Here is a 288,358-nt window from a genome sequence, read left to right on the forward strand (position 1 = left end):
CTCATCCAAAAAAAAAAAAAAAAAAAAAAAACCAAAACAAACAGATTATACTCAGCCTGGAGGGTGAGAGAATCCAATATTTTCTCTTCTAGTAGATGGTTCAGTATATAGAGTGTCAGACTTGGAGTCAGAAAGACGTGTTCAAATGTAGCCTTGGACTACTGGGTAACTTGTGTGACTCTGGGCTCAGTTCCTCATTTGTAAATTGAGTTAGAGAAGAAAATGGCAAACCACTCCAGTATCTTTGTCAAGAAAACCTTTAATGGGATTGCCAAAGAGTTGGACATAACTGAAGAAGAACACATTATTAGTAATCTTTATAGCTACCAGAAGCCCCTCAAAACATAATCACTATCCTTCTGAAGGATTCAACTCTTTACAACTAGATCCAATCTACTTTTTAGTCTCAGTATATATCATACAGCTTCTTAAAATCTATAGTCTAACTAAATAAGTCTTCCTTATACCAGCACTTCATTTTCATACCTTTGCACTGACTGGCCATGTCCCATGCTTGGAATGTTATTTTTCTTCACTTCTAACTCTTAGAATCCCTTCTTTCCTCCCATAAAGTATAATTTCCCCCCAAGTTAACATATTTTTACTGAATAACCATTAGGTGTATAAGATTGTGTTAAGCCTCCTGGGAGATACAAAAATTTTTCAAAACTCAAAAGCCCAAGATAAGAGTTACTGAATATCGAAGGATTTAAAAGTAGAAGTACTACTTTTTTCATGAAGCCTTTCGCAATCTCTCACTCTGCCCCTGACTGCATGTCCTCCCTCCCTTACCTAGTATTTATATTTTATTCATACACATATATCTATATTCATGTACATATATGTGTGCATAATGTATGTATATATATGTACATATATATGACATCTTCTCAACATAGGCACCCTGAGAATAAGGATTGTTTCATTTTTGCCTTTATATTCTCAGCACCTAGCACAATGCCCAGCACATAGGAGACATTTAATAAAATATTGTTTCATGACATATTGATTCTTGATCCTCTTTATTACAAGATTTCCTATATATAATAATTTTCTGTATGGATAAAAAGTTAATGATAAAAGTTCAATACTATAAGTTCCTTTAGGACAGAACATTCATCATCAACCTTTTTGCACTGGTGCCTTAAGCAAAATAGATACTCATTAGTTGTTTGGTCTTGATAAATTTAAATTTCTGGGCTCAAGAGTTCACAATTCAGTTTGCTATTGTTTAGTTTTTTTCACTCATGTCCTACTCTTCATGACTCATTTGGGGTTTCTTGGCAAAGATTAGCTTACCACTTTTTTTCCAGGATATTTTACATATGAGGAAGCTGAGGCAAACAGAGTTAAGTGTCAGAGTTAAGGTCATTTACCTAGTGTCTGAGACCAGATTTGAACTCAGGAAGATGATGCTTCCCAGCTTAAGGTTTGGCACTCTATCCACTTTACTACCTAGTCATGGTGCTTCAAAACCAAATTTTTTTAAAGTTTCAAATTTTTTTGAAGAGGAATCTGTCAGATCAACACTCCTTTATTGTGCAAAGGAAACTTCCTTTTTAGAACCACAAGCATTGTAAAGGATGCTTGAGTGGTAGCTTAAGTTCATAGTTTTTAAGTGTTCTTTTGGGTCATTATTTTCCAACAAAATAGTGAAATAGGTGAAGGAGGGAGATGGAATCATGATGGTTATGTTAAGTGAAGAGAGGAAGGTGGGTGTTGAAAGTGTGCCTATAAAAATAAAAGGGGGATGTAGTTATGCATTGGGAATGGACCTATAGATAATGAGAGGAGTAGCAGGTTGATCTAGATGAGATATGGATAGGGTTTTCATTTTTCAGGACGTCTCAGAAAGTGGGAAGTTCTCTCCCATTTTGATGCGGATTGGGAAATATTATGTTTAACTAATCATACTCTAAAAAAAGAGTGGAGACAGGGAATAGGGAAATGCTTTTATCCTCTGTCATCTCTTCCTTTCTTCTGTACTTCCATCTTCATCCTATCCCTAAATCCCCAGCTACTAAGTTAGGAGTGTACAGGGTGGTTCCAGATGGAATGGAGTTAGATTCTCCTCTTAGCAGCCTGCTTAGGGCTCTAGGTGCCTCACACAAAATGGTCACAAGCTTTTCCAGCAGCTGTTCATGTTAGCTGGGGTGTAAGGAGACTGGAAATATTTCCATGGACAATAAATCTCTCCAGCCAATGTGGTATATTAATAGCTCGCCAGCCTGTGACATATTTACAATGTCTGACAATGACATCTCACTTTTTTTTTTTTTTGAGAGAGAGAGAAAGAGGAAATGGCTCTAATAGCTCCTTTGCCCCTCATGTGGCCGGTCCCCACCCCCATTTCCCATGCTCCTGTGAAGTTTTCTTTTGTTGATTGGGAAAGGGATTCCTGAGGGCATTGCTTTCAGTCAAATTGCTCATTCTATGCTTTCTCATTTTGTCTGTATTTATTCTTGGATTCTCAAGGAATAGGACTAGTTTGCTAGTCCTACACCTTTATTTTTTGGCTTTGAAACTTAATTGAAAAATTTTTATGCTATGAATGAAGTATAACTCATAAGTGACCACTGTATTCTTTAGAGTTCTGTTGTATTAATATTTAGAATTGCATTTCAAGAGTCTTTTTATTCCCTTTTCTCTTCCTTTGGTCCCTCCCTGACAGCAATTTCTATTCTAAATGAATCAAAATATTGATTTCTCTTTCCTTCTCTCACATTCCTACCTTAGTCTGGCTTGAAAAGGAAAAGGAATATCTCTTGTGTGGTAGGAGAGAAAAGAGAAGGTGTAAGAAGAGGCTTAAGGCTTAACTTGTAATTTCCTGGTACTTGAGTCCTATATCAATATATCCTGGAAGCTCTGGTTCCCTAGAGTTCAAGGATTAAGGATTCTTTCATCCGAAAGAATCTCTCTCTCTTTTTTTAGGTGGTACTTGCTCCAAATGGGCAGCTCAGTGACACAGTCCATGGAGTGCTGGGTCTGGAGTCAGGAAAACCTGAATTCAAATGTGATCTCAGACACTATCTGCATAACCCTGCTTTCCTGAGTTTCTTCCTCTGTCAAGTAAACTGGGGAAAGGAAATGGTAAACCATTCCAGTATCTTTGTCAAGAAAAACCCTAAATGGGTTCATGAGGAGTTGGAAACAACTGAGCAACAACAATAATAAGCTCCTGAAGAGCTGCAAAACAATCCTACTGGATTTAGGTTGGTCCAGGGGTGAGGATATATCTTTATGCCAGCAGGCTCCACAAAAACAATTTAATGCCTGGAGGTGTACAAAAGCTTAGGTTTTCTGTTTATAAACACAGACTGTCTTCTCCTTTCATGCCATTGACTCATCCATGATTCCCATATGCTAGCAGCCACCTTGGAATAGTGCCCTAGCTTGGAGATCCCATGGCCACAGGAATTCTCTTCTCCACTTTCTCCTTGGCTTGTGCTGCTTCCCTCCTCCCCTTTTCTGCTTCTTGTCTCTTCCCAGGCAGCTGAGGCAGGATCTGAGTGGGGAAAGCAGGACTCCTCCAGGAGCTTTTCTTTTCTTTTCTTCTTCTCTTTTATCATCACCTTTGGGGTCCGTTTCATTGTATTTTTTTGACCCCTTTAGCCTCAAATTTCCTTCACTACCTAAGATAAAATGTTCAGTAAAGACTGATCTATTCTGCTTTTCCTTTGAAATGAAGATGAATTTTCTATCCTTTGTACACACTAAAGTCTACTAGTACCTATATGAGTCTTTCCTTATAGTGAAAAAGGAAAGGGGGAAGTAAGCATAGAAGTGAGACTCTCAATCTTGTTTCTTATTATTGGTGGCAGAAAATCCCCCAAAGACTGTGTGCTTACTTTAGAGACAAGAGATTAGGAAAGAAAAAGCTATAAATCTGACTTTTGTCACACAGTGGAGCTGGGAGGTAACAGGTGGTAAGCCATGAAAATGGAGGCCAGTAATCCAGTCCCTAGGGACCATGGAAGAAAGAAAAAGTGGGTCATTCTGAGAAGTGTATCTGGAGATTATAAGACAGAATCTGATCTCTTTACAGTAATTGAGGTAGAAGGGAGGATTGGGAAGGATACAGTCCCTTGTGTAGGAGACCTAGGGAAGATGATTTGGGTGACCATCAAAGAAGAAAAAAAATTGGTGATTGGGAAATAATGTGGTACAGTAGAAAGAGAGATAGATTTAGAAGCAGGTGCCTGGAGTTCAGATCTTCATACCATTTACTACTTGGGTTGTTTGGGCAAATCAGCCCTTTTGGGATGTTATCTTCTGTAAAATGACAAGGTTAGCCTAGATGATCTCTAAGTAACATTTTGGTAGAAGTTCTGCATCTTACCTAGCAGGATGGAGGAATTGAGTGAAGATGTCACTTTCCTTATCTCCTAGAGCTTTTTATCCTAGCCTTCACCTGCCTCCAATTAATCTTTCTGCTCTTTACCAGCCTCACCCTGGCCTCTGCTTTAGCCTATATAGGCTGTCACAAATGGCCTGCAGCCAGGGGAGTCCCTCCTACCACTTCCTGATAGGTGGAGAGAGTGAAGTAATGAGGAGTCCCCTCTACTACTATTAGAATCGAGGGAAATGTGTTCTTGGTGGCCTGTGTTAGAAATCCTGCGTATATTTTCTTTCTTTCTTTCTTTCTTTCTTTCTTTCTTTCTTTCTTTCTTTCTTTCTTTCTTTCTTTCTTTCTTTCTTTCTTTCTTTCTTACCTCAAAAGTGTCTTCTATTTATTTATTTTTATTATAGGTTTTTATTTAGAAGTTATATGCATGGGTAATTTTACAGCACTGACAATTGCCAAACCTTTTGTTTCAATTTTTCCTCTCCTTCCCCCCACCTTCTCTCCCAGATGGCAGATTGAGCAATACATGTTAAAGTATAAATTAAATACAATATTAGTATACATATCCAAACAGTTATTTTGCTGTTCAAAAAGAATCAGACTTTGAAATAGTGTACCATTAGCCTGTGAAGGAAATCAAAAATGCAGGCGGACAAAGGTAGATGGATTGGGAATTCTATGTAATGGTTTATAGTCATCTCCCAGAGTTCTTTAGCTGAGTGTAGCTGGTTCATTTCATTATTGCTTTATTGGAGTTGATTTAGTTCATCTGAGTATATTTTCTTATAAAATTTTTCTATACATATTAGTTATGTTTCGATAGTAATCTTTTATGGCTCAGTTGCATTAAATTAAAAAGACTTTTATGGGGATGGCCTGGAAACCTATCTACTATTTATATCACTAGTTCTATAGGAAAACACATTCTAGATTTTAGATAAAGCCCAAGTTTGGCACTACATGGATTTTTAAAAAACACTCTTGTGTTTACTCTAACTTGCCTGTTCATTTTTTTTAGTAGAATGACTAAAATAGATTTATTTTTCCTATATTCTTCAAGAAACTTTGATTTAATCAATTCTGTTATCTATACTCTTGTTGTTACTTCTTTCAGTACCTTAAGGATTTGTAATTGTATGTATATGGGAACTTCCTCTACTGGTGCAGACTGAAAACTTTTTCTAGCTTCATAGGTGATCTTCAAGAATATTTGTGGCTCAGAATTTTCATTACCCCTTGCTACCAACATGGTGATGAATCTGTCCAAATAGTCCATTCCTAGGCCTGTACTCAAAACTTTTCCCCCCTTGGGAAGATATATCAAAATTGTCTTATGTGATTTAGGTTGTAAAAATTTAGGCTTCAGTGGAGGACTCTAGACTATCTCCTTTTGTTATAGATGCATTTTTTTTTTTTATCAAAAGGACAATAGATGAATATTATGGAATATTATTGTTCGGTAAGAAATGACCAGCAGGAGGATTTCAGAAAGGCCTGGAGGGACTGACATGAACTGATGCTGAGTGAAATGAGCAGGACCAGGAGATCATTATATACTTCAACAACAATACTATATGATGATCAATTCTGATGTATGTGGCCCTCTTCAACAATGAGATGAACCAAATCAGTTCCAATAGAGCAGTAATGAACGGAACCAGCTACACCCAGCAAAAGAACTCTGGGAGATAACTGTGAACCACTACATAGAATTCCCAATCCCTCTATTTTTGTCCACCTGCATTTTTGATTTTTCACAGGCTAATAGTACACTATTTCAACCTCCGATTCTTTTTGTACAGCAAAATAACTGTTAGAACACATATGCTTATATTATATTTAATTTATACTTGAACATACTTAACATGTATTGGTCAACCTGCCACCGGAGGGAGGAGATGGGGGAAAGAAGGGGAAAAATTGGAACAAAAGGTTTGGTAATTGTCAATGCTGTAAAAGTACCCATGCATATAACTTGTAAATAAAAAGCTACAATTTTTTTTTTTTAAAAAGGACAAGTGGGAGGGAATTCCAGATTGGCAGGTGTGGGTTCAGTATCAGGAAAAACTGCCTAACAATTAGAATAATCAAATAAAAGAATAGGCTGCTGTGTGGTACAGGGTTTCCTCTCACTGGTTGAAGCTGGATGAACTAGGAAATGATGTACAAGTGATGTTTGTTTAGGTTATGTGTCAGATAAAATTAGCTTTGAAATTATTTCTGTAGGATCATAGATCCTAGAAGTTCGAAGAGGTTAAAATACTTAGCCAAGTTTACACAGGTAATAAATAACAGAACTACAAATTAAACTCAAATTCTTTTGCTCTAAAGCTAATACTCTTTCTATTGAGCCACATTGGACCCTCCCCCCCCAATCTCCCTGCCCATTCTGCTATGAGACTATTGTATTCTTCTGTACTTCTAGAGTTCATTTAGAGATAGGTTAATTTTCTGCTATACGTTTGTGATGGTTAGGAGAATCACAAGGCAAAGGAACAAGGTATTTAGAATGAGACATGTTGTGTAAGGTTGGAAAAACAAAAAGAGCTAAAGGAGAATTTGAGTTTCAAGTAGCTTGGAAAGGACAAGATGAAAATCAAGGTATTGATTATTTTGGTGAAGTATAGGATCACATTTTAAAATCTAGATGTATAGGTCTACAAAAAATGGATGACTGTGCCAATCTCAGGGATTCTACAAAACATTTGAAAAGAGAATATCTATTTGAGAAAGTTATGGAAAGGATGATGAAACCACCTCAGAAGATACTCTGCAGTTGGTGTTGACCACCTTTGCTTTCATCACCCAAGAAAAGGGGGAAGGGTCCTTCATTGGGCTAAAGGCATAACATCATGGTTCACCACATGTACAGTCAGGAGTTGAGAGAACAAGGCTACTTTTTAAATTGTATGATGGCATATTGGGTATGAACAAGTGTTATTGTTGTTTTTTTATTGTTTCAGTCATATGTGACTCTTTGTGACCCCATCTGGGATTTTCTTGGCAAAGATACTGGAGTGATTTACCATTTCCCTCTCTAGCTCATTTTACAAATGAGGAAACTAAGGCAACAGGGGTAAGGGACTTGCCTGGGTGTCACAAAACTAGTAAATGTCTGAGGCTGGATTTGAACTCATGAACATGAATGCGTCTTCTTGACTAGAAGTCCAGCACTCTATCCACTACTCTACCTAGCTGCTCCACATGTCACTGAGTTATCTTAATAGACAGCTAATAATTTATAGGTACATAATCTACTACAATTTTGATTAGTGTAAATTTGACTCAATATTACTTAGGTTCTTAACAATTTCAGCAAGAAAAGAATGAAATCCTAAAGATTAAGAGATGCCTCTGTCCTAAAATAGTGTGGTATAGCAGATAGAACTTTGGATTTGGTATCAGAGGTCCTGAGTTTTAATCTGAGAACTGCTCTTTTCTAACTATGTGACCTTGAAATATCATCTCCTCTCTTTAGGCCTCAGTTTCCTCATCTGTAAAATGTAAAAAGCCATCAAGTAAAAAGGGGAGACAAAAAAGTGCCTTTCAGCTCTAGATCCTACACTACAATAAGAAATAAGCTGTGAATCCAAATGAGTAGTAGCTTGTATTATATTTCCTGGATTTGGGTTTTTAACTTTATACTTATGTATTTCTTTACTTAAATTAATTAATTATTTTATTTACTAGTTTCAAGTGTCTGTGAATTATCTCTCCAGATTAATTATATATTTATCCATTCATAAAAGTTTTTTCACTTAAGCTAGAAAATAAAAAAAATATTAATACAAATCTAATTGTGAAAGATGTCAAACTGCCCATAACGATTTTTTTGCATGTTTTATTATTATTATTACAGTTTTTTATTTTCACAATATATACATAGATGATTTTCAACATTCACCCTTGCAAAAACCTTGTGTTCTAAATTGTTTTCCCTCTCTTTCCCTTACCTCCTCTCCTAGATGGCAAGTAATCACTTATGGTATATGTTATTATGTTATTATTTATATAATATATGTTAAACATGTGCAATTCTTTTATACGTATTTCTACAATTATCATGCTGCACAAGAAAAATTAGATCAAAAAGGAAAAAATGAAAAAGAAAACAAAATGAAAAAAAAAAAACAACAAAAAGAATGAAAATACTATGTTGTGATCAATTCTCAGTCTCCCCAGTCCACTCTCTGGGTGTAGATGGCTCTCTTCATCACAAGATCACTGGAATTGGCCTGAATCATCTCATTGTTGAAGAGTCACATCCATCAGAACTGATCATAGTATAATCTTGCTGCTGCCATGTAATATGATCTCCTGGTTCTACTCACTTCACTTAGTATCAGTTGATGTAAGTCTCTCTAGGTCTCTCTGAAATCATCCTATTGATCATTTTTATAGAACAATAATATTCCATAACATTCATATATCATGACTTATTCAGCCATTCTCCAACTGATGGTTATCTACTCAGTTGCCAGTTTCTTGCCACTATAAAAAAGGCTGCTTCAAATATTTTTGTACATGTGGGTCCATTTCCATCCTTTATGATCTCTTTGGGATTCAGGCCCAGTTGAGATACTGCTGATCAAATGATATACACAGTTTGATAGCCCTTTGGAAATAGTTACAAATTGTTCCACAGAATGGTTGAATCAGTTTACAACTCCACCAATAATGTATTAGTGTCCCAGTTTTCTCACATTCCTTCCAACATTCATCATTATCTTTTCCTTTCATCTTAGTCAATCTGAGAGGTGTGTAGTGGTACCATAGAGTTGTCTTAATTTGCATTTCTCTGATCAATAGTGATTTAGAGTACTTTTTATATGACTAGAAATGGTTTCGACTTCTTCATCTAAAAATTGTCTGTTGATCTTGTGATGAAGAAATCCATTTACACCCAGAGAGAGGACTCTGGGAACTGAGTGTGGTTTACAACATAGCATTTTCACTCTTTTTTTTTTTTTTTTTTTGGTTGTTTGTTTGAATTTTATTTTTTCTCATTTTTTCCAGTTTGATTTGATTTTTCTTATTCAGCAAGATAATTGAACAAATATATATACAAATATTGGATTTAATATATATTTCTACCATGTTTAACATATATTGGACTACTTGCCATCTAGGGAAGAGGGTGGGGGAAATGAGGGGAAAATCGGAACACAAGGATTTTCAAGGGTTAATGTCAAAGAATTATCCATGCATATGTTTTGAAAAATAAAAAAACTTTAATAAAAAAATAAAAATAAAAAGTAGTAAGCAAAAAAAAGGAAAAAAAATTAAAATTGTCTGTTCATATCCTTTGACCATTTATCAATTGGAGAATGGCTTCAATTCTTATAAATTTGAGTAAGTTCTCTACATATTTTAGAAATGAGGCCTTTATCAGAACCTTTGAATGTAAAAAATTTCCCCCTAGTTTGTTGTCTCCCTTCTAATCTTGTCTGTACTGATTTTGTTTGTACAAAACCTTTTTAACTTAATATAATCAAAATTATCAATTTTGCATTTCAAATGTACTCCAGTTCTTCTTTGACCTGAATTACTTGTTGTAATCTCTTTGTTAATATTTCATTAAAGATATTTGCATCAATATTCATTGACATTCCAATAGGAAAATTGGTCTATAATTTTCTTTCTCTGTTTTGACCCTACCTGGTTTAGGTATCAGCCCCATATCTGTGTCATAAAAGGAGTTTGGTAAAATTACTTCTTTTCTATTTTCCCAAATAGTTTGCATAGTATTGAAATTAATTGTTCTTTAAATGTTTGGTAGAATTCATATGTAAATCCATCTGGCACTGGAGATTTTTTCTTAGGGAGCTGATTAATAGCTTGTCCAATTTCTTTTCTAAAATGGGACTATTTAAATAATTTATTTCCTCCTCTGTTAATCTGGGCAATATATATTTTTGTAAGTATTCATCCATTTTACTTAGATTATCAGATTTATTGGCCTACAGTTGGGCCAATTATTGCTCTAATTTGATCTTCATTGGTGAAAAGTTCATCCTTTTCATTTTTGATACTACAATTTGATTTTCTTCTTTTCTTTTTCTAATCAAATTAAAGATTTATCTATTTTCATCTTAATAAAGGTTTATCTAATTTTATCTATATAAAACCAACTCAGTTTTATTTATTAGTTCAAGACTTTTTTTACTTTCAATTTCATTAATCTTCCCTATTATTTTCAGAATTTCAAATTTGGTATTTAATTGAGGACTTTTAATTTGTTCTTTTTCCAACTTTTTTTAGTTCCATGCCCAATTCACTGATCTTCTCTTTCTCCATTTTATGCATGTAAGCATCTAGAAATATAAAACTTCCCCTAAGAACGGCTTTGGCTGCATCCCATAAGTTTTAGTCTGTTGTCTCATTATTGCCATTCTCTTGGATGAAATTATCAATGGTGTCTATGATATGTTGTTTTACTTACTCATTCTTTAGTATCAAATTATTTAATTTTCAATTAATTTTTGGTCTATTTTCCCCTGGCCCTTCATTACATGTAATTTTTATTGTAACATTATCTAAAATAAAGATACATTTACTATTTCTGCCTTTCTGCATTTGATTTTGAGGTTTTTAATGCCCTAATATATGGTCAATTTTTGTGTAGGTCCCATGTACTGAGAAAAAGGTATACTCCTTTCTGTCTCCATTTTTCCAAGGGTCTATTATACCTAACTTTTCTAAAATTCTATTTACCCTCTTAACTTCTTTCTTATTTATTTTGTGGTTTGATTTATCTAGTTTTGAGAAAGAAAGGTTGAGATCATCCACAAGTATTGTGTTGCTATCTATTTCTTCTTACAGCTCTCTTTAACTTTTCCTTTAGGAATTTAGATGCAATACCACTTGGTGCATGTATATTTAGTATTGGTATCACTTCATTATCTATGGTACCCTTTAGCAAAATGTAGTTTCTTTTCTTGTCTCTTTTAATTAGATCTATTTTTGCTTTTGCTTGATCTGAGATCAGGATCATTATTTCTGCTTTTTTTTTTTTTTTTTTTTTTTTGAAACTTCAGCTGAAGCAAAATAGATTCTGCTTCAGCCTTTTACCTTTTCTCTTTATGTATCATTCTGCTTTAAATGTATTTCTTGTAACCAACATATTGTAGGATTCTGGCTTTTAATCCAGTCTGCTATCCACTTCCCATTTTATGACATAGTTCATCTCATTCACATTCACAGTTAAAATGACTAGTTCTGTATCTCCTGACATCTTATTTTCCCCAATTTTTTCCTTTCTCTTTCCTTTCCCCCTTTCCCTCCTCCTTAGTATTTTGCTTCTGACCACCACCTCCTTCAAACTGTCCTCCACTTTTACAGCTCCTCCTCCTTTCTTATATCTTTCTCCTTCTACTGTTGTTCTCCTTTCTTTTAGCCTCCCCCTTTCCTTTCCCTTTTCTCCTCCTACTTCCCTATAGGGTGAGATAAGTTTCTCTGTGAAGCTAAATATGTCTGATATTCTCTCTTTGAGCCAAATCTGATGAGAGTAAGATTCATACAATGCTTACCTCCCTCTCTTCTTTCCCTCAATTGTAATAGGTCTTTTTTTTTGCCTCTTTATGAGATGTAATTTACTCCATTTTACTCCCATTTTCCTCTTCTTCTAGGACAACCCCCTTTCCACCTTTCTTTTTTATATTATCATAATAAAATCAAATTATACCTACACCCTCTAAGTATACCCATAACAGAGATATAGTTCTCAAGAGTTAAACATATAATCTTTCCATATTGGAATGCAAGCTTTTTAACTTTTAAAAGAAAGGATTTTTTTCCTTTTTATGCTTCTCTTGAGTTCTGTATTTGAAGATCAAATTTCTTGTTCAGCTCTAGTCATTTCATCAGAAATAAATGAAATTCACCTTTTTCATTGAATGTTCATCTTTGTCCCTAAAAGATAATCCTTAATATTGCTGGATAGTTGATTTTTGGCTGTAATCCAAGTTCTTTTGACTTTTGGAATATCAGATTCCAATCCCTTTGATCCTTTAAAGTGGAAGCTGCTAAGTCTGGGTAATTCTGATTGTAGCTCCTCGATATTTTAATTGTTTCTTTCTGGCTGCTTGCAATATTTTCTCTTTGATCTGATAATTATGAAATTTAGCTATGAGACCCCTTGGAGTTTTCATTTTGGAGTTTTTTCAGGAGGTAATTGATGAATTCTTTTAATGGCTATTTTACCTTCTGCTTCTAGGATATCAGGGCAGTTTTCCTTGATGATTTCCTGAAAGATTATGTCTAGGCTCTTTTTTTTTCCCCTCATGGTTTTCAGAATGTCCAATTATTCTTAGATTGCCTCTTCTAGATCTATTTTCCAGATCAGTTGTTTTTTTTCCCAATGAAGTATTTTATATTTTCTTCTATATTTTCTTTTTTTTCGGGGGGGGGGTTGTTTGACTGATTCTTGATGGGTCATTGAGTCATTCATTTCCATTTGTTCAAGTCTAATTTTTAATGAATTATTTTCTTCAATTAGCTTTTAAAAAATCTCCTTTTGTATTTGGCCAATTGAATTTTTAAACGAGTCATTTTGTTCCTTGGATTTTTTTTCCATTTCACAAATTCTGTTTTTCAACAAATTGGTTTTTTTTTTCAAATCTATTTTGTAAGAATTTTTCTTCATATAATTTCTGTTTCCTTTTCCAAATTCTCTTGTGATGTTCTCATTTCTTTTCCCCATTTTTCTTCTAACTCTCTTTTAAGATCTTTTTTGAATTCTTCCAAGAGAGCCTTGTGAAAAGGGGACCAACTCATATCACACTTTGGAGACAATTTGCCTTTAGTGTCCTCAGAGTTTGAGGTCTGTTCTTTTCTTTCTCTATAAAAGCTATAGACTTCTTTTAGCTTTTTTGCTCATTTTTTAAAGGTTGAGGTCTGCTCTTAGGGCAAAGGAGAGATTGTCCCAAGCTTCCTTTATAGGCAACAGCAGCTTTTCTTTGCTCTGGGCTGGTCCTGCTGACTTTCTTCCTGTGCTATGTGGGCATAGCTAAGTCCTGAGTTATTCTAGGGTTTAGAGGCTCATTATTTGTCTTTTGTATTTGTGTTGGATGTCTCATAGCTAATCTGATGTTCCACTGGCTTTTGAACTAGGAGAGTAGCCAATGGTGTTGTATTTTGGTTAAGAGCCTCCCAATAGATTCCCCAGTACAGACCCACGCTGCCCTGGATCCCTGAACTCAATTGTCCTTCCCTCTTCCCTTCTTTCCCTCAATATTGATACAGACCTTTTCTGAAGTTCTTCCAAGATTCTTCTGCTGGAAATTTGTTACACTCCAAATATTTGTGGGTTCTGTCACTCCAAAACCAATTCGGAAGTTTGATCTGATGTTGATCTAAGGGATGTCAGGAAGAGCTCAGATAAAGACCTGTCCATTCTCCACTATCTTGCCTCCACTCCCTCCTATACCCATTCTTAAACCATATGTTCTTAGTTACAGATGATTTTGGAAAACCATTCATTTTGTAATCCATGTCAAAATAAGTGACATAGATAAATGAAGTAGGTAGTATGATACTTCTAGCTTTCACACAAACACTGACTTTTGAGTTTATAAACTTTAAGCACCTGTATTAAGGGGCAACATGTACCTAACTCAAAATTGACTTTATTCTGTGTTAAATTCTTGCAATGCTGTATTCATGGATTGTTGGGGGGAAATAGCATTAGTCTCTCTTTTTTTGATTTGATTTTATTTCTATCTTCATTGAAAAAGGCAGATGTATTTATGCACTAATTATACTTGAAAATATTCAATAATTTTGGTCATTTTTAATGTTTTTTTTGGAGGTTTCCTTTCTCCCTCCCCCAACCCAATTTCAGGAACCATTTTGTTAAGAAGAAAAAAAAAAGGGATTAACTTTGTTCTTCTGATTCCAAAGAGCAGAAGTAAGATCAATTGGTGTAAATTGCAAAGAGGTAATCAGTGAATATGCATTTTCTTAAGTATTTCTTATGTATCATTGTTATATTAAAACTTGGGTATATAAAGAAAGACAAAAACATGATTCCTGCCCCAAGGAGTTTGTAGCAGACAATATGTAAAACACTGGATATACAAGATATGTAAACTCTTGCTCAGTCAAGGGTAATTCTTTATGACCCCATTAAGGTTATCTTGGCAAAAATACTAGAATAGTTTGCCATTTCCTTCTCCAATGGATTAAGAAAACTGAAGTTAAGTGTCTGAGGCCACATTTGAATTCAGCTCTTCCTGACTCCAAGCCCAGTGCTCTCACCACTGAACTGCCATCCAAGTGTAAATGGATGTTAATTTTAGAGGAAAGGCACTAATAATACCTGAGTAGGAGGTATATAGGCAGAAAATAAGGGAGATGGAAAAGGCCTCCTGCAGAAGTGAGGAGCTCAGTTTATAAGGGAGCCATGAGGCAGAGAAGGGGAGATGGAGAATGCTAAGTCTGGAGGAGAGCTGATAAAAATGTTCAGTAAGGAGTTGGAATATTTTGTATGAAGAACAGTAAGGAGGCTGGTGTTGCTGGATTGTGAAGTACATGAAAGAGTGCAAACTAAGTGATTAGACAGATTGAAGAGGGCCAGTTTGTGAAAAGTCTTTAAAAGTCAACTAAAAGAGTCTATATTTGATCCAGGGTGATAATGGGGAGTCACAGGAATTTATTGAGTAGGAAGGTGACATGGTCAAGCTTGTGCTTTAGAAAGATCACTTTGGCCAGTCAGGAGAGATTTATTTAGGTCAAAGAGTTCAATCAGAAGCCTATGGCAACAACTGAGTTACTAGATGATAAGTTTCTATATCAGAGTGGTGACTATGTGAGTTAACTGAGGAAAATATCTACAAGAGAAATATCTCTTATGAATATTGACTTGTGAATCTCTCTTGTCAATATCTACTTGTAAATATCTTGTGAATATTTACTTGGTAAAGTGGAGAGAAAATGATGCTAAAATTTCAAGTCTGTGTGACTGGAAGGATGTAGTATCTTTGGTGCTGTTCTAGTTTGGATTTGCTGAATTTGAGATGTCTACAAGACAGGAGCTGTGGCTGGTATGTAATGAGACACTGGTAATATCTAGTGCTATTTCAGCAGCAGGAAATAACCTTCCCCCCTGCCCTCTTCATACTTTCTCATTTGCTTTGGGAAATCAGGACAAAATAATGGGACAGAGAATATTCAGAATCACTTTGAGTCGCCTCCATTTGGCTTTGTGAAATCTCATCAGTTACTGGAGCATGTCATGGATTACTATGACTAAAATGGAGTGTGAATGAAGTCAAACAGACTAGCTTGGCCCAAATATGCAAGAAGCCAGGCTATTGTGCACACAGAACTCCCATTTTGGTAGAGATCTGAGATCAGAGTAAGATTGGAAATTTTTGAGACACATCCAATGGACCACACTCAACAATTCTAAGTAATATTGTGCTTCAGAGTGTGGGCAAGATGAGCACATCTAAGTTGGATGCTCTTTTTTAAGAGAAGTATTTGGAATTGGTTGTTAGAAGCTAAATTTTGTTGGATCCGCATCAAGAAGCTGGTATGTTATTGTAAGGAGACAAACTCTGGTCCCTGGAACCAGACTCTTACTCTAGCAAACTCTTCATTGATGGACTCATAGGAGTCTGCACCACAATGACAATAAGTATTGAAAATATAGTGTGCTCTGCTCTACTGGGTAGTTGATCTCATATGACAATTAGATTCCAGTTATTTTATGACTTGGACTAGGTGGCTCAGTTGATAGGGCATGCACCTGGAGTCAAGAAGACCTGAGTTCAAACCTCAGACTTCAGATACTAGGGCTAGTCAATTAACCCTGTGTGCCTCAGTTTCCTCATCTGCAAAACCAACTGATAAAAGATGAGAAACTACTCCAGTATCTTTGCCAAGAAAACTCCAAATTGTATCATGAAAAGTTGGATACAACTGACCAACATTTTATGACAATAAACAACAAGAGTCTATAGAATGAGCACTACCTATATTTAGATTATGTCATAGAAATCGGCATTCCTAAGAGAAGCAGTATTTGCCAGCAAGGTATATGCCATGGTCTTGATATGTCCACACCTAGCAAACTTTGGGGGATTTTAGCACTGATTGGTACTAGTTCCAGATCATTCAAAGTATCAACAAAGTCGAAGTGTTAGGCTCAGTTTGTAAATATTCTGAAAATTTATTCCTTTAGTATGAAGATATAAAGACTGACAGAGAGCATCAAGGAAGCACTAAGCTTTTCAGCTCTGCAGTGTCCAGAGAAATTTTACTTTGTAGATTCTTTATTGTCTCAGTAACAGAATAATTACTTGAGAAAAAGGTTCAGTATAAAGACTTTTGTATTCTCAATTGCAAAAGTGGGAAAGGAAATGTGCCTAAGGAGATATGAATGCCATTTACTTCACTGACTCTTGACATTTTACAAAGAAGTCTCAGAAAAAAATCTCTCTCTCTCTCTCTCTCTCTCTCTCTCTCTCTCTCTCTCTCTCTCTCTTCTTTTATCTATCTTATTATCTATCTAAAGATATCTCTATCTTTATTCAGATATAAGACCTTAGGAACCATAGGAAGAAGTTAATGGTATCTGGTCTAGGAATTCTTAGATTATATTCATAACACAGACATGGAGAAAGTTGGAAAGATTAGGATGTATATGTGCTCTTAGGCTTTAAATAAGAGAATAAAATATCGGTGGCCAGCAAAAGTTTGCTGAATTTACTAGTAGGGAATTCACTGTTAGCAAGACTGGTTATCTCATCCATCTCTAGAGAGAGCTGTCACTAACAAACTCTAAGACTGTATCTAGAATTCGATTCTAAATATGGACAGACAACAATCCTCTGACACATTCTCACAAATGTCTCTAGCCAGAGATGGAGAGCAGTGCTAGGCAACCATGAGCTCAGTGTGTATTCCTGGCCTGAAGATTAACATGGATGCAAATGTTCTATCCCTAGATAGGGCTAGGAATGTTCAAAGTCTTGGGGATAATCATGAAGGGGTGAAGATGACCTATGAAGTGAAATGATACAGAAAGCTAATAAAAGGCATCATTCCTCATAGAGTATATATCATCAGTTGAAGTAAATGTTATATCGTTGAATCTCACTCCCTGTTCTGATTGTTTATGGACAATTGGCAGTAAGCATCTTTAGGGTCTACCTGTGCCTTCATATCTCAAAGATCCCTTCATTTTTTGGTCTCTAACAAACTTTGGGATTATAAATAAAATTTTAGGGGCTTTATCACAAAATATCTTTTTGCAACAATGCCTATAAGCAAATATAAGGTTCTTAATAATAACAGCAACAACAATAATAAAAGTTAGCTTTTATATAGCACCTGCTATTTATATAGCTACTATAGCACTTGTGCTAAGCATTTTACAGATAGTATCTTATTTTATTCTTACAATAACCTTGGGAGATAGGTACTACTATTATTCCTATTTGAGGAAACTGAGGCAAATAGTGGTCAAGTAATTTGCCCAGAATCATCCAACTAGTAAATATTTGAGGCCAGACTTAAATTCATGTCTTCTTGGCACTAGGCCCAGTTTTCTATCTACTATACCACTGAGGACCCTCCCAGTATATTCTAGCATTAAGAAACTGCTTGGACCCACAAAGACTTGGAGACTTGGATCACTCTTTGATCTTTATCCAGCTGCTACATTTTGTGGACCAGGTTCAGTTTTAAGGAAACATAGACTCTCTAATTAGAATAATTAGATTCCCTTTTTGTCTTTCAGCTTGTTCAGTTACTTGTGGCTTGAGTTATGAATCCAAATAAGGGTGTAGTATAAAGATACTTATAACAATACAATATGAATCAAAGGTAAAACAGGTAATTTATTCCTACACAAAAAGAAATGCTAACCATAAAATGAACCACATTGTGTACCACCAGAATGATTTAAACAGGATTTAATAATTTATCACTATTATGAACAATCTGCTGGGAGGCTATTTTAATTAAATCTTATAAGAACATAAAATAGTTTGAAAGGCTTCTACTTATTCATTTTACATCAATCAATCAATCAATCAACCAATAAACATTTATTAAGTGACTACTATGTGCCAGGCTCTGTGCTAAGTGCCAAGAATAGAAAAAGAGGCCTCTGTCCACAGTCTCTGCCCATAAAGAACTTAAAATCTTACAATTCACTGTGACTTGGTATTATTCTGATCAAATGAGATAATATTTGTAAAGATTTAATACAGTGTCTAGCACATATTAAATCTTTAGCACAGATTAAGTCTTTAATTGCTTCCTTCTTCCCTCCCTTCCTTCCTCCCTTCCTTCCTTCCTTCCTTCCTTCCTTCCTTCCTTCCTTCCTTCCTTCCTTCCTTCCTTCCTTCCTTCCTTCCTTCCTTCCTTCCTTCCTTCTTTCTTCCCTCCCTCCCTCTCTTCCTTCCTTCCTCCCTTCTTCTTCTCTCCCTCCCTCCACCTCTCTCTCTCACCCCTTTCCTTCTTTCTAAGTTTTAGTCACTCTTTCTGGTGGCCACTCTCTCTGATGGAGAAGCTGGAGTAAATAGTGGTCGTTCTTCCAGTCCACCAGTTTATTCCTGCCACTGCTGCTACTGAAACCACCGCTCTAATGGAAACTGCTTTAGATGTCATACCACTTGTATGCCTTCAGATGTTTCAGATTCACATGATCACCTACTCAAGGAAAGGAAACAGACAACGTAGGGCTGCTATCATTGGCAGGGAGACTATCCATGGGTTGATTTTGTCATATTAAATGCCAAATCCTTTCAGCACTGGGTCATTATATGGCCGTAAGTAATCCCAAAACTGTTGAACAGGCCAGGCAGAGAATATCTATCTGTAAATGCTCAGTATAGCCCACATTACTAAATATTTGTTGAATAAGTAAATAAATGCCTCTTGTTTGCAGGGAGAATATTAGTCATGATGAGCTTTGTGGATCTCATGTGAATGACTGCACTGTGGTACTCTACATGATTAACGACCATGCTGGTATTTTAACTTCCCCCATTCTACAAAGACACTGGTGTAAATGTGTCCTAAGTAGCCTGCAAATAACCCTATAAAAGAGGGGACCTTTTTCTTTACTCTAACAGGTCTACTTTCTCACTATTCTCTACTTGTTAATTAGCTCTTGGTTACTTTAAAAAATCTCTAGATTTTACCTTTTCCTTCTTAGCAATTTTTATCTATAATAAAATTAAGTGTATGCGCTAACAATTTGTTTAGAAAGGATATAAATTGTTGGCTTTCTTAAGATTTTATTTTCATTATCTTTGGGATAATTTGGTCTGACACAGGAACCAGGTTTGTATCTTGTTACAGAATAAAACTTCTTTGTATGGCATACATACCTGAGGAATTTGCCCAACAACTTATGAATAGGTTTGAAAACTTATCAGGTACACTTGATTATACAACAGTTCTCCCTATGGAAATTTGTTGTAATATAATTAAAAAAGTAGAGAAGAGATTCAGTTACATATCCCATAAGAGTCTCATTAAAGGAAATCTCTTGGGGAATTTATAAAATTTTTGCCAAGATGTTTACATCTTTTCAAAGCAATTGAGATAGGAGTAACTGATGTAGCTACTTTTCATATTCTGCTGATGACAGCAGTTTGCTAGATTAGCTATCTGAGTTTTTGGTGTTAACAGTCAAGTCAACAAACACTGATGAAGCACCTACTATGTGCCAGACTTTGTACTAAGCTCTAAGGACACAAAGAAAGGCATAAATAGTCCCTGCATTCAAGGAACCCACAATTTAACTGGGAAGACAACATGTAAACAATTGTGTACAAACAGGATATATACAGGATGAATTGGGGGTAATCTCAGAAGGTTGCATGAATGTTGGGAAATAAGTTTCTTGCAGAAGGTGGGACTTCAGATAAGACTTGACAGAAGCCAGAGAAACTAGGAAGAGATGAAGAGGAAGAGAATTCCAGATACTGAGAGACAGCCAGTGAAAATGCATATAGTTAAGAGATGGAGTGTCTTGTTTGAGGAGCAATTACTGGATCACAAAGTACATGGAAGGGTGTAAGCTAGAAGAAGCCTGGAAGAGTAGGTCAGGTGAGGAAGAACTTTAAAAGGCAAAAAGGGGATTTGGTATTTGATCCTGGAGGTAACAGTGAGCCACTGAAGTTTAGGGAAATGACAAGATCTGACCATTACAGAGATATATATCTCTGGCCAAGTTCAGTTCACTTCTCTGGGTCTCAGTTACATCATTTGTATATATATATGGATAGACTTAAATTGCTCCAAAAATGCCATCTGTGTATTTCACTGTGGAGAAGAATGAGGTCCAAGGAAGTTCTTTTGTGACTTTTTACACATTATATGATTAGTACTTGGGATAATTAGAATTTGAATCAAAGAAAACTTCCCCCTCCTCATCCCTCCGCCCACCCCACCCTGCTGGCCCAAAGGACCAGTGGATAGAGTTCTGGCGTTGGAGTCAAGAAGATCTGAATTCAAATGTGGCCTCCACTTACTTGCAAGTCACTTAACACTGTTTAACTCAGTTTCTCCATCTGTAAGATGAGCTGGAAAAGGAAATGGCAAACCATTTCAAAATCTCTGCCAAGAAAACCCAAATGAGGACATGAAGAGTTGGACATGACTGAATTGACTGAATAACAACCCCACCTCTCCCAAAATGAGAACAACAAAAGATCAAAATTACTTTAAAAAAGAATCTGTGATTGTTTTCAGCACTCAGATTCTGTGATTCTATTGCTTCTACCTTTGCTGCTGTTAGAAGAAGAGATGGTGTGTATGTATGTGTTGAGGAGAGGTAGGGAGTTGCTTTAGCAGCTGGGCTGGTCCCTGCTCATATGTGCACTGCATTAGGTGTTCACAGGACAATCAGAATCTGGCAGCTGGAATATGCTTTAGAGCTAACTGCTTGGGAACCCACAGGCAGTAGTATTTCATTCCCTAAAGGAAGGTGTACCTGTATACCCAACCTTAAAGACCTCACCTTTTTGAGGAATTCCCATCTATTGTTCTTGATAATATAAGAAATGATCTATTGGTGATATCAGGATGTGTGTGTGTGTGTGTGTGTGTGTGTGTGTGTGTGTATTCCAGGAAATGGAATTTCACAGCCTCCCTTATAAATCCATTTACCAAGATTTCATCTGGCTCCTTTCTCATCCTAATGTTCAGTGCTGAGGCATTTTGGATGCTTCCATATAGAGTTGAGATGTCTGGTCCCTGACTGGGGAAAGCCCATTTGTTCTTACAGAAAATTTTTTTTTTTTTTTTTTTAGTTTGGTTCTGCTTTGTCCAAGGTGGAAACAGTTTCTCCCTCTCCCTCCCAAATCCTCCATGGGAGCTTTATGCGACAGAAGTTTAAATTTGGATTCAGTTTTGGATGTGTTTGGAAGAGCACAAATGCTGGGCTTTATGTTTAGTTGGAAAGGGGCAGTTTCAGGCTCCAGAGCCTATTTTGTTAATCCCTCTCTTTCTTGCTTTTCATTTGCTTATTCACTTTCAGGACACAAGCAGATAGTTAAAAAACAACTTCATTTATTTGTTGTTAATTACAAAACAATCAGATCTTTACGTCATGGGACATCTTCCTTATTTAATTTTCCTTGGGGCTGCTTGGACAATATGCATGTCAAGGGAATGTGGAGAAGAAGCCAAACTAAGCAGAGGGTTTCTCCACCAGAAAATGGCACTTAGTTTCTGCATTTATTGTCCCACACAATATTTAAATAAACAGTGAAACAAAAACAATTCATCTTTTACAAGCCTTTTTCCTATACCCAAAATAGAGGGAATTTGTTATACCCGTTACACAGATGGGGAAACTGAAGCAGGTGGTTAAGTGCTCTGGGATTGAGCATTCAGACTGGTATCAATTATAGCAGCAGACACTTAATGACTGCATGATCCTGGGCAAGTCACTTAATACCATTTGCCTCAGTTTCCTCATCTGTAAAAAAAAAAAAAAGCATCTTCTTTCCAGAGCTGTTGTGAGTCTCAAATGAGAGAACATTTGTAAAGCTCTAAGCATGGTGGCTGGCACATAGTAGTTGTTTAATAAATGCTCTCCCTGAGGCCACAGATGGATATTCTCAATTATGTTGGGAATTGGATTCTGTACTTTCTACTTTCAATGACTGAACCCAGCCTCTTACTGGAAAGAATGAATGCCAAGGGAGAAGGAGGTGCTGATGTGTTCATTTGCTCACCTTCCTGGTGTGCAGGAACTGTGCTTCTCTTGTGATGAGGAAGGCCATATCTTGTGGGCAGAGACAGGAATATGTTGCAGCATATGTTCCAAGAGCAAGGGAGGGGAGAGGTATGACTCCCAGGAAGGTGCAACATCAAGGATCAGAGCTGTGTCATCTATAGCAACCTCTCCATGACTGAACTTGCCAGGGAAGCCCCCGAGCACTGAGTCCATCCACATCCAAAAGGTGGATCCCATTTCTGCCCAGATTCCAACAACTCTAAGGTTCTTTTCTTTTAAAAATGCTTTTAACACTTGCCCCCCCTCCCTTTTTTTTTTTTTTTTTTTTTTTTTTTTTTTTTTTTTTTTGGGTAGAGAGCTAGGTAAGAGCCAAAAATAACCCCAGACTCTGGTTTTTGCTTTTTGGGCGTGTGAAACCAATGCTGTGTGAAAATATTTGATTTGCATGAAATTTTGCCTGCACACAGAAATCTGGAGAATTAGGGTTAGAGAACATGTTTCAACCTTGTGCCTTTCTTTTTCCCTGGGAAACTGTTTCATTTTAAGTAGTAGAAGGAAAGCCTGGGATGATTCTTAAGGCTTTTAACCCCATTATAGCCAACTTTCTGCAATCCTTTCCATATTTACTGAGCTCTAGTATATCTTCTCCCCTTCCGAATTCCCAAGCATCCCAGGGCTGATGGAGAAAGATGGGAAACTGCTCTGATGTTTTACTCCAAACTGATATTATTGAAACTGCATAGTAATCCTTTTGTTAATTTCTTTTTACTATGTTGACAGTATTAATCCAGAATCAATCTAGAACAATACCAATTCACAACAACTTTCCATTTTTTTTTTCTCTTCTCAGTTTTCCAACATTGTGCCCAACATCTGCTCTCAGATGACCTAGTGTCCTACTTTACTGATATCAGGCCATTGGAAGTCAGCATCTTTATTTCCCCTAGGCTACTTTCTCAGCACCTTTCATTTTCTTCACAAATCTTTTTTTTTTCTTTCCTTCCTGTCTCAGGAGAAGAGGTGGCCCTGTTCTTTGTCAAGACCAATATGGCTATCAGTGTTCTTGGTTCAAACTTCTTCCATCACTTTTGGGATTTTCCTCCATTGATTATCTCTTCTCTTGTTTTTAATCTTTCCTTGTCCATAGATTTTTTTTTTCTGTCTAGAAATATGACTAAATCATTTCTACTAAAATGGAACAAGATAAGTTGTTTCTATACTGCTACCCTCTCAAATTATCAAATTTTAAAATTCCTTCTCTGCCAAATTCCTAACAAGGTATTCTATAATCTATCTTTATTTTTTTAGGACAAAGTCACTGGCTTCCATCTGTACCATTCTATTGAAATTATTCTATTAAAAGTTGGCAATGACCTCATAGGTGCTAAATACTGAAGTCTGTCCTCAGTCTACCTCTTCTTTAATTTTTCTATAGCATCTGACACTAGTGTCCTCCTCTTTTCTTATACCATCTTCTCTTGGTTCCCTAAGTGGGCATAGTTCCCTGGTTTTCCTCCTACCCCTCTGATAGCACCTTCTCTAGCTCCTCTTACTCTTTCCATTTTCTAAATATGAGAATTCCCATGACCATGACACCTTCTTCTTTCTCTTCCTCCTTCATTCTCTACTATGGTGATCTCAGATATTCACAATGTTTCAATTACCATTTTGTGTAAATGACTTTCAGATCCCTTTCTTAAGACCTGATTCCCTAGATCTCCAGGACTATATTTCCAAATGAATACAGTATTCCCTTTGATAACTAAGAATCTCCTTGATACTTAAAACTCACAATTTCTCTGAGAATGTTGGATATAGTGATGGCAACATTGTTTTAAGAACAACTTTGGAGGCAAATAGGGTGGATAGATTACTGGCCTTGGAGTCAGGAGAACCTGAATTCACATCTGGCCCCAAACATTTAACCAGGTTGTGTGATCTTGAGTGAGTCACTTAACTCCAATTGCCTTGCCAAGAAAAACCACAAGAAACCATCTTTGAGTGACCAAGTCATTTAAATTGTTATTAAAAACTCAAATTAACTGCAAGGTCCTATGAAGGAAGATGTTGTTTATATTTAGAGAAAGAACTGATTCTTTTTCTCTCTCAATTACATATATATATATATATATATATTTGTATATATGTGTATATATCATACATACATATATATTTGTGTCTTTTGTAATTATATATGTATTTATTTATACATATATATTGCTAACCATCTCAGGGTGGGAAAGAGAAAAAAGAAAGTTACATGATAAATTTGTTGTATTATTTAAAAGGTATAACTTGTACATAATAGATCTGTAGTTTAGGTGCCATACTTTTTGTTTTTTCTTATTTTTCTATGCTTATTTTGTTTCTTAAGTTCAGAATAACTTAAAAAATTAAAAAAATTCCATTCATTATTTCTAAAACTGAACTCATCATTCTCCCAACTTCTTCCATGCAAACCTCTTATTTTTTTCTTCTTAGTTTCTTCCAGTATTTCAGATTTGAAACCTTATCATTGATTCTTTTCTCCTTTTCACACCCTTTTCCCCTGCATTGTGCTACAGAAAACGTGGTCATTGCCATCTGTGTTCCTTACCTCATTTCCTTCTTCTTCTTTGGGATATTTCTCCATTGATTGATCTCCTCTCATACTTTTGATCTTTCCCTGTCCAGTGGTTTCTTCCTTTCTGCTTAGAATATATATTTAGGTCTCCCCTATTAAAATAGAATAAAGTAGCATTTTGGATTTTCACTCTCTAATACCAGCATCTATATTCTTCTTTCCCCTCCTTCCCTCCCCCCCTTACCCCCTGCCATAAGCTTATTTCAGGACTTCTTTACAACTCATCTGAGTTATTAGTATTGTTGCTCAGTTGTTTCAGTCATGTCCAACTCTTTGGGACTCCATTAAGGGTTTTCTTAACAAAGATACTGGAGTAGTTATTATTTCCTCTCCAGCATGTTTTACAGAAGAGGAAACTGAGGTAAACAGGATAAAGTGACTTGTCCAGGTTCACACACCTGGTCTCTGAGGCTGGATTTGAATTTAGGAAGATGAGTCTTTATGATTCTAAAGCTATATTCGAACTACTACTACACCTATCTTTCCTGAATATAGCTTTCTAATTGGTCTCTCTGACTTTAGATTATCACTCCAATTCATCATCTTTGATTATACCACTTCCCTGCCCAAAAGTTTGCAATGGTTCCCTATCACCTAAAGAATAAAGTCCAACCTTTTTATCTTAGCATTCAATCAGACTCCAACCTACTTTATTAGTCTTGTCACTCATTATTTTCCTTTTTGTGCTCGGTTCTTGCCAATTGGATACTCCCCATTTTTCAGACTTGTCTTGCACTTTCTCATGTCATTGCCCCATGTCTAGAATGACTGTCTTCCTCACATCCTTCTATTACATATACTGCTTGTAGCTTCATCCTTCATGAAAGCTTTTCTGTTCTTCCATCTTCCCCTTGCAGGAAGGCATGAATAAGTTGGCTCTTTTAAAGTCTCTCACAATCCTTTCTTTATATTTCCTCTGTGCTATTATCACATGTCATTTGAATCTCTGTCTCTCATTAGAATATAAACTCATCAGGGGCATTATTAATATTAAGATAATGATAAATCTCTTATTTATCTTTGTATCTTTTGCAGTACATACTCAATAAATATCTGTTGCACCAAATTGAACTCCTGTGTGTTATTGTAAAAGTAAGAAAGACCTGGTTTTGAATATGAGCTCTGCTGTTTATTGTCTATGTGACCCAGGGAAAAGTTATTTAACTTTTCTGAGGCTCTATTTGTTCATCTGCAAAATGAGGACAATACTTTTTGTACTATTTTATGATGGTATCATGTGCAATGCATTGTGTCTATCATAAAGTGCTCTGCAAATATGAAATGTTATTCTTCTTGCTTCCTTGCTACAGACTTATAGAGTTGTTTTTGTTGTTAGTCCATTTTTGAGGAAGATCAGTGACATCATGGTATGATATCCTGACTTAAGTATGAATTGGATTTAACAAAGGCAGAGTTGTGCAAAGTTGTCAGACTCACTTTCTCTTCCAAAGTCATCCAAATCCAATGGCAAGACAAAAATCAAGGTGGCTGATGACAGCCCAATGCAGTGGATGATATTGGCATTTTTGTTGTGTAACCAAGCTTTAATCACTTCATAGCACCTGCTTCAGTTGCCTTCATAGCTATTGAAATAAATTGTTTTCATCTTCCCATTTTACTGGGAAAATTTTCACATGCTTGGATAGATACTCTCCTAATTCATCTACAGGTTTAAAGCAGACTGCTAAGAGAGTTTTACTGGGGTGTAGCGACTAAACATGCTATAGATTTTTGAAGCCATAGATGAGAGTTAGATGACAGGTGGACACCAAACATGGTTGAGCAGCTCTAAAAAAAGGCTGGGGAAGTTCTTGTATCAGTTACCCTTGAATATCCCATACATCCCCAAGCTTATATCTTGAAGAACTATATAGTTGATGACTCTCTGATGGGCTGATTGTTTTATTACTCCCAAATCACGAGCTAGCCTTATTTTCATAGAGCCATTTTTATCCCTTTTATTTGAATGTCATATGGACCATATTTATCTCTATCATCCAAAGTCATCATCATTTAACTCAAATATTTAGACAGTATCTAATGAGGAAAAAATCCCCACTTTGTAGAAAAATCATCATGAGCTCAAATTACATTTGACTTGATTTTTCTCTATTAATGTTTTAATCCTTCTAAGTCTGTTCCTAATATATTCATGAGAAAATGTGTGAACCATCTTGCTATGAAAATACTATTTCTGAATTCCTATGGATGCCTGCCAACATTTTTGTAGCCTAGTTAAGAGAAGCTCAGCTTTCGAGAAGAGAGAGTTTTGATCTTGTCAAGGTTGTGTTCTATTTGGTTAATTTTGGCCTTTTCCGTGTGCATAAAAAAATCATCAAATGATAGTCAAGAGACAAAAATGTGTTATGTACTATGAAATGTACAAGCTGGAAATTCCATTCATCCATTCACTCATTCACCATTTATAGAGCACCTTGTATATGAAAGTCACTATCTTAGACACTTAGTCATTATCTTAGAGGATATTCAAGGATAAAGTCATGGTCTTGGTACTCAGAGAATTTATACTGTAGTAGGGATAATAGGACAAATACAAAAACAAAAATAATACAAATTGGAATATAATTTATGAATAAAAAGGCAAAGTTTCAGGAGATCAGGTGTAGTAGAAATTATTTAGAACTGGGAAGTTAGACAAAGCTATGTGTATGCATATTCTGTCAAGCTCATTTCAGCTTCTGGACAGAGGTGTCTACAGAGACTAAATCCCTGAAGAAACAAGTTAGAGACACTACCTTTACCCTATCCCCATGGTTCTCCTGAAACAGTGTGAACTAGTTCTAGCATCTCCTGGTTACCTTCCTTCCTTCAAGTTGCTCAGTAATGACAGTAGCTAGGGGGTCTAGAAGTGGTAGCAAGGAGCAAAGAATAAGACTGCACCTCTTTCAGGTCCTATGTGTAGTAGTCATAAGAGTCTTAGAACAGAGAATTTCAGAGAAACTGGTGAAGAATGAAGTGTCATCATGAGGGGTCTGGGTTTTCTTGAATGCATGTAAGAGAAAGAAGTCTAGGAAGAAATGAATTTTGTTATCAATCGCACAGGATTCTAGAAGCAACCATAGAAATCAAGGGCATTTATTGACTTGGAAGGAATATGGTTTTAATGAATGAGGATGAGAGATCAGGGTTTTGTGGATGGGAAAGAGGCTTTTTAGGGGAGGAGAAGGTGATATCTTTATTGATAGTTATAGGATGGACTACTGGCTAAATGAATAGGGCATTTATCTTGTGGAATCCTATGGTGGTAAAGGATGGCATCAAACTACACTCTCAAATGTAAAGGAAGAAGGGATTGAACCACATGACATAAAACTGGGTACCGGTATCAATAAATATTTAGAAGTTGGGTCCCTTTGGGGGACCAACTCAATTCACACCTGGCTACAATTCTTTTACTTATCCCCAAATGATGCATATTCACATAGAGGATATCTTACATGAGGGGCCAAAATAGTGACAATAATAATTAGCATTTACATAGTACTTTTAAAAGTTTGCATAGTTCTTTATATATTTACCATATTTGATCTTCACAATAGCCCATGAGGTAGGTACTATTATAGTCCCAATTTCACAGATGAGGAAAATAAGATCCAGAGACGTTAAATGATTTATCCAGAGTTACATGGTTAGTAAATATCTGAAGCAGGATTTAATCTCAGGTTTTCCTAACTTCAAGTTTAGAATTTTGTACCAAGTAGCTGCTCCTAGTTTCTGAGGCTCTACTCCTGGATGCTCTCTTGACTGTGAGAGCTCATAGTTTGGAAATTTGATGGTTTGGGGGCTTGATAGGTTGATCCTCATTTCAGATAGTGTGTTGAAGCAGGGAAAAGGGAAGGGAGAAGAGAACAAACATTTATTAGTCACTTACTATGTGCCAGGTATGTGCTAAATGTTTTACAAATACCTCTTTTGAGAGTAGGTGGTATTTGCAAATGGGGCAGTTTTCTGGGTGAGGAGGCTTCCAAATCCAGTACCTGAGATGGTCTAGGGTTAGACTCTCACTCACTCTCTTATTCAGGCAGGATTCCTCATCGGTTTAGTTTTTCCCAAGTATATAAATGGTTGAACTCCCCCTTTTGAATAATTATAGATCTCTTACAGGAAGTCCTTCAATAATACAAGGCTTGACACAGCTGTCAGATAATTTGGGGGATCATTCATAGGGAACTCTGCTTCAGCTTCTACTTTATGCTAGATTGCCAGTAAAACATTGAACTCCTTTGTTTTATGTTTCATCTACTGTTTAAGGTCATTGAGCATCAGAATAGAACTTTGTGAAGGCTCAGCAATATTGGAAATCTAGTATATATATTTGTTTTCCATTGCTTAGTATATATATATAACCACCAGATGGCATTGCTAACCACTAACTTGCTCCTAGTCACTAAAAAGGTCTGGGCCCTGAATAGTCCTACATTTACCATAGATGTAAGAACTCTGCTTGTTTTTGGAGGGCATTCTGAACTATTTTTAATTCTCATAGAGCAGGTAAGCTTATGTTCTGCAACTCCCTGTCTCTGGGTGGCTGTACTTATTAGTCTAAGGGATGTGATTAGTGTGGGATTTATCCAATTATAATTAGCTCTTGAGCTTCCACCTACTAGAAACCCCATCTCTTCCTTTAATCTGTGATATTTTACTGAAATATTAATTACATGACTTTGGTGGTATTATGGAGTCAGCCACTGATGGGGGAAAAAACATGCTTACTGTATATAGGTTTTTTTTTTTTTTTAAATTGGGAGTGAGTGTTGTTACAGAATCAACGAGAGGAATAAGACAATATACAATAAAACATCTATCATATAATTGCATACCTGTAGCTCTCTGAAATTTAGTCAGCCCCAACCTTGTATAGGGACTGCTTGAAACCTAAGAATTTTAAGATAAGTTCAAGGTATTCAAGTTTGGCATTGGAAATTCCCAGTGGAAATTTGAGAATTATTAAAATCTCCCTAATGCAGAAATTATCATGCGTCTTCAGTACCACCATCAACCCTCTAGTACAACCTATATGGACACAATCTAGATCTGGAGGGTTGTGTAGCTAGTTTTTTCCTTTGATGTTCTGTAGGTGGCAGGGATCCTTACTATTTCTTACTATGGTTGCTTGCTCATGGAGCAAGAGGAATGAACTCAAAGGCAGGTCTGGCACAGAGGACTACTCCTTCAGCTGTCATTCATCTTTCTCCAATCCCTGACTTTGAAACTCCCCCATAACACATTCCCTTTGGCTGCTATAGCTTGTCACTTCCCTTTCTGTCTCTTCTAATCAGCATTCAGTCTTGTCTCATCTTCACCCAGGGAAGTGAGGATGCTACATATGTGTACGTATGTGTATATATGTGTGTGTGTGTATCTATATCTATATATCTTAGAAATATATATTCATATGACTTAGAAATGTCCCAACATATTAACTGAACCCTAATTATAGACCCATTTTTTCATTATAGCTGTTGGAACCTTTTCCCCTACTCACCCATGTACAGAAATCTGACATCTAGATCTTTCCTGTTAGGGCTGAGTATACTTGAGATCATTCTCTACTTCCTATTGCTACTGAAGATTTTTGAAATCCTCCTTGTGCCTATCCCCTTGCTGATGCTCCTTTAGTTTTGGGGATCCTATTTCTAATACTTTGACCTGGTACAGAAACGGAGTAAGGGAAAGATTTTTCTTCTATCTTTAGGATTTAATAGGGAGAAAGATGGAGAAGATGTTGTAATGAAGACAAAAATTTCTATTATAAAAGAAATTTAGGTTTTTATAGTACTATAATAATATTGTTCAGCTAAAGTATATATTAAATAGATTTTTGTGCCTAACCACTTTTCTGGGAACTTACCTATAATGTTATTTATATAGAAAAACAATAATTTCACAAATGAACTTCTGGAACCCAATTTGTAAGTTTGTAATTATCTTGGTAGGCTTTAGTAAGTGAATCATGCTGGTATACAACAGGAACTTAATAAATGTTTGTTGAATTGAGAAGCAGTGTGGTGTAGTGAATGGAGAGCATGCCTTGAAGTCAGGAAAACCTGGGTATGTCTCATCGTGATATACACTGGCTTCATTTAGGCTAGGCAGGCCATTTAATCTCAGAAAGTGACAGTTCTCTAAGACTGCTAATTTATGGAGAAGGTTATGATCTGTACCTCTAGAAGGAGGTTTCTCTTCTAGGACAGCAATGAAGGACATAGGTCTAGTCCCTAGTCACATGAAATGAAATAAGTTCCATTAAATTAGTTTGACTGGGTTGGCCGCTAAATCTCTTATTTTTGTAGGGTCCCTTTTATAGCTTTGGAAGTTCCCACATGGAAGGTTGAATCATTCTATTCCTCACTTGACTTATTTGGATGTGAAGTCATTTGGAATAGGTTCAGGCAAAAGCTGATGCTACTGGCTTGATACTTGCACAAAATGGTCTAAGTTCTCATGAGAGTACCTGGAGAACAAGGTCAAAATAGCACATTTCCATGACTCAAAACAATGGACAAATGGCACACCTAGTTAGTTCATTTATAAAGAACACCTGGTCTTGCTTGCAAACTGATTCACAGAGAGTAATAGGTGTGAAATTGATATTTACTGGCTCTCCTTTTTGGCTCCATAGCTTCTGTTCATCCCAATCTGCTTCCCATTTAATGAAGGTGTCTTACTTTGGGATAACACTAAGATGTATTTATGTCTTAGATACCTTATGCTTATGTTAAAGGTTACTAGTATCCATGTAAAGAAACATTTTACAGGATGAGTTTTAATGCTGAGGATAGTCATTTAATGGATATTTTCATTTGGCTGCTGACTTCGGCTAAGTCAAGGAAGGGAATCAGAGGGTGCTGGGTCTGGAACAAATCACACCCTGTGCCAGCCCAAACAATTTTATACAGGTGAAATCAAGTTGGAGCCAGGTTGGGGTAAGGAAGTCACACAATAGAAGAGCCTGAAGGGAGTGTATGTGGAAAAGGGAGGGTGCAAAGCTTTGGAGAAGGAGGGCGGGGTGAGGGTGGGGAGGTCTTAGGGTTGATTGCATGTAATAAGCCTCAGGGTTTTTTTTACTTTTTTTTTTTTAAGCTCTATTTGGCTAGAGCTACCTACATCCTTCTTCCCGGATCTACTATCTTCCTGCCCAATTACATAGCAAGGATGTGGCCTTCCCTGACCACTCTCCAGTAGTACCAGGCTTGGTGCAATACTCTCCTTTATAAAATAACAGAATCTCAGAATCAGAAAGGACATAAAAGGCCATGTAATCAATCTGTACCTGAACAAGAACCTCATTTATACCAAGCCCAAAAGGTGGTCATCTGGCTTTTGCTTAAAAACCTCAGGTGAGGGAGAACCCATTACCTAAGTGTGTTGCACTTGGAGCCAGACATCATGAGTTCAAATTCTTGTCATCTGACTAAGTAGCTGTGTGAGCTTGGGCAAATCAATTAATCCTTCTAGGTCTCCATTTTCTCATTTGTAAGGTGAAGAGGTTTCTAGAATGCTTTGAAGATCCTTCCCAGCTATAAATTTATGATGCTGTGATTTCAACTCTAGACTTTAGGCAGTCAGGTGGCCCTAGTACCTGACCTGGAGTGAGGAAGACTCCAGCGTTCAAATTTATCTTCAGACAGCTGTGGGATCCTGGACAAGTCATGTAATCTGTTTTCCTCAATTTCTTCATCTGTAAAATGAGTTGGAGAAGGAAATGGCAAACCCCTTCAGTATCTCTGCCAAGAAAATTCTCAAAAATGTTAGAGGACTAAACAATAAAGAGTTCAGGAAATTCATTCTAAAATGTATTTCTACATCTTTGACACTTTCACAATTTGGTTCTTCCCTCTGAGTCTAGACAAAACAAACTGAATCCCTCTCTTATAGCAGTCTTTCATGTCTTTTGCTTCCAGTTTCCTCATCCAGCCTTCTCCAAGTTAAACCTCCCCAGGATTTTCAATTTTCAGATTGCTTGATCAACATATTCATCACGTTTACCACAATCCTATCATCATCATCCATAAAATACTTGAAATTTGGCAAAGCAGTTTCTATGCATTATTTGCTTTCAGTCTATGAGATAGGAGCTACTAGTGTGATCATTTTATAGATGAGGAAAGAGACTTAGAGAAATTAAATTATTTTCTCCAGTTCTCCTAGCTAGTCCAGTCTCATCAGCATTCTAATTATCCTCTTCCAAATGCTCTTCAGCTTATCCATGTCCCTCTCAAAGGTGACACCCTCTCAGACAGCAGGAATCTACCTACCCCACAGAACTCACCCAGAAACAAAAAGATCTTAACTAAACCCAGAAATATCCACCCTGAGTTTGATGGCAGAGGGAAAAGAAACACAGTCCTTGCAAAAAGGGTTGTGGTTTCCTTTACTCTCTTTTTACAATATCATCAGGTCAAAAATAAAGTTAAAATAGATGCAGTTGAATGCTAAGAACCTTTGGCAGAGAGCTGGTTCAATCTGGCTGGGTCCAGTTAGTGACAGTTGCCTCTGAGAGCTCTGATACTCGGATGGGAGTGACAGCTTGGAAAAGGGTTTGGATTCTGTGACTCAGGAGTCGCCCTGCAGCGAGGGAGGTGCTGGGGGGGGGGGGGGAGGAGGGGAGTGATGGTAAACCCTAAATTCTTCTTCCGGGTCATTTAAAAGCATCAATAGCATAACCCACAGGGAGGTGGGATTCATTTGTCCACTACTAAGGACAAAGTCTATCCCTTCTGAGCTGGTGATGAGGAGTGATGGGTCCCTGCCCAGGAAACCATTTTACATTCTCAGCTGGGGAAACCCTGAAGTCTTAACTCCCCGGTGAAACATAACATGGAGGGTGGCCCAAGGACGGACTCAGGAACTTGAAAGTCCTAGCTTTTCTTTAGCTGCAGGATGGAGCTAGTTTCTATTTGTTTGAGTCTGGTGTTTTTGAAAGACGAAAACTGCTTTCACAATCATCAGATTAGAGAATCAGGAAACATCACACACACACAATGAAAAACTGATGGTTTCACAATGGCAAGATTTTGTCTTCAGGTTACTCCTGCCACCTACAGGACCCTTTCTGAATTGTAGAATAGATGGCTAAATTCTTTTCATTTCAGTTTAATCAACTTCTGCTGGGCATCCATTATGAGTCCCATGTTAGGTAGTGGGAGGAGATACAAATTTTAGTCTCTTTTCCCATATTTTTAGGAAGTGAGAATGGAATGTTGAAAAAAGAATTCAGGTTTAAATTGAGGATTGTAGATTTGAAGATTGATGGTAAGCCATATAGTTCAATCCCCTCATATGAGGAAACCAAATAACTTGTCCAACATTTTGCAAATTTGTGTGTGTGTATAAAAATGTTGGACAAATTTTACATATATATATATGTTTGTATACACACACACATACACACATATATATGGCATTGTGCTAAGTGCTAAAGATAAAAAAAAAAAAAAACAGCCTGAGGGAGATGCTTGGGATATAATTTGTAATCTATATACAAATAAGTAAATATAAAATAGTTTTAATGGAAAAAAGACAGTGAAGGAAAGGGGGAAGTAGGTACTGGATTCATAGAGAAAGTGGCTTCTGAACTGAGCCTTGAAAGAGGATAACGATTCTTGGAGACAGAGATGAGAGAGTGAATCTTGGGCACCTGGATAGCTTGTACAAATGCATGCTAATGTCACTTTCCATGAACAGTCAGTCAGTCAACATTGGTAGTTCAGAATATTTGAAAGAGTAATATGAATGAATAAGGCTAAATAAGTAGATTAGCGATAGTATGTGAAAACTCTTAAATGACAATTTGGGATAAATGAAAATTATTACACCCATATTTAAAAGAATGTGAATCTAGAAGTATAAAATATAGTAGGTATAGTTAGCAGTTTATCTGAAAAAGATATGAGAGATTGAAAGTTCAGTGTGATTCAAAAGTATGATACACTCAAGGCGTTAAAAAGATTCAATGAGATAATAGAAATAAAACACTTCGAACTTTAAAGAGCTATTTAAGTGCCAATTATTATGACTATTATTATCATTAGCCTATAATCACTTCTACAGACATCTAGTCAAGTTTTATTTGAAAATTTTATTCTCTGAACCTTCTATTGCACTCCTACTGAGCTCAAGCAATGTTTATAGAGCACTACAGAGATGGTGGTAAATGCTGGTAACTGAGCTATTAATAAAAGTATACATATTTTAAATTTAATTTGCATTATTAACACATTCTAAAAGCCTAGACAATCAACAAAACAATAAATCAAGTGCTGATTTGTAGTGATTACCAATTTCTGAGGTATAAATGCCTCTACTGAAAATTTAACAGTGATTTCTCTGAGATGTATTAGTGGTCCCCATCCCTAGACACAATGATCAGAAAAACTGATGATCATAAAGAAAGCATAGTGTCCAGAACAGAGAGGTGATAGATAGTCCTTTCATGATCAGACAATATCTAGAGTATTTTGTTCTTTTGGGGCCATTAGATTTTAGGAAGGGCATTCTGCAAGCAGTCAGAGCAGGGTAACAAGCATGGTGAAATGATCGTGTCATATGAAATTGATTATACATAATGAATTTGCCAACTCATTTAAGAAAAGAATTGGGGGAGAGGGAATAGAAAAGCATCAAGTTGGCTTTGACTACTTGAAAGACTGCCTCACAGAAGAAAGATGTGTCTTGGTCAGCTTGGCCTGAGGGGGGATAATCAGGAGCAATGCATAAAGGTTACAGAGAAATAATGAAGTAATAATTGCATCAATTAAAGCTATTTTGAAAGTAGGAGATGCCTTAGGAGATAGCGAATTTCTCCTCATTAGAAATCCTTATAGGAAGAGTGGATGACCATTTGTCTATAATGGTGGGAGTCAATTGAATCATTCAATTAATCATCCCCTTTCACTTAAAAACCAAGATGCTCTGGTTCTGATACCTTTATCATTTGGAAATACCTCTATTGAATCAATCACTCAATCAAAGACATCAAATTGTTGTTGTTATTTAGTTCTGTCCAATTCTTCATAATTCCATGGACCATAACACATCAGGCCCTTCTGTCCCTTCTGATCTCTGGAAATCTATCCAAGTTCATGTTTGTTATTTTCATGTCCCTATCTATCCATCTCATCATCTACTATCCTTTTTCCTTTCCACTTCAATCTTTCCCAATAGCAATGTCTTTTCTAGTGAGTCTATTCTTTTCATTATGTGGTCAAAGTATTTAAACTTCAGCTTTAGTATTTGACTTTCCAATAAATAACTTGAATTATTTTCTCTAAATACTAATGACTAATTTGATTTTCTGGTTGTCCCAGGGACTTTCAAAAGTCTTCTCCAGCACCACAATTCAAAAATATTGATTCTGTGGTACTCAGCTTTCCTTATAATACAAATTTCACAGCCATACATTGCTACTGGGGAAAAAAAAAAAAAAAAAAAAACTAAACCAAAAAACAACACACCTTTAACTATATAGACCTTTGTTGGTAAGATGATGTCTCTGCTTTTTAGTATGTTGTCCACACTTGCCATAGCTTTCCTTCCAAGGAGCATCTTTTAATTTCATGGCTGTAGTCGCTGACTGCTGTGATCTTTGAGCTCCATAATGTAAAATTTAACACTGCTTCCATTTCTTCTCCCTCTACTTGCCAGGAAATAATGGGATCAGTTGTCAAAATCTTAGCTTTTTTTTTTTTTTTTAAATTAATGCTAAGCTTCAAGTCAGGTTTTTGCACTCTCTTCTTTCACCTTCACCAAAAGGTTTCTTAATTCCTCTTCATTTTCTGCCATCAGAGTGGTAGTGTCTGCAGATATAAAATTGTTGATATTTTTTCCAGCAATGTTAATTCCAGCTTTTGATTCATTCAGCCTAGTATTTCACATGCCATACTTTGTATATAATTAAATAAATAAAGTGGCCACATAACAGTCTTGTCATACTGTTTTCTCAATCTTAAACCAATCAGTTGTTCCATATTCAGGTCTAACTGTTGCTTCTTGGCCCCCATAAAGGTTCCTCAGGAGACAAGTAAGATGATCTGGTATTCTTATCTCTTAAAGAACTTAGAGAACCACAATTTGTTGTGATTCTTATAGTTAAAGTCTTTAGTGAAGTCAATGTAACAGAAATAGACATTTTTCTGGAACTTCCTTTTTTCCTAACTCAGCAAGTATTGGCAGTTTGGTCTCTGGTATATTTATCTCTTAAAACAAAACAAAACAAAAACCAATAACCAGCCCTGAAATCAGGAGGACCTGAGTTCAAATCTGTAATACTTCCTAGCTGTGTGACCTTGGGCAAGTCACTTAACCCCAATTGCCTCCAAACCCCCCTCCCCTTCTCTCCCCTCAAAAAACAGCCTTCTCTTCTGGTTATTCTCAGCTGACATATTGCTGAAGCCTAGTTTTCAGAATCTTAAGCATAACCTGGGTGACATGTGGAACGAGCAACAATGTTCTGTAATTTGAATATTCTTTGCAGGAAGTTCATCAAAATAAGTCCTCAATCAATTTGGAAGAAGAAAAAATATTCAATGGGACAAAGTGATTCTATACAGAAAGCATATTGGGAATAATTGAGGTTTATAGGAAAACAAAAGCTAGTTTGGAATTAGGATTTTCTAGCAGCCGATTATCAGTGGAAAGCTTTTCCAAGTTATGTTTTTGAGAGGTAGTGCCTGGGGGGGAAGGAGGAGAGAGAATTTTTGTTTCTTCCCCTAAACCCTCATCCAGAGGATGGCTTTCTGAACTTCAAAGAGCAGAAGACTGAGGACTTCCCAGAGGGTGTTCTAGTAGAATCCTGGATACAGCTGTGGCTGATGGCAACATCTGCATTAGGAAGTGAGGATAAACTAGATCAGCAAGTGGCAAACCTGCTGTAAAGACCAATTTTAGCTTGTGGTCTACACAGAAACAGATGGCAGGCCATAATTGACTCACAGGTCAAAATTACTTTGCTGACACTGAACTAAACATACTGAAGAAAGGAAGGTTCAAAATCCAACAGAACACTATACCATGAGAACCCTAAAAGGAGAGAAAGAACTTCTAGCCACTAGAAGCTATGAGTTAAACCTTTTGATACATTTGCTTTCTAGGCTTGGGCCCACTTTCCCTTGGACTTTGTATATATTTGTGGGAGATTGTGCCTCCAATTTGGGAGTACTATCTCTTCTTTGTATATGACTTTAGTAAATGCCCATTTCTAAATGTAAATTGTTGATATCAATTGATAATTAATAGGGGAACATACTGATAAGGGTTCAACAACTCCAATTGCTTAGAGTTAACTCTACAATTCTGAGGGGAACAGGTCTACCAGTTTGAGCTAGGATTCAGAGAGTGAAGTCAGAACCTGTGCTATATGTCAATTATATCACAGAAAGGATTCTTGGTCAGATATGGAGGGGCCTAAATGGTTGCAAAGATTCTATTCTATTCTAGGATATTATGATTCTTTGATTTGAATTTGTGTTTTGTTCTAGGAGGAAAAGAGAGCTACTACAGATTTTTTTTTTAAACAGGTGGGTGATAGGCAAATAAGCTAGGTAGAGAATTGTCTTACCTTAATACCAATAAAACAAATTAGATTATGAATTCTGAATAAAGTGGTCCTTAGGGACTGTTCTCATTGCAGATAACTAGTGACTTTTAAATGGTCATTTTTATAGTTATCATTTTAGCATTTGCTTGAACACTAACCAAATCCCAAAAGAAGCATGCTCCTAGATGACATTAAGAACAATGGAAAGATGAAGAATGGGTAGAAGTAAGTCAATAATGGTAATATGGTAAGGCAATAATGGTAATATGGTTAAACTGGTAATATGTTACCAGTAATGAATTTGGGGGTAGTTTAAAATACATTTTCTTTTCATTTTGGAGGGAAAGGCAATTGGGGTTAAGTGATTTACCTAGGGTCACACAGCTACTAAGTGTCTGAGGCTGGATTTTTCTCAGATCCTCCTGACTCCAAGACTGGCAAAAAATACATTTTCAAGGATTTGCATTTCCAGAAAAGGATTGTTGTGCCACAGTTCCCTTTTATTGTCCTGACTCAGTTTCCCTGAATTGTTCTGCCTCAGTTCTGTTCAATCCTGCAACACCCCCCTCCCCATCATGATGATCCAGAGAAGGAGAAAGACCTTCTATCTTATACATCATCACCATGTTGCCTCTCCCCATTCTGTAATCCCAATTTATCAGAATGTCCCCTGCCTCCCCCCACCCTGTTAGAATTGGATTGATAGTCCTGTTTCGGCTCTGACTCCTTCCCTACCTTGGTCTACTCCTGTAGCAGAGCCACTTGCATATATATGTCATTGAAAACTCACATTGGCTGCTGGATGCTTTAGACATCAGCCCTGGGGGCAGCATGCCCCCAGCACAATCTCTCTCTTTCAAATAAAATATTGAAAACTCTCTACTCTCTAACTTGCTTCAGTATCTCTGGCATTACAGGATGTGGTTCAGTCATAGTGCAAGAGTTGATATATTCATAAGATATGGACAGAGAGAGTGCTGCATTATTACCCCTTAAATATAAAAATAATCAGAAGAAGATTCTGGTATGTTGAATGGACCTGTAATGGAAATGATGACAAGACTCAGATAAGAATCTAACAATATCATGGCATCTTTTGGGTCAAGTTGGAAGGGAGCTTAGAGAGACAACGCAATTATAGAAAGGGAAAATAAAACCCAGAGAAATTACTGACCTATTCAGGAGTAGAATTTAAATCCAAGCCCTATGACTTCAAATCAAATACTTTGCAGTATAGGATGGTGATGAGAAGGTGGGGAAAAGTTTTCATTTGCCAGTACTGGTCAGATCAGGTCCTTCTGCCTCTAGGGCCAGTATATCTACTATACAACCTAGTTACTTCCTATCTATCATAGAGACACTTACTGATTCAGGTTAGCAGGGGAGGACAAATTGTATCACTTTTTACCCTATATCTATCCTTTAGCCTTTGAGGTTTTTGTGGCTTGAGCTCTGGAGAACTGGATTGAGCTCTGGTCTCTAATTAGGGAGATTAAGCTCCCATTCTCATCTTCTTTGACAAATAACTCCTCCTCCTCCTCCTCCTTCCTAGTATTGCAAAGTTAATTATAGTTTGAATTATGGCTTATATTTGAGTCTCCCCTAAGATGAAAAGAAAGGGGATACCCAATGCAAAATAAGAATCAGGTATGGGACGGTAATTTTTTCCTAGAGAGAGCAAGCAGTAAAATTAGAAAAAATAACAACAGGCATCAAATAGAACAATTTTAAAAGGATCCAGTAGCTTAACATATTTATAGGAGTCTGATAGACTCATTAAAGCATAAAATAATTTGAAAAGTTGCTAATTAACTATTTTATACTCCACCTCAACATCATGTACTCTCCAGTCCAATAGTTAAGCTTGTTATTCTTTCAGGTAGCTATGGCTTTTCTCTACACACACCAGAGTTCATGTTTCTTGAAAAGGCTTTCTTCCTCAGTTGACTGACTTTCTAAATCCATCTATCCTTGCCAGGTCTCTCTTCTATATAAATGTTCTCCTTGTTATCATCTGCTGAACTCCTTCTGGTATCACTACATCAAAAATCTCCAGACTTTTGAAATGTACAAGGTTGTTGCCTATTTTGGACATATCCCCCATGGGATCTGAATTCAACTAAAATTGTTGCTGTTGAGTCATTTTCACTTGTGTCCAACTCTTTGTGATGCCTTTTGGTCGTTTTCTTGACAAAAATATTGGAGTACTTTGCATTTTCCTCTCCAGCTCATATGAAGAAACTGAGTCACATAGAGTTAAATTGCTTGTCCAGGGTAACACAACTAGTAAGTGTCTGAGGCCATATTTGAACTCACAAAGGTGAGTTTTATTGACTTTCGGCCAGGTATTCCATCCATTGAGTCACCTAGCTGCCCTACTAAGATTAAGAAAGAACAAGCAATCAGAAGAAAGAGACAGCCTAACTGCCCTCTTATTGCAGGAAGGCAAGAGAGAGTGATAGAGTTATCAAGTTTAGAGTCAGAAGCCAGTTAGGGCACTCTTTTTCTTTTTCCCATGTTAAGTTCTTAAGTCATGAGCAAGTATATGTAAAATCTGTCACATAGTAAGAGTTTAATAAATGCTTGTTGATTGATTGATAGGTATATTACTATATTGCATACTTCCTGAATGGGGGATGGAATTTTGGGAATAGAGTCATTTTATATTTCAGATGACAGAAATATTCCCTAAACAGCCTCTGATATATTTATTATTTAATATCATATATTATATATTAAATAATCTTGGCTCTAGTCTCTAATGTTAATTAAATATTAAATATGTGTTCACCATTCATATAAACCCTATAGTAAGTAATGAAATGTTATTAATTGGAGGCAACTAGGTGGCTCAGTGGATAGAATATTGGTCCTGGAATCAGGAGGAACTGAGTTTAAATTTGACCTCAGATTCTTACTAACTGTATCACCCTAGGCAACTCACTTAACACCCAATTACCCTCAAGGAAAAAAATGTTATTAATCATCTACTTTCTATTACTACCAGTAAATCAGTTATCAAGCATCTATTATATTTCAAGCACTTTGCTAAGCCTTGGGGATACAAAGAATGGCAAAATACTTAGCTCTTGCTCTCAAAGACAAGACAAATGGAAGAATAATCATGCAAATAACTAAAAATAATCTTGTTAATTAAGAGATAACTGTTAAATTGGAGATAATCAACAGAGGGGAAGCACAAGCATTAAGTGGAAGTGGGAAAGGATTTTTGCAGAATGTGGGACTTAAGTGGAATCTTGAGGGAATCCAGGGAACCTAGGAGGCAGAGATGAGGGAGAAGAGAATTTTAGGCATGATGGCAGTGAAAATATCCAGAATTCAGAGATGGAGTGTCCTGGGCAAGGAACTTGGAGAAAGCCAGTGGTAGTCAATTTTGGATGAGTTGACTTTAGAATATTTATGATACATCTAGGTCTGACCTGGATGAAGATCTAGAAAAGTAGACTGAGGAGAGGTCAAACAGAAAGGAGGAGAACCAGAATTACAAAAAACCTAGGGAGAAGAGAGCACTAAGACTGCAAAGAGGTTAAGGAAGATGAGGACTGAGAAAAGGTTTTTAGATGGGACAATTAGATCAGTGGTTATTTTGGAGAGAACACTGTCAGTTAATTGAATGATGAAGTCAGAAATCAGATTTCAAAGAATTAAAGAGAGTGAGAAGAAAAAAAAAATGAAGTGGGCTTTCTCAAGTTTAGCCACCAAAGGAAGAAAAGATATAGATCTCCAGGAATAAATAGATTAAATAAGGACCATTCTTTTTTTTTTTTTTTTTTTTTAAAGGATGGATGAGATATCACCATGTTTGCAGATAATAGAGAAATGATCAATATATATGTACTTGCATAATAAAGATACCACCAAACATCTATTATTAATCTCAAAGATTAATCTTTAAATGTAAAATTAAAAGAAGGTATCTCTCACTTAACAGCATTTTGAACTTAATGAAACTGATTTAAATCCCACATATATTATAGAAACCAGGTCCATTGACTTCCTCTTAGTGTGTTTGTCATTATCTCCTCTGTTGTTGCTAGCAGGACCAATTTGATTTGATTCCCTCCCATTAAATGTACTTTAACAAAAGCAGTTGGCAAAGATATGACAAATATCAGCAAGTAATTACGAGGTTCCACATTCCTGGTTCCAAAGCCCCTAAGAGGATAATATCTCTCAGTCAAAGAAACCATTGAGTTGGGAAAGAAATTTGTCTGACATAAGAACAAGTTACTAATTTGTAAATCACTGTTGGGTATTATCTGGTAGCTAGGCCACCAGCAAACAATTGGAGTGAAGTTCCATTGCCAATCAGCAATTAGACATCTCAATTTTTGGCTTTATATTGTTCCCACTCTTCCTGTTCAAAGTTACTGTAAAATATTTTGTAAATTGGCCATTATGTTTAAATGATGGCAAAACCACAAAACTAAAAACAACCATCAGCAACAAAATGTAAATGAATTAACGTGGATGTCAAGTTCTTAGTGTCAGAATCAAAGCTAGCTGGGGGACAAGGATAGCAAAAGTCACAAAATTTATGTCACTGCAAGACCCCCATGGTATGTGGGCTTTCCAAACACTGAGCTAACTCTGGGAAAGAATGCCTCAACTCATCATTTATGTGTATTTTCCTCAAAAGCATACTGCCAAGGTTTGTGAACTTATCCACAGCATACATAATTTTCCGCTTGTAATCAATGGTTCCACATATGGATTGTGTGGTGGTGGCTGGTAGAGCACCTAAATTTTCTGGTGCTAATTGTTGGACCAAAATTAGCACAGGTGGCAGAGAATTGATCCATAATCTGCTGCATCTCAACCCCAGAGGCTATGAGTGCACAATCATCCGGGAACAAGAAGTCATGCACCAACTCTCCCTCCACTTTAGTTTTGGCTTATAGGCTTTTAAAGTTAAATAATTTAAAGTCAGCATGGTAATAAAAATGATGCCATTTATAATCTCATTGAAAGTGTCTGACATCACTGAAAACATTATGCTAAAAAGCATGGGAGCAAGCACATAGCCCTCCTTTACTCTAATGGAGACTGGGAAGGTGCAAGAACATCATCCAGGATCAACTAGTAATCATTTAAGCATTTTGTTGGTGGTTTTGTTTTTTTGTTTTTAGTAGGCAATCAAAGTTGATTTGCCTAAGGTCACACAATTAAATAAGTGTCTGAGGCCACATTTGAACTCAGGTTCTCCTTACTCCACAATCTGTGCTCTATATACCCAGCCCCTCATTTAAATTCTTACTCAACATAATTCAAGAAACTAAAAAGTCTTATCTTCCTCCTCTCCTTCCCTCCCTCCTTCCCCCTCCCTTCTTCTCTGTCTCTCTCTTTCCGGCTCTGCCTCTGTCTGTCTCTAATTCTCTGTCTCTTTCTGTCTCTTTCTGTTTGTTTATCTATATAATCGGGGGTTTTTTGGAGGTAGTTTGCAGAATGGATAGAGCATTGGACATGGAATAAGGAATCAGATAGATTTGGATTCAAATCCTACCTCAGACATTAACTAGTTGTGTGACCCTGGGCAATTTCTTTAATGTCTTTGTGACTCAGTTTCCTTATCTATAGGATGAGGAAGTTGAAAACCAAGATCCTATGACTTCTATTGTTGCTGCAAGGTAATATATGTATCTCTATATACATATATGTTTCTCTATATATGTATGTGTATATATACATATACATACACACATATAGATATACATATACACATTTTCACACACACACACACACACACACACACATATCCCCCAAAAAGATAAGATAGAAAAAGGATAAGATAGATAAGATTAAAAAAAACAACTATTGTTCCTGAGGGTCTTTAAAAGCTTCATCAGAACACAAAACTGAAAGATCCCACAGGATATAACAAAAGGGAAATGAATTCCAAAAGCAAGCTGGGTTTGTTAAACTAGGATGTCAAGAAATGAAGTAGTTTTATTTTCCATTGTTTGCAAAGAACTTTTTCTAAGCATCTTCATTAATTCTACCAAGCACATAAAAAATGTCCCTAAAGGTCAAACCAGTTATCCTTCTCTGGACTAAAACACCAAGAAAAGCCTTGTGAAAAACATTTTCTTTCATGTTTTCTCCAAATCAAGATATGATTAAGTCCTTAAAAGGTCTAAGACACTTTTGCTGCTTAATTTCTTTGGTGGAGATATTTTTATAAGTATATCTGACTCCCTAGGTGGCACAGTGGATAGAGCATCAGACCTGGAGTTAAGAGGTCAGATTTAAAGTCAGATCCTCCTGACTCCATAGCCAGTGCTCTATCCATTGTATGACTATACCACTGCTCTAACTTTCTTATTTATTAAGGAGAAGAGAATAGATCCATGACTATTTAATATTTGGCTTGCTTTTCTCTGTATTCTTATGATTGATATTAACACACAAAATAGCATACAAATCTTTCCAGCCTTATTTCATTGGGTGGGAGGCAGTCTTACCCAGGGTAAAGAGGACTGGATTTGGAATCAGAAGACCTGGGTTTGAATCTTGCAAATATATATATATATATATTTGACTTTATAGGATAGAATGGGAACTGAACTTGTGATTTTCTTAATATAGAGAACTTCTTGATATCAATGGAAGTCTAAGGAAGTGGTGTCAAACTCAACCAGAAATAGAGGGCCACTAATCCATACATAAGAATATATAAAGGCCATAACTGATTTGGTTTTAAAATGTAATTTATCCATGTTTTATTGTGTTTTTATTTTGTTAGCTTTTCTTCCCCCCAATTATATTTTAATTTGGTTTGGCTGCATTGGGAGTATTAAGAGCCAACTAGTTGAATGTTTGATATAATTTGGGTATCATCTGATATAGCTAGATGTGTGTGTATGTGTGTGTGTGTGTGTGTATCTCTACATGTTATACATGTACACATACATATACAGTTATATAAAAATAATATTTGCATATGTAGACAATATTTATTTCTCTCTATTAATGTCCTTATCTTTCTACATATTTGTTGTTATATGTGTATAATTATACACATACATGAATATTTATATGATATAAACTCATTATACACATGTATATACATACATACACACATTTATTTGTCAATATTATTGTACCTCTATTTATCTATCTATATATAGTGTTTTATATATACATACATATAAATATACATGTAGTGATATGCATATGCATACATATAACATACATAATAGATATTCATATACACACAAGATATAGTTTTGGAAATCTCAAAATGTCATATAAATGTCAGGGTTTTTTAGCGATTCTAGTTTATAAGCCCTTTTATTTACCTGCCATTTTTTTAGTTTAGACAAACAGTAAGTTAAATAAATCCTTGTAGATAATCTCACTGTTTCCTCTTTACCCTTTGTTTCTTACTTTAGTCCCATGGGAGTAGAGCTCTGATTTAACTAACAGAATGAATGGACCCCTTGAACAAAACTCATGTCAATAAAATGCTCATACTATTGTGAGGAGAAGAGGTATATCTAATAGGGCAGTCTGCTTTTAAATATACTTAGCCATATCACAGGATCATCTTGAGGCACATAGTTTGAAAAGGTAACATATGGTTCCTTAGTAAATGGATGGATAGGAAGACAATGTAGCCAGAATTTTCTGAGAAAAGTCTTCTCTGTCATCTTTGATAGAAAAGACCAAATCTCTGACTTTAACTGATTTATGATAATAACTCTTGTAACTAATGTTTTCTAGAAACAGTTGATTACTTTGCTGGATCTAGTCCTAGAAGAACAAGAAAGGAAGTCAGGAAATGGTGAAAAATATGATGAAGAACAGGGATTATCTCAGGGAGTGAGGAAGTTAGAGTTAGAGCCTTATTAAGTTTACAAGGTAGCCTATTTCTCAGTGGATACGGATAATGACAAACTAGGAGGTGGGTGGCTCCAGGCCAGTAGAACTGCTGCATATGCTTTCCCTTAGAGTCAGCCCTCAGACAGATTCTCAGCTGTGGCACTGTCATATTAGGCAATTTGCCAGGAAAAAGGCTCACTTGGGCAGGGGAATGTCCTAAAGATGGTGAGTGTCCTTTGCATAGCTCTCTTCACCCTTGGCAGATGGAATGTGGCAGGATAGGAATCCCAAGCACTGGCACATTGGGTCCTGGTTTCATCACAGCCCAGAGTTCACATTCTTTGAGACAAAGCCAACTGGACACCAGAGGACAACTGCACAAGGACTACATATTATCACGTTGCAGCCTAGAATGGTGACAAAGTCTCTTGATGTCACAGCCAGCTTATTTGCATTTTCCCATATGATTGGCTTAAGTATGCTAATCCTAGTGTGCTGGTCTGATTCTTTGCTTCATGACTTTGGGCTCATCTGTCTAAAGCTGCAAATATTCCTGAGGGTGTAACACTGGATGGAGGGCCAGAAATAAATGTGTTTCCATAGAGTGAGGTTTGAAGATGAAAGAAGAGAAACAGTTGAGAGTGAAATTCCACAAAAGGGACTCCTAGTTAATATTTAATAATCTATGAAGTCTTAAGGGACAAATTTAGTCTGAAAAGTTAAGAAACTTTTGTTGGGGCTGGTAATCCATGGCTTTGGATTAATTCTATTAAGTAAATCTTCAGGAGAAAAGGGACAAGGTCATGAAGTGACTCTAAATGTCTAGGGCAAATTTACCATAGTGTAGTGTACAGGTTGTTTTGAAGATTCAAGTATTTGCCAATAATGGGTGAGAATATTAATAGAAAAAATATTAATTATTGTAATGTTCAGGCTAGCTTTCTGGAGGATCTTGGGACAAACCTTGATCTTAGTGGAGGAGTGCAGGAGACAGGAGAGCCACCAGGAGGATAGTCAAAAATGGAATGTCTATCTTCCAGTCCTTCTTAGCACTTATATAGCTTATTGTAATTACATCATTACAGCACACTGTGTATATGTGAACTAGAGAACCATTATATCATCCTACATATACATAAGTATATATGTGAACTAGAGAACCATCATCTCATCAATTCCATGGAGTTAACACCTTATTGTAAGTATCCTTGTTTCAAGTATACTTCTCCAGAATTCTGGCCCTCTACAAATTATCTCACATTTACAGGAAGAGAAGTTTTTTTTTTTTTTTTTTTGCTTAAGCAATTGGGGTTTAATGACTTGCCCAGGGTCACACAGCTAGGAAGTGTTAAGTTAAGTGTCTGAGACTGGATTTGAATTCAGGTCCTCCTGACTTCAGGGCTGGTGCTCTATCCACTGTGCCATCTAGCTGTCCCGGGAAGAGAAGTATTGTAAAGTATTAGAATTCTTACAAGGTGCTAAGTCATTAGAATTGATAGAGACAATGCTTATTTACTTAATACTTATTAGAATTCACACTTTTAAGAGAGCATATATAAGTTAAGAGCCTCAACCAGGATGCACTTTGGGAGATTCACAAGTCAGGATTCAGTGGAGAAGATTCACAAGTCACAGAAGCCCACAAGCCCACTCTCTCAGAGAGGAGTCAGATTCATTCCAACTTCTACCTTTGTGCTGGCTGAAGAGATTCGGAAGAGAAGCTGAAGGCTGGATGAGACTAAAGACTAGCAGCAAGAGCTATCAGAACCAAGGAGAGAGATAGGCCTCTAAGAAAGCTATCTGGGCTATTTTGAAAGAGACAATAAAGGCTGTGAACTTTTAACTCCTGGCTGCATTTGAAGTGATTATTATGCAGAACTGAAACTAAGGCTGCCTCCAAAAGCCCCCCAAGAAATCTGCTGTCAGAGAACTTTATATTTTAGAGAAGAACATTACAGTAAATGATATCATCAGAGACATGTATGACTGGAGAAGTAGGTAAGTTAGTCATACATCAAGAAAAAGGGATAATGGATAGATAATTCATGTGCACCATTGGTACCCATATAATATTAAAAAAAATAGAATTCTAGAGTTGAAATGTATTCCAAATTCATATAGTTCAACATACTACATACTTCATAAGTGGTCAGTCAATCTTTGATTAGATTTGGATCGCTCAAAGAAGTTCATTCCATTTTTAGATAGCTTTAATCTATAGGAAGTTTTCCCTTATATTGAGTATAAAATTTGCATCTTTGGAACTTCCACTCAATGCTACCTATTCTGTCCTCTGAGTATAAGCAGAAAAAGTCTAATCTGACAGTCTTTTGGATAGTTGAAGACATGTTCCACTGTCATATTCCACCTCCCTCCTCTACCCCAATATTCTTTTTTTATGTATATTTCTTTTTATTATTATTATTATAGATTTTTATTGACAGAACATTGCATGGGTAATTTTTTCAACATTGTCCCTTGCAATTACTTCTGTTCCAACATTTCCCTTCCTTCCCTCCACCCCCTCGCTAGATGGCAGGCAGTTTCATACATGTTAAACATGTTAAAGTATGTCTTAAATACAATATATGTGTACATATTTATACAGTTCTCTTGTTGCACAAGAAAATTGGATTTAGAAAGGTAAAAATAAACTGGGAAGAAAAACAAAAATGCAAGCAGTCCACATTCATTTCCCAGTATTCTTTCTCTGGTGTATCTGATTCTGTTCATCATTGATCAATTGGAACTGAATTGGATCTTCTCATTGCCGAAAATATCCACATCCATCAGAATTGATCCTCACATAGTATTGTTGTTGAAGGGAGAATTAGCCACTTTTCATTTTTAAGACTAACAATTTGATTTTCCTCTTTCCTTTTTCTAATCAAATTTACCAAGGGTTTATCTATTTTTTTTTTCATAGAACCAACTCTTAGTTTTATTTATTAATTCAATAGTTTTTTTTTACTTTCAATTTTATTAATTTCTCCTTTTATTTTTAGAATTTCAAGTTTAGTGTTTAACTGGGGTTTTTAATTTGCTCTTTTTTTAGCTTTTTTAGTTGCAAACCCAATTCATTGATTTTTCCCCCTCTATTTTATTCAAGTAAACCTCTAGAGATATAAAATTTCCCCTTATTACCGCTTTGGCTGCATTCCACACATTTTAGTATGACGTCTCATTATTGTCATTCTCTTGGGTGAAATTATTAATTGTGTCTATGATTTGCTGTTTCACCCAATCATTCTTTAGGATGAAATTATTTAGTTTCCAATTATTTTTTATTCTATTTTCCCCTGCTTTTTATTGAATGTAATTTTTATTGCATCATGATCTAAAAAGGTTGCATTTATTATTTCTGCCTTTCTGCATTTGAATTTTAGGTATTTATGTCCTAATATATAATCAATTTTTGCATAGGTTCCATGAATTGCTGAGAAGAAAGTATACTCCTTTCTGTCTCCATTTAGTTTTCTCCAAAGATCTATCATACCTAACTTTTCTAGTATTCTATTTACCTCTTTGACTTCTTTCTTATTTATTTTATGGTTTGATTTATCTAGTTCTGAGAGTACAAGGTTGAAATCTCCCACTATTATAGTTTTGCTGTCTATTTCTTCTAGCAGTTCTTTTAACTTTTCCTTTAAGAATTTACATGCTACACGACTTGGTGCATATATATTTAATATCGATATTGCTTCATTATCTATGTTACCCTTTAGCAAGATATAGTGCCCTTCCTTATCTCTATTTAATTAGATCAATTTTTGCTTTTGCTGGATCTGAGATCAGGATGAATAACCCTGCTTTTACTCTTTATGTATTGTCCTTCTTCAAATGTGTTTCCTCTGAACAACAAATTGTAAGATTCTGACTTTTAATCTAGTTTGCTGTCCACCTCCACTTTATGGGGGAGTTTATCTCATTCACATTTATGGTTAAAATGACTAATTCTGTATTTCCTTCCATCTTGTTAACCCCAGATTATGCTTTTCTCTTTTCTTTCCTCCTTATTCCCTTCCCCAGTATTAAACTTATGATCACCACTTGCCTTTACACAGTCACAGTCTTTACTCACTGCGTTTATAGTTTCTCTGCTGATCTACTGGCTTGCTGCCAGAGCAAGGTAGCTGATACTGTGGTAAAGTTCTCCCCACAAATTTTCCACCAGTTGAGACCACACCCTGCCTCCCTTGGGTCTGCTCAGTGTGAGCTGTCTTCCGTGCTTTCACTGCCAACTTTCCTGATGCTGAGCCTGGCCTAACCATCCCTCCCTGCAAGCAAAAACAGACTTTTTCTGATAAATTTCGAGGATTTCTGCTGGTAATGTGTTGTACTCCCAATATTTGTGGGTTTTGACAGTCAGGCACCAATTCCCAGGCTTTTCATAAAAGAAATAGTCTGAGGGCAAGGAAGAGCTTAGATAGATGTGTGTGTCCTCTCCGCTATCTTGGATCCCCCCCCCCCCATATTCTTTTTTCCAGGATTAATATCCTCAATTCTTTCATTGATCCTCATACAACATGGATTCAAGACCCTTCACCATTCCAATGATTCCAGTATTGAAATACTCTAGAGACAACTTGATGGTGCAAGAGCCCTTGAAGCCCTATTAATAAAGACCAAATTTAGCCTCACACACTCACTAGCTGTGGGATCCTGAATGAGTCTCTTTTTACCTCTGCTTGTCTCAGTTTTCTCAACTTTAAAATGGGTATCATACTAGCATATGTCTCTCAAGGGAGGTTTAATGAGATAATGTGTATAAAGCAACTAGTATACTGCCTGACACATACTAGACACTTGATTAATGCTTTTTCCTTTGTAAACTAAGATACACAGAATAAAATGTCACACTCATGTTGTATCTGCCATTAGAATGTCCTTAAGGATAGGGACTAATTGAGTTTTTCTTTGTATCCCTAGAACCTAGCAGAATCTCTCGAATATAATAATAAATTAATAAATGTTTGTTAACTGATTGATTTTCCTGATTTAAAGTTTAGTATTTTGTCAAAAAAGGGGAAAAAGGCTATTCTGGTAAGACTTGTTCCTTTTTTCAACTTAGTTCTTTTTTTTTTTTTTTTTTCTTAAGGCTCTGTCTTGTTTTTTCATTGATAACATAAAACTCCATGTGAATTTGGATCTTTTTTGCAACTTAAAGTCCTTAAGACTTGCCTAGATTAATGAGAAGTTATATGATTTGTCCTTGTTCATATAGTCTTCTTTTCCTTAACATTGCTTATTTTAAAAAACCCAAATCCTTCTTGTTGTCTTAAGCTTTTCTTGCCAACCTAAGTTCATACTGAATTTTAATGCTCCTTATTTAAATATATTTTTATATTCATCAATTACATGTTATTGTCTGCTTATATCTATCATGGAGTTCTCCAATGATCCCCATGCAGTACTTATTTAAAAGTCTTTGAACACTGTTTTATTCCTTGTCTTTTCATCATATAACAATATTGTTAAAAATGTTAATAATAAGAAGGAAGGCCTTTGTTTCTTCAGGAAGCTTTAGATCATTAAAATAAATAAGCATATATTAAGCAAGTTGTCTATAAGCATTTATTAAGCATTTGCTATGTCCCAGGTACCGTGCTAAATGAAGAGAATACAAATATATACAGGAAGAAAAACAGTCCCTGACCTTCAGAGGTTTCCATTTTATTGAAGGAATACAACACATAAAAAGGAAGTTGCAAAGAGAAAGGTTCTTGTGTAGGACCATTATAGAGTATCTAGAGTCAGAAGTGGACTCTGGAGAGGAATGAAGACATGGCCAACCTGGATGTTTTCCTTACAATGGAATTTCTATAAGGGACTGGGTAACAAAAGGAAGGGGCCATAGGGCTGGGAAAAAGTCGGGTAGAGTGAATTACTAGGATGAGAAGGTTGCTGTGGTATGATAGAGAAAAATCCAGAGTGCTGCTGTGGGGATGAAGCTACCAGGTACTGGGCTGTTCTGGGAATATACGAGAAAGAGGTAGGGGGGAGGGGTTGGAGAGATAGAGATAGACAGACAGAGATAGACAGGGATAGAGGGATCTTCCAGAATGAGAAAGCAATTTGAAGCACAGTAAAAAGTTCTGATGGGTTCAGGCTATGCTCTGGACTTTCTCTAGTATGCCAGAAAGCTTTTCAACTTGGAAGCTCACTCTAGACCTAGAATTCACACATTGAAAATCCAGTCAATTCTTAACTTTCTTAGATAATGTGCCTAAAAATGATGCAAAAATCCCAACCATAAATGCTGATATATTGAATATATAAGAAATAAGGGATTAGCATTCTGGAGAGCAATTTGGAACTATATCCAAACTGTGCCAGCAATGTCTCTACTGGGTCTGTATCCCAAAGAGATCATAAAAGAGGGAAAGGGACCCACATGTGCAAAAATGTTTGTGGCAACCCTTTTTGTAGTATTAAGAAACTGGAGAATGAGTGGATCCCCATCAGCTGGAGAATGGTTGAATAAGTTATGGTATATTAATGTTATGGAATATTATTTTTCTATAAGAAACAATCAGCAAGATGATCTGAGAGAGACCTGGAAAGACTTACATGAACTGATGCTAAGTGAAGCTAGTAGAACCAGAGAATACTGTACAGAACAGTAACAAGATTATGTGATTATCAACTGTGATGGATTTGAATCTTCAACAATGAGGTGATTCAAGGTACTTTCAATGACTTGAAATTAAAAATGCTATCTGCATCCAGACAGAGAACTATGGAGACTGTGGATCAAAGCATGGTATTTCCATCTTTTGTTGTTGTTGTTTTTTGTTTGCTTACTTTTTTCTTTCTTGTGTTTTTTTCCCCCCTTTCATCTGATTGCATGACAAATAGGGAAATATGTTTAGAAAAATTGTACATCATTAACCTATATCAGATTGCTTATTGTCTAGGGGAGAGGGAAAGAGGAAAGAGGGAGAAAAATTTGGAACACAAGGTTTTGTAAAGATGAATGTTGAAAACTATCTTTCCATATATGGAAAAATAAAATAGTATTACAATAAAAAAAAAGAAATAAGGGGTTAGGTTCCCTTGACACCCTGTAATCTTTCACTAGAGATTGTTGAAAATATACTTTTCTGTATAAAATTCTTAAAGCAAAACACTAATTTTGATAATATGTACTTTTCCTACGATAATAACTCTGAAATAAAATTCAGTACACAAAATAAAATTGGGAGTATGAAAAACATTTTTTTCTTACATTACACTTCTTTACAATTCTGTGACCTGTGCTAATATAATAACCGCCCCTCCCAAATTATCTCAGACAATAGTCACTTTTCATGACATATGAAATTTAGAGTACCATAAATACTGCATCACAAATAGAAAACATTTTAAAACCTGAATTTTACCTTCCTCTGTGTCAGATGGCAGTGTGAGGGCACTGTACTACTGTATATTATACTGTTGCAAAATTGTTTTGGCCATTTTGTGAAAAGTAAGGCAGAGGTTGTTGGGATTTTAGTTACTGTGGTCGGAAGATTGACAAGGTCTTGATATCACTCCCAACACTCTGCCTTAAGGGTTGGTGGATTGCACTGGTGATCCTGAAAGACACACCAATTTGAAATAATCCCTCAGTGACTTCTGCTTCCTGTGCTTTGAGATCCTTAAGGGTCTCCCTGCAGATAGAGGCTGTAGACATTCTGGCATGAAATTTATTGAACATCTTTATTTTCTCACTAAGCTGCATTACTAACTTTACAAAGTTGGGATTAAAGCCCGAACAACTCGTAGTATTCTTTGGGGGGCATAATGGCAACATAAAACCTGAATTTTAAAGGCAAACAACGAAAATATGCAATGAATGCACAGGGTACATTGTAGGGTGAACAAGATCCATGAATCATGTAGTAGGATTCTAGCTATTACACAAGCTTGTCTCCATGTGGCTTCTTTTATTTTCCTCTATTGCAGATAGCAGTGAGTGTGTAGTGTTGCCAATGTGAAAATGAAAATGAAGTTGTTAATGAATCATGTGAACAATGGGAAAATCACACCCATAAGAAGATTGGAAGATTCCAAAAACATGGAAAGGAATGTGGTCCTTATTTAAATATCAAGATTATACAGTTATAAGTGCTGCAGCTGAGATTTGAATTTAGTTCTTAATTTCAAGCCAGGTTCTCTTGCCAATAAAAAATAACTAACATTTATTTATATAAAGTACTTTGTTTTCAAAGTACTTCTTGTATATTACCTCATTCAATCTTCACAAAAGTCCATCCTATTATATGTAAACAATAGGACAGGACCAGAGTATGCATGAGGTGGATATACAGTAAAAAGAAAATTTAGATTGTGTGATGAAAGCACATTCATTTAAAAGTAAAACACAATAAATCCTTGATTTTTTTTTTTTTTTTTTTTTTTTGCTAACAATTTACTTAGATAGCAGAAGCAGCATTAAGAGGAAGCTCTTACTTTGGGTTTAATTCTGACCAGCAATGAAGAACTAGTTGACAGAGTAGAAGCAACAGAAACTGACCTATTGGATTCTCAAAAGTGGTTATTTTAGATTCTCAAAAGTGGTTATTTTAAATCTCCCCATCCTTCCTTTGACTTCCAGAACTTGGATAACCTCTCTCTAGAAGAGCTTATGTTCTCCTTTCCTGAGGAAAACAATTTGAGTCCCCTTCAACTTCCTTCTTTGTCATTCCAAAGCTTCTGCTTTTTCTTTTTCACTTTCCTGTCTTGGAGGAAAGGGAGGTTCTCATTCTTGACAAAGTTCATCCTTCTACTTGTTCCCTCTATTTCATTTTCTCCTATTTATTCTGGGACTTTAATGCATTGATTATGCCCTCTTTCTTGCTTCTTCATTCTCTTCCTCTCTGTTAAGCTTCTTCCCTTCCAACCTACAATTAGATTCAGATCTTTCCTATACTACAACAAACATGCAAACAAAGAAAAAAAATGTAAAAAGGAAAAAACAAAACCAAAAAAAGCTTTCGATGCTCTAGTTACTAACATCAATAACAATACTTAAAGGAGGTTTCACAAATGAAATCTCAGCAATACATAAAACAATTGGTTTTTATAATGATCCTTTTTAACCCACCCAAGGAAGACAACAGGATTTAAAACAAAACAGAAGCATTGGAGTACATAGGGCAACAAATTAGGGTCCGAACTAATTTCTTTTAAGCCAGAATATGTGTACTGATTTTTGTGACTTATTGAAATAACTCAGAGAGATCACATAGCTAATAAGTGTTTGAGGCCAGATGAGTCTTCCTGACTTCAGGTCTATCCACTATACCACCAAGTTACCTCTCATATATGCATATATACATATACATACATATACGTTTATATGTAGCTGTCCTATACACACATATCTATATTTATCTACACTCAGCTGCCCCAATATACACATATATGTATATACATGTGTGTTTATATTTATGCAATATATGCACATAGCAGTATGCACAATTTTCTCTCTCTTTCTCCAAACACATGCATGTATATACACAAACAAACCAATGCTCTCCTTTCTTATATGAAGTAGTGAGTCTTTTGTTCAGAAGAGACTCCCCCAGGAGCACTGTAGCTATGCCCATTCTGGGGAAGGTGAATGAGAACAGGTGTGACAAGTTCCTAGTATAGGATAAGACATTAGTATTTGGGTGCTCCCATTGTCAGGAGTCTGATATATGTTTCAGACAGAATGGGAAGAAGCAAAGTCTAAACATGTAAAATATTAATGAAATGCAATTTTAAAAATCCACACTTTTTTTTTTTGAGAATGAAAAACAAACAAACTGTACAGGTACAGAGAACTTGGACCTTGGGAAGGAAAACCAGAATGACCAAATAGTATGATTCCATGGGAAGATACAATGAATAAATATGGGGTGGAAATGGAAATTTATAGCCTAGTAAATCAGCCCTAGGTAATAAGGACCAGACTCTTGATTGGCTCTTGTATTATTTGCTTTCCATATCAATGGAATTTTGGATTTCCAATGAAAACACTATTACAATCAATATCTTTTAAGGTAAGAGTCCTTCATGCTTTTATTCTTTTTTCCTTCCCAGAAGACTGTGTTGTGTTGCTTTCATCCACCAAGACAGAAGTTATAGGGAAAGATAGGGAGTGAGTAAATTCTTGTATGTCTAGAGGATCATTATTGTTGATTGTTGATTGTTTATTGTTAATGACTTCTTAATGTGCCTATACCACTTTTAAAACACAGTGGAAGTGGAAGTGGAAGTTCAGCTGTCAAATCTGAACAACAGATCAAACAGAAAGAGATGAGACTGCTTGGGGAAGAAAAGAACATAAAAGGAATGGCATTATTCCTGCAGCATTAGAACCATGAAATGGACAGTTCACAGAATCTTCCAGTTAGAAAGGACCTCTTTGGCCTTCATTTAACAGATGAAGAAAGTACTTGGAAGAAAGGAAGCAATAGCGGTAGGATTTGAACTCAAATTGACTCCAGAATCCATGCTCTCTCTCTGTGAGTGACACTGCCTTTAATCCAGACCTCCAAAAGAATATGCATTCAATTGTTATTCAGCTTCTCTGCTTGAAGAACTTCAAATAGGAGGAAACTTCTTCTTGCCGAGGCAACCTGCTCTATTTTGAGATAGCTCTAAGGCAAGTTTTTTCTTGCCTTAAACCTAAATTTGTCTTTTTGTAACTTTCACTAATTGTCCTTAGTTCTAGGAAAGCAGTTTTCAGTTTCTATTCTTCTTTGGTTTCAGTAAAACTTCCTATATTCGCTATCCAATATATAAGCAAGTAAATTCTGGAGTTAACCATATAAGTGCATATAAGCAACAAAATAGATGAATTTATTTTTCAAAATGAAAATTTTATTAAATTTATAAAAACATTCTTGGGATCACAAAATCCATAAATGTTCATAAGAGTAGAGAACTAAATGAATGACTCCTGATTCTATTTTTTGTCAGCCAATAGTTTTGTTCTCAGTAAAATCTTTGAAAGAGATAGCCATTTATCACATTCAATCTTGTCAGTATGTTTCTTGTTTTCAGTTTGATTGAGAACAGGACTGAGAATCCTGATTCATAGAGTTGTTTGTCCTAAACAGAATTATAGTCCTACAAGTACATTTTTGTAAAGATAACTTCTCCAATTGTACACCAACCCAACAATTTTGCAACTTCATTGGTAGGAAATCTTGGGAAGACTGATTAAATCATTTTTTAAAACTAAATAGTTATTCCTGATTTCTTCTAGTTCAATGTATAAAGAGGTTCTCATATAATCCTCCTTACTTAATACTTTTAGTCAGTTTTATTCTTTCACTTGTCATTTTCAAATTTTCCAGATTCATTATAAAGTCCCTTTCCTTTTCTTTCTCTCCTTTCAAAATTTTCACTTTTTTCTCTGTTTCCTCATTTTCTCATTACTATTTTTGGAATATTTTAATAGGATAATAAAGTTACTAAATATTCCCTCACTCACAAATCTCCGCCCCCCCTTCAAAAATTTTGTGTATCTTCTTGGGTTATTCATATGCCAGGTTTGAGAACCCTTGATTCTAGAGGCAAAGTAGTGTAATAGATAGATATTTAAATCTGGAGTCAGAGATTTAGATTGAGGTTGGACTCTGCCACTTACTGACTAGGCTTTCCTCAGATTATAAAATGAGGAGATAGGTTAGGTGATTTGGAAGGTCTCTTCCTTCTCTAATTCTTTGAATCTTTTTGTCTAATCCCTTTCCTCCTCTCATCACAGATTTGAAAGTCTTAATTACCTGCCTTGTCACAAAGCAAATACAAGCTGATCCAGACTGGCAATAGTAGCATTGGGGCATACAATGATAATAATAATACTGTGTATTATGTATAGTGCTTTACTATTTACTAAGAATTATTACAGATATAAATTCAGACCATTTTCTGCAGTGATTGGAAATAGGGCTCAAAGAGTACAAAGACTTTTAAAATTATGAGGAGACAATCAATTTTTTTACTCAATTACTTTATTTGGCAGCAAATGCCTCTCCAATTGAGGGATTATGTGGTAACTCATTCTAGAGTGTTATATATACATACAATATATATTATATTAGATAGGAGAATATATACATATATATGTAATGTATGTATATATTCTCCTATACTAGAGGAAAAAAAGGAAACCCACACATAGCACTTATGTGTACAAAGGAGATTTATTAAAAAACATTTTTTTAACAGATGAAGATGGAAGAGGTTTCTAATCTCTTAAGGTTTCCAAATCTCTGTTGAGGTGGGTGCTATGGTGCACCAGTTTTCTGTACTGGCATACTTTTATAGCTCCAAAGACTACTTCCTAGATTTCTCATTTTGAATAGGAAAAGTCACTTTTCTCATTACTATTAGAGATGCTTATTCCTTTTGGGGGTTTCCAGGATTGCAATTTTGGGGAGTAGGAGGTTATTCTCTACCTCTGCTATCTATGTTTTAGGATTTTGAATACAATAACTGTTTGAGGGGAATGGAACTGATTTAGCTAATAGTTTAGCTAATTAGCAGGGTGTGAAGAATTCCCTCTATGATTCCAAATTCTTTTTTTTTAATTAAAGTTTTTTATTTTCAAAACATATGTATGGATAATTTTTCAACACTGATCCTTGCATTGCTTTGTGTTCCAAAATTTCCCCTCCTTCCCCTTCCCCCTCTCCCAGATGGCAAGTAATCCAATATATGTTGTACATGTTGAAATATATGTTAAATCCAATATATGTAAACATATTTGTACAATTATCTTGCTGCAGAAGAAAGATCAGATCAAAAAGGAAAGAAAATGAATAAGAAAAGAAAATGAAAATGAACAACAAAAAGAGTGAGAATGCTATGTTGTGATCCACATTCAGTTCCCACAGTCTTCTCTCTGGGTGTAGATGGCTCTCTTCATCATGAGATCATTGAAACTGGCCTCAATTATCTAATTGTTGAAAAGAGCCATGTCCATCGGAATTGATCATCATATGATATTGTTGTTGCCATACTCAACGATCTCCTGGTTTTCCTCATTTCACTCAGCATCAGGTCATGTAAGTCTCTCCAGGACTCTCTAAAACTCATCCTCCTGATCATTTCTTAAAGAACAATAATATTCTATAACATTCATATAATGTAACTTATTCAGCCATTCTCCAACTGATGGGCATCCACTCAGTTTCCAGTTTCTTGCCACTATGAAAAGGACTACCACAAACGTTTTTGCACATGTGGGTCTCTTTCCCTCCTTTAAGATATGATTCCAGATCCTCTGATAATATGATATGAAAATATGATTCCAGTGAAAAATAATCTGAGACTAAGTCAATATTTTTAGCTATGTAATAATTAGGTTAACTGGGTCGCACAGTGGATAGAGTCCTAAGCCTAGAGTGAGGAAGACCTGAGTTCAAATGTGGTCTCAGATACTTAGTAATTGTGTAAAACTGGACAAGTAACTTAACCTTAGTCTGCCTCAGTTTCTTCATCTGTAAAATGGGGATAACATTGGCACGTACCTCACAAAATTGAAGAGAGGACTAAATGAGATAATGTTTGTTATAACTGTCTATTTCTTCCAGGAGAATGGCATTGAGTTATTCTCTCAAGAAAGGAATCAAAGGGTTATGAAAGTATTTATGTGATTTTTAGTAATTTTTTTTTCTGCTTGATATTCTGAACTCAAAACATTATTTCAGATTCCACAAGGTGAGAGAGGATAAACTTCCAATATACATTAAGTCCTGAAAAGGCTTTGCTATTACTATTGCTATGTAGAAATGTATATAGGCATGTTTATTTTCATTATAGTAAGAAATAGATTTATTTTCATTCATTTAAATGAGGAAGGACAGGACAACATTTGCAGTTACAAAATTCTAAGAAGTAAAAATCATAGATATGTATATATATTACATATATATGCAAACACATACATATACATATATTCACACACATAATTATATCTATATCCATCTATGTATGTATGTATGCATCTATCTATTTGTTTCTATTATCTATCTATCCATCCATCTAATCTGTCCACAGATGATTGTAGAAAACATTGTAGCAGTTAAAGTTTTGTAGGTCTCTCATAAGATATTACTTGCATTCACTGATACACCTGTGCTTATCAATATAGTGATTCCCTCCAACAGTAGATCTATAGCTTATTATCCCATGTGACTCTTATCCTCAATAAGTTCTGAATAGGGACCAACCCAATGCTCTGGAGACCTAGATCTTTTGACACCATGGGTATATCAATGGAGTATGAAGACTATCCTAGAATTAACTTTTGTTCTTGATGCATGACAAATTTACCTTCTGTAACTCCTTACATGTAGGACTCCTCGTTCTGCAGTAGAAATAAAGCCAAAAGGCTCTGAACTTTGATTATGGTCTTGAGGTTACAGTCAAAAGAAATTCAGAGTGAAAGAGGAAAACTCTTTCTAAGTTTAGTACCTTTGAAAGATAGCTAAAAGTTCTTAACTTTTAAAGTAGTTTGCAAACTAAATATTATGATTTAAGTAATTTTCTTTCTAGTTTGTATAAATCCCTTAATTTTCAGATAATAGAGATTGAGAAGTTCAGAAGGCTTTTTTTTTTTTTAACCAAGAGAGGAACAAATGAACAACTAAATTCAAACCAGAAGCTGGTTTGATGATGGTGGTGATATACTTTCTGTCATGGTTATCATCAAAATGTGTTTTCAATTCCCATGTTGGTCATTAAAATTATATTTAAAAATGTAAATGAAGTTTACAATATCAGTTGTCATGCTTTAACTCTTTCACTTTATGTGTGTACATCTTCTACTCTTAGGAAATGGAGGTTTAATTTGAAATCAAAACAAAAACAAAATAGCAAGTCTACAGCAAATAAATCCATTTTCCTTAGGTTGGATGGGACTGAAAACTTTTGTTACCTTGAGTGTTAATATTAAATTATTTTTACATTTTATGGATCAATTAAAAAGCATAGTATAGTAATTCCCAGGGCATGGAACCTGCAAATCCATGATTTATGTATATATGAATGAATGTATGAAGCATACAAACAGATCTATAGGTGGACATACACATGCATGTGTCATATATGTATATGTGACACATAGGAATGCATATATCTTCCTATATGACATATGTATGCTATTTATTTATTTAAGTTATAATCCAAAAGTAAGCAAATATATGATATAGACATGTGATTTTAATTGTATCTCTAGGTGAGGAAACTCCTATCAATGTAGATTGTAACTATTCTGCAACTTAATAGTTTTTCTTACAAGTCATATATGATCTTATATATAAAGTTGCCTTTGGCACTGAAAGGTTATATAACCTGTTCATAATTACATGCCCTGTATTATCAGAAGCAGGATTTATTCTATCTCCTATATAACACTTCTCACAATTCTATAAACTAAATAAATAATACCTACGTATTTGTAAGTATTACTATTTTTTAAATGCATGTAGATATTATTACTACTAATGAAAAAAAAAAGATAGGGACCTTTAATTAGATAGCAAAAAAGCAGAGCAAAGATGGTCTGTTCCAACTTTCTGCCATTTAGTGTTATTAAATGTCTCCCCATAGTCAATAGAAACATAAATAATTTGTATCTCAATCAATCAATCAATCAATATACATTTATTAAGTTCCTGCTATGTGACAGGCACTATATTAAACTATGTCCTGGGCACTAGATGATTGGAGCATGATGGGAGTTGAAGGAGCAAAAAGATAAATAATGCATGAATTTATCCCCAGCTCTGATAGACTTAGCAGGAGTATGTACTTGTGGTCAGGAATAGGTGAAAGAAACTTATTCATTCCAACCAGAATGGATTGGGACCTTCCTTGGGGAAGGGGTGGGTGGGGGAGCAGTGTGTAAGCAGTAAAAGGCCTTAATAGTTCTCTAGGGACCTATGTGGAGCCCTGACTTTAGTGAATCCTTTCTAACAAAGGAGCTGAGTCATTTGTCTCAGAGCAGTCTCACATACACACACAAAAGTCTGCTGCCTTGCCCAATTGTCTTCAGTATATGGAGAGATGTCAATGTGGGAAAAGTCATTCTCAGATGACAGAACTAAGAGCCACAGAGGAAAACATCAGACTTAAGCTAGAAGTTAAACTTAAATTACAAGTTCCAGGGTCATGCAAATTTTTTTTCAAAAAATTAAGGAAATGACATTAAAATTTCAGATGTCACAGTTGAATTCTAAAATGCAAAATATTTATAATTTTATTTTGAAACAAATATTTTCATCTGCCTCTTTTTTTTTTTTTTTTTTTTGCTTTAAGTATAAAAAGAAATGTATCAATAGACACATTTTGAAAAAACTTTGTTGAATAGAGTGAATGTACACCTCCAAGGTGATGCAGGATTAGTGAATCCTTCTTCATTTGAATATTTTTTTCTCTTGAAGTCTTTATGCAAAAGTTAGGTGACCATTTGTTAGATGTAAGTTGTAAAGGAATTCTTTTTTTCAAGGCTGGGTTAGGGTAGATAGCTCCTGAGTCTCTTCTAAATCTAAAATTTTGTCATCATACATTTTCTGAATCAGTGGACACTACTGGTACAACCAAGAATTTGCTGGTAAATATTTAACAACTGGCTCCTACTCTCTCCCTTCCCCCTAAAAAAAAGTATCCATGATATTTTTTAACCTTTTTACACTTTAAAACCTAATCTGGAAAAATCTGTTGATTTTTTCTATAATTTTCTTAAGTCTAGAGAGCAATGAAGCATCAACTCAAGATCTAATTTGTAGCATTTACTGATTTCTGGGGTAAAAATAAAAATTTAATAGTTAATTCTCATGAACCACTTTGAGCTGGCTCTAGCATACACCTGGGTACAACTATTAGATGTTAAGAGTCTGAGAAATTTCCGGATATTCAAACAAGAGCTTTATACTTTAAAAGACTGGGAACCATTGTGTCATGATAAAAGGACCAGAGTATACACGTTTAGGGTATAGATCATATGGAGAAGCTTTATTGTTATTACAAGACACAGCAGGGAGAGATTAGCTCATTCACAGCTTTCCTCTGTCAACTAAGTGAATTTTCAATACAAACAATCTCCTACCAATAAATGTAACATAGGAAATAGAAAGAATGGGGGGAAATCAGTCTGGTTTTGGAGGCTAGCCAGAGGTTTGCTGATCTGTCATTGGCCCCAGGGGAATCAAGGCAAGGCAGTTTTGTTGTGCTAAGGTTGCAATAAGGTTGCAACAGCTGAGTTTGGAGTTTGGAAGAGCTGAGTTTTAAATCATTACTCAGATATTTACTATCTGTGTTACTGAAACCAACTCATTTAACTTCTCTGAGCCTTAGATTCCCTTCTCTGAGAAAAAGGAGTTGAATTTGATGGTCTATAACTTCCCATCAAACGCTTAATCTATGAACCAATGACTAGAATCGCATGGGAACCAGAAAAAAAAAAAGCAAGATATAAACAAAGATAGGGGAGTGTCTGTTTTTCTTATACTGAAAAGAAATCTAGTTTAAAGATAGAATCACTTGGTATACAGAGAGGGGGAAGAGAACAGGGTCCCCTTTTTATTTCTACAACTGGTAGCATATGTCCATATGACCAGAGTTTAAGGAAACCGAACCAAAGTTTAAAAAAAAAAATCAGAACAGAGAGAATTAAAGAAAAGACAAGAATTTCTTTTTCTTTCTTCTAAACTTTTGAAGAATATGGGCTTGTTGGAGAGTCTTTTGTTCAAAAACCACACTGATCCATGAGAATGAAAATTATGCAGTTAATTTTATTATGAAGGGAAGAGAGGAATCACATTTACTGACTGAACATTCACCCCCATCCTTTGTAGATCTTTGCCTGTATACCAATACAGAAAACTTTACTACTGAATGGGAATTCTGATATTTCCATAGAATCTTAAAGATGGTAAGTTCCCCCCCCCCCCAAAAAAAAATAAAACTGGTAAGTCCCTCAAAATTAAAAGAAGGTAGGAGTTTGCATGATTCCCCACAGGGTTTGCTTGGTCTCAGGGAGATAACACACTGTGATGCTATTCAGTTGTATCTATGGAGTAAGAGACTTCTTTACCTTTCTTAATGCTAATTTTATAATATTAATAACCTTTTTTATGAGAAGATGCTTATCATTGATAAAGTTCTTTCTCTTTTTTCCCTTTCTTCCTTCCTTTCGCAATTGGGCTTGGGTGACTTATCACACAGCTAGTAAATATTAAGTATCTGAATCTAGATTTAAACTCAGGTCTCTATCCACTGTGCCATCTAGCTGACCCTTCTTTTTTTCATTTTAAAAAAATGTACTGTGTCAATGGACACATCCTTGTCCTTTGAGGCATTCTTAAATTCTGGTCCTTGTAAAGTAAATATTTATTAATGGTTTGTAAAATTTTGTAATAATTAAAACAATCTTTGATCCCAAAAGTGTACAGAAAGTAGTGAGTCTCCTTTCACTTGAAGCCTTTATGCAAAAGCTAAATGACTATTATTATATATCAGTTGTAAAGGGATTCTTTTTTCATGTACAGGTTGTGGACCTTCTAGATCTAAAATTTTGTCATAGTTTTTTGTCCTCATATATTTTCTGAATCAATGGTCACTATTGTTACAACCAAGACTATCTATGTGTGTAGATTTAACTTGAAAGTAAACCTCAATTTATCCTTTTAGGTCTTAGGTAAGTCTTCTGTGTTCCAGTCCTGTAGTAGAGTCAATCTGGCTAGGAAATTGGGGTCAATGACTTCAAAATGGAGGGGCATATTGATATATGCTGATAGGTTAGTAAGAGACTTGAAGAAGCAATTTCTTTTCTTGGCTCCAGAAATCTGTGGAAGCTTTAAGATTATAGGAAAATAAGGGGTTCTACTGTCATAGGAGACAGAAAGGTGGTTCAGTGGATAGAGGACAGGACTGCTCAGACTCTTACTAGCTGTGTGACACTGGTCAAGCCACTTAACTTCTGTTTGCTTTAATCCAGTGGAGAAGGAAATAGCAAATTACTGCAATATCTTTGCCAAGAAAACCCCATGGACAAGGATGGTTCATGGCATCACACACCAAAAAACTGAATAACAACTGTCAGGACTCTTCAGCATTAAGAAAGGGAACTTAGTCATTCGTCACTGGGTCTAGGAATATGTTTCCATATTTGAATAAATGCATTCATGCCTGACTAAGGTAGGACTTTTGAACATTTAAGGATTAGGAAACTTGCACCTTTGAGGAAAACCATGAATATGATTCTTTTACTCAAATTCTCAGAGCTTTCTCTTTTCTGCTTATCTCTTGAGAAAAAGAAATAGAAAAAAGAGTAGGAAGTAGGTCAGCAATTTGAGCTCAGTGTAAGGATAAACTTTAATTAATAATTAGAATGGTCTTGAATTGGAACAGGTTGTAAATGAAGTAGGGAATGAGTTTTGAGAGGGGTATTTGTGTAAAGGTTAGATGACCACTTGTTTGGAGAGGGGATGGGAATCCATGTATTGGAAGTAGGATGGGACTAGATCTCTAATATGACTTTCCATCTGTGTCTAATGTGACTTCCTATCTGTGTCTAATAAGTCTGTACAACTATGATACTACTAATGAGCATTCAGTCCATGGTGTCATCTCAGATTTACCTCTAATACCAGATTTATTTTATATTCTATGGGTGCTGGGCCTCTGACATGGTTTCATTTGCAAGGATAATAGACATTTCTATAAAGCCCCAAGTTTAGTTTGAAATCTGGTTGCTTTGCTTTAATACCAGGCATTAGGGAGATGAAATTAAATTTCAAATCCAATATAGTATTAAAATGCTTTGAATAAACCACAGGTTAATACTGTGGGCTGGATTCCTTATTCGTTTAAACTCCTTGGGTAGATCCCCAAGGAATCAAAAAAGATGAGCATTTGGTCTGTGATGATCAATTAGGAAACAGCAAATGAGGACCAAGGAGTGCTTAACTACTAATGTTAGGCTCATTAGATACAGATAGATAATTTCATGGGACTAATTATACCCAAGGGTTCTGGGACATCTGCTCCTGGGGCTTAAATCAGCACCTGAGGCTTCTGGTGAAAATTGGTTGTCACTGACATTGGGGTTTCTTGGATAGCTTGCCTAATTGCAGGGATTTGAGCTTTCCATTCAGCCACATACGGTTATGCTCTTGAATTTGAGAAAATAATGGCGGATCAGTAGCTAATAACAGTAATGTTGGCACAAGTAATGGTGAAATTATTTTCATTGTGTAGCCTCAATAAGATGTGATATTCTCCCTAAAAGAAACAAAAACAAAATATTAGGCTAATGTCCCTTGGACTGCGATTCAAAGAGCCATAAAGAAAATGCTTTATGAGAAGAATGACATGAGTATTTCATGATTCCCACCTCACAGCTGGACTTTTCAGAAACATTGATATCTCAGAGTGTATATTTTTATTTCCCCTCCGCTCTTGGAGCTAATGCTTAATCAATATAAGGAAGATCTTAGCTGATGGATATCTCATCTCCCAGCTATTTTATTGTTCTAGTATTGAACTACTATAATTTTTAAAGTTACATGTTTTATGATTTTAACAAAACCAACTTAAAAGAGGTGTGGTAATTTTGAGCAAATGCTCACCTTAAACTTTCTCAACTTCTTTATTTAAATTGAAAAAAATCCTATTTTCTCTAGTAGACAGCCCAGGATGAGATCCATAGGAGATACTCACAAAAGATTCACTAATGAGAAACATACTTCATTTTTTTCTTGTAGTGAAGTCATTAGCCAGGATTATTTTTATTTGAGGAAAGGACCACAAATAAATCACACCTTAGATAAATGGCATGAAACTCACCCTCCTGTTGAGAAGGTGCAATACCACTGTGAAGTGGCAGGATAAAGACAGAGGACACTGATATTAATCCATTGCTGATAAATATAGTGAGGATTGGGGATTGGAGAATAGGGAAGAAATGTGGATAAGTTTGAATTAGAGTGTGTTCTCTTAGTTTCCTAGTTTTAAATCTTGCTAACTGTATATTGAGCTTTGTTGTTTCTGTATTGCTTACAGATGATAACTATTATCAGCTCCCTCTAAATCTGGCAATACAGCACCTTGGGGTACAGTCTGTGTCATTCCACTATGGTAGAAATAAGAAATGTTCAAATAATAGAAAGACAATATGCTCAGGTTTAGGAAAGTTTACTAGGAAGGTATGCCAGCATGGAAATAATGAATTCCAGCTGGATCCATGTTGGGCAGCTCTGGTTTCTTTCTTTTTCAAAAAAAAAAATTATATTATATATATATATATATTTCCCCCAATTACATGTGAAAACATTTTTTGACATTTTAATTTTAAGTTTTGGGTTCTAAATTCTATTCCCTTTCTCCCATCTCCCTTTCCTGAAATGGTAAGCAATCTGATATAGATTATATATATGCAATCATGTAGAACATATTTCCATATTAGTCATTTTGTGGAAGAAAACGCAAAGAAAAAAAAAAGAAGTGAAAAAATAGTATACTTCGATCTTTATTCAGATGCCATTAGTTCTTTTTGGAGGAAGATAGCATTTTTCATCAGGAGTCCTTTGGGACTGTCTTAAATTGAAGTTATAGTTTCTTAATGCTCAGAATGACTATGTCATCAGAGTAGTGAGGATAGGACAGAGAACAGTTAACCAATGTGTTGCTGAGCAAAGCCAGGGAACTGAATTGCTTCCATTTGAATTGTCTTAGGAAGATTCTGAAGATCACCTGGCCGGATAAGATAACAGACAGTGAGGACCTTTTTCAAAATAAACTGTCAAGTATTCCATCTCCATTGCAGAAGGCATAATCCTGTTCAAATGCCAAAAGTACACTCACCAAAAAGATTATTTTATGGAAAACTTAACACAGAACAAGTGCTCACAAGATGGTCAAAAAAAGTGATACAAGGACATTCAAGATTTCTCTTAAGAACTTTAGAATTGATTGTATGACATGGGAGACACTGGCACAGGACTGCCCAGTATGTCATTTCCTTATCAGAGAAGGTACAGGCTCTATGAGCAAAGCAGAATTGAATTGGCTCAGAAGACATGCAAGAGGCACAAAATTAGAGAATCCACCCCAAATGCTGATAGATACTATTTGTGTTCGACCTGTGGCAAAGCATTCCAAGTTTGCATTGGTCTGATCTGCCACAGTCGAACACACTTGTAACTCAACTCTAACAGTGATGTCAATTTGGTCCTCTTTGAGAATGAAGGGCCATAACCACAGGAGCCAGGAATCTGGTTCTTTCTTGGCAATTGCATGGCTTAGTTCTTAATTCACAAGTTACACTGGACAGAATAGTGCTGAGTTTGAATATTGCCTCAGTCACTTACTGTCTGTGAACTTGTATATCACTTAACCTACTCAGTTTAGTTTCTTCATCTGTGAAATAAGCTTAATAATATCATCTCACAGGGTGGTTGTGAAAATCAAATGAAAATAAATAAGATTTATTAAGTTTCTATTATGTGTCAGGCACTTTACAAGTATTATCCCATTTAATCTTCACAACAACTGTACAAGGTAAGTGATATTATTTCCATTTTTATAGTTGAGGAAATTGAGGCAAACAGAAATTAAGTGACTTCATTTGAACTTAGGTTTTCTTAATTTTAGGTCCAAGGCTCTATTCACTGTGTCATTTAGCTGCCTTGCTATTATTGTTGTTGATATGATGATGAGATTGATGATGATAATGAGGAGGAGGAGGAGGAGGAAGAGGAGAAGGAGAAAGGAAATGTTGTTTTTGTTGTTAAGGGACCATAAGGATTCCAATCTGGCCCTGGTTTAAAGAAAGGAAACTGAAGGGAGACCTTATCTCTGTTTTCTTTCTCAGAAAGTTCTTACAACCAGAGGAAGATGAAGACATCTCTGGCTAAGCTATGGATCTTGGGTTTCTAATTGATAGTTTGGGATCTTATCTGAATCCATGGTGATAGGGGAAAATTTGAGGATTGTTCTTCAGTTTTGTGATTAAGGGAGCTTTAGAAACACAAAATCTTCAGGTTTTGTATCTTTGCCATATTCTTGAGCTTAATCTTGATCAAAATTACTTTGTATGTCTTAATTCATTAAATGATGCTACAAGGATCTATAATAATGTAACATCTGTAGAGATGTTGGATTAGACTATTTCAATTTTATTAATTTGTTGTTTTGAGATTTTATACACACACATGTATGTGTATGCATATGCATTTATTTGTTTTAAAAATAGCTCTCTGCATCTTAGATTTTTCATTAGGGGAAACTAACAAAGATGCTGTTAAACTGTAAATAAAATCCATCATTGCAGAAAACATTGTATAATGTACGGTAGTAGTCAGAGGTGTCTTCTCAGAAAAGGAAAATATTCTATTAATAAAAAAAAACAAATGTAGAAGAATTTTGGGGTAAAGATTCTCTTTTTACCTTGTTCATGGTTCTATAGAATTAGACTGAAAGACAAAGAGAAGAAAAATCTGGAGAAGAGACCTAAAGGGTAGAAATCAGAAATTGCTGGCCAAGAAAGAAAATGAAAGCCACGGGGCCTTCATGAGATGATTCCCCAAGGAAAGGTACTCAGAGATGGAAAAAGAAGAGAAAATATATAAAAGAAAGATTCAAGACTGAATGAAGGATAGGAGTTTTTATAAGAGAAGATGTTTTCCTGGAGTCACATCTAAATTTGAGAGGGATGAAGAAAAAATAGATTGTTGTTGTTGTTGTTGTTTATTTGTTTTAGATAATGATGTGTAAACATCCTCTAAGGAGTACCCAAACCCAACCTATGGTTTTTCAACTTAGACAGTCCTTAGCTGTTCCCTGATGGATATATCCAATATACTAGAGTGTGCTGAGTTCTTCTTGTTCTCTGCTTTCATTTCAAGTACAGTTCAGTTCATATTTTTAATCATTATACAGGTCCCAAATGATGTCTTTTAAGCTTATACTATAATGGTATATAATATATAGTATATTTGGCTATGGTGACACAAGAAACAGATAAAAATACAAAATGATACCCAATTTTTTTTTTTAAAGAAGCATCATCTTTAGAACGTGGTGCTTAGAATCAGGATGACCTGACCAGAGTTCAAATACAATCTCAGACATTTCCTAGCTGTACGATTTTAGGCAAGTTATTTAATCTTTGTCTGACTCAGTTTTCTCAATTGTAAAATTGGGCTAAACCCAGGATTGTTGTGAATATCAAATGAAATGATACTTGTAAGTGCTTAGCATAATGCTAGGAATATAGTAAGTGCTTAATAAATGATTTGGGGCAGTGAGATGGTACAATGAATTAGTGCCAGGTCTGGAGTCAGAAACACTCTTTTTTTTGAGTTCAAAGATGACCTCAGATATTTATTAATTGTGTGACCCTGGGCAAGTCACTTAACCTTGTTTGCCTCAGTTTCCACATTTGTAAAATGAGTTGGAAAGGGAAATGGCAAACCATTCCAGGCTCTTTGTCAAGAAAACCTCAAAAAGGATCACAAAGAGTCAGATAGAACTAAACAACAATATCAGCAACAAAACAAATGATTATTTTTTCCCCTTTTCCTCCAACCCTTTTAGCTTGGTAGAATTTTCCAAAGGTAGAATTTCATTGGCAAACCTTCAGGAATCCACATTTATCTCCATTTCAGTAAGAGGCATGGGGGAGGAACTTCTATAGAAGAAGGAAATGAAGGCAAGATAGGAACATGTGAAATATTGAACAGCAATGAAAGATTTAGATGAAGGCAAAGCTGACTCAAGGTGTAAGCATTTGTGTGCTTGGGAGAACTCTAAACTACTAGGAAATAACTTACCTTGCCAATTGGAAAGGAAGGGTTATGGATCTTTCCAGCATAGTAGATCTTTTCTGAAAAACAGATAGAAGACAGAGAATCATTATTCAATACTATGAAAGAAATATAAGCATTTAAATCTCTTATAATCTTGATGTGCCATTTTTGCATTAATATAATAGTAATGATAAATATGAAATCAAAGTTGAGAGCAGGGCAAGGTCAGGATATGAGTATGGCAGTGAGCTGTATTTGTTTTTTCCATCACTGGCCCTATGGCCAAGGGCCAAAGATTGAACTGCTTAGGTTTGAAGAGTGGTATTGTGTTTCTATGTGTACTGGTAAGGTGAAGTAGACTGGATGTATGGAAACTTCTATTTAGCAGACTAATGGTTTGGAATGGTGTTATGTAAAAATAGGAGTGTCTATCCTAGTCAAGCTGATCAATAAATGCAAATTAATGGTTTTGAGCAATGAGTAACCTTTTTTTAAAAATTTTAATAGCCTTTTATTTACAGGTTATATGTATGTGTAACTTTATAGCATTGACAATTGCCAAACCTCTTGTTCCAATTTTTCCCCTCCTTCCCCCCACCCCCTTCCCCAGATGGCAGGATGATTAAATATATTAAATGTAAATTAGATACACAATAAGCATACATGACCAAACCATTATTTTGCTGTACAAAAAGAATCGGACTCTGAAATATTGTACAATTAGCCTGTGAAGGAAATCAAAAATGCAGGTGGGCAAAAATATAGAGATTGAGAATTCAATGTAATGGTTTTTAGTCATCTCCCAGAGTTCTTTTGCTGGGCGTAGCTGGTTCAGTTCATTACTGCTCCATTGGAACTGATTTGGTTCATCAATGAGTAACCTTTTTAAAAGAGCCATTAATCCAAGATCTTGTGTATAGTAGGTGCCCAATATGCAATGTGTTCATGTCCCAAAAGTCTTCATGCAGTTTTAAGCTTGAATAATTTCAGAAGTATGAATAACATAAATTCATAAACATTACTTAAATTTATATTTATTTAGTTTTATGAATTTTGGATAATAAATTTGTAGCTATAACAGTTTCTGGATGACACTTTCTCAGACTAGTGAATCAGCAGAGTAAGTTTTCTTTTTTGCCTCTCTCAATTACCTCTTATATATCCATCTGATTTTTTTTTGATGAGATCATGTCAAAATTGTTCTGGAGACATTCACAGAGGAGGCAGAAGGGAAAAGAAGGGACTAAGCATTTAAAAAATATATCATGTCTACTATGTGCCAGTTACTGTGCTAAGCATTCTTTATGAACGTTATCTTATTTGATCCAAACCTCATTCTTTGGATAATCTTAAGGCTAGCATTACAAATGAAAGTAGTGACACTTTCAGATCCTAAGTGGTAGCTGGTGAAGGTTTTTACAAAGTTCAAAAATTAACTAAAGCCAAGATTTATAGTATAAGATGGCAATTATATTGAATTTATAAGAATTTTAAATTTAAGAAACATAAAAAATTAAGCTTTCAAATATTCTTTTTTTTGTAAGCTTGTTTCTAAAGTCATTAAAACTCAGAATTGCATTTGATCATCTCATGTGTCTATTGACTAATTAAAGGATTGTCAGATGGAATGTAAGTTTCTTAGAAAAAGTTATCTTTGTATTCCTTAATATATATATGTATATATATATATATATACATATATATATATATATATATATGTATATATATATACACACACACACACACAGTGCCCCCAGCATATACCATATAGTGACATATGGTAGGAACTTAAAATATTTATTGATTGATTGGATTTGGGCTGCTGTAGTATCTTTCAGTGTCAGGAATTAGCCGGGATAGCTTTTCCCCCCTTCTTTTTAAATAACATTTTATTTTCTCCAATTACATGTAAAGACAATTTAAAAATTCATTTAACAAAAGATGTTAATTACAAATTTTCTCCTCTCTTCCTCACTTCCCCTTCCCTAAGATAGTATACAATTTGATATAGGTTATAGAAATGTAATCATGTAAAACACATTTCCATGTTAGTCATGTTGTAAAAGAAGAAACAGGCCAAAAGGAAAAAAAAAACACAAAAAATAAAGAATATGAAAATAGTATGCTTAGATTTACATTTAAATTCCATCAGTTCTTTCTCTGTGTGTGGATAGCAATTTTGGAATTGTCTTGTTGTGAATGTCAAATGTATCATTGTATTGCTAAGAAGATGTAAGTCAGATTTAAGAAGATTTTAAGTTGATCATCATGGAATGTTGCTGATATAGTGTACAATGTTCTCCTGGTTCTACTCACTTCATTTTGCATCAGCTTATGTTAATCTTTCCAGGTTTTTCTGAAATCTACTTAGTTATCATTTCTTATAGTATAATAGTATTCCACTACATTGATATACCACAAGTTGCTCAGCTTTCCCCCAATTGATGGGCATTCCTTCAGATTTCAATTCTTTGTCACCACAAAAAAATCTGCTATAAATATTTTTTTATGTTTCGATCTTTTCCTTCTTTTTATGATTTTTTAGGATATAGGTCTATCAATGGTATTGCTGGATCAAAGGTGATGTACAGTTTTATAATACTTTGGGCATAATTTCAAATTATATTTGAAAATGGCTAGATCAGTTCACAACTCCACCAGCAGTGTAATTAATATCTCAATTTTCCCAGATCCTCTCCACCATTTATCATTTTCCTTTTCTGTCATAAAAATCAAAGGGATGTTTATTTTTGGAAGATGACTGATAAAATGCTATTGTTCCAAAGGTAATATTCCTTATAAAATTGCTTTCTGGGGCAGTTAGGTGATGCAGTAGATAGAGCACAGCCATAAAATCAGGAGGACCTGAGTTCAAATTTGGTCTCAGATATATAACGCTTCCTAGCTGTGTGACCCAGGGCAAGTCATTTAACCCCAATTGTCTCAGCAAAAAAATAAATAAAATAATATAAAATAAAATAAAATAAAATTGCCTTCCTATTAGTTGAAGTGCCCAGTCCATTCTTTGGGTGTAAGACTCTCTCTTTGTTAAAGATCATCAGATCTTTAATGTGAATAATAATGTAATATCATAAATAATGTAAAAATAAGTCATCTTATCCTTTTCTTAAGTTAGATTTTGTTAGGAGGAAAGGAAAATTTTGAGTAGGAAGACTGTGGGCTCCTTGTGAAGAAGGATGCTTACAAGGAGAAAACATATCATGGAATGTTAGATTTTGAATGAATTTTAGAGATTATTTAATCAAATTCCCCAATTTTATAGATGATTTATTTGCCAAAGTCTTTCAGCAGGTCAGAGACAAAGGTAGAGAGAGAACTCAAGGCTCTGGATTTCAAGAGCAATATCATTTCACATGATATCTCCAGACAACAAAAGGAGCCTGAGATGCTAAAGATAACATTGACTTCTTTCACAGTTTTGCCTAAGCCTGATCTTTGGGGAAGAACTTCTACCACTAGAGTTTTTGTACCTCATGATGTAGTCATATCCAAGAGATAGGAGAAATCCATGGAGCCCCTGAAAGTTCATTGGTACAACAACCTCTAAACTGAGGCTGATTAGTTATGGTTTTGCAGTTGGAATTGAGCAGGGCACCATATGGAATTTTCAATTTAAAAAATTAATTATTATTATTATTATTATTTTGGAATTTTCAATTTTTAAGTCAGAATGAGGCCTCCAACAAAGATGATGCCTCTGATGTCCAGGAAGTCAAAGAGTAAAAAATAAATGTAAGCTTGGAGGCACTAGTTAGCTGAAACAGTTTTATATTCTAAAAAAAGTTTGATACTTAGGGACAAGAATGTGCTTCTAGGCAGGGAATGCCCATTCTAGTCAAGGTTAAGAAGGACAGACAGGGCTTATCCCATCCTCCTCTTAGAAGAAAAGCCACTGTTTTTTTATTTTTAATTTTCCTCCCTTGTCTGATGACTGGGTGTGTGTGGTCTCTAATGGCTTTTCTAAAAAAGGTCTACATCAAACAAAGCATTAAATTAAAAAAAAAAAAATAAAGGTAGAGACCCTTCCTCCTCTCATGAACTGCCTTATATGAGGATTTTAGATTTTTTTTTATCCACAGCCCCTATCAAGGTAGGTGTTTAATAATGCTTATTAATCATAAAGCTATCTCTCTGTTGAAGCTAGAGATCATTTCATATATAAGCTTTGTACCTATGCCCTCCAGGGACATATTGTATGCTGCTTTGTGAACAATAATAAGCACTTAATACATGTTTGTGGTTTTTTTGATGTCTCGAGGCACCTTGAAAATCAGTAACTCCTTGCTTCATATAAAAGAAAGGAGCTTGTTGGGTTATTGCAAACTGCCTGTAACCCCACTCATTGCAAAATGAGGATTTTGGCTGCTACTTTCTCTTCTTCTTGAGAAATTTAAGGACTTTCCCCTTACATTCCTCATTTCCGCCAAGGCATGAGAGCTTCTGAGAAGCTACTGGGATCACTATATTTTATTGTCCTATAGTGTGTGTCCTGTCCCCTCCCTTAGTGTGCTTTCTTTTCATGGTTTCTATACTTCACCTTGCCCTGTAAAGGGCACATGAAAACTCTGGAAAGGCCTAATTGAGAAAAAATGATGTTTTGTTGAATTTTATCCATTTGTTCATTCATTTATGCACTTAACCTCTAGGGACCACAGTCACTCATTTGCAAAAAGAGAGAATTCAGATGAGCTAATCTTTACAATTTCTTCTTGCCTTAAATTTGTGGTCCTATGTTCTTGCCCTGTAGACAAAATGTTGACTTCAAAAGAGGGATAGTGAATAATAGTGATTTAGGGGACTATACAGAAGGGGTGGAATTTGAGTGGATCTTTGATACTTGATGGAAAACCTAATTATTGCTAATTCGCTTCCCACAGCATTTGATTTACACCTGGGAAGTAGGTTCCTACAGAAGTCTCACAAATCCCTCTGAGATAAACATAAGCCTGCTTGGCAAGGCTGCTGTAGACATCCCCACATGTCAAGCCCTTGAGGGTTGGGTGTGAGACAGAAGGAATGCACAAACTGGGCTGAAAAACCCAGATGGAGAATTGTACTCAAGCTCCGGGCTGTCTGTGTGCTCTTAAACAAATCCCATAATCTATACTAGGCTCTCTAAGATGGAGATTTCTTGTTCTCCTTTGGGTGTTGTGGAAATAAATTTAACTAACTCCAAACTACAGCCATTTGGTCAATACGGTTCTGTATTGTTCTGATCATTGATTCCAACTTTCTTTTGTAGATCTCCTCTGGGCTACCATTCTGTGCCATTCATTGCTTGTTCATTTCCAGTTCAGCAGGATCCACCTCTGAGGAATTACACCCCAACAGTTAACATGTCTACTAACTACCCTTCGACGCTCACTTAGGGCCCCCACATCAACCAGTCTGTGCTCCCCACTATTAACACGTTCTTAATTGAGGTGAGAGATTTTCATTAAGTAGGTCTCTGGCAGTTTCCAATTTTAAACTGAGCTTTTTGGGGGGGGTGCCTGAGAATTGCTGCAAGTAACTCATGAAGCTTCCTCACCTCCTTCTTGCACCCCATCTTCCCCCATGAAACAACACCTAAAATTAACTTTTCACTCCTTTCCTTCTCAGATTTTCTCTCATGGCGAGATTCTTTTAATTAACATTCTCACACTACTATAAAAAGACCCTGTAGTACATCTGCACCCACTTCTTCCTTTCCTTTATTGGAAACCTTTATTAATTTTTAAGTGGGTTTGGTGTTTTGCTGGATTTTGGGTTTGGGATAGTGAAGTTAATTTTTTTTTTACCTTAGTTTTTTTTAATAGTTGGTTCTTTTCTTAGAGACTTTGTTGGGGTAGGGCATAGCATCATTTATTTAAAAATAAATATCATTTTAAAGGGATATTGCTGAATTAGAAGTTCCCAAAAGCTTTTCATTTCAGACCAAGATGGTTACATTAGAGGATATTTTAAAATTGTTTCAGTATTGCTTTATATTCCAATGTAATTGATTCTAGGATAGCCTCAGAAATTTTCCTTTTTGGGAGGAGGAGAGATGTTAGTGGTTCAGATCTGTGTTTTACTTTGTGTTGGAAACACTTCCCTGTTTCAAATAAACACCCATTATCTTAGATTATAAATTCCTTGAAGGCAAGTACTGTCTGCTTTTTTTGTGTCCCTAGTGTTTTAACATAATGGCTGACCCATAGTAGGTGCTTAATAAATGCTTATTGATTAATTAATTGAGAATTGCCTGGCCAGGAGACACATGAACTGATATTAAATAAACTGAGTAGAACCAGGAGAACATTGTACACAGCAACAACAAAATTATGTGAGCATCAATTCTAATGGACATGGCTCTTTGCAGCAATGAGGTGATTCAGGCCAATTCCAATGTTCTTTTGTTGGAGAGAACCATCTGCACCCAGAGAGAGGAGTGTGGGAACTGAGTGTCTATCATAACTGTATTTATTTTTTTTTTGTTGTTTGCTTGTATTTGTTTTTTTCTTTCTCACCCCCTTTTTGAGCTGATTTTTCTTGTGCAGCATGATAATTGTGGACATATGTATAGAAGAATTCCACAAGTTTAACATATATTGGATTATTTGTCTTCCAGGGAAGGGGGTGAGGGGAAGGAAGGGAGAAAAAATTTGGAACACAAGGTTTTGTAAGGGTGACTGTTGAAAACTCTCTATGAATATGTTTTGAAGATAAAAAACCTTTTTTAAAAAAGAAAATTGCCTAGAACCAATCAGAAGTGGTTGACCTAAGATGGTATGTCTGGGGAAGAGCTCTACTATCTCTGATGTTCTCTGATGGATCAACCCTCCCCTTCCCTCTTCTCCTCTGCAGAAAACACAGCCACTTACCTATTAGCCTGGGTCAAACTTGTCCTGGGTCTTTTCTAGGGTGATTCACCTTCATCTTTTCTGATCTCCTAGCTCCTTTTCTACATCTGCTCCAGGAAAAGACTTTATCTATATATTTGCTTCTTAGAGGCTTCTTTAGTGATCACGTGCACAAGGACTTCTTGACAAGGATCCCCCTTCTTGCTCCTGTTCCTATTTCCAATGAAATGGGTCTCCTTAGGACTCATAAGATGCACTATTATCCACCAATTATCATGAGTTTGAACCTCAAAGGAGGACTCCCCACAATTTTTTTATATGCCTCTTTCAACAGAACTCTCTCCAGCACTGATAATTTTCCTGGAATTACTCCTTAATGATTAATGGATCACCTAATACTCTCCCCATCCCAGTGATTCTAAACTTTAGGGTGTTGATGTACCAATCCAACTGCTGAATCCCTTATTCTTAACACCTCTCTCCTCCCCCACCCCAACAATGATGTCTTCTTGTAGATCTTCCTGCCCTTCCTTCTGTGCTTTCTCCTTCTCTGTAATTAACAAACTTTCCTTTCATCTTATATCTTTTTATTTCTCTCTCCATTCATCATATAGTTCTCACTATGGTCTTACTATCTCCTTATGATTTTATTTTAAATAAGCATTTATTAAATACCAAATTTAATAAATAATTATTATGCTAAGTACTTTACAAAAATGAATCTCACAACAACCCTGCAAGATAGGTGCTATTATTTTCCCAGTCTTACAGTTGAGGAAACTGAGGCAGACAGAAGGTAAGTGATTTGCTCAGGATCACACAGCTAGTAAATGTTTTAAGAATTCAGGTCTTCTTTATTCCAGGCTCAGCGTCCTTTCCATTATGCCATCCAGCTGCCAGCATCCTTTACATTATTGGTAACATTTTCTTTCATGCCTCCTGTCCCTTCCCAACTCCACTCAACCCAGTAGTTGTAGTAGGAAGTTGGAATACTATTGCTCCTTAGTGATATTTTCAAAACCATTATTCAGTACTATCTCCTCTTTTGAAATTCACTCTAACATTTTCTTTTCTTTTCTTCTTCAGTGAGTTTAGTGCCTGGCTCAAACATAGTCTTTCCAAACCAATTTATGCCTTTCTGTTGGGGAATTTCAATCTATATATTGATGTTGACACAAATACCCTAATTTTCCATTTCTTTAATTGACTCAGTTTTCATGAATCCATCTAATTTAAATGCAAAGATGGTTGTACTCTTGATCTTGTGATCACCCACAAGTATCCCACTTCTTTGTTCACAAACTCCAAAATTCTTCTCTCCGATTGTAATCTTTTATCCTTCCATCTTTCCCTGTGCCTTATGACTGACCAACTGGATACTTCAAATTCACCTTGGCTCCCATTACCTTTGTCCCTTTATTTTTTCTTGGGTCATTGGTCTTGTATTCTTCTTCATTCTTTTTTTTCTACACCTTTATAAATCAATTCAGTTTAATACCATCCTCAATTCTTGAATACTTTACTCTTTTTTTCATTGCCAATAGCAGTTTGCCAAACCCCAAACTCAGTTTACTCCCACTTTTTGCCCCTTCACTCCTGTTCTATTGAATAGAACTAAAAGAAATGACAAAACTGAGCCTCCTGGATTCTATATAAATTTATATAATCTGAGCTCATCTTGGCTTCCCAGCTAACCAACTTTCCATAGAAGCTGGTTTTAATAATTCTCATCTCTATTCAAGCTCCCCACCATACTCCCATTCTTACCCTCTCAGGTAAGGGCTTCAGCTCATACACACTTCATTTCCCTTTATGTACTGTCTTCCCCATTAGAATGTAAGCTCTTGGAAAGTGGGGATCACCTTATTTGCTTATTTTTCTATTTCCAGTCTTTAACAGGGTGCCTGACATATAGCAAACACTACATAAATGCTCTGTTTGTTTTTCTATCTTTCTAATTTTCAACTTACCACTTTATTATGTTGTGGCTGCTTCTCAAGTTACATAAGCAATCTTTATATTTATAAAGAATTTTTCATATTTATATATATTAGACTATAGTCCAATATTTACATTGGACTACATATTTATCTATTGGTCTATATATAACTTAAGTTTTTAAATAGATTTAAAATGTTATTTAATATATGTTTAATATATATTTTTAACTTTAATGATATTTAATCTGTAACATATTTAAATATCATCTATTTAAATAGTATGATATATTTAAAGCTGGTGGGAAATCCAGATATCTATCCTAATCCTCTCATCTTATAGATGATAAAATTGAGATTCAGAAGGAGATTCAGAAAATTTTACCTGTAGTCTCACAGTTCTGAAATGGATTAGAACCCTGTCCTATGACTGATTCCAACCTCAAGGTTCTTTCCTCTATATTACTATTTTACTTACTTTCTCTAGCTCTTGTCATATCTGTTTTAAGATATATAAACCAGAACTGCACATAGTATTCTGGGTACAGACATACCCTGGTTTTATATTTGATAGGGTGATATCTTATATTTTGTTTATAAAACCTTTCTTTAGATACTCAGCAGTTTGTTGGCGCTTCTTGCCACAGTCGTTCATCTTACTATTTTCTTCTGGTGAGAGTTATTTTATGTTGACTATGAGATCTATTTCTTGGGTCATAACTACTATCTTAGACCTTTGGTTTATTTCTACCTTAATGTATTACTTTATAGTCCCACTGAACTATGTTGACCATTTATCCACCCCTTTATGCAGATACATAAGCTCTTACTTATCTTTCTTTTGGCTTGGTATTTTATTACCTAAGAGCCTGGAGTTTTTTCTGTTCACTTTTTCAGATTGTTTATAAAATATTTAGATAAACCTGACATCAAGACTAATACCTGGATGATCACACTGTTTACTTTTCTCCATCCATTGATGTGCCCATTTATTTATATTCTGTTTGAACTAAGCTAGTTTTTGCTTTGAGAAAACAGTTGAGGTGTGCCTATAGTTAGTGTGGAAAGAGTATTGAATTTGAAGTTGGAGAATTTGTGTTCAGATACTAGCTCAGCCATTCACTGCCTCTGTCACTTAATCTCTTTTGACTTCAGGTTTTTTTAATCTGAAAAATGAAAAGATTGAACTCCATGAATTTTAAGGGAGGATATTATGTGAGACACCATTTTCCATATCCCTATATCTACCTTCTCTATTGAGCCTGGTTCTAAAATGTATACAATGATACTGACCCTGCCAAATATATTTTCTTCTTCTAGTAGGTAATAATCTTTATGTGAGGGTATTGGTGGAAAATAAAAACATTGTATTGAACTATTCAGCTTTGTATACCAAAGTATGATAAGACAATTATCCCTTCCACATCATGAGTTTCCCTATTATGGTTTCAATATATCATGGGTTTACATTAAAAATTAAATGGGAAATTTTGGGGAGTTTTGTGGACTCTGTAGATGACATGCTAAGGCCAGTAGGTAACACAGAAAAAGTTTAGAAACTCAGAAATGCAGGAAATATATTTAAAGTATTGAATAATATCAAATATTTTATCTTTCACTACCGTATAATTCAGATTTTTTCTTTGGTGGGAAGGGAGACTTTTACGTGAATTTTCCAAGTGATAAGGGTACTATGGAAGGAGTAGAAGGGGTAACTATAGTCCACTTATATTCTACCTAACTAGAAAGTATAAAATGGGAAGGAATTGAATCCTTTGGCATTTCAGTTAAAAAAAACCGCACAAACAAACCAAGATGTAGTTTATGATGTTTGAATTTTCATTACATGATGCTAAAATTTGAAACAATTCATATTTGAATGATATGTTCAGAAGACCAGGCAAAGAATGGTCCTTTTCTACTTAGGAATGCCAGCCAAAGAATGGTCCTTTTCTATATAGGGGTGTTGGGAGAAAATCTGCTCTTTTAAAATGTAATGCCCAACAGAAGAGAAGAATCTTTGTATAATCTGGGTAAGAAGTATTCTTCAGTTTGGTACAACCACTCTGACCTTCTTATTCATTTAGATTTTCAGTCCCTTCAGGGGAGATCCTGTAGAAAGAATTAGAGTGCAAGACAGGAGACCTGGGTTTTAATACTCTATGATTAATTAGTTGCATGATTTTGGGGGAGAGAGCATTGGACAAGAGGACAAAAGGCTGGACTTTTATTCTTTCATCTGCATCTGTTTTATCTTGGGCAGGTCACTGAAGCTTTCTGAAACATCATTTTATTATCTCTAAAATGAGGGATGTAGATTCTATGAACCTTAAGGTTTTTAACTGTAATATTTTATGGCTCTATATTAGGCTATATATATATATATATATATATATAAAATCCAGGCTCTATATTGGACCATATATATATAGAAAAGAAAGGCCTGTTGAGAGCCTTTTCTTGTATAATTTTCAAAGCCAAAAATTCAACAGATTCTTCTAGAGGCTACTGTTACCTATAGCCTTGAAACTCCTCAGTCTGGCATTTAAACCTCACCACTGCTTGACTCAAGCTAAACTTGCCAGTCTGATCTCACCCTGTTCTCTTTCACCACTCACTCTCATTTCGTATTTTCTCACTTTCCTATCTTCACAATTCCTAGAAGGTACTCCTCCCTCCTATAGGATTCCCTCTGTTCCTTCAAGACTTAATCCAGGTACCACTTCCTCCTGCTGAAAGGGTGTTCTCTCTCTCTCTCTCTCTCTCTCTCTCTCTCTCTCTCTCTCTCTCTTTCTCCTCTTTCTCTCTCTCTCTTCTCTTTTTTCTCTTTCTCTCTCTCTCCTCTCTTTCTTTCTCTCCTTTCTCTCTCTCTCCTGTTTCTTTCTCTCTGTCTCTCCATTTTCTCTGTCTTTCTCTGTCTCTCTGTCTCTCTTTCTCTCTCTCTCTCTTTCTTTCTTTCCTCTTTCTTTCTCTGCTCTGTTTCTCTCTCTCCTTGTTTCTCCCCCCCCACTCTTTTTCTCTCTTTCTCCCCAGAATTTGAATATCTCCTTTGCCCTGATGAGACTTTATTTAGCTTTTATTAAGTATTCTGTGTTCATTTACCATTACCCATGATTTAACCTGATAACCACAGTCTGTTTTTCAGTAATATCACACACACATACCATAAAATGGACAGAGAGTATCACTGGACACAACGAATATAACTTGGATAGAGCTTGAGATGCAGTGAAGGATAGAAGTCCTGACATGCTGTGGTTCATGGAGTCATGAGAGTTGGACACAACTGCCCAGCAGCCAAATAATGCTAGCCTCTTGAGGGATCATTTCATTTTTGTCTTTCTTTCCCCAGCACTGCCTAGCCCAGTACCTGCCATGTGGTAGGTGCTTAAGAAATGCTTATGTATTGATATGGTTTCTTTTCATTTTGCTTTTGAAGGAAAAGGTTTTCCTTAAGAGGCTGGCCTTTACTCCAGGACCACCATATTTTCTTGGTTCCAAACAATTTCAGGAAAGGTGCAAGGGGTTTCTGCTACTACAATGATTACATTACTGTCATCTCTGCTTCTGAGTGAATTCTGAAGTGATTCCTAAGCTATGTGCACCCAGGGGATTGAAACTTATATGACAGAGAATAAAACATGAAGGAAATAAAGGGACAGAAGTCCTAGGAAATGGAGCCTGTCATTTGGGTACTTGAATCTTTGCCTCTATAAGAAATGATATCAAGACTCTCTCTCCTAAAGGAAGGCCAAGAATAATAGTCTTTGTCAGCCATAAGAAAAGCAGTGGTTGGGGCCCAGGTTCTTCTCCCACCAGCCTAAGATATAAAATATCATGACCTTCTAAACCTGCCAAGGCTTTAGTACTGCCCCAGGGACCTTGTTAATATAGACTTATATTTCTAAGATGGATCACTCCAGGAACTCAGAGTTCATTTTTCAGAAATCCCTAATCAGCTTTATTTACCAGGTTGCATGTAGGCAGTGTAAACTTCATAGGCAGGAGCTGGCAAATAATGGAAGCTCCACAGCTGTGATAAGAATTATAAGAGAGAACCATTCTCTAGTTTTATTTTTTTCTCCCTTAGCATGTCTCCCACAGCTACTGAGTAATGTCATGAATGATTATGATGGCATGGTATGTACCCGTACCAGTCAATGAGTCAATAAGCATTCATTAAATGCTGCCTATGTTTCAGGTAGTGTGATAACTGCTGGGCATACAACAAAAGGCAAAACGAAACAAAACCAGGCTCTTCCTGTAGGGGAAAACTGTAAATACCTAGGTACATACAACTAGATGGCTCAGTGGGTACAGCTCTGGACCTGGAGATAGGAAGACCTGAGTTTGAATACAGCCTCAGAATTTACTTAGTTGTATGACTCTTGGCCAATTAATTGACCTCTATCTGCTAATAATAGCATTTACCTCCCAGGGTTGTGAGGTTCAAATGAGATAATATTTGTGAAGCACTTAGCACCATGCTTGGCAAATACTTATTCCTTTCTCCTTCCCATACAAGAAATATGCAGAAAAGATGAAAATAATCTGAAAGGAGAAGGTACTGACAAGTGGAAGGCCAGGAAAAGCCTTCATCAGAAGGTGGAATTTGAATTAAAACTTGAAGGAAGTCAGAGAAGCTAAGAGGTAAAAGCAAGAGAATACAATATTTCAGATATAAGAGGTATCTAGGGCACCGGAATGGAGATTGCAGATAGAGAGGTATGTTCAAGAAATGTAAGTAAGCCAATTTATAATTAAAAGCTTATAACTAGCTTGGAGGGGAGAATGGTATAAAAAGATTGGAAAAGTAAGATCAGGTTATAAAGAGTTCCAAATGGGGGCGGAGCCAAGATGGCGGAGAAGACACACGCGTCTTTCTAAGCCTTCTCTTACCCTCTTTATCAATAATATATCAAGCCTCAAAAATAGTCTTGACTGCTACAATCAGAAGATAAGAAGTAGAACAACTCAATCGCGGTCAAGAAAATCTGCAGTCCTGCCAAAAAAGGTTGGTTCCGGGGCCAGGGGGGAGATCAGCAGACGGGAGAGAAATTAGGTTCCGAGGAGAGTCTCAAACCCGGTGAAGGCACAGATCTCAGCAAGCGCACAGCCCCAACCCGCAGTAAGGCTTTTCCTTGGGGCAGTTGTGATCCTGCACGGCAGGAGGACGCAGCCCGGTTAGCCTCCAATCTGCGAGGGGGAGCCGGCTTGGGGCCATAGAGTTTTTCCAGGGGCCGATTTGCATCAGGCAGAGACCCTGGCAGAGTTTGTGGCTGTCTGCTCTGCGCCAGCGCTAATACCACAGTCCCACAAGAGGCTCAGGCCTGGGCGGTGACACTCTCACCACTTAGTCTCTAGCCTAGGGCAATCGAATAATCCACTCAGCCCTACTAAGCAGTTTGATAGCTCGGCCAGTGCTGAATCCACTCCTGTTGGGGGAAGGGAAATCACACAGAGCACTCCTATACCTTGAGCCGGAAATCGTTTACATCTCTCCTATTCTGCAGAGGAAGCTGGTAACCCCTTGCCTAGGAGACCACCCTAAAGGCTTTTAAAACATGAATAAAAGATGAAAAGAACAACGACAGCTTCTATGCAGAAAAGAGCAGGTCAAGCAAACCTGAAGAGACCCTCAAACAGCAAAATGCATCAGACTGTCCTCCTTACATGATGCTCTCTAGAAGAGGCCATTAAAAGTCTCAAAAGAGAGTAGAAGATAAATGGGGAAAGGAAAGAGAAGCCTTTACAGAGAGCAACAACTCCTGAAATAGAATTGAAAAATAAAGAATTCACTCAAAGTAGATCTGGATTTGGAAAAGACAAAGAACCTCGTAAGAAAGTAGGATCCATGAATTGAAAAGACAAAGAACACGCAAGAAAGTAGGATCTGTGAATTGAAAAGAAAATAATCTAAAAAAAAAATTAGTGAAATGGGAAAAAATTCACAGACCAAACAATACATCAAAACTCAATTGGACATATACAGAAAGAAGTAAAAAAGCTATTGAAGAAAATAATTTTTAAAAATTAGAACTGAACAAATTGAAACTAATGGATTCATTGAGGACAGCAAGAACTAGTCACAAAACAAAAAATGACAAACTGGAAAACCAGAATTATCTACTTGCAAAACGTTAGACTTGGAAAATAGATCTAGAGAGATAATCTGAGGATTATTGGACTTCTGAAAACTATGATGAAAAAGAGCCTAGATACTATTTTACAAGAAATCATCAAAGAGAACTGCCTAGATGTAATAGAATAGAAGGTAAAATAGGCATTGAAAGAATCTATCGAACACCTTCTGAAAGAAACCCAAAATAAAAACCCTAAGGAATATTGTGGCAAAATTTCAGAACCTTAAGATTAAGGAAAATTTACAAGCAGCCAAAACCATTTAAATACCGAGGTGCCACAACAATGATCACCCAAGATCTGGCTGCCTCTACATTAAAGGAAAGAAGGGCCTGAATATGATATCCGAAAAGGCACAAGAACTTGAGATGCAGCCAAGAATAAAACCAGCTAAGCTTGAGCATTTTCTTCCAGGGAAGAAGATGGATATTTAATGAAACAAATGAATTCATTTGTTTCTGAAGAAAACCAGAACTAAACAAAAATTTGATCTCCAAGAATAGAACCCAAGAGATGCAGAAAAGGTAAAAATAACTCTTGAGAATTGTATTTCGTTGTGGATATACAAAAGAATACATGTATAATTTGATTGATCTGATATAAAGAAAAGGGAAGTAGATATGGAAAAGGAATGGCAGAATAAGGTGGGAAGGAGGGATAAAAAGAGGGAACCACATCCCACAAAGAGGCAAAGGAAACTTATTATCTGAGGAATTTAGAGGGGAGGAACATGAGTGAATCTTACTCATGAGTTGGCCAAAGAAAAAATAATTGACATTTGTTTAGAGAAAATTCTCCTCACTCATTAAAAACGGAGAGGAAAAGGAAAAAAAGAGTAATAAGGAAGGAAGGGGAAAGACTCTAAAGGGGGGGGAGGATTTAAAGAGGATAAGATGTATACAAGAGGGGTACATAAGTTTAAAAGGGAAAGAGGGTTGGGGAGGCAAGAATAAAGCACAATCTGGGGGTTATTAGGATGGCAGGAAATACAGATTTAGTAATTCTAACAGAAATGTAAATGGGATGAACTCCTCATAAAGAGGAGGCAGATAGCAGACTGGATCAAAAGTCAGAACCCTACAATATGTTGTTTACAAGAAACACATTTAAAGCAGGGGGATGGCAATAGAGTAAAAGTAAAAGGCTGGAGCAAAATCTATTATGCTTCAGGTGAAGTCAAAAGAGGGTAGCCATCCTTATCTCAGATCACAAAGTAAAATTGATCTAAAAGAGATAAGGAAGGTAACTACATCCTGCTAAAGGGTAGCATAAACAACGAAGCAATATCAATATTAAATATATATGCACCAAGTGGTATGGTACTCCAACTTCCTAAAGGAGATTAAGAGAGTTGCAAGAAAAAGACAACAAACTGTAATAGTAGGAGATCTCAACCTTGCACTTCAGAATTAGACAAATCAAACCACAAAAACAAAAAAAGAAATTAAAGAAGTAAATAGAATATTAGAAAAATTAGGTATGTTGGATCTTGGAGAAAATTGAATGGAGATAGAAGGAATATACTTTCTTCCAGCAGTTCATGGAACCTATTCTAAAATTGACATACATTAGGACATAAAGACCTAAAATTAAATGCAAGAAAGCAGAAATAGTAAATGCTTTCTTTTCAGATCATGATGCAAATAAAACTACATTCAACAAAAAGTTAGGGGAAATAGACCAAAAAGTAATTGGAAACTAAACAATCTCATCTTAAAGAATGATTGGGTGAAGCAGCAAATTATAGATACAATTAATAATTTCACTCAAGATAATGACAATGATGAGACATCATACCAAAATTTGTGGGATGCAGCCAAAGCGGTAATAAGAGGGAATTTTATATCCTTAGAGGCTTACTTGAATAAAACAGAGAAAGAAAAGATTAATGAATTAGGCTTGCAACTAAAAAAACTAAAAAGACCAAACTAAAACCCCTAATCAAATACTAAATTGGAAATTCTAAAATTAAAAGGAGAAATTAAAAATATTGAAAGTAAAAAACTATTGAACTAATTAATAAAAACTAAGAGTTGGTTCTATGAAAAGCCAATAAAATAGATAAGCCTTTGTAAATCTGATTAGAAAAAGGAGGAGGAAATGAAATTAGTAGTCTTAAAATGAAAGGGAGAACTTTCCACCAATGAAGAGAAATTAAAGAAATAATAAGGAGTTATTTTGCTCCAACTTTATGCCAATAAATTTGATAACCCAAGTGAAATGGATGACTACCTCCAAAAATACAGACTTCCAGACTAACAGAGGAAGAAGTAAATTGCTTGAATAGTCCCATTTCAGAAAAGAAATAGAACAGGCAATTAAACAACTCCCTAAGAAAAATCCCTAGGACCAGATGGATTTACATGTGAATTTTACCAAACATTTAAAGAACAATCATTGGCCCAATGCTATATAAATTATTTGATAAAATAGGGAATGAAGGAGTCCTACCAAATTCCTTCTATGACACAGACATGGTACTGATACCTAAACCAGGTAGGCTGAAAACAGAGAAAGAAAATTATAGACCAATCTCCCTATCGAATATTGATGCTAAAATCTTAAATAAGATATTAGCAAAAGACTACAGAAAATCATCTCCAAGATAATACACTATGATCAAGTAGGATTTATACCAGGAATGCAGGCTGGTCTAATATTAGAAAACTATCAATATAATTAGCCATGTCAATAACCAAATTAACAAAACCATATGATCATCTCAATAGATGCAGAAAAAGCATTTGATAAAATCCAACATCCATTCCTATTAAAAAACCTTGAGAGTATAGGAATAAATGGACTTTTCCTTAAAATAATCAAGCAGCATCTATTTAAAACCATCAGTAAGCATCATATGTAATGGAGACAAACCGCAACCATTCCCAATAAGATCTGGAGGAAACAAGGTGCCACTATCACCGTTACTATTTAATATTGTATTAGAAACGCTAGCTATAGCAATAAGAGCTGAGAAAGAGATTAAAGGAATAAGAATAGGCAATGAGGAAGCCAATTATCACTTTTGCGATGACATGATGGTATACTTAGAGAACCCCAGAGATTCTTGCTAAAAAGTTATTAGAAATAATCCACAACTTTAGCAAAGTTGCTGGTTATAAAATAAACCCACATAAGTCATCAGCATTCTTATATATCACTAACAAAATCCAACAGTCAGAGTTACAAAGAGAAATTCCATTTAAAGTAACTACTGATAATATAAAATATTTAGGAATCTATCTGCCAAGGAAAATCAGAAACTTTATGAGCAAAATTACAGACCACTTTTCACACAAATTAAGTCTGATCTAACCAATTGAAAATATTAAATGCTCTTGGATAGGCGAGCAAATATAATAAAGATGACAATATTACCTAAACTAATCTATTTATTTAGCCTATACCAATCAGACTCCCAAAAACTATTTTAATGACCTAGAAAAATAACAACAAAGTTCATATGGAAAACAAAAGGTCAAGAATTTCAAGGAATTAATGAAAAAAAAATCAAATGATGGTGGCTTAGCTGTACCAGATCTAAAACTATAACTATAGAGCAGCAGTTACCAAAACTATTTGGTATTGGCTAAGAATAGATTATTGATCAGTGGAATAGATTAGGTTCAAGGGATAAAACAGTCGACAAATATAAACCTAGTCTTTGATCAAACCCAAAGATCCCAGCTTTTGGGATAAGAACTTACTGTTTGATAAAATTGCTGGGAAAATTGGAAACTAATATGGCAGAAACTAGGCATTGATCCATACTTAACGTCAGACACCAAGATAAGGTCAAATGGGTTCAGACCTAGCATAAAGAATGAAATTATTAATAAATTAGAGGAACATAGGATAGTTTACTCCTCAGACCTGTGGAAGGGAAGGTTTTATGACCAAAGCAGAACTAGAGATCATTACTGATCACAAAATAGAAAATTTCGATTATACAAACTGAAAAGTTTTTGTACAAACAAAACTAATGCAGAACAAGATTAGAAGGAAGCAATAAATGGAAAACATTTTACAGTCAAAGGTTCTGATAAAGGCCCATTTCCAAAATATAGAGAATTAACTCTAATTTATAAAAATCAAGCCATTCTCCAATTGAAAAATGGTCAAAGGATATGAACAGACAATTCCTCAGATGAAGAAATTGAAACTATTTCTAGTCATATAAAAGATGCTCCAAGTCATTATTAATCAGAGAAATGCAAATTAAGAAACTCTAAGATACTACTACACACCTGTCAGATTGGCTAAGATGACAGGAAAAATAATGATGATTGTTGGAGGGGATGGGAAAACTGGGACATTGATTCATTGTTGGTGGAGTTGTGAACGAATCCAACCATTTTGGAGAGTAGTTTGGAACTATGCTCAAAAAGTTATCAAACTGTGCATACCCTTTGATCCAGCAGTGTTACTACTGGATTATATCCCAAAAGAGATTATAAAGAAGGGAAAGGGACCTGTATGTGCACGAATGTTTGTGGCAGCCCTTTTGTAGTGGTAGAAACTGAAACTGAATGGATGTCCATCAGTTGGAGAATGGCTGAAAAATTGTGGTATATGAAAATTATGGAATATTACTGTTCTGTAAGAAATGACCAACAGGATGATTTCAGAAAGGCCTGAGAGACTTACACGAACTGATGCTAATGAAATGAGCAGGACCAGGAGATCATTATATACTTCAACAACAATACTAGATGATGACCAGTCCTGATGGATCAGGCCATCCTCAGCAACAAGATCAACCAAATCATTTCTAATGGAGCAGTAATGAACTGAACTAACTATACCCAGAAAAAGAACTCTGGGAGATGACTAAAACCATTACATTGAATTCTAGTCCCTATATTTATGCACACCGCATCTTTGATTTCCTTCACAAGCTAATTGTACAATAATTCAGAGTCTGATTCTTTTTGTACAGCAAAATAATGTTTTGGTCATGTATACTTATTGTGTATCTAAGTTATATTTTAATATATTTAACATCTACTGGTCATCCTGCCATTTAGGGAGGTGGGGGTAGAGGTGAAAAATTGGAACAAGAGGTTTGGCAATTGTTAATGCTGTAAAGTTACCATGTATATATCCTGTAAATTAAAGGCTATTAAATAAAAAAAAAAAAAAAAAAAGAATAAAGTGAACAGAATGGGAAGAACAATTTATATAATAACATTATAAAGAAAAACAACTTTAATAAAGCTTGAAAACTCTTATAAGTTCAATGACCAACCATGACTGAAGAAGACATGTGATGAAGCATGTTACCCATCGCTTGACAGAGAAGTGATGATTTCAGAATGAACAATAAAATATATACTTTCAGATAAAAAAAAAAAAAAAAAATAAAGAGTTCCAAATGCCAAGCAGAGAACTTTATAATGAATTGATGACAAAATTCTAGAACATATCTTTAAGGAGAATGGCTAGTAAATGTCCAAAAAAGAAAGAAGTGATCATAAAGTCAGATTGATAGGTCATGAGAGATTAATGTTAATTTTTTTTAAAAATAGTATTACCTAACTGATTGGTCATGGAAATGTTTTTTATGTAATTTACCTAGATTCTAGCAAAGCATTTATAATGCATCCTATGCTAGTTTTGTGGACTAGAAAACAGTTTAAGAACTTGTTGAACAGGTAGCTTCTCAAAGAATGGCCATTAATGGGTCAATGTCAAACTCAATTTGGAAGGGATATATCTAGGGGGAGTATCCCAGGGATTTCCCCTGGGCCCTTGCTTTTGTTTTTTGTTTTTTAATAAACATCTTTATCAATGAAAGCTATAACATTGGATTAAATCTAATAGGATAAAGTATAGTAGGATTAAAAAAATCAAAGATCTAGGAGGTTAATAGAATATAAGCTCAATAAACAACATCATTGTATTATTGTAACCAAAAAGAGCTAATTCAATCTTAGGCTGCAATAACAGAAGAAACATCTTCTAAGAATAAGGAGAGGGTCATCCTGTTGTTTACTTTGTTGTAGTTCTGGATATCATATTTTAAGAAGGAGGGCCACCTGAATGGTGAAGGACTTCAGATTCATGTCATAGAAGGATATATATATTCAAAGATTGGGGAAAGCCAGAGAAAATTTCCAAAATCAAGAGATCAAGTATCTAGTTCATGGAACAGAAAGGATCCAGAGTACAGATAGGACTATACCAGATACTTCTGAGATTCCTTTCAACTATGAGATACTTTGATTTTATGTCATGCTGCTACTAGAACTGTGAATATTTTTATCTTTTAATTTAATTCCATTCACCAAACCTGTATTAAGTCCCTACTGTTTGTATCCAGGAATCAATAAACATTTATTAATCACCTACTAAGCTTAGTTAAAGACAGTCTCAGCTCTCAAGGAGATCATAGTTCATATAGGGATCATAGATCATATGGGGAGACAACATATAAGAAATTAGGTAAAAACAAGATAAAAATAGGATAAATTAGATATGATCAACAGAACAAAGGCAGAGTCCTGTCATATATCCTGGAGAAGATATCACATTTTAAAAAGATGTGTTCCCTATCCTCATGGAGTTTAATGCTTCCTAGGAGAGTATGACATACACAGGAACCTGTAATAAATAATAGTATATGGTAAGTACATTGGAAAGGTTCCATATGAGACCTGAGTGAGAACAGAAAAGACTTCCTGACATTTAATTTGGGTTTTAGAGTTTGGTTAAGAATTCAACGAAGCACTATGCCATAGTGAATAGGAAACTTAGTGCCCTTGGATCAAGAAAAATCTGAATTAAAATCCTGCCTTTGACATATACTGAACTGGGTGACCCTAGACAAGTCACTTAACTTTTCAGTATTCCAGACACGTATTTAAAGTTGTAAGTTGAAGATAAGGTACCAGAAGTTCCCTACATCAATAAAATAAAAAGCATAATAATAATTAACAACAACAACAAATAATAATACTCAATAGATAAAGAAGAAATATTTTAATCCCTTGTTCCTAGCATAGTGCTGGGCACATAATAAATACTTAATAAATGTTTTGAGTTGAATTAAATTAAATTGAACCCTATCAACTAACTAATCTGTTTTCCCATTGCCTTCGTTGAACTTGTTGGCAAACTCATTGGATTTGTATGTGATGTTAAAACCAAGGCTATGACATCAGGTTAAGTCTTGGGTAATGGTCAGTGCAATAGAGTACCTGGTATAAGTCTGGAAACTTGAACCAATTTAACCACATAGGGGGGTTGAAAGGGAAGTATAGAATCAATCCAAGAAGATGGTTCAAGATGAAGGGAGATCAAAGACAGAACACCACCAGGAATACTGAATTAAAGTTACAAAGAGGGAAATAACTTGATGTAAAGAAAAACTTGCCAACAGGATATAGTAGACTCCCCTCACTGGAGGCCTTTAAGTGAAGGCTAGATGGCTATTTTGCCAGTTGTCTTGACTTTGTGCTGCAAAATTACTCTGGAGGAAAGAGAGAGACTGGTGACTTTGCACAGCTCTGCCTCTCTTAAATCTGATTAATGTATTTCTTTGAAAGCAAAGGATGAGCAACAGCGGCAGTAGCAACAGCAGATGACCATTTGTTGGGTATGTTGTAGAACAAATAGAAATTATTTCTGTGGATCACATATTGACTTAAAATAAAACAAAGTAACATTATATATTATATTTTAATTTTGTTAAACATTTCCCCATTACATTTTAATTTGGGTAGGGTCTTAGGAACAAGCTTGATATCTCTAGTCTAGACAATCAACAAAATAATTTTTAAAAGTCCTGATTTGGTGTTTGCCAAATTTTAAATTGTAAATGTGCATTGCACTGAAAATTTAACAATTGATTGTCTAGTTAGAACTGGTCCCAGCACATCTTGATCATACTGTGCTGCAGAGGTGCTATACACTGTTAAGATAACATTGATTGAGCAATGTGCCTGATCCCCTACAGAAACATCTGAATCTAGTGAAGACCCAGCCCAGTTACTGAGTAATCTACTTAGTTCAATTAAGAATTCATCAACACCGTCTGCTAAATGCCTCATCCTTAAGAACAAGGCCAGCTGAATCACCCATCTAGCAGAGAAACTGTTTCCTATGAGGAGCCAGTACATCCTATCCACAGAATAATTCATTTATGATGGACACTGGTACCCTGTTCTTCAGTGAACATCTGGAAGACTCTCTGGATAAAAAAAATGAGCATTGATGCTGTTCCTTAGTTGATTATCTTGGCCATATGTGTTCCCAAAAATTCTGCCTTAACTACTATTGTATTTTGAGATTGTGCTCACTCTCCTTCCAATGGATTCTCCCCAGATTATGATGGGAAATTTGTTGTAATTACTATTCTTACTGTTTGAATAAATGCTTTTTCTAAAAACTAATTGAGTCTATTGGCTGACTGTTAAAGGGAAGAACATCAGTGAGAGCTCATAAGGTAAGTAATAACAGTGAATAGAATACGAGGCCTGGAGTCAGAAAGACCTGAGTTCAAATAGGATCTCAGATACTTCCTAGTCATGTGACCTCAGGAAAATCACTTAGCTTTAGTTTCCTTAACTGTATAATAGGAATAATAATAGTGCTTACCTCCAAGTATTGTTGTGAGGAGCAAAAGAGATATTTGTAAATGATGAACATGTAGCAGGTACTTAATAAATTCTAACTTTTCTCATTATTCTTATTAACTAGAATATTAAGGGGACAACCATCCACAGGCTTATCCTAGGGCCTCAGGTAGAAATGGCTCCTCTGAGGGCTTAACAAGTCAACTTCAGTATGAATTGAGGGAGCAAGCCCAGAGGAGATGTTACATTTACATTTCAATTCAACAAAATTATGTCAAGTGTGATGTGTGCAGAGTACACTGAGAATACGGAGGGGAAAATTACATAGCCCTTGAACTTGACAAACTTACAATATGTCACAGCAAGAATACTGTGACAAGGGAGACAAAAAACCATAATACTTATTCAGTTGTGTCCTATTCTTCATGGTTTCATGGACCGTAGCATGACAACTTATGTATATGATGCATGTCCTTGCGGTTTTCTTGGCAAATATACTGGAGTTGTTTGCCATTTCCTTTTCCAGCAGATAAAGGAAAACAGTACTCCAGGTCATATAACTAGTAGGTATCTGAGGTCAAATTTGAACTCAGGTCTTTCTGACTATAGGTTAGAATATGATAAACAAATGCAGAGTGGTGAGCTTTGAGGGATCTCCTATGGGTGGGACAGTCAGGAGAAGTTTTTTGAAGGAGATAGTGAGTTGATTCTTGAAGGTTTCCAAAATTCTGAAGGGGAGCAAAGAAATTTGTTCTAGGCAAAAGAAATGTTCTAAGCAAATATATAAAATTGAGAGATTACATTGTAAACCAGGGGAACAATTTGACCCAATTTAGTTGTTATACAGAATGGATGAAGGGGGGGGGGGGAATATGATATATGGGCCATTTGAAATGAGAATGGAAAAGAAGTCATGTGCTAGATTGCATAGGGCCTTAGATGCTTGGTTAAGGAATTTGTGTTTTATTTAGTAACCAATAGGGAGTCATTGACATTTTTTGAGTAACAAGGCAGAATAATGTAATCAAATGTATACATTAGGAAGATTACTTTGACAGTAGTGTGAAAAATGGATTGAAAGGGGGAGAGACATAAAGAATATCAATAGCATATTGGAATATGCTAAGTGCCATTTTAAGATCATAGTTTCAATGTCTTAAAATGGTACTAAGACTTTTGGAACTTTATATACAGTTGTTCTCATCACTCACAGTTGTGTTTTATGTAGTCATGATGAGCATTGAATTAATACTGAACTATTGCTTTTAAGGGAAATAGAGGGTTAGGTTCCTGTGAGCCTCTGTTCATATCATTTACTTTAGTACTTTCCAGAATGGTCTTATATACAGATCAATGAATTTCCTCTTCCTTTTTCTGGGTGCATAATGTGATTGATTCATTAAAACTGACTCATGACCAATAGCATTATACCTCTTGCCTGAATGAAGCTTGTCTAACACATGTATTTTCTCTGTAAAACACATCACAGCCTTTTTGTGCTTAGGAATTCTAGACAGCACTTCAGCACTATGTTTGGGGGCTATTCAAAATAGCTAAATCACAAACAAAAAGCATAAAAAATGTGAAAAGTGTGACACTAAATAGACCAGGAAAGGACATTTGTTTACAGTGTGAGTTGAAATAAGAAGTCATATTCATCTTGTTTGACTTCAGCTGGGCACATGTACATTGGGTGACTCTGCTCATATCAAAGAATGACAGCAAAAGCTCCATGTGGATTGATTTTGAGGTTATAAATAAATTTTATTGAGTAGGTATACTTACAAATATAAAATCTGTGAATAATGAATATTGATTATTAATATGTGGACACACACATGTATATATATAGGTATATATACATAGATACATATTCAAATATTTGCAAAAATATCTTGAATTTCATTGAGTCATAGAATGTCCATGTTGGAAGAAACTTTAGGTCATAGAAGAGATCTTAATAGAAATAAAAAGGACTTCCACTTTCTTATTCCACAATGGCAAATTTAGACACCGTTCCTCTGCCCTATTATTGTTCTTCCTATTATACTACATTGCCTTTATATAGTGATCTGAGTAAATAATTTTTCTTATTGGGTCTCAGATTCCCCATTTTTAAAATGAGAAGTAGATGAATTTGGACTCATTGGACCATCTCTTGATCTCATTTTCCTCATCTGTAAAATGAGAGAGGTGGACTTGTTATTTCTTGGGCAAGATACATCACCTATCTTGGTCTCAATATCCTCAAAAATAATATTGGAGTGATATTCCTATATTCTTGACAGTATTCATGCAACTTCTGCTTGTCCTTTTTGGAGGGATATTATATCATGCCTTTATACATAGGCTCAGCTGTTAATCCTCTAATCTCATGTACAGGTTTTTTGTTTGCTTTTGTTTTTTATTTAATAAGAAAGTATTTGCTTCCTATTCCATGCTATGAAGCTCTTGACTAACATAACTATTGGAGGCAATAAACAACAGGGGTACTCTCAGCTTACTTTTTTGGGCACCACATTACTGACAACTGAAAAATTACGAGTCCAGATATCGTCCTTTAAAGCTTTTAATGCACAAACATTAGTGTCCTAGCTTCCATGTCACTTTCATATGGCTCTTTTTGGGTCTGAATATCTGCACTCTCACCCATCAATCAATAAGAATTTTTTGAGTCTTTAGGTGGCCCAAAATGAAAAGCCAAAATCATTTTAACTTGGATGAGGTTCTGCTCTGAATAATACAAATGGAGTTATAACCAGAACCATTTTTGGCTAGTTGAATGTCCAAGATAAATATTTCTCTTTAGGACCTGCAATGTTGATTTTGTATCCTGTTTATTTTCTGGCCTCAATCTGTCCCTCTGTTCAAATCTTCTCTGAGTCCATCCCCATTTGGAAATTTTGTTCCATCTATGCAATTCACTCAATGACATTCTTTCTAGTTCCAAACAATGATCATTTAATTTTTACTTCATTTTTATCTCATTACCTGCATTTCTACCTCACTTTATTTGTTCTTATCCAACTTAATTATTAGTTCTCAGGTTAAACAGCATCTAATTTCATTACTGTCACATAATATGTGTCTCTGGATTTTTTAAATCTATTTTTTCTCTCAGATGGGATAGTGTGGGAAACACTCATATTCTTCTGTAATAAAGAATAGACCTCCATGAAGCATCTACAAGAAGAATCAAGGCCAACTAGTGCTGGTAGTATTATCTGTCCATTCCCAATTGAATTATGATTTGGCCAAAATTGCCTGTTTTTCTCTAGGTTGCTTGCAGGCTAAGTCTAGACATTCCAAATGGCAAAAAAAAAAAATCTCTTTGTGACATGGAACATTTTTTTCCTTGATGTTTTGGCTCTGTGCAGTTAGAGAAATGAGCTGAATAGGTCTTGCTGATGGAATGATGAGGAATATGGTTTTGTCTAAGGATTCCTTGAGTTGATGGAACTTATGGTCACTAGAGCTGTAAGTGATCTCCTTCCTTTTTCTTCCACCCCCATTCTCTTGACATTTATATAGTATTTTAAGATATGCCAAGCTCTCTACATATGTTTCCTCATTTGGTCTTCCTAGCAATCCTGTCAGTATGTGCTAGAGCTCATTCCAGCACTAACTAGTTGCGTGATACTGAGCAAGTCACTAAATTGCTCTGTGCTTTCCTTATCTGCTCTAAGGTTCCTTTTATGTATAAATCTATAATCCAATAGTCCCTGATTTTACAGAAGTGGAGAGAAAGTGATATCTTCTGAATCAAAGTCCATTTGTTCTTCTCATTTCCTATTTTCCCTTCTGCTTCCTTTATCTCATCCCTTTACCATGTAGAGAAAGAAGGGTTTTCCCTAAAAGGAGACTGCCAAAGTAGGCTGAATGGATAATGTTATTGTTCTCATTGATTGTCTTAGCATGATGTTTTGCTCAGTACTAAAAAAACCCATTACATTCCTTGCCTGTCTCCTTAGCCACTCTTGCATTAATGAAGAACTCCCATCCTAGTCCATATGCCTTCCCCAAGGAAAATGTAGCAAGCAAGTGAATACATAAAACACAATCTCAGTTTCCCCTCTAATATTCAGTACCCATCCACAGAAGTATTGTGTTGTTTAGTTGATTAGTTATATCTGACTTTCCATGACTCTGTTTGGGGTTTTCTTGGCAGAGGTATTGGAGTAGTTTGTTATTTCTTTCTTCAGCTCATTTTCCAGATGAGGAAACTGAGACAAATGGGTAGGTGACTTGCCCAGGTCATATAGCTTGTAAGTGTCTAAGGCCAGATTTGAGCTGAGATGTTCTTACCTCCAGAGCTAGCACATTGAATGGCTCTGCTCATGTCAAAGAATGACAGCAAAAACTCCATGCTTTTTTTTTTTTCTTTTATTGTAGCACTTGGCTGCCCTGAAAGTTTGAGTATAGGTATTGTTATTGACTGAACTTACTGTCATTTCAACTGGTAAACTACTCTTTCTTGACAATTTGACCATAGTTAAGAGCAGATTCTCCACCTTTTATATTGTTGGTGCTAGCAGCTAAGCTCATTTAAAATGGTGCAGTTTTTAGTTTGAATTCTCACCTCAGGCCAATTTAATATAAGGAATACTTCCAGGAAGAGAGAAGATTTTTTAGCTATAAAATGCTCTGTGTCACAGTGAGGCAACATGGTACATCAAATAGAGAGTAAGCCTTTTTTAAATTCAGAAAAACCTGACTATAAGCTCTGCTTTTTACAGAGAATGATTGTGTGATCCTGGGCAAGTCATCTTCATCAATGTTGTAAGATATTTTTCAGGTCTACTTTGTAGAAGGAATTTTCTCATCGAGGGTTTCCTATTGCTATAAAATTGTAGGTCCAGTCCTTTTTTTATTTACCACTTTTGACAGAGACAGAGACTCAAGGTGTAATTAAATAATTATAACGACAGCTGAATGGTATAGTGGAAATACTGGGTCTGAATTCTCAGTCTAAAATTAACTAGCTGTGAAGTCCTGAACAACTAACTCCATACTCTTTAGGTACAATCTATTTATTTGAAAAATGGGGATACTTAAATTTATGTTTCATTCCTCCTAACATTTTTATGAAAAGTACTTTATAAACAGTAAAAGAGTCATAAAATGGGAGTTATGGTGATAAGGACACAAAATATTGATAGAAATGAGAAGAAAATGATTTTGGTGAAGCTGTCCCCCAAAGAGTCATAGAAAGGCATGTAGTTTCCATGGGATTGAAGGATTTATGGGAAGACATGAGCGTAGTAAAGGACTAGGAGGATGAGAAAACATGGATAAATTGTGATTTTTCACCATTGTAGAGTGTTTCCACACCTGTGAGATTACAGAGTCAATAAATCCTCTATTGAAATACTGGAATGGATAAGATGCCTTCATGCTTAGTAGATGGAAGATCTAAAGTCAAATCTGACTTCAGACACTTACTAGCTATGTGATTTTGGGTAAAAAGTCATTTCAATATTGACTGCTTCAATTTCCTTATCTGAAATATAGGGACAATAATAACACCTACTTCTCAGGATTGTTGTGAGGATTAAGCAAATTAATACTTGTAAGGCTTTTAGCACAGTGAGGAGCACATAGTAGGCACCATTTAAACATTAGCTATTCTATGCTGTTGCTACAACTTCTGGCGATGATAATGATGGTGGTGATGGTAGGGGTAGTGGCTAGTTATTGATAAAGTTACATTGTTAAAGTGGTATTGTAGTTGACTGGTTTCTGAAATTTGTCTGTTGTTTCATAGAGATGTAAATACTGTAAAACTACTGCAAAGTAGCTTAAGAAACCATCTGGCTTAGTTTCCTGCCTTCCATATAACCAACCAACCAACCAATCAACATTTATTAATAGCCTACCCTATCCCAGGCACTGTGGTAAGCACCAGGGATATAAAAAGAGCTCTCAAGAACTCATAAACTAATGGGGAAAACAATAAATATATACATACAAACAAGCTTTAAATAAGATAAATTAAAAAATAATTATCAGAAGGAAAGCAATAGAATTAAGAGTGGTTGGGAAAGACTTCCTGTAGAAGATGGGATTTTAGTTGGAACTTAAAGAAAGTTAGGGAAGTCAATAGGCAGAGATGAGGATGGAGAGTGTTCCGAGTTTGGGAGATAGCCAGAAGAAATGCCCAGAGATGAGAAACAGAGTGTTATAAAGATAGGAGAGTTTGGGGGAGACATGGATTTCCAATTTGAACATGCTGAGTTTAAAATGTCTATTGGACATCTAATTTGAAATGTCCAAAAGACATTTATTTGGAAATATGACACTGGAGGTCAGGAGAAAGGTTGACGCAGGAAAGATATATTTGAGTATTTGAGAATCATCAGCTGATGAGATCACCAAGTGAAGGAATATAGGGGGAGAAGAAAAATGCACCTCGGATAGAACCCTAAGGAATTTTTATATTTAGAAGAACGGTCTGGAGGAGGATCTAGCAAAGGAGACAGAGGACAAATAGTCAGATAGGTAGGAGGAGAAGGAATAGAGAGTGTTGTCCAGAAAACTAGAGAGATCATTTAGAATGAGACAATGATTAATAGTGTTAAAGACTAAAGAGAGGTCAAGGAGAATAAGGATTGAGAAAAGATAAAATATTATTCTTTTCCATTTATAAATGAGGCAAGTGCCAGAGAGGTTGAAGGCCTTGCACAAAGTCACATAGCTAGTAAGTAGTAGAGGAGAAAAAATCAACTTGACCTCAGGTTTTCCAATCCCTTCTTTACACCAATATAATCTCCCAAACCATAGGTATGTAGAGAAAGAGAGTATGGGCCTGGTTTGGGTTCATGCTCAATGTATTCCTATGTCATTATCCTGTTTTAAGTATACTTTGCCTTAAACTCTAACAACATGCTTTTTAAAATTATAATTTTTTTCAATTAAGAAGAATTTCTCTTTTCTCTCTTCTATTTCTCCCTCCTAAATAAAATGTAGCAATGCTTATTCTAGTTGACATTACAGAGAATAGTAAAAAGAGAACTGACATGCCTCCATGATAATAAAATAATAAAAATGATGATGATGGTAATAATACATCTGTAGAATTACTAAAATCTTAAGAGAGAAGTGCTAAAGATTTAAGTGATTGAACATTTTTAGTTATTGCAAACTTCAAAAATTAAACCTATTAACAAAGTGTATAACAAAAACTTGCTATGTCAAATGATTTTGAAAAGGGGGGGGTTAGATTAGGATCCCTTTTTGAATCTGATATCATGAATACAAATATACTCTCCAAAAAAGTAATTCATAGAAAATAAATATCATCTCTATTCATCAAAAATGAATATAATATCCTTTGATCCAGCAGTGCCACTACTGGGTCTGTATTCCAAAGAGATCATATAAAAGGGAAAAGTACCCTCTTGTGGAAAAATATTTGTAGCAGCTCTTTTTATAGTGGCAAGGAATTGAGAATTGAGGGGATGCCCATCAACTGGTGAATAGTTGAATAAATTGTAACATATGAATGTTGTTTTATAAGAAATTATGAGGAGGCAGATTTTAGAAAGGCCTGGAAAAATTTATATGAACTGATTCTGAATGAAGTGAGCAGGACCTGAGAACATTATACATTGTAACAGCAAGAGTGTATAATGATCAACTCTGTTAGGTCTTCTCTGCAATATAGTGTCCAAGACAAGTTCAACTGATGGAAAATGCTATCCACATTCAGAGAAAGAACTTTGGAGACTGAATACAGAGGGAAGCATACTTTTGACTTTTTTTCTCATGTTTTTTTCCCTTTTGTTTTGATTTGAACATGATTAGCATGGGAATATGTTAAAAAATGATTTTATATGTGTAATCTATATCAGATTGCTGTCTTGGGGAGGAGGGAGAGAAAGGAGGGAGAAAAACTTTAGAATTCAAAATCTTGCAAAAATGAAGTTGAAAACTATCTTTACATTTAATTGGAAACAATATAATACTATTAAGTAAAAATATAGTTGGGAAATGTTTAATAAATTAAATAAATCTACAATAAAGCATGAAAAAAAGGAATACATTCTCCTACAATGTTTGACACAATGGATATACAGACTTCAGGATTTGCATAGAGTTGGGTACAGAGCTTCTGCACGCACAATTATGATTACAGAAGAAAGGTGGATATATCAAGGGATACCTTAAGAGCAGGCATCAAAATGACCATTACACAAGCAACTTGAAAGAATCAGAGTTCTGCACAAAATCAATGGAAGATTTGTTATCATTATCTAACTGATAAGGGCAATGGAAAATTCAAGTGTCATATTGCCCAATTAAAGGTAACAACAATAACAACAGAAGAACCACATGGAAAAGTATCTGGGAACAAAAGCACATCAGAAATTATAGATTGCGTTAATTTGTTACTGAAAGTAAGGTAGTGCTTGTTATATATGTTGTCTACATGTGGCAATATGTCCTGTATATGCAATACACAAGTGTTACTTATATGTAGCACTAATATATAGGTTGCTTTTATCTCACATTTATCTATGTTGCTTATATGTACAGTATTTTCTTCTGTTTATAGGTTCAGTACTTAGCAAAACTCTTTTTCTCCATGACATGAAGTTGCTAAACAAAACAAAACAAAACAAAAATGACAGTGAAACTGATGATCTAGCACTATTTGAGATGACTAATGTTTGAAAACATGACAGAAATCTGATTAAGCCTAAGAGAATTTAATCCATTTGACATGATGCCAACAAATGAGTTAAAAGTGACTTAGCCATCATGAAAAAAGAATGAATCAGAAGTGAGCCATGTCAATTTTTTCATAATGTGTTTACTCCTCTAAGAATGAGGCTTTGAACACCCCAAGGAAAGGTAAAAAACATATCTTAAAGTCATTCATTTATTAATTTCTAACCATTAGAAACTACTGCTGGGACTAAAGGGGTGAAGAAATATATTCTCTTCTCCTCTAAGGGTTTTTTTCTTTGGACCCATGCATAGGATGATCAGATTTAGTCTTTGTAGAGCTCCATCTCCCAAAAAAGAAATATCAGACTCCTTTTCTTTTGGTTCATTATGCCCTCACCCCAGCCTCCAGGGAATATTTACTTAAAACTGAGGTTTTACTCATGTATAGGGTCTTCCCAAAGCAGGGAGTGGAAAGGTAGTCAATATATAGTTGGAATCAGATATAAAACAGGAAATTATTTCCTCTAAGCAAAAAAAAAAAAAAATACACAAGACAAATGCCTCTTAATAGTGCACATTGAAAGAAAAAATTAACAAGCAGCAATACTAACCATTTTTATATTCTTGTAGGCTCATAAGAGCCAATTGTTAAATTTTCAGTATGAACATTAAAACTTCAGAAACCAGTAATTATTACAAATTGGGGCTTGATTTATTGTATTATTGGTTGTCTAGACTTAAGAAAGTGATAGAAAAATATTAATAATATTCATTAAATTTAAATGTGAATTATGAGTACTTTTTTCAAAGTTGGTTATTAAACATTTATCAGCATATCAATGGATAGAGCTCAAAGACTTCTAGACAACCAGAATCCTAACACTTATATAACATAGTTTTTTCAAGAAAAGAATCAAAACATGTTAGCTATTATGGACATCAAATAAAACCACAAAAAGAATATCAATTATATTTTAATGAATAAAAATGAATAATTACTCTTGTGGGAATCATTCCTAATCATCTATCTGTGTATAATCAGACTACTGCCAATTAGAGCAAAGATCAAAATTAGTACAAAGCTAGAAAAAGGAATAAAAATTGGAAAACTATATAGTGTCTAACAAAAACAATTGTAATTTGACCTTCAATAATGAGTTCTTGATGAAGAAAAATGAGATATGGTTGGAAGGAATTATATAGACTTAGATGATAATAATTTCATACTGAAGTTCAAATAATATACCTTAATTGCCATGAGGAAAAAAGCTGAGATAGCACTGAAATAAATACTTGATTACTTGCTAAACAGAAAGATATACAGCAGACCTGGCCAGTATTAATATAAAAAATGAATTTATTACTAAAACTTTCAGAAAAGGATGGTGAAAGATTATGGGTAATATTACTTCAAAAAAGAGAGAGAATCAATCAATAATAAGAACAATATAAATAATAGTGGCAATTTATATTTATATTATAATTACATATATTATTTGATCCTGGCAGCCCCTGAGGTGAGTGCTAGTAATATCTCCTTTTTATTTTTCAGGTGAGCAAAATGAAGCTAAGAGAGGCTTAGGGGAAGGGAAGAAGATATTTATTAAGCTCGTACTATAGCTATAAACTCTAGTAAGAGCTTTATAAATATTTAGTCATTTGATCCTCATAGCAACCCTGAGACGTAGGTATTATTATTATTTCCATTTTACAGTCAAGGAACCTGAGATAATCAGAGGTTAAATGAGTTGTTCAGGCTTTGCCATTATTGTTCAGGATTTTTTTCCCTATAAGTCAGCAACAGGGAGTTCACCCAAATGTGTTGGGTATTTCTTGCTTTTTCATGACGTTGGGATGCTACACTTAGAATTGTTGCAGGCTGCATGGGGCATGTGGGTCATGTGTTTGACACTCTTGATTTAGACACTCTCTAATATCATAAGGAGAAGGTGCCAAAAACTATTAGTAGAGAGAGTTCCCTCTTTTGAGAGATGCTACATCAAGGAAATATCATGTACAGCCCCAGTTTTGTTATCCCTGTAGATTATAAACAGGCAGCTAAATGGCTCAGTGGATAGAGTGCTGGACCTGGAGTCAGGAAGATCTGAGTTAAAATATGATCTTAAAAATTAACTAGCTGTGTGACCCTGGACAAATGACTTAATATCTCTTTGTCTTGATTTGTTGGAGAAAGAAATGGCAAACCACGCCACTATATTTTCCAAGAAAACCCTATGGTCACTATTGGTGTGTTGTGGCTCCTAGGGTCATAAAAGTTGGATATGACTGAATGACTGAATACAACAACAAAAAGATAGTAAGATTCTTCAGAAATTCTCATTTTTGACTGATGACATTATGCTGGTTCTATTATATCCTATGGCATGGCAGAGTCTTCTATATGAAATCCATAATCACTCAAAATGGTTTGCTCTACAGAACAAATCAAGTGAATAAAAAATTCGAATCCAAATTATGACCTGAAATTAAATAGAAAAGATGTAGAGGTCATCTATTAATCTATGTGGTAGATATATATGGCAGGTGAAGAACCATTTGGCCCAGAGTTAATCAGATAGCTGAATTGCTTGTAGGAAATTTTTAGAGTTTCTTTCATGACATTAAACTTCTCTCTGAAATGAGGGACCACTTTTGAAATAATATTATGCTAGTTTTGTATGCCTGTGAGTCATAGAACACTATCATATTTGAGAATTGAAATTAAATATTATTCAGATGGTAATAGAGAAACAAATGGTAGAAATGAGCAGCCCATAGCATATAACAAATAAAGAATTATGAAGAACTGGAATAAAAGAAGGCATCAAAGCAATGTATGCTCAAAAACTAAGATGGGCTGAGCATATGGCCATATTAGAGGTAATCAATTAACACTACTGTGCATCCATTGATATTATTCCAATGTCAAGAAAGAGCCCGGAATATTAGGGTGAAATTCCTGTTGCTGACTTCTAGAATGATATAGACAAGACTTAAAGGAGACACAGTCAGGTATGGGTTGCAGTATACATCTTTGGTCACAAAATCATTTGATTATATTTTGAATATGTGCTAGGAGGTAAAGATACAATGATAAAAACATCCACATTCTCATAGAGTTTGTATTCTATTGGAGTGTAACAGCATGTACATGGCAATGAAGTTACACTCCAGGTAGAGTGCTGGACCTGGAATCGGGAAGAAGTGAGGTCAAATCCAGCTTCAAACATTTACTAGCTGTGTGACCTAGAACAAGTCACTTAGCCTAGTTTGCCTTAGTTTTCTCATCTGTAAAATGAGCTGAAGAAAATCCCAAGTAGGGCTACAAAGAGTAGGACCCAACTAAATGATTGAATAATAGCAATAGCAAATACACAGATAAGTTCATACTAAATATGTATGAAGTAATTTTTGTGGGGTAAGCAGAAGATTCCACAACTGTGGAAATCAGAAAGGACCTTGTATAGGACGTAACATTTGGAGTAATCTAGGGATTTTAGGAGGAGGAGGATTAGAAGATGGGGAAGCTGGATGTTCAAGGAATGGGCAGCCTCTCTAGGACCTCTTCAACTATGATATTATTTACTCTCAATTAGATCTAACATACATTTTTAGCAGATTTATCATCTTTGAGTAAGGCATAGTATTGTGAAGAAAGGGCTAGACTTGGAATGAAGCGAGACCTATATTCATATCCTTGTTCTGACACTTACTAGGCATGTCACTTAATTTTTGTCAGCCTCATTTTCTCATCTATTAAATAGGAGCGATGGTGTTTGTAGTTGTTAAATTGCAGAGTCATCCTGAGGAGAGCATTTTTAAAAAATGTAACCTGCTAAATGAAATTTAGGCTGTTAATATTATGCACACTCTAGATGATAATTCTGTTCAGTACTAGTTAATTTCTGTCTGTCCTAGTGAGACTTTAATAAAGCCGACAGGAAGGGTGGAGAGAGGTAGAGAGCTTGAAAAGAAAGAGCAGTCATTTAGACGGGAAAGAAACATTCCACATTGGGTTTGAAACTTGAATTGGTCAATTGTAAAGAAGCCAGCAAAGGAGCTGAGCCTCTCAGGGATTCAAAGAAGACAGTCTATCTTAAATACTAACTGTAACAGCGAAGTAGTGTGCTTGGTGTGAGTCCCTACAATTTTATAGGTCTGCAAGGGCATCTATTAATGTGAACCCTACAATGTCAACATCTTTTACTATTGTGAGGCTCAAATGTATTAATCAACATAAAGCATTTTGCAAACTGTAAAACATTATAAAAATGCTTGCTATTGTTATTGTTATTATTATTAGTCATTTTATGGCTTTTGGTCTGGAGAAAACTTCATTCACTCTTATTGCACTGCAGCTGAGTTTAAGCAGTGTTTACACAATAATTCAAGGGTGTGTTGGTAAATATTTAACAACTGGGGGAGAGTATGCACACTTGCTTTTAAATTTAATCTGCATTATTAGCACTTTAAAAAAGATCTAGACAATTAACAAAACAGTAATAACATCACAGGTAAGCATGTGGTGAAAGCAAATGCCCTATCCTCTGGAGAAAGAAAGGACACATAGGTCAGGTCTCATTACCCTTATACTTTAATGTCTAGACTCAGTGTATATTTGTAGGAAAATGCACTACAAGCTTTTAGGGAAAATGTTTTATAGCTAGTAGACTTGCTATATTATTTGAGTAAATAGTTTTGCTAAAGAACATAGACTGATTGTTAGGCAGAACACACTCGTGGGGATATGTGAGCTAATGTTGAAAAGATAGCTACTGATAGGGTTAATCTTAAATTCTTCAGAGTAGTATCAGGGATACAACCCATCAGTAGCAGTGTACATTGAGGGAATGAATCCAGAGAGGGTATTATACTTGAAAAATTCTGAATTAGATCATCTCTGAGTCTTTTTTCTAACTCCATAACTTCTATGATTATCTGGAGCAATGCTCATATAGCATCATTTGGTCATAGTATGTGTTGCAATATGCATCTTTGGAGTATACTTCCACATTGATTATAGATTTTGAGCTAGAAGGACTTATAAGTCATCTAGACTAAATCCTTTTACAGAAACCATTTGGCCTAATTGGCTTTCACTCCACTCCTGACACTTCATCTCCCATCTCCATGTTTTTGTTCTTGTTATCCCCCATCCCTCCTTACCTCCCCCTCATAAAATCATTCCTTTCTTTAAGATGCACCTTAAATAGGAGGCCTTTCCTGATCCCTTCCTCTCCAACTTCCAATGCCTTTCTTTCCAATGTAGTTAATTATTTTGAATGTATTTACATTTTTATTTTATATTTATTGTATAAATATAAGTGAATATGTATGTGTTTATGTATAAATTCCAAAAAAAGATAACTTACATATTTTATGATTAACTTTTATGACGATTAACATTTTTATGAGACTAGTACACATTCACCCGAGGGAATCACTTATAAAGGATATTAGTAGGAAACAGGCATTATATTTTTGAAAGAAACATTCCCTATGAACTTGTGCTCTCCTTTAGAATATAAGTTCCTTGAGACCTTGTTTCATTTACTGCCTTTGTACATCACTGGACACATAGTAGGCATTCAACAAATGCTTATTAATTAATTGATTCATGTGAAAGTGAGGCCCAGGAAAGTTGGCTTGCTTAGGGTTACACAAGTAGTGTGTAATACACCTTCAGAGGTGTATTCATTTGGGCTGATTTGTTTAGTGCCTTTACACAAATGTGCTAAAATGAGATGGAAAGGGGAAGTAAATTTTTCCCAGACTTGCTCTCTCGTCCTGACTCATTTCCTCATTTTATGCAGTTTAGGAGACACTAAGTGGTACTCTGGCTGAAATGACATGCACACTAATGCTCCCCCCAAAAAATACTCAAACAAATCATCTGCAAATTGACATCATAATGTACCACACTCAGTGAAAGCAGAATCTTCTCATTGCACTAAGCCTAAGGACCTGTAAACCCCAGAGGATCTGGATTTGTGGCTTAATATGTAAACAGCAGCTTGCTCTTGCTTTGGGATTGACTTTCATTCTCCTTGGTGTCATGTTTTTTCTTCCCAGGGTCTTATTATTAATCACTGCTTTGGAATGGAGTCAGACCTTCAGGATGCTGGTGGGTGGGCTTTTTTTTTTTTTTTTTTTAATATTCTAAGAAGCCTCTGAATTGAAGATTTCTATTTCCCTGGCTTACAAAATTTGCATAATTGGTTGCTCGTGCAGCATTTGTATATCACTTTTTGGATAACTATATGCTACATGAAATTTGCTGGCAATTCCCCAAGTGCCATCTTATCAGCAGGACTGCCTGCAGTTATCCTGATCCCCACCCTCAAGCAATAGAGCAAATGAAGGAATACCACTGGATGCAGATGCCTGGCATTCATCCAAAACAAACCTCAGCTTTCTGAGCCTTCTAGCCAAAATGATCCCTCCATCTCCCCCCCTCAAGCATTATTGGGACCGACCTACCTATCCTCCATGTCCTCAGCTGAATGGAACTCATGTTTAATATTTGTGCACCCTAGGTTAATTATTCTCTTTCCCTTAGTCTGATCTAGTTAAACTAGCCTTCTCTTCATTTGTCATTCATCTGAATCCCTGTCTCTCTCTATTTCTGCCTTTGGGTCTTTCTGTCTTTGTTTCTGAAGACTCTGTCTCTCTCTGTTTCTGTCTCTCTCTCTTTTTTTTCTCTTTCTGTCCCTGTTTCTGTTTGTCTGTCTTTCTGACTGTTTTTCTCTCTATTTCTGTCTTTCTCTGTCTCTGCTTCTGTTTGTCTGTCTTTCTGACTGTCTCTCTGGCTGTCACTCTGTTTCTTTCTCTCTGTCTCTGCTTCTGTTTGTCTGTCTTTCTGACTGTGTCTTTGTCGTTTTCTCTCTCTTGCTCTCTCTCTCTCATCTTATGTCTTTATTCTGTCAGTCAGCCCACTTGGAATACACTTCCTCCTCATGTCCACTCTGTAGAATCCTTCACTTTTTTTTTTTTTAAGAAACAGCTCAAACATCACTTTCTATGTAATTTCTACTTTCTCAGTCCCTTAATTGCTGATAACCTCCCTCCTCAAGCTACTTTATATTTGTACAGCGCTTCCCCTAAACCCAGCAGTGCCTGGCACATAATATTTATTTAATAAGTACTTGTTGATTATTGATATAATTAAGTTATGGTCTTTGTTTGGGATAGCAATGGTAAGACCTCTCATGCTGCTTTCTCTCATTTGTGCCAATGGGTGCCAACTTTGGTTTAGATCTAAATTGCATATAACTGAAAAATGGCACCATCACTTATAATTAAGTGCATAAAATCACAGAACACAATCAACATTATTTTCATATATTAACTATAACTTCCCCACTACATTATAAATTCCATGAAGACTAGGTCCGTATTTTATTCATCTCTGTATCTTCCAGATTTCTTAAACAGTGCTTTTCACATAGCAGATACTCAGTAAATGCTTGTTGAATGATGAGCAGCCCACAATCAGGCTGTTTCTGTTCATATGCATTGGGGAAAGCCCCCTCTATTCTGTTGATCTGGTAATACTTTCAGTTGTTTTTATTTTCAAGTCTAAGTGCCAGGATGTTTCTTAGAGGGGGTGGGGTGGGCAGGAAGACAAACTTAAGGCTGGAGGATGGGGTTTGAGAAGTTGCAGATAAACAATGGCTTTAGGAATGTCACCAGTCTCTTTGAAAACAGATCTTTCCCAAGACTGCCTGGTCTCTTGTCCCTTTGGATTCAACCATTATATATTAAGTCAAATGAAAAAAAATATATACATCATTAAGAAAGCTTACAAAGCAGCAAAGAAGAAGTATGGTTACAATTTCTTTGTAGCACACAAAAAGAAGTCAGAGATCTAAGTGATTTGAGCCTGAGGATAGTTGGTTTTACAAGGTGTTTTGCCTAAGATCTCACAGAAAGTTCTCATAGCTAGACTTGAACCCAAGTATTTCTGATTCCAAATTCAGTTCTATTGACCATACCTTAATTGCTTTAAATAATATAACTTTGAAGGCCTACTGACTACTGCTCCTAGTCTTACTTTCTGCATTTATAAAACAGGGGATTATGATGGTACCTGTCTCTTGATGTTATTGTGAAGCTCAATGAGATGATGCATATAGGTGAAAGGAAGGAAACAAGCATTTATTAAGTGTCTACTGTATCCCTGGCACTGTGTTAAGCACTTTACAAATATTATCTCATTTCATCCTTTTAACAAGATAGGTGTTATTATTATTCCCATTTTTCAGATGGGGAAGTTGTAAAGTACATCTAAAGCACTGGACAAATGTCACTTTGTAGTACAGTTTATTATCTCTGATCCTTTCTGCTTTAGCATGCTAAGCATTTCACTCTGTCCTAAACCTTCTTCACATTTGAACTATTGTTGCTCATAGTCCTTCTCTCAGACCTTTTCTTACTTCTTGTTACTTGATTCCTAATTCCCAAATAAATGGCTATTGATTCAAACTCTAGAGTTTGCTTCCTCAGTAACTAATCTGGTAACCCATTTTTTTTCTAGGTACAGAATGTTTCTCAATTATAGGTACTTAAACAATTAGTTAAGATTATTTAATATTGTCCACTGTCTCTGGGCTTCTTTACCTGCAATTCCTAATATCTTAGTTAACCCTTTAAGTCTTGAACTGCTTTGAGATATGACAAGGAGACTGGTAAAGCCAGTGTGGAAAAGGCTGGATTCTTATAACAGGTTTAAAAATATATTAAAAATCAAAACCAAAAGCAAACTTCTATTGAATTTTCACTATATGTATATCAAAGCTGATAGAAATAATGTCTGGGATGGCCACTCCTGAACTCCTTTACAGTTTATTTCTACTACTTCAAAAACTGGTCATGTGCTATCTTATATTTATTAGTGGACATATTTTTATTTCTCCTTTGGATTTTAAAGACCTTTTTTCCCCCTGAGATCTGGGGCTCTGTCTTATTCACTACTGTAATCTCCAAAGTATCTAGCATAATTCCTTATTGAAATTAAACATTTTATGAATGATTAAATAAATGAAAAGGGGAGTACTTATGGTAAAGATGGCTGATGGCACACAATGGTAGACATTCACTACCTGCAAAGAGTGCCTACTCTTTGCAAGCTGTCTTGTATACTTAGGAGATACAAAACTTAGATAAGACATCATTCCTATTTTTATGGATTTTATAATTTAGTAAGCAACTACTTGACAAAGTGTATAGAGTATCCAGAGGTCAGGAAGTCTCACCTTCCTGAATTCAAATCTGGCCTAAAATACTAATTAGACAAATCACTTAATCTTGGTTGTCTCAGTTTCCTTACCCATAAGATGATTTGGATAGGGAAATGGTAAACCACTATAGGATCTTTGCCAACAAAACCTCAAATTGGGTCATGAAGAGACTGAAAGATAACGGAAAACAACTGAACAACAACAAGAACAAGAAAAAAGAGATAAGACACGTGCAAAAAGTTGTACATAGTAAGTAAATAATCCCTTGAGAGATATACAGAAGAAGAAAATGCTATGGGAGGTTCAAGTGGATATCATTTAGGAAGGAAGAACTTTATGGAAAGTTTTTATAATAGTTCAGGCAGATAGTAATGAAGAATGAAGAAAGGATGAATACAAGGCATATAGCAGAGGTGGAGTCTTCAGGACTTGATAACTAAGAAGTGAGAAAGTAGTCATTAAGCATTTAAGTGCCTATTATGTACCAAGAACTGTGCTTAATGCTAGAAAAGAGAAAGATTTGAACCCCCCCCCCACATATTTTGAATGTGGAAAGTTCAATAAATTTTGATGCCAATGATGGAAATAGCAAAGTTAAAAGAAAAAGTGAATTTAGGGGGAAATGAAAGAAATATGGTTTTGAATATGTAAAGGAAGGTGATGGTGAAAACTTGACGTGGAAATGTCCTATAGGAGGACTGAGATTAGATCCAGAATTTACTATAGGAGTCAGGATTTAGAGATGCATATTTGGGAATCATTTGTAGGGAGTTATAGATTGAAGCCTAAAACTTCAATTGCCAGAGGGGAGAAGGAGAGAAGAGAAGAAGATGAAAGACAGAATTTAAAGGAACACACACTGAAGAGTCAAAGATTCAGTTAGAATCTTTCTCAGTTAGAGAAAGAGCAGATTCAGAAAGTTGTGGTATTTCTGAAGCCAAGAGAAGAAGAACATTATGGAACTTTAGTCTTAGAGTTAAAAGAGACCTTAGAGACAGACACCATTGAGTCTAATCTATTTTATAGGTGAGGAAACTGAGGCATAATTAATCAATCAATAAGTATTAATTAAACACGCCCTGGTCTAGGAATTGGGGATACAAATACAACAAAAGAAACAATTCCTAATTGTACATAAGACACCAAGGATATCTATATCTATCTATCTCTAGCTCTATTTCTACATATGTGTTTATGATTTGTATTTATTCTTCTTATGTTTTATTAATGCAAGTAAAGATAACATATACATATAAGAATAAACTTATATTAATATACCAACTTGTATGACAGCTTATATAGCTTAAACTTATACTAATATATACTTAAATATAACATATACATATATCAAATATGTAACTTACTATATTAATTATAATTATGATAGACTATGGATCATATTGATTAATTATAATAAATATATAACTTAAATATAACATATACTTATATGTAATATATATTAGTATAACAAATACTTAAGTATAATATATTTATGTTATATTTAAGTATATTTTAGTATAACTTTAAGTTATATAATTTAAATCTTAAATTGTTATATAGGTTTAAGCATATATGAAGATTATGTATATGTAACATATATTCATATTACATGTCAATATCTATTTTATATTTAATTATATGTGGAATAAATATAAAAAGAATAAATAAATAGAAATAAGTACAAAGTAATTAAATACAAGGTAGTTTTAGAGAGAGCATTAGCATTTGAAAAGATTAGGAAAGTTTCATGATTGTAGAAGACAAAGTTTTGGAAGGAAGAGAGGGATTGTATGAGGCAAAGATAAGAAAGTACATCATTGGTCTGGGATGGGGAAGGACTATTAAAAAGGAATGGAAATGGAAGATGGATGTAATATTAGAAAAACAGAGAAAAGGTCAATTTGACTGGATCACTTAGTGCAGAAGAGGTAATGATGTACCATGATGTTGGAAAGATCAATTGAACAAAGCTGTACAGGGGTTTGAGTTTATATTTGATCCAAGAGGCAATATTAAACCATTGATTGAAGAGAAAAGTGATAGGATCATATCTACGCTTAAAGAAAATAAAAATGGGCAGCTAGATGGTGCAGTGGATAAAAGAACATCAGCCCTGAAGTCAGGAGGACCTGAGTTCAGATCGGGTCTCAGACACTTAACACCTCCTAGCTGTGTAATCCTGGGCAAGTCACTTAATCCCAATTGCCTCAGCAAACAAACAAACAAGTAAATAAATAAAAATAAAAGAATATGTATGTTGAGGAAACACTCATGGAGGAAGGGAAGCACACAAGTAGGCAATACATATCCAGAAAACATATATACTCAGTAACTCATGTTTCTAATATTCTATCTACACTGGAACCTTTCTCCATCTTCCTCCTACTAGACACTTTGCACTTTATTAACTTTTATGTCATAGGGCTTGCCAGCATTGAATGCCCTGCTTTTGTTTGTTCCAGAGAGCTGTAGATTTCTTCTGGTTATGCTTTTAGTCTGTAAAATGCTTTTTCCTCTGAGTTAAGGGTGGAGTGGGGTGTTTATGCTCTTTGCTGTGCTGCTCTCTGCTGGCATCTGCATGGAACTATTTACTGCCATTCTGCTGGTCTTCAGCTGTCTGGAAGCCTCTTCCATTGAAGAAAGAGTGATCTAGGGCTATTTTAGTATTTTGTTTTGTGTTTTGTTTTGTTTTGTTTTTGATAAGTGATTTGTATCTAGGCTATTGCAGGACAGTTTTTCTGTTGCCCCTCATTCAGACTTGGTCATTTTAAACTCTTATTTGATATATGATCAGGAAATTCTTTTGATCTTTCATTGTATCACTGGGGATCAGATTGGGTCTTTGTAAATCCCTTTGAAAGCAAGACTGGAAGGAAATGGGTGGAGTTAGTAAAGCAGCAGATCTTCCAGGCTTTGTAGAACTTGGAAACTATGTATCTTCTTCCCCCCCCCCCCCCACTCCTAAATTCTTTTTCTGTTTTGATCATCTAATTTTTTTTTTTTTTTTTTTTTTACAACATAGGGTTCTCAAGAAAACAGTTTGATTTATCAATTATTATCTGAATGAAAGGTTATATTCTTTAACTTTGGAAATATGGTACTAATATTGACTTTATATCTGTGACTTTCTGTCACTGATTGTGAGACTTGAACATTGTATTTTGCTAAAGTTTTGCTCCTTTCCAAGTTGATCTTATTCACACTGTTGTAGTCACTATGTATATTCTTTTGTCTCAGTTTTCTTTATTCTCATCTTATCATAGAAGTGTAGGTATGACATATTTCTGATGAGAAAGAAATTATTGTTGTCATATTGTAATTGCTGCTTAAAAAAAAATTTTAAACCATTCTAATAAGAATGTTGGGAGGTGACCTGCTGGTCATTGGACAACAGCATCAGACATGGACATAAGGCGATATAAAGAGAGTACCAGTATTTTAGTGAGATAAGCTGAGAAAAGAAAGTAGGGAGAGCCCATTTAATAAATCACTGGAAATTAGGGATGAAAAGGAACAATTTATGAAATACTTCTTCATTAGCTATCGGAGAATAAGCAGAGGTAGTCTCAATGAGGAAAGTAATTTTGGAATCAGGGATTAAGAAAAGCAATCCTACTTTGAAGCAAGTATTCTGATAAACCAAATAGAGCTTTTAAGTAAGAATTAGAATTTTAATTTTAAATAACTACTATTGCTATTTAAATGGGAAAATGATTGGCTGTGAAAAGTTATTTGGAATAATAGAATCAAAGGTTATCTTCACAGCTGAGGCTCTGAAACTGAAGGATTTATAAGTCAAATTCATGGTTTTCTGTTCTACCAAATTTACTTCATAGCTTAGACATTTTTCTTCTTCCTGCATATCTTGGTCCTTAGGGTCACTTTGCCCTATAAGATTCTCTGATAATCTTTCTGTCTCTGACTCTCTGTCTCTGTCTCTCACTAATCACTTTGTTGTTTATCCTCTTTTCTCTTCATAGCAAATGCAACTTTATACTTCATCATGGTACTGTTGCTGACTTCTATTTTTCAGCATCACTCATTAGGAGTTTATCACAACAAAGAACTTACCTCCTTTCTTTCTTCCACAGAAAGAAAACTTTGGGAAATCCACTTCACACACAGGATATGAAAAGGAAAATATGGACTTTTGCATTGAGAAGAGATTGATGTCAAGAAACAGCTCATTGATGTCATATCCTAAACAGCAGAGAAGAGTGGGTTTACTAAAGTTGTAGAGGGATAGGAAGATTTATTTTTACTTTATATAAAAATCTGTATTAGTGTGAACCAAAACAATCATTAGTTTTCAGAAAAAAACCCACCTTTTGTCTTATTGTATTATAGTGTTATATAGTATTGCAATAGATAAAAGCTCATGGGATAAAAAGAGACTCTCTAGCTTTGTATTTTTTATCAGTTTTCTATTTGTAATTTCATACTATAGTCTTCCAATCTGCTTAGTAACACAAATTGCAGAGCTTAGAATTGTATGAGTTTTTTACTACAACATGTTTGTATAATGGGGCCATAAATCAGGAAACATGTAGATAACATTATTGTTATCCCTCAGGAATTAAGCCATTTGAGGGAGTGGTAAGAAGGAGAAAAAAAAAAACAATTCAGCATCTCAAAACATTTAGTGTGAGTTTGTTAAATTCCAGACATTAAGAATGAATATTCCAAAACATTCCAAGCAAACATTTAATTTGTTCACTGTTTTTTTAAATCTAAACAATAAGCACTTTAATGTATCAATCAATACCAAAGTTATGGAATCTTCAGGTGGAGATGGAAGTGTAGCATTATTGTCATTTACTCCCAGAATTCCTGGCAATATCTATAGAATTATATAGAAGAGAATTCATTGTGAAATATAGTGCAATAAACCAAGAAAGGATGATTGTTCAAACATTTCTATTTGCCATCTTAACAATTACTTGATATCAGTGTTATTCTAGGTGTTTATGGTATATATGCTAAGGTAGCTTGACTTTTAGAATATTATTTTAAAATAGGGCTTCTCTATTTAATTTGCACAGCATGTTATACTTTTAAAAGGCACTTTCAAAATCATTACCTCATTATACTTCTATAACAACTCTGTAGGTCAGAGAAAATGGTATTAATTCATTTTATGGATGAGAAAATTAAGGCTCAGAAAGAAAAACTTGCTTTGCTCAAGACTACATTGTAAATTAGAAGCAGAACTGGGATTAGAATCTACGTTTTAAAAATCTTTATGAAAAAGTTAACAGTGCTTGTGGGTCAGAATTTGGCTATTTAATTTGGACCACATATTTAAAATGAATCATGCTTCCTTCCATCTTTCTCACTCTCCCATCACCTCCATTAAGCAACTTTGTAATGCAAATTTATTTAATGCAAGCTTGTAGTGTTTCAATTAAATGTAGACTTGTTAATGCCATCTGTAGTAAAGATATAAATTCACATGTGACCAAGGCCTCTTACCAATGTAGTGGATAGAATGCTGGGCCTGGAATCAGGAAAATTAATATTTCTGAGTTCAAATCTGGCCTCAGATACTTACAAGTTGTGTGACTCTGGTCAAGTCACTTCACTCTTATTATCTCAGTTTCCTCATTTGTAAAATGAGCTGAAGAAGAAAATGTTAAGCTATTTTAGTACCTTTGCCAAGAAAACCTCCAAAGGGGTTCATGAATTGACTGATTGGACAAGACTGAAAATCACTGAACAAAGCAAGAAAAAGACAATGGAGAAAATTCTAAAATCACAGAATGGTTCAGCTGGAAGAGACTTTGGAGATCATTTAGTCTAAAAGTTCTTAATGGACTCCTTTAAGAGTTTGGATAAGCCAAAGGACCTTTTGTCAGGCAAATGCTTTTAAATGCATAAAATAAAATACAGCTGCCAAATAGTTTTTAGAAATCACATAGTTTAGTACCCTTTGATAGTCCCAAGTTCTTGATTGGCAAATGATGGAACTTAAACCTATAGAGTTTAAAGACTAGCCAAGATTACACAGGCATGACATAGTAGCAAAATTGATATTTCAACCTGTTTTTTTTTCTTTATTTAACTTTGTATATATGTAAACACACACACACACAGAAAATGAAGATTTTTTTGTGGAGATTGCTTAAGATGGAAGGAAATTGTTGAGGAAAAGATCTAGCTAAGAGTTATATAAGTATCATTAAAACACAAGAGAGGGCATGGTTTATGTAACTTAAAAACAAAAACAAAAAAACAAACCAAACATAGGTTTTTTTCCCCCCAGCTTTGGCATATATATCTATATATCTATATCTATATGTACAAACACACACATATTACATATGTACTTGTACATGTACACATTGTCTTTCTCAACAGAATGAAGTCTTTTTGAAGACAAAGACTGTTTCATTTTTGTCTTTGTATCCTTAGCACCTAACATGCCATTTAAAAAAAATCAAATCTGTAATTTCATTAGTTTTTGTAAAGTCATTTATTGCAAATCAGCAAGTGCTCTATAATTTTCACTTCATGTCTTCACCTAGTGACTCCCTTTGAGATTACCTTCCATTTATGTGGTATATAGAGGTTTTTTTTCCATGTGGTCCCTCCCATTAGATTGTGAGCTCCTTAAAGGCAGGGCCTCATATTTTTCCCTTTTTTTGCACTTAAACACTCCTTATTGATTGACCATGATCTTCTCTTATGATGGATGAGTCCTTCAGCAGCATCATTGTCTCATACCCAGGACATTCATATTTACTTCTCTCTCAGTTCTACTTCTACTCTCCGGGCTTTTCCAGTTCCTCATGAATAGCTCCTATATAGATACCATTTCATCTCTTTTCTTTTATAGCTCCCCTTTATATTCCATCTTCTGTTATCATAATACAAGGTTCTTGAGGGTAGAGATGATTTTTTTATTGTATTTATATCTGCAACATTTAGCAAAGTAATTGGTACATAGTAAGCATTTAATAAATGGTCTATCTACCTATCTATCTTTCTGCATATCTGTGGATGTACGAATGTATGTGTGTATGTATGCATGCATGTATGTTTATCTCTATTTCTATCTGTTGATCTACCTACCTGACTGTCTGTCTACCTATCCCCCTGTGTGTCTATGTATGTGTATGTATGAAAGAATTATATTTCTATTTATCTATCATAGTCTTGGAGAATTTTCTGGAGGCAATGAGAGATTAAGTGACTTGATAGGGTCATATAGGCAATATGCATGTATCAGTAGCATGAACTGAATCCACATCTTCCTGATTCCTGCTTCCTCTCACCAGGCATATGGTAGTTGCTTAATTAATGCTTGTTAAATTACCATTTGAACAATAGGTGTTTAAATATAGAGTGATCCTATGTGCAAAATATAGTAAAATCATTCCACTTGAAACTTGATGAAAATGTCTCAATGAAGACCTTTTAATAATTATAGCAACCACAGTGTTAGACTAATTTCAGAGACATAATTACAAATAAGTTAAAAAAGCAGAAATCCATTTCCAGCTGCACTATTTAGAAGTCATTCCTCTTCAAGGGTCATGGCAACATTTAAGATTTTCTTTGTAAGGGAGAGGTACAAAACATGCTGATGGTGAAAGATTTGCATGTTGCTGAGATAATTGCTCATATCAAATTGTTGAGCAGATTGACAGTCATAATTTATTAAGTATATTAAGCTCTAAAGCCTTAATTTATTGTTGTCTTCTGATTCCAGTTATTTCTATCATACTTTTAAATGGATGACTAAAGCTCATATTACTTGAACAGATTATTAAATATTATTTCTGTCCATGGAATTTTTATTAAAATAGACAAATGAGGTATGGGAAGAAAATACAGTATGTTGCAAAGGAGTCAGCAATAGCCTCTATAGTGAAAACAAGTCATCTTGGCAATTGAAGGATATTTGAGCTCTTACTTTTAATATTCCAAGTTGGTAAATTTTACTTACTTAGAATAATTCCAAATCGAATATTGACATTTTCACTTAGTGGATTGTTACAGTGGTCTACAGAGAAGCCAAAGTCTTGTAGTGGATCTGTCAAAAGGGAAAAAAATAGATTGATTATTTTCATCATTACTCTCTATTAGATAGCAGATAAGACTTTGGATTTAGAATCAGAAAGACTTGCCTCAGAAATTGACTGAGCTGTTAAAATTCTGAGCAAGTTATTTCTCAGTTTCCTCATCTGTAAAAAAGGCAAAAAATCAGTACCCACATCAAAGAGTTCTTGTGAGGATCAATCACTTTGTGAGCCTTAAAGTTCTATATACCTATTAGCAATTTAAAAAAAAATTAGTTATATTTATAATTCTTGTAAATAAGGTTCCATTTTATAGCACACAAAGGATAGTACAATGCACTTGGCTTGGGAATCAGGAAGAACTGAATTCAAATACAGCTGTATATCAGACCCTAGGCCAATCCCTTAATCTCTCTTTATCTCAGTTTCCTCAACTCTAAACTGAAAATAATACAACATCTACCTCACAGAATTCTTGTGAGGTTCAAATGAGATAATAAATGTAAAAAACAAAAACAAAAACAAAAACATTGAGCATAGTGATCCTTTGAGGTAGATGTTAGTTTTAGTCCCTTTTTACTGATGAAACTGAGAGAGGTTAAGATTAATGCCTGGCACATAATACAGTATAAATGCTAATTTACTTCTCTTCTCTAAATATCCTTCTAAAAAAAAAAAACTATCAGCCTATTCTACATTTCTTTTATTGTCTATGAAATTATTATAAATCTTTCAGATTTTTCTGTTTCCTGTAGATACTGAATATTTATTTATATTTGTTTAAGACAACCTGTTGTTGTAGTACTAGTTTGAATCCAGCATGAAGTGGGCTGTCAGTTCCTTATCCTTAATAAATGTTTATTGATTGAATTTACTAAGCACTTCCACATATTTTAGATCTCATTTGGTCCTCCCCAAACTCTGTGAAGTAGGCAGGGTACATGTTACTTCAGTACAGTCAGTTCTGCTATAATGCTTGTTTAAAAAATTTAAAATTTGTTCCAATTTGATTGCTGTAATAAGGAACAATTTGAGCTTAACATGAATTTTGATTTGCTTATGCACAGTTTCACTCAAAATAGTTAGAACACAGAAAACTACACCCAAATGAACTGAGCCCCAAAGAAATGAACAAATGCATACATGCATACATTTCAAACAACTGCTAACTACCTCAGTTTACCAAGTATATTATCCTCCAATTATCTTAATTCTTTCAAATTTGTGAATTTTTCTATATTAAAAAGCACTCTTTTAATACTACAAGTTGAATGCAATATGAAGTTGCAGCCCATAAAGATCATACCCTTTCTTGTAGCACTCTGGAGTTATGGGTATCTTTGCCATTTGGATATGCCAGTTTTTGATAGTCTGGAGTTATAGATATCAAGGTATAGTTTGTGCAGTGGGCCAAAACTGTGGACTTGTTCACTCAATTCAATCATGTCCAACTCTTCAAAACTCCAAAATACTGGAGTGATTTTTCATTTCCTTCTTCAGTTCATTTTATAGATAAGAATCTATAAATCTATAGGTTTAGAGTCAGGAGAATCTGAGTTCAAATTTGGTCCTCAGACATGTGATTATATCTAGCTATACTTTATTAGCTATGTGACCATTTAACCCTGTTTACCTAAGTTTCCTCATCTGTAAAATGAGCTAGAGAACTATTCTAGTTAATCTTTGTTAAAAAAATCCTAAATGTAGTCACAAAGTTATGGGTATACCACTATTTATTGTAGGATTTACATATTTCTTAACCATTTAACATGTATAAAAGTGTGTCATTGTTTTTATTAGGTATCTATATTTTTTTAATGTATCAGTGATGAAGTTTTGGAATATTATACCACAACTTCATTTTTCCAATAAAGGCTATGTTCTTTTGTTGCTCAATTGTAATAGTGGTGAGTTTTAGAGATGCGTACTTCCCATGATAGTAGAACTGATTGTACTTCAAAATACTATGTCTTGATTAGTAAGGTCAACAAGTCAAGTCAACAAACATTTATTAAGGCTTGCTCTATGCTGGGTACTGTGCTGAATGCTAAAAATATAAATAATATCAGAAAGAAAAAGAGTATCTGCCCTCAAAGACAATAAAGTGGTAGTAGGAAGGAGGAAAATGAAGGACACAATAGAGAAAGTTTAGAGTGTCAGGAGTATAATCTGGAGAGGAATGAAGGCACCTCTTCCATCTTTTGATACAAATCACAGCTTCTCCAAGCCTTAGTTGATGGTTTCATGAGTTGCTGTGGCCTCCAACTTAAAATACAATCTTCTGATACTCTTTCTGTCCAAACTTACCCAGGGTGGTCCTCAGATAATAGATGTAGTGTCCGCTGATGGGTAAGTACTAGAAGACTTCATAGTAGGCTTTTCTAGAACTTAATATTCCACTGCTATCACCTTTAAAAATCCAAAGTTACTTCCAGGACTTCCAAGGTCTATGGCATAGGGTTCTATGATCCTCTGCTTTCTAGTCAACAAAATGGGGATAATCTGTCCATTTTAATTAAAACTCTATTTAACATTCCCTTTTTAAATTAAATAAACTGTATGTGGCACATTTTGAATTGCTATTTATTTTTTTCCTGTCTTTATGTTATTTTCTACATTTCAAAAGATTAACTTTTGTAAAGCAATCATCACAATAAAAAGGGCAAAATAGACCAGAAATTGCCTTAGCCAGCCAGCACATATGATATCTATGCCAGATGGAGAGAAATGGCAGCCAATGGCAACATTAGTTTACAATATACACTTATTTGCACATTATAGATGAAACTATTATGAGGTTACAAACAAAATCACCTTATAAAAGCCAAAGCAATGAAAGTAAAAACAATTCTATGGAAAGGCTGGCATAGGATCCAACTGAGAAATATAATATCAAATGAATTGAAAGATGAAACCAAGAGGAAGACAAAAGAGAGATGAAAAATTGAATAGATATCTTTTCATAAATGATTTTCTATAGTATATCACATCTTTGTAGTTAACTGGAAAGGCACAGGAAATAAAATATCCCAATTTGTTAATTGTTTGTTGATTGCCCAAAGTAACTCACTCCAAAATATTCGAGTTGGTAAATAAAAAGTGTCTTTAATTTTCTAAAATGAAGAATATTTCATCTATGAGTTATGGTCATAAAAAAATTCCTTGATAAATGCAACTACTGAGATAACTCTGTTCAGTGATCACTTTATTAATAGTAAATAAAGCATTAAGTATTTACATGGTGTCTACAAGGAATAACTGTCACAGTTCATAGAGTGTGGGGCCTAGAGCCATCTTCTGGGTTTACATCTAGCCTTAGATACTTACCAGCTGTGTGACCCCAGGCAAGTTATTTAACCCTGTTTGCCTCAGTTTCCTCATCTGTAAAACAGACTGGAGAAAAAAATGGAAAAATCACTCTAGTATCTTTGGCAAGAAAACCCTAAGTTGGGTCACAAAGAGTTGTACGTGACTGAAACAACTGAACAACCACAAAGATAAAGTCTAGAACTCAGGAGAAAAATTAGGACTGGATATGGAGATTGAGAATCATTTTCTTTCTTTCTTTCTTTCTTTCCTTTTTTTTTTTTTTTTTTTTTTTTTGTGTTGTTGAGGCAACTGGGGTTAAGTGACTTGCCCAGGGCCACACAGCTATGAAGTGTCAAGTATCTAAGATCAAATTTGAACTCAGTTCCTCCTGACTTCAGGGCTGATGCTCTATCCACTCTGCCACCTAGCTACTCCCCCTGAGAGTCATTTTCAAAGAGATGTTGGTTAACTATGGAATTAACCATAGTTAGAGATGGAGTTAACCATCAACAGTCATCCTATGGAGGATCTAGGAAAGAGCCCTAGGATATATCTGTATATCTGTGTTGGATGAGATATGAATGATGAATCTGCAAAGGAGACCATTAAGGACTGATCCACTTGGGAGGAAGGAAACCATTACAAAATATTATCATGAAAGTCTAGGAAGGAGATAGTATTCAGAAAGAGGAAGTGGTCAAAAACATGAAATGCTCTACAAGAATATCAAAAATTATGAGTGCTGAGATCAAGCCATTGAATTTCACAATAAAAAGATCATTCACAAACTCACAGAGAGAAATTTTCAGAAAGTAGTGAGGACAAGAAGAAAATTTCAAGGCATTGATAATTAAAATGGAGGTAAGTTGATAGGTGCACCATGTGAAGACAGATTTTTAATATAAGTAAAAAAAATAATTTAAAAATTGTTCTAACACTCTAAAACCAAAAGGATGAAAAATTCATAGTATCTGAATTACGATCTTCACACAAACAACCAGTCTATTGAATAAGTATACCAGTATATATTTTAATGGATGCCTTTTATTTCTCTATCTCAATATCCCTATTTTCACATTTCTATTTGCATCTACATAACTATCCAGAATAAACAACAAAGTTGCACAATGAGTTGATGAACAGGACTCAGAATTGAAAAGGAGAAAATAAGGTTTGCTTTTGAGAAATTGATCAACTCCTCTAAGTGGCAATACCACACAAATCTATCTTTTTAAAACATATGGATCACTGATTCTTGGTTGGCCTTAGTTCCTTGTAAGATGACATGCTGGACTTAGTAGCCTTAAAAGTCTCTTCCACTTTCAAGTCTATGATTTTACATTAGTCAGAAGTCTTAGATCTTTTATGACTACATGATTAATTTTTCTTGTGCACTCCATTTAAATTCTGAATATTCTAGTTTTATCCTCTACTTGTCACATTCCAACCTTCTCTGAATCTAGAGTTTCATACCTTAGAAAACAGCATCAGCAGGAAAAAATATTAAGGAAATTGCTGCAGTGTTATTGTTGCTTTTAGTTGCAAGATTAACTTGGTAGAATATAATCTACCCTGTTCTACCCTGCTAGGTCTTATTCAGCGCCATATATGCTGCAAATCAGGCAGCATATTTGTGTGTGTGTGTGTATGTGTAAAGACCTAGACCAATAAAGGCAATGTGACATAGTTCATACAGATTCAACCTTGAAGTGAGAAAGACCTGGATGTTTAGTTCTTTCTCTGGCACATACCGTTAGTATAATTCTGAACAAATCTCTTACCTTATTAGAGTTTTTTTTAGCAACTCTTTAAGGCAGGAAGTTATAAGACAGTTATGGATCTGCATTGGTAGAAGAAAATTCATATATCAATGAAATCATAGGCCAAGATCACAAATAACAATAACAACAACAACAACAACCACAAAACACCTGATGAGGAGGCCTGTAGAGAAAAGCAACTTGAAAAATTTAGGGGAATATAAATCCACTTTTGAAGAAAGAAGCTAAATGTTTATTGCTTACTTAAATGATAGTTACAGAAAGATTTTTCATGTTTGTAAATATTTAAAAGGTTTAGAAAAGAAGAAAGGAATAAAATCTTAAGAACAAGAAGAAGCAATGAAAGAAAGGCATCTGTTTTGATATCAGGAAAATGGTAAATTTGAAAATAGTATCATTAAAGAAATAGTGGGAAAACACACACACACATAAACATAGGACTAGAAAATATTCTGTGTTTGAATGGAGAAAGAGTTTTTTTGCCCTGGAAGGTATTTCTTATAATTCCTGTAATGAATTTTAATTATTTGTTGAGTTTATCTCCAAAGAAGAGATGAGAAAATGCAAGCCCTCTCTTCTTTGAAGAGGAGGAGTCCTATAAGTATCAAACATTATAAACATGGTCAGATTTATTTGATATGTTGCTTAGTTTTGCCAGACTATTTTTTCCCCTCTTTTCATTTTTGCTCTTTGTTTTAAGGACTAGTTCTTTGGGTAGGGCAGAAGGAATTTATTTGAATATGAAAGTGATATTTTAAAAAAGTCAATTTTTTAAAAAAGAGCAACTTGATAGACTGTGAACATGCAAAATAAATCTTAAAATTTTTATTTTTTTATTTCATTTTATTGATAGATTTACTTTTGCCTTTCCTATGTTTTAAAATATATATCTGTAGCAGATTGGATTTTAAAAAATCATCCTTTTATTTATCAACCTGAGCCTATACTATGAATACCCCAGAAATATTTACAAAATAAGAGATAGTGGCACATCTGGCTGCTAAGTGGTGCAGCGGATAGCTAGAACCTGAATTCAAATCCAGCCTCAGACACTAGCTCTGTGTTTATGATTCTGGACAAATCACTTTCCCTGCCTACCTTAGGTTTCCTTATCTGTAAAAGGAGTTGGATGAGGAAATGGCAAACCTCTCCTGTATCTCTGCCAAGAAAATCTCAAATGGGGTCACAAAGAGTTGGACATGATTGAACAAACAACAACAGTAGGGTACCACTTGTCAGCAACTATATACAAACAAGATATACATTGTATAAACTGGAGGTAAGAAAAGACACTAGGATTAAGGGAGGTTGAGAAAAGCTTCCTGTAGAAAGTGAGATTTTAGGTAGGACTTGAATGTAGGATTCCTGAAATCCAGGAAGTGTAGGAGTCAGAGATGAACAACGGCAGCCAGTGAAAATGTAATTTTAAAAAGACTTCCCATTTACTGGGTGAATATTGATAGGAACATAAAAAAAGATCCAGTATTTGCAGACTTGATTCCTTTAAGTTTAGCACCAACTCAGAATGTTTTATCTTAATTTATCAATTCTGTAGCAATGAAGCTAGAAATCCAACAAAAGTAAAGTTCAAGACTCTGGCAATAGTTATAATTTCTTGGAATAAATAATTAGATAAAAGAAATAGAAATATCACACTATAACATAAGAAGGATAAGACAGAACTAATTAATAAATTACTTTGGTTAATTGCTCCTAGAAGAGACTCAGTGAACAGAATGCTGGATTTGGAGAAAACAAGCTCAAATCTCACTTCTTACCAGCAGGGCAACCCTGGATAAGACATAGAACCTCTATATACTTCAGACATCTTTGTAGGACTTATATGTAATAAGTGATAGATGAACTGTACATCTATCACTATGCTGGAGCTATGCAAATTGTGGCTCCTATACCATATATTGGCACTTAGAAAAGAAAGAAATCAGCACCATGAGGTAGCATAGATTCATTTAAAATGAGTCAAATCAAATTAACTTCATTAAAAAAAGAACAAGATTCCTAGAGTAGAGTAGGTAAATACTATGGATATAGTACATTTGGATTTTAGCAAAAGCTTCAATAGAGACTCCTTTGATAGTCTTTTGGACAATATGGATATTGGGGACAGGGTATGATTTAAATAATGCTAAAGTTAATTGTGCTCAAAACCGGTTGAGATAGCAACTCTTTATTGAATGTTGATCAATGTAAATCTGTGGTGGAAAAGATTTTGAAAAAGATTTTGCTTTTAGTTCTATTTAGTTTAGTTCTCAAGGCATTCTTTCAATGTCTTGAGAGAAGACGTGCTTGATATGCTTATTAAATTTGCAGTTAATATAAAACAGTTATTACATTGGATGATAGAATTAAGGCCCAAAATATCTTGAGAAGCTGGAATGATGGACGAAAGCTAATAAGATGAACTTTAATAAAGAAAAATATAAAAAAATTGTAGCATAACTTCAAAAATGAACTAAGTAGAAAATAGGAGAGAAGTGGTTTAAAAGGAGCTAATTTTAAAAAGACTTTGGGATGTTAATGGCCTACAAGGTCAACATAAGTCAACAGTGTGATATGTCATCTAAAACAAACAAACAAAAAACTTGCATATTCTTGGGAGCATTGCTGAGTCTCCTAAATCATCCATATTTCCAATACTCCATAACTATTCAAAAGATTTAGTTTAACGATACACATAGAAATGGCTAATTAATTAACTGAGCAATAACTAAATTCTGTGGTTATTGAAAGAGCAAGAGATAATACCTGTCCTGAAAGAACTAACAATTTAATGAGGGAGGTGACAAAAATTATTATATATAAACAAGATATATACAGATAGATAGGAAATAAATAACAGTGGGAAGGCACTAGAAGTAAGAGAAGTTGGGAAAGATTTTCTGTGGAAGATGGGATTTTAGGGAAGACTTAAATGAGGCTGCATAAGTCAGTTGGTAGAGTTGAGAAAGGAGAGAATTCCAGCACAGGAGACAGAGAAAATGGCCAGAGTTGAGGAAGGGAGTTTATTAATTGTGGAATAGCCAAGATCAAAGATGGCTAGGGGAAAAGGTACAATAAGATTGGAAAGGTAAGAGAAGGATAGGTTGTAAAATCCTTTGAATGCCAATTCTTGGAGGCAACAGGTTACCTGTTACCACTGGAATTTATTGAGTGGAAATGGAAGACTGACATGATTGAAATATGTGTTCTAAGAAAATCAGTGGCTAAATGGAGGATGGATTAAGTGGGGGGAGACTTGAAGAAAATAGAGCCACTAGCAGATTATTTCAGTAATCAAGTCATGAGGAAATATGGTCCTATATCAGAATGATAGTGATGTCAGAGGAGAGAAAGGGATCTATTCAGAGAATTTGCAAAGGCTAACTTTACAAACTTTGGCAACATCTTGGATAAAGAGAAGGGATGGGGTTAGAAATAGTGATAAGTCAAGGTAATGCCTAAGTTGTGAGAGTGAGGGTTTTGGGGAATGGTGGTGTCTTGTATAGTAACAGAGAAAGTAGGAGGTAGGAGAGGATTTAGAGGCAAAAGTAATGAATTCAGTTTTGACATGTTGTTTAAAACCACTGCTGACTTCCAATATAAGATATCTGAAACTAAAGTTGAAGAGATATATAAGTGTAGGTCAGCAGAAATTCTGGGACAGGATAGGTAAACTTGAGGACCATCAGCAGAGATAGTAATTAGATCTATAGGAGATAATGAGATCACCAAATGAAAAAGTAGAGAGAGAGAAGAGAAGAGAACCCACTTCAGAACCCTGAGGAACATTTAGGATTAGAAGACTGTGACCTGGATGAAGACTGAGCAAAGAAGACAAAGAAAGAGGAAGCAGATAGGTAGGAGGAGAACCAGGAGAGAATTTTTTTCTGAAAACCCAGAAAGAAAAGAATATCAAGGAAGAAAGGATAATCAGTTGTGTCAAAGACTGCAGAGTGGCAAGAACAATGAGGACTGATAAAAGGCCATTGGATTTGGCAATCAAAAGATCATTAATAACCCCAGAGAGAGCATTTTTGTTGGAGTAATAAGGTTAGATTATTTTAAGATTAAGAAAAAAATTGAAAGTAGGAACACCTACTGCAGACCCTTCTCAGAATTTAGTCACAAAAGGCAGATAAAAGACAGCACTTAAGAGGGATGAAAGAATCAGGTGAGGTATTTTTGAGGATGGAGGAGACATAAATGTGTTTGTAGTTGATAGGATATGAACCACTGGACAGTGAGAGTTAAATATAAGTACATAAATCATCAGCATTTCTATGAATCACCAACTAAACCACGCAAGAAGAGATAGTAAGAGATACCTTATTTAACATAACTGTAGATTGTAAAAAATACCTGGGAGTATAACTGCCAAGACAAACCCTAAAACTACATGAACATAATAACAAAACACTTTTTATACAAATAAAATCAGATTTAAATAATTAGAGAAATATTAATCATTCCAAGGTGGGCAGAGCTAATACAATAAAAATGATGATTCTACACATGCTAATCTACTTATTCAATGCCATTCAAATTAAACTACCAAAAGACATTTTATTGAGCTTGAAAAAATAACAGCAAAATTCTTCTGGAAGAAAAGAAGGTCAAGAATATCAAAGGAAGTAATGGAAAAAATGTAAAGGAAGGAGGCTTACTAGTACCAGATTTTAAACTATAAGACTGTAATTATTAAAACTATTTGGTACTGGCTAAGAAATAGAAAGGTAGACTAGTGGAACCGAGTAGACATATGATACATAATAGTAAATGATTATAGTAACCTTGTTTTTGACAAATGTAAAGCTTTTGGGATAAGTGGCAAAAAAATTTGGGGGCAAACTGTAAAGGACTCTGGAAGAAATTAGGTATAGGTGAATATCATAAACCATTTACCAAAATAAAGTAAAAATGAAGATCTCCTAAAAAAAAGATATTACCTATCACTTATGAATAGGAGAAGAATTTATGAATAAACGAGATAGAGAGAACACTATAATGTATAAAATGGATAATTTTGATTCCATTGATTAAAAGTTTTTATATAAATAAAATCAATGTAGCTAAGATTAGAAAGAAAGTAGAAAATTTGGGGAAAATTTTAATAGACAATTTCTCAGATAAAGGGCTCATAACAAATATATGAAGAACTTTTTCAAATTTATAAAAATATGTATCATTCCCCAATTGATAAATGATGAAAAGATTTGAACAGGCTGTTTTTAAAAGAAAGTAAAGCTACATATAGTCATGAAAAAATATTCTAAATCATTATTGATTAGATAAATGCAAATTAAAACAACTCACACCCTCTCACGCTTATCAGACTGGTTAAAATGAGAGAAATGGCAAATGATGGAGGAGATGTGGAAAAATTGGTAAATTACTATACTGTTGATTAAATTGTGTACTGATCCAACCATTTTATAGAACAATCTGGAATTATGCAAGAAGAGTTATAAAAGTGCATATAACCCTATAATTCAGGGTAAAATACCACTATTAGATGTTTCCCAAGTATATCAGAGAAAAAAAGAAAAAACCTATATGTTCTCAAATATTTATCGCAGCTTTTATGTGATGGCAAAGAACTGGAAAATGGGGTAGCATCCACTGGGGACTGGCTATATATGATTATGATGAAATATTACTGTGCTGTAAGAAATGATGAGTTGTATGATTTTAGAAAGACATAAGACTTGCATAAAATAATGAAAAGTGAAGTGAGAAGAACCAGGAGGAGATTATATAAATAACAGCAATATTTTTCAAAGAGTATTTGTGAACAAGTATTCTAAATAATATAAAAATTCAAACCAACAATAAAATACCTATGAGAGAAGATGCTATTTGCCTCCAGAGAAAGATAACTAGAAATATACATAGCATAATTGTACATATATTTATAAATCTGTGTTAAATGGTGGCTTTCCCTAGAGAGGGGTAAAAAGGGAGGAAGAGAGAAAGTTTGAAACTTAAAATGTAACAAATAAATAAAATTAAAAAAAAAAGAAAATAAGTGGTTCACTTAATTTAAGTGGTTTTAAGTGGTTTAAGTGGTTTAATTTAAGTGAAATTTAAGTGGTTCATCAAGGTGAAAGATGGCTTGGGAGAGAATTTAGGAGTCACAGTGGAGGTCATCACAGTGTGGAAGAAAAGTAGGGTTTCATAATGGAAGAGGGAAGTAGAAGTGAATGTATTGTCATTGGATAAGAGGATTTTGGAATTCCTAAATGTGGAGGTAATATATTTGTGGTTATTGTTAAGATCAAAGATGTGTTTGTTTTTGTATGTTGCTGAGATAGATTAGAAGAATAGCATATGGGAAGTAAATAGGTTGAGGAAATGAGTAGGTTTTAGGTTTTTTTTTTTTTTTTTTTTTTTAAGTTTTTGAGGGAGAGTTAGCTAGTATGAAGAGAGTCCCTAGTTTGAAGGCAGGTGTTTGGGAAAAGAAAAAAAAAAACTGAGAGTCAGATACAGATCTCCTGGAGAAAGCAAGGGAAATGTTCTAAAAGTTCATACAAAACAGCTCCCAGAATTTTAATCTTGTGGTGGATAAAAACAGCATGAACCTCAAAGGAGAAGTTATTGGCTATGGGGGTTGAGAGATAACCTGGAAGTGGCAAGGGAGAGCAATGAGTATTCCAACTCCCTCACCTTGACCAGTGAGCAGAGGGAAATGAGTGAAGGTACAATCAGTGAAAAATGTGTCATCAGTGGGATAGTCAATAGATGGAAGCAATGGGAGAGGAAAAGATTTAGGATGGAGGAAAGTTTGTTGCCACTGAAACAGGTGTTCTACAGGGAACAGTAGAAAGGGTGGGTGGTATTTGGTTGGATCTTTATAATGGAAAGGTTGAAGGGGATGGGAATAAGAAATCAGGTCCTAGGAATTGGACCTGGGGTTCTAGGGGTTCAGAATCATTGATATGTAAAACATAAACCAGAAGTGAGAATATATTTCATTAAATAGAAGGGACAACTTCCTAAAGGAGGTTGGAGACCATACTAGATAAAAGTGTAATATAAAATGGGAGGCATATGGTCAGTTGGTAGGCCCCCTTCACTACTCCTCTTCCCTCTGAAGGGTAGAGATAAGCCAGAAGGAGATTAAAGTAGAATCTGCATAGCAGGAGAAAAAAGTTCCTTCACCAGTTTTCCTCTTTCTCTTCCCTTAAGGGACAGGCATAGCAGGAGATAGGAGACCTGAAGTCAAAGAGAGGGTTGTTCTTCATTGCACAGATGATTATTCATGTCCCATTTGGGAAACTGAGCTGGAAGAGGAGGTTAAAACTGCCTTGTGCTAGTACAGGTGAAAAATGGTTGCTTTGAGGCAGATGGAAGACATATGGCCTGGCCCTTTGCTGCCTTTCCTCAGGGGACAAACTGAGCATCAGGAGATGGCTGATGAAAAGCTCAGTTAGAGGAAAGTTTTGGCTCCTCACCAAAGACACTGGAGATCATAGGGCAGCAAAAAGTAGGAGATCTTTTGTCCAAGGGGAAGTCACTTTGGGGCACATAGAAAAAGTGTAGATAAATAGTATTTATCTAAATAATTATATGCATGTATATCTATCTATATATTATATTATCCAAACATCAATATGCAATGTATATTATGGTATTCAAACAATATGCAGTTAGATAGATATATAGAATTTTTTTCTTCCTCCCTCCCTTCTTCCTTCCAGAACTTTGGATGGACACCTTGTGATGAACTTGTGGGAACAAAGTGCCCAAAGTAAGGGAAAGCTAGTCCCTTTGTATTTTATCCTAGTCAGGCCACAGCTGGCACTGACATTTAGACCTGGGATTCCCATCTTAAAAAAGAAAATTAACAATCTGAAATTTGACTAGAGTAGGGTAACTGGGATAGTGAAGGAGCATGAAAGCTTGTCAGTATCTCATGATGGAACTGGGAAGGTTTAATCTTGAGAGAAAAACTGTGGGGGCAAGTAATGTCTGAGCTAACTTTTTGGAGGTAATTGAATGGGCCTTGGTCTCAGCAAGATAGTCACCACGAAGATGGACAGGAATAGTCTAAAGTCTTTATTGTCTCCTTCACAGCCTGTCTCCTTTGTAGTCTGTTCTATCCCAGTCTGATCTAGTCTCAGTTTGACCCAGTCTCCTCCAGCAGTCTGACTTTGTTCCCAGTTCTCTCAGCTCTTAAATACCCTATTATTACATCAGCTGTAGAACTATTACATCACCATGCTAAGTACTAAGTATATGTAAACTAGAGAACCATTATATCATCAATTCCATTGGGTTAACACCTTGTTATAAGTATTCTTGTTTCAAGTGTACTTCTCCAGAGTTCAGGCCCTCTATAGGGACACATGATTCAAATCTGATTGATTTATGGAAGAGGCACCAGAGGGCAGATTGAGGTCCAATTGGTAAAAGTTATAATGAATCATTTTTCATCTCAATATAAAGGAAAATTTGCTGAAAGTTAAAGTCAACCTCTAGTAGCTTCAGGGTAGAGCATTTCCCCATTATTGGATGTCTTTAAGTAGAGAGTAAGCAACTAATCTATTGGGGAAAGTTGTAGATAAGATGCTTTATTTATGTGCGCCAGTTTTAAAGTCCTTTTTAACCTTGCTACTTTCTGATTTTTCAGTATTTTTCCATTTTACTTCTTTCTTCAAGGACTCTGCTATCATTGACCTTGATCTCCTCCTTGTTCCTTTAACAGAAAACTCTACCTCCCAACTCAGTGCATTTTCACAGGTTGTCCTCCATGCCTAGAATTCTCTCCTCCCTCATGTCTACCTCTTGTCTTCCCTGGTTTTCTTCAAGTCTTAACTAAAATCCTATTTTCTACAAGAAGCCTTTCCCATTCTCTTCAATGCTAGTATTTTCCCTCTGTGATTATTTCCAATTTATTCTGTATATACCTTGTTTGTACATAGTTGTTAGCATATTGCCTACCCCATTAGGTCATGAGACTCTAAGGAAAGTGATTATTTTTGCCTTTCTTTGTATTCCAATACTTACTACAATGCCTGACGTAATAATCACTTAATGATTGTTGACTTGACTTGATTTGACTTTAACCTCTGAGATTCCTTCCAATTTTAAGTCCCATTAGCCTTTGACTTTTTGGTCATACTGACAAGAAATTTATTTTTAATGTTCCCATATTCATTTTGGTGATGTCACTTCTTCAACCCTTCTCAAACCTTAGTGTTTCCACTTCAAAATGGGATGGTAGGCAACATCTGTGAACACAGACTGCACACTTAGTTTCTTGCTCTTGCCGCCCAGGGACTTTATATGTGTCTGTAATATAATCCACATTACAAACTGAGTGAAAATCCTGCTGACAATGAGAAATATGCTACAGGAAATGTCAGCAGCATCAGCTTTGAATACAAAAGAAAACAACATAGGAATAGACTATAGAATTGTGTGTTTCTGAAACACTTAGCAGGACTATCTTGAATAATATAAGTAGGGCCAAGTCATTTTTTGCATTCTGATTTGAAATAGGAGTTTATGTCCCTAGAAGAAATTAGAGCTGTATTTTTTAACAGAAAGAAGAGGAAGTCCTGACTGAAGTAATATCATCTTTGTATTTTCTATTTAGGATTGTTATTCAGTGTTCAGATATTTACTTTTCTATTAGATATCCAGAAGGACAGGAGAAGAAATTCAATTAAAATAATAGTTTACATTTAAGAAATTCTACAAGGTACAGTGTTTTACTCCTAACTACCTTGAGAAGTAGGTAGTACAAATATTATCACCCTCATTTAATGGGCAAAGAAAACAAAGATCAGACAGTAAAGTGTTTTGTCCAAGGTTACTGAGCTTTAGTGAATATCAGGTGTAGGATTAGAACTCTATGATATACATATTCATTCCACCTTGAAGCAGCAGAACACCTTCTAAAGCTATACTTCCATCAAAAACAAAAAAATGCAAAGTAGAGTAAAACCTGATGAACACTAAGGTACAATCAGGATGTAAGCTAAGAGATCCTGGGTTTCCTAAGACTGATTTTCTTGATTCACAGAATCATATCTTCAGTAGCTTAAGAGTTGAAAGATACCCTAATGATCATCTAGTCTATTCCCCATCTTTCCCATTTTACAGATAAGGAAATTAAAGGTCCAGATAGATTAAGTTGGCCTGACCAATATCATGTAAGAGAAAGTAGCAGAGTTTGCTTTGTAACCCAGAGTCCTCTGATGCCAACTCCAACTTAGAAAGATGATTCCCTACAATGTTTTGGGTAGCATGGATAATGATTATGAGTAGATGGTTAGTTATAATTCTATATTTTATTGTTATATTCTAATATAAATTCTAATCTCCCTTCAGTTTTCAAAGCAATTTCCAAGTAAATGAAAAACTGGGGCCCTACTCTTGTGGGAGGACTATATTCATGCTCTTATTTCTATGTTAGAAAATTTCCCTATTTGTGGCCATCCATCCTTAACTCTCAACTGTTCCTTTTACCAACATATTTCCTATCTTCCTCTGTCTCTTTCTGTTTCTGTCTGTCCTTTTGTCTCTGTCTCTGCCTCCATTCTCTCTCCCCCACTCTGACTCTGTCTTTGTTTCTCTGTGTGTCTTGGACTGTCTTGTCTCTACCTTGTCTGTCTCTGTGTCTCTATTTCTGTCTCTCTGCCTCTGTCTGTCTCTGCAGCCATTCTCTTTCTCCCTCTCTGACTTTCTATATTTCTGTCTCTGTCTGTCTCTTATCTCTGCCTCCATTCTCTCTCTTCCTTCCTCTCTGACTCTCTGTCTTTGTTTCTGTCTTTCTGTCTCCCTGTCTCTGTCTGTCTCTGTCTCTGCATCCATTCTCTTCCTCTCTCTCTGACTTTCTCTGTCTCTGTCCCTGTTTCTTTTTCTGCCTCCATTTCTCTCTCTCCCTCTCTCTTTGACTTTCTTTATCTCTGTTTCTGTCTTTGTCTTTATTTCTTTGTCTCTGTCTCTGTCTCTGCCTCTGCCTCCATTTCTCTCCTCCCTCTCTGACTCTCTTTGTTTCGGTTTCTATCTGTCTTGGTCTCTATCTCTGTCTGTCTCTGTCTCTGTCTCTATCTCTCTGTCTCTGTCTTTGTCTCTGGGTCCATTCTCTCCCTCCTTCTCTGTCTCTGTTTGTTCTGTCTCTGTCTCTATCTGTTTCCCTGTCTCTGTCCATCTTTGTCTCTGTTTTTGCCTCCATTTCTCTCTCTCCCTCCCTCTCTGACTCTATCTCTGTTTCTGTCTTTGCCTCTATTTCTTAGTCTCTGTCTCTCTGTCTCTGCATCTTTCCATTTCTCTCCCTCCCTCTCTGACTCCTTTTGTCTCTGTTTCTGTCTCAGTCTCTATCTCTGTCTCTCTGTTTCTGTCTCTGTCTCTATCTCTCTGTCTCTGTCTCTGCATCCATTCTCTTCCTCCCTTTCCGACTCTCTCTGTCTCTGTCTGTCTGTTTCCCTGTCTGTTTCTGCCTCCATTTCTCTCTCTCTCCCTCCCTCCCTGACTCTCTTTATCTCTGTTTTTGTCTTTATCTCTGTCTTTGTCTCTTCCTCCATTTCTTTCCCTCCCTCTCTGACTCTCTTTGTTTCTGTTTCTGTCTCTCTGTCTTGGTTCTATCTCTGTCTGTCTCTGTCTCTGTTTGTTTCTGCCTTTGTCTCTGCGTCCATTCTCTTTCTCCCTCTCTGACTCTCTCTGTCTGTCTGTTTCCCTGTCTCTGTCTGTCCCTGTCTCTGTTTCTGCCTCCATTTCTCCCTCCCTCTCTGACTCTCTTTGTTTCTGTTTCTGTCTCTCTGTCTTGGTCTCTATCTCTGTCTGTTTCTGTTTCTGTTTCTGTCTCTACCTCTCTGTCTCTGTTTGTCTCTGTGTCTATTCTCTTTCTCCCTTTCTGACTCTCTCTGTCTCCCACTCCCCAAGCACACACACACACACTCAGTGGCCCATATCCTTTTTGGCTCACTAGGCCATAGATAGCAAGGTATTACTTCTCTTTCTCACTTCTGTATTTAGCATCTGGCAGAGTCACGAGATATAGACTACAAGCATTCCTCTCCTGACAGTGCTAGCCCTCAGAGGCACCCCCCTCCCTCGCCTCCTGTAGGCTGCCTGCTGTTGGTGTAACACAAGTTGCCTCTAGTAGAATGCTGGTTATTATAAAAGGAACTCCATGGTAACTCCTCCTGTAGCCACAGAGATGGGAGTAGGAGATGGGAGGGAAAGGGAAAGAAGGCGAAGAAGGCTTTATCAGTTAAAAATAAAAAAGGTTCTGGCTAGCCTCAGCTTGTGGTAGGAAGGAGCACCACAGGAGAAAACCAGAGAGTGTTGAAAGTTGATTTATTACTTTTAACACAAACTGAGCAAGCCTCATTCTTTTTTTTTTTTTTTTTTTTTTTTTATAAAAGGGGAACTTTGTGAAAAATTATTCGAATCTACAGAGGGCAGGGGCCTCTGTCTTTCCATCTAGGTTTTTAGTTGCTTTTCTTCTTATAATCAGAGTGCTTACAGGGCTCCAAGTTATAGCCTTTCCTGGAGTTATCCCTGCCATAGCTTGTTTTTCAGTGAAGTCTGGGGTGTTATCATGGAACATGGAATAAGTGAGTATGTCACTGGATCAGGGTTCAAATTTTGCCTCAGATACATGCTAGCTTTGTGTCTGAGCCTCTCTGACTATACCAGCCCAAAGTATATCTCTCATGAAGAAATACCTATGACACTGGTTTATAGAATTCATGTGGCATTATTTACTTTCTATCATCTTGCTTGATTTCTTGTTATGTAGTCATGTCTTAATTCTCCATACAGATTATAAGTTCCTTGAAGGCAGGAGACTATGTCTTACACATCTTTGCAATCCTCATCATACATAATATAAAGTCTTGAATATGTTCAATATTCAATAATTATTGAATATTTATTCAATATTTCAATATTCAATAATTGCTCAATAATTAGTTAAATGACTGATAAATGTATTCAATAATTGCTCAATAATTAGTTAAATGACTGATAAATGACCTTGTAAATTCTAAATAAAAAAATGAACTTTTTACTTTGACACTGTTTAAGAAGCAAAAAAAAACTTAGGACTATCTGTATATTTCTAGTAATTGTTTTTTAAGAGTTTCATGTGGTAGGTAAATGGTTAAAGTAATAGGATACATAAATGCAAAATGGGAACGGAATTCATTTGGATTGTACAAGTGGGATTGGAAAGTCTAGTTTTATAACCTTAGATAAGTCATTTCATCTCCCTCAGTTTCCCCCAGGCTAATCATCTGTAAAATGGCAGTTGGTAGGGGTTGGGTGGAGCACTCTAGAGTAACTTCCATTTGTAAATCCAATGATTCTGAGATCCTACTCCCAGTCTTGTGGAATAGAATGGTAAATTTAGTGATATTTGACTTTCCATTCCCTTGAAGATCCTCTGGGAGTCTCTATGTTATTAATACTATAACCATAATACTAGGTCAGGTTACTTTTACATGCAAGAAGGGATTTCTTAGTTTCCTTAAAAGTCCAGTTTGGAATCAAGAAGACTACAGTATTTGTAACTCATGACCTTCCCACCATACTTAACTCTTTCTCAATATGATTAATTGGTTTTCATTTCACTCCTTTTTCAGTAACATCATTTCCAAATCTGCAGACCAATAACATTCTGGGGATTGTGATAAAAAATCAGGGGTGTGCTGGAGGCAACACAACTGGATTGTGAAAGCTGAACTTTAAATATTTTGTATGAGCATTTATACCTTGGAAATAAGCAGATGATATAAATCAGGGCTTGATTTATTGTTTTCTTGATTTTTTTGGATTCTATACTCTAGACTTAAGAAAGGGATAAAGAAAATATTAATAATGCAGATGTAAGTTAAAAGTGATTTATGCAAATAGGTTCTCTTAACCCCAGAGCTAGCTGCTAAACATTTACCAGCACATCCCCATAAAGAACCTATGGAAGGATCCAAGAGTTCTGATAATTTGCTTTTTTTGCAACTTCCCAGCTTAGTGGAGGTGTTAACGTAATTATAGTGATGAAGCACAAGAGGAAAAGGGCTTTAGGGAAATAATATAATAACAACAGCAGCCAGCATTTATATGGTACCTACTATGGACCAGATGAGCAGTTATGTTTAGTGGATAGAGTTCTGGGTCTGAACTAAGGAAGATTCTTCTTCCTGAATTGAAATCTGGCCTCAGACATCTAGTAGCTGTGTGACTCTGGGCAAGTCACATAACCCTGTTTGCCTCAGTTTCTTTGTCTGTAAAATGAGCTGGAGAAGGAAATGGCAAACCAATCTAATATCTTTGCCAAGAAAACCCTAAATAGGAATATGAAGAATAGGACGTGGTTGAAACAACTGAACAAAAAGAAGACCTTTTACAAATATTATTTCATTTGATCCTCATAACAATCCTAATTATCATCATCTTATTATTATCAATTATTTTATAATTGAGGAAACTGAGGCACATGGGGGTTACCACTACTGACTCATAAAATTCATTTTTAATCTTCATTTTCTTTTTTCTTTATTCCTGTTGCAATTCTCTACTCTTTTATCCAGATTTGTATGGAAGAAAAATCCTTTAGAATAATATAAGCATATTCCAAATCTGATCTCATTTCCCCCCACTATTTTACCTTCTATGTACAGATCATATCCCACAACAACAAAAACTGTGATGGTACAAAGTCCTTTTGTAGCAAAAATATATCCAAGTGCCAGCCTACAGCCTGCTTGTTTCAAGTGATAGTATAAACAAATTCTGCTATAACCAGATTCTCCTACAACAAAAGAATGCAAGCACTTTTTTTTGTTAGAAGCACAATAGGTCATTTTCACATGAAATCAAAGCTGGGTATCAAGCTTGGCTTAATAATATTCAAATTTTTTGCTTCTGTGTTTTAAATTCAATTCAACAAACATTAGTTAAATACATAATATCTTCTAGGAAACCATGCTAGGGACATTTTGAGGATAGAAAGAGAAAAAAAGAAGCAGTCCTTATGTACCGGAAGCCATCCTAGAATAAGGGTGGAGGTAAAACATAGTGTGTGTGCTGATTAAAAAAAAGCAAAAACAATTTAAGGTAAGTGGAGGAGAGAACATTAACAGTTGGGGGAACTTGGAAGACTTCACAGAGAAGATGGCAAGTTATCTGACCTTGAAAGAAAATAAGGATTCTTGAACATAAATAGGAAGAAGGAATTATATTTCTGGCACAGGGAAATAGCTTGTGAGACTTTATGAAAGCTGGAGTTGGAATGTTGAATTTAGCTATTAGTCCTTCTTGGATGGAAATAGAATGCATGGTAGGGACTAAAATGAAATAACACTGTAAGAGCACATGGAAGTCAGATTGTTTAGGGCCTTAAATGCTAATTAACGGATCCTTCACCCTAAAAACACTTTCAACAACCCAAGAAAACTGATGACTAATCATTACAACTTGACCCCTTGCCATAATATAGTACATCTCTATGCTAGCAGAAACTAATGGCACCATTCGATTGATTTTTATGTTCAGCAGAAATAGAGAACCACTGAAGGGTTTTTGAGGATTTTGGCCAATGTGGGGTGGATGGATTGAGAGGAGAGAGAGTAGAAGCAGGATGACAAATTTGGAAAGTATTTGTGGTAAAAGTTATGTGGTCCTGAGTTAGAGTAATAGTCCTAGAAATGCAGAAAAGGATAAGGATGTGAAATATGTTGTGGAAATAGAAATTGATTAAATATGAAGAGAGATGTAAAAGGAAGAATCAAGGATGATGGAAGTTGTAGACTTGGGTTATTGACAGTGTCTTGGTACCTACCACAGAGCAGGGCAATTTGGGAGAGGGTGTGTGAAAAAGAGCATGTTTAATGGGAAAGATTGTGGGTCCAGTTTCAGACTTTTGGAGCTGTAGTATAGGCAAAGATGTCCAGCAGGAGTTGTCAATATAGGACTAGAATTTAGGAAAAACACTAGGATTTAATATCTAGGTTTGGAAGCTACCTGCAAACAGAAAATCTTTGACCATTGGACCATGTAGAGAGAAGAAACAAAAAGGGCCCAAGAAAAAGGGAAAGTTAGATTTCCTCTAGGAACCAGCTAAGGATACTGAGCAAGAGTGATCACACAAATAGGAGGAGAATGGGAGAGAGCAGTGTCATGAAAGAGAACAACTTCTCCTGGTCAAATAACGATGATGGTGATGATGAGGATAATGATAAGAATTAAAATTTATATAGCATTTTTAGATTTATAAAGTGTTTTACATAGTTTTTAACCCTATTGTTATTATTTGGTCTGTGTTATCTTTTGCAATATGGCTAATATGGACATTTTTTATATGACTGCACAGATATAAATTGTATCAAATTACTTGCCTTCTCAAGGATGGGGAAGAGGGAGAATTTGCACATCAAAATAAAAAAAATGAATATTAAAAATTTTCACTTCCATGTAATTGAGAAAAAATAAAATTTGATTCTAAGAAACAAAATTCAAAGTGCTTTACAAACATCTCATTTTATCCTTAAAACAACCCTGGGAGATAGCCGTTATTACTGTCCTCCTTTCACAGGTGAGGAAACTGAGGCAAATGAAGATGACTTCATTTTTTGATGATCATGCAGTCAATATATATCTAAGTTTCCATTCAGACTAATGTTTTTCTGTCTCTAGGAGTAATACCACTTTGTATTTAAGTTATACGGGGGAGGACATGGTTAATACTTTCAAAAACTGTGGAAAAGTCGGAAAGAATGGGAACTGAGTAAAGTCCATAAAATTTAGCAGTTAATTAAAATGCCTAAACATGTTTGCTGTCATATAAAAAGAATTGAACTGGCTATGTCATAATGGAATATATTTTGTCCTGTGGCTAAGAGGGAGTTTATTTTTGCAAGCTGCCAAGTGGTCCTGATAGGTATATTTTGGAGGATGGGTTAAGATAAGTTCTGACTGCAAACCATAAGAATGGAACCCCAGCTGTCAGACATACTGCGAAGGAGATTACTAGAGAAATTTCTGAAATCTTTGTAGTTCATTGGAATGGAATTTGGCCCATAAAGTCCTTTTGGATTTGGAATCCTCTGGGAGAAACCTGAATATACATTTGATCGTCTGTGGAGGTGATAGTTTTTTTTTTATCTTACATATATCTATATATGATTTTTTTCTTTTTAAAGGAGGCCAGAATGATGTAAATTGAAGTAAATCTGAGAATTTTACAGTTCTTTTCAAATATCTGGCAAAAGGTTCTCCCAGCTCTTGGAAAAAAATGAACTGTCCAAAGTTGTTTCTTAGTTTCCTGATCTTTTATATATATAATATATATATATATATATATATATATATATATATATACTCTCTTAGAAAGAGATTAAATATGAGAGCAGAAGGCACATCTTCAGCTTTTTGTCATGAAATCACAGTGTTATAAAGACTGTACATGGTAACAGCAAAATATGACAAAAAACATTAAAACAGAAAAGTGTATATTCCAATGCCCACTCACTGTCCAATTTTTTTTAGTGCTTTTTATGGTTTAAGTTCAACTTTCCCTCCTTCTTTCCACTCTCTGTCACATCCTTTCTTTTCCCTCCTTGACTTCTCCTTTTCTTCATTTGTTTGTTCATTTATTTATTCCTTAAGGCAGCTAAGTGGCACTGTAGATTGAATTCTGGGCCTGAACTCAGGGAGATATGAATTCAAATCCAATATTTTTCAGTTGTGTGATCCTCAGACAATTACTGAACCTGTGTCTGTTTCAGTTTTTTCAAGTCCAAAATGGGGATAATAATAGGATCTACTTTTCCATAGTTGTCATAAGGACCTGTTGAGATAATATTTGTAAAAAATCTAGCACAGAATCTTGCATAGTGACCACACTTAATAAATGCTTGTTGCCTTTCTTTCATTCCTCCTTTCTTACTTTCTCTGTCTTCCTTTCCCCCATTTCCCTCATACTTTCTCCTTCCTTCCTTCCCATCCTTTTGTCAAAGTTTCTTGACTCTCTATTTAAGCAAAGCACTTCATCCATGAGATCTACAACGAGTATCAATCTAGCTTCCTTCCCTATGTATTCCATCTTAATGCCATTATACTTGATGTAACATAAGTTTCCTATAGATTTTTTTTCTAATACAAAAATTCTAGAAGATGGGACATTTCACTGAGAAAGTCAAAGGTTCAATTAGTGGCAAGATGTAGAATTCTGAGCCAAGGTGAGAAAGGATGGTTGGCAATTATGGCATCCTCAATCCTGCTGCTCCTTCTTGACTATGATATTGTAACTGAGGAGGGAGGAGATTTCACTATGTGCTAATCCTCTCAACCTCCCTTAGACTCAGAGGGTAAAGTGATTGAATAAATGGCTATGGCCTTTGATTATATCAGTGAGTTAGAAAGACTAAAAAGGAATTAAATTTTATATCCCTGATTATATAGATTTAAGTCATCATGGTACATTAGAAAGAGGTTGAAGTTGGGATTCCCAGACCTTGAATCCTGGTTTTGCTATCTACTTACTACCTGTTGATACTGGGCAAATCATTAAGGCTCCTTTGGCTTTCCTCATGTATAAAATGAAGTGTTTGAAGAAAAAACCTCTAAGCTTCTTTTTATAAGCCTATAATTCACTAAAATCCATGAATTCTGTTATGTGTAGATAGAATGTTTCACTATTTAATTGACTTCCTTATTTTACATATTATTTCATGTCTTAGTCAAATTCTTTTGCAGTTATGTTTATATATCTTTGGTATGTATAACAGTATAACATTCAATGAGACATTGAATGGGGGCTTGTATGGCTTGGGTAATTACTTCCTTCTTCAAATAATGGCAATAAATTTTTGAGTGACTAAGCAGGCAGAGTGTTTTATTTAGATTAGAAAATGACCTTAGAGATGGAATTATTAATGGCGTTTATGAAGTCTTCTCCATCTAGTGTATCTAACAGCAGGCAAGCTGCCCTAATAGAAGATTATCCTTTGAATGATAGTAGCAACAAGGAAACTTTCCTTAGAATCTCTGCCTAGTGTCTCCATAATAAAAGGATTTTCTTAGTTAGGCTTGGTAGAGATGTCCTAAACCTAAGCCATTGATCTAAATGCAGGGATGCTTAATTTGGGATCCATAACCTTATTTTTATATAACTATTTTATTATATAGCCAGGTGGTACAGTGGATAGAGTGCTGGGTCTGAAGTCAGGAAATGTATAAACTGAGTACAAATCTGGCTTCAGACACTTACTAGCTATCTGATTCTAGGCAAACCATTTTAACCATGTTTGTCTCAGTTCCTCATTTATAAAATGAGCTGGAGAAGGGAATGGCAAATCACTCTGATATCTTTGCCAAGAAAACCTCAAATGGTATCACAAAGAATTGGACATGACTAATTCTTGCCACTAATTGAAACTTTGGCTTTCTCATTGAAATCTCCCATCTTCTAGAATTTTTGTAGTATAAAAAAATCTATAGGAAACTTATGTTACAGTTATACATACTCTGATATACTGATACAATTATATTGTATTGACATTTTGAAAACTATACTATGTATTTGGTTTCCTTTATAATCCCATATATTTTATTTTGTGCATTTAAGAACATAATTCTGTAAAGTGTCCATATGCCTTTATCAACTACCAAAGGAGCCTATAATGCAAAAAAGATTAAGTCATCCTGTTCTAGAGTCAGAATTTAAGGTGGAAAAGCTTGGTTGGGTTAGTCCTTTCCCTACTAAAAATGTATGGCTAAATGTGGTTTTCCACTTCAAATTTGGGGAAATAAATGACTTTGGCCTGCTTATGTTCTGCCCCAATCCCATAAGAGGTTTCTTCTGGTGAAAGAGAACTTTAGCTATTCCCTTGGCTATTCCCTGACTGAGGAACAGATGGGGGAACGACAGTGATCAGTGACACTGAGGTACAACCAGCATACATCTGTCAGGCTGCATTTCTTGATTTTCCTCACATCCACACAGCTTCTGACAGGATAATGCCGTACCTAGCAAGGCACAGGGACAGGGATGTCACAGGGTTGCTGGCTTGCTTGTCTGTGCAGTATGTGAAGATGAAAGCTTGATGAAGAGGGCATTTCTTTGGATGAGATTGTTTCTGGCTATGAAAAACAACAGGGATACTTAGGCTGTTTGCGTGCAAGGGGATGATTTACAAGACACAGATGAGACGTTTGTTCTTGGCATCAGTCTGGGCACAGTGAGTGTTGGAGAATATGAATGATGAGCAGGGTTGTCAGACTAGCTCGATAACATCTGAAATCAGCCTGCTCTTTGCTGGAGCTGGTTTTTTTTTAAAGCTGGACTGGAACCAAAATTCTTAGGAGTTACTGAAATATGTTTGCGTGTTCTACTTCCATCTTCCTACTCTTTGTACAGCTCTAAGTAATGGCAAACAATGTAAAAGCTTCTTTAAATGATTTTTTTGTTTAGGAGAAAGTTTATTGGAAGTGACTAGAATGATCTTTTATAGCTTGTTTGTTTTAGGGAGGGATATGTAAAAAGTTCAACTCATCACTGTATTCAGAATCTTAATTTCTGTGCTTCTCCTGTCATGACTGTAGGGTACTCAGTCCATTTGTGGGAGAGATTGAGATAATTGGATCCCAAATAATAGGTAAATGGGAAGAAAAAAATCTCTAGGCCAATTTTCCCCTAGTGATAAACTCTGGAAGAGTTATCTATATTAAGAGCACTCTACAAGAAGTCCTTCCATTGGCATCTTCCATTTATGGAATATAAAATTCCAGTAAATCTTGAGGAGAGTTAGAATTTCCACTTAAATCCTACCTGAACTCTCTATGGTATAAAGGTTACCTTAATTCCCTGCTGTCTATACCAGCTTTATCTAGTATTGCTAAACTGGAAAAGCTGGGAATTTTCCCAAGTGATTATGGTAAGACATGATATGGTCCTCTCCTTCTTAGAGCATCAGTCTGAGGAGCTGTGACTACATTTATTCCCTTACAAAATGCAGCACATAGATGCCATGAACACTGTAGTCTTTAGTGGTAACAACTTTTAGATCAGTAAGTATGTTTATCAACTACCTTCCACTAAAACATCTTTGTGGCCAATGAGTACCCTGGTGGAAGATGCTTTATCTCCTGACTCTCATGTCTGGAAGTTCTCTATCTGCTTTTTGGTTTTCTTGAAGGAAGATAAGGCATGTCTCTGAGATTACCTCCATTTACACTGTACATATTTTATATATATGTAATTGATTATATATTATCTCCTTTATTAGAAGAAAATTGAAAGTAGGAGTGTTTTTACATTTCTTTATTCTCTCCCTCCCCTTCCTCCAAGCTTAGCACAGCACCCGGCACATGGTGAACACTCAAACTGACTTAGTAGGAGTCTAGCTGAGTATGAAAAGGCTCAAAGCCAACAAGTTGAGCAATTAATTTCTTTGGTCATGGCAACCCATGAAATAGATAAAAAAAACCCCACATGTTTCTAAGTGCTGTGTAGCCCCATTATTGATTCTACTGAAATGATTGCAAGGTAGTAGAAGAAAGAGTAAAAAACATTGTGAAACCACCACAATTCAATTCAATTTAAGAGGAATTCATTGAGCTCCCATTATATGCCAGGGATTGTATTAGGTGCTGGGGATACAAAGTAGTTCCTGCCTTCATTTTGTAGTTCTTGCCTTCATTTTATACTTCCTGGGGAGAATAAAGCCAGATTGTGGAGGGCCTTAAAAATTTGACTTAATTTATAGTTGGCTTACAAATTTTCTCTCCAATTTCTGCCCTTACGCTGTAGGACTTCTACATACATACTGGCTCTCCCTGAAATGCTCTAACTGCTCAGTTCTTCAACCTGCTCATTTCCCATAAGTTATTCCTCAACCTCACCTTGATTATTCACAAAGATGTTCATACTTTTGAGCTTATCATCATTCACAAATCACCCAACCTTCTTATCTGAACATAATATATTGACTTTTTACCTTTTTAATTTCTCTTCCAAGCATTACTCTTCATTTATACTATGATGTTCAATTTCTTGGTTCTTTAATTTTCTCCAAGGACATCTTACCTACACTAGTCATGCTCTTCTCATCTTGATTCCTTGATGAATCAATTCAACTGTAAACACAATTTCTCTTGAATACCTAGCATCCTTATTATATGCTCTATTATGTCCAGCCAAGCCTCAGCCTTAGATCACTCCCACCAATTATTGCCTTTAGTCCTACACATGGACCACAAACAAAACTAGAGAAAATCATGTAACCATTATAACTGGTTCCACTATAAGTTTGTTTTACAACCTTAAACCTTAACTGGACCCTCACTGCTGCTAGGCAATCCTGCTTTATTTTTCTCTCATCAAATTATCATGTTACTTTCCACAGAGGTTCTTCCAAATCTTTTCATTCCTACTCACATCTCTCAGGACTCACTCTCCCCTCCCCTCCCCATTCTCTCAGCTGAGATATTTTACAGAAAAAATTGAGATAATTTACCATGAGTTCCTCTTTGCTCTTCTTTCTCATTTCATATTGCTCAGATGATTTCTGCCACTCTCCTTCACCCTGCCTCATATGATGAAGAGGCTTTGCCAAGGGTAGCCCTTTTACTTGTTCAAATGATCCCATTCCATCTTGTCTCCAACAGATTGCTCCCACAGACATCCCCACTCTGTTATTTATTTTTGATTTCTACCTGTCTACTGGCTCATTTCCAACTACTTAAAAATTCATCCATATCTCCTTTATACTCATAAAACCCTTATTTTATCCTTTCATCCTTACTATTTTCTTTTTTGCCCTTCAAGGCTAAATTCCTTAAGAAGAGTCTTGAGAAGGTCCTCTCACTTTCTTCTGGATACCTGACATTCCAGTTTCTAACTTTATCATTTCAACAAAACTACTATTTCCAAAGTTACTAATGATCTCTTAGTTGTCAAATTCAATGGCTTTTTATCAATCATTAATGTCCTTGAACTCTCTGCAGCCTTCCACTGCAAAATTAAGGCTTTTCCTTAATTATTTTAAGTTTTCAGGACACCACTCTCTACTGGGTTCTCTCCTATCTATCTGGCTCCTCCTTTTCCATCTCCTTTGCTGAATCTACTTCCAAATCATACCCTCTAACTTTAGGTGACCTAAAGTGTTCTCTCATGGACTCTTTTCTCTTCTTTCTCTACAAATATTTCACTTGGTCATCTCATCAGTTTCCATGGATTTAATTATTGTCTCTAAGCTGATGATTCTCAAATTTATCTGTCCTACCCAATATCTCTGTTGACCTCTCTTTCAGACATCTCCAATGTCCAGTATATATCTTAAACTTAAACAGAACTTATTATCTTTTCCCCTAAATACTGTCCTCCTCCTACCTTTCCCCCTCCTACCTTCCTTATTATTGCAGAGGCTCACAACTTAGTTGTCCTCTTTGACAATTCACTATATTTTAGTTTTCTTCCACCCCCCAGCCAAGCGTGAATTTCTCACTATAACCCATCCTCCATTTAGCCACTAATGTGATTTTTCTAAAGCACAGTTTTAATCATATTTCATATATTCCACTCTCTTTCAATAAGCTCCAGTGGCTCCCTATTACCTCCAGGATCAAATACAAAAATGCTCTGTTTGGCATTCAGATCCCTTTATGATATAATACCATCCTCTTTCCATATTCTTACATCTTACTCTTTGACATGTATTCCTGAATCTAATGACATTGGTCTCCTGTGTCTACTCCATCTCTAGGCATTTTCTCTTACTGTCCCCCATACCTAGAAATGCTCTTTCATCTCTGCTTCAACTACTGATCTCCTTGACTTTCTTTACATTTTAATTAAAATCCCACTTTCTGTCATAAATCTTCCCCAATTTCTCTTAACTTTCATACTTTTCCTTAATGATTTCTTATTTATTCCATAGCTTTGTACATATTAGTTTGCATGATTCTCCCCCATTAGATTTTAGCTCTTTGAGAGTAGAGACTGCCTTTTGCTTCTCTGTGCATCCCTAATGCTTATCACAGTGCATAGAATATAGATATTTAATAAATGTTTATGGGTTGATATTTTATCTTATGGGCAAAAGGAGCCACTGAAAGTTCTTTTATAAGAATGTGATCTGTGCATTAAGAAGAAAAATTACATTAGTAGCTGAATAAAGGATGCATTAGATCTGTGCATTAATTTGGCAGTTGTGTGAAGGATTGAATGAGAGGGAAAGATTCTGGAAACAGAGGTCAATTAGACTATTGAAATTATGGAAGTGAGAGAGTCTGTAAATGAAGAGATGAGGGTAACTATGAAATTTATTGTGTAGTTAAGATCTATAAACCTTGGCACCTGACTGGATAAGGCCAAAAAGTAAAGGTAGAGATAAAAGCAAATATAAGTTCAAGAATATGAACCTGGGTGTCTTAAAGAATAATGATGTTTTCAAAGGACTTTAGACCACCTATAAAAATGAATTTATTAAAGTATGATTACATTTTTGTCCAAGTCAATCACTTTTATATTGACAATTATAAATTGAATCTGAAGGCAAACCAATTTTATATCCATATAAAACTCTAGCTCACAGGTTCTCCTCAGGGCATTGCTTGAAGATGTTAGTTGAATCGGTATCATTGCCTGAAGGCATCAAGAAATATCTTTATATTAGTTATATTGTCTTTCAGTGCCCATAATGAGTATAAGAAAATTACCACTACTACCACTACCACCATCACCACCACTACCATCATCATCATCACTGCATTTTCTGTACCAACATCTATTACAGAGGAATGAAGAATATTTGATAGTAACTATATCCTCAGGGATTTTGTGTATGTGTATAAAGGAAAATGTGTCCTGATTGGGAGGTGGTGGGTGAGAGGAATGGAGAATATTAAGTTTTAGTCCACTCCCTCCAAATACAGAGGGTGAGTATTCTTGTAAAAGAGTTTTTGGAGGGGAGGAGTTGTGCTTCTTTGTTAAATCTTGGTAAGTATCCCTTTATAAAAGCTAATTGATGTTAATTAGTTAATTGTGACTAAAGAAATATCAATTGGTGAAAAAATATAGGGAACATATTGATAGAAGCTCATTAACCATAATATGAGAAACTACATCCCCTCCGATTTATCCCTAGAGCAGTTGTAAGGGGAGAAGTAGAAGTTATTTTTTGAGAAGCTGACCTTCTAATCCATGTAGAAGTTGGATGAATGAGTCCAGAGAAGATTCATAATACTCAGAAAACTTCTGCTTGTAGCCTGAACAAATTCTTCAAGGACAAAGTTTGAAGACATAGGACAATGTAACAGCAATGAAATGGAATATATCTAAATTATTTGGAAATGATGGGGCACTGCCTTGGTAGTTATTTTAGAACCAACTGTCTGTGTTCTGTCATATCAAGTGGTGAAATAAAAGATCAAAATTTATACCAAATTAGAAGAAAGGTTAAAGAGAAAATGAGAAGAAAACACTGTGTGAAATTACAACAGTTCCAGCTTGATTTATTTAAACAAACTATTAATTCTGAAAAATGGGAAATGGACAAAAGTGATATAAATGATTATTTCTATTCTTTTATAGGGATGTTTAATTAATGTAAAACTGTGAGCTCCATGAAGAAACCAAAAGAGACCAAAACTACTTTAACAAGCAAACATTAGTTCTATTTGACAAGCAGAAAGACATGGTGGCCAAAAGTAAGTCTCATTGAGAATGCAAATCCATTTGTAATACCTTACAGAGGAAGGGAAGTGAGGTGTCTCAGAGGATGGAATTCTCTGCCCAGAATTGGGAAGACCTGATTTCAAATCTGGCCTTAGACACTATGCAACCCTGGTCAAGTCACTTCACCCCGTTTGCCTCTGTTTCCTCACTTGTAAAATGAGCTGGAGAAGGAAATGTCAAGATGCTATAGTATCTTTGTCAAGAAAACCACAAATGGGAAGAGTAGGGCATGACTGAAATAATAGAACAGCAACCGAAAAGGATGACAAAAGACTATAAACAGTTTTGTTTCACAAAGCATGAATAGCAGTGGAGAGAGAAAATGAGAGAGAGAAAGCTTAGCACATGGTCAACTAAGCAATTTACCTGAAGAGCATTTATAGATGAAAGCAGAAGGAGACAATTCTAAATGGAACAGATTTCTCATCTTCTCTCATTAGCCTGAAAATCTGGAGGATAGACACTTTCACTTTTGTCTCTGTATCTTTTGTGCTTGGACAGTGCCAGGTACATAGTGGACACTTAAAAAAAAAACTTGGCTAATTGATTGGTTGAGTGTTGACAGAGGAATTACTACATGTGGATTTTAACTACAATATTTGAAGTGCTAATGAGTAATTTTAAAAAGGCACACAAGAAGATGAAATCAGGAAGAGAAGTTATATCCTACCAAATATATATAGAAGAAATTCATATTAGAAGTGACTCAATTTTAAAGTGATCAGTTTTCAAAGTATTTCAAAGAGGGATTTTTTAAAAGGAAAAATCACAGATGGTACTATTAAAAATGTCATTGAGGAGATATCAGCAACTACTGACTCATATGCCTAATTTCTCAACTTTAAAATTTTTGTGAAAAAGGGCCCATTTCTAGTTTTAAGGATGTCCTTGGTGAAAATAGAAGAGAAATGATTGCCTTTGTAATGTGATTTTCTACAAGTCATGTATTTATAGTTATACAAATGACTGGCAGGTGAAGGAAATTAGGTTTTAAATATGCATTTAACACAGGAGAAAGAAACATTATTTTAAAAGGCTTTCTTCCAGCAAGATGTTTGTCTCAGTATGAGTTTCTCTGATAGATAATCAACAAAGAAAATCTTATTTGAGGAACCCCTTTTATTAACCAAATCTTTGGGCAGTTGCCCAATATGGTGCAGTGGATAAAGAACCTAGTCTGGAGTTAAGAAGATGAGTTCAAATTCGACCTCAGAGACTTAGTAGCTATTTGACTCTGGGCAAGTTACTTAATCCTGTTTGCCTCAGTTTCCTCACCTGTAAAATGAGCTGGAAAAGGAAATGGCAAACCACTCCAATATTTTTGCCAAGAAAATTCCAAATGGGATGATGAAAAGTGGAACTTGATTGAAAATGACTGAACAACCAATAATAACAAAGCATTATCTATATCAAGGAAGGCATAAAATAAGATATATAGGTTCACTAAAATTTTGCATGGAAGTAGAATTCCACATTCTGTACTTGGGATCCTGAATGGAAGAAGGATTCCATATAGATATCGAGGTTCTTCAAATGTTTTTGATTGTAGATCATAAGAACATAGATATTGAGCTGGGAGGTCATATAATTTAATCCCTTCCTTTCAAAAAGGAGGAAAATCCAGAGAAAGTAAGTGTTTTGCTGGAGGTCATATAAGTAGTAAAAGCAGGTAATATTGAAGGTGATGGAACATACTCCAAAATAGTATTAGATCCATGGCCATGTGAAAGCTGTCTTATTAGCAAGCCATAAAGGAAAAATTAAGTGGATGAAAAATGCCTATTCAGATTATGTATTGTAGTGAGAGTCAACTTTAGAGTCATTCTGTCTCTTTTTCTTTCCCTAAATTTTCCTGCTCAGCTACAAGCAGTCACCAAGATGTGTTGATTCTCTATAATGCCCCTTTCATCTATCCTGTTCTCTCTGTTCACATGATCACCACTCTAATTTGGGTTTTAATTACTTCCCATCTATCTGCCTCTATTCTCTCCCCCCACATCACAATCATCCTTCACACAGTGGTCAAATTGATTTTCCTAAAATACAGGTCATTCCAAACCACTGTCTTGATCAAGAATCTTGTATCCATACTTTTTCCATTATGACATGGAAGAAAGAAAGCATTTATTAGGTACTCATTATGTTCTAGGCACTGCGCTAAGCAGTTTACAAATATTGTCTCATTTGATCTTCACAATAACTATAAAAGTTTGGTGATATTATTAAACACATTTTATAGCTGAGGAAACTGGTGCAGACAGAGGTTAATACAGGGTCATACAGGGTCATTGAGATTGGATTTGAACTCAGGATTTGCTGACTTCATGTCCAATGTTCTATTTACTGTGGTACCCAACTGCCATGACAAATAGTTGATTTTTGAAAGAATTCCACAAATAATTGTTGAATAAATATATGAATAAAGGAAGGAAGGAAAAAAAAGAGAAAGGAAAGAAGGAAGTAAAAAAGGAGACAAGGAATGAAGGAGGGAAGGAACGAGAGATGAAAGGAAAGAAGGAAGAAAGAAAAGGAAGGAAAATCAGAGAATGAAAAGGCACTGAATTTGGAGTTACTAGAAATCTGGGTTAGAGTCTCATTTTATGTTTGCCCCAGTTTCTCATCTGCAAAATGATCTGGAGAAGGAAATGGCAAACATTCCAATATCTTTGCCAAGAAAACCCCAAATGGAGACATGAAGGAGGCTGAAATGAAGAAAAAATGCTTGTGTGACCCTTGATAAATCCCTATACTGCTCAGAATCTCAGTTTTCTCAAGTGTGAGATGAATAAAATAATAACTTCATAGGTACTACCTGTGTAGTTATGAGGAAAGCACTTTGTAAGCCTTCGAATATGACAATTAAAGCAAAATAAAGTGAGATAGCAATAATTAAACTGCTTTTGGTAGAGAAAGTCATACTTGTCACCTCAAGTTCTTCCTTTCCAGTGACATGAGTAGAAGAGGAAAATAGCAGCCATCCAAATACTATCCCTTGTTTATTTGCCCCTATTTTCTCTGTGACAAATCTTAACCTATTTGTCCTAAACTAGCTCAAAAATCTTGATGCTACCCTAAGTTCTCAGATTGCAGTATTTGGTCCATTTTTCCTCCTGATTAAATGCTATTTGGAAATTTCCCTTGAAGTCATAGAAAATATATATTTGTTTTGCCCATTTGATTTTTTTTTGATGGATGCAGAGCAAAGGGATTTAACGATTCATTAATTGAGAAATCAGGAAATACAAAACCTGTTGTTTATCATTAAAACCATAAGATAAATAATCAAGTCATCTGGAAGTTGTGTATATGTGTGTGCATGTGGGTGAATACATGTGTGTGAATGTGCTTTTTTTGCATTTATGTGCTTATTTACACATATTCATCAGAATATAAATTCAAAGAATCAAAGGCATTAAATGGTTTTTAAAGGAGAATTAAGCTTCATTTCACATTGCCTCTTGTTGCATACTCCTGATTCCAGCTAAATTGTTCCACTAGCTAGTCTCTAAATTCAACATTCCATCTTCAGAAGCCATTCCACACATCTATAATATACTTTCTTCTTGAATCAGGGAATACTTGTTTTCTTTCAAAGTTGAGTTCAGGCCTCTTCTACAGAATCTTCCCTAATCGCCCTAGGTGTTAATATTTTCTCACTTCAAATTAATTTTTTTATTGTATTAGGCTTATGTTTTATCCTCTGAGTCAAATGTAGAGTGAGGAGTGTTAACTTATTGTTTTTATATTCTTGCTGCCTTGTATCAATACTTTGCACATAATATGTACTTATTAAATGTTTGTTGGGCTGAACTTAATTAAATTAAAGTGTGCTAATCCATTTTCCCTGACTTTAGATAGCACTGTACTTAAAACTAGCCTAGAAAGATAGTTTTCTGCATTTTTTTGTTTAAATATTTCCAATGAAGGATACATAGTATAGATTTTTTTTTGATTCACAGATCCTAGTACTTATAACCCTTACAAAAAGGAAAGAAAAAACTTATTATCTAATAAAAATGTCCCCTACGGCTATTCAAGCCTATTTCTCCTTGTTCTTGAAAACAAATATGAAGTTTGGTGACTTGTCTCTTCCATGAAGTCAATGGAACAGTTTTAAGCAGTAATGACAAAAAAAGTCAGTTTGTTTGTTTATTAGTTCCCCCAATCTAACTACTTCAGCTTGCTCTTTCTAGACATGCCCAGAAGAGTATTTGCTGATTTAGTTTGGGATTCTGTAATAAATATCAGCCTCATTTGACACATGTTGGGTGCTTTTCAGACTGCTCTAGAGAGCTGGCAATGAATCCCCTCCAGACTCCACAAAACCCTATTTAAGGAAACTATGGCATAGCTTTTACTGGTCATTTGACCTTGGGGTTGGGGTCAATGAAACTTATTCCCTGTAGAGAAATCTGAATATACACATAGTGAATAGGTAGACCATAATGATTCACAGTCTTTCTCTTCTCCCCAATACCTGCCCATCTAGTAGGGGATTTCAACATAAATACCTTAACTTAATACCTTAAACATCCTAATTTTCAACTTCCTTCTCATAACCTCCTCCACTCCACTTCAAGTAAACAGAGATGATCAATACTTCTGATCTTGCCATCACCACAAATGTTGCATTTCCAGGTTATAAACTATTAAATTTCTTTATCTGATCATTATTTTAAAAAATCATTTTATTTTTCTTCAATCTGATTCTGACTTCTAATCCTTCCACTACCCAGTTCTTTCCAGGTTATCATGTGTACACTGGCTATACTCTTCTTCCTTCCTCATTTTTATCCCTTAGTGTACCATATCAACTCTATACCATCCTTTACTCTCAAGTCTCTTGCACCTTTGTCCTATCAAAGATCTTGCCTTACCAGGCCCTGACCTTGGATTATTCTCCACTAGGAACAGACTGGGTTCACTACAGATTTATGTTATATAATCTCAACTGAAATTCACTTCAACAAGACCTTGTATGACTCATCAGACCACTTATCTCAGTGGCTTTTCTAAATCTTTTCATCTCTCCTCAAACCTCTCATAGCTCTCCCTCCCTATTTTCTCAATTGAGAAACTTGACTCATATTTCACTGAAAAATTGAGACCATTGACCTCCCTCCCTATCTCACATCATTTATATTCCTTCTTCCACTATCCCTTCCTTTATTTCTGCATCATATGAAGAAATGGTTCTTCTTGAAAAGGCAAACCTCTCCACATGAATAAGTGATCCTGCTTTATTCTTCAGGATATTTCTTCCTCTTATCCTCACACTCTCACTAGTCTTCAATCTTTTCCTCTCTATTGACTACTTCCCTTCTATTTGCAAACATTACCATATCTCCACATTCACACCCCTTTCTCTTGTTTTATTTATCCTGGTTGGATATGTCCTATATTTCTTCTCTTTTTTGTAATAAATTTGAGAAAACTGTCTTCAAATGGTACTTTACAATTTCTTTTCTTTCTCTTTCTTAACTCTCTGTAGTCTGGTTTCTAACTTCATTGAAACTATTCTCTCAACAATCTCTTAATTGCCAAATCCAGTGGATTTTCTCAGTCTTCATTCATCTTGATTGAGTCTCCAGTACTGTCAGTTTCCATGACACCATTCTCTTACACTTTCCTTCCTATCTATCTGTATATTCCTCCTTATCTCCTTTGCTGAATCGTCATTCAGGCTAAAAATGGGGATTTCCAAAGCCTCTGTCCTGGGCTTTTTTCTTTTCTCTTTGTAATATCACCAACTCCCATGGATTCAATTATCATCTCTATGCAGATGATTCTTAAGTCTGTTTATGCAGCCCTAACTTGACCTCTCCAACTGACTTTTAGACATTCTAAATTAGATGTGATAAATATTTTAAATTTATGTCCAAAATTGAACTCACTTCCTGAGCTTCCCTGTCCCCAACCCTCCCTCTTCTGAATCCTCCTATTTCTGTCATAGTCATCACCACCTTTCCATTCATCAAGACTCACAATCTCAATTCCTGATTTTAGCTTATCTTTGTAGCTAGTTGCCAAATCTTGGTGATTCTACTTTGAACATTTCCGGAAAATGCCCCTTTTTCTTCTTTGACATTTGCCACCTACCATTCTGTCATAGGACCTCATTGCTTTTTCAATTGGACTATTGCAACAGCCTCTGCCTTAAGTTTCTACTTAGTCTAGTCCATCTTCCCCTCAGCTTTCACTCAGTCATACCCCATATTCAGTAAACTCCAGTGGTTTTTGTCTTTTGAAGCTCATTAAAATTTGGCCCCTCTTTGCCTTTTCATTCTCCTTATCTTTACTTCTCTCTAAGTATTCTACAATCCAGTGATTTTGGCTTCCTAGCTATTCCGCAAACAATACATTCCATTTTCTCACTCAGTGCATTTTCATAGCTTTCTGCTCATAATATACTCCTTCCCTGACTTGACCTCTTGAGTTCCTCCAAGTCTCAGCTAAAACCCTACCTTCTGCAAGATTCTTTTCCTTGGTGCCTCATAATTCTAGTGTTTTCCTTCTGAAATTTTCTCTAATTTACCCTGTATCTATCTTGTATGTACATAGTGGTTTGCATGTTGTCTCCCTTATTAAAGTGTGAACTTTTGCCTTTCTTTATATCCCCAGTGCTTAGCACAGTGCCTGGCACATTTTAAGAATTTAACAAATGCTTGCTTCCTGCTTGGGTTGATGACTGATAAGCAGTATCATAGCAGTCTGAAGGACAATTCTTTCTTCCTAAAATTGTTCCACAGATACTTTCTTTCCCAGGATCAACCAAATACTAGCTCGTGAGGTGAGAAATACCCCAAATAGTGCTGTCTGTCCTAACATAGCTGCTTAGACTGATGTGTAGAGTGGTAATGAATTAGCTCTCATCATTTCTTCTACTCTGCCAAAATCATGTGAAAAAAAACATTCAATTTACACATTTCACAGGGAGAAATCCTGTTGAAAGAGCTGACAAGAAAAGAGGCCCCATCTTTCCTGTTAGCCTCTCAGCAGTGGGACCAGACAGTTGTGCTGTTTCTGAAACTTGGCCAACCAAACTACAAAATGAGTAGGAGTAGTGTCTCCATGTAGAAGCACTTGAAGGAAGAATAAATATTTAAGGATGATCATGATGATGAGAAAGAATTGCCCTTCAGGATGCAGTGTGAGACAGAATCATTTTTAGGACAGTGGACAAACTCTTCATGGAGAAAAGCTAGGAAACGTCCTTTGTATATTTAAGTAGTTATTAATAATCCTTGCTGGGCATTCCGTCTGTTGTGGAAAATAAGGAACTAGAGTTTTGTCCCCCCAGCAGGCTATTTTCCTCTTGTGTCCCTGCCCCCTATACTTCTTTCACTTCTTACACCAGATGAAGCCAGAATAGATGAGATGGATGTTCCAATTCTGTAATGAAGCTCTCCCTGAAGGAAAGAGGAAGGAAAATGTTTCCATGGGAAACTCTCTCACTCTTGTTTATGCTGCTGGAATTTGTGCAACATAAGATCATTAGGGAGCGGGGGTCATGTGGGCTTGAATAATTTAGGACTAAAGAGCAATTGCTTGAGGATGCCAGAGGGGAAAAGAACTAGGAGCATCTGGCAGAACCTGGCTGCCAACAAAATAACTCTCTTTTAAGAAAGTACCCTTCGCAACTAAGCAGTCTCAAACTTTTTCCTCATGGTTTGAAAGTAGGGCTTTTTACTCCATTTAAAATAAAACCAAAACCAAAAATAACTTTGAGCATGAAGTTCTTAATCTTTTATGTATATGTAAATGTTAATGGACCCCTTTGCAGTCAGGTGCAGCCTATAGATTCAATCTCAGAATCATGTTTTTAAATATCTGAAGGAAATGCTAAATTTAGGGATTAGATTAGGGAAAATACTGATAAAAAAACCAAAAACCTTTTCCCATCCATTTTTAGAGACTACTTGAAATCTTTTCATTGGCTGACTCCATGGATTCCACATTAAGAACCTTTGGTTAAGAAAAGTTGAAATATGATGTGAAATCAATGTTAATGAGAAAAAATGAACTTAGGCTTCTTACCAGAAAGGGTGCAGTTACTAATAACCCTATTCCTGACTACATGGCACATTTTTTTCTTTAATTCAGCAATCATGTCTTAAATATATAAATATATATTAAATATATATATATAATATAAATATAATAAATATATATATTTGCTCTTCTTAAATACATCTATTTATTGTATCATGAGTTAAATTCTATGCTGCATATGAAACTGTTTTAGGTTTGAAGGAAGATAAAAAGACAGTTAAAATAAAATTCCTGCCTTCTTGAACTTTGCATAATAATAGAGACAACACAACATGTGCACACACATATAAAGTAAATATTCTATACAACAATAATAATAATAACACATTTAGCTAACACTTGAAAATTAACCAGATGCTTTCTTCGTGATGCCCTTATGAGTAGTTAAGGCTGTTGTCCCCATTTTAAGGATAATGAAAAAGATTCAGAGAGATAAAGCCATTTGTTATGATGGTAAAAGGTGGTGTTGGAGTTGGGATTAGAATTCAAATCTCTTGATTCCAACTGTGTGAACTCGTTACTATACTGACACATCAAAATGGACAATTGAACATGATAAAAATATAAGAGATATGTAAATACCCCACGAGGTCAGAGAAAGAAAAGATCCATTCTACCATGGAAAGAACAAAGAAAGCTTTATGGAAGAGAATTCATTTGAGATGGATCTTAAAAGATCATTAGGATTTCAACATGTTGAAATGGAGAAAGAGATGATGGGAAGGCCTTTAAAGCATGGCCTAAGCAAAGGTATAGAAACAGGAAAGCTTTGAACACGTGTAACAGAAATCAAGTAATCTACCTGGCCAGAGAAAACCACTCTAGTATATTTGCCAAGTAAACTCCAAATGGGATCATGAAGAATAATACAGGACTGAAGAACAAGAAGAAGGAATATAGTGTAAGATAAGCCCAGCAAATCAGGATGCTAAATGACATTTAAAAATCTTGTCTTCAGCTTTCAGAAGCTGAATAAGAATTACTTCACCATATACCCTTTAACAACATCATGGTAAACTTTTGGATGTTGAGATTTTCTTTGATGTGTTTTTACAGACATATTGAAATTGTATTGGTATATATAGAAACATTGCAATGCCAAACTGGAAGGATTATCAATTACTTTTAAAACATTCATTTTAAGGAGTATATTTAAAAGATGCATAGGAAGGAGATGTTCTCATAGAATCTTTGAGTTGAGAGGTGCTCTAGAAGGTGGTTAGTCCAACCTCCTACTTCAATGAAGGAAATGTCTCTATAATATCTCTGATGGTGGTTGTCTGGAATGAAAAAAAATATTAGACCTGAAAAAGACTTAAAGATCATTTATCCCAACCCCCTTCTACTTTTATTGATCAGGAAATTGAGTTTGAGAGGTGAAGCACTTCATCCAAAGTCATACCTCACATATATATATATATATATATATATGGCAGAACCAAATGAGCCTGGACACCTCATTGCAGATCTGATGTCTCATCCACACTTTCTCCCTAGCCTTTGTTTAAATATTTCTCATGATGGAGAACTCCGATGCTCAGTGTCATATTATTTCTCTCTCCCTCATAGAATGAAACAACAATAAAGGAGAAAAATCCATTTTTTAACCAAAGTTTTCCAAAAGTACTCTAAAATTTGGGACAACTAGGTGGGGCAGTGGATAGAGCACCAGTCCTGAAGTCAGGAGGACCTGAGTTCAAATTTGAACTCAGACACTTAACAACTTCCTACTTCCTAACTGTGTGACCCTGGGCAAGTCACTTAACCTCAATTGAATCAGCAAAAATAAATAAATAAAAACAAAAAAAAAATGAATGTACACAAAAGTATGCTAAAATTTTTAGAAATCTTCAATTTCTGATAGTGCTTTACTACTCTATAGATTATTCCTTGAAGCCAGAGCAAATGAGACATTGAAAATTTGGTTTCCTTCAATTTTTCATTAAATTGCATTGTTTCTGTTATCAAATATCCTCTGAACTGTGGTGTGAGAGTTAACTTTTAAAGCATGGAATACACAAAGATGTTTTCCTTATCTTTTTGTACCATACATAATATATCTGAAATAGGTATTTTAATGATGCCTGAAGATCCTAAAAGTCAATTTTGCCAATTTAGGTCAATGATAGGACAAAATCTAACTATCAGCAATTATAGGCTTGGGGGAGTCACATGTAACAAAGCATAAAGTCTTGGTATGTAAAATGGTAAGAATAGTCAAAGTCAAGTGAATAGTTTCTCTTACATAAAGTAGTAGTAATCACCAACACTTATATAGTATGTTAGAGCTTCCAGAGAATTTAATTTACATCATATCAAGTAGGCAGTATGGGACAGTGAAGAAAGGAATGAATTTGGAGCCAGAAGACCCTGTTTCTGGTTTTTGTTATTATTAATAAACTGGTAACATAATTTTACCTCAGCTTCAACTTCTATAAATTAAGGAAGTTGGACTAGATGCCTCTAAGGTTTCTTTCAGCTCAAAATCTATGATCTTTTATTACCTGAGCTTCAAAACTATCCTGTCAGGTAGGTATTATAAATATTATTACAAATAGGTCCATTTTATAGTGCAAGGAATTGAGATTAAGCCAACTGCTGAATCAGAGTTAAGATCTGGACCTATATTTGTGCTTCTAAGTCAATCCTTATCTATACCTATGGTATCAAAGGTGGAAAATACATGGTTTGCAATCCTATAATACTCATGGATGCTGCCCAAAAGAGTTTTAAATGTAATTGGTAAATATTTAACAAAAACACAATAAAATCTTTACATATTTTACTGGTGAGGGCATTCAACACATTATAAGCAAAAATATGGAGGTTGGAAACACTGAACATTTATGAGGGGATATAACCAAAAGTGGGGAGACTGGAAAGCACCGAACATATATGTGGGAATTCAATGTATTTTTGTCTACAGAATGGCTACAATAATATTACCTAACTCTCAAGGATTTTGTAAAATCAATTGAGATTTTATTTGTAAAGCACTTAGCATAAAGCTGGTGTATATATAGGTACTTCATATTAGCTATTATTGTTATATTTTATTTTTATTATATTACATTGTTATTATATTATCTTTCAAAATTAAGTTAATATATAATGCATAGGAACCCTTATATGTTAATGATAGTTTGACAGCATTGTTCTATATTGTACTGACTCAGAATAATTGCCATTCTTAGTTGTACACATTACAATATTAATTTGGTAAGGAAACCTAATGAAAATGAAACCATAGTTCATTCAGACAAAATTTTGAGTCAGGTCAAAGGGGAATAGAAGGAGTTAAAAGGAGGGGATGAACAGATTATACAAGGGTATATTTTTGTTCATATTTTTCTATGTTAGTTTTATAAATATCAAATGGTTTCTAAAAAGAGGGGAAAAAGATGAAATTGCGTAGGATACATCTTTGTAAATCTATATTCATATCTATATATCATACCATCTTCAAAAGCTTCCTCTACAGAAACCATATATAGTTACTGTACATTTAAGAAGAAATAGATATGGGAGGTAAGGAAGTTTGACCATCATTTGAAGAGAGTTCATTGTTATAGCTGATAGAGGTTATGTGATGCAAAGGAAGAAAAGACAAAATTTATTCTTTGAAAGACAAAATGAATTAATTGTCATCTTTAAGAAAAACTGCAGATATGTTTCAAAAGAAATGAGTTCAATTCTTAACCTATGTGTTATATAAATAAGATATATTCAAGAAAATTCTTAAGATACTTTGTCATCTTAAGAGAATTGATTGGAGACATTTTGGAAAAAGATCATTATCATTAGAGACACAGATTTGTGTATGCATATACATACATACATACATACACACATATACATATACATATATATATATATATATATATCATTCTATGCAGACTTCCATTTATTGGTTCTTTCTCTGAACGCAAATGATGTCTTTTTTCTTATGTCCTTTTTAGTTAATTTGGGTATTTATAATAAACAAAATAATTTACTCAAAGTCATTCTTAAAACAATATTGCATTACTTACAATATTCTCTTGATTCTGCTCATTTTGCTCTTTATTATTTCATTCAAGTCTTTCCATGTTTTTCTGGATCCTTGAGCTCACCATTTCTTAGAACACAGTAGTATTCCATCATGATCACATACCACAACTTGTTCAGTCATTCTCCAGTTGATGGGAATTCCTGCAATTTCCAGTTCTTTGCCATCACAAAAAGAGCTGCTATAACTTATGAGGACGTAACAAAGCATATTCCTTGATTACTTTAAAGTCTGGCTTTAGAATTAATAAGGAAATATGCTAGTAGCATTTAGAGATATGAAGCTTATTTTGGTTGTTGACTAGTGCATACTTCAGCCTGATGAATTACCATATAGTAGGAGTGGAGATGTTTGTTTCCAAACCTACTATATTATGTGTCCATGTAATCTATATTGATATATCTATATTGGGGCAGCTAGAAGGTGTAGTGGAAAGAGCTTTGGGCTTAGAGTCAGGAAGACTTCTTTGTGAGTTCAAATCTGGCCTATGAGCCTTATTAGCTCTGACTCTAGGCAAGTCACTTAACTCTGCCTCAATTTTTCATCTTTAAAAATGAATTGGAGAAGAAAATAGCAAACAACTCCAGTATCTTTGCCAAGAAAACACCAAATGAAGAGTCAGATATAATTGAAAAATAACTGAGCAACTACCTCTCAATATATTTATGTTCTATATTTAAATTAACATCTATGACTATAAATACATGCATATATAAATCATTCGTGTCTATATTGATGAATTTAGAATCACAGAATTTTGGGATTTAAAGGGACTTCAATGGCCATGTGATATAAACCATACATAAAAAAAGTTTTATTTTAGGTTATCCATAGATGGTCTTTCACTCTCTGCTTGAAGTCCCTCAAGGAGGAGAAAACCATCACCTCTTGATGGGGCCCATTTTACCTTTAAGATAGCTCAATTTTTAGTAATGATTTCTTGACATGGCTAAAGTTGACTCCTTTCAACTTTTTATCCACTGCTCCTGGTTTCTGTTCTCTGACACCAAACAAATGAAATCTAATCATTCTTCCAGATAATAAATTTTCAAATACTTAATATTATATATTACATATGTTATATTATATTCTTCTCTTTTCCAGGATAAACCTGCTTAGATTTTTCAATAATCCTCATGGATTCAAGGGTCTTCATCAACCTGGTTTTCCTTTTCCAGATATTCTTTGTATTGCCCATGTCCTTCTTAAACCCTGGTGCCCAGAACTGAACACAACCCTCTAGATGAGATCTAATGAGGCAGAGCACAGAGTATTATATCCCTATTCCCAGAAGCCTTGTCTCAACATAGCCCATGATCAAATTAGCTTTTTGGGGGTTTTTTTGGCTTCCATATTATAATGAAGACTTATATTAAGCTTGCATTCTACTAAAATCCTTAGATATTTTTCAGAACAACTGCTGTCTAACTCTGCTTCACCCAGAATATATATATGACTAAATATACTGATAGGAAGGAGATATGCAGATGTTGTTATGCTGATCCTACTAAATTTCATCTTTTCCTCTACATTTACAGTATGTAATATGTATTTATGTATGTATATGTCTCTATCTGGCTGTCTATCTATCATTTAAATCTCTGCATTTCTGAGCTTAGTCTTTCTTGTGATTGGCTCTTTCTTTTGTAAACGTAATCTCTTCCAGTCTGGAAGACTGGAATACACATATTTGTATACATGTATGTATGTATATAATACCAGACCTAAGCTTAAGAAAAATCTTGGAATAATATTTATAAGATATAATTTTTCCTCTGGCTAATTCTAAGAGAAAACTTTAAATAATGTTTAGTTTTTACTTATGATATAATGATATGGTTTCAGAACATAATATTTAAAAAGCATTAGTATAAGTGAGAACTTTATAGGAAAAATCAAAATGCCAGTTATTATTTAGGATTTCAAATCTACTCTGTTCCTTTTCTGGAATTCCCCTCTCTCTTATCTGGAACAGTCTAAGATCAATGTAACCTGACTAATCGGTGCTACCCTGTCTCTGATATCAGAGATGGTAAGCCAATTAAGTATTTGCTTGAATGAGACTCCACCCCCTTTCATTAAAATCCCACACCTTTGTTCATGTCCATAACAATCTTGTTGCTTGGGATGACCCAGCATGAGTCAGTCTATATTAAAGCAATTGTATTTAAGTATTCAATGTATTCAAGTTTTTCCTCTGCAAGCAGTTATAAAGTTTCACCATTAGTCCTTTGGGTTTATCTTGGATCATTGTATTGCTGAGAATAGCTAAGCCATTCATAGCTTTTCATCAATCAATGTTGCTTACTGGGTATAATGTTCTTCTGGTTCTGTTTACTTCATTTTGCACTAGTTTATGTAAGTCCAGTTTTTTCTAAAATGATCCTCCTTATTATTTCTTATAACACAATAATATTCCATTATAATCATATAATATTTTATCATACTCATCCTATTCTTTAAAGGGAAAGAGAATTTCAGTTGTCATCCTATTTTTTATATCAGCGCGAATTTTCAAGTCTTCCCCTTGGGACTTCACTGAGAAGGGAGACTTCATAGTGATTGTGTATACATGTCTAGAGAAACAGAGACTGGACTACAAGTTTTTATCTATTGCTTTTGCTCTGTTTTCTTTCCCTGAGCATAGATGATTGAAGAGCAATTATGACAACTGGGCTTGGAGTTTGTGACTTTAAAATGCATCTTTTAAGAAAGAAAACAAGATGGAAGGAGACGTAAAGTCTAGTCAGAGACTTGAGGTCTAGTTTGAGGCTCATCTAAGCCAGCATATGTGCTCATTGCTATGAGATGGTAGGTATCCTTGCTACTGACCAGTAGAGTGGACTATTTGGACTTTCCTTCTTTCTGTGTCAGAAGTTCAAAAAGAGGCTTTAAAAGTTCTTACAAGCACAGCAGACAGGAAAATCTCAAGAGCAGAAATAATTTTCCCCTCTAAAGACTATGGAGAGAACATTCTTGCAGATCCAAGGCCAATCTTCTTCAGCAGAGACTCCTATCATGGTGGAGGTAAGGAAAGAGAAGAGCACAGAGGAAGTAATGGGGATCAACCAGAAATGTCTACTTTTACAAGAGGCCAAAGGACAAGGTACATATATGTACCTACATGTATATACTCCTATTGCTTGGCACATAGTAGTAAGTGCTTAAATATTGCTTATTGATTAATTGACATATATCTTCACATACATACATACATATATATGCATTCTTATACATGTGTTTGTTATCTATTAAAATCCTACTTTGATGTCTTATGGTGACACAGAGGTTACCCTTTGTTCTTGAAGGCAAGGCCAGCAGAGGGCAAGCTCTGGCAAGTATTTCTAAACTGGAAAGACTTCAAATTCCAAGTTTAAATCTGGTGACAGATTATGTCTGTCAACTGAGCACCTGTCCAGCTAAGGTCAGAGATTCTCATAAGTAGGAGTTTGGTCACCAGGTAATAAATTTTTTGGTTTCAGCAGTTCATAAAACTGTCTGCTAAGGTCTGGAGAGGTTACAATCTGTTTTGATAAAAGTAATACCTATGCTGGTTGTAATATTTTAAAGATACATACCTAAACCATACAAATAGATTTCCTTTTCTCTTTCTTTTAACAGTAGGAGAATAGGTATATATGTGTGTGTATACATATACATAGAGAGAGAGTAATATATATGCTCTTCAAAGGGACACAAATGTGCCACTATACATATATGGGTGTCTATATATGTATATGTGTGTAGATACACATATTTGTATAAATGTATGTATGTATATAATACCAGACCTAAGCTTAAGAAAAATCTTGGAATAATATTTATAAGATATAATTTTTCCTCTGGCTAATTCTAAGAGAAACTTTAAATAATGTTTAGTTTTTCCTTATGATATAATGATATGGTTTCAGAACATAATATTTAAAAAGCATTAGTATAAGTGAGAACTTTATAGGAAAAATCAAAATGCCAGTTATTATTTAGGATTTCAAATTTCAGTCTAATCCAATCCAATATACAAGCATTTAGTAAGCATCTATATATCGATATATGTTGTACTGTAAGAATACAACGTATTGTGTTGGGTCAACAGCATTTTATCCTTGTCTAATGGCTTTTGCTCAAGAAATTAAAATTACTATACAAATGTTTAGATTTTTTTCATGCTAATTATCTTGCCCTTCTCCCCCAGGTCAAAAATAAAAGTATAAATAAAAGGCAAATTTTAAAGTTTGTCTCCACACCTCTTTTAAGAACTTCATTTCTTATGTAATCTATTTGACATACTTCCTTAAACTTAAATTTCACTTTACATTCAGAAAATTTGCAAAAATGAAAAAAAATGTATGTAGTCGATGCTGGAGAATCTGTAGAATCCAGGCCTACTGGTAAGAGAGGGAGCTGTGAATTCTGAACATTCGGGAAAACAATTTGGAATTATGCTAAGGAAAGGGTTTATATCCTTTGAACCAGAGTCTACTACCAGGGATATTCGCCAAGATCAAAGACTGGAAGAAAAGCTTCTATTTACATAAAAGAATTCATAACAGCACTGTGTGGCAGCAAAAAAAAACAAAAACAAAAAAACGGGAAACAGAGTCAATGTTCCTTCAGTTATTAAATCACTAAACAAGTCATGATTTATCAATGTAATGGATTATTACTGAGTGATAAGAAATCATAGATATGGAAAACATGGAGATACATGAGAATACTTATATGAACAGATGCAGAATGAAGTAAGCAACTGACATGTTTGTAACCATTTAAGTGAAAAACCCACCAGCAAAACCTTTAAATAAATGGAAAACTCTATACTTAGAATGACCAAGTTCAGCTTTGAAGAAGAGTTCAGAAAATCTATTCCCTCATAGAGATACACCATAGAGTATGGAAGTAAATATTGCTTATTTCTTCAGATTATATTAACTAATTTTGCTGAATTGTTTTTTTTCCTTTATTTTAGAATCTTTGAATAGGGAATGGATTTTGGGGTGGGTAGTGGGAATGAACATATTTAGAGACAAATATGATGCAAATACTAAAGTTATAAAAAAGATAATTTTTAAAACACCCATAATCTATCCAGAAAAATGGGCTTTTGAATCTATTTTTCTATCAATCCCTACTTCTTATTACTTCAGTACTTAGGATACAATGAACCTGTCAATTCATCAATGTTGGTATTCTATTTTATAAATGCAGATCCCAACCCAGCCATACTTGCTCCAAAGTGTTGAAAACTTTCCTTTAGATTGATTATCATAGGATAACAGTAGTTGCCCCTCTTTTCTTTCTCTTGCTATGTGAGCAACCTGTTTATTTTCCAGTTGTATGTGTTTCTTAGATAACATCCTTTATGTAAATTCTCCTATATAATTAATTCTTTGCTTGTAACCTTTTGCAGATTGTTCATGTTGATCACTGGCCTCTCCATGGTCAAATCCAATTTTAGAAACTAGGTGGTGCAGGGGATCCAGGGGTCCCAACTACGCCCGTGGGCCAGATGCAGCAGCTGAGTACGTTTATCCCCCTCACCCAGGGCTATGAAGTTTCTTTATTTAAAGGCCCACAAAACAAAGTTTTTGTTTTTACTATAGTCTGGCCCTCCAACAGTCTGAGGAACAATGAACTGGCCCCCTATTTAAAAAGTTTGAGGACCCCTGGATAGCATCAGGTTTGAAGTCAGGAGGACCTATCTTCCTGAATTAAAATCTGATCTCAGTCACTTACTATGTGACCCTAGGCAAGTCACTTAACCCTGTTTGCCTCTTGTTCCTCATCTTTAAAATGAGCTGGAGAAGAAAATGGCAAACCACTCCAGTATCTTTGTCAAGAAAATTCCTAATGGAGTCAGGAAGTGGCAGACACAATTGAAATGATTGAACAACAACAATAAATCCAATTCTTTGTATTTTAGAGTATTCTATGATTCATAGTCATGCAATATCACTAGAAAGAAGTTAATGTTAAAAAGGTCCTTCCTCCTTAATTCCTGGAAGAAAATTGTGTTTATTAAAAGCATTGTTTAATCTACCAAAGGAAAACCAATTTGATCGCCCTTCTCTAACATTAGGGCTTATTGTTTATTTATCATGTCTGTACATAAATTCATACATATACATACATATATGCATATATATGTATATATACATACACGCACACACACACACACACACACATATATATATATATATAGAGAGAGAGAGAGAGAGAGAGACTGTGTGCAACTTTTATGAATTGTTTATCTGACTGCATATCAAAGTAGGCAATTTTTCATCCAGTTCGTTTTTCCTGTGTGAATTATTCAGATAAATTATTCTAAATGATTATAAATCCTATCTAAGAGGCTCTACAATATTTCAGAATTTTGTAGAATCAATATATCATCATTTATAGGGAAATCTCTTTGATTTGGACGTTGTACTGTATGTTTTGCATGACAATGGTGATATATTTGTCAAGCATACCTTTACTGTGTTGTATATAATTTGACATGAAGAAGAAGAGAGTTATTGAATAGTTATCTCTGCTTCTACATCTTTCAAAGAATTTTGTACAATTTTGATATACGTATGAGAGATGATTTTTGGAATAGAGCCTTTTTGGCAGTGTTTTGCTTTACCAATCTTAAACATTTTTGTAGTTAATAAATAATTAGTGAGATAATGTATTTTCTCTACTTTTTTAGTCAGTTGTATTATTGTAAAGATGTAATCTGCAATAGAATAACATTTCTAAAGCATCTTTTTCTTTCCCCATTCCTTCATTAAGGGCTTTGTCTAAGCATGTGTAGATTCTTCTCACAAATAACTTGAAAACATAAAGAAGTTGGCATATGGATGAGTAATCATTGGTATTCTCTTAACTGATTTTTTTGGGGGGGCAATTATGAGGAATAAGATTATCTCAACTCCCTACCAAGTCTTTGGTATTCTCCTTTTAGATGTCTTGAAAACTGACCCTTCAATGCCTTCAAAATTACATCACTTCTAGTACAGTTTCTGTGTATCAGTACACAGTCTAGTTTTATTGCTTTTTCCATCTTTGTTTTCTTCAGGTACATATCTGGATCTGTGATATTTGAGTCCAAGTGTGGTAGTCCTATTATCACACTTGGTAAAAGGCAAAATTTTTATGGATATTTTAAATTTTTTCTCTATTTTTTTTCCTTTCAATTTCTTCCTTTAATGTAAGCGGGATGAACTTATCTAGTTGGATCTCTAAGCTTTCTCTAAACCTGACTTTCCATCTATTGTTTCAGAAGATGACACTACTTATAATCTTTTCCTCAGTAAGATTTCACAAACCTGTGTTGTCTTTGACTGCCATATCTTTACTTGGCCAAGATATCAAGTGTTTGATGGCTGAAACTCTTTCTAGACACTTTTGGTGACTGCATTATGGTGATTAATTTATATTGGTTAAACTCCTTAGGAAAAGGTGATAGTCTGTGTTGACTTTTCCTTTCAGACAATCAACAAATAGTTACTGTGCACGTATTACATGCCAGCCACCTTATGGGAGAAGAGGAAGAAAAGGAGATCCTCTACAGCAATGCTTAATTAAATGTATCTTTCACTCTATTTGCTATGGAGTACTTCCTTCATGTGCAGAAAATGCCATGAACACAATTACGAATTGTTGGAATGGTACAAAAGCTATTCAGAGGTGGCACTTTTCCCTATTTCCCTAGTGTTTGTGCTTTGGGTAAGCATATTCATACCAAGAGTCATCAGACAAAAAGAATGGCGTTGGAGAGATCGAGAGAGAAATGTGGGAAAGAATAAGAAGGTAATCTTGTGTGCTGAAGAAAGCACACTATGCCTTTCTTGTCCCTTCTCTCTATAATATTTCCAGTACTGAGAATGCCAACCAAGATAATGACAGCGGTTAGAGATAATGGCTGTGCTAATTAAATAGCAAGGGATCAATAAATCATTATTGAGTGAATGGATAAATGACAACTCTGCCTCCTTAAAGTTACCCTAACTAATGTGAATCAATATGCTATGATGGAAAGAGTGCTGAACTTCTTTATCAGAAGCCCTTAATGTGAATCTTGATTCTGACATTTTCCAAATGTATAACCTGAAAGCAAGTTATTTCACCTCCCCGAGTCTGAATTTCCTCCTGAATTTTACTTCAAGATCATTAATTGTATATTAGACATTTCTAACTGAATGTTTCATAGACATTTCAAAGCAACATGTCTACAATAAAACAGTATTTTCTTCTTTATCCAAATTTTTGCTTTTAATTTCCCTATTTCTGTTGAGAACACCACCATTCTTTTAATTATTGAGCTTTGCTACATTGAAATTATCATTGATTCCCCAATCTCCATCATTCCTTGTGATGGGCCATATGTTCCCCATTCCCACACAAACCTTGTAGATTAGGTTAGTTCTTCCAAAAAGCCAGGAAAATGTTCCTAGGTAATGGCTGAGCAAGTTGTTGTATATGATCATGATGGAAAACTACTATGCTATAAGAAATGATGAGCTCATTGATTTTAGAAAAACATGGATAGACTTGCATAAAATAATGAAGAGCAATTACAACAGCACATAGTAACAGCAATATTGTTTTAAGAATAACTTTGAGTGACTAAGTCATTTTGACTATTATAAATACCCAAATTAACTACAAAGGACCTATGAAGGAAGACTCTATCTGTATCTAGAGAAAGAACTGATCAATAGAAGTACAATATAGAATGATTTCGCATGTATATATATTTGTGTCTAATTTTCCTCTAGAGTGGGGTAGGAAATGAAAGGAAGAAAGAAAAGAAAAATTATAATTGCATATTTAAAAGAAATAACAAGAAATATGTAATTGTTTTGTAGTTTCATATATAATCACTTTTGTTCCTATTCTGTTGTGAAAATGCTTGTTTTATTTCTTAAATTCAGAATAAAATAAAATTTTAAAATGTTACCCAAAAAAGGAAAGAAAATATTTCTAAAGACTTGATTAGATTAGAGGGTTAAGGCCCCTACACCATAGGCAGCTTTTTTGGTGAGTTTAGGCTACATGGACATTGCTTCCTGTTTACATAAGGGTATAGAAAAGCCCAGCCTTGTGGAGTTAGAAAGCTTCAGCTTTGGCAATTGTCCTACATACCTTGCAGTCACCACAATTTGCCTTATTGACCACACATATAGAGGATGGGTTGGAGAGTAGGGTTATGTCTACCTAAGCTAAATGATGTATACTTGTTCAATATTTTTTTTATTCTATGGTTAAAGCAAATATCATTTTTAAAACACTTGAATGATTTTCAAGTGTCTTATTTCAATATCAGACCTAAACTAGTAAGAGTCCAAATCAGGGCAAGTCCACCATACTTTTATATCCAATCAGTTGCTGATTCTATTTCCAAAACATCTCAAATATGGTTCATTTTTTTCACATTTATAAGGCCACCACTTTTTACTATTGCAATAGAATTTCAATTAGTCTACTTGTCCTAACCCTGCCCTCTCCAATCTGTTTTCTACACAACTGCAAAAATGATATTTCTAAAGCATAATTTAAACTTGTTACGCTCATACTCAAAAAACATCCATGATTCTGTATTACTTTTAGTTTCAATTGCAAACTTTTTATTTTAAACATTTTACAACCAGCTAAAACCTATTTTTTCAGGTCTTATTTGCTTTCCCACTTTTTGGTCCAGTCAAACTAGCTTTTTTCCATTATCTCATTGAACACATTCCATTTTTGTTTGCACTGGTTATCCTCCATTCTTGAAATGCACTCCCTACTCATCTCTACTTTTTAGAATTGCTAGTTTTCTTCAGAATTAGACTTCAAACTTCAAACTCCTACATGAATTTTTACTGGTCCTCCTAAGTATGAATGCTTTCTTCATTATCTTGTATTTATTTGGCATATACTTATGAATAACTGAATTAGTGAATAAATGAAAAAAATCATCTATTAAACACTTGTTATATTACATACTCTACTAAGCACTGGGAATACAAATACAAATAGCAAAGACAATCTATACTTCCCTTTTAAAGCAGAAGATAATATAGATGGAGGAGTTGTGACATTGGAGTGGCTCCTTGGTCTAGAAATTTATAGGGATAGTGTGTTGGTCCATAGTGGAGTAGACTAACATATCACACCTGAGAGCAATAGCAAAATGGATTTGATCATATCATATGGTGGGAAGTGAGAGGAAGAGGTACATAATGATGGTGATCAGTGAAGCAGTAGAAAAGTTGACCTGAAAGGAAGAAGTGAAGTGAAGTATGGTTGGAGTTTTCTTTAAGCAATGATCTAGCGGAGTCTATCTTTAATCTTTACAATGGGATCCCACAAAAGTAATTCCTAAGCATATGAGGTGGGTATCAAGGTAATTGATGAAACTATGGAGGAGATGGTCAGGAATTAGGGACCATATCTCTAGAATGTAAGATCTTTAAGTGTATCATTTCACTAATTATATTTTTGTATTTCTAATAGTATGGCATAAAGTAGGCACTTAATAAATTATCATTTGGTTTGTTATTGCTATGGAACTAAATGCCTTTGAAATGTTTTACCTAAAGACATCTTTTGCACAACCAAGTTCAAGATATGAAATTTGTTTTTGGCTGAATACAAACCTGACAAAAGATAGATTAGCCACATCTAATCTAATCTATCTATAAGGATAGATGCTGGGGAGCACTTAGAGCTTGGTCAGACAGTGAAGATATCAAGATCATCACTGCATCCCAGGTCATTGCCAGCTGCCCTGACCTTTGTCTTGCCACTGAACTTTGATGATTCTAGAAGAGAGAGAGGCTGACAATGATGTGCAACTGTCCCTCACTTTAATTTAATTCATTTGTGAATCAAGATGTCATCTTGTGTTGACATTGGTCCTCTTCAAAATGAAGAACAAACAATATACTAAGGGAGTCAGGAAGATTCCTCTTCCTGAGTATAATTTTAGCCTCAGACACTTACTAGCTGTGTGACTCTGGGCAAATCACTTAGTCCTGTTTGCCTCAGTTCCTCATCTGGAGAAAGAAATGGCACTCTAGTATCTCTACCAAGAAAATCCCAAATGGAGTCATGAATAGTCAGACACAGTTGAAAATGACTGAACAACAACATATAATAGGAGTTATCTGCTTGATATTTTGGTTATTGACTTTTAAAACTCAGACACATTTCTCTCATGAAACTCAATCCCTGGGAGCAGACTTGGAATATGTACTCAATCACCAATTCAAATAAACCTGAAAGCAGTTTGCAATTTTTTTCTTCAGACATTTTTTGGAAACACAAACAAAACTTGGCTCTTAATCCCATCAAAGCCAAATGTGAGATGTAAAAGCTGTTTTTCACCCAAGAAAAACTGCTTTCCTTTCCAGTTCTTCTACAAATTGGGTTCCACACAACCTGGTATAGGTCAGACTGAACCAGGCAACTATCCCTAGGTTTGGTGTTCCTTTACTGCTTGGCTACTGCACAGTGCTCCACTGAAAGCTGTTCCAAACTCAGAGTGACATTACTCTACTGAGCATTTGGGCATCTGCCTAGTAGTTTATGCATTGCATGACCTGGACTTTTTATGTATTTCCAAGGGGGAAGGAACAACATTTTCCTCATCTGTCAAATGAGACTGTTGGACTGGAATGATAGAATCTCAAAATCTTGGCTTCAGAATGGACTTTTTGGGTTATCTGTTTCAATTTTCCACTCAATGCAGAGTTCTATACAATATTCCCCACAGCTGTGGGGAAACTTTGGGGGAACCATCAAAAAGAAACTGTCTGCCTTACAAGATGGCTTGTTTCATTTTTGAATGGCACTAATTATTCAAAAACATCTTCCTTATATTAGATAGCATTCTTCCTTTTATAAGTTCCACTTATTGGCTCTTATTCTGGCATCTGGAGCTACACAGAAAATATATATATATATAATTTCTGTTGTATAAAATAGCCCTGCAAGAAAAACTTGGAAATACTTACACAAACTGATACAAAGTAAAGTGAGTGGAATCAGGAGAATGTTGTACATAGTAACAGCAATACTGCACCATGAAGAACTGCAAATGATTTAGCTATTTTCAATAATTCAGTAATCCAAGACAATCCCAAAAGATTCATGATGAAAAATGCTATCCATCTCTAGGGAAAGAACTGATGTTATCTGAATACAGACTGGTGTACTATTTTTCTTTTTTCTTTTCCCTTCCCTCCCTCCCTCTTTCCCTTCCTTCCTTCCTTCCTTTCTCCCTTCCTTCCTTCCTTCCTTCCTTCCTTCCTTCCTTCCTTCCTCCCTTCCTTCCTCCCTCCCTCCCTCCCTCCCTCCCTTCCTTCCTTCCTTCCTAGATACAATTTTCATATGGTTGGTAGGGGGCCATTCTATCCAGTCCGCCATCTTGGTGCATCATTTGGACATTCTCTGGATTGCGATTGCTCTTCCTGCAGTGTGGCAGCAGCACAGAATATTCCTCCCTATGTGGCCTGACTGGTGGGAGCAGGGAGGGACTTCTTCCTCATCTGCACACAACAGTTCTTGCTATATACAGTTAAGATGGCACTAGTCAACTAGCACCGTGAGTCAATGAACTCTAACATTCAAAGGGCAGAGCAGCCCCCCTTGCCCTTTGCTCCTTGCCAGCAGCGCCTGTTGGGCGGAAGCACACCGAGCTCCCTGTCTCCCGCCTCCTACTCTGGAGCATGACACCCAGTTCTCTGAATAACAGGGGACTATTGTGACTGCTCTAGCCCGCCAGCTCCATTTCAGTGCTAATTAACAGAAATTGACACAATTACGGGTATATAAACATTTTGCAGGCAACAGCTAGGCAGAGTGTCAGCAAGCCCGGCTCCTTCAGCCGGGAGAGCCGGCACTCACAGAACACAAAAGGGATACTTGAGAAGCTCGGGGGCACTTAACCACAGCCCCAGGCTGCCAGCTCCTTCCCTTCCCCTCCCCTTCTCCTTGCCTTTCCCCCTTCTCCAGTGTGTGGGCCCTTTGTGTTCCATAATTGACAAGACTAAAGACCTTTGTTCCTGACTAGCCAAGAGAGAGTTGGCCAGTATTTGGAGCAGTGTGTTATTTTCGTCCCTTTGGGAAGGAGAAGGGTGGGCTGCGAGGGCAGGGGAAATCTGCCAATTACTGCTGGCCCTCTTCTGCTCGCGGGGTAGGAGGGCATTAGGGATTCCGAGCATGTCTGACTGGCAGCGGCTGTAGCCGAGAGTCCTTTCAAGAGCTTGTTCCTGGTCTCTGGTGAATTTGCTTTAAAGAGTGACTTCAGGAAGGTGTTTGGGGGATGCAGGTTTACCAAAAGTAAGAAGGAAACTGGGTCGTGTCTCAACCATCAGCCAGAGATCCTGCAGTGACTTCTTTGCACATTGGCGACTAGCTGGGGTCCATCTCCATGAGCTTCTCTCTAACGCGTCCTCCAGCGTGTGCCTTTAACAGGTAACCTTGGAGAACACTCTGACAATTAAGGCGCTAAGGAGTTACGGTGATTCCTTCATGGGATGCCCCAGACTGAGGTTTATAGATAGGCATCAGAGTGGTCTTCAAGCCTCAGACGCTTATATTTTTAACTCTGGACAAGTCTGCAACCTCTGCCTCATTTTCCTAATCTGTAAAATGGGAATTTTCATACCTTCCATCTAGTGTTGTGATGAGGCTCTAATGAGATAATAATTGTAAAGCACTCGCTACAATGCCGGATGCGGAGTAAGGACTATGTAAATGTTAGCTGTTATTGTTCTACCAAAAGACTGCAGTTATGTATGTACCCCTTTCAAATAAGGAAGCTCAGTGATTGAGATAGCTGAATCAGCCCAGATCTAAGAATAAATTATGTTGGAAAGGGCTAAGGGGGTTTCCGGGCCCACTTTTCTGCACATCCCCCAAATCTTCAGCATTTTCTTTCAAATGAGGAGAGAGGAAGATATCACCTAGGTTTTAAGAGGAGCTCAATGATACCTTCTTTAAATACACAGCCACTACAAAACAATGACAGCCTTTCATTTATACATTGCAATGACTCAACATAAACTTCTTTAGCTCCCTATGGAATTGACCACCTACCATTTAAACATATCACCCCTTTTCCCCAGACATAGAATGACAAAGCCACCAATTTCTAAACTGAAAGTGTCCTCAGAGGCCTGCACAAGACTTCCCTTGACAACATATTTGAGAAATGGTTGTCCCATCTTGGGTGAATGTTGGCTTGAAGACCTCTGTCATATCGCCAGGGTTGGGGGGAAGGGGGAACGTAAGATCCCCTGTTCCTCAAGGTAGCCCATCCTACTTCTGGATGGCTCCAATTATTAGAAAGTATTCCCCGATTTTAAGATTTACCTTTGCCTTTTTGAAATCTTTCATTGCTCCTAGAACAACTAACATCTCTCTTCCTCATGACAATCCTTTAAATATTTTGACAGCTCTAATAGGCTGCCTACATCTTCTTATCTCCTGGCTAAAAAATGCACACTTCCTTCAACAGCTTTTATATAGCATGAACTTGAGACCCTTCATCATACTCATTGCCCTTCTCTGCATAGTTTAACACAGTGCTTGGCACATAAGTAATCACTTAATAAAAGCTTATCAATTGATTGGTTGATCGGCTGGACGTTCTCCAGTTTTTTGATGTGTTTCTAAACTGTGGAGTCCAGAACTCTGTGTATGTGTACAAGCATGTATGCGCGCGCGCGCGCGTGTGTGTGTGTGTATTCTCCAATTTATTGATGTCTTTTTGAACTATGGAGTCCAGAACTGTATATCTATCTAAAAATGTATGTATGTATCTATATTCTTCAGTTTATTGATATGTTCCAACTATGGATTCCAGATCTGTGTATGTGTGTATATGTACAATTGCTTCTCTCTCTCTCTCTCTGTCTGTCTCTCAGTCTCTCTGTCTGTCTCTGTCTCTGTCTATCTCTGTCTCTCTGTCTCTCTCTTTCCGTCTGTCTATCTCTGTCTCTCTCTCTCTCTCTGTCTCTCCCTCTCTCTCTCTGTCTGTCTCTCTTTGTCTCTGTCTCTGTCTCTCTGTCTCTCTCTGTCTCTGTCTCTCTCTGTCTCTCTGTCTCTCTGTCTCTCTCTCTCTCTCTTCTCTCTCTCTGTCTCTCTCTCTGTCTCTCTGTCTCTATCTCTCTGTCTCTCTCTCTCTCTGTCTCTCTCTCTCTGTCTCTCTGTCTCTCTCTCTCTCTCTCCAATATCTTGAATAAAAATCTGGCTTTATTCACTTAACTATCTGTGAGATACTAGGCAAGGCATTTAACACTGTGTCAATTTCCTCATGGTATCTACCTCCAAAGATTGTTGTGAGGATCAAATGAAATAATGATTTAAAATTTCTTAGCACAGTGCCTGGCACATAGTAAGCACTATATAAATGTTAGCTACGATTATGATTATTATTATATGTGGTGTGATGAAGGTGGAGTACACAATCAAAGAGCTATCCTCTATTTCTACCTTTTTCTAGAAGCCTAGATATAACCTACAATGAGATCATCATTTAAAGATATCCCTGAAAGAGAACAAAGGTTTTAAGACTGGCCTCCATTCCAAGAAGGTACCCATTCTCTTACTGGAGCATATGTTGGCCCACTTCTCTGTGATTCTAAATGAAAAACATGTGATTCCCTCTGTTTTTGCCAGCCTTTTCTCTCAACCCCCGCCCCCCCCCCCCAATCCTCTGGCTTCCAGATCCTTCATTTAATATCAGCTGGTGAAGGCTCTACCAGATGCTTTTGCTTCTTTATAGCCCAGGACCATGTGGGTTCCTCCAGTAAGACATAGCTACCTTCCGGGGGGAAAAGGGTTTTCTTCTCATCTGGGCTTTCTTAGGCACCGAGGGAAGGAGCTATTTCTGTTCTTCTACCTCCCCTGAGGGGTCTGGTGAATCTAGCCTCCCAGTCTGAACTCTCTCACCCACTATTTGCTTAACTTGGGTGTGAGGAGCAGACTTGTGGCTGCCTTGAGGGTGGGAGGGGAATGGGGGATGTCTCGCCTGTTCTAAAGTTTTTGCAAAAATAGCTGCTGGGCTGGAAGGCGGCCCTCCACCACCCCCAAATCCTCAGTAGAATCTCTTTCCACTGCCTGGTCGGAGAAATGAATAAACATGAACAAATGAGAGCTTCGTGACTTCTCTTCAGGATGTAAAAGGAGATGGGAATAATATTGGAGACGAAATTTCTATAACTAGTATGGAGAAGCTTCCTTCAGTGTCCTACTCACCTCCCTTCCCAGCTCCTTGTTAACTAAGCCCCTTAATGACCCTGTTTAAAAGGCCTTCCTGAGAATTAACAGTCTATTGGAAATTGCTATGAATAAGGATTGTAAAATTATACTTTGTACAATCAGAGGAAAACTGGGAGAAATCCCAGTGGCTTGGCAGTTTGAGTAGATATAAAGTGGCTTCTTAGTCTATTCTCAATTTGCCCTCTTTTTGAAATGTAGACAAATGTTGAGATTTTAATAGCTATAAAATGGCTTTCTTTGCTCAGTTCTCTTCTTTGAGTTCTATACAGAAGAAAGACAGTCTGGCTGTCTTTGAGAGGGTCATTTAGCTCCAAACACATAATTATATCATTGTGGAATTGCATTGTTGCCTCCCTAAGTATTTGTGGCACTTTTCTCAGTTGTTTAGTATTTATATCATTGTGGATTTGGAACATGGACTAAGAGGAAAATTGCTTTTTCTGCACACAATGTTTGAAATTATTATTACAGGGCTTCTTGGCTTGGGTTTTCTTGCTCCATTTACTTCAGAATTAGTAGGTTATAGGGAAAGACATTTCCCCTCCCTTCCTCCTTGTCTTTTAAAAAAATGTTGCTATAAATGTTTAATCATAATAACTCATTCAGTGTGCTATGTTGCTTTGTCATTTGTGACTCACACTCTATTTTGGGTCGAAGGAGACAGTTGGCAACACTACTTTGCATTTTGGGAACCTGTCTTGATTCCCATACTTTACTATCTTGATGGATTGTTCTGGACTACTTGACCTGATTTAGTCTGTGTATCATCTGTGGTTAAAATATGCTCTGCCTTTGAAAAATGACCATTGGGTCAAAAACCATGGAGATGTAGAAAATCATGTAACTAGTAGCCTCCACTGAAAGAAAAGTAGGTTTGTGTTAGGTAGTATAGAAGGATTCCTGCCAGGTACTAAAGTAAATTTCGAAGGTATGCATTGTCCTCTGTAGGCCAACAACTTTAAGGAAAGACAAAAATTTATTGTTGATCACTCACAGAATCCATGGTGTTGGCGGAGGTGGCCAGTCCTGAGTAACAGAACTGGTGATCACTATTTCCCTATGTAGTATACTGTCCTCCCTACCCTTCAGTTACCACTTGATTTCAGCTTTCAACAAGGATTTCATTGAGAAGGCTCTCTATGCATAGAAGATCTGTTTTTGCAAAGAAACTGTCTATATAACATGCTTTCCTTGCTCATTTTCCTACTCTGTCTTACAACAAAAGACCACTTTATGCAGGGCATTTTTTCTCTTTTGCATTTTTGAAAAGATCATGAATAGTCTTAAGTGCATGCTAAAGGAAAGAAAGAACACTGAGTTATTGAGAGACAAGGCAATGGGTCCCTCTGGATGAAAAAAGAAAGGAAAACACAATTTTTTTTAAACTAAATGACAAAAGATATGTGCTTTCTACTGCTTTGTTTAGGTTCAAACCTTTTAGAATTTTCAAAATCTTTACTATTTTATAATAATAGCACAGAGAGGATCAAGTCAAGAGGACCAAGTCTTCTTATTCTCTGTTCCCATCTAATATTTCTGGGATTATGTGCCATATTTTCTTCCAAACTCAAGTGTATAAGTTTGGTTTGAATGTACAAGAATATATTAAATTGCCTTTTACATCTGTTGCATTTGAAAGCGCAAAGTCAGCTATGGCTATAGTATTTATGATCTCAAGTTTGTTTGTTACTTTCCCACCCTCACCTCTTTCCCCTCATTATCCCAGGAGAATGTAAACTCCTTGAAGTCAAGAAACAATTTCGATTTTCTTGTCTTTGTATCTCCAGTCAGTACAGTGTCTGGTACATAATAAACATTAAATACTTGTTACCTCGAATTAAATGATCTAAAAACATAGGCATACATAGTGCCCAAATAGCCCCATATATTGGTAAAGGTTATTTTTTATAATGAACAGAACATTTTCTCCACTCCTTGAAAAATAGCAGCAATGGGATTTCACTTGTACAGATAATCATAGATTCATAGAATTTCAGAATTAGTTCAGGGGCTTTCAAAGTATGGTCCAGGGATCCCTAGAGGTCCCTGAGACTCTTTCAGGAAATTCACTAGGTAAAACTATATATGTAATACTAATAAGACATTATAATTTCTAAGATGGTGAATATTGACAGATATAATTCACAAAAACAAAATTCTTTGAGGGGAAGAGGTCTTCAAAAATTTTTATGAGTATAAAGGGGACCAAAAAGTTTGAGAATTCCTGGTCTACTTCAGTTTCTCATCTTAAAGATAAGGGACCTATAGCTAAAAAGGATTAAGTAGTCTGACCAAGTCACACAAGGATTCTTAGCATTCAGTCTAGGACTTATGTTTAAAACAACTCACATTTTTATAGCACTTCACATTTTTCAAAACTATTTGCATCTATTATATATACATACACATACTTACATTACCTTAGTCCCGTGGCCACTTGGTCAAGTAGATATTGAAGGCATTCTACCCCCATTAAACTTGAAGAGGTTAAGTATCTTGTTCATTCCCTTAGAAAGTTTATTTTGGCAACTAAGTGAGGGATAGCTTGGAGAGAGGAGAGACTAGAAGAAAGAAGAACCAAATTGAGGCATTTTTTTGCTAACCATCTGGGCAAGACATGATGAAAGCCTGGTCTAGGATGGTAGGTATATAAATGAAGAGGAGAGATGAGAGAGATGCTATGTGGGTCTAAGTTTTATCCCTGTTCTGTACAGCATTAAGCCTTTTGTCTCTCTATGTCATTCACCAGACATAAAGAAGGATGTTATGCTCTCCTACAAATGATAGTGGAGCCAGGTCAGACATTGGTTGTTCTTTTTTAGAAATTTGATGATTTCCTGATGAGTTGATGCTGGTTACAGAGAGCTATTTCATTCTCCAAAATGTTTTTTGGACAATTCAAGACAGATTCTGGCCCAAAGATTAGCATAGGGAGATAGAAAGAAAAAAAAAAAAAAGGAAAAGAGAAGGGGAAAAATCCAATGATAAAGTACCAACAAAAACACTCATTCTTTTTCTTCCTGACAGACCTTACCATTTGGGAATTTCTATTGAAGTATAGGTGGTTCCTGAGAGATTGAATAATTTACATAGAAATGCCTTTACATAAGAAAAAAAACTCTGCAAGGTACTAATTTATTAGGCCATTAATTTTGTGGTAATTATTGGCAGAGAACATCACGGAGGTAGATTTGAATTCAATAATGAAGTGGGTAGGATTCTGTGTTGTTTCTGGATCGACACTTGAGTTAAATTAAACATTCTCCTTTCCTGGAGTGGGAGGAGTAAAAAAAGGGCAAAATGAGAAAGATGATTTGGGATGGGAGGGGGAGTTCCCCCAAAGATAAAGAAAATTTCATAGCCAGGTGTGTTGGTACATGTCAGTAACCCCTGCTACTAGGAGAGGCTGAGGCTGGTGAATCTCTTGCCCATTTTTGTTTTTCTTGTCAACAAAATAGTCTAGACTAGTATGTCTCAAACACTATAAGGGAATCTTAAAATACTCCAAGTTTGGTTTTTTTTTGTTTGTTTAAGTGAAATTTATGTCTTTTGTTAATTTTCATCAAAAATAATAATTTTATAGGATTTTACTACAAGTGTTCTGCAAAATGTTTGTTTAAACTGAAAGGACTGCGGGGGCACAGTCAACATGGTAAAGGCAGAAACTTGCCCAACCTTGCCTCCAAACGACTCCAAATTCCTTTAAATAATGACTCTAAAGAGATTTGAGTATCAGAACACCCCAAAAAGAATAGAACATTTTCCAGCAGAAGGCAACTTCAAGGCTTAGCAGAAAAGATTTGTGGAACCAGGGTGGGAATCCAGCATGTAATGGTAGTTCAAGTTGTGCCAGCACAGCCGCGGCCCTGGCCCTGACTCCAGCATCAAAACAGGACTTTGTTGTTTTAGAACACTAGATCTTACAGCTACAGTGGGGTGGGGACACTCCTAATAGTTCTAGGGCAGAAAAGAGGGCTTGTGGTCAGGTCCCTAGAAAGATCTCTGAAAATAGTTGCACAAAATCCCTGAAGCTTGGGATAGTGAACCCTTCAACCTGAAAACAGATCCTTATTTTAACAAAAAGTTAAAAGTCAAGTAATAGATTAGGAAAATAAGCAGACAACAAACAACATTTCTGACCATAGAAAATTATTATAATGACAAGGAAGATCAAAACACACACTCAAAAGATGATAAAGTCAAACTACTAAATCCAAAGCCTACAATAAAAATAAGAATTGAGCTCAGGCCATAGAAGATCTCAAAAGGGATTTTGAAAATCAAATAAGAGAGCTAGAGGAAAGATTAGGAATAGAATTGAGAACGGTACAAAAGAAAATATAAACTGAAGAGTTCTACTACTTATAAAAAATTGTAGAACTTCTACATTAGATAGTAATGCAATAAGAGAGATTCAAAAGTAGTTGAACGAAGCTAACAAAAGTTTTCTAATATTCAGATTCAGTTACTTTGTACAAAATATGTATATTAAACACCTTTTATGTGTGAGGCAAAGGACATTGTAGCATAGTGGATAGAGGCCTGATTTCAGAAGAAATATAGAAAAGTCCTGCCTCTTACTTACCTACTACATAACCATGGGAAAATCATTTCTTGGGGACTATTAGACAATAGTCTCTCTAAAACTATTGTATTTAATTGTTTATCTGTAGCACTGGAAGAGATTTTCAGACTGATAGTTCCCCACACTGATGAAATCCTCACTTCAAATCAGATCCTAACTCTTCCTCTGCCCCAAATAAATTATATGGTATTGTGCGGGGTGATGGGAATATCAAGATAAAATGCCAAAATATCTCTGCCTTCCACTGACCACACATAACACCATATACCAAGATAAGGTTGAAATGGGTCCATGATTTAGGCATAAAGAGTGATATTATAAGCAAATTAGAAAAACATAGGATAATTTACCTGTCAGGTCTGTGGAGAAAGAAGGAATTTGTGACCAAAGAAGAACTGGAACTCATTATTGAATACCAAATAGATAATTTTGATTATATTAAGTTGAAAAGTTTTTGTTCCAACAACATTAATGCAGACAAGATTAGAAGGTAAGCAATTAATTGGGAAAACATTTTTACATTTAAGGGTTCTGATAAAGGCCTCTTTTCTGAAATATAGATAGTTGACTCAAATTTATAAGAATTCAAGCCATTCTCTAATTGATAAATGGTCAAAGGATACAAACAGACAATTTTCAGATGAAAAATTAAAACCATTTCTAGTCATATGAAAATATGCTCTATATCACTTTGATCAGAGAAATACAAATTAAAATAATTCTGAGATACCACTACACACCTATCAGATTGGCTAAGATGACAAGAAAAGATAATGAGGAATGTTGGAGGGGATGTGGGAAAACTGGGATATGAACACATTATTTGTGGAATTGTGAACAGATCCAGGCATTGTGGAGAGCAATTTGGAACTATGCTCAAAAAGTTATCAAACCGAGCATACCCTTTGATTCAGCAGTGTTTTTAACTGGGTTTATATTCCTGAGAGATCTTAAAGGAGGAAAGGGGACCCACATGTGCAAAAATGTTTGTGGCAGCCCTTTTTGTTGTGGCAAGAAACTAGAAACTGAGTAGATGCCCATCAGTTGGAGAATGGCTGAATACGTTATGGTATATGAATGTTATGGAATATTATTGTTCGATAAGAAATGATCAGCAGGATGATTTTAGAGAGGCCTGGGGAGACTTACATGAACTTATGTTAAGTGAAATGAACAGAACCAGGAGATCATTGTACACAGTAACAACAACTTTACATGATGATCAATTATGATGTATGTGGCTCTTTCCAACAATGAGATGATTCAGATCAGTTCCAATAATCTTGTGATGAAAAGAGCTATCTATACCCAGAGAGAGAAATGTAGGAACTGAGTATGAACCACAACATAGAATTTTCAATCTTTTTGTTGCTGTTTGCTTGCATTTTGTTTTCTTTCTTGATCCGATTTTTCTTGTGCAGCAAGGTAACTATATAAATGTGTATACATATATTGAATTTAACATATATTATAACATATTTAACATGTATTGAATTACCTACCATCACCAGTGGGTGAGGGGAAGGAGGAGAAAAATTGACAGAACCCATGCCAGGATAATTTTTTACAACATTATCCCTTGCACTCACTTCTGTTCCGATTTTTCCCCTCTCTCCCTCCACCCCCTCCCTTAGATGGCAAGCAGTCTTATACATGTTAAATATGTCGCAGTATATCCTAGATACAATATATATGTGCAGAACCAAACAGTTCTATTGTTGCACAGGGAGAATTGGATTCAGAAGGTAAAAATAATCTGGGAAGAAAAACAAAAATGCAAACAGTTTACTTTCATTTCCCAGTGTTCTTTCTTTGGGTGTAGCTTCTTCTGTCCATTATGGGAGGAGAAAATTTGAAACAAAAGGTTTTTACAAGAGTCAATGTTGAAAAATTGCCCATGCATATGTTTTGTAAATAGAAAGCTTTAACAAAAAAAAGAAAGAAAAAATAAAAATAAACGTCATTAGCAACCTCACCCCCCCCCCAAATAAAATATATGTACCTTCAAAGAACTTATATCTTACTGTACATAATGACTATTACCTATATAAATCATTTTTTTCACTTTTGTAAAACACTTCATTTGTATGTACTCTTATCTGAACTTGACAATGACCCTGGGAGGTAAATACAACAGGCATTATTGTCTCCATTGTAGAGATGAGGCAATAATCAGCATATTTATCTTCTCCAGGAACAGATCAAGTGAAACTAATCATTTTTCCTTATTTTTTTTCCCGACAGGGTTGTGGTTTATCGACAGTCACACCCAAAGACTCAGCTTTTCTCAATCCGGATCCACTGTCTACATAGACTCTGCCAAACTATGTTTATGTTGGCTTGGAAGGTTCTCTTTAATAGAATTCTCCATTGAGATTTCCTTGGCCACCTGTTGTTTTATAATTTTTTATTGATTTGGATGAAGGGATAGATTGTCTGCTTATCACATTTTTCAGAAGACACAAAGCTAGGAATATGTTGGATGCCAGGTTATAATGTGAATCTGATTCATAAAATAAAATTTCATAGGAATAAGTGTTAAATTTTGTTCCTGGATTAAAAAAAATAAGCTTTACAAGTCAAGAAGGGCAAGGTATTTTCTCAAAACAATACTTTTCTTGAAAATAAAACTTTGTTATAATAAGCTTGATAGAAATTAATAGGGTGATATGAAAACCCAAAAAACTAGTCTTAGGCCACATTAAATGAAGAATGGCATCTAGGGCTAGAAAGATAATAGCGATTCTCTCTCTGGTCAGATTTTATCTATACTATAGTGTTTAGCTTTGGGTATTATATTTTAGGATGGTAGCTGGTAAACTGGAGATGGTTGATAGTAAAAACTCTTAAGTTCATGCCAAATGAGGCTCAAGTTGAGGTGATCACCCTGAAAAAGAGATCACTTTGAGGGTACATGAAAACATTTTCAGGTGTTTTCAGAGTGTTTTTGTGTGCCACAGCTTAAATTTGTCCTGCTTGATTCTAGTTGTTGAATATGTTGAATAATTAGTTGAAATTGCAGAGAAGTTTTGCCTGCATGTTAGGAAAATCTTCTTCATAATTTGAGCTATCCAATATGAAAAGTAGTAACACTCCTCTGGTAGGAGTCATTAAGCAAAAACTAAATGACCACTTATCCAGTGTGCTGTAGAGGAAAACTGGACACAGTAGAGAGTATAGATTGAACTAGACAGAGGTGCTAAATTTGGATTCAGTGAATTTGTTTTAAAAATATTTTGATAATTGTATTTCAATAATTGGTTTCCTTTGTAATCCTAAATGTTTTCTTTTATGCAATTAAAAAATTATTTTGAAAAAGGATCCACAAGTTTCACCTAATTGCTGAAAAAGTCCATGACTCCAAAACAATTTTAAGGATTCTTGTAATAGAGGGAACTTGAAGTTCCTTCCAATTTGGACCTTCTGTCATTCTGGGGAGGAGTTTAAAAGGCAGGCATCTTCCTTCCCTTTATCAACTGAATGTTTTAACTATGGGTTTGTTTAGTAGTTCATCAGTTACCTGTTCTACCTCCCTTTAATCCCTCATTTCCCTGATTTATAAAATGGCAAAGTGGAAAGAATATTAGATTTGAAATCAGAAACTCTGTATCCAAATACCAGATTTAATACTAACTAGCTATATATAACTTTGGATAAGTAATTTAGCCTCTCTAAGTATCAGTTTTTTCATCTGTAAATTAATTCTAAATTATCTCTGCAGTTCCTTTCAGTTCTTATCCTATGATTGTAGAAACTCTCAGAGTTAATGTTCTGCTGCTGTAATTTTCAACAATCCTGATTTGCCTCATGATAGAAAAGGCTATTCTGACTCTCCTATCACTGATGTGGGTCAAGAAGACCAATATTTCTAAATTCACTTGCTTATCTATAGGAAGGTAGCTTGTTTTGCTTGTCATTGTTACCAAGCCTAATGTGGGAGAGATCACAACTACATGGAAAGTTCCCCCAAATATTTTTGTATCTTTGGACCAATTTATGACTACTTAGATTACTGATTATGATAGCTTATACCGTTTCCTCCTGCTCAATATCTTATATAAAGATATTCCTTGCTTCACCCAAATTATGACCCTGCTGACATTATTTTGTTTATTCAATGGAATTATTTCATATTTTATTCAATGGAATTATTTCATATTTAGTATAGCTGTTCCAGAAGTTGGACATCTAGTCCTATAAAAATAGGGTCCTGGAAGGAGGAAGCATCTCTGATCATGAAGATCTGATGTCCATTTCATTAGAGGAAACTATGGATCCTTTAATAAAGAAGTATTGACTCAGAACTTTGCCCAATCTTTCTTACTGTAGATGGGATAATTTTAATATTCATAGTACTATAATAAGTATTTATACATTAAGTATAATATTGGTTAAGTGGGCTTTTGTGGGCTAGATTGGTGACCTAATTTCTAGTCCTCAAGAAATTGGTCAGGGTATACTCCCTAGTGAAAGATCTCCAAATGTCTTTTCCCTCCCTATTGCCAGTTTTGTGTGTGTGTGTGTGTGTGTGTGTGTGTGTGTGTGTGTGTGTGTGTGTTGGGAGGGAGGAGGTTGGGAGAAGAAGTTTGACAAAGACATGTTCACTCTTTCTTCCACAAAGAATTTTTTCATCATGACATGAAGTAATGTTGGTTTGTTTAAAACTACAGCAGTGGAATGTAAATTCTGAGATCTAGCATTTTGGAAAGGCTTGAGATATGATTGTAGAAAAAGATCAAGTCTGTTTTCTGAGGAACAACCTAGTGAACTACAGATAGGCACATTACTGATATTTGCAACTCATGAAACAAAGAAAAAAAAATCAATGTACCTTAATTTTATGAGCCCTTCCTTCTTCTGCAGTGGAGGCAAGATAGGAAAATGAGGCTGCCATGAATCAAGCAATTTCTAGATTGTCAATAAACAATAATTTGGCTGTTTTTAAACATTAAATCTTTGTCCAATGACCAAAAAGAGAATGTATTGTTTGAAAAAAAAGAATCATAATCAATTGTACCAATTCCTTTTTTTATAAAAACAAAGAAAGTTGTAGCTTTGTAGAAGAATTGGCTCATACTTTTTGGAGAGGCAAAAAAAGAAATTGGCAGAGTGGTTTTACTATATGCCCAGAGGCAACTAGAAACATTATTTCAAGGGATATTTGGTTATCAGATATTGCAGAGCTAATTATAGTATTTTCAAAAAGATTTATAAAAATTTAAGATTATGCACAAAAATTGGTTGCTGAGGACAAAGAAGTGGAGTAATTCTATGAGAATTTAGACAAGGTTCTCCAAACCAAATCAACAAATATTCTGACACTTGGAGCTTCGAGTGCACAGGTGAAAATAGGTGAGGGTGGGGAGGAACATCTTGAAAATAAAATTCAAAAGTATAGAAAGTGAGAGGCAAAAGATTTTGTAGATTACAGAGAAGCCTCAGACCTCTACAATATTTCTTTGAAAAAACAACAACAACAACAACAACAACAACAAGCAGAAGTAGTAGATTCTGGAAATAATGACAATTAAATGGCCCAATAAAGAATGAACTAGACTATATTTTTAGGGATAGGAAAAAACTTATGATTTAAGTAGGAAGTATCCTGTGTAGCTTTCTATATAGAATCACATGAACAATTCATCAAAGCTAAGTTCAGAATTATTAAGACAACAAGAAGAATTAGAAAAAGTATGTAACATTATAATTGAAATATTGCTGAACTATTTAAACAAATAATTAAAAATGTAGAAAATAAGAATCAATAGAAATACATTGATATGAACTATAATAGTTTTATCTACCATTTTAGGCAAAGTAAATTAATTGCCACAAAGAGACTTAAATAGCCTACAAAGCATCTTAAGTCAGTAAATATCTGACAAACACACAGAAAGACCAAAGGCAATACTGAGTTAGAATGTAGGTCCATTTGTAAGGAAAATTTATGAATAATTAGGAGTACTGTCATCTCATGAGACAGAAAAGAGAATACAATGAGTTTAAAGAAAACTTGCTTAGCAAGATAGTCAACCAGGAAAAGTCATCTCAAAGACACTGAAGGATGAAAACAGAAAGAATATTATAAATAGAAGAAAAAATGGAAAAGATCTGTAAAAATAAAGTACTTTCTCCATGAAGGATACTGGAATCACCACAGTTGTACCTTAGCATCACAGTCCTAAATATAATTTTAGAGGATATAGGAATGACATGGAGAAAAGCAGATAGATCAGAGGAAAAGATCTGAGATAGTATAATTACTGAGGTATCCAGAGACTGATATATAGGTTAAATAGGGGAAAGAACCAAAAGTGTGGGGGAAAATGTCAGATTTTAATAAGAACAAAAGACAATTGGACAATGCCAATGTCCTCCCTATGTGCTTATTCTATTTCTGACTCATTTATACATGAATTGAGTGCTTATTTAATGATGGTATTAGTGAAGAAGCAGACTTGTACAAGTGTTATTCAACAATGAACCATGCACAAGTCTTTACCATTTCACAATTAACTGAAATACGTAGAGAATAAATATACTATATTATGGAAGGCTTATTTTATTCCATAAATTAAAAATAAAACAATTTTTTAAAAAGAGAGAATACAGGCAATGAGGTGGATAGAGTGGATAGAGGGCTGGATCTGGTATCAGAAAGATTCATTTTCCTGGGTTCAAATCCTGCCACCTCAGGCATGTACTAGTTCTGTGATCCTGAGCAAGTCACTTAACCTTGCTTGTCTCAGCTCCTCATTTACAAAATGAGCTGGAGAAGACAACGACAAGCCACTCCAATATCTTTACCAAAAAACAACAACAAAGAAACAAAAGCCCAAAGCCAAAAACCAAAAATGGAGTCACAAAGAATTGGACATTACGGAAAGGATTGAGCAGCAATTTCAAAGAGGACCAGAACGACATCACTATGTTACAATTGAGTTAGTGTGTCTGACAGTGGCTGATCAGGATAGTACAAGCTCAAAGTGCTCTGCCACAGGTCAGACACAAGTAATCTATATGAGAATATAAGATGCCATTGTGCATTATTACTTCTTAATTAAAAAACACACACATATGATTCAATAGAACAAAGCAGCATTACTTTTAAAGGAGTGTGTATGTGTGTGTGTGTGTGTGTGTGTGCATGTGCACATGAGAAGTGTGTGTATGTGCTTTACAAGATGTCTCCATATAGCAAATCATTCAAGATTCCTAGGAAGATATAACAAAAGAAATAACTTTGTTCAGTGACACTGATAACAAACATCAGGTCAAGCATAAACAAGAAGCTATGTACTCAATGACACTATCTGCAATTGTGATGGAGGAGATACAGCACAGAATTTAGGTAGAAGAGCAATTCCCTCTGACTGGTAGCATCCTTCACATGCTCTTGCTTGTAAATGACATTGTGGTGATTGCATCTAGCCAAAAAACATTGTAAAATATTCCAAGAGAGATGTGAAATCACTTAAAAGAGTTTGACCTGTTCAGTCATACAGAATGAAGACCAAGTGGATGAAGAATGTTTCTTGCCTAGATTTCAAAATGCTTTTGGATGTAAGCCCCTATTTACAAATAGAAATTTGTGAAGACCGAGTTAGCACCCTGCATACCTTGGAATCAGCCAGAGTCAGGATAAGCAAAAGTCCTTAGTCTTTATTCTTGGTCTTTAGGGATAGAAGTGAATTGGATGGACGCAGGATCTCCATGACCTCATTTTTCCTTGTCTACCACTAAAGTGACTCTGGCTTGTCTTACTCCATCCCCTAATTCTTCCCACAATTCTCTGTATACACCAACAGATTGAACCAGCACAGAATAGTGGGAAGGGCCATTTTCCAAGCATATGCTAATAGAGCATTGTTCAATCGGTAATTAGCCTTAAGTGCTCAGGTGTATGACCTCAGTGCATCAACTCAGATTTTCAGCCCTTTACAGAAATTGCCCATCAGTATGTGTATGGAGAAGACCCATAATCCCAGATTTGAAAGAAGAAAGAGAGTAGAATGGATTGCTTTAGGGAAATTGCAAAGTCTTATCAGTGATATCAAGCTGGGAAGCAAAGGCTCATCATTTCAATACTAAAATTAAAAAGAGAAATCAAATATAATAGTCTCTGAAAATGTAACAATGACTATTACTATGAGCTCCAACATATGTAATTTATGAGAACATGAGTAAAAGGTGTCATCAGGGAATTGTATGGTTGGAAGAGAAGATGAGGTGGTCACATGACAAAAGAATATCTATTTAGTGTCCTCCACTGCCACTCTCCTAATATGAGAAACTAAAGAAATCCTCTAACACATTTTTGAGAGATCATTGACAAGAGCTGCATGAAACAGGCAGGCATGAATGATTAGGGTCTGCATTGTTGGAGGGAATTCCTCAACTGCAGAAATCCTAGACTCATTTGAATCCTAGACTCCTGTGTCAATATGTATTTATGGTAAACATTCCTTAGGATACCCAGTCTACTAATAGACAGGAGGTTCCTGCAGAACTGAAACCTTTTTATAGACTAGGCTATTAAGACGAATTCATATTTTAACCAGACCAAAAAGCAACTGATGAATCAGAAGACTGTTATCATGACCCCTTTTTCTATTGCATTGGTTGGAGAACTTCCTCACCTTTGAACAAGTACCATATGTTTACTTTTCTTATTATCTCCTGGGAAAAGAAGTGAATGGTATTCATAGTTTCCATTGAAACTTCACAAAGCCTTTTCTATGTTATCATTTTATATTTTGAACAGATAAAAAAACTGCATTTGATAACTTTTTCCTTTGCTTGTTAATTAGCTATATACAAATGATCAGCATGTTTATTAAACTCTTTCTGTCTTAACATTATTGCATACTCATGGCATATTCTTTGCCTTCAAGCCCCATACTATATTTCTAATGACCAATTGGCCTTATTAATATCCATAGTCATCATTTAATCTTACCTTTCTCTCCATCTACTTCCCAAGTACATCAAACATTGATAATTATTTCCATCTTTTTTCACAACAAGCTTTTCCAGTGTTTTTTCCCCCTCAGAAAATTCTACCTTTTGTGAGGGAGGCAACATGGTAAAATGGGGGAAAAGACTGAATTTGGAGTCAGAAGACTTGCATTCAAATCCTGGGTCTGTCTGCTATTTATTGCTCTACAACCTCCTTGGTTTCCTTATTTATAAAATAGAGAAAATGATGCTTGCAATTCCATTCTCCCAGAGTGATTAGGCAGATGACATGACATTATAATTGTGAGTGTACTTTGTAACTACAAAGCAATATGTAAACAAAGTATGATTGTTCCTTTCTTCCCTAAGATTTTTAGATCAATACAATCTTATGGTCTAAATCAAATCTATTTGGAATCCTCTGTCTCTTTTATCTTGTTATTCCTCACATTCTTGTCTCTGGCATTTCCATCATTGCCCCATTTCCCATGCTGGATCTTTATAGTATATCAACATTAACTACTAGAGCATTTATTATAAATTAGCAACAAACTTAAAAATGAATCTTTTTAGAATGAAGAAACAGGTTGAGAGAAATGAAATCTCTTGCTTGAGGTCATGCAATAAGTTTGTGGTAGAGCTAAGATGGAATATGGAATTGGGAATTTATGTGGAAATCTGGGTATTTGTAGTAAAACATCCTGTACTGGCTTAGGAGTCAGATAATCTGAGTTCAAAATATGTCACAATCTGTGTGATTTGGGGCAAATCACTTAGCACCATTTGGCTTCTATTTCATTTGTAAAATGAGGAGAATGGACTAGATTGCCTCTGAAGTATTTTCTAGTTTTAAAACTGTGATCTTATAATTCTATTACTCTGGGGTATATAGGTAAATGTTTAACAACTGGCTCTCAAAAAAAAGTTTGCCTGATATATTTTAAGTTATATCTGTATTATTAATATTTTCCATCATTTTCATAAACCTAGACAATGAATAAAACAATAAATCAAGCACTGATTTGTATAGCATTTACTGATTTCTGAGATGTAAATGCTTATACTAAACATTTAACAATCAATTCTCTTGGGTCTATTCACTTGGGTTCCAAAGCACCAAAGCATATTATATTATCCCTTTGAGAAACCCAAACACAAAGCTCTCGGTCCTTTTAGAAGTGGTGTTATAGTTCTTAAACCTAGTATTTTATACTCATTATTTCTTGCTAAGTAATGGTAAATAAAACCTTTCTGTTACCATTTTAATCCAAATATCTTGAGATAGTTTACTGAGAATAGTTGAAGAGGACTCTGGAAATCTATTAGGATTTAGAAACTGGCCTGTGATTTCATTAGAGTAGGGATCGGTATTAAGGAGGAAATTTTTCTATTATTATATTCTTTGTGATTTACAGTCTTAGAGCATTGCTTAGAGGGATGGTGTCAAACTCCAATAAAAACAGGGACTACCAATCCATACATAAAGATCTTTGCTGGCTCCATATTGACTTAATTTTAAATTGTAGCATTATCTGTGTTTTATTATATTGTTATTTATTTTGTTAAACATTTCCCAATTACTTTTTAACTTGATTCAGGTGGCAGTAGAAAATGTTGTGAACATCATAGAATCTGTTGGATACTAAGTTTAAACAACTTTTTCAGAATGTGTTACAGATGAGACTTGAACCCAGATCTTCCCCTCTCTGAGGTCAATTCTTATTCACTACACCACACTGCTCCTAGAAGCTAATATAATAAAATTTAATTACCATAAATTTAATCATTATTCTTAGATTTAAATTTTTGTTTGACAAATACAAGATTGAAGAAGTATGTTATAAATCTTTTTTTTTCCCCTTGAAAAAGATTTAAGGTCTTCCCTTGGTGCCAGGTACTTTTCACCCTGGAACATCCATTCACCAATGCCAACCCCCTTCTCCCACTGGTACCCTTGATTCTGTTCCAGAATGAAGGGCAAACAACAATGCTTGCCATGTGTTTTGAGTATTTCCATTTTTTGAACGGGCCCAGACTAGCCACATTTATTCCCTTCCTTGAAATGCTTTTGCCTCTTTAGACTGCTACCATATTTTCAGGTACATATTTTCATCTTCCTTCCCTTTGGCCCTTTTTTAGTGTTCTGTTCTGGCATTAAACTATAAGCTCCTTGAAGGCAGGGACTGCTTTCATTGTTAGCACAGTACCCAACACATAGTAAGCACTTAATGAATTCTTGTTGCCTTGTCTTTGGTGAACTTCAGTAGTATATACCTCAGGGAGGAAACTCCCTCTACCAATATGAATCAGCTTTAGAGAACTGCCTCTCTTGGCTTGCCCATAGTCACACAGTCAGAGACGGTCTTGAACAGAGACTTTCCTGGTTCTGAGACCAGACTATTTCACTGCTTCCAATGCTGGAAAAATGGGAAAATCTAGATACAGTACTCAAGAATCAGCCCAGCATCATATAGTAAAGCTGGGAAACAAACCTAATTCCTTTACTGAATTTTTCCCTAGTTGTTTCACAGTCAATTAGGGATTTAGAATCTACTCAAGACCAAGTTTGCCCAAATCAGAACTACTAGTTTGGGCGAAACCTCTTGTTTCACAAAATCATCCTTCTAAAGGAATTTCTTTCTCTAAGCTCTCTTATTCTGGCCAATATCCTGGCTCACAAGAGGAGGTTTTCCAACTGTAACTTGCTGTTGACCAAAATGGATGGATGGTTGTCTGCTTGTTGAGAAGAATAAGGCTGAGACTGCTTTCTCCACTTTCTCCTAATACCTCAAGGCAATTAGAATCCATTGACAAGGCATAGGTGAGAATAAAAAGGCAAAGACTGGGAGGCAGGATAACCATGGGACTCTAATATTGATAATAGCTAACATTTATATAATTCTCTCTCTCTCTCTCTCTCTCTCTCTCTCTCTCTCTCTCTCATTTGGTTTTTAGAACAACACCGTGAGGTAGGTGCTAATATTAGTACTATTTTACAGATAAGAAAGTTTAGAAGAATCTTTGAGATGAAGATGAATTAGACAAAAAAAATCTCTGGCCTGCTCATTTGTTTCCAGCATTGTTGTCTCTTCATGTACATAAAAAGAAAGGGATACTTAGGGGTGCATCCCATCTACCCTACTAAAAAGATATAAAAAGTGATAAACGTCACAGTGAAGTCAAGCAGCAAAGAAGGCAATATTTTGGCATTCAAATATTTGTAATTTCTTTTGTGTCAACCTCATGTTCCTCTCCTTTTGGGGTAGGATAAAAAAAAAAAAGACTGTTTAAATCATGTCCTGGGTATGCTGCAAATAATTCAACTCCCTGATCTTTTAGATAGTAGAATCGTTAAAATTTCATTTTGTTGATCTAATTCCACCAGGAGTTCAAAAGCAACCAAGAAAATCTGCCCATCCTGCTTTGTATGTCATCTTAGGTGGAACCAAATTTCACTGTCTTAATGAAAAAGCCCTCCAACTCCCTTCCACCCAGGCTAACCTGGAGGGGTTTTCCTTCAACCTTTTTAGAGGGCCCAACAAAGAGTGTGGGAAACATTAGATTCAATATCTACTGAGATCTTGTCCTACATTAAGCTCCAGAATTGTTAGTTAAGAGGGAAGGAATCTGTATACTCTTTTACTCTTTTCGGAATGATTATTAATGTGGAGGAAGAAATGATATTTTTACACAAAAAACTACAAATCTAATAAACTCGAAAAACACCACAGTTATACAATCTTCTGTTGTTAAATTGTCTTTGAATTAGGTTATGAGTGCCTTTCCATATTTTAATATAATAAACATATATTTTGTTAAATGAATTTTACTTCTTTGAGAATTCTTGGATAAAAGGATTTCTCTCCTCTCTCTCTTTCCTCTTCCACTCTCTCTCTCTATCTTCCCTTTCTATTCTTCTTTTCCTCATCTTCTCCTTTCTTTTCTTCCTTTACTCTCTCTCCACCTTTTCCTCTCTTCTCTACTATTCCTTTTCATTGTCCCTCTCCTCCTTTCTCATTTGTCTTTCCTTTCCTCCTATCCTTTTCTTTCCTCTCAAAGAAACAAGACCTTTTTAGACAGTAGGAAAAAAGGGTTTGGTGATAGGACTCACTCCTTTCTAGAATTTACTTCCTTTTATTGGCAGCCTTAATTTTACCATAAACACAAATGGATGATTTTAAAGACCTCACCGCAACTCTGGTAGAGCAATTCCAGTTTGTCATCCTTGCAAGCAGTGTGTGTGGTCCATTTGCTGCTGCAGCTGGGGCATAACAAAACCAATGCAACGAGTGGAGTCATAAAAATCTTCATGATGGCGAGTCTCAAAATACCATCCAGAGCACCCTCAGACTAACCAGACAAAAAGAGGACTGTTCCCTCACTTCCCCCCTGTAGAGGTGAAATGTTAAGTTTCACTTCTCAAATTTTAAGCTCACAGGGAGCAGGAAGAAGTTGATCGGTTAGCTGAAGAATTTTAATATTGAACCCTAGAGCAGACTTTGCAGCTTAAGACAACAGAGTGATGCCTCATTTGGACCTAGAGAAGCTGGGAATCTTCCTTTCTAGTTCACATTTAAAGCCCCAGTCAGTGCTACATGATCTCATGCCTCAGGCAATCCCATCCCTGCACTCCAGGAGCTCTTTCTCTGACTGAAGTAAAAATGGAAACTCTAGAGTAAAAAGAAAAAAAAAAAACACAGCCTACCATATGTTTTCCATTAGTCAGGTTTGCCCAAATCTCAGGGCATCTTTAATACTTGGACTATAGGTCTGAGATCTGGTTATAATTTGGCACACAGCCCCTTGGCACTACATCCTCTGGCTGCCGACTGACATTTGGGACCTGGAGTCAGACTGTGGTTCTGTTAGCATGTTGCTCTCCTTAGGGCTTCAGTTTCTCACTTAGTATTATTATTTCAGCAGTGAATAGTTTGACTGCAAGAATAGGATTTCTTGTGTTTTGACTTATGTTTTAGATGACTAAGCTTAGGGACAGAGTCCTGGGCAATGATCAGAGTTCTAATCTGTCTAGTTTTAGTAGAATGGCCCAAGTGTGTGTGACCCTACTCAACTCTGTTGGTTGAATGAAAGATCATTAAGGCTGCTTCTAATTTCCATTTAAAACCAAGATATTAGTATCCTTTCTTCATCCACAAACTTATAAAAATGCATATCCTTGAAATCCATGTGATTCACCTACTCAATACCTAAATTTTACCCCCAAAATAGAATGCAAACACATTCATATATCTTGCTAGAACATGAATGTAATAGAAAAAGAAAAAATATTTAACTTCCTGAAAGATGACTGAGGTTTTTTAAATCCAAATTTTCATGTAGGAATTTCTAGCATATAGTTCAGAATTGGCAGTAATTGAAGCCATACAACTGTCATCTGGGAATGCTCAGATTTTTATCCCTTCTCCAACGTCCAAACCCCAGCCCTTTCCCTCCTGCCTTGTATTTTGGCTGGGTGATCCCTGTGACATGCTTTCATCCAGCCATTGAAGTCAAATTATGGGCATATGGTCGTCAAGATTTTTTTTTTCACTTTCAGCAGAATGCCAAGCTCTAGAGGAATTGTCCAAGTTTTATGGCAGTAGAGAAACTAATGTCTACCTGTAATGTGTAAATTTGCTATTTCATATTTCATTGCTGCTATTTAACTACCACCATTACTTAATAATCAATAACTTAAGCCAGACTTATCTGGCTTATCTGCCAGATATCTGAGGTGAATCTTATCAAGTCAGCCTCCTGTATCAATCTGTAACCAGGTGCAAAGAGAGACAAAGAGAAAGATGGTTGCACTGGGTTATGAAACACATGCATATATCAAGTTAGGTAAAAGATGAGTATTATGGATCTGTTTGATTAATTTTCTAATGACAACAAGAATAACCAGTAGATCACTTGGGAAATGGAAGGGTCTGGTTTGAGAAGATTGGTTTATATCAATAAGTTGTCCATAATGCAATTATATGAATAGAAATTAATGGTTTGTGCTTCATTCTTGGTCCTCTATAGAAGAAAACCATATTACTGAGAGAGTAAAATATTAATAAACAGAAAGGAAGTTTCAATTTAGGAATGTGGGATAGCAAAGAACAGAAGCAATTTTTATGGGAAAAAAAAAGGTGGAACTGAGTTTGTTAGGTCTGATTAAAACCCCAATCAGAGTTGAATGTCATCTTCTATCTCTCAATGATCAGTGGGAGAGATTCTTATCTCTATCACATACAGTTCATCATGATGACTTTTGTACGTTTTTATGTGGAATCTGAAAGTGAATCTCTTCTCCTGGCATGTTTTGAGCTGATTTGAAATAGTTCACTCATTTATTAAAGCTGGTCCTTCTTATTTCCATTGCTTCTGTACTCTCTGCAGTGCTGCTGACTAGACCCAGGAATCTGTTAAAGAGCTAATCTTTTGTGACTGTGAGCCAAAAGTAACTCTTTGAAGAATTCTCTAGACTGGAGGAGAAATCACAGGTCAATCTATTTTTGAACAAAATTCACCTTTTCAATATATCTGACAAACTGTCATCTAACTTTTGCTTGAAGACCTCAAGTGGGGTGAATTCATTACTTCCTAATACACCTGGTTATATTTTTAAAAGCTCTAATTATTTGTTTCGTGACATCAAACTTCTAAATATGTTTCTTTGTAACCTCTACCCTTAGAATCTAATTCTGCCTAGGGGCCAATCAGAACAATAAAATTCCATTTTCTCCCTTTCCCTATGAATTTTCTCTTTATGACTTCATCAGCTCCCAAGGGTTCAATTATCCTCTCTGTGCTCTTAACTTGTAGATCTATATAAAGTCCTTGTTTCTCACCAGAGCTCCAGTCCTATATAATGAATTGCCAATTAAACAATTTCAAACTGGGTATAATGTAGGTATCTCAAACTTAGCAAGTCCAAAACAGAATTCATTATCTTCCCCATCCCCCATTCCATATTTCTTTCAAATTTCTTTATTACTGTTGAAACTACCATCATCTTTCTATTCACTAAAGTTTTCCACCTCAATTTCTCATACTCCGCTTTCCCACATATCTAATCAGTTGCAAAGTCATGTTATTTTTTAATTTGTCTTTTAATTTAATAATAAATATAGATAATATTTATATAGCAATTTGAGAACTTAAAACCCATTATTTGACATTTCATTTTTTCCTTCCCCAAAACTACAGGGTATTTGTCATTATTATCTCTAGTCACAGATGAACAAACTAAAGTAGATAGTCATTAAGTGACTTGCCCAAGCTTTTGTAATTTTTTAATTGTAAATTTTCTTTTCATTTAATTAGTGTTTTATTCCACCTTCACCCTAACTCCCACAGTTACATGTAAAAACAATGTTTAACATTTGTTTTTAAAACTTTGAGTTCCAGATTTTCTCCTTTCCTTCCTCTCTGCCCACCCTCATAGAGAAGACAAACAATTCAATACAGGTTATACATATGTAGCCATGCAAAACATTTCCATAATAGTCATATTATGAAGGAAAACAAAGACCAAAAAGAATCCCCTCAAAAAATAGTTAGAAAAGTATACTTTAACCTGCATTCAATCACCATCAATTCTTTCTTTGCATATGGAAAGCAGTTTTTTTTTTAATCATTAAGTCCTTCAGAGTTGTCTTGGATCATTGTATTGCTGAGAATACCTAAGTCATTTACAGTTGATCATCTTACAATATTGCTGTTACTTTGTACATAGTACATTTCACTTTGTATCAGCTCACAGAAGTCTTTCTAGGTTTTTCTTTCCTTTTTCTTTTTCTACTTAATAGTATTTTATTTTTTCCACGACATGTAAAGATAGTTCACCTTTATACAATATTGAATTCCATTTTTCCCCCTCTTCTTCTTTCCCCTCATTCCTTTGTAAGACAGCAAGCAATCAGTTATAGATTACACATGTACAATCATATCTTATTTCTAAATAGGTCCTATTGTAAAAAAAAAAAAAGAATCAGAACAAAAGGAAAACACAAGAAAAAAACCAAAAATATGAAAATAGTATGCTTTGATCTGCATTCAGACTCCATAGTTCTTTCTGGGGATATGGATAATATTTTCCATTATAAATCTTTTGGAATTATCTTGGATCATTTTATTGCTGAGAAGAGCTAAATCTATCAAACTTGATCATCACCCAATATTGTTACTTTGTACAGTGTTCTCCTGGTTTGGATGCTGAGTGAAATGAGCAGAATCAGGAGAACATTATACACAGTAAAAGCAACATTGTGTGATAATCGATTTTGATAGTTAGTTTTGTTATTTTAATCTTCACATCATCTCTTGCATATATTCCATTCTTTCTACTCACATGGCTACCACCTTACTTCAAACCCTCATCTCTCTTGCCTGTATTGTTGCTACAACCTTTGGTTTGGGGTCCCTACCTAATGGGGTCTCTTCCTAATCTAATTCAACTCCCAATACCAAAATATTGATCTTCCTAACACAGAGATCTGTTCATATCAACTCTCTTTTCAATAAAATTAAGTAGTTCTTATTTTATATAGGAAGAAATAAAAACTCTGACATTTAAAGGGTTTCATAATCTGGCCCTTCCAGTCATCGTCGTCGTCGTCATCATCATCATCATCATCATCATCATTACCATTATCGCCCTCATCACTGCTTCCACACCCTATGTAGTTTTGACATAATGGCTTGCTGATCCTGACATACTTTCTGCCTTTGCATTCCTTTCTTTGCCTTGAATTCTCTTTTCATATATGACTCTTAAAATCCCTGATTTCCTTCAAGATTCTGATCCTACCACATCTTCTACATGAAATCTTTTCTGATCTCCCTAGCTATGAGTACCATTCCTTCTCAAACTATTTTGTATCCATTTTTGTATATATTTCATATAGGTTTATATGGTTGTCATCTTTTGTTCTTGAAGTGGGCCAAAATGACATCACTACGTTATGGTCAAGTTAATGTGGCAACTGTGGCTGATCAGACCAATACAAGCTTGGAATGCTCTCCCACTGATTAGACAAAAGCCTATGAACATTTGGGGTGGACTCTAACTTTGTGCATCTTGGATTTCTTCTCAGATAATTCAGTTCTGCTTTGCTCATAGAGCACAGCACCTTCTCTGATGAGGGCACACCATGCTGGGTAGTCCTGTGTCAGTGTCTGGGCAGTCCTGTGTCAATGTCTCTTATGTCATACAATTAATTCTAAAGTTCTTAAGACAGACTTTGAGAGTGTCCTTTTGTCACTTTTCTAACCACCTTGTGAGCATTTGTCTTGTGTGAGTTCTCCATAAAATAGTCTTTTTGGCAATCATACAGTTGGCATTTTAACAATGAGGCCAGCCCAATGAAGTTGTGCTTTCTGCAGCAGAGTCTGAATGCTTGGAGTTTAGTTCAAGAAGTAAAAAAAAAACCCAAAAAAGACAAAACAAAAAAAAGGGATAAAAATAGAAAAAGAAAAAAGAGAGAAAAGAACACGAAATTTTATATTTAATGAATGAACATGTACAATTTAACACTTAGAAGTCAATTTTGTTGAGTGAGTCTGCAAGTATCTGGTATCTTAGTGTCTAATATCTTATTTGTACAGGTAATCTTTAGAATTTTCCTAAAATAATTCAAATGTATGTTATTCAGTTTTTGGATATACATACAAAACACATATACATATATATTAACACATATGCATGTACACATGTTATATATATGTATGTAAGAATGAATATTACATGTTCCCCCCTTCCTATACATGTTAAATAGGTCACAGTATATCCTAGATACAATATATGTGTGCAGAACCGAACAGTTCTCTTATTGCACAGGAAGAATTGGATTCAGAAGGTAGAAATAACCCGGGAAGAAAAACAAAAATGCAAACAGTTTACATTCATTTCCCAGTGTTCTTTCTTTTGGTGTAGCTGCTGCTGTCCATCCTTGATCAACTGAAACTGAGTTAGATCTTCTCTTTGTTGAAGAAATCCACTTTCATCAAAATACATCCTCATACAGTATTGTTGTTGAAGTATATAATGATCTCCTGGTCCTGCTAATTTCACTCAGCATCAGTTCATGTAAGTCTCTCCAGGCCTTTCTGAAATCATCCTGTTGGCAATTTCATACAGAACAAAAGTATTCCATAACATTCATATACCACAGTTTATTCAGTCATTCTCCAATTGATGGGCATCCACTCCGTTTCTGGCCACTACAAAGTAGGCTAGCAATGCCTTTCTTAAAATGTGGCACCTCAAACTAATCATGTTAATCCAGATATGCTCTGATGGGAGAGAGTCTCATCACTTTCCAGGGTCTTTGTCTATGCTTTTCATAGAGAATCCCAAGATTTCATTAGATTTCTTGGTTGCTATATCACATCATTGATTAATTACTTTGCTGGCAGGGATTTAGAGAACTGACTTATAGTTCATCAATTATTTTGAGTTTTTTATTCTGATGGAGCTACCAGGACTAGCTTTTGAATTTTACCTCTAATCCTTCCCAGTTTTGATCTCTGTTGACAACAAAGGGATATATTTCCCTAGAAAGTTTGGTTCATCCTGGTCATTTGATCCAAGGAACTCAATCCCATTTTCCCCCTTGCCAATACAAAATGGCAGTACACCAGTGGAAATCAAGAAGAATCCAGTCTTGGGAGAAGAACCTATGACCATGACAACTCATGGTAACAGAAAGATGCAGAATATGTGACTTGGCTACTAATCATTTAGTTTTATCTTGTCTAAAGCCCAAGGTCTGGCCCAAATATGCCAAAATACTAATTGGCCAAGTAGGAAAGACTTCTCTGGAAGATTAATATAATTTCTTCAGTAGAAATGTAAAATGACAATTAGAAAGAAAATTAGGACAACGGAAGCACAGTAGGGAAAGAGACATTCTAAACGATGAGCTTGTTGATGGGCTCTAATGAGTGGCACCTTTTTATACCTACACCGAACACAGCTGAAGCAAAGGGTCAGAAGCTTTAATAATGAGGTACTTAATATTCAGAAATTGAGTCCTTCGACTTTCCTTTGAAGCATTAATGTGCCAGCTCCAATTGTAAGGTTATTATTGAATAAAGTGGGAGAAAAGAACCTTGTACTTTTTAGACAAGCTGCTCTGCCTTTTCCTCACCTGGACTTTAATTGTGCTAAAAAGCTCAGGGCCCTTTGGTGTCATTTCTTATTAAAAATGCAGATTTTCACTCATTTATTCTGGCTTATGACATATAAAGCCAATTTCTAACTCCACCAAATTTCAGATTTCTTATCTCTGAGTTCAAAGGTGCAGAAACTTTATAGGCCCAATACAGTTACAATAGAACAATTTTACTTTTTCAGTTTCTACTGGTAGGTAGTCACTTGAACTGAGATGGGATGTTATAAGAAGAGTAAAGGGAAATATCTTCTCTTAGTAGTGAACTATAATTCAACAGATACTTCATACAAAGGATATTAAAGTGAGATAACTACAAAGTTCAAATAATGGTATTTTTCTACCTTCATTGAACTAACAATCTCATGGGGGATAACACATACATATGTAATTAATTGTAGTTGGTGTTTTCAGGTTTTTTCCCCTTCTTTGTATTTCCAGCACTTAGTACAATTTCTGACATATAATAATATGTCAGAATAATAATAATATATTATAATAAATATGATAAAAATAATATAATATAATAATATTATATTATATTCTAAAAATATAATAAAAAGCTTAATCTGTGCTTTTGACTGGCTTACTGATTGACAATTACCTCTTTATCCATCAGTTTAAACATATTCCATTCCTTATTGAGTATGAATATATCACAGGAACTTTGTCAAGAGGAAATTGACAATTCCCAATTGGTTTCCAGTGTTGGGAACTATCTCCCAAAATGTACAAAATGGGACTCAATAGAACATACTTTTATTTCAGGAGGTGGCTTTTTATGCTGGCTTATAAATGAGAATGAGAGGCTACTCTTGACCCTTTCATTTTTTTTTTTATTTCTTTTTTCATAAAAGAAGAGGAGACTGACCAAAATGGCAGGTAGGGAAGAAGCAACGTAACCTATACCTCCCCACAGTGGTTCCAAAAGCAATATAAGAAGAATGCCAGATAAAATAATATTTGGGAAATTCAAGAAGAAAATAAAGTAAGTCATGTTTCTAACATGTTTCCTGTCAGAAGCAGGAGCTAACTAGCAGCCATATGACCCTAACCACAGATGATGATTGCATATTCAGTTTTGACTTAGGAAGACACCTGAAGTTAGGCAATGGGATGACCTGGTACTATGTTTCAGGGTAAGAAAAAGTCAAGAATGCAGCAGGGATTGGATCAGACTGTATAGGGAATAGGAATTGGCTTATAGCTGCTATACTTCTAACCCCAGAGCTGGACTGTGGATATAGCATGTACTAAAAAGGGGGCCTACAATTAGTTGTGGGACTGACATATAATCTATGTTCCAGGCCAGGGGGAATAGTTGTCCATCTAACAAATTCAGCTCAAATGTGTCCTGAGACTGTTTACTCAAGAAGGATCAAGAGCTAAAGTAAGTAGCAACAGTATGGCTACTGTCAGAGTAAAGTTACATATTTAGTCCATAATCTACACTGAGGCTGAAGCTGAGAAACAGCAGCAGATATCTCTGATGAAAGATGATCATGCTTTACAGCCATGCTAAACCTACAGTGTGCTACCTGGTTGACAAGACCTGAGGTCAGCAGCATTCTGCTGGATCTCTAGCCAGGAACAAGTCTTTAATTTTATTGCCTACATATAAATTAGAGTCAAAAACTTGCAAATCTTTGACCAAATAGGGAACAGAGTTTTCACTAAATTAGATCTCTCAGAGAAGACTGAAAAAATTTTAAATCCCCAGCCTAAGTCACATTTGAGATTCTTGAAGAACATGTTTCTTACTACCAGAGAAAACCATAGAAGGACCGCAGGATAGAATAGATTAGAATAGAGTGAAAAATTGAATGTAAAATCAAACAAAGCCGTGATGGTCACTTCAGATGGGTATAGAGTCTACCTGAGTCCTAACACAAAGTTCCAATTCGGGAAGTAAGGCTAGAAAAATGAGCAAATAGAAAAGTTTACCATGAATAAAGAGTTGATATGGCATTAGGGATGCCCAAAACACAAACCCAAAGAAAGACAAATAATTCAAAACATCTACAAATGATGCTTCAAAGAAAAACATCACAAGTTGGACACAAGTTCAGTTAGAATTCCTAGAAGAAGGGAATCTTTTTAAAGAACTAAAATTTTATTATAAATGAGAGGTTTATATTAGAAAAAAGAAAAGAATTAGAAATTCTTAAATTAGAAAATGAAGTAGAAGTCAGAAAGAAGTGTATTACAAGTGGAATGACAGGCAGAATAAAGACAGATGAGAGACAGAGAGAAAGACACACACAGAGGCAGGGAAACAGAGAAGAGGAAGAAGGAGAAGGAAAATAAAGGAGGAGGAAGAGAAGAAGAAGAAGAAGAAAGAGGAGGAGGAAGAAGAGGAGGAGAATGGAAGAGAGACGGAAAAAGACAGCAAGATACAGAGATAGAGAGAGACAGAGACAGAAATAGAGACAGAAATATAGAGGTAGAGAGAAAGGAAAAAAAAAAGAAAAGAAAGATTCAGATACTGAGAAGGTAAAGTCAGGATCATGCAAGATTTTATCAATACTACTATATCTAGAGTGGAAATCATGGAATATAATCCAAAAAGAAAAAGATATAGGTTTACAACCCATAATGCTACAGGTGAGTGAAATGAACTTTTAAGGAAAAAGAAGAATTCCAAGCATTCTTGATGAAAAGAAAAGAATTGAGTAGAAATTGTAAAATACATATAACAATCAAGAGAAACATATAAAAGAAATAGGGATGAATAGCAAGAAGGGAACGGACAAAGATGAAATGTTTATGTCCTAATAGAAGGAAGTAATTCAAATGGCTTCTCAGAACTTTATTGTCATCAAGAGAGTTAATGAAAATAAAAGACAAGGGAGTGATTTTGTTGTTTTTAAAACTTTAAAAGAAGAAAGGAAAGGGAGAGTAAAAGGAGTGTACCTTTTTGGAGGGAAAACTACAGCTTGCCACTATAAGGTGGCAGTAAAGGCAGGGGGAAGGGGGACAGAGATTCAATCTAAGTGGAGGGATGGTAAAAAATAAAGTCAAAGAGAAGGGAAAGTATAAGGTATTAGGAAACAGTGAATAGTTTATTTAGGCTAGTGAATTTTCAATGTTAACACTAGGTAATAGTGATCTAAGTTTGAGAAGTTGCTATAAGGTTGAAAAAATACAAAAAAAGATGCATTATAATTTTAAATTTGAAGTCAAAAGATCATAATATTCCTATTTGTATTTCATAGAAACATGGCAATATAACAACTTCTTGGTGAATTTCCATCTTCTACTTGTGATTTGGACCTTGGGAGGTAGCTGCTATTATTATCTCCATTTTTTCTTTAAAGATGAGAAAATTAAAGTAGAGGTTAAATGACTTACCCAGGATCATACAATCAGTGAATGTCAGAGCCCAGATTTAACACAAGGCATATTCATATTAGTAGGGAACAAGAAGACTTTAATAAGTGACATTCAGCAACTGACCACATTTCACAATTAATAGAAAGACACTGGGAATATAATAAGAATATGGAGCTTATTTCTTGTTGCTTGTAAAAAAAAAAAAAAGCATTCAATTTGGTATGCAAAATGACACCCAACAAATTTTTTTTTTCCAAGAAGGTATCTCCAATACACAGACCATGATCTTTCACAGTTTCCTAAGAAGATATAGCAACCAATATAATCTTCTTAAGAAGATATAGCAACTCCAAGAAATATCATGGCTAAATTTCAGAACAGAAATCAAGCAGCCAGAAGGAAACAATTCAAATACGGAGGAGCTACAATCAGGATTATACAGGACCTAGCAGCTTCCACCTTAAAGGGTCCGAAGGATCTGGAATCTGATATTCCCAAAGGCTAAGGAACTTGGATTGCAGCCAAGAATAAATTATCCAGCTAAACTGGGCATTATCTTTCAGGGAAGAAGATGGACAAACAATGATACAGGTGTATTTCATTTATTTCTAATGAAAAGACCAGAGCTGAACAAAAAATTGATCTTCAAATATGGAACTCAAGAGAAGCATACAAAGATAAAAAGGAAAGAACTTTTGAAAACTATATTTCTCTTATGGGTATACTTAGAGAGTACAGGTATAATTTGATTTTATTATGATAATATGAAAAAGAAACTAGAGGTAGAAAGAGGATTTTCCTGGAAAAAGAGGAAAATGGAGGTAAAATGAGAGAAATTACATCTCATGAAGAAGAAAAGAAGACCTATTATAATTGAGGGAAAGAAGGGAGGGAGATGAACATTATGTGAATCTTACTCTCATCAGATTTGGCTCAAAGAGACATTATCAGATATATTTGTTTTCACAGAGAAATTTGTCTCACATTATAGGGAAGTGGGAGGGGAAAGAGGAAAAGAAAGAGGAAGGTTAGGAAAAGAGAAAACAGAAATAGTAGAGGAAAGATGTAAGAAAGAGGGAGGAGCTCTAAAGAGGAAGGGCTGTTTGAAGGAGGTGGTAGGCAAAAGTAAAATACTGGGAAGGAGGAAAAGGGGGAAAGGAAAGAGAAAAGCATAACCAGGGGAAAATAAGATGGCAGGAAATACGAAATTAGTTATTTTAACTGTAAATGTGAATGGGATGAACTCTCACATAAAATGGAAGCAAAGAGAAGACTGGATTAAATGCCAGAATCCTACAATATGTTGTTTACAAGAAACACATTTAAAGCAGAGTGATACATACAGAGTAAAGGTAAAAAGCTGGAGCAGAATTTATTATGCTTCAGCTGAAGTAAAAAAAAGCAGGGATAGCAATCCTGATCTCAGATCAAGCAAAAGCAAAAAAGATCTAATTAAAAGAGGTAAGAAAGGAAACTATATCTTGCTAAAGGGTAGCATAGATAATGAAGCAATATCAATACTAAACATATATGCACCAAGTAGTATAGCATCCAAATTTCTAGAGAAGTTAAGAGAGATGCAAGAAGAAATAGATGAAATAGCAAAACTATACAAGTGGGGAATTTCAACCTTGTTTTCTCAGAACTAGATAAATCAAACCACAAAATAAATAAGAAAAGGAGTTAAAGAGGTAAACAACATTTAGAAAATTTAGGTATGATAGATCTTTGGAGAAAATTGAATGGGGACAGAAAGGAGCATACTTTTATCTCAGTGGTTTATGGAACATATGCAAAAATTGACCATGTATCAGGGCATTAAAAACTTCAAAATCAAATGCAGAAAGGCAGAAATAGTAAATGCATTTTTTCCAGATCATGATGCAGCAAAAATCACATGTAATTAAAGGCCAGGGAAAAATTGACCAAAAATTAATTAGAAACTAAATAATCTAATCTAAAGAATGAATGGGAGAAACAACAAATCATAGACACAATCAATAACTTCATCCAAGAGAATGACAATAATGAGACAACATATTAAAATCTGTGAGATGCAGCCAAAGTAGTTATTAGGGGAAATTTCATATCTCTACATGCTTACTTGCATTAAATAGAGAAAGAGAAGATCAATGAATTGGGTTTACAACTACAAAAGCTAGAAAAAGAACAAATTAAAAATCCTCAATTAAATACTAAATTTGAAATTCTGAAAATAAAAGGGGAGATTAATAAGATTAAAGTAAGAAAACTATCGAATTAATAAATAAAACTAAGAGTTGGTTTTTATGAAAAAACCCAACAAAAATAGATCAACCTTTAGTTAATTTGATTAGAAAAAGGAAAGCAGAAAATCAAATTATTAGTAAAAGGGAGAACTTTCCACTAATGAAGAGGAAAATAGAGCAATAATTAGGAGCTATTTTTCCCAACTGTGTGTCAATAAATATGATAATCTAAATGAAATGGAGGAATACCTAGAAAAATATAGATTGCACAAGTTAACAGAAGAGGAAATAAATTATTCAAATAGTCTCATTTAAGAAAAAGAAATAGAATAACCTATTAATCAACTCCCTAAGAAAAAATCTCCAAGGCCAGATGGATTTACATGTGAATTCTACCAAACATTTAAAGAATTATTAATTCCAATACTATATAAACTATTCGAAAAAATAGGGAAAGAAGGACTCCTACCAAATTTCTTTTATGACACAGATATAGTGCTGATAGCTAAACCAGGTAGAGTGAAAATAGAGAAAGAAAACTATAGACCAATTTCCCTAATGAATATTGATGCAAAAATCTTAAATAAAATATTAGCAAAGAGATTACCGAAAATCATCCCCAGGATGATATACCATTACCAATTAGGATTTATACCAAAAATGCAGGGCTGGTTCAATATTAGGAAAACTATTGGCAAAAGTGACTATATAAATAATCAAGTTATTAAAAAATCATATGATTATCTCAATAGATGCAGAAAAAGCATTTGATAAAATCCAACACCTATTCCTATTAAAAGCACTAGAGAGTATAGGAATAAATGGACTTTTCCTTAAAATGATCAGTAGCATCTATTTAAAACCATCAGCAAGCATCATCAATAATGTGGACAAACTAGAACCATTCCAATAAGATCAAGGGTGAAACAAGGTTGCCTATTATCACCATTACTATTCAATATTGTATTAGAAATGTTAGCTTTGGCGACCAGAGAAGAAAAAGAGATTAAAGGAATTAGAGTAGGTAATGAGGAAACCAAATTATCACTCTTTGCAGATGATATGCTGGTATTCTTAGAGAACCTTAGAAAATCAAGTAAAAAACTACTAGAAACAATTCACAGCTTTAGCAAAGTTGTAGGATAAAAAATAAATCCACATAAATCATCAGCATTTTTATATATCATCAACAAAGTCCAGCAGCAAGAGATACAAAGAGAAATTCCATTCAAAATAACTGTCAATAGTATAAAATGTTGGGGAAATCTATCTGCCAAAAGAAAGTCAGGAACTATACTAACACAATTACAAAACACTTTCTACACAAATAAAGTCAAATTTAATCAGTTGGAAAAATATCAAGTGCTCATGGGTAGGTTGAGTGAATATAATAAAAATGAATCTACTTATTTAGTGCCATAACAATCAAACTCCCAAGAAATTATTTTACAGATCTAGAAAAATTAATAATAAAGTTCATCTGAAAGAACAAAAGGTCAAGAATTTCAAGGGAGTTAATGAAAAATGCTAATGAAGGTGGCCAGACCTAAAACTATATTATAAAACAGCGGTCATCAAAACCTTTTGGTACTGGCTAAGAAATAGAGTAGCTGATCAGTGGAACAGATTAGGTTCACAGGACAAAATAGTCAATAACTATAGCAATCTCTTGTTTGACAAACCCAAAGACCCCAGCTTTGGGGATGAGAGCTCACTTTTGAACTTGTGACCAAAGAAGAACTGGAACTCATTACTGAATACCAAATAGATAATTTTGATTATATTAAGTTAAAAAGTTTTTGTACAAACAAAACTAATTCAGACAAGATTAGAAGGGAAGAAACAAACTGGGAAAACATTTTTACATTTAAGGGTTCTGATAAAGGCCTCATTTCTAAAATATATAGAAAATTGACTCAAATTTATAAGAATTCTAAACATTCTCCAATTGATAAATGGTCAAAGGATATGAACAATATTCAGATGAAGAAATTAAAACCATTTCTAGTCATATGAAAAGGTGCTCTAAATCACTATTGATCAGAGAAATGCAAATTAAGATAACTCTGAGATACCACTACACACTTCTCAGATTGACTAAGATGACAGGAAAAGATAATGATGAATGTTGGAAGATATGTGGGAAAACTGGAACACTGATACATTTTTGATGAAATTGTGAATGGATCCAATGGATTCAGGAGAGCAATATGGAACTATGCTCAAAGAGCTATCCAACTGTGCATACCCTTTGATCCAGTAGTGTTTCTACTGGGCTTATATCCCAAAGAGATCTTAAAGGAGATAAGTAACAAACAAACTTGAGATCATAAACGCTATAGCCATAGCTGACTTTGAGCTTTCAAATGCAACAGATGTAAAAGGTAATTTAGTCTATTCTTGTACATTCAAACCAAACTTGGACATTTGAGTTTGGAAGAAAATATGACACATGATCCCAGAAATGATGATATTCTCCAGATATGTCTTTTTGCAGACATATTTGTTCCTTGCACCAAGCTCTGAATCATTACAGAGTCCCTGGAAGATATCTGTAAGTGCTCACTTATTAATGTTTTAACACTACTGATATTTTAACACTTTTAAATGGGTAGGTTGACCACACAAGAAAGATTAAGTGGATGTAAAATGTCTGCTGTCCAATTGAAACATATGATTAGATAGAAATTCTACAGAATTTATCCATTAGTCTGTACATTTGGGTTAAAAAGTATAAATGGACAAGTTAGGCTAAGAGTTGAATAGAGAAAGAAGAGCAGGCTGCATTGCTTTCAAGAAATTGCAGAACTTTTAAAAATAACCCCAAGAGACTATTCTATCTATCTATCTATCTATCTTTCTACTTATAGTTGGTTGGTTATAGAAATATATGTGTACATATTTTATATATGCATATGCATATATTTATAATTTTCTTTTTTGGGGGGCTGCTAAGAACAAATAATTCATTATCACATGGTGGCCTGTTGTTAATGAAGCTCTCCATACATAGCTAGGTTGGTTCTTAGAAAGTAGGCTCAATCCGTTGCTAGGTTTATATCATCATAGCCTTTCTATCATCAAAGAAGTAATGAGAGCTTTTCTTCTGTTACCATTACCTTTTAGAAATCAGGGTCACTTACCACAATCATGCATTGGAGCAGGATTTTGTGGAGTATATTAAAACCAGGAAAAAATTACCTTATTACTTCCAAATTACGCATAATGGAATATATTTCACAGTATATTAGAATGAAGCTACAAAAAAGTAAAATGCCAGTTATAGCAACACTCATTTTCATATTTTTCATGTGTGGAAAGCATTAGTTGTTCTCTTGATAGGTAGACAATGATCTCTATACATTGTTGTTTTTTCATAAGTGTTATAAAAGATTGATTAAATTTGATAGGAAAGGTCAGGAAAACACTGGAGTGCAAAAGAATCATAGAAAAGGCTGAAGCATTCTTTTTCTGTCTTCTTCCATTTGAATAACTAGAGAAAATAAAAGGTTCTTATCCCAAATTATGTATGATGACAGGTGCAGATGGTAACTAAGAAAGATTGAAAAAGGAAGAATTAGAAGCGCCTAGGGTGAAAGAATAGCAGCAACTAAAAACCCTGGGGAATTTCCTTTTGTCTTGCAAAGAGAAAGTGTTTTAGAGTAAGGATTTGTAACCTGGGAGGTTGTGAACTTGCTTTTAAAATATTTTGATAACTCTTTTTCAATGTAATAGTTTTCCTTTGTAATTCTATGTTATTCTGTCTTAATAGGTTTAAAAACATTATTCTGAAAAAGATTCCATTGGCTTTATTAGAATGCAAAGAGTTCTATGGTACATAAAAAATTAAAAGAAACCTTAGTTTAAAGGATGAGATTAATCATCACTAGAGTAACTGAATACTTTTGGACTTTATGGCAGTGCTACACAACTGTAAACACTTTGAGGTCCACCGGGAAATTTTAGGGAGAGAGAGAATTCAGATAGTACCTATTGCCTTTCTACTGGCAGGAGCTGATCTGTTAACTAAACCAAGACTTTGGAACAACGGGGAGGAGGCCTTCTGTCAGAAATGCTTGTATATTTAGAACTAAAAGTGAATAGGGATTTACTTTTATTATTGTTTCATCCCAGAATTTTTATTTTGTTTCTCTTTAATTGCATTTGCCTCTATGATATTATAAACTCTGCTCTTAGTCAGTAGTGATAGTGGGAAGGATTAATTGGTGTGCATGTTCTAGTAGTTTATGTATAGGACAGATAGGTGGTGCAATAAAGAGAACATCTCATCTGTAATCAGAAAGACCTAAGTTCAAATTCAGCCTCAAATGAGATATTTGCAAAAAGTGCTTAGTACAATAGCTGGCACATAGTAATTGTTGTATAGATGTTAAGTATTATAATTATTAGCCAAATGAGAGAAATCTCTGGGGAAGTATAGCTGAACCCTGAGACCTTTTTATTTGAGATTTTTGGATTTAGAGTGAAATAGACCAGCATTCATATTCTACTCTGAGTTTTTCTTAGTTGTGTGCCCATAGAAAATTATGAAACTCATTTTTCTTATTAGTAGAATGTGAATAATAATACCTGCAGTATCTACCTCATCTTGTTAACCTCACATTCTGTTGTTGCTGTTGTTGTTTGATCTTCATTCTTGAAGATGACTGTGACATCAGGAAGGTGATTCCATGACATGCAAGTGTCATGGATTTAAGTTAGAGAGGACTATGCAAAGTCATCTGTCTCACTTTTTCTTCCAGAGCCATTTAGGTCCAGTGGCCAGATATAGATCAAGATGATAGGAGATGACTTTGGATGTAGCAAAATACTTTGGCCCTTTTAAGCTAATGAAATAATATATGTAAAGTCCTTTGTAGAATTTAAAGCTCTCCCTCACTCCTTCCCTTCCTCCCTTCCTCCCTTCCTCCCCTCCTCTCCGTCTGTCTCTCTGTCTCTGTCTCTGTCTCTCTGTCTCTGTCTCTGTCTCTCTGTCTCTGTCTCTGTCTCTCTCTCTCTGTCTGTGTATCTCTCTCTCTCTCTCTCTCTCTCTGTCTCTCTCTCTCTCTCTCTCTCTCTCTCTATATATATATATATATATATATATATATGTATCACAGTTTCTTAAAATTGAAATTTTATTTTAGATTCTTGTGTTATAATGGAAAAAGTTAGGTAGAACAGTGGATAAAGCATCAGGCCTGAAATCACAAAAACCTGAATTCAAATATGGCCTCAGACGCGTACTAGCAAGTTACTTTGTTTACTTCAGCTTCCTCATCTGTAACATGGGGATAATAATAATGCATACTTTCCAGGATTGTTGTGAGAAAATGAGATAATATTTATGTTTTTTTTATTTTCAAAACATATACATAGTTTTCAAAATTCACCCTTGCAAAACCTTGTGTTTCAATTTTTTTCATTCCCTTTCCCCTCCCCCCTCCTCTAGATGAAAGGTGATCCAATATATGCTAAACATGCGTAATACTTCTATATATATATATATTTCCATATTTATCATACTGCACAAGAAAAATCAGACACAAAAGGAAAAAAAATGAGAAAGAAAACAAAATGCAAGCAAACAACAACAAAAATATGAAAATACTATGTTGTGATCTACACTCGGTTCTCACAGTCCTCTCTCTGGATGCAGATGGCTCTCTCCATCACAAGACCATTGGAATTGGCCTGAATCACCTCATTGCTGAAAAGAGCCATGGCCATTAGATTTGATCACCACATCATCTTGCTGCTGTGTACAATAATCTCCTGGTTCTATTCACTTCACTTAGCATCAGTTCATGTAAGCCTCTCCAAGTCTTTTGGAAATCCTGCTGAATGTTCCTTATAGGATAATAATATTCTATTACATTCATATACCATAACTTATTCAGTCATTCTCCATTTGTTGGGCATCCACTCAGTTTCCAGTTCCTTGCCACTACAAAATTCTCCATTTTTTATATCTATTATGCAACTTTTAATGCCAAAGTCATTTTGGTAATGTGCTGCAGCCTACTTCTATGTACCATATCATTCTTTATTGCATTTTGGATCACTCATAATTTTAATTCTTCAGTTTGTGGTATTCCATGATTAAATTAAACAGCCACTTATAAAACATTTACTACATGTTCAAGATGCTATGGTATACTATTCTATATTCTATAATATAATGTATTATTATGTATTAGTGTAACACATTATATTATTTGTTTTTGTGAATCAAAGACAAAATTCAACAGAATATTTACCCTCAAGGAATCTACATTCTATTAGGGGGTAAGAAGGGAATATGTTAAGTGCACAAAACAAAGAGTGATGGGGTAGAAAAAAGAGGTCAGCTGATTGGTCTCTTGTACTATTTCAGAAGAAAGAGAACATTTTCAGTTTGGAGGACAAGGGAAGATTATGTGAGAAAAGTAACTGTGTTGTTCTCCCTCCAGAATACTTTTCCAAGTCCTTTATACCTGCTCCACCTGTCCATACTAGTGAACAAATTCAGGAATTCATTCACAGTACCCCATAAGCACCTCTTCCCTCACTACTCCCCTGTCAAACAACAATTTTTTGTGAAGGTCCATGCTCATTTCTATATACAAGCCATTTAATGTATAAGCAGTCATGATTTATCCTGCATTCTCTTTCCCCCTTCATTTCATGGTGACCCACAATAGCATAGTCTCCCTGAGCTTATACCTGACTTGATACTTTTGAGGCCATTGTCATGGCTCAGCCACATTTGGTGTAAAAACCCTATAAATGTACATGCATACCTTCATGTCTGTATCCATTTTCATATATGCATATATACATGCTGCAATTATGTATATATATATATATATATATTCACACATATATATTGTTAGATATGTCCCAGAAGAAGGACAACAAAATCTAATTCCTGAATTTCTCTCTTGCTAACTAGTATGGACAGGTTGATCAGATATAAAGAAACTGGCACGAAAGAACTAAGTAAGTACATTTGGGGAAACTTTTTCCTTTTCTGAATTATTGTCTCCACCTAACTGGAACTTGGGACCTTTGGTATTTGACACCTTTTCCAAGAGTACATACCAGTTTCTTTTATCAATATTCTGACCTTCCATAAAGCTTAAAAACAGAACAGTTTTTTTTTAATATGGTAAAAGGTATAAAAAAGCAATGCATATGAGCTCAAAGGCTGGTTGATTTTTTTTTCCTTCATTGATATTTCATAGATATTGTGAAGAAATTCCAACCACTAATGCAAACTGTAAACTCCTCCAGAAATTATAGTTTTAGATTTAGGGGGTTGAGAGATTAAATGATTTTCTCAGGGTCTGACACACTATGTCAGAGATAGGTCGCTCTTTTATTAAAGTTTTAGTTCAAATTATATTTTGTAAGTTAATCATACAAATAACAAACAAGTAGGACCAAAGAGGAAATAAAAGCAGGGTAACCAATATTCAAATGAAAATCAAATGAACAGAATAGCCTGCACCAACAATTAGCAAATATTGGCCGATCTAATTTAAGTTTATCTGTCAGTTTTAGAACTGGGATGAAATTAAGTCCTCATAGAACATCTAACAATTAAAAAGACTGACCCAGCCTACTTGACACATATTGCTCCAACCATACTGTAGGCGAAAAAACAAGCAATATCCATTAGATGCCAAATGCAAATAAGTATCAATGTTATTGAAAGCACATAACTTCAAGTAGTGCTGATTATCAGCAGAACAATATTGCTAAAGAGACACAATGCACTAATAACCAATAGTATTCAAAGGATACCATCCCCACTTCACTCCCCACTAGTTGTAAAATCTTAGCTCTAAAACCGGAAAGGACCTTAGAAGTTATCTACTTCCCTCCCTTTTACTTTTAGATGGACAAATGCTCCTATGGATGCAGATGTGGTTGAATTCAAGTGAATAAGATAGTATCTTAAAATTAGAATCAAAAGAGGAACAAAATCAGAAAGAAATCTCAAACAGTTGGAAAATCTAAAAGTCTCAGAAATTCATGCAATCCAGGGTCCTACATAGGATGTCTACTGATGCTTCTTTAACTTTATAAGAAGACATAATTTCACTGTGGTCATTATCCAGCAAGAGAGTTTATTTAGTTTGAATAGAATTATAATAAATGTTTGTTACCTCCTATGTTATTTATTCCAAGTATGAAGTGGTATGTTTGCTAAAAGATTATTTGACCAAAGATTATGTTTCTTAAGCAACTGTGATGCAGTGAATATTCTCAAATTGATATTGTGAAGGAAAGACCTGTTGAGTGCAATATTGAAAGTACCCACCACTCCCACTGAGCTTGTTAGTTATATTCTGATGTGTGCCTGAGGGAACTTTCTCAAGAGGTTGGGCATCTTCCCTGGCCATAAGAGAGAACTCAACCTTCATATGACTAGACAACTGCATTCCACAACATGTCCACACAACAGTGATACAGAAGCAGTTTTGATTAACCCATCAGTAGTTGACTAATTAATCAGTTATTACTCAAAAATATTACAATATAAACCCTTCTGTTTATAGTTAGCTCTTAAACCTCATTCCATGAAATATTGCATTATCTAAGGTAACTTCCCAATTCATTCATAGATTCATCATGCTGTGATCACACAGGTTTTAATAACATATAAATAAATACAAGTGAAATATATTAATTACTTGCACCTTCTGAGATCTTCCATATGGAGAGGAAATGCTCCCAATCCATTCTAATCCATTGTACGGAAAGTTGGGATTGAGGAAAAGATCCATTCTCATTCCCCATCCCCAGGTCATAGGATCATAGATCTAAAACTGGGAACAACCCTAGAGGTTATCAGTTTCTTAGGCAAATCACTTCTTGAGGGCCTCAGTTTATTACCCTGACTGTTCCAGTTTTACATTATTGCATGAATGGAAAGGTCAAAGGAAACAAACAATATGCCAAGACATATTGAAAATCTCTCTCTCTTTTACATTTTTCTGTTGCCTGTTTTCTTGCCAGAGATGATACTTGACATCTTTGCTCTGTCCTAGAGCTGAGACAGTCACATTTCTAGTTCTGTGTCTCTCCTGTATTAGATTTCCTGCATGAAAGAGATGAAAAAGATGCTGCAGAGGCATTGGGCTATGTTAATTTTGACTTTCAGATTACAGAGACAATCTGTACAGGCTGGCTCAGTTTGCAGTTCTGTCTCTTAGAGAGTAGTCTGCCTAAAATGCTACCCAGGATAACCTGCTCCATCTCTTAGTATTTTATGCCAGGCTGGTCTGCCAGGTGGTTTCCCAGGTTTCCCAACTAGGCGGCATCATTTGAAGTTGTGTTTCAAAACCCCTAAAGTCTTCCTTTTTATTGTAGCTCATCACCAACAACTGGCCAGATAAAGGGGACATCTGTTAATCTCATAATAAACATATTAATCTTACACTAAATTGGTAATTCTATAGTTTACGTCCTTCATTCTGGTCTGCCTTAGGATAAATCTCAGTATGTTTCGTACAAAAGGTCAATTATGTTTTTTTCTGAGGTTCCAAAAACCTTTCATATACTTTTCATGTAGTTTTGAGATGGTTGTTTAGCCTGTCTTGAGGAAAGTTGTATCTAAGTCATTAGGTAATAATATTGTAATTGGGGAAGGCTAAATCACTATGAAATTTCATTAGGTGAGAGGTATTGGCTTCAATTTTAGATCTTTCCTCCACAATATAAATCTGAGAATACACTATCCACTGATGACAAGTACTTTGGAAACATAATCTTTGGTTAAATAATCTTTTAGCAACAATACTGGGTTGTACTTGAAATAAATAACACAGGAGGGGAAAAGTATTCATTATAATACCATTTGCCCAATAATATGAAGATAAGATCCAAATTATTTCAGGGACTTAAATCATTTTTATCTACCTCAGTAAAGGAGGGTAATTTAATTTCAAGATATTGGATACATTGATTGAGCTGTGGTCCTTAAGGCATTTATTAGAAGAATGAGACCAATGAAAAATAAATGTATTTTTCATCTTTAATTTCTGCACAGAGATTTATAGCTAATCTTGGTAGAAATGATTTTAAAAAAACCCTAATATTTCTCCAAAAAGTTGATACCCACAGAAAATTCTAGGATAACATCTGACCAGAGGATAGATCACCCATTTCTTGTCCAGAAATATGCTCTGTTTCATCTATTTTTAAATCTATATTTTTTGTTGCTGAAACAAATGATAGAGACCTTTATCAAGAACCAGTAAACATTTAAACCCCACAGCTTTTTGCACATTAATTACAGTTATCATTATAGGACACACATACATCTTATTTTTCCCAGTAGAATGAAAGAGTTCCTATCCACCTCACCTTCCCAACTTGATAGCTAAGTAATGAAAGGAAGCATAGCAAAGTGGATAGCATGAAATTGGGAAGACCTGAGGTACAAGCCCATCTCTCACTCAGACTGACTGTGTGACCCTGGAGAGATAATTTACTCTCTCTCTGTCCTGCATAACTCACTATGATTATAAATTGCAGAGCAAGTGTTGGTCTGGATTGGAAGAAGGAGTTTCTTCAGTGGACTTTGATGGAGAAGTTTTCTCAGTGAGAGTTCCTTATGCTAATGAAATCAATAGATCCAGTCCCTCTCTACATCACCCCTGAGAAAAAACCCCCCAAACAAAAACAACCCAATCTTGTCTGAATAAATATTTTAAAATGGTGTGATTTTCATATTACACAGTGATAATATAATGTAGGAGAAAGAGTGCCCTGCCTCTGATGTTCTAGGGAACTAAGACTGTAAGTTGCCGAGAAGGTGCCATCTTATAATGGTAGACAATTGGTCAAAAACATTTATTAAGCAATTACTATGTGCCAGACACTGTGCTATGCACTGAGAATATACATTTTAAAAAGACAATCCTCAAGGAACTTTCAGTCTAGGAGGGAAGACAACACAGAAAGAGGAGCTGAAAAGGGGAGGGGAGATCCTGGGGAATAAGATCCCAAAGTCATAGGGCACAATGTAGTCAGGTCCATAGCTGGTAGGGAAGAGTTGGTTGGTCTGGGAACTCTCATTAAATGGAGGCTATGAGAGGAGCTCTTTGCTCTCTAGTTCTTTTGACTTAGCAGAGGGTATGGAGGTTATGAGAGGAAGTTTCTCCAAGGAAGCTCTTTAAACCAGTGAAATCACAGGTTCTTTCCTTATCCCCAGATCACTCAGGCATTTTATCATTATTAACTGACCATGAGAGACATATTTTTTCTTTCTATTTTAAGACCTGGAATGTGGAATATCTATTCTATCTTCTTTAGACCTTCAAACCATTTCAGGAAAGAGGTGGACAAGTCTGCCTACAAAGTTACAAGTTACATTGGAAGTGAGTGGGCATAGCAAATAGAAGAACAGGTAAGGAATCTGTTGTTTAATTACTCTAAAGTATTGTCTTGCATCAATTTTGCAAATGAACTGTGGACTAAGAAGGAGGGAAGGATGCAATTTATTTGGTGAGAGATGCAAAGGGGAAAGGACTTGAACAGATAGAAGAGTCTGAGAGACAACACTGGATATAAGCGATAACTTGGAGAAATAGTCAGGGGGTTCTAGATCAAATGGTCCTAGAGCATGTCCTACACAGGGAATGGGACCCAGATCTCTCTCTGTTTCTCTCTCTCTCTCTCTCTCTCTCTCTCTCTCTCTCTCTCTCTCTCTCTCTCTCTCTCTCTCAGAGTCACACAGCTAGTAAGTGTCAAGTGTATGAAGTTGAATTTGAATCCAGGACTTCCTGAATCCAGGACTAGTGCTCTATCTACTGTGCCACCTACCTGCCCCCCAGATATCTCTTGAGGATACTAGGATGGAGAAGTCAACATCATCACCAATGTCAGGACCAGCCATTACAAATGTTTAGTGAATTCAATTAAGGCATGTTAGCCAAGATGAAGAGAATGACTCAAAGACAAGAGACAGCTTCCAAGACCAGAAATTTTGAAACAGAATTTGCAAAGATCAGTCAGAAGGTCAAAGCCTAATGAAGAATCCTTTAGAGCATAGATAGAGAAGGTTTTTTACTTCTGGCAAGTGTTCAGTGAACCATAAAGGCAAGGTCAGGACCCTCTTTAGGTACATGGCTAGAGAGTTTAAAATGGAGGAACAAGTACTTGTAGGTCCCTGGAAAGGACTCATTTCTAAAGACAGAACATTAAAAGGGATATACTAATTTCAGACTTGTGGCTGTCATACATGGAAATGCAGTTGGGAAGCAGATATTAGTAGGATTTGCCAGGAACATCAGAAAAGGGCTGAAATGTGTAAGAGTCTTGCCAAGTTGAATGCCATTAGCTAAAAACTAAGCTTTTGATCCAGTTCAGGGAGAATTAAGTTGACTGACCTCTGCAAGCCTGGAAAAAAGTGGGGTCAGGTAGGTAAAAGAAACAGAAGAAAGATTTTCTTCTATCAAAGAAGAAATAGGTCCCTGCTCATTTGCAAACAGTTATCATGATGATTATTATTTTGTAACTTCTCTGTTTCTACTTTCTCCTGTTGCATTTAGTAATAAAGACTTTTAAAATGCTCAAAAGAAGGGCATGATTTTTAATAATTAGAACAAGGAAGAAGTAAAAGCTTGTTTCTCTTCTTCAGATGTTAGTCTTTTTCCTTTAATATATATATTACATATAAACATATATATATATATATAATTATATAAGATTATAAATCTTATAAAATATGTATTTTATATAAAGTATACAAATATAAATTTGATATATATTCAATAGATAACATTTTAATATGTAAATATAATTGCAATAAAACATTTGTATAATATATTTTACAAGATTTATAACCTTACATAATTATATATCTAATCTATTATTATACACAAATTATATGTATATATATGTATATTTTTTGTCTGTCTGTCTGTAGGTATGTAGATAACAGCTCCAGGCCTGGAGTCAAGAAGTGAGGACAAATCTGGTCTCAGACACTTACTATGTGACTCTGGGCTAGTGACTTAACTGCTAGTATTTTTGCAAAGAAAATTCCATTCCAGTATTTTCACAAAGAAAACCCCAAATGGAATTACAAAGACTTCATGACTAAAACAACTGAACAACAACAGGATATAGTGTCTTGGGAACAGTGGTCTACCATATGTAAAGGCAATATTACCATGTACTGCCTCTATGTTCAGGACCATCATCCTGACAGTTATCTTTAAAAGAGGCATGGTGTCAGATGAAAATGATAAGGAGAAACAGTACCAGCATGTACTTATTCCAAATTTTACTCCAGTTAGTCTCCCCATATGTGTTACTGGCTACCTTATAAATTTTCTTTTAAATGTAGATATGCATATATGTACATTATATATATATATATATATATATATATATATATATGAATTAAATGTTCATATTGCATATTACTTAGCAGAGTTTGACTCTGGCTTGTGCCATATTTATGTTTCTATCATGCAAGTTGAGGATGGAGTGTGTATGAATGGGATGAATTAGAATGATTTCTTGATAAGCCAAAGCATAGCCAAAGCACAAGAGGGTACATAAATTCAGTCAGACATAAAACTCCTTGTGGGTTCTATTGGGCCTCACTATCCAACAGGACAATATGCTCAGTGAAAACTGGGGTAGTAGTGAACTATGTGCCCTTGATTTCCATAAGGTTTTCAGACAAAGTGTCTTCAATGGCAGCTGGTGGAAGAAGGGGTCAGAAAACATCGAACAGTAGCAAAAGGTGAGGTTTCTACAGATTAACCAGGAAAGACCATTCAAGATGAAGAAGAGGAAATTATAACTCTGCCACATCATTAAATTTTTTGGAGAGCTTCAGCAACTAATTCTAATTAGAACTGAGTGCAAACCTTAAGCATACCACATTTGTGTAACAGGAGGTAACCCTAGGTGAATGGGAGCTTAAATCCTAACTTTACTAGAAGGTGAGCTCAGGTAGGGGAAAAATTCTAGAACAATACCTTTTTTCCCCTCATGTTTGATTAATGAGGAATAGACAATATTTAGGGAAGAAGTAACTTATTTTGTATGAGTAGCAGAGAATGATATTAAGTGAATTTTATGGCAACTTCCTAGATGCTCAAGATAATCCCTTATGTGGTGTGCACAGATGGTCTCAACTTATTAGGCCTCAGCTTTGGAGAGTTAGATTTGGAGGGTTGGAATCCTATCAGCTCAATATGCCCTGTGACACTGACCTTTTTACTCTTTACTCAGCTGATAATAAGCAGGAGAGTCTAACCATTGGAAAGTTGGCGGATAGAGACATTTTAATTGTCTAACTTTTCACATAGTGGACCATGTTTTATGAATTCTCTACCAGTACTTCTGTACAAAGAGGTATTTTGCAAGCTGCAGCAGTAGCCATATAGTGAGTGTGAAACTAATATTGGCCATAGAGTCAATGAAGAGATCAATGTCAGCACTCAACTCAGTCAATAGGTGGATTGTGTCTATTTGTCCATGGGCGAATAAAGGTATGAAACTCGGGATCAATGGGACACTGTTCTCCATAGACTGTTATCTATTGTTCAGGACAATGATAGTTATACAGAGGAAGCCTATTTAGTCTTTTTTTTTTTTACATATCATATTTTCTTTTAATATCCTTCCTTCTCCTTTCAGAGAGCTGTAAAACAAAATGAAAAATATTTTAACAATTATAAAAGATAACTTTAGAAAATTAAATTAAATATAATTGTATTATATTAACATCAGCATAAGCATTAAATATAAATGTATTTATATATAATTTATAATATTTAGACAAATATGAACATATGTAACTACATAATATTTAAATGGAATTTAATTAACTTAATATAAATATGAAATATAACAATATAAACTGAACATAATTTTACAAATATTAAAGATAAATTTAAAATTAAATAAAACAAAACTTTTCAGTATTTAGATATATTAATGAAAGAAATTATTCTTGGAATTATTTTAAGCACTTTGTAAATAGTAAGGCAATATAAAAGGCAACTTTGTAGGTAACTAATTATGTTAAATATGTTTGATTAAGATGTTAATGTCCTCAAATGATAAATGTTCAGATTGGATTTCTTAGCCGACAGGGCAATACACCAATTTGGAGCTCAACTAGTTTTTTTGGTACATTCAATAAATTTACATGACTAACCAAAAAAATTATATAAAGTCAAGATTTTTCAAAAAAAAAGGGAAAGAGAAAAAATCAGTACAATTGATTACGACATTCAAAAATCTGAAAAAATAAATGTGCAATGTTTCACATTCATAGTCTTCTCATCTTTGCAAAAAAACGTGTTGAGAATACTTTCTCATATGTCTTATATGGGGCTATATTTGTTTTTTTTTTAATTTGACATTATTCACTTTTGATTGTTTTTGGTTGTACTTTATTTTTGCATTATTATAATCATTATGCATGGTGTTTTCTTGGCTTTACTTACTTTGTTCTGCAACAGATTATATAGATATTTTCAAGTTTCTCTTTATCATTTCTAACATTACAGCAATATTCTATGAAATAAATCCAAGTATCATAAGTTGTTTGGGCCCTTGTTGAATATTTACTTTGTTTATAGTTCTTTGCTATCATAAAAAAGTGGTACCTTAAATATCTAGGCATTTATAAGGACTTTGCTCTTCTCAATGACTATTACTAGTAATAGAATCTTTGGGTCAAAAAACATGGATATTTCCATCATTTTGATTCTATAACTCTAATATTGATTGTGCCGATTCACAGCTCCACTAATACCATCTTAGTATGCTTATATACCATGGTGTCTATTCTGCCATGGTGTGAGACAGGTTTGGAAGAAATAAGCATAGTGACATTAACTGAAAAAGGTCATTTGCACACATGGCTGAGGATACTTTGTTGTTAGAAGGCAAAAAAGCCAATGGTTTGAATAAAATAGGAACACAAGTGAGTGGGTACACACACACACACACACACACACACACACACACACATACACACACACACACCTCCTCCAAACCAACCTTAGGTCTAAGTTAAAATAAAGGGATTTTGACCCAGAGTAGATAATTTCCTTGTAACAGGAAATCATCAGACTACTCCTGAAGCACACCATCACTGTCTCCTGTTGTGATGTGTTATAGAACTCTGGCCAACAGCTCTCTGAGGAGTTTATTCTGGTTATTGTCAGCCTGATAAACTTGGCACAGGATAAAACAGTGGAGGTGTTACTGTGGGAGTCTGACTTTTCACCAGAACTGCATGCAGAAACAGTTAAGAGTGTTTACAGCCCAGGGATCCACCATTTTAGAATCTTCAAACAGCCCCAGAACTTTCAGTCAAAGCATTTTAGTTCTGGGTATAATTACACAAAATCAGTCAAAATTTTCAGGATTTTTTTAAAGTATTGGATTACATGCCATAAATTATAAGATGAAGCCATGGCTTCTATGCCCTAGGCGTGAAAAATTTTCATCCTTGAAAGTGCTGAAGGTCAATGTTGAGTAAGATCCCAAACTTTTTTTTAAAATGGTCTAAAAATAGGGAGAAGCATATAACTAAAATTCAGTTATTATTATTATTATCACAAGCAAGTTCTATAATCAGTTAACTAAGAATTGTGTATGATTAATGTGATGCTGTTGTTCAAAGCTTTTCAGATATGTCTGACTCTTTGGGACCTCAGTTGGAGTTTTTTTGGCAGAAACACTGCAATGATTTGCTATTTTCTTCTTTAGCTAATTTTACAGATGAGGAAACTGAAGTAAATGAGGGTCAAGTGACTTGACCAGGGTCATACAGCTAATAAGTGTCTGAGGCCAGATTTGAATTCAAAGAAGGAATCCTCCTGACTCCAAACCCTGTGGTCTATCCACTGAGCTACCTTGATGAATGTGTACTATTGAGATAAATGCTATGCTGGATATAGTGAGAGAAACAAAGTATAAAGCATAATTCCTTTCCTCAACAATTTAAAATCTAGTTGGGGGAGATTAGATTTATGTACATGGGCAGTTAGAGAAACTTACAATACTAAGTACTAAGTGAATAAATATTGTTCTGTCATTTTTCTATTGTGTCTGACTCTATATGACCCAATTGGGATTTTCTTGGCAAAGATACTGGAGTAGTTTGTCATTTTCTTTTCCAACTCATTTTATAGCTAAGGAAACTGTGACTTGTCCAGGGTCACAGTGGTAATAAGTTTCTGAGACCAGATTTACATTTTTGACTCTACACCTAGCACTCTAAGTACTGTGCCCTCTAGCTGCCAAGTGAATAAATAGTGCAGATATTAAATACCAGGGAGTTCTATGGAGACAAAGTTTTCTAGGAAATGACTCAGTACAACATTCTTGGTAGGGAGAACCAAAATCAAATCTGCATGACTGTGAGCTAACTTCTTAACCTCTCTGTACAAGCAGGGGGTTGGAGATGATCATCTCCAAGATCTCTTCCAACAATATATCTATGATGCTCCGCATCCAAGCTTGGAAGGTCCTCCCTCTTGGCATCTATCTCTTGCTATTCCTAACTCACTTTAAGATTAAGCTCAAATGTCACTTCTTACATGAAGCCTTTCCTGATCCCTACCAGGTTCCGAGTTATTTCAGATTACTTCTCTGTGTCCATTTTGTTCCCCAATAAAGTATAAATTCTTTGAAGACAGGGTTTGTTTGTTTTATTTTTGTCTCTGTCTTCTCTGAACACACTATATTAATGAATGCCTCTTGAATTAAAATTTAATTGAATTTTGCATATCATGCCCCTTCTATCCTTTCCTATTGAAATATTATGATTGTAATACTTGTTGCTTAAAAAACCTTCAGTGATTATCCATGACTTGATCAGTAAAAACAATACTCCTGAATTTGGCATTCAAAGTCTCTATAAACTATATTATCAGAGACATCTTTAGCTGTTCAGCTTTATCTATTACTGTTCTTTTTCATATATTCTATGTCTAGACAAGCCATAATACTTTTCATCTTCTGTTTTTATCCCATCTTTGCTCATGCTGTCTCCCAAGTCTGAAATTATTCCTCCCCTCTAATTTCTCTGATGATCTCTATCTTTTTCTTCAAGGATCAACTTAGATGCCCTTTCCTTAAGAAAGATTTCCCTGTTCCTCCTCTTAATTTCTATTTATTTTTATACAATACAATTTTTATACAAAAAATAGAGACTTCCAAATTAGAGCCTCTTTAATAATTGAAGACAACTATCAATGTAGTCTCAAATTGTAGTAGCTTTTTGAGTGACAACATATTACACTGTTAACTCCTATTACACTTTCAGTTTACCAAAAACCAAAACAAAAGAACTTTTCTCCCAAACACTATTGTTGAGTTATTAATATATTTCCACAACTTAATTTTTGAAACTAAGTATAGAATTTTTCACTCACCTCTATTAAATTTCATCCATCATTCTGTCTAGCCTATGAAGACCTTTTGTGTCTGTCATACAAGGTGCTAGCTATCTAAATTAGGATTAATCATTGTAGTTGAGAGCTCTCTGAGAAAGTTCCTACATTTGATGGTAAAGGCCTCTTTTAATGAGTGATTATGTGGTAACCCAGTGTCATTAGCAAGAGAGAAAAGAAGGAAATTCATGCATAAAATGAATGTTTCCAAAAGAGATTTAAGGATATTCTGATCAATTAACTGAGACCTTGGGAGGACTGAGATAGCAACAGGTTATTGCAATCTTTTAAGTCTAGATTCAAATTATGTTGATGACATAGTTTTAAAGATGAAAAATTCAATTTCTTACATAGATTAAAGGTACTTCCTCCTTTTCAAGTGGTCTAGCATGCTTACTCATGAGGGAAGGGGGCAAACTTCTGGTTGGTTCCAGATCTAAGCTTTGGGATCTTGGAATGTAGTCTCTGAATTCGGGGTGATGGTGGAATGTAGCACTTCAGTGTTTCCCAATTTATTCAAGGTTAACTAGCAAAAGAAATATAGAGAATTTTATCTATATTTCCAGGTGCAAGGCTATTTGGATCCAGATGGACACTTATCTATGAAGGAGATAAGAGATATTGGGGGAGAGCTTTTTGGCTGTTTTCAATGCTTAAAGCAAAATAAAGCAATGAGAAATTAAAAGTTTAAAGGCATATAGGATAGTGCCCAATTCATATGGACATGGATCTTCCCAGGAAGTTGTTCTTTAATTTTCTGGATAGTGCCAGGAGAATGACCTTGAGTTACTCTCTCAAGTGAGGACGAAGGTCCTTATCAAAGGGATTATGGCTTTTCCCCTCAGAATTCCACATGTGAATCCAAGCTTAGATTGGAGGTGGTAGAGTAAATTTCTAATGTAAAAAGATCACAATAAGAGCAGAAAATCAATAATTATTAATATGGCTATATAGGAATGTATGTATACATCTAATATTTATGGATGCATACATATATGTAGTTTTTTAAAGCAAGTAATATCAATTCATTTATATTTTTCAGTGAAGGATAGCACTTGTAATTACAAAAATCTGAGAAGCAAATCTCTTTAAAACATATAATAAAAAGAATCATAGAAACTACAAACCAGATATAAAATGAATCATTAAAGTTGATCTGCAACATCACCTCTTCCAGCTTTTAGCAGCTACAAATCTGATAAATATGCTTTTAAAATCTCAAATTATCTTATAGCAACTAATTTATTTATATATTGTATCCCTTAATGGAATACAAACTCATTTTTGTCTTTGTAGTTATAAGACTACAAAGGAATACATAGTAGCGTCTTTAAGCATGTTTATTGAATTAAGTGGATGAAATAAAATTCATCCATGTCATGGATAAAAATGTTGAACAATAATAAGACCTAAGACAGTCTGGGTAATCCTCTCAAGATTCCTCTCCAAGTAATCATTTAATCAATTCTGAATCACAGAATCACAGAGGTAAAAGGAACGTCAGTGGCCATCTAGTCCAGATGACACCTGAATAAGAATCCCTCAATAAAATACTGCACAAATATTCATCCAGCTTTATATATAAAGACCTCCAAATGAAGGAGGAAATGTTCAGTTAAATTTTCTCTATCCCACTTCAGTTCCTGAATTTCCTAACTTTTATATCTAAAATAATATTCCCCATGCTCCTCCCCTTCCCCACTCCCATTCATTAATCATGTGAAGAAAGGGAATATAAAAAAAAAAAACCAGGCAAAACAATATGCCTTCATTTTTCAAGAGGAATCTTTCAGAATTGTCTTGGATCTTTGTATTGCTGAGAATAGCTTAGTCATTCACAGATGATTATTGTACAATGTTGTTGTTATTATGTACAATATTCTGGTTCTGCTCCTTCACTTTGCTTTCAGTTCATGTTAAGTTTTTCCAGGTTTTTCTAAATGCATCCTACTTATTATTTCTTAGAGCACAATAATATTCTATCATAATCATATGTTACAACTTGTTCAGTCATTTTCCAATTGATTGGCATGCCCTCAGTTTCCAATTCTTTGCCACCACAAAAAGATTAGCTAGAAATATTTTTGTATATAGAAATCCCAATCATTTAAAAAATTCTCCCATATTTTCTTAGCTCTGAACTAGAGTCAAATAAATAATGCTACTGGAAAGGGCATATCCAATAATAATATAATAAAATAATAATAACTTATATAGTACCAGGCACTGGACTAAGTGCTTTACAAATACTGTCTCATTTGATCCTTACAATAACTCAGGGAGATATCTCAATTTTACAGTTGAGGAAACTAAGACAAACAGGAGTTAAGTGTTAAGTAAAGCTCAAAGTCACCCCCTTAGTATCTGAGGCTGAATTTTAATCAAAATCTTCTTGACTCAGTGCCAAGTGTCCAAGTCAACTATCTTACACTTATCATCACTGTGACCTTTCAAACCAAATTCTTCCATGGATACCATATTATCTTTCCCTATCAAAGGTATTTTCCTCTAAGGTAAAAACTGTCTAAAGTTTTGTATTTGTATCCTTAGCATTTAACAAAATATGTAGCACATAGTAAATACTTCATAAAGGTTTTTTCATTTATTCATCATTCATTCATCTATTCATTCACTCATATTCTTTCAGCTAACATTTCTTTCAGATAAGGTAAGCTCATGAGAACTATTCTAGTCATGTATTATTCCACTAAGTCTCTTTAATATGTAGGATATCAAATTTATTTCCTTTTATTAAGATTTCTAGTTTATTCTTTTTATCATCCTTTGTACATTTGTGTATAGATATCTGAGGTCATTGGCTTTATTATTATCTCCTTTCCTGCATTTTTGTCTTATATGGACTCATGATGATTTCAAGTTTCTTCCCTTTTCTTTTCTTTCCTTTTACCCAGGTCCCAGGATGTTTTAGGGATTCTATTATCTCTCTGGGAGCTGTTTTTAAAACTATATCAACATATATTACTTTTTAAACCATTGTTTTAGAGTACTAAGAAGTCGCAGCTAGATGGCACAATGGATAGAGCACTAGCCCTGAACTCAGGAAGACCTGAGTTCAAATCTGATCTCAGACACTCAATACTGTCTAGCTGTGTGACCCTGGACAAGTCACTTAACCCAATTGCCTCAGGGAAAAAAAAGAAAGGAAGGAAGGAAGAAAAAAAGAAAGGAAAAGGATTAAGAGGTAGTTTTATTCTCTCCCCACAAAAAAAGTTAACATAGTTTTCCTATTTGCCAGTCTACTATTTCAATTTGGCTTATTCATGGAAGGAATCTAATTAAATAAACATTCTTATATATTCAAAATAATGCTAGTAACTACAATAGCTCATCAAATTTAGCTTGATTGTTCTTAAGGTGGTGATAATTAATTCTTAGTCTAATTTTATTTCACGAATATCATGTCATTTATCAGTGTCACACTTAATAGTTTCTTGATAAGACGTTGGCTCATTTTCTTTCCATTATCACCATAAATTTTTTACTTATAATGAATTAAGTATTAAGGTTCTCACTCTGTGTGTATATGTATATATGTTTAAAGATAATTTGTGTTGCATTTGTATAGAGGATATTTTTATCACTTATTAATGTTGACTTAGAAAAGTATGAATTTAAACTCTACAATGATTTAAAATATCAGATGTATGTAGATAAAAAAGGCTTTCCTCACTGATTTGGCTAGAATACAAATTGAAGGCAAACAATTCTTCGCTCTGTATTTTTTTTGTCCAGTTAACCATTCTCTCCCTCTCCCCACCATGAGCCTGAAGACTCATATTGTATAATTCTGGGTGCAGTTTAGTAGTTTAACAATTTTTTTTTTTATTCCATTACCCTAATGCAAAGACTCCTATGAAGATAATCTTATTCCAGGTCAACTGCCAATAACAAATCCATCTAAATTTTCCTAATAACATTATAAGAAGAGACAGATTTATCTTGAATCTCATCTTACATGATTTTTTTTTTTTGTGGAAGTACAAAAACGGTAGTATTAAAAGCAACTTCCACCTATAAAGTGGGTCTAATATCTAATGTATATCTGTATGTAGAATTACAGATCTTGAATATTGCATATTATGATTGCTGAATTCTAAGTGTTCTACTAGGAGCCTTAGAGCCAACTCTTGGGATATAGATTTTAAATGAAAAATATTTTTAAATGTCAAGAATACATAGCTCACGACAAACAACAAACATTGACAATTGCACCATAGTATTCAAAGACACAAATCTTTCTCCCCCTCCCACAGGAAATATTCAGGCTGCTACCACCAGATGGCACTGTTTATTAAAGATGCGGAAGATGCTAGGGACAAAAGATGGGGGAGAGCCATCTGACCTGAATGTAAATCTATCCTAACCCAGCGCATTTAATTCAAAAGCAAAACAGAAGAAAAATGCCCTGGGTTTTCCTACGCAGGCCAGGGCATATAGCATCACACTTTTACTGCACCAAGGCCCCGAGGCAAGCAATCTGTGGTTATTTAAAGTTTAGTTTCAGGAGAGACAGACAGACAGAGATACAGACGGTGAGGGAGTCAGACAGGGAGCCCAGATGCCAGGCTATACAGGAGAGCACGGGCACGCTCCAGGTTTTCCCTCCTTTATTTCGCATTCTCCTCACACTCTCCCTATGAGGTTCCTTCCCAAAACTGCCTCCTCAGTTGCACACGTCTCTAGCTAATACTGCAGCACAACAGTGGAAATCTCCGGACTTCGGGTATTCCATTTGCACCATTTTCAGAGGCTGCAGAGATTTTTCGATGCTTGTCTCTACATTCTGCCCCCCTCCCCGCCCCCTCGGCTCCCATATTCTCTGTTTCTTAATTCTTCCCCCCAAAGTGCACCCTAGGATTAAGCTCTGTGGAGGAATCAGTTCAGATAATTTCCCGCTGCTGTCTTCGGGCACCTCCACAGAACCCTGGGTGGAACGGGGGATGTGCCCAAAGACCACCCTGGGAAAACGGAAGATTTCTAGTTTAGAGGAGGAGGCAGAGTCCCGGGGCACTCGAGGCGCACGCGAGCTCGTGACTACCGGGGTCTCCAGACGCCTGCAGGGTAATTCCCATTGACGTGGATGGGGATTGCACCTGCAGAAGGGAGAACACAGCGGCCCTTCACTGAGCTCAGCAATTCCAGCTTCAGGTCCAATATCAAATTCTGGGGGAGCTGTCAGCACTCTGGGGACATGTGGGGGGAAGATTCGAGGTTCCCAGGTTGGAGCCGTTTGGAGGGTGACTGTGCTACTGGGACAGCGTGCACTATTCATTCACCAGGGCATCAACCCATTCCCGGGCTCGTCTTACTTCCTAAACCTAAGAGCTCCCACGTAACATTGTTTGGAGGTGCCCTGGAGCCCGCAGCTTTTGTTATCTTCCCAGGTCTCAGTTGAAGCGGCCACTGCTCCATTTTAGCGTGGGTGGAGGGGTTTTCTGCAGAGGTCACTTGCTCGGAACCTTCACTGGGCCACTTACAAATAGGAGTTGATGAATATTTCATAACCATTCACCAGGAGCTCTTATTGAAGCCTAGCTTTTGTGGCAGGGAGTCAATAAGTGACGAGACTCAACCTTAAGCTGCTGGCTTGCTGTTCCTCCCTCTGCACGCTAATTACTGGCGCTGGAAGGGAATTCATGTTTCTTTCATCAGGGCACTTATTCTTCCATTTCTGCCATGTTAGGTTTCCCTCAGGAAAGCCACATGCTACTGGGGTGGGCTATGGAGGTTGGAAGTGGATCTGGGCAGCAGATTGGAGTCTGGGGAAGAAAGGAGCTGAGCATGGGCTGCCTCTGCCATTCTCTTAGCAAGGACTTAGTGCTTTCATACTATGAGAGGGTAAAGGAGTCATAAAACACAATTCCTAAGATACCAAGTTACAACTTAATTTTGAAAATAAGACATATATGTGAAAAGTCACATGAAGCTTAAAAAACGTGTATGATATGTCCTGAGGTAAAAGGTACAGACACTGTCGGTAAGAATCTTCAATGGAGGGAGCCATTGTTGGGGGGGGGGGGGAGATTCAGAGATTGACTGGGATAAAGGGATAGATGTTATGATTAACAAATCTGCAGATGAGAGAAAACTGGGAGAGGTAGATAATAAATCCCTTGTACTATCCCAAAATAGGTGAATAGTTTAGGATGAAATCTTGAGGGGGTGTGAAATTGGATTCCCTTTAATCTGTAAAATTAACACTCTAAAATTGTGTACCCTTTGATCTGTAAAGAAGGGAGATTCCAGTCTCAGGCCCTCCTGGGAACCATATCTCCCCAGACAAGTTAAGTGGCATCATTTTCTAAGGCAAATCACCTCCATTGATAGACTATCTCTACTCAAATTGAGGCTGAAAAAACCTTCAAAGCAATTTCATTTGGGAGATCCTGGTCTGATCAATTCAAACTGTCCCAGCCCTGGCCAAGATCTGCTCATATAATAGGTTTCTGTTTACTCCTTTCTTTGCAGAATGCCCAAAGCAGGGCTTGCCTTGTCCCTTGGTATAGCTGTCTGTCAGGACCCTGCCCCCTGAGAAGACATTCTCTTCTCAGTGCCAGCCTCCATTTCCCTAATAGAACTTTGCCATGAAATCAGTCTCTTAGCAAAGCTGACTTCTTATCCAACAATAAACTTTTATTTTTTGCCACCTAAAACTCTTCAGATTCATGAATTCTTTCATGAAGTACCTGCACCTCCAATCAAATGGGGATTTCCACAACTCTCTGACTGACACTAGAACCCCATCAATCTGATGGGTATAAATGTAAAATACAAGACTGCTGAGGGTTGACCAAGGAGCTGCTGATCATCTTGCTGAGGTTACAGTGTGGTGAACCATTGTTTAGCTTTGCATCTCTCCCTCTCGTTCTCTCTCCCTTCCTCCCTCTCCCTCCCTCCTCTGTCTTTCTCTCCTCCTTCCCTCCCTTCCCTTCCCCTTTTCCCTTCTCTGCCCTCCCTTCCCCTCCTTTTCCTTTTCCTCTTCTCTCCTCTCTTCTCCTCTCTCTTTCCCCATCTGGAAAGTGTGGACACAAAGTAACTTCTCTTTGAAAGAGCTGAGGACACTTTTATAGGCCCAAGTACTTGTGACAACAAATCCTACATCATTGAGGATAAGTGCTAACACTTTCAGGGGTCCTCAAACTAGGGCCTGGGGGCCAGATGTAGCAGTTGAGGACATTTATCCCTCTCAATCAGGGCTATAAAGTTTCTTTATTTTAAAGGCCCACAAAACAAAGTTTTTGTTTTTACTATAGTCTGGCCCTCCAACAGTCTGAGGGACAGTGAACTGGCCCACTATTTAAAAAGTTTGAGGACCCCTGCTATGATTTGATTGGCTCAGTTTCTTAAGGAGAGAGTCAATCTTTTGTACTGGGCCTATAAAAGTGAGAAGAGGCATTTCAAAATGTGTTTTTATTGATACTTGGAGAGAACAACAATAGTGGACCTGGATTTTGATAGAAGGGTAAAGATTGATCCCCATTTTCTTCTTCACCTCCCGCTAATGCATCCTTGTAGAAGTAGGGGCATGAACACTTTGAATTTGCTTGTAAAGAGTGGCAAAGAAAGGTTGTTCAACAAGTCAGTCAAAAAGCTTTTAATCACTTTATATACTTGAGGCATTGTACTAAGGTAATGGAAGGAGCTTGTAAAGACTTCACTTGTATCTTTATTTTTCTATGAAGAAATTTCAGGGGAGATTCAAATCCCTAGCACACCTTCTATCAGAGTAAGTCCTGCAGCAATGGCTGAAAAACCCTCTTTCCCCAGGTATTTCCCTTAGCATGATTAGCACCAATTCTTCTAACCCTGGCTTGCACATAGTGACCAGTTGTTTTTTTAAATCAATCTCCCTAATACCCGATTATGCTTGACACAGATAATAATCCTATATACCCAGTGTGCTCTACCAGTTGGAAGCTCCCAATTTCATGTAGGAACCCAACGGACTTGACGTTTATCTATTTTCCTTTACTGATCCTTCTTATTCTAAGTATTTTTCTCAATAAAACTTGGTTGTTTTACATTGTCTTAGCAAGTTTACTTTTTGTGCTGCATTGTGTCTTATGTTGCCCTAGATCTCATGCATGCCTGTTTTTGCCCTACAAATATTAGCTGTTGACCAGAGCTGAGTCTTGGCAGGCAGCCCCCTATCTCCAAAGGCACAACTCAGAAAGGCTGAATTGGGAACTTATATTCTGCCAGGTAAGACTTTTCCTTTTCTCTGTGACACCAGGGCTGGGAGGAGAGATTTGCCTTGAAACACATATTTTTGCACTTTCCCCTGGTGAGGAAGGTGGCATGTAGAAGGGACTATTACCTTTTATTTTACACTGGAATGTCCAAGTTTCAAATAGCATTAAGACAGGACTCTCAATCGCATGGTCCTAGGAGAGGATGAACCCAAATAACCTAGACTTAAGTAGAGGTTTGAGGATTTCTGGAATCCAAGTTCCTAAATCCATTGTGGAGACTATCAGCCTAAGAGATGTTAGTCTTAGAGAAAGGGAAGTTATGTTGATTCTACCTCTTCCACCTCTCTCAGTGAGTGAAATATTATGTAATGGTAATTATGTAATAGAGATGTTCCATCTCTATTATAGACTACAAGAGATGAAAAGCAGTAAAGTTGCCCAGGCTTCCACCTCTACCAACATGATGCAGATGGACTCAAGCTCTAATTTTTCCTCCAGTTTTTTAAAATTCTGAAGCTTTTTTTGCATCCTATTTAATAGGCCTAGTACAAAGAGTTGGCTCCTTTCACAAAAGCCTGAGCCAATTAAATTATACTAAGTTGATAAGATTAATCACTCATATTCAAAGAGATGTGAATAGGTCAACAGGTGCCCAGGACCAGAAGATATCATCAACCCCTCAAGATATTAAAGGGCATATTCACATCTCTCATAGGGAGATTCAAAAGTCCCAAATGATTTACCTCTCAATTTGATCAAATCATCTTTATAAGTACTTATGAGAGATTCCTAGAAAACTAATCATGTGGAAAAGATTTGGGGGGTTTTAGTGATCTGGCTCAAAGTAACCCAAAAGTACAATATGCTAGCCAAAAAACCTGTCCAGAACGAGGAAGGTAGTAGACCTATTTTATTTTGTCCTGGTCAGACCACATCTGGAGTATAGTTTTTAGTTCTGGCTTGAATATTTTAAGAACATATGGAATATATCCAGAAAAGTGGCAAGGATGATTAGTGGAATAAAGACTATGTTATAAGCTGATAGTTGAAGTGACCGGGACAGTCTAACATGAAAAAGAAAAGACTTTCAGACACAGGATTAGTAAGATCAAATAATTTTCAAGGTTGTCATGTGGAAGAATGGGTAAACTTGTTCTACTTGAATCCAAAGGAAAGATATAGGAATAAAATCCTACTGGTGTTATGAGGCTATACGATATGGAACCAAACAATCCCATAGAACTGAAAATGAATATCACAAAGATGAAAAGAGGATAAGGAAGAAGAATGGAAGTAAATGTTGTCATCAGGGAAATAAATGAATGTGGTTTAATCATGGAGTGAGGGCAAAGAATAAATATATCGACAACTCCAGTGTTCCTCAGTATCTTTACTGAGAAAGTATGGAAGATACCTATCTAGTATATATCTTGTGCTTAGTGGAGGACAACGGTAGCAATCATCCATATATAAACATACAAAATCTAAGTGTTCATCTAGATGTATGTGGACACAATTCTAGATAAATGTTGTACACATTCACACAATGCACACTTGGATGGTGTACATGTATATACAGACTAATAACCCATGTATAAATAGAAGTGTGACACTTTAACATGTATGCAGTATACATTTGGATTCATGACACTACATATATGTATGGTAAAATGTATAGGTTTCATGTCATGTATTCTTATACTTCTAGAGTCATGAAACACAGTATTTATGTGTGGACTCACAATTTAATAGCTGTAATGTTCGGGCTAGCTTTCTGGAGGTTCTTTGGACAGACATTGGTCTTAGCAGGATAGGCACCATGAGAATGGTCAGGAATAGAGTCTTGAGTCTTTATTCTGGCTTGATCTTAGTGCAGGAGTCATGAGAGTTACCACAAGGATGGTCAAAGATAGAATGTCTATCTTCTAGTCCTTCTTAGCCCTTATATACCTAGTATTAAAGTCTAGATCAATGGAGAAAATCAAATGTATATGACATTGAATCAACTGAAGTTTTTAAGGACAGTATCTTTAGAAATGGATACTTCCTTTCTAATGTAGCTTATTGTGGTGTTTTGTTTCAATAACATGTTTCCAATTTGTTTATTTTTCCAATCAATAATTACATCATTATAGCATACTGATTATGTGTGTGAACTAGAGAACTGTCACCAGTCACCATACTAAGTACTAAGTATATATGTGAACTAGAGAACCATCATCTCATCAATTCCACTGAAATAACATTTTGTTTCAAGTATACTTCTCCAGAGTTTTGGCCCTCTACAAATATCCATTATGGAAATCCAGGTGCACATATACACATGTTCAGGTATATGTATACATAAGTCAAGATGTATCTATCTACGTGTTCAGATGTACATATAACAATATACAAGTCCAAGATGTATTTCTGGGCATATGTTACACAAGTCCAGGTGTATGTTTACACACATACATGAGTTCAGATATGTGTCAAAAGATGCCCTTTGACAAGTTCATATCTCCATAAACCTAAACATATTACAGATCTATATATACATATGTCCAGACACTTTCCTGTCTTCCTTGTAGTGCTGGATAATAAGGCATTTTCTATTAGATAGCTTTCCTGAGCCTCCTTAATGCCAATGCCTTCCCTCTATTCATAATCTCCTATTTAGTCCATATACATCTTATTTGTTCATAGTTGTTTACATATAGTTTTCCTCATTGGGGTGTGAGCTCCTTGAGATCATGGATGATTTTTGTTTGTTTTTTGGGTCTTTCTTTGTGTCTCTAACATTTAGCATAGTGGTTGGTACATATTTGGTGCTTAATAAATGCTTTTTGACTGATATAAAAGCAAAATGAATCAATAATACTTTTAAATAATTAAAAAAAGCCAACTGTTCTTTTGAGTCACATTTCTATTGGCTAAATACCCTTCTTTGACTCAAAAGTAAAAAATACATTTGGTAGTTATTAAAGTATTTTTTTTGTCACATTTCCATTTCATCCTTTTGTTTTCCATTTGATTTACTACATTCTTAAAGCCATTCAAGATTTCTTTTGGTTAGGTTATAATATGAAATATGTACAACACTACCATTTTATTATTAACCCAAATATATAGATTTTATCCAAGCTCTGAAACCTTGGGTTTTCTCCATTGTACTTGTTTTAGAACTGATTACATACTGTCCCATTCCTAAATGTTATATCAAATTCTCTGATGCCCAGAATTTGAGTCATAGTAAATACCTCCCTGGACACCATTCCCAATGAATTATTGCCTAGGCAAGGACATCTGGGGCTTGGAGCAAATCATCACACTGACATTGAGCTGCTTTTGTACTGTCTCTGCCTCTTTATCCTTTCATTTTCACTGGTACTTACTAAAGTTGTTCACTGTCATCTTTGGTCACACCAACTTTGATGAATTGATTTGAGAGCATTTATTTTCTTCACAGAACTTGTCCAAGAAAGTTAAGCTCCCAAAATGGTTCTACTTTATGCTGTTTTCCCATATTGTCAAATACATTGTGGTCTTGAGAGAGAGCTATTTCTTTTATTCATTTTTACTGACTCAATGAGTATTTTTTTTTATAAAGAACTCTGAAACAAAGATAGGGTTATCTTAGTATTAAAGTATAGATCAATGGAGAAAATCAAATGTATATGACATTGAACCAACTGAGGTTTTTAAGGACAGCATTCTTAGAAATGGATACTTCTTTTCTAATGTAGCTTATTGTGGTGTTTTGTTTCAATAACATGTTTCCTAATTTGTTTATTTTTCCAATCAATAAACATGGCTATAGTTGGAAGAACACCAACAATCAGGAAGCAATTGGTGTCTAGTCCCAGCTTGGGGAATGGTTTGATATTAAAATAAAAGTGTCACTTCTAAATTGTTTTCTGATAAAAATGATTACCAGATTGTGTCTCATTGCTATATTATTAATGAACATCTGGTATTAAGACATGTGGGTCATTTGTATTTAATTATTGAGGTAGACTGTCATATTGATGTATTTTTGAGGAATATAATTAAATAATTCAGTTCTTAGAATAATTTGTTTCTACCAATATGGCTAACATTAAGGACATTCATAGGGGTAAAGTCATCCATTGATTCCTCCCTTCCCCTTCTAAGATTTGTATGTCATCAGCATTAGGAAAGAGATAACAGGAACTTTCTTGACTCAGATAATCATAGTATTCTATAGTTATATTTTGTATACAATCCTTTTATTATTTCTCTTCCACTATTTTCTGGTATTAACTAGTATTTCTTGTGTCTGACCAATCAGATCAACACTCTTAGTCTGCACTGGCTGAGTAGTAGAAGGTTTGGAGCCCTTCTCTGATGCTCTCTGCCCTTCCCTGAGGACTCAAGGGTTCAGACTGTCTGCTTCCAACTCAAGAAGGCTCATCCTGTAATACAGGAGACCCTTGGCTTCAGATCCTGATAGGCCCCATTCCCAGTGTCACCCAGATTTGCCTTTCCATGTGAACCTAAAGACAAAAATCAGCTAAATTTCATTATGGGGGCAGGAGAAGCAATTTTTGTGCCTTTTTTTCCCCCCGAGGATATTTCTTACTTTAGATTTCTGAGTCTTTAGGAAAAAATAAAACTCTTCTAATATGAAGAGAGAAAAACACTATAACTGCCCTCATTTAAAAAGGCACTTGAGAAAGGTCTAACTTGTTTTCAATTTCTAATAATTACAGAATCTACTGTCTCATTTAAAAATATATATTATAACAAAATCAAGCAAAAAAGTGAAAACCCAAGAGTAACTTTTCATTTAGAGTTTAAAGACATTTAGGGTTTTGCAAAACTAGTAATATTTCTGTTTAATTCTTTTGGGATTTTAAAATCCTAGAGTTGGAAAGAACTCAAAGTCATCTACTTTCTCTATTTCCCAAATACTGAAAATCTACTCTAAAAGTAGAAAGCTAGCAGATAGCTAAGCCATAGATAGCTCTGGGCCTGGAGTCAGGAATATCTGAATTGACATTTAGCCTTATCTGTTTTCCTGGGAAAGTCACTTAGCCTCTGTTTATTCTAGCTTTTTAATCTGGAAAATGGGTTTAATAATAGCATCTACCTCCCAGGATTGTTGTGAGGATAAAGTGCTTAATAGAGTTTTCATCATCATTATTATTGTCATTATTATTTAACTTCTTCCTGCCTCAGTTTTCTTAACTGTAAAATGGGGACAACAAAGAATCTACCTCCCAGAGTTGTGAGGATCAATTAAGATATTTGTAAAGTTCTCAATACAGTGCCTGGTACATTTTTGGTCATGATCAACTTTTTGCTATTCCTTTGGGGTTTTCTACTAGAGTGGTTTGCCATTTTTCTCTAGCTCATTTTATAAATGAAGGAGCTGAGGCAAAGCAGATTAAGTCACTTGCCCACGGTCACACAATGAGTAAATGTTTGAGATCAGAATAGAACTCAGGTCTTCCTGATTCTATCCCCTGCATCACTTAGCTGCCCTGGCATATTTTCATTAATTTTCTATATAGCTTGCATTGTATATATTTGTGTGCATGCCATCTTTCCTATTGGATTGTAAGTTCCTTGAGGGTAAGGATTTTCTTTTGACTTTTTGTATTGTCAGTGTTTAGCATGGTGATGAGCATATAGTAAGCACTTAAAATTTATTTATTTATTTAGTAATGGATTTGTATGAGGTGCTTTTTAGACCCTTCACTATCATTGTCCCTCTTGTAGGAATATGCTTCAGTTCATCAATGTCCAAAAGTTAGAATTGAACCTACTATTCCAGATGTAGCATGTGGACATTGTAACCTTATGTGACTCTTGCTTACCCTAATCTGGACCACATTTTTTTTTAAATTAAGGCCCAAGATTTCATTAGTTTTTTAAGTAGTCATGTCATGTCATTAGTTCATGCTGAGTTTGTGAGCAATTAATCCTTACTGCGGTGTAATTAAGGCACATGAAAACTTTGGGAAATGAATATAGAATGGTCTGTCTCTGGCCAACCTAGTCCTAACAACAAATAAAGTTAACAATGAAACTGGTTCTTCCCCACCCAAGTCAGTGTTCTCTAAATCTATCTAAGAAGAAACTCTGCTATAGGTTTTGGGAGAGAAGGACTTTTAGTTCTGATCTTATTGTATTGATTCAGGAAGGTTTTATCATCATCACTACAGTTGCTCTTAAAGCCTTTAGCTCATATTGGCACATTGCTTAGACTTTTGCAAAATGCATAGTCACTTATCACCTGAAGGAAGCAGTTATTTTGTGGTCCTACCCAGAAAAGATTGTAGACAACACTCTGAGACTTGTAAAACTTCAGAGAAGAGGGGGTGGGAGGTGTGCTGGCAAACCAATTTGGAAGTTAGTAGATGTTGTTTATGTTTTCAAGACTGACTCGTGAGTATCATACATTGTATTCGCTCAGAAGAGGAGACAAATCTAAAGTGGGCTAAATTTAAACTCTATCAGCCTCATTCTACTTGTTGAGAGTTGCCAAGTACCAAAACTGAGGATCTTATGCATTTCAGATAGTCATGATTATTTCTTATATATTTTTTCTTTTTTCTCTCTTTTTTCTCCTCCTCCTCCTCTTCCTCCTTCTCCTCCTCTTCCTTCTTCTTCTTCTTCTTCTTCTTCTTCTTCTTCTTCTTCTTCTTCTTCTTCTTCTTCTTCTTCTTCTTCTTCTTCTTCTTCTTCTTCTTCTTCTTCTTCTTCTTCTCTCTCTCTCTCTCTCTCTCTTTCTCTCTATTTCTAGAAGATCTTTTAGCTTGCCCTCCCTCAGTAATTATTTCCCCAGATTTTCATCATCATAGGTGTATTCTGCTGTTGGCCCTTCCATTCCTTTGCCTTGTTTTATGGAAAGGTAAAAAACAGATTTCCTGATAGGACAATATCCATATATACTGATTCAGCCAAATGTCAGCAATCCAGCCACACTTGGAGAAGAGTACATTGCTCTCCAGGGAAATCAGTTGTAAGCATAAAGGGAGGGAAAGAAAGATGGAGATCTGTGGAGAGGATTAAGATACATTTTTAATTCTAGTTTTGACCTAAGGGTTAATCCAGTTGAATTCTATACCTCTCATTTTCCATGGAACAACTATATTCAAAATAGCCCCATTCCTTCTTGTATTAGGGATTTTTCTTTACAATGCCAAAATAACCAATTAATGTTGGATTAATATAAACTTAATTGGTTATTTGTCAGATGGAACTCTTTCCCAGTCATCATGATGTATTGAATTTTTTTTTTTTGCTCTTTCCAACCAACTGTAACTGAAATTATTTTGTATGTACTTTGTATTTATTTATCCATGTATGTTTTCATTGTCTTCTCTGCTCCAATGGAATGTACTCTCTTAGAGAGCCAGGACTATTTAGCGTTTAATTTGGTACCCTCAACCTCCAAATGCTTAGCATATAGAAGATATTTAAATCTTTGTTGAATTGAATTAAATGACTATTGGATTCATGTGGAGACACAGTCCATTGCTTCTTGAATTGTATCCAAACCACCACATCCCTTTCTTAGTCCCTTTCATTGCTGGTAACACATATTTACATATATATGGTTTATAAAAAACAATAAAAGAAAACATATAATACATATATGTATATGTGTATTTCTATATATTAATATCTATATTTATATCTATATATATTTAGAGAAAAGGAGAAGGGTGAAAGAAGAAAAAGAGAGATATACAGAAACATAGAAAGAAGAGGTGTTGGTTGCTTATTGAAATTAACTGTGATGTTTTGTGCTTTTCTATGTAAATCAAATGATTTACTCATATATCACAACTGCTCCTTCTAGTAACTGCAAATTTACTTTTGTTCATATGTTTTGAACTTTGTTCTTCCTATTATGTACCTTTTGGGTATCCAAAGAATGTGCACATTATAACAGTGGATTCTATTACCAAGGGGTCATTTATTCTTCTTTCTTCCATAATTTGCTCTTATATGAAGGAACTTACTATGGCATGACAAAGAAACCAAAACGTTATTGCTGCAACCCCATGGGAATTGGAGTGTCTAGGGAGATGACTATAACTCACTGTTCCTGTCTGAAGCAGTACTGCTTGGAGATGCATGTCCTGGAGTTGAGTCAGTGAGAACATTCTTTTAAAAAGATCTGGCTTCCCTGCTGAACCAGAGCTTTTAATTTTTCATAGACTTACACTGTGATGAGAAGAAGCATGAAAAGGATGAGAAGGCCTTAGAAAAATCAAATCAGAAAAAGAAACCCTGGTCTGGGACTAAGACAACAAATGGAAATGGTGAGGTTTTGCTTGTTAGTAGAGACGGAAGTTAAATAGAGAGCATTTTAACACAATTAACTGTTCAGTGTGAATTTCCTGGGAAAGGAAGGAAGCTTGTGCCAAGTCTGCCCCATTTAGCATCAGTCTGGAAGATATTTAGAGGCCCATGAAGATCACATTTCCACTTTGGCTGGCAAAACTGACTGATGAAGTATTGCTTGACCAAAGGAGAGTGCAAAATTCAGCCAGAGACAAATCATTTCATCTCCAAAGTCCTATGTTTACTTGTTCTGTCAAAATCTGAAAAGTTGGACAATGATCTTGAAAGCCTTTAAGTTCCAACTCTTAGATTTGATTATTGTATAGAACAAAGGATTAGCAAATGAAATAAGATTTTTATTCCAAGGAAAATCATTACTTTTGATTGAACCTATCACAATAATCAGCTTTTTTTAAAAATCATTTTCTTTCTCTTATTTAATAGAATTCTAATACTATGCATATTATCTCAATTCTTTGTTTCTTTCGTTGGCTCACAACTGAATGTAACATTTTAGTCCTTGTCATTCAAGTGATATCTACTGAACACCTCTAAATATATGATATGCTATTTAATTTAATCTAAAATTAATCTTTTTTTTTTGTTTTTGCTACTTAGGAGTTGGATTTAAATACTCTTTGACACATAGCCTATATGGACTTTGTCCTCAGTTTCCTCAGCAAAAGTGAAATGGTTATACCAGTTGACTTTTTTTTTTTTTACCAGTTGACTTTTGAGGCAGCTTCCAAACCTTGATTAATGATTGTAAAAGGTTCTGAATTACTAGTGATATTGTTGGTTCCACTCAATTACCATCATTGGACCTCAAAGGATTAAAGTTCAGCGTTGTTGAATATTTATCTAGTAATTTATATCCTTTACACTATGGTGGGTTTTTATTGTCATTGTTCATTTGTGTACTGTTCTTGGTGACTCCTTTTGGGATTTTCTTGGCAAAGTTACTGGAATGGTTTGCCATTTCCATCTGCAGCTCATGTTGTACATGAGAAACTGGGCAATAAGGGTTAAGTGACTTGTCCAAGATCACCCAGTTAATAATTGTCTAAGGCTGGGTTTGAATTCATGAAGATAAGTATCTTAGTCTAAGCCCAGTGCTCTATCTTCTGTGCCAACCTAGCTGCTCATAGTGGTACCTTATGGAAGTGAATCTATACACTATGGAACATAAACTCTAGCTGAAAAGACAGACTCAAGTATAAAGCATGTCTGGGTACTAGCCCAGCTATGTTTAGAGAGGGCCATCTCATGCTGATATTTTTGATCAGATGTACTAATAATTAAAGGGTTAAATGGATTGCAATCTTTTCTAATCATTGGAGGGAAGACACATTCTCAATCACAGATCTTTTAAATGATTGAAGTGAGGTTGTATAAAAGTATGGCTGGTAGATGCTTTATGAGGTCATTTAGCTCTTGAGCCTGATAGCTTAGTTCTGTTCTCCAGCCACAGATTGTATTCCCTAATTCTGGCCAGCTGGTTTGTAAATGCATGCCTTTGGTGACAAGGGAAAACCAGTGGACATAAATAGATCAGTTTAAATCCTTCATCTTTGTTGAGAAAATACTTCGAGGATAGCAGCTTACATTTATCTAGCTCTGTAAGGTTTGCAAAGCAATTTCCTTGTGATTCTGTAAGATAGAGAATGTTAATAGGATCATAAGACTTTTCACGTAACCCATTCCTTCCCCTAAAAATGTACATTGTGTTTATTTTGTATATACTGTGTATCTAGTTATACATGTGACTTTGAGGGTAAGGACTGATTGTTCCATTTGAACTTTGTATCCTCAATACCTAATATAGGGTGAATTAATAAATGCCTATTGACTGATTGATTAAACATAGAATTTAGAGGAAGAGGGAATCTTTAGTCTCACCTCTTCATTTTATAGATGAAGCATTTGTGATCCAGAAAGGGAAAGCCTAAATTCATGCAACCAGTATAATGGATAGAATTTCAAACACAGTCTGCTCTTTCCCTCTACCCTTTTCCAATTCCCCTGTCTCCAAGTCCAGGATTTCTTTTAGAGTTCATACTTACCTGGTATGGCACAAACTCATTATGATGAAACACAATGAGCTATGTACATAGTACTTGTAATGAGTAACATCAGGAAGAGACTGAAAAAGTAAATGCTTAAACCATGTACTCCCACCCCATCCAAGACAGATCAAATTGATATTCTACAAACCTTCCTGAATGACCCATTCCAATGTTTAACAACACATTAGAATCTAAGTCAAATTCACAGCATTGGTAGTTTTTAAAAATATCATCATTTGACTAGGCAATTATGGTGTATAAATCCGTGAGAGGATAAACATGGAATTGCAATGTGTCACTTAAGAGAAGCTGTATAAAATTACAGCCAGAATGGTAAACTTAGATCTTTAAAAGTTCTTTTATCTTATGCTTCTCTCTTGCTTTTCCTTTTTCTGTTCCAGTCTTCTTCTTGTTGGGTTTTTTTAAAGTTCATCTTCTAAATCATATAATTTTAAGTAAAAAGACAGCTAGGTGACATATTGCAACATTAAAATTGTTGAGTCAGGCTTTCATAACTTTATGACTGTTTAAAAAAAACCACATTGGATAAGATGACTAACTCCCTCTAATTCTCAACAGTCTACTCCAGATAAAAATCACATATTGTGCTACTCAAATATCACAAAAACAATTCTCTCCTGACTCCCAATATAGTTCAGTGTGTGGTTAACCTAATAGGATGAAGATGCTTCTACCAATTGTAGATGCATTAAAAGTTCTCCTTCTAATTGTATCTGAAAGATTATACAGATATAAGCAGGCCAAGAAGTCACTTTCCCAGACCTAGTTTTGAATTTTATTGTTTAAAAAGCTAAGTTTCAAGCCAAACAAGTAGGTATATGATTTTCAAATATTTCTTCAGTTCTTCATGAAAATTTTCAGTTTCTTCTTGCTTAATAGAGACTTTTCTCTATTAGAGAGTTTAATAGAGACCTGTTCTGCTATAATTCTCTATTTTTTTGATTAGAGATTTGTTTTTCCATAGTTCATGCTCCAATTTCTTCAAGATATCAGGAAATGATTTATTTTTGACTAACATATGATCCGGGACATAATCCAGTTCTTGACATGGCTGAAGTAACTGTTATAGTTATATAAAAATTTTATTGAGGCAAAATTGCTTCATTTACATTCTTTCCTGATTACTAAATTAGCTCCCAAATAGGACATCAATTATTTAGGAAGAAATGACTTTAATCAAACTTTTGTATCAAAACAAATAATCAAAGGCGATATGGTTCTTTCTGAGACCCACTTGAAATAAAAATGCATTCTAGACAATTCAGAACTAGAGAGGAAGTAGGATAGACAAACTGTGCCAAGTACCTAGACACACCCTTATTCAATCAGCCTTCCATTCATGTATAGTCTGTGTCATCATTTCTTTTTTTTTTTCCTATGGTTTTTGGGAGCTGTTAGCCTGTAGCATGGAAGTGAGACTTGGGCACATTACCCTTCTGAGGTAGCTAGGTGACTCAGTGGATAGAGACCTGAAGTCAGAAATATCTGAGTTCAAATTTAGCCCCAGACATTTACTAGCTTTATGACACTGGACAAATAATTTTACGTCTATCGCTTTAATCCACTGGACAAGGAAATGGAAAACAACTTCAGTATCTTTGCCAAGAAAACCCCATGGATAGTATGATCCATGGGGTCATGATGAAGTGATTAAACAACAACTTTACCATGATGGACATAATTCTAGGAACTAAGACACAAAAGACCTTTTAAAGCATTGGATATGTTTTTTTAAAGTAGTGTAGCAAACCTGTGGGTGATGCCTAAGAGTTTTTAGTTATTCTTCTTCAATTTTTTCTATAATATCACTATTTATTCAAGTAATTATTAGCCTCTTATTCATGTCAGTTTTCAATTAAGGACAATTAAATGCTGAGTTCATTTTCTCATTAAAGACCACTAGTATTCTCCCCATTAAAAATATAATTGATATATTTTATTTTTATATTTTCTTTATTTCCTGACATATCTCTGTCTTTTGCCTCACCCCGAGGGCCGTTTTTTATACCTAAGAAACAAAAAGAAAGAGGAAAATGAAACAGTTCAGTAAAACTAATCAAAACTTTAGTCTTTAGTACAGACAGTATTCCATATCTACAGTCTTCCACACCTACAAAGAAAGGAGATGGTCACATTCTCTTAGCTTCTTTTTAGGATCAAATGTTTTATTGTGTGGTTGTTATTGTTTTTTACTTAACTTGTTGAAGTTGTGGATATTTTTTCCTGGTTATATTTACTTCACTTTGCATCATATTATCTTCACATGACTCTCTAAATTCTTCATATTCATAATTTCTTATGATATAGTAATATTCCATTATATTAGTTAACCATAGTTTATTCATTCCCCAACTGATAAATTTCTACTTTGTTTCCAGTTCCTTACTTATACAAAAGTGCTGTTTTGAATATTTTGGTATATATGTCCTTTCTATATTTCACTTCCTTGGAGTATGCCTAATAGTAGTTTCTCAGGGGCAATAAGTTTTTTAATCATTTTCTTAGCATAATTCTAAATTGGTCTCTAGAAAGATGGGATCAATTCACGGATTCACCTAGAATATATTAGTATGATTGCTTTTCCACAATCTCTCTAACACTGACTATTCCCATCATTTATCATCTTTACCAATTTTCTGAATATGAGATAAAACTTCAAAGTTTTTTTGTTTTGAATCTCCTTTATTATTAGAGATTTGTAGGAATATTTTATGTAGCTTTTAACAGTTTATAATTATTCTCTTGAAGAAGAAATGTGTGCCTGTCTTTCAACCACTTATCCATTGAGAAATTAGCTTCCTTTTCCATTTCTCCTGTGCATTATCACATATTTTGGCCTTACTTGAAATTTCTCTAGGAAAATAAATATGCACTAGTTCCTTCTTGTGTGATCCTGGACAAATCACTAAATTTTTCTTTGCCTTACTTTCTTTGACTGTAAAATGATTAGTTGGATTTGATACCTTTAAGGTTGCGTCCAGTTCTATTTCCATGATTCAATGATTTTATAGGTTTTTTTTTGTTTTGTTTTTGCTTTTTATCTTTGAGATGATCAACTTACTATGATCACTCAAACCATATCGTATATACCATTTTCCACAACTTTAGAAAAAATTTTTTTCATTTATGTTACTTTCAAAAAGCTGTGCAAAACACCCAATTTATAACCTGATTATCTTTGTCAGTAGAGAGTAGGATTCTCACTCTTCTGGGTATAGACGTTTTAATTTAATATTTTTCCTCACTTGTTTCTCCTATCTTTCTGACATTTAATCCATCAGCTACAAATTCAGGTAACTCCCATCTGCTGATGATGGAACTATAGGACCCACAGCGAGAAGATAATCCTGGAAGCCACTCATTCTTCTATATATTTCTGGCAGATAGAGATCCAGCATATGCTACATACTCCTTTGGGAAAAGTGATTATAAATTTATCTGTCATGTTAGCCAGTTTGATAGGTGTGAGGTGATATCTCAGTTGTTTTAATTTGCATTTCTCTAGTCAGTGGTGATGCAGATCTTTTTTTTTCTGTTATAGTTATTGCTAGCTTTTATTTGTTATGTTAATATCTGTTGACCATTTATCAATTGAGGAATGCCCCTCTCTTTTAAAAGAATTTTATTTTGAGAAATGAGACCTTTGTCAAAGAAACTTGTTGTACATCTTCTTCCATGAAAGAAAATTATCAGTTTAGCAGGGTAATTTATTCTTGGATGAATTCCAATTTTCTTCGCTTTTTGGAATATCAGATTCCAGGCCCTTCAATCCTTTAAAGTGGAAGCTGCTAGGTCCTGAGTAATTCTTATTGTGGCTCCTTGGTATTTGAATTGTTTCTTTCTGGCTGTTTGTAATATTTTTTCTTTGGTCTGATAATTCTCACATTTAGCCATGATATTCCCTGGAGTTTTAATTTTGGGGTCTCTTTAAAGAGGCATTTGGTGAATTCTTTCAATGGTCATTTTGCTTTCTGATTCTGTGATATCTGGACTGTTCTTTTTGATGATTTCCTGAGAGATAGTATCCAGGCTCATGCTGGGTGGGCATGGCCAGGTCCTGTGAGATTCTGGCATTTGGGGATTCACTATTGATCTTTTATGTTTGTGTTGGATGTTTTATAACTTCTCTGTTGATTTACTGGCTTGCAACCAGGGTAGAGTGACCAACACTGCTGTAGATTCTTCCCCATAGATTCTCTGCCATGTGGAATCTGCACCACCCCACAGAGTTCTCACCACCTTGGGCCTCTGCACTGTCTGCGCTGGCATTTGTACTCAACTGCTTGTGTTTCGCTGCCTCCCTCCTGTTTCCAATTGAAACAGATCTTTTCTGGTGGTCTTTGAAATTATCTTCTGTTGATAATTTGTTGCACTCCCAATATTTATGGGTTTTGTCGGTCCAGATATAATTCAGAGGCTGGATCCCGTAATTAGTGTAAGGGTTGTAGAGAAGGTCAGAGAGAAATTGTGTCATCTCTGCCATCTTGGCTCTGCTTCCCAACATCCATTGAATCTTCTTAAGCAGTAGAGTGATGTAGGAAGGCCTATTTTTTAGAACAATCAATGTAGCAGCTATGAAGAAGATGATTTGGAGAGAGGAAATGCTAGATTGCAGAGGGGAGAAGTAAATTTGGAGAGAGGAGGGACTAGGTCCTTAAGACAATCAAAAAGGAAATTAAGATAATAAATTATGTCCTTTCTATATTTCACTTCCTTGGAGTATGCCTAATAGTAGTTTCTCAGGGGCAATAAGTTTTTTAATCATTTTCTTAGCATAATTCTAAATTGGTCTCTAGAAAGATGGGATCAATTCACGGATTCACCTAGAATATATTAGTATGATTGCTTTTCCACAATCTCTCTAACACTGACTATTCCCATCATTTATCATCTTTACCAATTTTCTGAATATGAGATAAAACTTCAAAGTTTTAATTAGGAAATTAAGTTGATAAAAATATATAGCATCCAAATTTTTTAAAATTTTTCAGCAAAAAAGAAATGATTACAATATTCCAGTTTATGAAAGATCTGAACTTTTATGCTTTTGTGTGAATGAAGAGAAAGGGATGGATGGAAGAGATAATCAGAGGTAGGTAGAACCAGTGAAGAGAAAGGGATAGCTTCAAGAGATAATGGGGGGTAGAAATGCTGACACTAGCAACTGATTGGATATGGGTGGAGGCAGTAAGAGTAAAGAATTGAGAATGATTCCTAGGTTGTAAACCCTATTTCCTTTTCAGGTTGAGTACCTCAGCCCTAACTCTCATCTGGCGACCTTTTACTCTGAATCTGTTCCCACAGGGGCCCCATTAAGCATCTGGGCTGCAACCAGGTACCAATTAGTACAATCATGGCCATGATAGATATTTAGCAGGCTCACTGCCAACCAGAGCTTGGGTGGAAAAAAAGTGGCTTAAGAAAGAGAAAGAGAGACTTGACCTTTTTCAGAATAACTCTTGTCATCTTCTATAATTTGTTTTCCTCCCAATTAAGGACCTAACAGCTTTGTCCTCAGGTTGAATCTTCTTTAAATTGAAATGAGGTTTAAAAAAAATCAACATAATTAGGTTAAGCAATAGTGGTGGTACCTAACATTTTTCTTTTTCTTTGTTAGACCAGATCTGTGATTTCACTGTTGTAAAGATCTCTCAGGGAGAAAACTCCTCCACAGATGCAGATCTGAATCTGCTTTTCAATTTCTAATCTCAGAGAATTGCCTGGGGGCCTGAAGAGGGTAAGTAAATTGCACCTGGATTGCACAGTATGTGTCTGAAGCAGGAGCTGAACACTGGTAACGTCAGGTACACTTGGGGTTTGTCCTCTGTCTATTAGATCATAGTTGCCTCGAGTAGTTACATATATTTATTTGTTTATTTGTTTGTTTGTTTTTATTTTGGGATTAAGTGACTTGTATAGGGTCATACAATTACTGTGTGTGAGGCTGGATTTGAACTCAGGTCCTCCTGATTCCAGAGCTGGTAATCTATCCACTGTGCCATCTAGCTGCCCCTAGTTACATATATTTAACATGTGACACATATCTAGGTGTACTAGACAGATTATATTAATTTACTAGTTTATAGGTTCCAAAGCACTCCTTACAGGAACCTTATATAACAGAGCAGATATTTGTCTCACTTTATAACTATGGGAAGGGGCAAGCTAGGTGGTACAATGGGGTGGAGTCAGGAAGACTCATCTTCCTGAGTTCAAATCTGTCCTTAGATATTTGCTAGCTATATAGCTCTCAGCAAATCTCTCAACCCTGTCTGCCTCAGTTTCTTTATCTGTAAAATGAAGTGGGGGAAAAAATTTGGCATTCCATTATATTCCTTTCTATTTGCCAAGAAAAACCCAAATGAGGACATGAAGAATTGGACACAGCTGAATAATAAAACAACTATAAGAAACTGAGGCTGGGAATACTGAAAGTCACACAGCTCATTAAATAGCTAAGCTGAAAATGGAATCCAGATTCTTTCCATTAAACTAGACTGCCTCTTTCTTTCTGTCCTTAAGAGGGAATTTAAAACATCTGCCAAGAAAGATTCAATGCACATCTTCTAACACTTTGGAAAGAAAAAGGGCTCGTGTGTTAGAAAAGCTGAGAAATCCATTTAGGTGAGCCTGGAATTCAGCCTCTCAGCAGTTGTGAATTTTGATGCTCCATTCCAGTTTTCAAGAAAGATCCAAGGCAAGATAAAGGAATTGTTCACAAGCCTGTTTCCTGGTGACTTTGTGTTACCCAGCATAGACTTGTTTTGGTCTCCTGGATTTAGGGGTAAGTTATAAAAGGCTAGGGATATCAGAAGATAGTCATGTGAGAGACAAGGCTCACATTGAGAAGAAATGCCAAAGCTCAGGGTGGTGTGGGGAATGAGATAGGATTGAGGAAGACAAAGCACAATGAATCTTCTGATTTTGATGGGAGAGGCTGAATGCCCAGCTTATCTTCATTATGATAGAAAATCTGAAGTCCCTCCAGGCTTCATACAGTGTGTCATGTTTGAAGAGAATGTTTCTGCTCAAATAACAATGGATTTAGATTAAGAGACAAAGAGATAATTCCTGGAAAATAAAACAAATCAAAACAGCTAATGGTTTGTATCAGGAAGACAAGAAGAAGGTGTGACATGAATTGAAACTTATTTGGGGGCTTTTTCAAAATCTGAATTGAGTGCCCTAGGGTAGCATGGAATTCGGAACAGGCACAGTTTCAGAGCAGATGGGAATTATTTCAGTGGAATCCTTTTCTGTGAAGAGCTCATCCATTACCAGCCCAGCTTCTCTAGAGAAAACTCCTCTGAAAAGCCCACTGGGTCAGCTGCATTTCTTCACCCAGCTAAATTGCCATCAAGAGCAATAAAAGGTGGTACTTCTAAACAAAGTTCTTTCTGCAAAAGCCTAGCTGAGGAAAATTAAATGTCTCTGGAAGCTTGTTAATATAACTCATCACCCACTTCACTGAACACTCTTCAGTCCTGTCACTTGTAGCAGAAGTACTTCTGTCAGTCCCAGATGGAAAATGGGTCACAAGGTGGATGAAACACAAGGCATTTCCCCAGGGCAGCTCTTAGCTTAGGCCTCCTGGGAAGGTAAAAAATATCTTAGAGTCACCCATTGACACATGTGAATCTGTGATGGCTCAGCCTATGCCAAGGAAATACACACACACGCACACGCACACGCACACGCACACACACACACACACACACACACAACCACATACACCATACACAGATGGATAGATTTGGAGTGGTCTTTGTTGTACAGGTTTTACCAGGGAATTCCTAAAGGACTAGTATGATAATATATTTGTGAATATACTAGCTGGACATTAGGATGTGATTCATAGCACTGTTGTGTCTAAAGTAGAGGGTTAAATAACTTCTAGAGCTCTCTAATTGACTGTTGATGCTACCTGAGTCTTTTTTTCCAGTCCACTGACAATTCTTTTAAAGAGGTGGGATGTCTGTGTAAAATGGCTGGGAAATTAAATTCAATAGACATTAATAAGGGTTTTCTGATGCTAGAGATAGATAGGCAAAAAATAAGACCATTTTTGCACTTAGAAATCTTATAGTTCTGTTGGACAGGGATGCAACAAGTATAGCGGTAGGTAATTAAATACACAATAATTTGAAGATGAATAGATGGGAAAAGGCTTTAAAACCCAGACTGAGTCATTTTTATTTCATTCTGAAAGCAAAAGGAAAATAGGGGAGGTTCTTATGCAGAAGTAATATGGTTGGATTTATGTCAAAGGAAGATTATTTAGGCAATTGTGTGAATGATAGGTTGGAAGGAACTCAGATTGGAAGAGAGATCAATTAGGAGTCTATTGTAATAGGTTAGGAACAAGGTGGTACGAATTTGAATTAGGGTACTGGACATGTGAGTTGAAATAAGAGGACATATGCAAGAGATGTTGGTTGAATTGGTAAACCTTAGTGACTGATTAGATATAAAGATTGCTAAAGAGGGAAGAGTTAGGAATAAATTTAAATTTGGGAACCTGAGTGTCTGAAATGAAGATGTCTTTATTAGAAATAGGGAGGTATGAAGATACAGTGAAGTTCTGGGAATTATATTGCATTTTTCTGAAAGACATATTGAATTTAATATTCATATAGAACATTCCAGTGGAAATGTCTAGCAGACAGCTGACAACATGGAACTGAAATTCAAGAGAGAAATTATAAGAACTGATTTTGTAGTCATCTGCACAAAGAAAGTAATTGAACACATGAGGTCACCAAGAAAAGAGATCATTAGGAGAGAATTAAAGAATTTGCTCAAGTTATGAAGGACTTAAATTTTTTTTTTTAAAAAAGAAGACTGAAGATTATTGGATAGGTGATGAATAATGTAGAAAAAAGAAGACTGAGAAGAAGTGGTCAGGTAGATTGGAAGAAAACCAGGAAAGAACAACATCATAGAAAGCAAGAAAGAAAAGAATATCTAGGAAGTCAATGACATTGTCAAAAATTAGAGTTCAAGTACAATGAGGGCTAATAAAAGGCCATTGAGTTTATTATTTAAATGATTACTGGTATTACTGTAGAGAGCAATTTTAGTTGAGTGGTAGGATCAAAAGCTAGACCACAAGGGATTGAGAAATGAATGGGACATAAGGAATGGGATGCAACAAATTCGAGCAGCTTTGGCACATGGCAGAGTTTCTTAAGGATAAGAGTGACTTGGGTATGTTTACAGCAAGGAAGAAAGAAGTTAAGAAAGACACATACACAGAGATAGAGATAGATAGATAGAGAGAGAGAGACAGAGACAGAGAGATCTCTATCTCTCTGAGAGACACACACACAAAAAAAACTGAGACAGAAAGCTACAAAGACACAGAGACACAGACAGACTGAGATTGATAGAGACAGACTGAGACAGAAAGAAAGACCCAGCGGGAGAGAGAGAGAGATACAGACAAGCAGAGTACCAGAGATGATGATGATGATAATGATGATGAATAATGTGTGCTAATTTCACAGAGAAGATAGAAGAGGATGTGATCACAAGTACATGGATTGTTTTGGTAACAAAAAGGATGATCTTACCATCTCTCCCTTAAAGAAATGAGTAAAGTAGTGATTTAGAGGTATATAGTAAGAAGAGGAAGGTATGAAAAACAGATGTGCTCTATTTTTCCCACTAAAGTAAGGATTCAGAATCTCTGCTGTGTTGGGATATATGTAGAAGACTAGAAAAAAGAAGAGAAGAAATTTGTAACATCTGCTGTTGACATTATTAGAGAATTCATTAGAGATGAACAAAAGCTTTATCGTGCAATGATGAGAGCCCTTTTGAGATTAGAGATGACTGGGATTTTCCGAAACATCACTGAGTACTAGTAGAGTCAGGTGGGAGGAAGCCAGGGTTCCAGTTTGGAAAGCTGTAAATGGTCATAGAATAAGGCGACAAAGGATTCAAGAGCAGAGGATAGTATATAATTGAATTGATAGAATAGACAGAGAGATAAATTTGGAAGTAGAAATCTCTGGGTTCAAATTTTTCCTCTGAGATTTATCAGCTACATAACTATGGTAAATTAATTAAATGTATCTGATCAATTTCCTCATCTGTTAAATAAAGATAATAATAATATTTGCAGTACTGATTTCATAAGGATTATGGGGCTCAATGGAATAGAGAGAATGGAATGGAGACAAAGATTGCAGAAATAGATTAATAAAATTAATAATTTATTGAATGTGGGAGGTCAAGGAAAAGGGAGGAGTCAAGGATGGCTTTAATATTGGAAAACTGGGTAACTGGAAGAAGAGTGATATTGTCAACAGAAATAGGGAAGTTCAGAGAAGGAGGAAGAGAAGACTTAGGGGAAAAGATAATAGAGGTTGTAAACAGGAATGGAATATTTCACAGTTCAAGATCATAGAGATAACACTCTTATGGGTCATAGTGAGCTCTAAAATGGGATTATTGCTCTGAGTGAAATGTCAAAATTTTGGGTGGCATTCAGACTTTACATGTTGTGGGAGTAACCCATTTAATACACTGATATGTGCAATAATATTCCAAATGGCACACTAGAGGTTTAAATGAGTTGATATGGCTTTTAAATGCTCCTAATTTTCTATCAAGAGAAAATCTGGCCTGTCTGTATGTTAATTCAGCAAACATTAGCACATTAAGGAGAAATCTGAAATGTCACTATTTTGCCACAAATGAGTTTCACCATTTATCTTTTGCATATTTTAGATTGCGCTGCTTGGAAAGTTTCATTAGTTTCTTGGCTTTTGGAAGCAAGGAAAACCTTTGTTGTGTTCATAATGATCCTTATCATACATCTGACACATACTAGCTTTCTAATCACCTCTGTAAGTCTTAGTTTTCTTATCATTAAAAGGATGAAAAGGGCCAGATCTAAAACCTATCAGATCCAAAATGGAGCTCCTTTTATTTCTTCCTAAAGTCTCAACTTCCCTAAGGCACTTCGTCCTTTCAAATCACCCAAGGTCTCAAGCTTCAGACTATCTTTGATTCTTTCTTTCCCCTCAAGAGCATACCTTGTAGATCAGTGGTTCTCAAAGTCCAGAGCATCCTCGGAATCTGTGAAATCCTTTCAGAGAGTCTACAAATTCATAATTGGTTTTTATTTTTAATGTGATCAATATCTATAACTATAACCCACATAAACAAAAACTCTTTGGACAGATCCTCAATCATTTTTAATAGGATAAAGATATTGAGAACAAAAGTTTGAGGACCACTGTTGTAGATAGTAACCTTCCGAAGATCAGGAGCCACTTTACTTTTCTGCCTAGCACCGTGCATCTGACATCCTAAGCAGAATGAAGGACTTGAATCAAAGATCTGCGTTCATATTCTTTCCCTAATTATTATTAGTTGAGTGATTCTAGGCAAGACACAACTTCTAAACATCAGTTTTACCATTTATAAACTGGAAATAGAGTACCATATGGGGTGGTGAAGCTCAAATGAAATGATGTATGTAAAGAACTTAATAAACCCCAAACTACCATAGATATGTCATATAAAATTAATTAATTGACTTAAATTGATTATAACATCAATTATTCTGATCTGTTGCATCTTTCCCACTCTTAGCCTCTATCCTTGTCCAATTTCTGATGGATAATTTTAATGAACTCCTAATGGGCTTCCATGCTTCTAGCCTTTCCCCTTTTTAATGCATACTCCACACAATTGTCAAACTGATCCTTCTAAAACACTGATTTGATAATGCCATTCTACTTCTCAAAAAACTTTCAAGAGATTTTTATTTCCTTTTTAAAATTTCCATAAGCTGCCCCTCCCTTGCTCTGACTTTCTGATTTCATATCCCTCCTTAAAAGTGCTCTCCATTTCCTGTAAAATGATTTTGTAGTCAGTCAATAAACATTAAGCACCTACTATATGCTAAACACCAGGGATATAAAAAGAGGCAAAAGACTCCCTCTACCTACCTTCAAGGAGCTCACCATCAAGCAAACAAATATGTTCAAACAAGTTGTAAATAGGACAAATAAGAAATAACTGAGTGAGGCAATGCACTTGAATTAAGTGGGAGTGGGAAAGGTTGGATGGCTGAAAAAGTTGTGGTAAATGCAGGTGATGGGATACTTGAACTCAATGATCTTAGAAAAATATGGTTAGACTTGCATAAAATAAGGAAGAGCAAAATGAATTGTAGATGATGAAATTTTGGTTGGGACTTAAAGGAAAGCCAGGAAAGACAATACAGAGAGATGAGGAGAGTTTCCAGATACAGATGATAAGACTTGGCTGTTTTTCCTTCATTAAGAAAACTAATGGCATAACAAGAATGATGTCTTGATTTGCTTGTGAATTGGATTAGATATAAGTGAAGCAAAGTTTCAAGCCAGTTGTAAATAAGAGTAAAATAAATGTAAATAAGTGATCCCAAATAATTAAATGCCCTTCTTCTAATCTCTCCTTCTTAGATGCTTATCAAAGAAAAGCTCAGGTGTTACCTTCTACCAACCCCTTTCTTCATGCCTCCAGTTATTGACACAATTTTTTGTTTATATTTTCAATCAATCAACTAATTAATCAACCAATTAAGCACTTATTATATACCAGACACTGTCCTAGGCACTGAAAATACAAATTTAAAGAACTAATGCCTATTTTGTAAGACTTTATATTCTACATATAAGTATATATTCTATATACGAGTATATAAGCATAAATACATTAAATTCAAAAAATAAATATAAATGGTTAAATACAAGGGAGTTAGCTAGGGAGAGGGAGCACTAACCCTTGAGGAGAGAAATCAAAAAATCCTTTATACCCAAATATGAGCTGTGACCTGGAGAAAGAAATTCTGTGAAGAAAGTATTCTATTGCAAATGCAGGAGGTGGAAATGGAGTACAAAGGAACAAAGAGAAGGTACTTTTTTTTTTTTTGGGGGGGGGAGCACAATGTGTCTGGAAAGATAAGTTGGGCCAAATGGGGAGGTTTTTATTTAATTCTGGAGGTAATGGGGAATCACTTGGATTTATTGAATAAATAAACTTCACTCCATTCTTAGGGAAGCTGGATAGTATAGAAGATAGAGTGGAGTAAGCAAGATCTGACTTCAAATTTAATCTCAGATTCTTATTAGCTGGGTGAGTCTGGGGAAGTTACTTCACCCTTTTTGCCTCAGTTTCCTCCTCTGTAAAATAAGCTATTCTACTGGTTTCAAGAACACAGGACAAGATACCAGTGAACCAAGTACCCCTAGTGTCTCCCCCATCCTTTCCCACCTTCTATTGTATATTATCTCCCGATATTGGATTGGAAGCGTCTTGAGGGCAAAGGCTATCTTTTTTATTAATTGCATCCCCAGAACTTATAGTGCTTTGCAAATGTTGTTTAGTCATTCACTTATGTTTGAATCTTCCCAACCCTTTGAAACATACTGTCCATGGGGTTTTCTTGCAAAAGATACTAAATTTGCCACTTCTTTCTTTAGTGGGTTAAGGCAAACAGGATTAAGTGACTTGGGCATGGTCCAACAATTAATAAGTATTTGAGGCCAGATTTGAACTTACATCTTTCTGACTCCAGGCCCAGCTCTCTCTCCACTGAGCCATCTAGATGCCCTTCATTATTTTATTTCTTACGTTCAGAATAAAATATTTTTTAAAAGTCAGGAAGGATGTAGCCACAAGTTATCTTTATATAAAACAATGAAATGTGAAAAAAAATGAGCTGTTGTTTCTATTCCCATCAGAAAAATCCTGTGTCCACATATACCTTGTGAGAAGATCCCAGAAATGATGGACCCAGAATTCAAAAGACCTGGATTTTATACCAGCTCTGATTCTTACTAGCTATATAACTAATAGCAAATTATTTACCCTATAAGGACCTCTATGTTAACATTTTTCAAATAGATGTAATAATATTTATACTACCTGCCATACTACTTTTGTTGTTGTGGTTGTTGTTGTTAGTCCTTTATTCTTGGAGAAGACCAGTGACATGAGTTATAATGATTATAAATAGCAATTGTCTTCTGTTATGACTAGAAAAGTACTTTATAAGCTTTAAAACAATCCATGTATGAAGAACAGCCACCACTTACACTTTCAATTCATTATACCATCTCATCAAATTATGGACTATTATCCTCAAGGCAGCTTAGTCTTTTAGATTAAGAACGAAGTGACTGCCTTGGGTACAATTGTGAAATAGGCAAATATAGAATAGGATCAAAAGAGATCTGTAGCATTGCATCTGGCATATTGTAAGTTCTTGTTCCATTCTTCCTCTCCTTTGAGGATAATATATAAAATTTATATAACACTTTAAAGTTTGCCAAATACTTTAATAATAATGTTTATTATTATTTTATACATGACATATAACAATATTGGTATTATTATCAATAACATTTATATAGTGCCTATTATGTGCCAGGTACTATGCTAAATACATAACAATTATTATCTCATTTGAGCTTTACAACTCTGGGAGATAAATGCTGTTATTATCCCCATTTTATAGATGAGGAAACTGAGGCAAACAAGCATTTAAGTGACTTGCCCAGGATCACACAACTAATAAGTGTCAAGGCTGGGCTTGAACTATATCCACTTTATGTCATTTGTTTCTCATAGCAATGCTGTGAGATAGGTATGGTTATTCTCCCCATTTTACAAATGGAGAAACCGAGGCCAAGACAGTTTGTGATTTTTCCCTTGGTCACAACTACTAAGTATCTCATGCAAGGTACAGATGCAAGTCTTTCTGACTCCAGGTCATTATTTTGGGCTAATTCTTCAATGGTGTGGATGTTTCATATTATTATGATTCAGACCAATCTATTGGAAAATGAACTGCTCTAAAAACAAAGCGTCCAGGACCTTTGCTCTGATTTCTGAAAGGAACCCCAGTGATGGTTAAGTACAAACCTTTTTTTCCCCTCAGAAATCCTCAATACAAAATCCCCAACAATTGGTCAGAGCAACTAGGGGGCAAAATAGAGAGAGTACTAGGCTTTGAATCAGGAAGACTCTTCCTGAGTTCAAATCACTCCTCAGACATTTTCTAATTGGGCGACCACGGGCAAATCACTTAACCCTATTTGCCTCAGTTTCCTCATCTGTAAAAATGATCTGGAGATCATCTTGTGATGAAGAGAGCCATTTACAACCAGAGAGAAGACTGTGGGAACTGAGTGTGGATCACAACACAGCATTTTCACTCTTTTTGTTATTTGCTTGCATTTTATTTTCTTTCTGATTTTTTTCCCTTTTGATTTGATTTTTCTTATGCATCAAGATAATTGTATAAATATGTTTTTATATATATTGGATTTAGCATATATTTTACCATGTTTAGCATATATTGGATTACTTGTCATCTAGGGGAAGGGGTGGGGGGAAGAAGGGAAAATTGGAACACAAAGTTTTGCAAGGCTTAATGTTGAAAAATTGATCATGCATATGTTTTGAAAATAAAAAGTTTTAATAAAAAAAAGACAACTTCCTCCCCCCCCCCCAAAAAAAAAGAAAACAAACTTACAAAAAATATGATGTGGAGAAGGAAATGGCAAACCACTGCAGTAGGTTTGCCAAGAAAATACCAAATGGTGTCAACTAGATACAAACTATTGAACAAACTAGTAAGTGGCAAGATCAGGACCTGAATACAGTACTTCCTTCTAGACTACAAGTCCTGCCCATTACTATTGTTATACAAAAAATAATCTATTGATTTTTTTCACATTTTTTTTTAACACTGTCTATTAACTCTCACACACTCTATTAACCTGCCATATAGCGGGTCATATGCTGCCTGTACAATTAAGTGTTAATTATGAAATGTATTTTAGAACTTGTTAGGTAGAGTATATTTGTATCCATCTAGAAATAATGATAATAATACCAGCCATTCATACAGATAGCATACATCTAATACAGATGTTCAGTGATTTAATAATCAATTTCTGATAAATTGTGAGTTTCTTAGATGGGGGCTACTTCAAAAATATTTCATATACATGAGTTTTCTCTGAAATCAAAGGCCAGGATGAGGTAAATATTTTTCAAGTAATGTAAAAAGTATGTAGAAGGAATAGATAATCTCAATATTGGCATAGAATAAACAGATGCTGAGTGGATATAACATCATCATAGTTCACACATTTCAGGGTGAAAATGCTGTTGAGAAAAAAGAAAACAAATCAGGAACATTTTTAGAATGCATCACACATTATTTGGTTAATTTTTGAGCTTTCTCCACATTCTGGCTTTACTAATAACACATCAGGTATAGATACAAGTACATATGGAGCAATTTTTCATCTTTTTTTCCTCTTCCTTTTTGTTATAAACATTTCTTGCTTTTCTTTACCAAAAATATTATAAAAATTGGAGCATTAGACAATAAGATAGCTGGACTGAATTTCAGTAAATAAAGAAGAGAGATAAAAAGAGAGAGAGAGGGAAGAGAGGGGGGAGAAGGGAAAGTGAAGGAAGGAGGAAGCAGATAGAGACAGGGAGAGATAGAGACAGGGATAGAAGTTAATGAAGACTAAACAAATGCACAAATTTTGGGGGCATTTTTTTGCTTAGTATATTAAGTAGAATTCTATTTACATTTTATATGTAATTGTACCATAATTGACCAACATTTTACAGCAATATACTGAGCAAACCTGTCAGGTAGAGAATGCAGGTATAAATCAACTTATTTCAATTCAAACAATTTGACAGTTTTGGTAAACCTATCAAAATTACATGTAAACTATAAATAGAATTCATATCTTTAATACTACAAGGTTTATAATCATTATTGGAACGAAGAAGGCATCAGATTATCTTTTAACATGAAAGTTTTTTTTTGCACTTAATGTTATTTTTTCCAATTACATGTATAGTTTTCAATATTCATTTTTTAGCTTTTAATTTTCAAAATATATGCATAAATAGCTTTCAACATTGTGTTCCAATTGTTTTCTCCCTCCTTTCCCCTGACTTCCTTCCCTTACACAACAAATAATCCAATATATGTTAAACATGTGCAAAATTTTCACATCTAAGGGTTCTGATAAAAGCCTCATTTCTAAAATATATAGAGAATTGACTCAAATTTATAAGAATGCAAGCATTCTCCAATTAATAAATGGTCAAAGGATATGAAAAGACAGTTTTCAGATGAAGAAATTAAAAGCATTTCTAGTCACATGGAAAAAACGCTGTAAAATCACTATTGATCAGAGAAATGTAAATTAAGACAACTCTGAGGTACCACTACACATCTCTCAGATTGACTGAGAGAACAGGCCTAGTAGAGACCTGCTGGATCAAAGGGTATACACAGTTTGATAGTCCTTTGGTCATTGTTCCATATTGCTCTTCAAAATGGTTGGATCAGTTCACAATTCCACCAACAATGTATTAGTGTCCCAGTTTTCCCACATCCCCTCCAACATTTATCATTACTATATGAGAGGTGTATAATGATACCTCAAAGTTCACACAATGTTCATCCCTCTTCTTTCTTCCCCTCAATTGTAATCGGTCTTTTTTTTGCCTCTTTATATGATATAATTTACCCCATTTTACCTCTCCTTTCCTCTTCTTCCACTATAATCCTTTTCTACCTTACTTCCTTTTTAATATCACCACAATTAAGTCAAATTATACCTATACCCTCTAAGTATATCCTTAATAAAGATACAGTTCTCAAGAGTTAAACATATTATCTTGCCATATAGGGATGTAGAATTTTTAATCTTTTAAAAAAACATAGGTTTTTTTTTTTTAAAACTTTTTATGCTTCTTTTGAGTTCTGTATTTGAAGATCAAATTTTCTGTTCAGCTCTGGTCTTTTCATCAAAAATAAATGGATTTTTCTTATTTTGTTCATCTTTTCCCCTGCAATATAATTCTCAATTGTGCTGGATAGTTGATTCTTAGCTGGGGTCCAAATTCCTTTGCCCTCTGAAATAACATATTCCAGGTCCTTTGATACTTTAAAGTGGATGTGATATGTCCTGGATAATCCTGACTGTGACTCCTTGATATTTGAATTATTTCTTTCAAGTTGCTTGCAGTATTTTCTCCTTGATTTGATAATTTTGAAATTTAGCTACACTATTCCTTGGGGCTTTCCCTTTGGGGTCTCTTTCAGGAGGTGATTGGTAGATTCTTTCAATAGCTATTTTACCCTTGTTTCTAAGACATCAGGGCAGTTTTTGTTGATTATTTCTTGAAAGAGGTTATCTAAGCTCTTTTTTCATTGTGGTTTTCAGGTAATCCAATAATTCTTAGATTGTTTCTCCTGAATCTATTTTTCAGGTCAGTTGTTTTTCCATTGAGGTATTTTACATTCTCCTCTATTTTTCTTTCTTTTTTTTTTTTTTTTTTTTGTTTTTGTTTGACTGATTCTTGATGTTTCATTGAATCATTCACTTCCATTTGTTCAATTCTAATTTTTAGTGAATTAGTTTCTTCACTTAGCTTTTTTTGCCTCCTTTTGCATTTGACCAATTGGACTTTTAAATGAGTTGCTTTGCTCATTGGGTTTTTTCCCACTTCACCAATTCTATTTTTTAAAAAGTTCTTCTTTTTTTCTCTTTTTCCTAATTATTTTTAAGAAGTTTTCTTCAGATATTTTCTGTGTTTTCTTTTCCAAACTCTCCTGCAAAGCTCTAATTTCCTTTTCCCATTTTTCTTCTAACTTTCCTTTTAAGATCTTTTTTGAATTCTTCAGAAAGAGCCTTTTTAGTTGGAGACCAACTTATATCACCCTTTGAGACTTTATCTGGGGACATTTTGCCTTAGTGTCCTCAGGGTTTGAGATCTGCTTTTCCCTGTCTCCATAATAACTACCTATAGTCAGAGCTCGTTTTGCTTTTTTGCTCATTTTTTAAAGGTTGACTACTCTTAGGGCAGAGGGGAGATTAATCCAAGCTTTCTCTATAGGTGACAGGGACTTCATGCTGCCCTGGGGCTAGTGCTGCTGACTTCCTTCCTGAGCTAAACAAGTCCTGCTTATTATGCTGGGGTTCAGGGGCTCACTGTTGGTTTTCTATAGTTGTGTTGGCGATCTCACAGCTACTCTGCTGATGCACTGGCTTCTGAAGCAAGACAGAGTAGGCAGTGCTACTTATTTTGGCTAAGAGGCTCCTGGTAGATTCCCCCTGCTTGCAGACACCACACTGCCCTGGGTCTCTGCACTGAGCCAGCACTCGGCAACTTCCCCTTCCCCCACCTGACTGAGCCATACCTTTCCTGAAGTTCTTCCAAAATATCTTCTGCTGGAAAATTTGTTACGCTCCAAATATTTGAGGGTTCTGTCACTTCAAAACCTGTTCAGAAGCTTGATCTGATGCTGATCTGAAGGAAGCCAGGAAGAACTCAAAGACTTATCTACTCTCTGCCATCTTGTGCCCTCAACACTTATTTTTATGAGTTTGAGCTTCAGTTTTTTCTTCTCTCTCTTCTTTCCCTTCCTTCTCCCCAAGGCAGTAGCTACCTGATATAGGACACACAAACAAAATGATTTTACATATATTTCCATATTAGTAAAGTTGTGAAAGAAAAATCAGAACAAAAGGGAAAAATCATGAGAACCACCCCCTGCCCTACCAAAAACAAACAAGTCCCAAAACTAACAAAAAGCTAAAATTGTTCCAATCTGCATTCAGACTCTGCAGTTCTTTCTCTGGATGTGCATAGCATTTTCTGTTATGAGTCTTTTGAAATCATCTTGGAGCATTGTACTGCTCAGAAAAGCTGAGTCTATTATAATTGATCATCGTATAATGTTGCTGTTACTGTGTTTTCCTGATTCTACTCACTTCCCTCAATATTACATGGACTTCTGGAAGGAAGTAGAATAGGAAACAGATAAGACAGAGAAGTGGCTGATTCCTTTTACTCCTATCATTTGGGAAAAGTAGTCCTTCAGTCTACCACTGCCCAGAGAGAAGGTGGATACACATAACTCCCTTTGCTTCAGCCTCTAAAATGAGAAAATAGAAAGCTAGGAACGAGAACCCTTAGAATACCTGTATTTTTTTGGTCCTACCACCTAATCGGGTCACAAGGTAGAGGTTTCCTCTTTACTAAGGCTGAAGTTTGTAACAGATAATGTTCTAACCTTCATCTCAAACTCAAACTCTGCCTAGGAGCCAGTGGATATGTTCCTTATCTTTTTAAACATCATTTTCAACAGAATCATTTTTTTAAACAGCAAAAAGCTATCTCCTTTATTTAGGAATAGGACTCACTGGGGATAACTTGCTCTCAGAAGAGAAGTCTATGGTGGTAATATTGACCTTTTCTGAATAGCTGATTAGCTTTGAATTAATATTAATTAATTAGGACGTCCAACTTAGTTAATAACAGTAAGCTGCCTCTTCAATTCAGTGAAAGTGATTTGTTTAGGGTCCACTTTCTTAGGAGCTGATTGGGAAAGAGGGGAACATGCTCTGTAGCATGTAGGAGGTAACATAGGAAGTAATGTAGTGCCATTTACAATTACATCTTACCATGAATGGCTGAGTATATATATTTCTGTCTCTAATTTTTCCTTTCTCTTTCTTTCCCTTCTTTGCTAAGAGCACTGTTTAGAGCCAGAGGAAGTAGGTCAAAATTCTGCTTCTAATGCCTACTACCCATGCGATCTTGTGCCTCAGTTTCCCCAATTCTAAAATAAGTATATTGGACTAAATGTCTTTTGAGGTCTCTTCCTTGAGTAGGTCAATGATTCTATGATTCCTTCCTTCTATCTTTATATATTCTTCACTATATTATATCTTATATGTAGTGAAGAAAGAAGTATATTTAGCTGTGTAAATTCACACTTTTCTTTGAAAGCTGTTTTATTTTCCACACCCTGTATAGTGATGGACCCAATGGGGAAAGTTATATATTGATAATTTTAGTAGTTCTGAATGACCAACTAAATAAAAGATAGACTGGAGGAAAAAGGTGAAGGAGGTGACAGTGGTAGAAAGAAATTTTTAGATCAAATTCAGATCCAGTTGCCATAACAACTTGACATAGATTTTTAACGTGGTGGCCTTTTCCTTAATAACCTTTTCAGAAGCTCCAGTTGCCATAACAATAGCACTGAAAATAGCCACCTTTTTGTCAGGTGGTGTTAGTTATTGTTTCATCACCTGAAGAAACTTGTGCAATCTGGGAGAAAAATGCAATAGGGACCAAGCCCAGGAAAAGAGAGGACTAAATGCCCATGTATTTATAATACCAACCCTATTTCTATGGATAATTGAGGAAACAGGAAGGTCCCATTTAGTTCTAACCACTGTGGTTATTAGATAATTTTTACATGAGTTTAATTTCTTCCTTCAGTAGATTTGTGAGTTTACACGGAGAGGGGTGCTAAGCAAGATTTCATTCCCCCCATTTTATTGTTTTGTTTAAGGTAATATTTTAAACCTATAGAAACTGTTGTGAAAAGTAAGGAGGAAGTTTGCCTAGTGAATCAGTGAAGAGAGATAAAGGTGACTGAATCTGGTTTTTGGTGAGAGAATGGATTTTATTTTGAACCAGGAAGAATATGATTTTGTTGAAAATTTGCTCTTTAGACCTAAAGCTCCCCAAGGTCAAGGCCTTTGTTTTTCAGCCTCCTTTTTCAGCATGTGGTGGTGGCACAAAGCTTCTACCATATGCTTGAACAAGACATAGTAAATATTTATTGATCATGACGTCCTCAGGGTTCAATGAACTGCAGAGTATTACTAGGACAGATCTCCTCTCCCACTGGCAAACTTCCTTTCTTTGTAAGTCACATCAGGAGGGATTCACCATTTGGCATTTGTAACTATGCTGCTGGCATTGAAGTGGTAATGCTTTGGGCCTAATTTCAGCATTGCTAAGCCAAATGGATGGCTTGGGGAAACTGTGATGTCTCATATAACTTGGTCGCCTTTGCTGCCTTGCATAAGAAATGGTCATGGTTTGTTCAGAGAGAACTGGTCCTTGTACTGTCAGCCTTGTTCTTTCTGCCAAGCATTCTCTGAGTAAAAGCTTATGTGGATCTGGAAGGTGACTCTAAACTTATAAGCAGTGTTCCAGATTCTAAGTGCTCCCAGTGTGTGGTTCTGATATTCATCTGAGTTTTGAATGTGGAGAGAGAAACTGATGCATTAAGGCCAACACATGAATCTTCTCAGTTTTTCATGTTCCTCCTGGGAACTATTGTTGGTCATTTCATCTTTCTTATAAGACTTTTAAGATCTTTGGGGGAAAAAAAAGGAAATGTTTTTTGGTTGCTTTCCACTGGGATATCTTATAAAGAAATAGTGGAGCTGAAAAATGAGAAGTGGAACATAAATTTCAAAACAGTCCAGAATTCACTGAGTTCAGAGTCAGTACTTTCAAAATTTATCTGAATCAAAACACCTAAATAAAGGTGAAGACTCTCCCAACTCTCCTTTCTCTCCTTCAAAATATTAGAAAGAAAACAAATGTTCTGCACCTTCTGAATTTAGAGCTCTTAGATGATTCTGTTGAATATAGTAACATGATATATATCATCAATATTTCTAGTTTCCAAATGAGAAGTAAGAAATTGTATGCTAATGAATTATGGGTTTAATTCAGTTTTTTAAAAAAAAATTCATTACAATCAATATCTCTGGGGTTTTGTTTGGTTTAAAATTTACATTATAATAGCATTCTAATACAAAGTATAACATTTGTTGTTGCTTTTTAGATTTGCATTAGGAACATTCATCAGGTTATTTAAATATTTCATTTGCAATTAGGATACATTTCTACATGTTGGACAGTGGCATCTTCATTATGTGACCCAAGCAAAATCCATAGGTATGATTAGTTGAGATTTAGCACACTTAACTTAAATTCTTCTAGCTAGTATAGTGAAGTATAAGAATTTTATTCATTATCATTAAACACATCTAAGACAATATAGTTATAGAGAAATTATTAAGAATAGTAAATAATTAGGTATAATTTTTAAACTTTTCTCATGAGTTCTATATTATTATACATCATTACTAGGTAGTTAATGTTCCTTAGTGACCAAATATTGCTAATGTTGAAAACTATCCCCCTTTCCTAGATACTTTCTTGATTTTTGTCATTCTATTTGAGTACATTGTAGGTCAAACACTTTTAAAATCAATCAACAATTTATACAAATAAATGTTCATTTTTTTAAATTAAAAATTCCTCAACTGTGATTTCATTGATATAATGAACATTCCAGTGAAGAAACCTCTTCCACCAATTGATCTCTATTTACTAATTTAAAATTTTCATTATCTGAGGAATGGAGAGGTTAAATTATTTGCCCAGGGTCACAAAGCCAGAATATGTCAGAATAAGGACTTGAAAGTGTTCTAATACCAAGGCTTCCTTTTTGTCCTCTACATCACACTCTGTTGCATGGAGTGTCCTGCTTATGAAATCAGAAATGGAAAGTAGATATTTACTGATCCTTGGTGAATCCCCCTATTTTTTATTATAACTTTTTATTGACAAAACATATGCATGGGTAATTTTTCAACATTGACCCTTGCAAAAACTTCTATTCCAACTTTTCCCTCTTTTCCACCACCCCTCCCCTAGATGGTAGGTGGTTCCATACATGTTAAATATGTTAAAGTAAATGTTAAATAAAGTAAAGTATACAATTTATGTATACATATTTATACAGTTGTATTGCTACCCAAGAAAAATCGGATTTAGAAAGAAGGTAAAAATAACCTGGGAAGAAAAACAAAAATGCAAGCAAACAATAACAGAAAGAGTGTAAATCCTATGTTGTGGTCCACACTCATTTCCCAGTGTTCTTTTGCTGGGTGTAGCTGTGTCTGTTCATTACTGATCAATTGGAACTGATTTATATCCTCTCATTGTTGAAGATGGCCATGTCCATGAGAATTGATCCTCAAATAGTATTATTGTTGAAGTGTATGATGATCTCCTGGTTGTACTCACTTCACTTAGCATCAGTTCATGTCTCTCCAAGCCTCTCTGTATTCATCATGCTGGTCATTTCTTACAGAACAATAATATTCCATAACATTCATATGCCACAATTTATTCAGCCATTCTCCAATTGATGGACATCCATTCAATTTCCAGTTTCTAGCCACTACGAAAAGGGCTGCACCAAACATTCTTGCACATACAGGTCCCTTTTTCCTTCTTTAAAATCTCTTTGGGATATAAGCCCAGTAGTAGCACTGCTGGATCAAAGGATATGCACAGTTTGATAACTTTTTGAGCATAGTTCCAATCTGCTCTCCAGAAAGGTTGGAATTCCCCTATTTGTAATCCCTAAGATAAGAACAAGCATTGGTTTTCCAATGTTTAAAAATAAAAAGCAGAAGCCATTCTGAAGGGATGAGCTGCCTTATTTTGGAGGAGACAGAGAAAGAAGAGGGATTTTGTCCCTTTAGTGAGGAATAAAGATGAAAAGCTCAGTGGAATCTGGGTCTGCTCTTAGAGCAGCCTTTCCAAAGGATCGTTCCCAAACTTTATCCCTTTTCTTCTGTAGTCTGAAGATTACATTCCAAAGATCTAGTCACTCCTTCCTTACATTGGTTGCATTCCCCCCTTCTCCTTTTGCATTCGAGGGAAGGAGAAAGTCATTGTCCCAAATTCTTCTTCCCACCTTGTCCTCTCCAGTCCCTTTGTACCTATCCTCAGTTACCTGAATATTACATAGAACACTAGGTCTGGTATTAGGAAAACATAAGTTCAAATCTAACCTCAGATATTTTATTACTTGTGTAACTCTGGACAAGTCACTTAATAATTATTTCCCCAAAATCCTTGTCTGTAAAATGGGAATAAATATAGGTTATTGTATAAGGATCAAATGAGATAAAATGCATTGCAGTGCCTGGCACATAGTAAACTCTTTATGAATGTTTACTAGTATTATTAGCCATTATTATTTTCTGTGTGGCCTTAGGTTTGCCTTTATTTTATGTATAATCACAATAAATATCTATTAACTTACATATTAAGGATACATATGAGATTCTTTGTAAAATTTTCAAATCTCAGAAGAAATTATATATTATTTAATCTAAGGCTTCTTAAACTTTTTATGCAACCTTAGGTAAATAGATGTAAAAATAGGTATATACATCAAATATTTATTGATAATAAATTATAATTTTATGACTTCCACATTCAGTTCATGACCCTACATAGGGTTGTGACCCACAGTTTTAGAAACTTTGGATAAATCTAACTCCCTTTCCAGATTTCAGAAATAATAATTAAAAATCTCTCAAATTGGAGCCAAAACTTCTCAGTTCTAGACTGGTCTTTCTAGGGCTCCTAGGCAGCTTAACATTAATTTTTTTTTCAAGTAACTTTCAGTTACCACCAGAATCATATACAAAATTATTTGCTTGGTATTCAAAGGCCTTCAGAAACTAGCTCCCCACTACCTTTCCAGTCTTCTTACACTTTACTTTCTAAAATAAAGGCACTTTCTCTGTGACCCATTCCTGGTATCTTTCCCTCCTCCACTCAGATTATTTATGGTTTCCTTCAAATCACACCTTCTAATCCTTTCCAAAGCCTTCTTAATTCTAGTGCCATTCTGCCACTAGTTTTTTTTTTTTACCCCTATTTATCCCATATTGAGCTTCTTTCTAAATATTTATTTTCCAATGTCTCCTCATTAGACTGTGAGCTCTTTCGGGAAAGACAATATATAAGAGCAAGCTAAAAAATTAGGCAAGCAATCAGATGTACTGAGCTGGTACATAATGTTTGTGGAGTTGAAACCAAGAAGAATAGTTGGTTGAAAAGAAAAAAAATGTCTGGAAATTCTGAGCCCTATGTAAAGGGAGGCTTTGGAAGGATTGTTTTTTCCTCTACCTTTCAGCCCTCAAATTAAAGGGTAGAGACAACAGGGGTACTGAGAAGGTAAGTACTAAAAGTGAAGCAATCTCTATGATGATGAAATTTCTGGGGATGAATCTATCAGGAGTAAGCATTGGTGTTTGAGAAGTTGGAATCAAGCAGAGCAGCTAGTGGGAAATGAAGAAATGGCTGGCAATTGACCCATCTATTACTACTGAGAAGACCTTGCCATTCAATATGGGTCACTAGAATAATGAAAATTTGGAAATACAATATAAGAAAGAAGGCAAAATTATTTACTCTAGAGAAACTAAGTCCTAGGAACTATTAAGAAATGATTTTCAAATTTAATTAAAATGGACAGATTTAAACTAATTACCAGAAACATTTGTCTGATTGGTGAAAAGAATGCTTTTTAAAGTATTTCTAAAATACTTAAAAAATTTAAATACATGTAGTATTTAACTAGGTTAAGAAAGAGCTGCTTAGTATTTAGAAGGCCTACTTGAATGAAAAAGATCAATCAATCAAAAATATTTTATTTTGAATAAATATCAGTGATTTATCTAAGAGGGAAGTATGTAGTACCCTTTGGGATCTACTTTCCCTGTTATTGCCTAGTTGATAAGAATTCTACTTGGCTCATTTTGCTCCCTAAAGGGAATGATTGTAAATATTTTGAAATTAGCTTTCTTTCTAGCTCCTAAAATAGTGCAACTTATTTTAAAGCTTAATCTGTATTATTACCATTTTCTCCATCACTTTGGTAAGTCCAATCAACAGTACAAAAAATCATGTCTTTGTGTTATTTGATTGTTTTCAAGATATAAATGTTTGCGATGAAAATTTAGCAGTTATCTCTAGAAACAGTGCATCTCCTCCTTATATCTACCTTTTTTCCTTATCCTTATCCTTTAAAAAAATACATTTTAGTGAAGAATTCACTCAGACTTTTCCATGCATGGAAAAGGCTACTTTTAGCTCTGAGATTCTATTATTTTGATTTGGTGGGAAAGCCATTGTGCTTTTCTGTAGCTCCTACCCTGGGCTAAGTTAAAAGTACTTTCCTACTGCTCCCTTCATGGTTCTAGGCAGAGTATTATCTGTGAGTACTTTTCAGTAATCTCAGAAAAGTCCCAGAATTATTTTCCCCATACTTCCTGGTTAGATTTATGAAAACAAATGTTTTCTGTGTCTTTTTCTTCCACTGGCAAAAGCAAAAAGGGTGACTGAAAGAATACAGGTACTTTAGTCTTTATGTTTGCCAGCACAAAACCTTATGATTATCTCTTCTCCATTTAAAGATTTTTTTTTTACTTTTTTTTCTTCTTTTGATATTGTCTCTTGCTTCCTATCATATTCCCCTTCATTCCTGTTTTCCACATAGGATTAGTCTGCTTTGGATGAAAATAGCCCCTGAAATGAACTTTCAGTTAGAGAATATTAGTTATATCAGAACAAAATCAGAACAAAACTTTTAAATATTCTTCAAACAAAACTTATCAAAGAATTTAAATATATGGTTTTTTCTCAAAAGGCTTAGATGAAATCTCCTCATTTTCATTTTTCTGTTGAGCAGAAATCTTGGTCTGTTGCTATAGACCTACCCTACCCAATGATATTAACTGATTCCAGGAAAACATGATTTTAGGTGAGGTAATGGTCTGGGGCAGCATATTCTATTTTTGATTATTGTTCCCTGTTTATTGTGCACATCCAGAAAGAAATATGGGGATCATGAGCAAATCAGAGGAGCTAATAATGCCTTTGAGTTTCAAGAACATATTTGCCTACATTGTCATCAACCATTTTGTGTTTCAGGAAATTGGCTGAATTCCCTTACACCAGCATTTCATGATATCATGATGGGAGCTAATGATAATTTATGAATGCTACTTTTGCAAAGTGTTATTGCTCAAAGCAAAGAAATGTAGAGCTATGAGAGCCAAAGAATTATGACATTGCATCTATACTTCAAGATTATTCTAGGATATGATTATCATGGTTATTCCTTCTTTTGATGCAGATTATAACTCATCTACACCTTTTCATCTTGTCTGATTCTTGTCCATGTCTTTCATCATCTCTAGAGGATAAAACCAGATATCCTATAGATTTTTCAAACATGTTATAGGTATCTGTGCAGCACTTGGCCTGCCCATTTGTTAAATCTCATTCTCTCTCTCTCTCTCTCTTTCTCTCTCTCTCTTTCTCTCTCTCTCTTTCTCTCTCTCTCTCTCTCTCTCTCTCTCTCTTTCTATATATATATATATATATATATATATATATATATATATGTGTGTGTGTGTGTGTGTGTGTGTGTGTGTGATTTCTAATCACACATTTCCTAGATGGGGTCTTTTCAGAGAATTAGCAGGAAAAAGGTGCTGTCCAATTCATAGGCTCTAGTCCATAGATTTAGAGCAGGAAGAGATGCTGTATAGTCCATAGTCTAGTTCAACTCCTTCATTTTGTATGTAAGGAAAAAGGACGCTCAAAGAGAGCAAATAAGGTCAAATAGTTGTTTAAACATCAGAGGCAATATTTGAACCTACCTCTTCCTGAGGGAGAGACAGAGGACAACATGTGCCACGAAAGTCAAATCACCACCGCTACCTTTCCCATCATCTCCCTTCTACCATGATAAAGATAGCCCCAGATCCTGAACCTGAGTAAAGACTCTTAGGAATAGCAGTGTTTCTAGCCTCCTCTACTCTATTCTCCATTTTGATCCTTTGGTGGAAAATTTCAAATCCACACTGTCCTCTTCTCTTGAGAATTCCTGCCCCCTTATTTTGTTGCCAATCTAGCCTTGTCATACTCAGATTTGGATCACACCATTATTCAATGCCTTTATTCCTACTCACACAATGACAAATGAAGTCAGAAAAAAAAATCATGAAACCATGCTGAATGGGACCACTACAAATTTATGTTACATAACATCTCCAATGGCCAGGTGGGTGGTACAATGGATAGAGGGTCAGGCTTGGAGTCAGGAAGACTCATCTTTCTGAGTTCCAATCTGATGTTAGACATTTATTAGCTATGTGATCCTATGCAAATTATTTAACTCTGTTTACTTCAGCTCCTCATCTATAAAATGAGTTGGAGAAGGAAATGGCAAACCACTCTAGTATCTTGATAAGAAAACCTTTAATGGAGTCACAAAGAGTTGGATATGACTGAAAAATTGAACAACAATATCTCAAATGGGGCATCACTATAATAAAGCAATTCATTTATACCTTCCTAATCAATCCACTCATCACAGATTCTCTTTCAAACCTTTTCATCCTTTCTTAAACTTTGCATCCCTTCTCCTCTTCCATCCTCTAAATTTAGACTCTTGCCTCATGTTTTGCAGAAAAATATTGAGAACATTAACCAAAATCTCCTTCTCCCCCTCCTCATCTCATATTAATAAGATTCTGCTGCCATCTTTTCTTCCACCCCTCTCTCACATGAAGAGGTAACTTTTCTTAGTAAGGCAAACCTCTCTATATGCACAAGGGATCCCATTTTATCCCATCTCTTCCAACAGTCACTTTTATCATACTCAACCTCTTATCTTTCATTTCTCTTTGCCTTCTGACAGCTTCTGTGTTGATTACTAACATGCTCATGTTTACCCCATCCTCAATTTTTTAAAACTCGATTATCCCTAGTAGTTATCATCTCTTATCTTTCTCCCTTTCATGACTAAATTTCTTTTTTTAATTTTTTTAATTTAAAAAATTTTAATTGCTTTTTATTTACAAGTTATAGGCATGGGTAATTTTACAGCAGTTGCCAACCTTTTGTTCCAATTTTCCTCCTCCTCCTCCTCCCCTCCCCTAGATGGCAGGATGACCAATACACGTTAAATATATTAAGTATAAATTAAATACAAAATAAGTATACATGTCATGACTAAATTTCTTGAGAAGACTGAATACAATTAATTCATCCATTTCATTTCCTCTCACTTTTTAAAAAAATCTCTATAAACCGACCTCCAATCTCATCATTACAGCAAAATTACTTTTTTTTAGAAGTTACCATTGATCTTTTAATTGACAAATTGCATGGTCCTTTCTCTATCCTTATTTTTATTGACCTGTCTTTAACTTTTAACATTATACATCACTGTCTTCTCCTATTACCTCTTCTTCCTAGGCTTCCATGATACTTCTCTATCATGGTTTTCCTCCTAACTGTCTGGCTGCTCAAACTTAATCTCTTTTGCATATTGTCCACCAGATTATTCCTGCAAATGGTAGATGTTTATTTAGTGTTGTTCTTTGACCCTTTTCTCCTTTTTCTTTATGCTATTTCACTTGGTGATTTCTTAGTTCCCAATGATTCCATTATCATCATTATGTTGATACTTCTCAAATTTGCTTATTCAGTTCTTTCCTCTCTTCTAACTCCCAGACTCACTGCTCTAACTTCCTATTAGATATCTTAAACTGAATGCCCGTTAGACATCTGAAGCTTAGTATGTCCAAAATTAAACTCGTTTTCATTCTTCCTAAACTCTCTGTCATCCAAATGTCTTTATTAATGTGGAATGCAACAGCATCTTCTCAGTCACCCAAGATTCTCAACCTAGGTGTATCATCTTCAGCTCTTCCCTCTTTCTTTCCCTTTCTACTTTCTCTCACCATCTCCCCAAATCCAATATATTGCTAAAATCTATTGATTTTTACCATTATAAAATCTCCCATACATTCCTTCTTCTTTCCTCTGATACATCACTACCCTGATTCATTTCCTCATTACCTTACCTGCACCATTATAATAAACTTCTGATTGGTCTTCCTGCTTCAAGTTTCTGTCCTCTCATAAATCTGATTATGTACTTTCCTTTGCCTAATTCCAATGGTTCCCTATTATCTTGAGGATTATATATGTATGTGTGTGTTTCTATAGAAGTGTGTATTTATATATATATATATATAAATGTATATATATATATATATATTTCTTAGGGATTTCATATGTTTCAAGGGATTCCATACATGTGCACACACACACATGTATGTGCATGTATATATATATATGTGTGTGTGTGTGTGTGTGTGTGAGTATAAAACTTGATATAAAACATATATAATGTGATATGACATAATATCCTGTTTGACATTCTAAACTTTTCACAACCTGGCCCCCTCCTACTTTTCCAGTCTTATACTTTCCCTCCCATTACATACTCTATGATCCAATGATATTAAACTCCTTGCTTTACTCTTAGTGTCTTTTTTTGAGATCATTTTCAGTTTAACTTATAAAACTTGTTTGACCTAGGTTTTGTGTATTGTCTTTCCAATTAGATTTCAAGTTCTTTGAGAGCAGGTCCGACTTTTTGTCTTTTTTTGTATCTCTAGTATTTAGCACAGTGTCTGGCACATAATAAGTATTTAATAAATGCTTATTGACTAACTGCCTGAGCAGCCTAGCAACTTTACTTACAGGTTCTACAGTGTTATCTATTGAAGACCCAGAAAAGAAAGTTCTTGTCATCAAAGTCTTTGACATTGTCATATGGCTTCAACATTGAAAACACATGATTTTATCAGTGGAAATGACATTAAAGAAAAGGCATTGCCATCTGCTTTGCTGCTACACTCTAAGGACCAAAGAACTTTTTCATTTGATTTGCAGTTGAAATCTTCCATATGTGTTGTCTTCCCCATTAGAATGTGAATTTGAAAGCAGAAACTGTCTTTTCTGCTTGTATCTCCACCACTTAGCACAGTGCTTTGCATATAGTAAACTCTTGATAAATACCTTATTTATTCATGCATGCATGCAGGCATTCATTCATTCCTGACTATGTCAGAACAGTATATTCACTATGGCATGCATTTCTGGTTCTATAACAGGAACTAAATGCATTTCACTTGAAAGGTCTTGAATAATGGGCCTAGTAACCCAGCTTTATTGATGTCTAAGAGTAAGACTATTTTGTGCATCCCTGGTGGAAAGCAAAGTAAAGTGAGAAGGACTAGGAAAAGATATAGCCCTCTTGCATGTTTCCTTTCTTCCTCCCAATTTATTTTTTTCATTGGTAATAATGTGAGTTAGCAATAAGGACAGAAGAAAGAAAACAAAATTAAGTTTAAGAGATTTAAATCTAGTCAAGAACTCTTTATGAGTATTAATAACTTAATGAATAAATGGTATAATTATCATAATAGCTTCCATTTGCATTTACAAAACTTTTTATGGACATTATCTCACTTGGTCCTACACCAATCTATAAAGTACAGAAATGAAAGAAAATTCATTGACTTGTCCAAGGTCACATAATGGAAGCTAGGGTTCTGATTGGTCCTCTCTTTCTATACCTGGTGTTATTCTGTTATATCTTACCTTGCCTTCCTGCACAGGATTTCAAACTTTATTGAAATATTAATATGCAGAAAGCTACTTTATGGTAAACCTTTTTTTTTTAATTCCCTCAAACAACTGTGGTCACTTTATATGACCACAAGGTAGCCATTTTATACATATATAAATATATACTTACATATATTTGGGATCTAGAGCTTAAAGAGGTAATCAGAGGTAATCTAGCTCAATCTTCTTACTTTGTAGATGATTAAGTTGAATTAATTCAATTGCCAAAAGTCACCCAGATAACATGTAGCACAGTCAGTTTTTGAACCCAGGTGCTAAGCATCTAAATCCAGCTGTTATTCTTCTTTAACAGGAAAATAGAGAACTACTTTAATGGCATATAATTTTAAATTAAGAAAAAGTTATCTGAGAAAATATCCTCAGAAATATACATCAGCTTCCAGTGTCAAGGCAATTCGTATCAATTATGTTTTAAATTTATAAGGGCAAATGCTAAGCCAATTCTGGTAATGTTATCTTCAGGTTTGTGTAAATTGTTTTCTTAAGATTTTTCAGATTAGATCATTTCAGAATCCTTTTTATTGAGGACTTCATTGTAAGCATTTTGGATAAGAATTTTGGATTAGTGAAATATTTCCAACTATTTTTTAGATATTCAAAAGTCAATAAACCTCAGATCCATTTACTGATAATTCCTTTGTGAATCTCTTTAAGATAATATAATTCATGTGTGGGTAACTCATTCATTCTTTATCTTTATATTGGTGTGGATTTTGGAGTACCAATGGTTATATGATGCCCTTTTTTTTTTTTAACTTAAGTAAGAGTTTGGAAGATTTAGTTAGGTTCCCCTTCCTCCATTTTTTAAAAAAAAGGAATCTGGTTCAAAGTAGAGATTTCTATAAAAAGATACTTGGAACTGAGCATTCTGAATAGCTTTGCAATAGGATTCTAATATCCTTGTGAAATAGGAAAGGATTTATTTTTACCTTCACTAAATGGAGAACTCCACTAAAAAGAGGAGAAGGTTATTTTGTAGTTAAGAGTCTTTATTATGTCTGGAGCACTCAAACTACCCCTGAATTGACAGGATCTCAATCAGGTGCCATAAGACAAATGTAGCCCAGATTTTTTATCAGGAAAAAAAAAATCTTATCACTGACCTATCTAATGTCAGATTGACTTCCAGTTGATGGCAATGCAGTGAGTGTAGTTACAATATCCAAGATATCAGAATAAGATGAGGGAAATGGGAACACAGAAGTAGATACTCAATTCTCTTGGCTGCCTCCTGAGTAGCTCAATTCCTGGAGAGAGAAAGATTATTCTGAGAGGTTCACCTGAGTCTGAGCTGCTTTCAGAAAGCAACTAAAAGTGCTATGATGTTCCATGATAGAAATGAAATTGCTACTCTAAAGCTTTTTCTTCTTTCCCTACTACTTATTGCTCATATAGGCCTATAATTGTGCATATGATGAGGTTGTTGAGTTGTGTCCAACTTTTTATGACCCCAATTAGGGTTTTCTTGGCAGAGAAGGTAGGATGGTTTGTTATTTCCCTCTCTACCTCATTTCACAGATGAGAAAACTGAGGCAAACAGTGTGAAGTGACATACCCAGAATCATACAACTACTAAGTGCCTGAGGCTGGATTTGAACTCATAAAGATTAACCTTCCAGAGTCCAAGCTTAGTCCTCTATCCATTACACCATCTAACTGCCCCCTCTCCCATGACAGTTAGTTGCCCCATAGCAATTTTACAGTAACTCCAAATATAATTCCAAATAACTCCAGACTGTCTCTTCTCAAATGCTACTTCCCATTACTCTTATTTTTTCTACTGTCCCTGGCCAGAGTGCTGACATCTACTAAGTTCAGGCTTAGCAGTGACTACTCCTCAGGAGGCTTCAATTTGTTATGTAGAGAAAGAACTATACTTCTCAGTCGCAGGGACTAAGATGTAAGTCTATCTCTATTTCTTTATCTGTCTGTGTCTCTCTATGTCTCTCTATCTCTATCTCTGTTTCTCTTTCCTTTCTGTCCTCTCCTTTCTCTCCATATGTAGCTATAGAAATCCATCTATATCCATCCATCTATTTATCTATCTATCTGTCTGTCTGTCTATCTGCCTTTCTACCTATCTATTTTTGACTCTTAGTTCTCTTTTTTTTAAAGGAGGAAAAAAATGGTCCCAAGTATTTGATAATAAACAATAGTATTGTCAATTTGTACAACACTTCACTGAAATGTACCAATGAACCTCTGACATTCAACATGGGTAGTCTTTCCACTGATGCAACGAGGAGTCATGACTGTTGAAGCTGTTCGACTTTGGTGTGTGGCCTCTCATAAGTTTGCCACACAGGATCCATCCAATATACTGGAGGTCATTCTTGCTTTCTTCTGGTATTAGGAAGATGTCTGTAGAGAAATACAAGGGCTGGCTACCAACCATGGTTTTTTTTCTTTTATTGTGTGACTAATCCATTTTAATATACTTCTTTGATCACCTTTGCTCATCTACTATGGATATCCTTTTGTAATTCTTTATTTGTAATGTGTTGCGACTTGCCCACACTCTCTATGTTCTTCTCTGTTGCCCTCTAGATGATCCTCATTTTCACTTCTTCAGATCTCATAGTGTTCCATGATTTGTACCCACATGACACCACTCCTAGAATATTTGTATTAAAATACTTAATAGTTTTCAAAACTCTTGCTCACAATACATTTGATGCTCACAATAGACTTGTGGGACAAGTGTCATTATTCTCATTTTGCAGGTGAGAAAACAGACTCAGAGAGGTTCAGTGACATAATGAGTCATACAATGAGTTAGTAATGAAGCCAAGGTCATACTTCATAGATGCTGTATCCAGATGTAAGGCTTTTCCCACTATATTGCCCTTCCTCATGAACTAATTGTTTTCTTGCACAAGAAAGGACAAAGACTATGAATCTTTCATGCAGCAATTATCTGAAGAGATAACAGAAGGGTGGGTGCCATTGTTAGTAAATTGGAAAAACTTGAAATAAAATAAATTCAAGAGCTATATGCAACCATTATTCTTTTTTAGAGTTAAAAGGAGGAATATTATTGAGCATTCATTTGGTCATGCTTCTCCTTCCAATTCTAACTCTTTTCTATGTTTTATTTTCCTCCATTAAAAAAAGACTCCTTGCTTATATCACTAGTACTTAGCATTCTGTCTGACTGATAACAAGCCCTTAATAATTCTTCATTAATTCATTCATTCACATGTATTTAGCAGCATGTATATTTGTATTTTGTTTACCTAGCTAGAGTGCAAGATTCTTTAAAGCAGTCATACTTCTCTCCCTTCTTTTGAATACCCAGTAATACAGTTCTGGGAGTAAACTAGGGTCTTAGTGCTAGTTTGCTTTAATTTATCAAGGTAGGACATTGCGAACCTGCATTAGCTCTTGCTATTATGCTTAAGTTCTGTTGCTCTGTGTTGTTGATGTTTGATTCTTCTCCACACTGTAGTATCAAGCAGTCAACTTGGAGTTGGTTAATTTATCTGTGTCTTGTATCCTAGGGTGATCTTTCTTTCCTTCATGTTGATATTCTTTTGGGATATCTGATCTGGTAGGGGGTGACCTTGGAAAGCTGCTTAAGAACATGAACTTACATGAAAAAACTAAAAAGAGAGCTTTTCACTTGAGTTGCCAAATACTTGTTTACATATTATCTTCTCTAGTATTTTTTTTTAATGCCATCCTCCAATAGTGCATATTTTTCCATGTTAAGATTTCCTGGCTCCTCATCATTTGTGTTCCATAATTCATTTCATTCTTTTGTTTATTATTCTCTTGGTGAGGGGATAGCCCTGAAATTTTTTTTTCTTTAGTTATCCTGACATTTTTTCTTTTTAAAATGAATTCCTTGTGTTGTCTGTTATTCACACTGGAGAAAAATCAGCAGAGGTCTGCTTAGAGCAGCCTAACGAAGCCATCTGTGTGTACGGAAAAGCAAAGACAATTAAAACCTGTTGACAACTTTGGGCAAAACTGTGGGGCTATGTGTTCTCTAATTTATGTGAAATGCTTGCAGAACAATCAGTTCAAATCTGGCTCTTCAAAGAGGCATTGCCTGTAACATGTTTTTGGCAACTTAATCCTTGCGTGTTGGAATGAAAGAGTATTCAAATCATTTGGGATTTTTAACATCATGAAAAGAACACATGTGTAAGTACCCCTAAAGCAAACATACATGTAACCATGGAGAGGATGTAAGCTAATGGCTTTTCCAGTTTTTTCATCTTGACAGTTCCAATGATCAATGGAAGAAACTATTATGTTATTGCTTCATGTATTAAAGCTTCATATCCTTGAACTCTGGAACTTCCAAACTCCTATGCCAAAATTTTTTTTTTATTGGGCACTTCATCAGGCCCAGGAAAGAGACAGTATGTGCATCTAAATTGTCTTTTAAGAGCTATCTGTGTGAAGAATTAGAAAAATGAGAGACAGAGATAGAGAGAGACAGACACAGAGAGAGATAGAGAAAGAGAGAGACAGAGACAGAGAAGAACAAATAATGCCTGCTTAGTTCCCAGAAGGAGTGAACAAACAGTATCACAGTCTGGGAGAACCAGTACTTTCTCTTTTGCTTGTTTGCAATGAAATGACAGTTTCCCATAGAGACAGCTTTGCTCAATCCTATGAATTGGCAAGTGGTCTAGGCGGCTCAGGTTCATTTTAGTGAATATGCTGTGCTGTCAGATCAAAAGAACTCACCTCAAGTACAGTGTTATGCCTCAAATACTGTATGTTTGCTCAAGTTTCCTTCTGGACTGCACATATATGTATTTTGAATCCCTTAATTGGGAGAAGCAAGCCTTGTGGAAAATGGGAAATAACTTTGCTGTTGGAAAAGAAAGAGATGTTGGTAGGTTTCCAATCCTCATCCTGAATTTGGATAGTATCTAAATAGCCATTTATGGATTTGAATTCTCTTATAACAGGGACAGTGCCAGTTTGGGAAATGCCAGCTGGAGTTGAGAAAACAGTATGTTGGGTCAGTGAAAAAAGCAATGGAAACTCTACATATCTGTCTAGCTACAAGGATTGAACTTTCTCCAGAAGGCAAATAAATGAGACCTGTTCTCTTCAAATGTCACTAGGTAGTTTCTAGAAGGTGACAAATCTCTGCTGGTACCTCTCTTTTTTTCTAGAGAATATCAGTTTCTTCAATTTTATAGTTTATTAAATACCTACTCTGTGCAAGACTCTTGAGCTGTGTTGGAAATACAAGGACAAAATAGACTTGTCCCTGGCCTCAAGGAGCTTACATTTTTCTACATGAGGATGGGCTTTAATAACTTTTGCATTTGTAATACTAGCATCTGGCTTTATGTCTTGTTTATAGGTTAAGAATGGATATCAAACTTGTGGTTTCATTGATATAGGAGACCTTTTAAAATAATTCTACATTTTTATTCTTATCTTTTCCTATTTCCCATATCACCCTCTGCTCCTATAAACCACCCTATGCTTCAGCAAAATTGTCTATTTTGCATTCCTCAAGCAGAACTTGCACAGTGCTTGGCACAAAATAGGTGCTTTGTAAATACTTACTGATTGAATTGGTGTTTTCTTCCCATCAATTCAGTATTCTTATAATTTTTCCAACTGGGAATTCTTCCTCTTTCTACTAATTCAAAAAGAACACTCTCTTCTCTCTACCTAACCAAAATTTGCCCATTATTTTAACACTATTTGGCTCAGAATTTAAAAAATATCTTAGACCAAGCAAATTTTTCCGTCATTTAAGCTCAAATCCCATTTCTCCTTAACCACCCTAATCCTCAATAGCATGTAAAATTAGGCTTAATTTGGCTCTTGTTGCATATATTTTTATGTTGTTGGTTAATTTTTTGTCTACTTATTTTATATTTTTTATTAAATTGTAAAGTTTTTGCAAATGGGGAAATATTTTAGTGCTGAATATGTTTGATTGTTGATATTCAGAGCCTACCACTGTGCTACAGCAGTTTTAATAAATGTTTGTTATATTTTATTGAATTCTGAATGCAGATTAGAGAGTCTGGATGGCCTACTTTCTGCTAAACAAGATGAAATTGTTATTGGATAGTTTAGTCTCAAGACATAAAAGAGTAAAATCTGTCTGAAAATATATGGAAGAATTGACTTGAGATTAGATCTTTTATGGAACTTAGGTCTAATATCCTGACTCCTATACTTGGTCATAGAACAAAAGTATTTTTTCTATCCATTTCATGACTAATTCCAAAGTTGGCACTTTCCCAGATCTAATTCAAGGACGTTGATTCAATACTAACACTAATTCTGACAAATAAGTCTCCCCAAGGGAATTTCTCATTATCATCAGAGGTAATATATTTCTTGAGGACCTCTTGGGTAAGTATTAGCCTGACTTCATCAAATTTGGAGCTACTTAACTCTAGCACTGGAATTAAGGAGAGAGACTAGACATGCGATTTTACTGATATAGTGAAGCAACTCAGTGATGCAGTGGATAAAGCACTGGGCTTGGAGTAAGGAACATCTGAGTTCAAATCCAACCTCAATCATTTACTAGCAATATGAATCTAGCATAAGTCCCTTAAATTTTATTTGCCTCATTTTTCTCATTTGTAAAATGGAAGTAATAATAACACTTACCTCCTAGGGTTGTTGTAAGGATCAAATGGTATGACATTTGTAAAAAGCACTTAGCACAGTGCCCAATACAGGCAGCACATAAGGTCTTACTCTTTTCTTCCCCATTGGCACATAGTAAGCTTGTTTCTTTCTTTCTTTCATAGAGGGTTGCCTAGAGCATTGAGGGTTAAAAGACTTTATATAACTGATCCAACCATTCTGGAAAGCATTTTGGAACTATGCTGAAAGGGCAATCAAACTGTGCAGATCTTTAATCCAACAATGTCTCTGCTAGGTCTGAATCCCGAAGAGATCACAAAAAAGGGAAAAGGACTCACATAGGCAAAAATATTTATACAGACCTTTTTGTAGTGGCAAGGAACTGGAAACTGAGTAGATGCCATCAGCTGGGGAATGACTGAACAAGTTATGATATATGAATATAATGGAATATTATTTTTCTATAAGAAACAATCAGCAGGATGATTTCAGAGAGGCCTGGAGAGACTTACATGAACTGATGCTGAGTGAAGTGAGTAGAACCAGGAGAACATTTTACACAGCAACAGCAAGATTATACAGTAATAAATTCTGTTGGACATGGTTCTTTTTAACAGCAAGGTAATTCAGGCCAGTTCCAATGGTCTTGTTATGAAGAAAACCATCTGCAAACAGAGAGAGGAAGGCGGGATGTAAATGTGGATCACAAAACAGTGTTTTCACATTTATTGTTGTTGTTATTTGCTTGTTTTTTTTCTCATCCCCCCCCCACCTAATCTGATTTTTTTCTTGTGCAGCACGATAAATGTGGAAATATGTTTAGAAGAATTACACATGTTTAGTCTATATTGTATTATCCAGAGGAGGAAAAGAAGGAGGAAGGGAGAACACAAGGTTTTGCAAGGGGGTCAGTTCAAAGCTATCTTTACATGTATTTTGAAAAATAAAAAGTTATTATTATAAAAAAAAGAATTAATATATCAGAAATAAGACTTGAACTCAGTTCATTTGGTCTCAGAGAAGAGCTTTTTATCCATATGCCATGCTCTCTCTCTAGCATTGGAATTATTAAAAGTTTTTGCTTCTGTTGTGATTGTTTATTAATAAGGATTATAAACTCTAGAGCCAAAAGAAACCCTTAGAGGTCTCCTAGTCTAGACTTCTTTTCTCCTATTTCTTTCTGGTAAAGAAACTGAGATTTAAAGAAAGTCACCCATGTGGAACACAGCACATTATCTCTTAAGTAGACCAAGAAGAAGACTTGTTACAGCTCTTTGGTTATAAAAAGGACATTAGTGTTTGGATCATGTTTATATTCAGAAAAGGGATTCTTGTGACTGAACTGTTCATTTTGGCTATACTGTCCTAACAGTCCATGCAAATGGGCTCATTAACAGCCTTGGCTGTGCTGAATAGTGGTGGTAGAGAAGATGACAACATGCAGTAGTTAACTATGCTGGCTAGATGCAAACAGCCTAAGCCTTTAGTACCTCACTTCATCTGCTTTCAGCAAAATCAGGTTTTAAAGAAAATTAAGAAATTGACTCACATTGGGAAGGTTTTATTCTGAGCAAAATGGCAGTATTGACTATCTCTTGACTTTTACATAATATTGTGGAGTATACAGAACCAACTTATTTCTGTTTTAACAATCATTTGGTGAAAAAAGTGGTTTGGATTTGCTTTTTAACCTCCTATCTAATTTTTTATTTCCACAGATGACACTTTGATGTTTTTCTTTTTGTTGTTAGAATGGTTCCTGAATAATAGGAACTCTTCTCTTATCTTCCTGAAGTCATTTTTTTTTTTTACCTAGATGACTTGGGGAACAAGAGCCATGTTCTCTTCCTTGCTTGAGAGTTTGTAACTTATGTCATGCTGTTACTATGCCCCACAGAGACTATGTGGTTTGGGGTTGAGTAATGAGGATGGTCTTAATTAGGACTGAGCCTACATTGCTATATCTCTCATGGCAGTGTCATGCAGAGTTTTCAATCAGGATGGAAATGCCTTGCAGCTGGTTGAGGAGCTACAAATTCATCACTTTAAGGAGTGAGTCTTATGTTTTCCTTTAAGGGAAACATAAGCCTTTTCTTCTATGTTGTGGTGGACTGTCTGGTACTCACAATGACTTTCTCCAGTTTTTCTCTTCCTTTTGATAAGAGAAAACTCCTTTGGATAGATTCAGATTGAACTAGAAGACTTTTGAGAGACAACATACATCCTCCCAGCAGATCAAATGGATTGTGCTTTTTCATTTTTTGTATTTTTCTCCCCAGAACTTAGTAC

General features: G+C 35.3%; 1 protein-coding gene across 1 annotated transcript; it reads right to left on the reverse strand.

Moving 5' to 3' along the window:
- Window positions 1-65,531: 65,531 nt before the first annotated feature.
- On the reverse strand, window positions 65,532-197,872 carry LY86 (lymphocyte antigen 86). Its single transcript, XM_012541668.3, has 5 exons — window positions 197,664-197,872; window positions 120,724-120,810; window positions 116,847-116,975; window positions 71,392-71,444; window positions 65,532-66,841 (listed from the first exon to the last, which is right to left on the reverse strand). The coding sequence occupies exons 1-5, from the start codon at window positions 197,782-197,784 to the stop codon at window positions 66,758-66,760; spliced, it is 474 nt and encodes a 157-aa protein (XP_012397122.1). The 5' UTR covers window positions 197,785-197,872; the 3' UTR covers window positions 65,532-66,757.
- Between the last annotated feature and the right edge of the window lie 90,486 nt (window positions 197,873-288,358).

The sequence above is a fragment of the Sarcophilus harrisii genome, chromosome 1 (genome assembly GCF_902635505.1).
Source record: "Sarcophilus harrisii chromosome 1, mSarHar1.11, whole genome shotgun sequence".
Classification (NCBI taxonomy): Eukaryota; Metazoa; Chordata; class Mammalia; order Dasyuromorphia; family Dasyuridae; genus Sarcophilus; species Sarcophilus harrisii.

Excerpts from the sequence above, each read along its gene's own strand:
- LY86 (XM_012541668.3), bottom strand. The coding sequence starts at position 197,784 with ATGAAGATTTTTATGACTCCACTCGTTGCATTGGTTTTGTTATGCCCC. Across the intron at positions 116,976-120,723 it reads TCGATTTGGAATTATTCTAA|GATATGACATCAATGAGCTG; the intron begins GTAAGTAAAATT and ends TCTGCTGTTTAG. Across the intron at positions 71,445-116,846 it reads CTGTGGAAGAAAGAAAGGAG|AAAAGATCTACTATGCTGGA; the intron begins GTAAGTTCTTTG and ends TCTGTTTTTCAG.